The sequence below is a fragment of the Trachypithecus francoisi genome, unplaced genomic scaffold, assembly GCF_009764315.1.
Source record: "Trachypithecus francoisi isolate TF-2019V2 unplaced genomic scaffold, Tfra_2.0 Contig01579, whole genome shotgun sequence".
In the NCBI taxonomy this organism is placed as follows: domain Eukaryota; kingdom Metazoa; phylum Chordata; class Mammalia; order Primates; family Cercopithecidae; genus Trachypithecus; species Trachypithecus francoisi.
In genome coordinates this window covers 20323975-20579230 of record NW_022681442.1, presented here as the reverse complement: position 1 = coordinate 20579230, position 255256 = coordinate 20323975, and the positions used below count along the sequence as shown (strand labels likewise).

At 39.0% G+C, this 255256-nt stretch overlaps 5 protein-coding genes across 15 annotated transcripts; 4 read left to right on the top strand and 1 right to left on the bottom strand.

Moving 5' to 3' along the window:
* The first annotated feature begins 11926 nt into the window (after window positions 1–11926).
* On the top strand, window positions 11927–39077 carry PDCD4 (programmed cell death 4). 3 transcript variants are annotated; one of them, XM_033183039.1, is made up of 13 exons: window positions 11963–12062; window positions 16080–16119; window positions 16278–16382; window positions 21564–21866; window positions 23351–23445; window positions 25595–25708; window positions 28003–28224; window positions 29853–29950; window positions 30877–30991; window positions 34412–34519; window positions 34728–34838; window positions 36262–36401; window positions 38355–39075. In XM_033183039.1, exons 3-13 carry the CDS (start codon window positions 16340–16342, stop codon window positions 38413–38415), a joined length of 1410 nt encoding a protein of 469 aa, XP_033038930.1. In that variant the 5' UTR covers window positions 11963–12062; window positions 16080–16119; window positions 16278–16339; the 3' UTR covers window positions 38416–39075. The 3 variants fall into 3 exon arrangements, with proteins under 3 accessions (XP_033038922.1, XP_033038930.1, XP_033038938.1); XM_033183031.1 differs by lacking the exon at window positions 16080–16119 and having other exon boundaries at window positions 11927–12062; XM_033183047.1 differs by lacking the exons at window positions 11963–12062; window positions 16080–16119 and adding an exon at window positions 12183–12780 and having other exon boundaries at window positions 38355–39077.
* On the bottom strand, window positions 38596–58232 carry BBIP1 (BBSome interacting protein 1). 6 transcript variants are annotated; one of them, XM_033183066.1, is made up of 5 exons: window positions 58127–58223; window positions 57992–58042; window positions 56981–57073; window positions 41829–41903; window positions 38596–40841 (listed from the first exon to the last, which is right to left on the bottom strand). In XM_033183066.1, the coding sequence occupies exons 4-5, from the start codon at window positions 41872–41874 to the stop codon at window positions 40675–40677; spliced, it is 213 nt and encodes a 70-aa protein (XP_033038957.1). In that variant the 5' UTR covers window positions 41875–41903; window positions 56981–57073; window positions 57992–58042; window positions 58127–58223; the 3' UTR covers window positions 38596–40674. The 6 variants fall into 6 exon arrangements, with proteins under 6 accessions (XP_033038957.1, XP_033038965.1, XP_033038980.1 ...); XM_033183074.1 differs by lacking the exon at window positions 57992–58042 and having other exon boundaries at window positions 58127–58232; XM_033183089.1 differs by lacking the exon at window positions 56981–57073.
* Window positions 58233–58331: 99 nt separating this feature from the next.
* Window positions 58332–162877, top strand: SHOC2 (SHOC2 leucine rich repeat scaffold protein). 4 transcript variants are annotated; one of them, XR_004430567.1, is made up of 13 exons: window positions 58450–58531; window positions 80679–80802; window positions 101515–102449; window positions 123211–123348; window positions 137873–138003; window positions 142053–142241; window positions 144649–144771; window positions 146668–146805; window positions 147135–147252; window positions 149078–149263; window positions 154669–154829; window positions 157344–157456; window positions 162564–162877. XR_004430567.1 is itself a non-coding variant. In XM_033183005.1 (10 exons), exons 2-10 carry the CDS (start codon window positions 101747–101749, stop codon window positions 154746–154748), a joined length of 1806 nt encoding a protein of 601 aa, XP_033038896.1. In that variant the 5' UTR covers window positions 58332–58531; window positions 101515–101746; the 3' UTR covers window positions 154749–156107. The 4 variants fall into 4 exon arrangements, 2 of the variants coding, with proteins under 2 accessions (XP_033038896.1, XP_033038909.1); XR_004430566.1 differs by lacking the exon at window positions 80679–80802 and having other exon boundaries at window positions 58332–58531; XM_033183005.1 differs by lacking the exons at window positions 80679–80802; window positions 157344–157456; window positions 162564–162877 and having other exon boundaries at window positions 58332–58531; window positions 154669–156107.
* A 47112-nt stretch (window positions 162878–209989) lies between these two features.
* ADRA2A (adrenoceptor alpha 2A) lies at window positions 209990–216951 on the top strand. Its single transcript, XM_033182967.1, has one exon. The coding sequence runs from the start codon at window positions 214032–214034 to the stop codon at window positions 215427–215429; it is 1398 nt and encodes a 465-aa protein (XP_033038858.1). The 5' UTR covers window positions 209990–214031; the 3' UTR covers window positions 215430–216951.
* A 5995-nt stretch (window positions 216952–222946) lies between these two features.
* On the top strand, window positions 222947–241780 carry LOC117066955 (leydig cell tumor 10 kDa protein homolog). Its single transcript, XM_033182955.1, has 3 exons — window positions 222947–223025; window positions 224706–224831; window positions 240689–241780. The coding sequence occupies exons 2-3, from the start codon at window positions 224825–224827 to the stop codon at window positions 241135–241137; spliced, it is 456 nt and encodes a 151-aa protein (XP_033038846.1). The 5' UTR covers window positions 222947–223025; window positions 224706–224824; the 3' UTR covers window positions 241138–241780.
* Window positions 241781–255256: the final 13476 nt, after the last annotated feature.

Here is a 255256-nt window from a genome sequence, read left to right as displayed (position 1 = left end):
GGATGTGATGAGGATCAGAGACCAAGGACTATGCAGGCACACAGCAGTCACTCACTAAATGGTGGAGTGCACATACATTTTTGTAAGCATTCCTTCTGTTTCTGGATTTATGAACCGAAAAAAGGCCAGGGCTGCAGGGGACACCCAGGCAATGGTGTCGCATGACTGTTAACTGAGAAAAGGAAACGAAATTACCAGGAGTAGACCCCCATTTAGAGGAACTTTGGCCCAGAAACAGCTGAGGGTAAGGCAATCTGTTTCCAGTTAGGAAGCAGCCAATGGAAGAACTGTGAAATTCTTCAGTTGTTGCTAGAGTTGTTGCTTCATAGATGTTCTAAACTTAGCATGTGTATGGATGTGTGTGTGTATCTATGTGGTGTGTATGGGGGTGTATGTGTGTGGTGTATGGCATGTGTGTATCTGTGTGTGTGTGGTGTATGTGTATTATGTGTATGTATGTGTGGGGTACATGCTTCTCTATGGTAAGATTGTGGAAGCCTTGTCTCTCTCACCTTCAACAGAGCTCAGTAGTACAGGAAGGACAGACACATATTTATTTTATAAATGCTTGATTCTTTAGTATATATTTTTTTCTATAATTCTCCCTTGGCTCTCGGACAAGGAAAGTGAGGCTCAGAGAGGCTTCTTGTTTAAACTCAACCTGCTGGTTAGTGGCAGAGGTCCACCCTGGGCTTAGATCTGCTTGGCAACAGTAGGCATTGTTGGCTTGACTTCTAAAAGAAGAAAGCCACAAATGCAAATACAGTCGGGGTTTTGTTCTATGGTCTGCTCTTCAGGCAACTTTTATTGTGGTATGTCACCTAGGTACCTGTGTTCTGTGCTGGCTCTCAGACTTGCAACTTCCTGCACAGCATGTTGTCACTCTGGTTTTATTTTTGTCAGCTCTTCCTCTGAACCAGGCCTCACCCCAGAGGAGCAGACTCAGGGAAGGCAGGAACAGCTCTGGGGCTATTGGGCCTAACCCCTGGGCTGATGTAGAAGCATCAGTTCTGCCCCAGGCTGGGACAGCTGGAGTGTCAGCCTGCACGTTCTGCCTGGGATCCAGCATGGCTGCGGTCCCTGGAGAGCTTCAGCTTCCTGCCATTCCTGGGAGGCCTCTACAGATGGCCACAGTTCACCTCCTGGCAAATTCACAGCAAACTCAAGTGTGAGCTGCAAGTGCTGAGGGCTGCTTATTGCAGTTCATTCTCTTGAGCAGCTCCATGCACACTTAGAAAATGACAGGCAGGCATCTGCCAGGCTAAACCAGGAAGTAAAACTCCATGGACAGCCTCAGACAGGCTTTTGTACAGAAAACAGAAATCTTACTAGTTCCTTTAGTCTTTCACCAAACATTTATTGACAACCACCTACCTACAATAAGCCTGATGCAGCGGCAAGGTTTTTGCCTTTCAGAGGGCCACAGTCCAGTGGGGAATTGATGTCAAAACAAAGAGCTGAGCTTGGGGAGCAGCATGGTAACAGATAGGCATATCATGGCAGGAACGGAGGAAGAGGCTGTTCACTCTGCCCTGGCCTGGGGAAAATTTCTCATGGGAAGCATTACTTTACCTAAGGCTGAAGGCTCAGTTAGATTTCAATAAGTAAAAATAATAGCAATAGCAATTAAAGTATTATTATTTATTAGATACTTGCAACATGTCAAGCATCCTACTAAGTACTTTACAAACATAATTTCATTTAATTTGAATAACATCCCTAATTCAACAGATACTGTATGTATCCCCATTTTACAGGTGAGGAAACTGAGGATCAGAAAATGTGAAATAACTCACTCAAAACTAGGAAATAGAAGAGCAAGTAGTCAAACCAAGTTCTGCTGATTCCACAGCCCAGGCTTTTATGCTTTTTAATATGTTCAAAAAATACAATAATATAAATAGATATATGTCTTGTTCCCCTCCTGGCATCTCCTACTGGTCTCTGTACATCCCATATATACCAACTGCCTACTGCCCTTATAGATGTAAACAGTTACATTAGTTTTTTAAATGTTATTCAGTGTTTATGTCAGTATAAATGAGTCTGAATAAATATTCTTATTTATCCCTCTTTCTTATCCAAAAGTGGTATATATTAACACTGATTTGTACTTAATGTAGTCTTGGAAAGCTTTTTATTGGAGTATATAGCAATCTTCCTCATTCTTTTATACAGTTGTATAGTACTCCATTTGCTGAGCCCAGGCTTTCAAACACAAGGTAAAGTTCAGCTGGAAAGATACAGGCATGCTTTGCTAAACTGTCTACATTTCATGAGGCACCAAGGAGGAAAGGGGTAATGATATGGATTTATTTTTAGAAGATTCCTTATATTAGGTAGGAAGCTGCACACAGCACAGCCTGCCTAAACATGTAGCCCCACCTCAATACAAAGACATGATGTACTGCCGCAGTGGTGGCTGGAGAAAAGCCCTTCCATGGAACAAGTTCCGACTTATCTCTGGCCCTGTTGCCTGCAGCCCCACGGCCTCTGCTTTTTAAGATGTCTTCCCCATGATCTGCTTGTGGAAATTTTACAGAGCTTCCTGTGCCTAGGATGCAGAAAGCACGTGTAGTCTTAATGTGTCACCCCAGGCTACTTCTCTGGGTGACGCATTAAGACGACATATAATAATTGTGCAAGAGCTCAAGACGCTTCACAGGTGGTACTTAAAGTATTCCCAGGCCTCTAGTATTCCCTGGGAAAGCTTGCTGTTAGGGCTGTTACTGACTCAAATGCCTTTGAAGGTAAGCTGGAGTCAGCACTCCTTTTCTCTGAGATAGGGGGTTCTCCCACAGAGCAACAATACCTGCGGTAATAACTTTGGTTCTTTGAAAAGAGGAGTTTTCTCTTTAAGGTTATGTGATCACAGTTGCTAAAACCTTGCTGGCTTCAAAGAGGTTGTGTAGTTTCCAAAGAACCAGCCCCATCAAATGCACATGGCCACCAGTCAGCTGCCTTTGTGTTTGCTGAGGTCTATGGCTATGGACCCACCACACATATTCATCACAGTGAATAAAGCTGACCCAGCTTTACAGCATTGGTTACATTCTGTTCTGGTGCCTCGACATTTGCCTTATCTCTCCAAGGAGTTCTTAAGAGAAGGTAGCTTATAAGCGAAATCATTGCACCACGCAGTCTCCTGGAAGAAAATATGCATAATCGCGGAAAATGGCTATAAGCAGAACCTTAGACCAGATTTCAGCCAACTCACAGATCATATTGGATAGATTACAGCCCCAGAAATAATCTGGGAAATGTTTTAAGTTCTACACCCTTGGAGCAGTCAAATTACCCAAGGTCATACATCTAATTAGTAGCACAACTAGGATCGGAATCCAAACCTCTTGCCCTCTAGTCCAGATCTCAGTCCATTAAATGTGTTTTCCAATATGTATTCCATAAGATGTTAATAGACATGATGTACAAAAGAGTGTTATGGTCAGATAAGAACAGCAAACATGGGGTTAAAGAAAATTGAATGGGTTACTAATGACAGAACTTCTCAGAGCCTTTAAAACACCATTACTTATTGTGATTTTCTAAGAGGGGAGATGATTAGCAGTTTTCCTAAATTTACTTCATCCTAAAACCCTTTTGTGGTAGAACATCTGTGGAGCATATTTTGAGAGACATCATGTAATGCTTCCTCTCTTAAATAAGTTCAAGAGTTTTTTAAAGATACACTCACGGGTAACAGGGCTGACTTTTGTTTAAGAAATGTTGGGAGGTTCGGCTTATATTTTTGGCCCACTGAAGTCATCATAATGGGAGGTAGGTGCCAGGCCTGACTAGAATTACTTTTGGGTGTTTCAAGATGACAATCCATCTCTTTTCGGGACCACTGCTGTCTTAAAAACCAATTTTGTTTTGTTTTCCTATTGTTACTTTGAAGTACTTTGACACTGCACCTGGTTTGACATACAGAGGAAAGCTAAGTCTGGTGGCCTCTCTTGATGAAACACTGTTGTATCAAACCCCTATCTACTCCAGTGGGGATGGCACCAGGGTCAAGAGGAGGAAGAAGAGACCTAGAGCCAGCAAATGAGATATGGGGTTTGGCTGGGGGTTTACATACAGGAGACAGAGTCTAGTGGTGGTGGGCTGGACAGGATAACTGCATGGTGCAGTGGTGGCTGACTGGACAGAAGAACCACAACTGCTTGCAAAAGGCATGCAGTTTATATATCATTTTCACTTAGCATCCTTTCCCTAATAACCTCCGCCTGGCAACCTTCACTCAACCCAGAACTCAGGACCTCAAGCCGCTGTACAGCCCATGTTTCACAGGATGGTCTGGGGGCTCAGATGTTCCTAATAGACAAGGAATGAATCTCCTGGTTGGCCACTTCCAGATTCACTAGCTTGGAACACACATTAGGTGCATTTGTCATGCAGGTTCATTCTCAGGGTATGCTTTAGTTATTACTATCAGATGCATTTACCATACAAACACCCAATCTGAAAATGGGCCCAAACGTAGTAAGATGTAATAACATAAATGTAGTAACATACTCCAGATGTTCTTGATCTTTTCTGGGACATGATTCTTTTGGGGGTCTTATGGGAAAAAGTTATCGACCCATTGTGGCATCAAATGTATATTCATAATAAAACTCGTATAAAATTTTAGGGTGTTCTTGCACCCTCTGAAGCCAACCAATAAATCACTGGGCTAGATTTACTGTCCTCAAAGAGGGCTCTCTGAAAACAAAACATATCATAGACCTGTGTAACACAAGAAACGGTAGTAAGACTCTCAGTTGTCCGCTGAGCAGTTATTTTTTTTCTTTCTTTTGAACTCTTGGTTCTTGGAGGGTGGCCTGTTGTTTGCTAGTTCCTGTTTCGATGTTGGCTTTGTCAGTTGTGCTGCTGAATGACTGTCAATCATGTTACTTCAACTGCAGAACTTGGGGACTTCCTGGAGCTGTTGCTTACAAATGCCAGCCCTAGTTTTTCCTTCTGGACTCTGTCCTCCTAGCTTTTTGGAAAGAAAAAAAAAAAAAAAAAACAGGGCAGAAGGACAAGATACATGCAGAGAACCATATGGAAAAGGAAGGCAGCTGTTGGCAGTGGAATGAGGGCCTATGGCTCCGTCTGTGACTTGCTGGGAGCCTCACCACTTCTGTCTGGGCCTTGGTTTGCTCATTTGTTAACCGAGCAAATTGTCCTCACCGGGTCATCTCCTGGGACTTTCTTCTTTTCTCTGACCTTCCCCAGGGCTAAGCTTCATTTTTATGCAACATCTTTCTTGGGTTTCCCTTGTTTTCCTCTTGCCAGTACTTTTATTTATTTAGTTTTGCTCAAAATAAATAGAGGTTTGATTAGTTCCATTGATTAACTTCTACTCAGCATTTGTCTCTTGAGCCACCCCCCATCCTCAACCCTGCATTATCCCTGCCCTTCTCTAGCCTTCTCTGTTTGTACTTTCTTGTAGATCTGGCTGTCTTAATCACAACCCAAGATTATTCATTTTATTTATTTTCCAGAATGAGAAGTTCCTCATTTTTATACCAGGCTCTCTGGGCTCTATCTCCTTGTCTGGGAAGCAAGCCGACACTGCAGACATAGAGGGGAGGAGGGCACGATGGCAGCTATGTGCACTCAGGGCAGCTGGAGAAAAGAGGATTAATTCTGAGACATGTGAAGCCTAGCCCAGGACCCAGTGTTCCAGAAGAATGCAAATAAAGCCCTCAGAGATACAACTGGAGGAGCACTTCTCTACCCTGACTCAACACTATTAAATGCAGGGCGTGGCAGTTATAAAAACGCTGAAAAGCATCGGGTGGAATGGTCCGTGATTGCAAAAGTCTAATGAGCTGGAGTTTTCAAAGGTTTAGAACTGAGGCCAAGTATAGGAGATGTGGTAAAATGTGTGTTTTGGCGGGGGTTGTTATGGTGGGGGAAAGATTTCTTGCTAGAGTTCCTCAACGTTAATTGAGCTTTTTTCTAAATCTCAGGTGGTAGGAGTGATCTGAGCGGGGGAAAACCCTACACAAGACAAATGTACTAAGAAAACCTTTCGAAACCTGAATTGAGGAAATAAAATCTTAGTAGTCTTTCAAAATTTTTCTTGGTACATACTACAGTAAAATATTGCATCTGTGTTTTGAACTATGCTTCACATTACTCTATGCTTGCTTTTTACCCCAGGAAAGACATGCTAGAAATGCCCCCTGAAGGGTTTCTAAACATTGTACAACCCTTACTACCCTTTCCCTCTCCCCACTTTCAGGCCCCTCAGATGGATTCATCTGATACCAGGAGCCACTAGGGCTTAGAAATTTAGCTTTCAATCAAGAGGCATGTGAGCGAAAGTCCGTCGCAGCCTGGGTGCCAGAAGGTCTGGATTTCCGGTCTGCACATTCCCTACAACGCTGGGCACTGAGATCTCATATGCACTTCTGGCTCAGCTACGAACTTAGCTGTGTGGCTGTAGGTGACTCACTTAACTTCTCTGGGTCTGTTTCTCCATTTGTAAAATAAAAGATTTGGACTACGGAATCCCTAAATTGCCTTTCAGGTTAAAAGTCCCATGATTACCAGTGACCCGTTTAAGGTTCATTATTTCCCTCCTGTTTAAAGCACAGAATCTTGTCCACTTCATAGGGAGGTGGTGAAAGTCTATGCAAATGTGCTCAGTAAACCTTAAGGCAACACAAGTGTCAGCTATCATCATTATGATAAGAATTCTTTATGCAGCTCTCTCTTCAAAACATGTTTTATGTCTTTTACCATTTGTGCTAAAGTGCAATTTCCGCCTTACAGGAATTCTCAAAATTCAGGCTTTGGTTTGACAAAAGGAGACGAGACGTCAGTTCAGGTAGATGAAGTTGCTGCAAATGGCAGCAGCATCTACAATTTCTTAGGAAGGAAGTGGGCTAAGACCTACCCTTAGTCCCCAAAAAGACAAATTCTTCTCAATTTCACTTAGGGGCGTGAACATTGCTTATTAAGAAACAGAACTCTCAAATGAGGCTTTACCCAAAGAATGAAAAAGACTTGGAGAGTTCCAAAGGCAATAATAGTAAATCTAGGTGCTTATCTTTTGCCTTCAACTGTGCATTTTCAAGTACTTTACCCAAATTAATTCATTAGTGCTCCTAAACCCACACCAGCCATCACTTTGCCTTTGGGATGGAGGGAGGTGATATTATCTGAGCTGTGCATTAGGAGAAAGCCCCTGGGTTGACAGTCCCTCTGTCCACACTCAGTGGAATCCTCTCCTGCCAACAGTGGCAAACTCCTTTGTTTGTTTTGAGGCAGAGTCTCTCTCTGTCGCCCAGGCTGGAGTGCAGTGGCGCTCTCAGCTCACTGCAACCTTCGCCTCCTGGGTTCAAGAGATTCTCCTGCCTCAGCCTCCCGAATAGCTGGGACTACAGGCATGCACCACCATGCCTAGCTATTTTTTTTTTTGTATTTTTAGTAGAGATGGGGTTTCATCGTGTTGGTCAGGCTGGTCTTGAACTCCTGGCCTCAAACGATCCTCCCACCTTAGCTTCCCAAAGTGCTGGGATTATAGGCATGAGCCACTGCACCCAGTCAGCAAACTCTCTTATCTCTTGTTCTCCATTCCCAGGACTCCCATGGTACCAACTCAGTACCTTGCTCAGCATCCCAGGGTATTAGAACTGAATGACTGCTTATGAACTCCGTGCAGTGGGCACCTCCTTCTTTTACAGCACAGAAAATCGAAGCATTCAATTCACCCAGGGAGAGGAAGTGAAACACCCAAAGCAACACAGCTAGTTAGGGACAGGGTCACTACCTCGTCTTAAGAGGCAAAAAATAGAAACTATCTCCCACCTTCTCCCCTAACAAAACCAAACACTTGCACCCCTCCAAGTATCTCAATACTGCTTAAGCCTGAGTAGTACGGGGAAGATGAGGTATATAACGTTTATCTGCTCACACAGCACAGAGTTTCTCTTGCCATCTCTGAACAGCTGTCTTGTTCTGGGCAACTGTGATCTCCCTTCCTCTCCTAAACCCTTGGAATGAATCATTCTCAAGGGAAATGGAAGTTGCAATTCCATTATTCTGTATAGAGTGAGTTCAGGGGAAGGACCCTCTCCTTTTCTGTCATCTAATAGCTAAATTAACATAAGCCCATAGGCACAGGGATTCAGGTAACAGAAACCTAGTTTGTGACAATTACAACGTGAAATGAAAATGTACGTTGTGGCCCAGAAGCCTGGGCAGCTCTAGGCTTCAGATATTACCTACCCTACAGTAGTACAATGCCTTTTACCAAGAACATAGCTGAATCAACTGTGCTTTTCACAGAATAGGCACACACTAAAATATTTCTGGATTGATTTGGTAGGCAAAAATTCTTGGCACTTGGATACTTTTCCATTTTCAGCTTATTCTTAAAAACTTTTTTTAAAAAAAAAGTTTAGCTGCAAAGGCACAGGTGACTAGTGTTCAACACAGGTGGAAGGAATGTCGGTGACAGTGGCTATCATCCATATTTCCCAAGTTGGTTTCTAAGTAACACTGCTTCTGGGGTATCTTGAGAAAAAAATGTTCTGTGTTCAAACAAGGTAGGAAGCATTACTAATCTTCCTACCTTGGTCTCCCAAGATGCTAAAGGCACATAGTTTATTAAAAACACTGAGAAGGCCAGGCACGGTGGCTCATGCCTGTAATCCCAGCACTTTGGGAGGCCGAGGCGGGCAGATCACTTGAGATCAGGAGTTCGAGACCAGCCTGGCCAACATGGTGAAACCCTATCTCTACTAAAAATGTAAAAATTAGCCGGGCGTGGTGGCAGGCACCTAGAATCCCAGCTACTGGGGAGGCCGAGGCAGGAGAATCACTTGAACCCGGGAGGCAGAGGTTGTAGTGAGCCGAGATAGTGCCATTGCACTCCAGCCTGGGTAACGAGAGCAAAACTCCATCTCAAAAAACAAACAAACAAACAAAACACTGAGAAGAGTTGTGGGTAAAAAAAGTTTTATCTTTGTTTAAACGAGTTATTTCCAAGAGCATTTGACCATGGAACAATCCCTCCCACATTTTTTTTTTTTGCATGATATCAAAGTTCCACAAAATTCGTGTTCTTTGGAAAATACTTTGGGAATTAGTGATTGAGCCCAATTTCTGAATTTTATTGGTAAAGAAAAAGGTCCTGAGAGGGACTGAAGTTCTTACAGGAAGTTAGTGGGGGAGGTAGGGCTACAACCCCATTTCCTGAGTGTCTGGCCCAACCTTGTCAACCACACGCAAATATGGCAGCATTCTCAAAGGTGGGTTCTGGGATCCCAGCCATTATGGGTACTGCTTGAGATAATATGCAAAAAGGACATGAACATTTTCCTCCCTAATGGGTCCTTTGGGGGCAATTTGCTAAAACATAACAGGTTGTTTTAGATGCTTTTTAAAATTGGTAATCATATTCCATTCTTTCCTTATCTCATAGATCTTGGGATGCCTATCCAACACAGCCTGATTATGCTATAGGTGCTGAGTAAGTACATTCAATGAATGACTAAATGGAAGACAGGGAGGAAGAAGGAAAGGGTTGGGAACTGAAAGGAATGAGAAGAGAAAAAATGTGGAGAAAGAGAAGGATGGTAACAAAGGAGCCAGCAGTCAGTGATCAGTAGAGTATAGGTGAGAGAGGGGAAAGGAGACAGCTGCAGATAATGGAAAAAAAACAAAACAAAACTGAGGGCTGGGAAGCTCTGATTTTAAAAAGTGAACATGAATTATGAGACTAATTCAGATACTGACCATGCCAGGAGGCCACTGCCCAGGAGATGAGGATGACCACCAACTGCTGAGAATCTTTGTAAACTCAAATCAAGGTGTATTTTGCACAGGCACAATAAATGAACAAGGTATCTTAAGTACTACAATAACAGGTGAGTGGGTCATGCACAGTGGCTCACACCTGTAATCCCAGCACTTTGGGAGGCTGAGGCAGGCAGATCCCTTGAGTTCAGGAATTCAAGAGAAGCCTGGGCAACATGGAAATACCCCATCTCCACTAAAAATACAAAAAACTAGCTGGGTGTGGTGGCACACACCTGTAGTCTCAGCTACTTGGAAGGTTGAGGTGGGAGGATGGCTTAAGCCCGATAGGTCCAGGCTGCAGTGAGCAGAGATTGCACCAGTGCTCTCCAGCCTGGGCAACAGGGCAAGACCCTGTCTCAACAACAACAACAACAACAACAAAACCCAGATGAGTAAGACACAGGTCTTTTCCTAAACAAGGTTACAGTCTAATAGGCAGAAGGGCTAGACAGGGACTCAGATAAAATAATGCCAGGTAGAATGTGATCAGTGCCTCTGGAGGTGTGACAAGCCAATACTGTGAAGAATCAGGGGCAGGAAGATTATATCAAATCACGAGGCTCCAGAAAAACTACCAGCGTCCAGGAATGGTGGCTCATGCTTGTAATCTCGACGCTTTGGGAGGCACAGGTGGGCTGATTGCTTGAGCCCAGGAGTTCAAGACCAGCCTGGACAACATGACGAAACCCCGTGTATACAGAAAATACAAAAATTAGCTGGACATAGTGAGGGGCACCTGTAGTCCCAGTTACTCAGGAGGCTGAGGTGAGAGGATTGCTTGAACCAGGGAGGTTGAGGGAGGTCGACGCAGCAGTGAGCTGTAATCATGCCACTGCATTCTCCTGCGCTACAGGGCAAGCCCGTGCCTCAAATAAAACAACAACAACAACAAAATAAAAAAAAAAACCAGGGAGGGCCATGACGCACAGAAGGATTGCACCAGGCAGAGACAGGAGATGAGAAGAGAGACATTTCAAGGTGATATATAAATAATTACCAGGGGGTGAGGAGGCATATAGGGATATGTGTGAAGACACAGCTTGAAAGTCTTGAAGTCACATCGTGGAGCCTTGAACGAACGACCGTGGCGCTGACACTCAAGAGAGGCAGTGGGAAGCCAGTGAAGGTTTGTGTGTGTGTGTGCAGAGAAATAGCAACATTAGAGATGATTCCCAGGCAGGGTGACTGGGCAGCCAAGGGAAGGCGCTGGCCTGTGCGGGATGAGGCAGTTGGGTTCTGGAGAGACCAAGCAATCATTCAGGTGCTGCCCATCAGACAACTGAAAAATCTTATCAGAGGTAGTGGCTAAGTCCCCTCCTGGGAGCACAGAGGAAGCATAGGGTTCTGGTTATCACCCTCAGGGGACCGTGACGTTGAAAGAATAAGGATAGGACCAGACAAAACGAATGCAGCCAAGAGGAAAAGTCAGAGAGAACAGCGAGGGGAGGTGGAAGTTTCAATACAGAAATTGTAGCCATGGCTGAGATTCCCAGCACTGGAGTCCGGAATTAGTGCGTTTGAACGCCAGAGGCTTGGCGAGTCATGATTAGCAAAGGGACTTCAAAGAGTTTTGGAGCCTGTTTTATATCTGTGAAATGGGAATTATTTCTATCTCAAAGGTTTGAGGGGATTCGCTGAGAGAAACTTCTTAGCATGGGATCTGCAGAAACTAGAAGCCATGGAGAAAGCAGGGGCCAGAGGGAGGAGGAATCGGACAGACAGGCTGATCACTTGGAGTGTTCGCCTAAGGAGTGTCTAGAAATGGAGGCCGCGATGTCAGGAAGCTCAAAACCTTTGCTTCAGCCCAGTTTGCAGAACGCCCTGTGAGGCGAATGGGTGAGCTGGGACTAGGCAGCTTCATCCTCGTTCCCATTCCCCAGCACTGCCCTTTTCCCGACGCTTCCATCTCGCCACGCTTCCCAACATACCCCCACCCCGGCTTCCCGCTCCGCTCCCGGTCCAGCCAGTTCCAGGAACCACACGCGCATGCGCCCTCCGCGCCCCTCCCCAACTTTCCACGTTTCACTCCTCTCCCTTTTCCGCCCCAGCTCCGGCTCCACCGCCACGATTGGCCAGCCGACCACCCGGCCTCCGCCAATAAGCGCCGCCCTCTCGCCCCCGTGTTACTGGGTAGAAGAAAACAAAAACAAACAGAGCGAGAGGGGCCAGAGACTCTCCGAGACGGCGGCAGAGCCAGAAGAGCGGGGTCGGGGCCAGCTGACCAGGGACCTGGGCGAGCAGCGGCGGGGGCCCGAGGGGTCAGTACCAGTAGGCGCGGCTCACACGCTCGGGAAGACTGCGCCCTCTCCCCCATCCCCCCCTCGGAGGCAGCCGCACGATGGGAGGGGGCGGGGCGTGGGGGCCGCGGCCCTGTCAGGTCCGGGCCAGCGGTGCGGGGTCCCGGCTGCCTCCTGGTAGCCCCATAGGTCCAGCCGCGCCCGCCCCAACGCCCCGGACTGCGGGCAGCCGGCCCGGTTCCCTCTTTCTGGGCCCAGCCTGGAGCGTGGCGGCGCGGGCCCGCCCCCTCCCGGAGCCCTCTTCCCACTGAGAGGGGCGCGCGGGGCGCTTGCCCTCGAAGGTCTCCCTCAATCCACCTCCCCCTCTGGCGGAGGTTGAATTCAGGGGCCGGGATTGGAAGGCGTGTTTCCGGCTGGACTGAAATCCTGTGAGGAAGATTGGCGCCCTCCCCGCCCCCTGCCCTCCCTGGGAATTCTCTGAAGATGCGGCCCCCTGCTCGGCGTGACCCAGGAGCCCCGTTCCCGGCCCCGCCCCTTCCGGGGGCCGACCCGGGCTGGGGACTTCGGGGGTCCTGGCCTGAGCCCGCTGCGGGAGAACGGGCCCGGCCGCTGTGGGGAGGGGCCGCGCGCGAGCCTCACCGGGGGGGCCCTAGAAGGCGAACAAGTGCCCACCGCCCGAGCCCTGCGCGAACTTCGCCGAGCCAGTCCTCCGGCAAAGGGTCTCTTTTTTTTAGTTCAGGTAAAATATAATCTCCCAGAGAAAACAAAGCTGGGAAGGGAGCCCCCTTTCTGTGAAACGCATGCCGTCTGCTGCATTTGTCAGTTTGATGCTGTAACGTACATGGAGTTTTGCAAGAGCTTCAAAACTGTCTGCAGACGTCAATTTCGCCCACCTATCCCTTGTGAGAACTCGCTACATAGCCAGCGACTGTGTAGTGTCTACAAATGATGAAAACGATCAGAAATGCGACTCGATGTCTGAGAAAAAAGGGTTTCCCTTGTTTTTTAACTTGTATTTTTACTTTAATTTTTATGATTTTGATATTCTTAACGTGACTTTTTTGGGAAACCACCAAGTGCTTTTTAAGCAAGGAGTTACTGGTATTTATGCCCTTACTATTCCTTCATTATAGGCTTATTGAATACCTTAATATTTCAGTAAGTGTCTTTGAATTATAATTGATTGGCTTTTTCTGTAGTACTAATGTGAAAGGAAAAATAATTGTTAGGACTGCAAAAATAAATGCCACTTGAATATTATCTGTAGTGCTCACTTTTGCATTACTGTAGTAGAATGCTTTTAGCTGGTTTTAAGCTGCTAATTAGCTGTTTGTAGCCGGAGAATGAATACAAGTAATCCTAGTTAATAAATGGCCAAAGCTTGACTCCCCAAAATGCCAGAGCAATTTATGAGGTATATTTCAGGAAATATATATATATATATTTCAAGAAATATATATATATGTATTTCGTGGGAGAGTGGAGGGTCTATCTCTTAGGGAATGTCTTGGCAATTGAATACTTCTGATTGCTTTTTTCATGTAACACTGAAGAAAAGGACAGTGTTTAATGTCAGCCTTCATTTTCTTCTAACTTGTATGTATAGTTTTCTCATCGAAAATTCATTTTTGTAGGTTAGTATGAAGGAAACAGGGTTTGGATTTTTTGCTTTATATTTTCTTGTTTGGGCCAAGTAAGGGTGGTTAAATAAATTGGAAAAAATCCTACTACTTTAAAGAGAGTAAAAACGTGGAACATGTCTTATGCTTATCTAAACTCTTAAAACATGTTTGTTGCTATCAGATATGACTTGAATTCTTGATCAGGTTATCATTGCCTAACGACACAGGACTATTAAGATAACTTTGTTTTTATCTTAATAAAAGAGATGGTAGTCATTTCCTGACAGTTTTCTTTGTTTGCCGGAATGTCTTCTGTATAATAGTTTAAAATAATTATTTTTAGTGTTTGGAAAACAGCATTTAAAAGTTTGATTTAACTGCAGAAGTCTGTTTTAATAAGCTTCTGGTAACCCTTGAAAATAATCTTCCTGTGGGTTATTAAAATCTTGGATTGAACTTGTGCAAACAGTACTGGATTTGGAAGGTCTGAATTCTCGTCCTGGCTGTTCCACTAAGCAGCTGGCTGTCGTTGGACATATCACCTATCCTCTCTGAATCTGTTTAGTTGTGTGTAAGGTGGAATACTTACCTGAAGATTGTTCTGTAAGGTACATTAAATAATACATGTACAATTCTTTTTGAATTGTAAAGGGCTTTATAAACATTAGTTATAATCATTTCACTTATTGGGCTCTGCAGAAAATATTCTCTCGAAGGCTATGCTTTCATCAAGAATGAAGAAGACTTTGTAATGGAACTCTAAAAAACTGAAACACATATGACATTATTCCTTTTCTATATGTAATTCATGCATGGAATTAAAACAGAATGTAGCCTTTCAGCCATGAAGGATGCTGAATGTTTAGATTTGCAAACCATTTTTGTTCATGTATTTATGAATCTCTACATATTTTTAAGATTTTTTTCATGTCTAAAGTTGGCGGGAGTTGTATTAAAAAGTGATTTTAAAGATTCACATTATTTTATTCTAAATAGAATTAGAGAATGATTTCACCGTTTTGTTAAGTTCCCAAGCAATATGATAGCATGTTAGTCTGAGGATTATGCCATAGTAAGAAGTTTATAGGCCGGGTGGTGGCTCACGCCTGTAATCCCAGCACTTTGGGAGGCTGAGGCGGATGGATCACGAGGTCAGGAGATCGAGACCATCCTGGCTAACACGGTGAAACACCGTCTCTACTAAAAATACAAAAAATTAGTCGGGCGTGGTGGTGGGCGCCTGTAGTCCCAGCCACTCAGGAGGCTGAGGCAGGAGAATGGTGTGAACCCGGGAGGCGGAGCTTACAGTGAACCAGAGATCACACCACTGTACTCCAGCCTGGGCAACAGAGCAAGACTCCATCTCAAAAAACAAAAAACGAAAACAACTTATAATTTTAACACAAGGTCCATTTGTTTTTGCTTCACAAAGTAGTACCCTTTTCTGAAGAAAAGGGCTATAAACTTGTGTTAGCAAATAATAGTATATAATGTGGAATTTAAAAGTCAGTTTCACCTTTGAGTCCCAGGAGGCTCTGTATATATCATTGTTATCCTTAAATGACATCTAACAGTAGGTTATATTATATGGAAAAAAATGTGCTTTCCTGTAATTATTAGGCATTTTCATTAATTTGTGCATTTTATATCTCTGAAGAGCACACTGCTAGCAGCCTGATTGTAAATGACTGGAAGGACTTATATCCAACCTATGTGACTTAAACATACACTTAAGTACTCTAAACCACTATTTAAAAAATACTAGAGAGATTCTGAAATCTTAATTTGGTTGCACTTTCTGGTAATATATTTTTTGAAAACTATTTTGATGTTTCTTTCATATAACATTGGATCTGTATCACTAAGTTAATTGTCTAAAAGGTAACTGATCTCATCAAACCTTCCAGTATTAATAATTTTTAAGCCATTTTGAAACTGAGGCCTAAAATACTGAGATGCTTATCTCGTCGTATTTACTCCTTTCTGAAATCAGATTTTTAAAAAATGGATTTCTCATATAAGTAATATTATCAAAAAAGCTGATTTTAAAAGTTTCTCCCAATCTTAAAGTCTTATTCTAGTAATTATAGACCTAGGTAATGAGTGGCAGATATATCTGCCTTTCAGATATGCCGTAATGTGAAAAATAACACAGTCATGTGATATTCTTTATTAACTAAAACTGTATTGTTTTTATTTTGGAGTAGTTTTCATAGTTCATTGGTAGGGAACTATCCAGTATTTATATTCCTATATATGTATATCAGATTAATTTTGAGGCTTAGTATTCCTAAAAGATTTAAATGTGTGTATTTTTTTAAACTTGACGTAACCACATATCGCAAACGTATCTTTTAATTCCAATTAAAGGGGTGCTTTGGCACATGCTGAAATCTGGGATTTTTTTTTGACTTAGATAAATTTATCAAGAAGATTGGAACCAAAAGTTAATTAGGGTAAGTTGTCTTTGAAAGTAAAGTGAGCTCTTTTATTTAATGGAATTATGTTTTTTGTTGTTTTTTGTTTTTACAGTGTGCTTAAGTAAGTTTAATTCAGCTTAATTACATCAGTTTAAAAGATGTTGAAGCTTTCTTTTTTTGTTTTAAAAAAACAGATTCTGAAGGAAGACTTCCATTTGGTAATTTGTTTAATCAGTGCAAGTGAAATTAAGGAAAAATGGATGTAGAAAGTGAGCAGATACTGAATGTAAACCCTGCAGGTAAGTAAGAATTTCCTTTTTTTTTTTTTTTGTTTTCTTTTCTTCTTCGTCTTGGGACGGGATCTTGCTCTGTCACCCAGGCTGGAGTGCAGTGGTGTGATCATGGCTCGCTGCAGTTTCGACTTGCCTGGGCTTAAGAGATCCTCCCCTATTTCAGCCTCCTCAGCAGTTGGGACAACAGGCGTGTGCCACCACACCAGGCTAATTTTTTATTTTTTGTAGAGAGAGAATTTCACTATGTTGCCCAGGCTGAATATCTTGAATCTTGACTATGTTGTGAGGAAGCTTCAGACCATTCCATATTTTATAAAAACATGATAGAAAAACTATCTTTAAATACTGTTTTATTCATGCTATAAGAAAACAGGCTATATTATTTTTAAAGTCAGGTTTGTGATTTTTATTTTCATGGGAATTCATTACATGTCCTATTTTTCTGCCTATCCTTTCACATTCCACACATTCCTATCCTGCATTATGTAGTACAGAATAGAGAAGAATAGTGAGCCTGCTTATTTTCACATGGGCTAGTTAGGATTTCTGTAATATTAACTTACTGGTATCTTTGATATCTTTCCTAACGAATAATTTTTATATTCTGAATTACCTAGGGTATTTTCCCTAATTCTCCATGGTGCTTCAATAGCATGTTATTATCATAAAAATGAACAAAGTTTTGTGGAATAGATGACCAAATGTGAGTAACTCAAGACGATTTAAAATGTATTTATAGTTTTCAAAATCATCTCCCCAAAAAGTTAATTAGAATTGTGTAATATCTGAATAGTGAGAACAGTTCATATTGATATACTTTAGATAATTCTTTGCCTTACAATTTTATTAATATTGAAAGCTCTGTATTTTCTGTCATTTTAAGTGTATTTCATTACTGCATCTTTATTTCTTCAATGACAACTCACTATTGTTTACAACATACATAGTTTTCTTTGATCTGAACAAACACGTTGAATTTGAAGCTTCTTTACCATTGTTTATTTACAGATCTTTTTAAAGTGTGGTAAAAAATTGAAAAAATTTTTGTGTAATTAATGGTCATTTCTGTGCTGCTATATACAGTAGCTGTATGAGTATGCTTTAGGGTTATAAATGGGTAATATGTACCTACTTAATTGAGATGGGGATGGTAATACAGTTTAAGAATATATTTTACAGATAGGTAATTGCTGCTTTTCTGCACTGTCCAGTATGGTAACCACTAGCTACATGTGGTTATTATTACTCTTGGGCTCAAGTGATCCTCCCTCTTCAGCCTCCTCAGTAGCTGGATTACAGACGTGTGCACCACTGCGCTTAGCCACATGTGTTTGTTGAGTACTTGAAATGTGGCTACTCTGAGTTGAGATGAAGGTCAACTATCTCAATAATTTTTTACATTGCTTGCATGTTGATGTGATATTATGGTTATATTAGATTAAATAAAATTTATTTAAATTAATTTCACCTGGTTTTACTTTTTAATGTGGTTACTGGAAAATTTTAAATTTCTTATGTGACTTGCATTCTATTTCTATGAGAAATAGAAACACAGCTTTAAAATGTATACTTTTTGTTCCTAACTACAATAAGACCTAATTTTAACCCTGCTCTTGGTGCTTCTGTCTAGCACTGCCTTAAAATAAAAAGCTTGTTCTTCAATATTTGGATAGGCCTAAGACAGACCCTCTTTGTAGTAAATTCTTTCTATAGCAAATAGTCCAAGTCACACTTTTACTCTTTTACTTGGAGGAAGTAGGTTATTTATTCTGACCTTCAGTTTCTTAGTGTATAAAATTGGGATATAAATACCCTCTGTATAGATTTATAATTAGGATTTAGTGAGATACTGTATATGTGTGTTAAGTCTATGAAGCACATACTAGGTATGTAATACATGAAAATGTGGTAATATTCTAATTATGCCACTCATTGGACACCAGTAATTGAAAATGTGATTTTCGGGTGCTGTGGTCATATACAATTAGAGTAGTTACTATTGAGATGTCAGAATCCAGAAAGAGGGAATTAGTACACAATAGAAAACAATTTTGAAGTCATCACAATCTGTACTCAGGTATCATTTTAATTTTGGTTTTCTTAAAGTCAGCTCAATAGGGGCTATGGAACTCCAACACTTAGGTTAGTATGAATAACAAAATATAAAACAATTAATATAAACATGGGTTAAAAATTATAAGGTCAAATACATAAATTATACTGAGAGAGAATGTTTACTGCTACAGAGACATAAACGTACTTGAAAGGATGTTAAAATGGTTGAAGAAAAGAAAACTCGATTACGGGAAATAGATAAATTTAAATTGAATACTCCAAGGGACAGTTTAAGACATTTTATCATAGTTCTGAGTCCTGTGTCTTCTGGACTAGTTTTGCGGTTCACCTTAATAGTGCAATGATGAAAGCACTATGTTACAGGTAGATATTTAATGTTTTTCTGAACCATCCACTCTTACACGAAAATGTCATCTAATTTATCTGATCCTGGCCTTTCTGTCCCCTTCCACTTAATCATTTTTGTTTATCTCTCTTTACATTCACTCCCTTGTCCATCTCTGTCACTTTAGCTGTCAATACTCTGCTGTATTCCAGTTTTGTATTTTCTGTAGTTATAGTCATATGGGATTAAAAATGTGGGTTTGAAACCTAGCCATAATCCTTTCTAGATATGTAACTTCTCGTGAAACACATTCCTTCTGTAAAATGAGGATAAACAGTTTCTTTCTACAGCTTTTGAGGCTTATAGGCCACATATGTAAAGTGCCTAGCATAGAACCTGGTATCTAATAGGTACCATGTAGTGTGGAACCTGGTATCTAATAGTTGACAATAGTAATGGTAACGATGAAAGAAACAGTACTACGGCTGCTTCCACTAAGACTGTAATTACTGCTGATGGTTATGATGATGTCCCAAACACACCATTCTAACACCGGCTTCTCACCAGTTGGAAAACTTTTAAGGCATTGTTCCACTTCTCTTTAATCCTAGATACATTCTGCTTAAAAGCCCTTTATTATTTTCTTTTAAAGTGTAACATTATTATTTTCCCACAGTTACTACCCTTGCTCTTTACCAGTTAGCTTGTGACTGAAGTACTGAAACATTTTCTTAGTGGTTTCCCACTTTATACCTCTTTTTGTAATATATTCAGTATTCTTCTGCCAAATGAATCCCTCCCATCTCCTTCTTATGATATCTAACTTAAGCTCTGACAATTTGAGTGTGGGAGTAGTTAGCAGTGATTCTGGTGAGGTAAGCAAGGACAAGATCATAAAGGACCTTAAGTTTCAAGGTAAAGAGTTTACATTTTGGCCAGGTGCGGTGGCTCACGCCTGTAATCCCAGCACTTTGGGAGACCGAGGCGGGTGGATCACGAGGTCAGGAGATCAAGACCATCCTGGCTAACAGGGTGAAACCCCGTCTCTACTAACAACACAAAAAAATTAGCCGGGTGTGGTGGCGGGCGCCTGTAGTCCCAGCTACTTGGGAGGGTGAGGCAGGAGAATGGCATGAACCTGGGAGGTGGAGCTTGCAGTGAGCTGAGATTGCACCACTGCACTCCAGCCTGGGTGACAGAGCGAGACTCTGTCTCAAAAAAAAAAAAAAAAAAAAGAGTTTACATTTTTTGTGACATAATGGGATTACTTTTAAAGGATCTTCGGTGAGGGCATGCATGAGAAAATCAGTCTTCAGTATAGTTTGAAGACTGGAGGAAGGGAGACTACTTATGAGACTAGTGAGATAATTTGGTTCTAATGGATGATTTTGTTTAAAACAAAACATTCCCACCTTCCTAAGTATGTCAAGAATTGTAAAGATTTAAACACATGTATGCTTTTTATAGGTTGATGAAAATTTTTGGTTTCAATATATCTTAAAACATTAAAGTCCGTGCACATAGACCTGACATGTTATAATTATCTTTAGGCAAAAAGAAAATGATTTGAGTGATTCAGCTCTGATTTGAGTTAACAATAATGAACAAAACTCTGGCCCAGTGGTAGCTTATTCAGTAGCCTTTCTGACTTAAAAGAGCTTTCAGGCAAAGCCAAGTGCCTCCACTTCATCTCCATGGAATTTGAGTATGAAGGACACTCTGCTAGGTGATGGGGATACAGAGAAGGACATACAGTCTACTTGTGGTTTCTCCTTTGAAGCGTATGACCTAGTTGGAAGAAAAAGACTTATATAAAAAGAAAGTGATTTCCATGACGTGTTGAATGAATAGTATGTGAGCAATTAGTGTCACTGTAGCTCGAGTTGTAAGGGAAGTTTTCATGGAGGGAGTAAGACTTGGGCTATATCCTAAAGGATTTTGATAACTGAAAATAACAACAAGGGTGACATTCTAAGTAGGGGAACCACTGGAAACTCCAGTATGTTGATCTCTTTCAGAAGAATCAATTTTATATAGGCTGGAAGATTTTCAGGATGGTAAGTAATATGAGAAAAGTTTAGGGAGATGAATTAGGACTTTGAGATGATGGCTTTTCTTGAAAGCACACTTTATCTTGAGGCAGTAAAGCATCAGCAGTTCAGCTCAACAATCATATGGATTATTTGCTAAATTCCTTTCATTCTTTTTTGGATTACTAATAGTTCTTAAGTATTTATATCTAGTTACGGGATGTTTGGAAAGTCATTTAAACATTCTCAGCCTTAGTTTCCTTATCTGTCCTCAATGTTATACTAACTAACTGCCAAACTTGTGCATAAATGATAGAGTGTCTAGTGCAGTGCCTGATAAATAATAGTAGGCATTCTATAAATATCAGTTTGTGTCTCTTCTCAAGATGCTTTGTCTTTTCTTAATATCTCCAATTGCTTAACTCTTAGCTCATAAAAGTCTAAGGGTTTTATATTTGGTGTTGCTGTTAGCATAGATTTTATGATCTAAACATGTGAAATAACATGCTTCTTTTGGTGAACTTTGTTTGTTAAAATTCAGTGCCTTGGCTTACTTTCCTTGATAATGTGAAAAATAATCTTATTTAGTTGTTGTTTATTAGATTGAAGTAGATGAAATTCCCAACATGTGACTGTAATTTACCTGCAAAAATGGTCATGTCATGTGATTCAACCTAATCTAACTTACCACTATGTCTGTAAAACAGTAGATACTTAAAATACTTAGAATTTTCTTTCTTCATTTTTCTCTTTAAGATCCTGATAATTTAAGTGACTGTCTCTTTTCCGGTGATGAAGAAAATGCTGGGACTGAGGAAATAAAGAATGAAATAAATGGAAATTGGATTTCAGCATCCTCCATTAATGAAGCTAGAATTAATGCCAAGGCAAAAAGGCGACTAAGGAAAAACTCATCCCGGGACTCTGGCAGAGGAGATTCGGTCAGCGACAATGGGAGTGACGCCCTTAGAAGTGGAGTAACTGTGCCAACCAGTCCAAAGGGAAGGTTGCTGGATAGGCGATCCAGATCTGGGAAAGGAAGGGGACTACCAAAGAAAGGTTGGTATATATCATGTCCAACAAATGGAAGATAAACAAGTAGAAAAAAATTGTCGGGTTCTTGTACTACAATTTCCTTGTTCTAGGAATGAGAGAAATTCAAACAGTGATAATATAAGGCTTTACAGTTCGTATATATTTTTACTTAGTAGTAATGTGAGGACCATCTCACTTTTTCTTTAGGTTGATCTTTTTTCTTGTTTGAATAGATTTGATTTTCTTTAGCAAAATGTTAACAGTTTATTTCCAGCAAAATACACACTGCTGTTTTTCACTGTTATGAGTTTTGCGTATGTTCTCTAAGTTTGAAAGGAGTCAGAAATCCATCATACTTATTTAATTAATATAATTATGTCCATTACTACTACTAGTAAATATAAATTTGATTGATAACGTCTAGATCTGAATTTTAATGTTTTCTGAGATCTTTTTGTGAGTTCTCGTTAGCTCTTTATTTTGGATTCTGTAGTGCATTGGTCTGTTTCACTGCTGTATCTGTAGTACCTGAAATAGTGACTAGCACGTTGTAGACAAATATTTGTTGATTAAGAGTTTTCTGATGATTTCATCACCTTGTGAATGGTGGGAACTTCAATTTATAGCGTAGGTTCCCTGTAAAATGTTTTTGTGATCTGTGAAAAATTATTTTTGTTGAATGGCTCTGCAATCATGGTTTATATCAAAATGAAACCTGGTTATCAGATTCTGTTTGGTCTGATGGCAAGGATATGCTTGGTACAAAATAAAACCCTCCAAAAACAGAAATGTTGGTGACATTATAAAGGTTCTTTAAAAAATAATGTAGTGCGTTGGTCCTTAAAACATTTCAGTAAGTCGATGTAGAAAAGCAACTTCGAAAATTGGAATTGTTAAGCTTCTATTGGTTGTTTTGTATTTAGAAAATAGAATTTTCAGGGCTGTTAATGCTTAAAAGCAATTAGTATTGTTTTCTGTATTTGTAACATATTGCTTAATAGTGTGGTTTAATGTGTACTTTTATATTTAAAGAGTACTGTATTTGACTTCAAAATATTTGATGGTGGTTACTGTCCTATTTTGTTAAATAATTTTTCCCTTGTTGAGTTTTCTATGCTACGCTTTACTGGCCCAGCGTGTTTCTTTTTGTCTTGGTCCCAAAGAAATGTCGAATAAAATTTAGAGCTTAGCTGCAATATCATCCCCTTTGAGGTCCTCAGTATAGCTATTTTTTATCTTTATTTGTTTTTGCTTTTATTTTAAAGTATCTGCTTTTTTAGTTTTTAACTTCATAAGCTATTTCAACTTAATGTTTTCAGAAATATTGAAAGAGTGGTCTGAACAAAAAGGAAACCAATAGGGAAAGAAAACTGGAAAAAAAACTAACATAGACATGAAATACAATTTTTTTTAGCTGTTATTTAATGTCGGAACATTTAGGATTATTTTAGATTTCAACAAATTGATGAATTTTGTGTTCTTTCTTTCTCAATTCTAAACTTTTTCAGGTGGTGCAGGAGGCAAAGGTGTCTGGGGTACACCTGGACAGGTGTATGATGTGGAGGAGGTAGATGTGAAAGATCCTAACTATGATGATGACCAGGTATCAGTGCTTTGCTTTTTCGTGGTATTTAAAATGTTTATGGACTTTTTTGACTTCATGTTTGTAGTTTACTCATACATGTGTCAAATCATATGTATGTATGTTTTGGATTAGGAAACCAAGTAAACTGACAGTAATATATGCATAACTTTCACTTGGTTTCTGTAGTGAGTCAAAAATAGCTCTTTACAGATTCACTTCGGATTACTAAGTTGACCATTTTTCAGTAAATTCTGTTAATATAGTTTGTTTCCAAGGTAATGATAATTGAGAATATCTTCTTTTGAATATTATGAGTTACAGATACTAGGCTGCTTTTAAATATTACTGTTTAGAATGGTAACTATATAATAAATTTTGGTTTGGGGACATGCGTCTTTTAGGGATAATGCTGAAAATGTAAATTTTTAATAAGATTGTGTAGTGAATTTTTAATATTTTTTTAATGGAAATTTTAAACTAGAATAGTATAATCTGCTTGTACTCCTCTCTTAGCTTTACAAACTTAAATAATTACAAACTCATAGGCAGTCTTGTTTCATTCCATTTACTCTCTGTCTTCTGTTGGCCCCTTTGCCCCACCCTGTTTTGGATTATTTTGAAGCAAATCCCAAACATTTTGATTATGTTTTTTGAAAATCGTGTCTTTGCATAAGGTAAGACATGATGATGGAAATTTTAGACAGGAAAATGTTAAGAGAATATGTTAGATTGTTTTTATTGTGTGTTGTATGTATGTATTTAACTGTTTTAAGTAATAGTTGGACATGGAAATATTTCTAAGAGAATATGAAAAATATGAAACTAGTAGGATTCAAGTACTGTAGAATCTTTGCTAAAAATGTCTTAATCTTTCAAGTATATGTTTTTAGGCTGAAGCCAGTCACAGGTTGCAAATATAGCAGTCCCCTCTTATCCGTGGTTTCACTTTCCGCAGTTTCAGTTACCCATGGTCCAATGTGGTTTGAAAATACTGAGTGGAAACTTTCAGAAGTAGTTCATAAGTTTTAAATTGCGTGCCATTCTGAGTAGTGTGATGAGATCTCCTGCTGTCCAGCTTCATCCACCTCATCCTGCCCAGGATGTGAGCCATTCCGTTGTCCAGTGTGTATCTGCAATGTATACACTACTCGTGCATTCGTCACATGGTAGCTGTCTAGGTTATCAGATTGAAAAAACAGTATTTATTGGGTCTGGTACTATCTGTGGTTTCAGGCATCCTCTGACAGGGCTTGGAACATACCCCCTGTAGAGAAGGGGGCACTTCATTTCAGAGCATTTTTTGCATGGGGAGAGAGGAATGGTTTGATGATGGATGTTAATCTTTTTGAAATTTCAACTGAACAGTGCTTTTTTCCTTAGAGATTTTTCTCTGTCACTACAACCTTGATCTTTGTGTTATACTTTTTTTTTATAATAATGCTAATCATGAAGGCTTTAGTTTCTGCTTCATTTTTTCTAAAAGTGAAGTTTTAATTAAAATACCATATATGACAGGAAGCCATCATGAAGCTTTTTGGTTACTGAAAGATTGGTTTTGAGAGAGTCATAAAAGTTTTGAGAGAAAAAATTAAAGAGAAGACAATGGGGGTTGGGAGCAAATTATGTATTTGCTGTGGTTAATGGCTCTAATCTGTATATTGGCTTATTGTATTCTGATTTTGTAAAAGAGCAGTGACATGCAAATTCTACTATTTTTATTATTATTTTATTATTATTTTCTAGCTTTGTTGTCCAGGCTGGAGTGCAGTGATGAATTATAGCTCACTGCAGCCTTGAACTCTTGGGCTTAAGAGATCCTTCTGCCTCAGCTTCCCGAGTAGCTAGGACTACAGGTGCAGGCTCCCATGCCTGGCTAATTTTTAAAATTTTTTTGTAGAGACAGGGTTTTGCTATGTTGCCCAGGCTAGTATTGAACTCCTGGCCTCAAGTGAACCTCCTGCTTTTGCCTCCCAAAGTGTTGGGATTGTAGGTATGAGTCTCCTTGCCTGGCCTAGATTCTGTTTTTATGTGATGAATGTATGTAGCATGTCTTTGTCTTGTGCTAAGTGGGGATTATTAACTACTTAGAATATTAAATTATACAACAATTTCTTTTGTTTATTTGCATTTTGTTTTTTATAACTCTTACTCCCTTTTCCCCTCACAGGAGAACTGTGTTTATGAAACTGTAGTTTTGCCTTTGGATGAAAGGGCATTTGAGAAGACTTTAACACCAATCATACAGGAATATTTTGAGCATGGAGATACTAATGAAGTTGCGGTAGGTTTAAAGTTGCAAGTGTAATGTATTTAATATAGGAGAGAAGACGTCTTTTATAAGCAAAATACATCTAGAATGATCTTGGGTCACTGAATAAATTTAATCATTTTCTTTTGCATAAGTGAATTTCTCAGAAATGGAATAAAATCTGATTACATTAAAATAGTTATATATTTGGGATGTGATGAGAGCTATGTGCCATTTTCTTCTCTGAAAAATGACAATATTTTTATAATTTTTATAATGATAATTTGTAATGTATATGAATTTATAAAATCTGTTTTTTATAATTTATAAAATATAATTTTAGCAGTTTGAGGGCACTTATAGACCCCCCTGAAACCTCTTCAGGGACCTCAGTTAAGAATGCCTGACATAGTTTCATTTTTTTGACATTTATTTCAAGTATGTTCAGAAGTAGGATAAAATTTCTTTGTACTTTGTCCAAAAAAAAAACCCCACAAATAATAAAGATTTGAAAAAGAATTAGAAACCATGAGAATAATTATTAATTGTTCATAAAGTAAATCTAGGATAAAATAAAACTAGTGGTCAATTAGGATTGTTGAATTAAAGTAATATAATTGTAACTCTTTAGAAGACTTTGATCATTTAGGTTCTTAAAATTTAGACTAGACTTTCATGATTTGTCTGGTACTGTGAGGTTTGTTATCTTTGGATTTGTAGGATTTGAATATAAGACAAATATTTGTTCTGTACATACCATCTGGAGGAATTTGTAATAGGTGATTCTTGCCCTTTTGAAGCCCAGTCAAGTGAAAGAAATGATATGTGAACAGATTATTAAAGTATGTGAAATATTCTGTTATAGAGGAAAAGTTTCCATGAGTCCTATGAGGGCAGGGACTGTTGAAATCTTGTTATCTACCTAGCGTAAGACTGTTTGTATACTACATATCTATTAACTGAGTAGGTTTGGAAAGCATAAAATAGAGACTAATAGTAGAGATGATTCTCTGCTGTTCTGAAGGATGGTGAGGAGTTTGCCAGTTAAGATAGTTTTCCAGGAAAGAGGAGTATCGTGTTTGAGGGTAATGGATTAGTTGTTAAAGTACAGTCAATGAAGATGAACTGCAGTGAGTGAGAAGAGATTATTAACAAGGACACCAGTTAGGTGGCTGTGAAAATAGTTCTGGCACTCTCTTAGTAGTATATCATGATTTAAAGATTCTAAGAAAACTTTCGTTAAAGAGGAGGAGGGCACTCTAACTGAATTAGAACTTGTCTTCTAGAGTCAGACTGCCTTTATTCCGCTTTCAATTTGGCTACTTCAGCTGTGTGCCCTCTCTGCTTTGAGTATGATAGGCATGATAATTTAATACTCAAAGGGCTATTTGAGTATTAAATAAGATAATATAAATAAAGAGGCTATTATAATGCCTGATACATTAGTCAATAAGTATTAGCTGCAGCTATTATATTTCTAATAGGAAATTTTAAATTTACCCCAGAATTTTAAACCAATAATCTCATTTAAAAACAGTTGTTTAAGATCTAATTTTAAACTTGATACAGAAGTGTAAAGTGAATTTTTATTTTAAGAGAAGGCTTTGAAGAAAAGTAGAATAGCTTATGATAATGTAAAATGAATTTCTCCACAAATTCTCATAAAACAGTATTTATAGAAATAATAGATTGTAAGGCAGGTTGGTTACTCCTAATACCAATCTTAGCAATATTATGTAGTTTAATAAACTACCCATGAGCTGCATAATGATGTTTCCATGACAGACTGCATATATACCTGTGGTCTCAAGTAATACTCTTTACTATATCTTTTCTGTGTTTAGATAGGTAACCATTGTGTTACAGTTGTCTACAGTATTCAGTATAGTAACATACTGTACAGGTTTGTAGCCCAGGAGCAATAGGTTATACCATATAGCCTACATGTAGGCTATGCCATTTAGGTTTATGTAAGTACACTCTATAATGATTGCACACTGATGAAATCACCTAAATGGTGAATTTCTCAGAATGTATCCATGTTGTTAAGTGACCCATGACAGTATTTTAAATGTATTTCACATTTTTGAATTTAGCGATGTTAAGGCAGTTAAAGCTTGACAAAGTGGATCAATGTCTAATTTATGCACAGGGAAAAAAGGTGTATTTATCCTATCTCCTAAAACATGACTGTGTCTTTTGATTATTTCTAAAGAGTGAGATGTAAAGATATATAGATAAAAGCTCGATTTTTCAAAAATAAAATGTTATTGAACTGTAGGTAGTGATACACATTAAAAATGTTTTTAAATTATTTTTTTGAACAGGAAATGTTAAGAGATTTAAATCTTGGTGAAATGAAAAGTGGAGTACCGGTGTTAGCAGTGTCCTTAGCATTGGAGGGGAAGGCTAGTCATAGAGAGATGACATCTAAGCTTCTTTCTGACCTTTGTGGGACAGTAATGAACACAAGTGATGTGGAAAAATCATTTGATAAATTGTTGAAAGATCTACCTGAATTAGCATTGGATACTCCTAGAGCACCACAGGTTTGTATGATTCTTCTTTTTGTTCATTCCCTCCCACGACTATACTCCTAATTGTGGAAATAATGTATACTCCTAGGAAATTTTAGTAGATGGAAGGGGATGGCCCACATTTCCCACCACACCGAACTACCCCTCTAACATTTTGGTGTATTTTTCCTAGTTCTTTTGTTTTTTAAACATGGTCTTCAACATGCTATAAATTTAATGTTATGTTGTACTTTTCCCCCATGATCTGTGTAGTTTTTAGTTCTTTTTTTTTTTTTGCCATATTTGTCTTTATTATATGTAGTTTTATTAGCTAAGATTTTTTAAAAATGTAGGTTACGATTGCTTCACTAATGTTTATTATAAAAAGTCAGGAATAAGACTCTTCCTTTTTGTAGCTTTGAAAACGTGAAATTGTTATTGTCAAAAGTTTTTAATCAAGGTAAAATCACTTTACCTAAAACATTAATTTAGAAATAGAATATAGGCATGTCAGTTCCTAAATGCTGTTTCTGTTATACTTATGACAGACAGTAGTCTGTATGAGATATTGAGTGGTGATTCTAATGCAGACATTTTTTCCTTTTATACCAATACATGTACTGTAACAAAATGATTATATAAGTTTATATTTATTGTAGAATTTTTGAAAAATAAAAGCCAGAAAGAAGAAAGGCCAGCAAAAACTGCTACTGGTGTTAAGTTTTCCATTCTCCTTTCTGTGGGTATATATCAGTGTATGACTTCTATAAATCCTTAATTTTTTTAAATTAAAAAAATGGAATCATACCATGTATGCTATTTTGTAAACTTGATTTTTCTCATACCATGAAATATGGTAAATATCTTTCCCTGTGGCCACATAATATACCATTTTACATATATACCATTTAACCATACCTTTATTTTTGAACACTAATTTCCAGTTTTTATAATAAGTAATGCTGTGAACATACTTCCAGCTATTTCTATACAACTTTTCTTTCTCCACAAGATAAATTCCTTTGATTAGTTTTTGAGAGAACCTAGTCTTTTTTTTTTTTTTTTAAGAAGACTTCACTTGACCTTAAATCATTCATTTAACCCCAGCACTTTGGGAGGCTGAGGCAGGCGAATCACAAGGTCAGGAGTTCGAGACCAGCCTGGCCAAGATGGTGACACCCCCTCTCTACTAGAAATATTAAAATTAGCCAGGCATGGTGGCGTGCGCCTGTAGTCCCAGCCACTTGGGAGGCTGAGGCCGAAGAATCACTTGAACCTGGGAGGTGGAGGTTGCAGTGAGCTGAGATCGCGCCACTGCACTCCAGCCTGGGCGACAGAGCGAGAGTCTGTCTCAAAAAAAAAAAAAAAAAAAATCATGTACTATGTATTCAGGCAGTGTGCAAGGTGTTAGGAATTCATTAGTGAGCACAACAGATGTGGCCCCCGCTCTGGCACTTAACTTGAAGGTTAAGATGTGGGAGTGTATGCCAGGCATAACAGGTACTACATAGGTTTTTTTTTTTAAAAACTTCAGCATCTTTCAGGTACTGACTGTGTACTTCAGCCAATCTTCATCATTTATGTATTTAGAAATTGTGTCCTATAAAAGTTATTTAAGATTTTTTTATATAGCTCTTTTTTTTTTTTTCTCCTTATTACAGTTGGTGGGCCAGTTTATTGCTAGAGCTGTTGGAGATGGAATTTTATGTAATACCTATATTGATAGTTACAAAGGAACTGTAGATTGTGTGCAGGCTAGGTAAGTAAATCACTTTTCCTACTTAGAATTTCAAAATAGGGGAAAATTCTACAGGATCATATTGAAATGACACTTGGCATTAATCAAACACCCTGTACATCTGTTTGTCACTTCTCTATATTCTCCACTGTTAAAATGGAGAGAATGTTGACATGACATACCAGGAAGAGGACAGTACTATAATGCAAAAGTTCTGGAGTTCAGCTAAATCATTAATTACCTTCATGTCAAGCCACTCTTCTTTGGGCCTCAGTTTCTTTATTTATGAAACAAAGCCATTGGACAGATCTTTAAGTTCTCTTTTCAGGTTCTAGTATTCTGTAGTAGTTTAATATTCTAATAAGATGGATAACATTAACAAGAGAGGCCTCATGTATGGTTTTATTTTGTATTTATCTACTGTAGAAACTTTAGTCAGAAAATGTCTTTTTCACTCTTGTGATTTAGTATAATTAATATGATATTTGGAATAACTAAATGTGATATTTGGGAGTTATGCTATATGATTTTTCTTGACTTCTTGGAGACTTGGACTCAGCCATGTCTTAGTTTTCCTTAGGTCTGTATATTAACTTAATTTTCTAGGGCTACTTCACATCATAGTGGAATGGTCTTCCTGGGTAGGAAGGCATGGATCTAGGTGAAAGTTAATTATATATGAAGTGTTTCTTCTCAGTGTAGATCAGTTATTTTGTAATGTGTTTTGATTTTTCTTGAAGGAGAAATGAAATAAAGCATGAGAATATTAACATGAGGATCAACTTTTTTTGCTCCTTTTTGTTTTGAAAAAGTGTTTTGAATTTTATTTTGCTTTTATGTTTTGTGAAAGATTTAGGGCATATAGGATTTTGTAAGCTTTATCCATAATTTGGTAAACTTTAGGTATGTCCAGCTATCAAACTTAAATTTTTTTTCTTTCTCTGTAGAGCTGCTCTGGATAAGGCTACCGTGCTTCTGAGCATGTCTAAAGGTGGGAAGCGTAAAGATAGTGTGTGGGGCTCTGGAGGTGGGCAGCAATCTGTCAATCACCTTGTTAAAGAGGTAATGATTGGGTATTATTTTCAACTTAATTTATATGTATTCCTCTGAGTGAAATAAATTATGGCTACTAGCTGTTATTTTCATGGACAAAAATTAAGTTCGGTCTTACAGCGATAATTGTAAAATGAAATAATTCTTTTATATTTGACTTTATGAGCTATTATAAATTATATGATAAAAAATGAGTCTGTTAAAAGGGCTTTCATGAATAATTATAAGCAAGCCATCTATGAACTTCAAAGGAATGCCTGAAATCTTTTTCTTATATTATTATTTAATAATTTTCAAATGCTGTTGAAATGAGGTTTTCTTTTAGCTATTCAATAAATACGCTTATATATGAGCAATTTAAAACTAGATAGTCTTAAGTAATAAGTTAGGAATTATGAGCACTAGAGTAGATGAGAGTGTTAGATTTTTGTGAGGACGTTCACTACCCATATGCATGTTTTAAAAGAAAATTGATAGTAATCCCAGCACTTTTGAGAGGCTGAGGTGGGTGGATTGCTTAGGCCAGGAGTTCGAGACCAGCCTGGTCAACATGGTGAAACCCCATTTCTACTAAAAATACATAATAATTAGGCATGGTGGTGCGCACCTGTAATCCCAGCTACTCAGGAGGCCGAGGCACCAGTATTGCTTGAACCCAGGAGGCGGAGGTTGCAGTGAACCAAGATCACGCCACTGTACTCCAGCATGGGTGACATGCTGTGTCTCAGGAAAAAAAAAAAAAAAAAAGCGATTTATTGCATTAAAATGCCAGATTTATTCCCTGTGGATTTTTTTTTTTTCTGGCTGTATTGTGGTATTCTGTAACAAGAAACCAAAAAACAAAAAAAACTCCTTATCTGCAGATTTCTTTAAGAAAAGGCATGCAACTAGAAGATTTGTAGTTCATATGCTTCTGATTTTTGAGTATAATCTTTTCATGTAACTGTAATTTTGATTTTTAGTAAATCTTTTAATGAGGGGTGTGTGTGTTTGTGTATGTGTATCTAGCTTAAGTGTTAAGGAGTTCAAAATGTAGTTAGAGCCCTTGATGATTTTTGCTTTTATAATATGTTAAAATAGATGAGTCAGTGTTTGTAATGTTGTGATTGCAGTATCTGTTTTTAAAAATTAAACAATTATTAGAAAAATTGAGGTATAAAAATAGTCAAGATGCCAGGGCAATTAGGCAGGAAAGATAAAAGGCATCCAGATTGGAAAGGAGGAGATAAAACTAGTTGTATACCCAGGTAACATGATCTGTATTCAGAAAATTTGAATGAATCCACATTTTTTTAACTCCCCAAGACTGAAACCAAACTATTAACTAAAAAATGATTTCAGAAAGGTTGCAAGATACAAGATTAGTACACAAAATTCAATTCTATATACAGTAGGAATGAATGATCTGAAATGAAATTACTGCATTTATGATAGCATCAAAAATAAAATACTTAGGAATAAATTTAACCAGACAAATGCAAGTCTTGTACACTGAAAACTGTAAAACATGTTGAAAGAAATTAAAGAAGACCTAAATAAATAGAATGATATCCCATGGTTATGGATTAGGATACTTAATATTGTTAAGATGGTAATACTCTCCAAAATTAATATTTTTGGAAACTGGACAAGATGTTTTATGGTGTATGAATTCTCTCTCAATAAAGAAAATTGACAAGATAAAAAAGGAAATAATACCAGTATATGAGTTTAAGGTTGACATTATTTGGATATTCGCTTACATGGAAGGGTTGGATCAAAGAAGACTTTTAGAAGTGTATAAATGTATTTGTAATTTATCATTCTCAGAAGTGCATGGAATTTGATGGGGTATATTTTTAATACTTTTAAAGTTATGTAACAAATGTTAAAAGTAAGTAATATAATTTGAATAACAAGTACAGTCATGTGCCACATAATGATGTTTTGGTCAGTGATGAACTGCATGGGATGATGGTGGTCCCACAAGGTTCTAATGGAGCTGAAAAATTCCTATCGTTGAGTGATATGGAGACAGTTGTAATGTTGTAGCACAGTTACTTTGTTTTTTCGTAAATTTAGTGTAGCCTAAGTATACAGTGTTTATAAAGTGCATAGCAGTGTATGGGTAAAGTCTTAGGCCTTTACATTCACTAACCACTCACTCATTGAATCACCCAGAGTAACTTCCATCCTGAAAGCTCTATTCATATTGAGTGCTTTATACAGGTGTATCATTTTAAAAATCATTTATACTGTATTTTTACTGTACCTTTTCTATGTTTAGATACGCAAATACCATTGTGTTCCAATTGCCTATATCATTCAATATACTGACCTGCTGTACAGATTTGTAGCCTAGGAGCAATAGGCTATATCATATAGCACTGGTGTGTAGTAGGCTATACCATCTAGGTTTTTGTGAGTATACTGTATGATGTTTGCACCATGACAGTCATGTAACACACTTTTCAGAATGTATCCCTATTAAACGATGCATGATTATGTATTAGTTTGTAATTATAAAGTAAATATATTCAAATGCTATGCTTTAAATATTTACTTACATGTAAATATTTAAATACATATTTACTTACATGTAAATATTTAAATACATATTTACTTACATGTAAATATTACATCCTAAAGCATGACAGCAATTAAATTTTACTTTACCTTTTATGAAAATACATTATAAAAGTTGGAAGGATACTTAAATACGATTTTTTTAAATTCAGTCAGCCAGCATTCAGTATTCAGACAACTAGATATGTGCCCACCACATACAAAGAGGATTTTAACAAAGAACATATAGGCAAAAATATTCCTAGCTGAAGCTCTTGTGCTGAAAAAGTTCTCCCACTTTTTTGAGATGTTCAAGTTTGAGCAGGAAAATCAAGACTTTGTTTCTTTACAGCTGGAAGCTGAATTATTGAACATTTTAGATAATGAGTTTCAAATTCTCAGTTGTAGAGAAAAGAGAAACTATGTGGAAATCTTTGCCCTGTCTAGTAATGCCCCATTATCATCTCTCATTTTTTGGCTCTCAGTGCAGGATTAAGAGCATCTTGATAGAAGTGAAATATTTATGCCACTTTATGTTGAAACTTTGTTAGTGCCCTCTAGTGGTATTTAAAATCCCTTATTTTTAGTGGCACACTAAAGCATTATGGTCACAACCCAGGACGCGTCCATTATAAACCTACTCCTAGATCTCGGTGATTCAGACACACTGAAGCATTGCATTTGAGTCATAATTATGAACCATTTAAAAATTGGGAATTTATTTTTTAATTATGAAAAACTCTGTGAGTACCATGTCCAGTCTATATGTTACTAGCTGTTACTCATTATTTCATTATATTGGAATGAGGGCAAATAATCCTGTAGGCAAGCACGATATTTTAAAAGTTAGGAATTCTAACACATCTCAACTTTTAAATCTAATAGATTGATATGCTGCTGAAAGAATATTTACTCTCTGGAGACATATCTGAAGCTGAACATTGCCTTAAGGAACTGGAAGTACCTCATTTTCACCATGAGCTTGTATATGAAGTAAGATTACCTTGCCATGTCAAAGAGAATTATTAAGTGTTCCTTTTTGTACCATAGTGACTTATGCTTTTTAAATAATGTACATCCTTTAATATCAAAGGAGGAAGTGGTTTTTAAATTTTTACTATTACAAAAGGCATCTGATACGTTTAGGAGTGGTTTCATATATGAATTAACCAAAAATTCACTCATTGATTTCAATTTTTAGGCTGTTATAATGGTTTTAGAGTCAACTGGAGAAAGTACCTTTAAGATGATTTTGGGTTTATTAAAGTCCCTTTGGAAGTCTTCTACCATTACTGTAGACCAAATGAAAAGAGTAAGTATAACATTATTTTTGAATAACTTTTAGGATTATGCCTTAAATATATGATTGAATACAGATTATGAATTGTCAGTGACTTTTGTTTAGGTATATTTAGTGTTATTATGCCTATCTGTTTTATTTTTTCTTAATGGTAATGTTTGAGGTTTGAACCTTTTGCAACCATTTCTTGGAAAGTAACACTGCAGTGGGTTTTTTTTTTTTTTTTTTTTTTTACCTACTTTAACAAATGTGATTATGTATTCTACCTCAAGGGTTCGGTTTCTAAGATGTGACAATTTCTATTTTATATCTAGCAAGAAACATGAACCTTTAACTTTTAACAAATTATAAAGTACTTTTTTCCTATTTAAAATTTTATGATTCTTGTTTTAAATGTTTGTGAGGTTTGTGTTTGGCTTGTGTTTTTTAAAAAACGTACTAAGTGTATATAGAGAAGTAGATGGGAAAGGAGTTTGCCCAATGTCTGGTGTCTGCCTACAGCTCTTTTAAGAGAACAGTATTTAAAATTTTTTTTTTAGCTATGTAACCAATTTTACTTATTTTTTTATTTATATTTTAAATTTTAGATATCAGAGGGGTACATGTACAGGTTTGTTAGATGGGTATATTGAATGATGCTGAGGTTTGGGCTTCTAATTAATGATCTTGTCCCTCAGGTAGTAAATATAGTACCTGATAGATAGTTTTTCAACTCTTGTCCTCTTTCCCACCTCCCCACTTTTGAAATCCCAGTGTTGATTGTTCCCATCTTCATGTCTGTGTGTACCCAATGTTTAGCTCCCACTTACAAGTGAGAACATGCATTATTTGGTTTTGTTTGTGATAATTTTCTTAGGATAATGGCCTCCAGCTGCATCCACGTTGCTGCACAGGACATGATTTTGTTCTTTTTTATGGCTATGTAGCATTCCATGGACGTATATGTACCACATTTTCTTTGTCTAATCCACCATTGATGGGCACTTGGGTTGATTCCATGTCTTTGCTATTGTGAATAGTACCCGATAAGTATACAAATGCAGGTGTCATTTTGGTAGAATGATTTATTTTCCTTTGGATATACACCCAGTAATGGGATTGTTGGGTTGAATGGTAATTCTATTTTGAGTTCTTTGAGAAATCTCCGAACCACTTTCTACAGGGGCTGAACTAATTTGCATTCCCACCAACAGCGTATAAACCTTCCCTTTTCTCCTCAACCTTGCCAGTGTCTGTTATTTCCTGACTCTTAATAAAAGAGAACAGTTGTCTGTAACAGATCTACTTTCTGTGCTTCTCACTATTCAAATCAGACTTTAGTTAACCACTTGAACATTTGGCCTTAAATATAGATTGATGACATAGTGATGGATGGTGTTTTATGACATATATTTTATATTGGCTAACAATTCTGTGTGTAATTTCATTGTTGTAGGGTTATGAGAGAATTTACAACGAAATTCCAGACATTAATCTGGATGTCCCACACTCGTACTCTGTGCTGGAGCGGTTTGTAGAAGAATGTTTTCAGGCTGGAATAATTTCCAAACAACTCAGAGATCTTTGTCCTTCAAGGTACTTTATTTAAATACTACTTTCTCACTATAAAATAGTGGATAAGGTCTTTGGGAAGGTTAAGTGCTAAGTTAGTTTATCATTCCCTGAAGTCACTGAAGAACATGACTCTTTTGAGTTCATGGGGAAAGAAGGGCGAAGCTTGTTTTAGCCCCCTTGTAAATCTGTACAGGACTGCTTCATGAAGTCCCAGTTCATTTGAAAGAAACTAATCTTGTGGAGCAGTTCCTTTGTTGTAAGTAGTTTCAGTGTTATTTTAGAAGTAGGTATTATCAGTGATAAGATGAGAAAATTGAGGCTTAGGGAGGTAATACTTTTTCTAAGGTCACATGGCTAGTACATGGTAGAAGCCAAGGATGAATCCAGGACTTTTCTGGCTTCAAAGATCTAGGCTCTTACCTGTACTGGACATGGCTTCCTTGACTTTACAGGTTGGAGAATTGGGTCTAATTGGATGTTCTCATTGGAAAGTGTGTGTGTTGGGGGGTGTGTGGAGGATGTTCTCACTGGAAAGTGTATGTGGGTGATTTTCCTTGGAGCTATTTTTTTTGCTACTAGGATGTAACTCTTAAGGAGTTGCTAAGTTTTTTGTTGTTGTTAAAGCTAATAATGAAGCTTATAATGTAATAATATAAATGTTTAGTAATAGCCAAACTTACTGCTTGTGTGGGTCAGTTTTATATAATCTTAAGTTCTTATAATTTTTTATCTGGAAAATTTCTTAAGCTTTGATATTTTTATTTAAGTGCATTGTAAGAATTAAAACTCAGAAAAATATTTCCTAGTAGGGGCCTTTGCTTTAGAATTTTAGAAGCCATTAAAAGAGAGGGAAAAGAAAGTGATGAAAGATAGTTTAATAGGTTTACTAGAAATATTTGGAAATACAGACATTAGTTTGGTGATGGCAGGATTTATGTATGGATGTGCCAAGTGGTATACATTAGTAAAAACTCTGAACTTTGGCAGGCCTTATTATTATTGACTCCTTCTTCATTCCCTACCTTGGTCTCATAATATGTAGTCTGAAGCCTTTATGTTCAAGATGATGTAGCTGTTTTCCACTTAGACTTGATATGAAAAGGGGCCAGTACCCTGGCATTGACTTTTTGAAAGTTTTTCAGCCTCTGTTTGAAAGTCTGATTGTTTCTGTGTGGCTTTATTCTCAAAGGTCATGTGAGGCAATAAACTTTCTGCGTATACATACCATATAGCTTTGACTTGGGTCCTTTATCTTTTAGCCTATTTGGGTGAGGTGCACATTCGTGTGTGGTTTTGCATGCTTGTGCCTGTTGGCCTGGGGTCAGAGAGTAAGGGCTAATGTTGCCCAAGTTCTATTTCCCACTTACTGCTTTAGGCCACTGGCCAGCTGTTCCTTCTGGGCTATTGCCACTACACGTAGCTAGAGTGTGGTTACATTATAGAGCAGGGCTTCTTGAGTTTGACAAAGCACGAATCCCAACATGGGACACAGGCTATGATTCTGATTTCTTTTTTCCACATTCAAGTTACGGCTTTTCTACAGTTGATAAAACTTTTTTTTTAATTGTCAAATGGATATTTTGATAGGTTCCACAGCTCCAGTTTGCATATTTCTGAATTATGTTAGTGTTTCCTATTTGGCTCACTGTTAAGCTTACAAATAATAATTAGAAATAAATTCAAATTTCTAAATAAAATGCTTTAGTTTGAGTCAACTTTTTTTTTAATGTGACTGTTTGGATAGTGAACTTACTAAAATAAAAACTCAGATTTGATATTCATGTTTTATGGTAAGATATATAGTAGGGAGTCTTTTCCAAAGGAATTAGAGGCATGCTTTTTTTTTTTTTTTTAATGGAAAACCCTTTAAAAGCTAACACGTAACAAAAAAATACCAAGTGCTAAATTTTTTTTGTTGACTATAGTCAGAATCTGTATCTGTTTTCATGTCTTTGTTTTTTTTCTTCATTACAGGGGCAGAAAGCGTTTTGTAAGCGAAGGAGATGGAGGTCGTCTTAAACCAGAGAGCTACTGAATATAAGAACTCTTGCAGTCTTAGATGTTTTAAAAATATATATCTGAATTGTAAGAGTTGTTAGCACAAGTTTTTTTTTTTTTTTTTTAAAGCACTTGTTTTGGGTACAAGGCATTTCTGACATTTTATAAACCTACATTTAAGGGGAATTTTTAAAGGAAATGTTTTTTCTTTTTTTTCTGTTTTTCGAGGGGGCAAAGGAGGGACAGAAAAGCAACCTCTTCTTAAGTGGAATATTCTAATAAGCTACCTTTTGTAAGTGCCATGTTTATGACCTAATCATTCCAAGTTTTGCATTGATGTCTGACTGCCACTCCTTTCTTTCAAGGACAGTGTTTTTTGTAGTAAAATCACTGGTTTATACAAAGCTTTATTTAGGGGGTAAAGTTAAGCTGCTAAAACCCCATGTTGGCTGCTGCTGTTGAGATACTGTGCTTTGGGAGTAAAAAAAGAAAGTTGTTTCTTTGTCTTAAAGAATTTTTTAAAAATTAGTCATGAGACTTATTCATCTTTCCAGGGAACATACTGATTGGTCTTAAAAGACTAGACAGTTAAGTAAATGGTGGCTGGAACATCTATTTTTTTACAAAACTGGAAAAATGAACCTGGTTCTGGAAGAATGTACACCAAAATAAAACATGTGAAGCAGTGTTGATTCTTTATTGGGAGTACATTATTTTAGGTCTCTTAAACTTTAATTTCATACAGTAAAGTTTAAATCTCATAAGGAAGCATATTTGAACCTAGTGAATTTAATCTTAGTGTTCCTTGAAAACTGTTTTTCCCTACAAAATTTTAAGTGAAAAGTACAATTGTAAATTAAGATTACACTGGGGAAGAAAATGCAGGTATCACTTTACTCCATTGTCATCTGACCTAGAGCTTAAGTTTTAGAAATATGTTATACCTTCCATCATTCCATCATCCTTAAATTCTGTTACCAAGTAATGGCTAGTGTTACAAAAAGTTATACTCCAAAGACCCAAAGCTTGACATTTACCCAATGTATGAGAAAATATTACCAATTAATAACACAGAATGATCATATTTTTAACCTCTTTTACATAGCCTAATAGCAAGGCCTCAAGGTCTATGCTAATTTAAACTGCCAAATATTGACTGTAGCAAACAAGAATTATATTCAGAATTTATGAGGGTACTGTTAGGAGTATACTAATTACAGGTTTAGATACAGTCCATTAGAATTAAAACCAAGTTTAATGTTCATATTTGCCTCATGGGTTTTATCAAGCCCATATTACCTCAGCTTATATAAATATAGTTACCATTTTTAGGTTTTTTATTGTTTGACACTTGGATGATAAATGCAGTCAGTTTATTCTCAAGTCCTTAAAATTAATGTAATTAAAAGTTAGCTGACCACAGAATAGGTGAGGGTTTCTTAAAAATGAGATTTAAGGGCTGGGCGCAGTGGCTCACACCTGTAATTTCAGCACTTTGGGAGGCTGAGGTGAGCGGATCACCTGAGGTTGCGAGTTTGTGACCAGCCTGACCAACATGGAGAAACCCCATCTCTACTAAAAATACAAAATTAGCCAGGCATGGTGGCGCATGCCTGTAGTCCCAGCTACTTGGGAGGCTGTGGCAGGAGAATAGCTTGAACCTGGGAGGCGGAGGTTGCAGTGAGCTGAGATGGTGCCATTGCACTTGTTTGGGCAACAAGAGCGAAACTCTGTCTTAAAAAAAGGTTTAAGACAGTTTTGTTGTTACTGGTAGGATCTGGTCGCACAAGATAGCATTAAACGTGACACGGCACATAAAATTGGTTTAAAAATTTTGTTTCTTATGTAAAAGCTCAATGAACACTTTATGCAAGATTGGAATGTATCTTCAGATTTAATAAACATATAAAGATCCTCTGTATATAAAAGTTGTATTTAGTCCCTTGTGCCCAAGAATGTTATCTATAAGAGATCCCAAGAAAGTTACCTATAAAAGATAGCAATAGCAATGGTGAACAAATAATTTAATTTGCAATTCTAAAAACATGACTTAAACCCCATAAAACTTGGTTCATAGTTCAACTGTTTATGTTCAATACAAACCAGCGTGTTTATATTCACAATACAAATTTCATCAATCTTGGATATTTTTGTATTTATATGAATACTCTCAATTTTATTGATAATATTAACACATACTACTTTCAGCACACAGAAGCGTATTTTCTAGTTATTGTTAAATAGATAATGTAGGTTGTTCCCTAAACAACTGTTCCCTAAAACTGTTCTCAGTTATTCAGTGGGTTATTTGCCGTTGATCCTTTTCTGCCATTTCTTGTTGGCGAATTGTATTCTGTGCTGCTTGATGCATTTTCTCTAGTTTTTCCAGAGTCAGAGATTTTAAGGGTAAAAGTTTGGGTTTACACAGCACCATTGTGGTTATATCTTCCACAAACAATGGCCCTAAGTTTAAGAAGAAATAAGAATTAATTCAAGAACGATAACCCAGTTGTTTGGTAGTTAGATTTGCAGCTAGAATGAAGGTCTAAAAAATTAATCTGTTGTCACTGAAAAACTCGTACCTAAACTGAGTTTTGCTGTGGGACCAGAAAGATCATTGTCACTCTAAGCATTTCTTACTACTGGGGTGTTTCTGAGGAAGACAAGTTTTGAGCTTTCTACCCAAGAATCTATGCTACCATAAGACACAACTTTTTGTGTCAGAAGTTTAATTTTAAAATAAGATTTGGCAGAATATATATACATAGTGCAAAAAATATAGCAAAGTATGATATTTAACAAATATTCAAATAACTGAATGTTTAAACCTTTGGCTTTTCTTACTGTTGCTTTAGGTTTCTCTTTTTCCACTTTCAGACCTATTTAACATTACAGTAAATTCCATTATTTCTTTCATTGAAGTTTCATATTGAGCCGGGCATGGTAGCTCATACCTGTAATCCCACCACTTTGGGATGCCAAAGGGGTTGGATTGTTTGAGACCAGCCTAGGCAACACATTGAGATCCCGTCTCTACAAAAATAAAAACAAATTAGCCAGGCATGGTAGCACATGCCTGGCTAGTACTAGCATATCAGTAGGCTAGGCAGGAGCCCAGTAGTTCAAGGCTGCAGTGAGCTATGATTGTGCCAGCTGTACCCAAGCCTGGATGACAGAGTGAGAACCTGTTTCTTTAAAAAAAAAAATTCATATTGTAATTAGCAATGTTAGGAATTAAATAGCTACTTGGCAATTTTAGGTATAAGAAACAATGTTTCATTTGTTATCCTTTTACTGGATATCATGAAAAAGCATATAGTAAAAGACAGTAAATGGGATAATACGGAACACAATAGCTACAGATGTTTAGCTATTAAGCCTCCTATGTGACACTGCTTATCACTTGTTTAGTCCCTATAATAATGACTTCAATATTTGTGATGTACATACCTTGTTTTGGAAGAACTTCCCGGAACATTGACTTCACTTCTGCCATATCTGAGTTGTTGGATACAGTATTTTTTCCTTCAATGAGAAATCAGTATTATTCAAGAATAAATTCCCAAAGCAAATTGCCTGAGACATTTCCATTGTAGTTTAAGAAGTAAAATCCAAATTCCTGTAGAAAGTGAACTACCCTCACCTTGTATAATATTGCCATTAATTTCCTGTGACCTTGGGATAGTTTGCATAAACATTTAGATCTTGTCAACTTCCATTATTCAGTTGTGGTGTTAACTACAAGGCTAGGTGTTATAATTTTTTTTTCTCTCATAGTGAAAACTTGGAAGAGCTTCAGTTTTTAAGGCAAAGATGATTAATATCATCTGAGGAAAAGGCATTTGTGTGTAGCCAGCATGGTTCCTTGATAGCATCTCCCCTGAATGGTGAGTGACAAAAAACATGACCACCATTTGAGACGGGGGGTGAGGCAGGTAGGTAGGAAAAGGAGGAACTGGCAGGCTAACATAAGATCCCTACTTGTCTCAACAGCTGGTTTCTACTTTGTGCCTAACAAAAAGAAGCCTATGGCTCACTGGCTACACAGCTGCAACTGGTAACGAAGTAATACAATAGGTGAAACTGGCTCGTAAAGAACAGAAATAAGGTAGAGTTTCAGTTTACTATTTTCCTCTAATACTGAGATTCTATATGCAAAAGGACCAGCAATACTTAACTATGAGTATTTCTTATGAACATCCCAGCACATATGCCATTTTTGCCAGTGACATTTGCTCCAAGTATTACAGCCAAGATTCTGCTATGCTGTGTTCAAGGTGTTCTGGACTAAGCTGTAGAATGATCCCTTTCCAAACACAGATGCTTTTCTAGACGGTCCCACCCACTCAAGTGATTCACCTTGCTGATGCAACCTTACCATGCATCTTTCACAACATCACCCCCGCAGATTTATTATTTATAAAGTGGTGAATCTGGCTTGGTGCCTGCCTTTACCAACCACTGCAAATTAATTATAATCAAGTGAAGCTTCTTCTGGTCTTTGTTATTCCCGCTCCACTACTTTGACATTCCTAATAAAAGCTTCCTACTCTGTATTCAAGTCTCTTCCTCTCTCTGGCTCAGATTCTTATTCTGGAACGTCTAAGTTCCTGAAAACCTCTATCTGCTTTCCAGAACTTTGTCATCAAACTTTACCCCTATACTGCTCTAGCTGGGAGAGATGATGAAATAAGTAATGGACCAGGAATAAAGCAACTCATCACTAAATGGAATGTGAAGTAAATACAATATACAATTTTCTTAGACTGCACAGCTTCTCCTACCATACTCTTTTCTTTTTAGGCCTGCCAGTGGTACCGAGTGATCACTACCTTTTTTTTTTTTTTTTTTTCCAGGTTAGGATGAAGGTTACTAGACCCCCTGATTAGCCTTGAATTAAAGTATCAAAAATACCACCTAGCCTCTCCATTAAATATATCACAGTGAAAATATTCATTATGATCACGTTTCCTTATTTGAAGTAAACCTGACATGATATGCCACCAAAAGGGAGGACATTATAGATGCTGATAAATGTGAAGGAAATACATAGGAGCTAAGGATTTTTACATGTATCACCAAAATGCTAAAGTGGTAGATGAACAACTTTTAGCTGTTATATAGCATAAGCAACTCCAGCTACTCTGAATTGTCACTATCCTTTGTTTTCTCTTAGTCTGATACCTTTTTCACATCTAAAATCTGCCTGACAAAAACAATGAAACTTGGTGCTCTACCAAACCTCAGTTCTCTGTTTGACTAAGGTGCCATTGTTACTGTAAATGGTGTGGAGCCAAAGGGATGGTAGGGAGTGGGTTGTGCCTAGTGTGGGGGAGATCAGTGCCAGTCACTTGCCTGGATAGAATGTCTGTTTTAATAGGGTTGGTTCTTGTTTCTAGGCCCCCTTAGGCATTGGCAGGAAAGAAACAGGAAGGGAAGGGCTAAAGTAAGCAAGGTGGTGGTTGGATGGCCAGCACTGGCTGGGCTCTACTTTGATAATCAACTGCCCTGGGAGTCCAGAGTAGGAAGGAGTACAGTCATGTGTTTCTTAATGATGGGATATGTTCTGAGAAATGCATCATTAGGTGGTTCTGTCATGGTACAAACATCCTAAGAGTGTACTTATACAAACCTAGATGGTATAGCCTAACATAAATCTAGGCTATATGGTACAGTCTACTGGGCCTAGGCTATAAACGTGTACATGTTACTGCACTGAATACAGTAGGCAATTGTAACACAATGATAAGTATTTGTGTATCAACATAGAAAAAGTAAAGTGTTCTGCCATAATATCATGAGCATTACAACGGGTATGACATCATTAGGCAACAGGAATTTTTCAGCTTCATTATAATCTTACAGAACCACTGTTGTATATGCAGCCTACTGTTGACCATATGTTGCTATACAGACAGTATTTCCTTCTCCCACACGGCCTGCTAATAGCCAGACATGGGTGATTTGCTTAGAGTAATGCATTCTAAGCAGTTGTGGCTACTTTTAAGAGAACTTTCTTGTCAGGTGAGATGTATTTAAACCAGGGACAGACGGGCTAAAGGAGAAACATAACAGCTATGGCTGAAATTCATGTGTATTCTACAACTGCCATGGCCATTTAATTCAATAAATATGCGAATTTTTTTTTATCATATGCAAAGCATTGTTCATAATGAACAGGACAAAAACTCAAAACTTTGCCTTTTTGGAGCCTACAGTCTAGAGTAAGAAGAGAGAAACAACAGCATGCCAGAAGGTCTACAGAAAATAGTGTAAAGGGGATTAAGGAATGCTGAGGGGGGTGGTGTTTCAATTTTAAGAGGAAAATTATGATGACCTCATTAAGGTGACATTTAAACAAAGACTGCTTTTGTGTGTATGAGTGCATGTGTAGTGTCTTTTTAAACAGCAAAAAGTTAAAAGTCTGATAGTATCCACAGGGACGGTATAGGGAAATTAGCACTGTTGTTAAGCTTTTTTAGAGGGATATTTTGCAGTACTGTATCTATTAAAACTAAATATGCGCATTTTCTTTGACATGGTAATTGGCTGTAAAGAAACAACACAAATGTATAAAAGAATGTTCATTAAAGCATCGTGTTGAATAGCAAAATGTTCAGCAATAGATAAAGCTAACTAAATGTTCACCAGCAGATCAAAGGTTAAATAAATCATGGAACATCCATAGAACGGAATACTATGCCAAATTAAAAAATGATGCAGATTGTCAAGGCATATTTTAAGAGAAAACTTTAAATTACAGAAAATGAAATTTTTCTTACATTAATAGAACCAAACTTACAATGCTCACAGAATACAGTGTCAATTCATTTTTTGAAGGCCTTGGTCTAGGTAAATGGAAAATAATCTGCTGCTTCCTTTACTTACGTAGATTCTAAAGTTTGTAATTTCTCCCAGAGATAATAGTTTTGATGAACAGTGCATTCCAAAATCATGATAAGGTATGCAAACCTGTTGTAGCTATTTGAGCTGGATGTCTAAAATTAATGCTGAAAAACTTGAAGAAAAACCAAATCTTTGTTATGAAAATTTTACTCTGCTATAGGAGTGAGAGTTAAAAGGCATGTCTAGGATGGATTATTGCCTTCAAATCAATCATACACATTTGGCAAGTTAAAAATCCCTGGTGCGGGGGCTGGGTGTGGTGGCTCACGCCTGTAACCCCAGCACTTTGGGAGGCCGAGGCAGGTGGATCATGAGGTCAGGAGATCGAGACCATCCTGGCTAACACGGTGAAATTCTGTCTCTACTAAAAATACAAAAAATTAGCCAGGTGTGGTGGTGGGTACCTGTAGTCTCAGCTACTCGGGAGGCTGAGGCAGGAGAATGGCGTGAATCCGGGAGGGTTGTGTAGTGATGATGTAGTGACCTATCATCAAGAAATAATTTTAAATGACCAGCAGACTACTCAATTAGGTATTCCTTCAGTATTGCTGAAAGCTGAGAACAGTCTCTTGACTTTCAAAAGCACTACTTACTTAATAATTAGCAAAGCCCTTAGTCTTTCTTACTAGAGTTACCAATGTTTCCTTGTCTCTGTGTTTAGCTCCTAAGAGATGTTTATTCCCTTGAGCATTTTGTCATAGTAAGAGTCTACCAGGCTAGAGAGATGCCTCTCCTTCATACATTCTTAGAAAAATAATTGTGGGACTGGTATGGTGGCTCGCATCTGGAATCCCAGCACTTTGGAAGGCCAAAGTGGGAGGACTGCTTAAGCCCAGGAGTTCAAGACCAGCCTGGACAACAAAGCAAGACCTCATCTCTACAAAAAATTAAAAAAAAAGTTAGCCGGGCATGATGGAGTATGCCTGTTAGTCTCAGCTACTTGGGAGGCTGAGGTGAGGGTACTGCTTGAGCCCGAGTTTTAGGTTGCACTGAGATATGATCACGCCACTGCATTCTAGCTTAGGTGACAGAGTAAGAGCTTGTCTCAAGAAAAAAAAAAAAAAATGGTGAAAGGGGAGATAGGAAATGAGATGAAGCATAGTTTATTCACAGGTCCATTTTCTCAGGGAATGCATTATCAGCAGACATCACATATAAAAGTTTAGGATCTGAAAATTGATTGTTCTTAACCTCGCTTGCTTGTATACCCCTCCGATTGTCTTCAGGCATCTTGAGGGATCTGCAAATCCTGGTATATAGACTGATGATCAATACAATAACCACATAGTTCTTTGAGATGTTTACGGACTTTCTGAGAAGATTCCATAGTTATTAAATTTGAGAAGCCCTGGGAAGGAAAAAAGTTAAACTTTCTTTTTAACAACAGGATTCTTTAGAAACTTTAATATGCTAAAGTATGTGATAAATTTCAAACAGGAGAACCGAGTATATATTGTTTCCTAAAGTTATGTGATTCTGGAATTCTTTAAAAGTGCAATTATGGGACCAGTATTACCTAGAACACACTTTGTATTCCTAGGGCAATGTCGCTTTCAATATGGCATATGTAGTAAGATGCTATATCTTAAGCACATTTAAGGAAAATACCAGTATTTACCAATAACTAATTTTGAAATTAGTAAAAACTGTATTTCTTTTGAATGTAACATTTATTAAAATCAAGTGAAGAATGACTTTTTTCTCTATTAAGTGAAAAGTTTAGACCATCCTGGACAAAGCTGTCTTTTTAAAAAGGAATTATTTAAATATGAAAAGATAAAATCTTGCAAAAGACTTGTAGACTTGGCAAAAATGACATCTTTTTCTCCTATCACAAGGATATTCTGATATGGGGGTTTCTAGTGACACAAGTGCAATATTTTGTGCCAAAATGCTAACTAATGGTTATTTATGGGCCTTATTTCTACTTTCTATTACATGAACATCCATTACTAAGAAAAGGTTAAGAACAAAATTGAAGTATTCAAATGGCAAGTCATCTTATATTGAAATTTTAATTCAGCATCAGACTTACTAAGGCATAGTCTCTAGGCTTGAGGATCCTGAAGGATGGGGGTGGAGGGAGAAGAAATAGGCATATAAGCGAAGAAGCATAATGCAATATAAGTTCTATACTTAGAAGTATTTGTAAAAATGCCATGGGAACACAGAATAGGGAGAAACTGTGTCAGCTACAAATGGTGGGGGAGGAACTTTAGGTGCAGGTAACAACAGTTTGTGGAGAGGCATGAAGATGGGCAACACAAAGCACATGGTGCGTTATGGGAGAGGCAAGGAATGCTATTAAAAAAAAAAAGTTACGAGCAACCTGTCTGGAAACAAACCCAAACCAAACTGCAATCAAATTGATTTTGAAGGAAATAAGGAGAACCACTGAAATATTTTAAGAATGAGAATGACCTGAACAGATTTAAATGTATTCAGGAGGACAATTACAGGGGTATTTCAAATAGTTTAGGTGCAGGTGAAAAATGGGTGCTTCAATTGAGCAACTAGCTACACTGTGAAATCATAAAGCTAGGGAAATACAAGAGTTCAACTTTGGAATCTAATGACTAAGATATGCTTATGAGACTTTTCAGAACAAGTGTCCAACAGGCAAAGGGAAGTGTATGAAGCAGTGATTTAAGTAAAAGCCATGATGGGGTGGTGGTGAACTCAAGCCAGCAAAACAATGATACCCTCAATAGATTTTCCATTAATCAGGCAAGTATCTTCATAGAAACAAAAGCAATCAACAGCAGGACCCTTCAAACTGTAAAGACTAAGATTTATATAATTTTGTTATGAAAAGGTTGGCCTTTTTTTTTTTTTTTCTTTGAGACGGAGTCTTGCTCTGGCACCAGGTTGGAGTGCAGTGGTGCAATCTCAGCTCACTGCAACCCCCACCTCCTGGGTTCAAGCAATTCTCCAGCCTCAGCCTCCCGAGTAGCTGGGATTACAGGCATGCGCCACCACACCCAGCTAATTTTTGTATTTTTAGTAGAGACGGGGCTTCACCATGTTGGCCAGGCTGGTCTCGATCTGACCTCGTGATCCACCCACCTCAGCCTCCCAAAGTGCTGGGATTAAAGACATGAGCCACCGTGCCCGGCTAGAAAAGGTTGGCTCTTATGTCATCTCTTGAACTTAAATGTTGTGGACTTGCAGGAGACCTACAAATGAAAATCTTAGAGAAAGACAGAATCCTTCACTAAGATCTTCCCTGCATACCTATTACATATTTGGGAAAAGAGCCTAGCTCCTAGTTCTTTGTTCAAGAAAGTATAAATCTCTACAGTGGACAGAAATTATAAGTTGATAGGTCAAACTAATGCTGTACCTTGTATTCTATTTGGAAATAAACACTGGACAGTAAAGACTAGAGTGATAAACATGAGAATGTCATTGTTTTAGGTGACAACAAAAGCATTACTCTTTCAGAGTAGAAAACTAACAAAAGTAACATAAAAAGAATTTGGAATGATAAAGTGCCTATACGAACAGATTTTTTCTTTCAACAAACATACTAAATGTCTATAATGTACCAGCCGTAGCTAAGTGAGGGAGACAGAGTAGGTAAGAACCAGTTCCTTTCTTTGGTGGAGGTGAGGTAGGGAATGAGACACACGTAAATAAGTAATTATAATTGAATACAATGTACTTTAATAAAAGCATGCTTATTGTGCCTTAAGAAATGAAAACCACTAAAAACTTGGACAAGGATAGGGGACAATGGGTGGTCTCTGAAAAAGAATCATTCAACATGACATTGGAGCTAGTCCCAGAAAGTTGAATGGGGGTTTACTAGGCAGAGAAGGAGATGTATAGCAAAGGGCAGATGTTGTAGACAAAGCGAACAATACGTTCAAATGAAGAAGCATTAAAAAAAAAAGTGTTCTGTTGGGGGACATGGCTAGAGTGCAGTGCATGTACAGTGTGCACCGGGTATTGTGGTGGGAGTGACCAGGTAGAGGCCAGTTCACACTCAGTCTGCAATGCTGAATTTGGACTTCGTATCCTATAGTCAGAAGGGAGCTAATTGGATGGTTCTAAGCAGTTATGTGACATGATTCATGTTTTGGAAACATATTCTAGACAAAATGAAGGAAAAATGAGAAGAGACACTAGAGGAAAGATTAGTAAGGAAGCTGTAATTGTTTAGGTAAGATGATGAAAGTATGAATTAAAGCAGTGATAACAGACACTAAGAGGAGAAGATATGAGGTAATTAAGGATACAAGAAGTTGAGATTCAAACATCCTCCACCTTCCCACCCCCCACCGCCAGTGGGTGATAATGAAATGACCACGGACGACTGAAGTGAGCTAACATGATTGTGGATATACCCATATTAATTCATATTGGAAACACAGATGAGAAGGTTGAGAAGGAAGAGTAAAGACCATGAGTTCAGTTTAGATTCACAGTGTGTGGAAGTCCAAGAGGAAGGTAAAAAGGACTGGAGGCCCAGAGTCAACTGTACAGTAGTGCAAGCTACAGAGGTGGATGTAATCACTCAAGAAAGATATGGCAAGATGGTGAGTGGTGAGGTGAAGATAAAAAGAGACAAGAATATAATATGGTGGTTGAAAGAAGCAGCTGAAGTCAGATTAGTCGCTTTTTACAAATTACTTGATTTTCTAAGCCTTTGTTTCAACTGCAAGATAAAGCTTACAATGGCATCAACTTGAGATGGCTGGTGCATTAAAGATATAATTCATATAAAGCCATCAGACCAAACCCTGCATGAGAGCTCAATGAATGTCAGCAATTCTTACCATACTGTACCATTATAATGTTGGCATAAAATTACATTTTCAGAAAAAATAAGCTTATTAACATGTATTAGTTACAGAGGCTTGTTACTAAAAAAGCATGATGAAAACCCTATGGGCAAGCAAAAATATTTTAGAATTCTCCACCTCTTCTCTCAATACCTATACTCTTAAGAGTTACATTAAAGGCAGAATCATTTAAATGTCAAGACATTTACCTTAGCTTCTTTAGTTAGCTTAGTGGCTCTTAAATTTTCGTTTGCTTAAGAATAACAATAGCAACACAGTGTTTAGTATGAAGTCACACATGTATTTCAACTAAGTAGATATTTTAAGGAATTTTCTGCAGTAATTTTGAAAATAACTTTTATCACCATAACGGGTGATTTTATAATCGAATTACCCATGTGCCCATCCACTTCCCACTGCATCTCCCAACTGCAGCGGGAGGTGAACGGGCACATGGGTAAAATTATATATTGGGTACACATATATATGATGAAATTTAACAGACTAAAACAAGGTTTATGAAAAGTTATCTTGTCCAACATCATATAGTCGACAAGTGAAGAAATGGGATTTGAACTCGGGTCTGCCTTACTCAAAGGTAAGGTCTCTTTTCAGTTTCCTCTATGCTGCATCTGTAGGACTGACAGGGAGGTCCCCTGCAGGTTTAGTATGGTGCTTCACTGAAGGAATATCAACATTTAAGAAGACAGTGGAGAGATAATCATAGACTATGGTGTGCAGAAGCCAACAAAGGCTGAAGTAACATACAATCTTAAATTTCTACTGAAATGGGAAATTTTGAAGACACTAATAACCCTTACAAAGGACAGTGAAAATAAAATATGAGGCAAACAGTAAATCTCAGGAATGAGGTAGATGAAAAAGTAAGTGCAGCATATTGACTAAAGCACATTTCTTCCTCCTTAGTTTAGGGGAGCTGTGTCACAGTCAGACCAATATATGGCTCTAACCAACATGTAGCTTTTCTTTTTTTTTTTTTTTTGTCTTCTTAATTTGAAGATTTAGCATTCCAGTTGTCATGTTTGATGCTGTTCTGAAATCTCTTAGGAAAAACACTGGTTTTTGACTCTAGATTTTGTTTATAGCATTAAATATTATTTAAACACTATGTCACTGAAACTTTCAAATCCCAAGCTTAATTAGAAATATACAACACTTTAAAAGTTTTCAAATTTTGCATTTTTAAATTATCTTCATCATATCACAAATTATATGACAACTTATATCACAGCTCATATGAGAAGATACTGATCCTGGGTTGAACAGCTGAAGAGGGCAATTAGCTTTACACTGCACCTATCTTCATCTAGCCATCTGGAAAATGTAAGCTGTGGCCACACAGGGGACAGACAGAGAAGGAGACTAAATTACTAAAATTCAAACTCTGATTCCTGATTACTCACAACGTATACATATGGATCAGAAACATCAAAATGAAAACATATTGTGGATGCCAAAGTCAAGTCTTGGTTTCTAAAAATGTTCAGGATGGGATTCAGATGTTTTTAAAACTGTCCTCCCCACACTAAGTCTCCTTAATCTAGTATTTGATCTTTGCTGGGAGCCCCAAGGAGCCATTCCATGGGTCTATGTGTTTATCCTCCATAATATGTGCCTACTACTTCTCACTTGTCACTACATCTTCATTGTAGTTCCTTTTTCCCTGTATTAATGTATCTAAACTTATCAGCTTATGCTTATTGTACAAGACCCCAGTTTTAAAGTTAGAAATAGAATGCTTGAGCATATCCTAGGATTCCATGTGTTTTAAATACTATGACAGTAATATCCAATGTGTGACTTAAATAAAACAGAAGCTTATACTAGAGTCTGTCATTTTTTTCTAATCAATCTATTTCACCTTTATATTTTAAATGAAGTACAGGGTTGCTCTCTGGTGCTAACTAGTTGTACTCTATTTCACATTTATACTTTAAATGGGGTACATGGTTGTACTCTGGTCATGCTGCTAACTAGCTGTGACCTTGAATACATTTCTTAGCTAACCAGAGGTTTGATTTTCTCATACAAAACATGTTTATTATCTGTCCTGGGTTGTAAGGTTCAAGTGATAAGTGGATGTAAAAGTCCTTAGAAATACAGTATGACATTTATTATTCCAGGACTAATTTTCATATTGCTATAATAAAGGGCTTGTTCTAGATTACCATACGGTATCTTCTGTCTCTAAAAATCTTTGAATCTTCATAAATATCATGGTATAAGACAGCATGATCTATTTAGAGGTGCTTTTCTTTAAAAACCTGTTTCACTTACTTTTGAAGCAGTATGTGCTGCCAAATTGTGTTCTTAAATGTTTTAAAAAGTATGATAATAAAGCAAACCTATTTCATAATAGAACTCAAAGTTGAGAAAATGTGAACAAACTTTCAAAAGGGCAGCAAAGGTTAAAACCTTTAAAATTGTAATCAAGGGAACAGAGGCTTGTTGTATAAAATAATCTTTCTTGAATTTTTGATGGAGATGACAGTGACTTGTTGCCTAACCTACAGAAGTAAATGCAGTTGACATATGGCAAAAAGAAAAAATTTCTGAAGCATTTTGAGATTCTCAACAAAAACACCACTTATGTTTTCATGTTAAGAAACATACATGTCATAAACTGGTAACCCTGGATGCTATCCACTTAAGTATTTTGTTGGTTTACAGGTATTTAAAAAGTATTTGAGCCGATGTTTAAAAATCAGGAAATTTCACAAAAAATCCAAATTTTAGTTCCACTTGACAAATCTGGCAACATCAAGCCCACATTTCAATATGGCAAAATTTGGCTAGGGCTGGGAAGTGATGCTTCACTTAGGTAAGCACATGCTCTGGAATTCTCCAGTCCTTCCTACTTACTGCCTATTGTTTCCTCTTACTACTTGCCCATCTATTGTACACATTTGACTTTGCAACTACAGTAAAACACAGAGCCACTGTGAACATATGCCAAGCTAATTTTATCATTAATGGGCACTGAGATACAAAAATACAATCTCTGGGAACTGAAGGAGTAGTCAGGAGCAATCATGGCCATGGACTGTAAAGGATACTTTATGTAAAGAATATTTTTCTTCTGTGAATATTTATTAAGTTGGGTTCCTTAAAGTAAATTCAACCTGCCTACTGTGGGGGTTCTGAGTGGGGGTGGTGACAATGGTAGAATAACAACATTTTTATCTTTTGTCTTATCCAAGACTTGTGGTTAACTGATAGGTGAATTTTCAAAAACATACTAGATTTCTGAATGTAAATATAAGAAAAAGGTGAAAAGGGGAGCCTAGAAAGAATGCATTTTTCAGCAAACATAAAGTAGTAACATTCACTCAAGCAACTGCCCACATGCTAGCAGGATGCTTAATTTGGATTGATAATGTTTATCTGGAGATGCCAAGTAACATCATATGTCATATATTGGAGACTACAGTAGATTCTACTGTTTTGCTATCTGGCATCTGCTGGTAGAAATAGGTTCCAACATGTTCGATTTAGCTAATTAATTCAAGCTCATGTGAATAAAATGTGTGGTGTCTAGCTTCTGAAATGTGCCTAGGCCTAAGCACGGGAATTCTTCTTGGGTGAACTTGGATGATGCCACTGGCTCTGGGAAAATCCAGTAGCAGACACTACTATTAAGTTAGTAATGATACATCCTACTCACATAAAATGTCTTTTTCTAATAACCCTTCCTATTTCAAATTTCAATACTAGACAGTGGTCCTAAAAATGTTAGCTATTAACCTTTTAAAAAAGTATTTGCTCAGCACCTGAGATATTTAGTTAGCTATTTCAACAGTGTGCAAGGAAAGAGAAAAGTTGTTTGATACTCTACAGAGTGCTTCTCAAAGCCCAGTCCCCAAATCATCTGCATCAAAACTCCCTGTACAATTATTAAAAATACAGATTTTTCTGGAGCTCTCCAGAAATCAGAATTGCTGAATCAGAATACTTTTTCTTTCTTTTTTTTTTTAGACAGGATCTCACTCTGTTGCTCAGGTTAGAGTGCAGTCATGTGATCATGGCTCACCACAGCTTTGACCTTCTGGGCTCAAGTGATCCTCCTGCCTCAGCCTCCCAAGTAGCTGTGACTATAGGCACATGACACCCTGCCTGGTTAATATTTTGTATTTTTTGAGACAGGGTGGTCTCAAACTCCTGGGCTCAAGTGATCTGCCCACCTGAGCTTCCCAAATTGTTAGGATTACAGGCATGATCCACGGTAGCTGGACCCTAACTTTTAGTTAAGTCCCCCACATTAAACTTAAGAGAACTACTGCCATAGATTCATTCCTTCACTCACTAAATAGTCAATGTCAATATGTGCCCGAATTCAATACGTCCCCTAACTGGACTGCTTTAGAAGTTATTAACTACCATACACTGACTGCATTCCATGTGCTATATAAACTGAGGTAAAGCACTTTATATATATTTGAATTAATTCTGTATAACAATCCCTAACGGTTTTAAGGCTCTTTTTTAAAAATTTTATTTATTTTTTTCTTTTTCGAGACAGAGTCTTGCTCTGTTCCCAGGCTGGAGTGCAGTGCCGTGATCTTGGCTCACTGCAACCTCTGCCTCCCAAGCTCAAGTGTTTCTGATGCCTCAGCCTCTTGAGTAGCTGGGACTACAGGTATGTGAGACCAAACCCGGCCAATTTCTGCATTTTTGGTAGAGACAGGGTTTTGCCATGTTGGCCAGGCTGGTCTCAAACTCCAGACTTCAAGTGATACACCTGCCTCGGCCTCCCAAAGTGCTGGGATTAGAGGTGTGAGCCACACCTGGCAAGGCGCCGTTTAATAGATAATAGAGTGAACAGACTGTCCAAGGTCATCCAGTTATTGAATAGTCTTATTCCTGAAACCCAGGTCTGATGCTAAAACCTGTGATCTTAATTGGCGTATTATTTTGCCTCACTTAAATCTGGAGTATTCCCACACAAGCAAATTCCCTTCTACACAAAGGAAGCAACTAACGGAATGCATTACATAATTTTCAATATGATGGCTAAAAACATTCTATACCAATCTAAGAGATTCTGTCCTCCCAGAGCATTTTCTTCCACTCCCTTATGTGCAGTTTTTTCCTTTCACTTATCTTTCATGATCAAATATAAGTCTAGGCTAGAAGGAGTATATGAGGTTGGCAGTCTTGAGAATTTTCCTTTTGTGATTATGAAGTAAATTCCACAAACACTTATCTATCCATTAGACAGAGGATGTATCTAATGTACTAAGTGTTAAGCATAATCTTGATTTTGTAATTTTTAATAGGCTCTGATTAATGCTACCAAAAAGCTATCACAAAAACACCAGGACCAATTAAGACTTGCATGAGAATTTCAGTGAGAAAAATAACATTGCCTAAATTGGAATGTGACCAGATGGCCAACAGTTGCCTTGGTATTTGCTTTGATAACATCAAGATTCATCTGTATTTGAATAGCAGGGCCCACACATCTTTCAACAATGTCTGCAGGGTGCCAGGAGTTGAAACTCATAAACTATGCTGACATCAGTACACTTTACTGCAGAAATACATTGCATCAGCTCCAAGAATAGGCAAAGTAGCAGCAACACTTTATTAAAGGTAGTCAGTCTATGTTGCCAACCCAAGGCACTAACACATACTCTATACACACAGGATTAAATGCTACCCTCCTCTTTGTAGGACACCGGAGAGGGGTAAGCATGCTGAGAAGTGAGATGGATTTAACCAGCAAATCATGGAAAAGGTGCGTATACTTGGCGTTTGAGAAGGCTTAGTCATGACTGGAAAAGTATGAACACTGTGACATATCCTTGCAAAAAAAACTGTTCAACTTAAGCCTCTAGACTAACTTCTGGTTTACAAGAAGAAAAAAGGGAGGCTCATTTCCAAAAAGACTCCTGGCTTGAACTCTTCAAAATGCCAGTGTCACAGGGGGAAAAAGATGGGGGAACTCTACTACATTAAAGCTGAAGAAACATTTTGACTGGATCCTGATTTTTTTTTTTTTGCAGGATTGGGAAGGAGAAGGTATAAAAGATATTCCTGGGTAAATTAGGAAAATTAGCACTTGGGCTAGATTTTAAACATTACAAAACAGCTGTAATAATGATACTGTGTTTTGCTGGAGAACTTCAAAATTCTCAGGAAATTCATGCTCAAAGTCTTAAGGGTGTCTGCCTAACAATAAGTGTCTGCAACTTTTTACAATGAAAAAATGAGGAATGAAAAAAATATGGCAAAATGTTAACTGTTGCATCTAGATGACGGGTATATGAATATTCATTAAATTATTTAATTCTTTCAGCTTTTAAATATATGAACACTTTCATAATAAAACATTGGGGAAAAAAAATCATGTCAGAAAGACTTCACAGGGGAAACGTAAAAAAAGGTTGACTAGCAGGCGCTCAGCTGAATTTCTGATAAATTGAAGGTCTCTAAAACTTGGCTGGAAGTGTCTTGGGCATCCAAGAGACACCCGAGATATTCAAACTTTCAGTAAGTATTTACCAAAATAATATCATGTGCAGGGTGAAAATGACAGGAAGACGAATCGGATACAAACCATTCTATTTAGGTGCAGACATGGTAGTGAAGCTAAAAACACAAGCAGCTATTATATATATATAACATACTGATTGTCATAAAAGACGTGCAAAAATGCTAAACTCAGAGGAATTACTTTCTGCTGGGGAGAATCTGGAAACACATCTCCACGAATAACAGAATCAGACAGAATCACAAAAGGTGAGTGCTACAACAGACTTCAGTAATTAACCGCCAAGAAACAAGAGTAGTTCATTTTGGCTGGCGTGTAAGTACCAGGGAAGTAGAAATTAAGTCGAGAAGGTAGGTTTTGTTGACTGGCTGGATATTAACAATTATCAATTTTACCTTAAAGTTCTCGTCTTTTTGCTGCGGCTTTAAGCATCCAACCCGGTATTACCAAGATGACTGAGAGTTCTTGACTCAAGCATACAGAAGAAACTACAAGATAATGTATGATAACTTTGTAAAGGGCCATATTAAAGCAATACAGTATTTTCAAAAATATTCAACACATTAAGAAACTGTAGACCTGCAGGATTAGGATAGTACATCCCACCACAAGAACCGCAGTCAAAGCTTACAAAGAGTCAAAGGACAGACGCAGAAAGGGGGGAAAACTCAGAATGAGAAGGCAGGTGGCAGGGGAAAAAGATAGAGGTCTTGCCCTGATTGTAGGGGCTCATCTTTTTCTTTTATAGCTAAAGGTGTAAAATGATTTTCTCAAATTCCCGAATTCTCTTCCCTCTAAAGGCCAGAGAGTGAAAGTACTTAATAGGAACTTGTGGAGGCGTGGTCAGGAGCTCCATTTTGCCGGAGTTAGGAGCTCCGCCCCGAGGTCCGCGCCCATTCCCCGCTGGGGCCCTCCCAGCCAGGCTGGCTCTGTCTGGGCTAGGGCGGCCTGTAGCGCTGCCTCACCCCACGGGGAGCCTCAGGGGGGCGGAGGGGTGGCGGGGCGCCGCCAGACCAGCCCGGTAAGCAAAGCAGCTTCCAACGGAAGGGGCCCTGAGCCCCGCTCTCCATTTCAGCGCTCCGTCCCACAGGGACCGTCCGGCCCGTACTGGTTGGGGCCCAGGGACTCACCTCACTTTGCAACCGAGGTCAAGAATGGGCATTCCCTAGGGCACAGGCGGTGAGGCTATTCACATCCTTCCGCCATGACCCTATTCCGAAGCGCCAAATGCAACTTCCGGGCAGGAGAAGGATTTTCGGAGCCCTAAAGTATGGGCCATCTACCTAAGTGACCAGATGTCTCAGTAAAATAAGGGCCAGGAAACTGGACGTGTAGTCCAGAGTATGAATTAACTTGTCTAACATGGGATGTCTGGTCACCCACGGTACCTCTTTGGGCTTACTTACAGATGCATCCCTTCCCAGACCGCTCAGCTGTTGCCCCGGGTAACGGTGAGACTGGCGAAGGAAAAAAATCTACGTCACCCTGGAAACAGGAAGCCAGGAAACTCCTGTTGCCATTATCAGTTATGGCCGCCTTACCTTCAACAGTAACTTCCGATCGGCGAGTTGTCACTCTACCCTGCGGGAGGCTTACTCTGTAGCCCGGCTAGCCAGCGGCGCCCAGTGGGCGGGAGACGGCGTAGAGGAACTGAGGAAAGGAAAAGGGCGGAGAGAGAGAAGCAGGCGCCACTGCCCTTCTCTGATTGGACAGCTTCGCTTGCCCCGGCTCCGCCCATTTTTCTTGCCTAGCGAGTGACGGGCCCACGCCGGAGGGGTGGGGCGGGGAGGCTGGAGCGAGAGTAGTGGAGGGGCGGGTGGGGCGGGGCGAGTGGGGGAGGGGCGGGCGGGGGGCGGTGGTTGGGCAGCGTCGCTTCTTAGGAGGAGGAGGAGGAAGAGGAGGAAGCAAGGCGAGCGAGGAGGATGGCGGAGTCGGGGCTCCTGACGGTAACCCGGGGCCGATGAGGCGGAGGGTGTCTTTTGGTCGGTTCTTCCTGCCTGCCTTCCTGTCCGTCGGGCAGTCGGGCTGGCTGTCGGTAGGGGGAGGCCCCGCGCGCCCTGACAGGCGCAAGCCGGCAGCGCCGGGGCGAGGCCCGAGGGGCCAGGGCCCTGGGAGGCGCCGCCGCCGTCACTTTCCTGGGTGCTGTCTCCGGGAGTGCGGGGCCCTCGGAGCCTGCTCGCGTGGGAGCCCGCAGCTCGGCGCGGGGAGGAAGGCGGTCGGGTCTGACAGCGGCCGGGGCCGGGCCTGCGGCGGCGGCGGGCGGCCAGAACAGCGCCTGGGCGAGGGCGAGCCGGCGCGAGGGCGCGGGCCGGGGGCGCCCGGCCGACAGTCTCGCTCTTCTCGGTTCCCGGGGGCCCCGGGCCCAGTCCGCAGGGCGCCCAAGTCGTGTAAATCGTTGGCGAGGGCCCGGGCGCAGTGGCGGTCATACAGGGTGGGGTCTCTTCGCGCCCCCTCCCTAGAGCCCACCTTACTCTCCCATTCTCCTCTCCCTGAAAACCCTTTGAGTGAAAAGTGCTGGATCGGCTCTGGGTGTGTTGCCTGGCGAAGCGAGTTGTAGCCCTTCGAGACCGCCTCGTAGAACATGCCGGATGGCAACCTCGCCCCGTGATAGCACAGCTTTTAGGGAGAGAGGAAAAGTAGTCTCACTCTCCCCCGACTCCCCCAGGCTCATAACACAAGAGGCTTTGGGGCAAGAAGATTTTTTTCCCTAGCCCCTCAACATCCATTGTTTTTGTACCATCCCCCTCCCCCCATGCCTAGGTGGAAGAGTAATGACTCCAAAGCATTAATTTGCCTTTCTTTCTCTTTATTTCTTTTCTTTCTTTTTGCTCTTTCTTTTTCTCTTCTTCCCTCCTTTCTTTCAGCAGGCAGTTTGTGTTATTGTGGAATTATGGATTTACAAACAGGTGGAATAAATAGCGATTCGGGAGCTAGAAAGAAGATGCTTTGTGTGTGTGTTTAAGCCCTTATAGTTGGCTGTTTGATTTTCTTGTCTGTTGCTTTGTATCGTAATGGGGGTGATGAGAATAAAAGAGGAAGCACTGTTTTGCAACCTACCCAAAGAAATATTTTCGAAGTCTCTGGGGATGCTGAAGCAAAATTAGGTTGCAGATGTGGACTGTATAGTATTTGCCTCCAGCGTGATAACTACCAGCAGTGTCTAGGCTTACACCTGTGTCATTTCGTATACTTTTCGTCGATACCGAGTGCGTCTAGTTTCTACTCAAGAGAGACTACTATATCAAAAGCTTTTTGTTATGTTTTTCCGAATCCTAAGGTACACTTGTGTAGCCAAGTGTTTTTGTAACTAAATGCAGCAAAAACTGAAAAATAGTTTCAATTTTAAAGACCTCAGTTTATTAGTGTACTTACTAATCTTACTCTCATCCTCCGTGCCATGGGCTGTAGAACTGTTACTGTGTACTTGAAGAGACTTAGCTATGTCATCCAATTTGTAACATTCAGTAAGGTTATATTTATAATTTGAATTTATCAAGTGTTGATGTTTTGCTCTGTGACAGTGAAAAGAATTTTAGGAGTAAAGCATGCAAATGACCATTCTCCTCATATGGAAGTTAAATTGAGTATAATAAACCTTTTATCTATTTGGACATAAAGTATATTGTAAACTTTTTACGTAATTATAAATACCCATTTGAAAAATAGACAAAAAGACAAAACTAAATAAAAGCTTTGTCTAAGGTTTATAACTTTCAAATGGCTGAAATTTAATATAAAGCCAACATATAAAACAATATTGAAATCCCAGTTTCAAATTATGGACGTATCTTTAAGGGTATGGCATTTTCCCAAGGTGCTTGTTCAGTTTTATTTTTAGTTTTTAATTTTTATGGGTACATAGTAGGTGTTTATGGGTTATATGAGATATTTTGATACAGGCATACAATGCATAATCACATTAGAGTAAATGAGGTATCCCATCATCTCAAGCATCTACCCTTTGTGATGCAAATATCCGATTATACTCTTATTTTAAAATGTACAATTAAATGTATTGAGCATGATCACCCTGTTGTGCTGTCAAATACTAGATCCTATTCTTTGTGTTTTTTATATCCGTTAACTATCCCCACATTCCCCCTTCAGTTTTGGAAGAAACAGCTACATTAAAAGTTGACATTTCTGATCACTCATTATTAATATAATTTTTAAGTTTAAAAGTTTTCTCATAAATTATTTTGGATTAGAGAGTGATATTAAAATATACATTAGTAATTTGCAGCTAGATCTTTTTTTAGTTTTTAAACTACCGTATTCAGAAGGTTCATCAGAGCTGTTTTTCTGGTAATTGTAGCAAGTAAAGGTCATGCATCAACTTGTGAACTACAAGCCAGTTGGAAATTTGAAACATTTCATGTTTAAATAGAAACATGAAAATTACAAATTCCTTTGTCACACTCGCTGGAATTAGGCTTTTAAAATGTTACTGTTTTTTTCTGTGACTTGGGTCAGGGAAGAATGACTTTTCTCTCTCCACATCAGAGAGACATAAACTGGAATTGTATGTGGAATATTTCCAAAGATGGCTTCCGAATAGTGGTTGGTATAGTTATTGCTTTGACTTACCTGTATGAATTATGGAGGATGGGTGAATAAAGTTGAAATTCTTTATTATACAGGTGGATAAATTATAGTCATATTTGCCTTAAAAATACTCATTTTCAATATTTGTTGTATAATTTAATATTTCTGGAAGACTGTTCTTTAAACCGTTCAGATATTTTGATTTTTTTGTAAAAATATTTAAATGCAAAAATCTGTGTTTTGACTAAAAGATATAAACTCTATATGTAGATATAAGGATGCATATTTTTGGAGGCTGAAGATTAAGTGAAATATATCTTTAGAATTTGGTTTACTATATCATTCATGTATCTTTCATGTTTGGAAAAGCATAAGATTTATGCTTATAACAAAATAAGATTTAAAAAAAAACCCCAAACAATAACAACAAAACAAGTTAACTCACAAATCCTTCAGTGAGTTCTGAGATTTGTAGCTTGGACTTGGGAGAATTCTGCTACTTGTTTATAAAATATCGATTGATAGAGGAAATTTAAATATAAATTGGATATTTTGACATTTCTTAATAAGATTAGTAGGGATTGGTATTTTGCTATAGATGAATAGATGGAAACTGTAATTTAGAAGTAAAATTATACATTAAGTACTTTTACGTGATACTTAAATGAGTACTTCAAATAGTAAGTGAGTTGGTATTTTTGCTTGTTGGTAGACCTTTATTTCATGCTTTATAGGTTATGCATTAGACATATAAGTTGGCTGAATCTTAGACTAATTTATGGACATATATCATCATCTGCTATCCTTGTAACCCCTATTTTAACTGCTTGGCCTTCTGAATTTTGTTTCATTTACTTGTTACACTGCATCAAAATCATGCCCTGTCGATCTTTTTTGAAATATTTTCTTTTAATATAGTGAAGTTTTATGTTTTCTGACTGTGTAAACTGACTTTTAAAATCTAAATAATTTCTAAATTGCAGATGACCTGCGGTATGCTTGAACTTCATATATTATAGAGTGTTTTTAAAAGTGTTTATTATTGCAGGTTGAAACATACATACATAAGTCTGAGAAACTTTTATGTTCTAAAATATATAATTGAATTATTTTAATATAAATCAGTGTTCATTCTGGTTTTGTTTGGTATTTTCCCCCGGGTCTCAACTTTTTAACACAGCATCTTTAATTCAGCAAAAGCAAAGTTTGTACACACAAAAGGATATTCTAATTACCAAAGTTTATACACACAAAGAAAAGTTTATACACACAAAAGGATCCTTAAGCTTTTGAGATGATGGTAGCATATGTGCTTCTTGAAAAAGCATGCAATTCCCATGATCAAGACTTAAAAGAACACTAATTCATTTTCACACTGTATATCTCATTCCAACTTCTCTAAAGGTCAGAACTGCAAAAAGTAGTACATGCTCTAAAAGCTAAGGATTCATTTATAAGAGTGAACATACTGCTTGTAGCTAAAACATTACAGGAGACCTTTAAAAAGGGTATGATTTGTCCCTGTGTGAAATGAACCTGTAGTATTTTTATAAATTATTTCTGCATGACTATCTTTTGTTTATAGCACTAGGAAGACTTCTAATGTTTAAATACTTTATTTGCCTTCAATTATTATTTAAAAGTCCTATAATTTTAAGTAATTTTACAGCTGACAAAGATAAATCTTCTTTTCTTTTAGTTTTTCTAATGTCTTGGAGGTAAAGTGGAAATTGCCTGTTCTGACACATAATTTCTACAACTTGGAGTTAATTTGATCAGTTAAATTTGTTTTTTTCAGTTTCCAGTTTTGTGTTGTATAACACTCCTTCCTGCTTTCAGTACTTTCTCAGTCTTGCAAATAGTCTAACTTTTCAATTTTGTTCTATAAATATTTCTCAGTAACTACAGTTTCACATTCACCAATGTCATGGAACTTCTGCTGAATGCCATGTGTGTCCCAGGCTCTCTGGATACAGAGATAAATATGTTTCCTTCTTTCAGTAAGTTCAGAATTTGTTGCATGAACTGGACAAGTCAATAGTTAATTGTTAAACAATGTGACACATGCTTTTAACAGCAGTATACACTGGCAAACTCAGATGAGTTAAGACTCAGACTGCACATATAACTGGCATTGCCTACTGGAGGACAGGACTGGAACAAACACTTGAGGAATAAGTAGGATAGAGGAGGGTAGTAAAAGCACAAAGGTTAGATATGTTTAGGTCCATTTGGACAATTAGAGAAGAATAACAGTTGGATTCTAATAATAATATTAGGTTGTACGGTAATATTAGGTTATACGGTAATATAAGCTTCGATTAAAGCTTATATTATTGTTAATAGTAATATTTCTTATGTTCTAATTTTATTTGGGCTTTGAACTGCAGATCTGTATTAATGTTGACCATACTATTACTTAAAGCTTTACCTTCAACACCTGTGAAAAGAAGGGAAACATTTTCACTTATTTTTCATTAATATTTTAATTAAATACAAGGAGAATATATCAGTGTAACGTGGGTAATAATTCCCAGGTTTAGAACTTGGATAATGATAATGTTTCAAAATCATACTTAAGGCTGGGCGTGGTGGCTCACACCTGTAATCCCTGCACTTTGAGAGGCTGAGGCGGGTGGATCGCTTGAGGTCAGGAGTTTGAGACCAGCCTGGCCAACATAGCGAAACCCCGTCTCTACTAAAAATACAAAAAATTAGCTGGGCGTGGTGGCAGGCACCTGTAATCCCAGCTACTCCGGAGGCTGAGGCAGGAGAATCTCTTGAACCCTGGAGGTGGAGGTTGCAGTGAGCCAAGAACGTGCTATTGCACTCCAGCCTAGGTGACAGAGTGAGACTCTGTCTCAAAAAAATTTAAAAAAAACATACTTAAATATCTTTTCTCAGCATTTATGTTTCATGTTAAGAGTAAGATTTATTAACTTTCTTGGAATTCTTGGCAAAGTTTTTTTTTTGTATAATCATTTAAAATGTACTCTTTTTTGAGTATACGTTAAAAAATATTTTCCATACTTACTTGACAGTGCCTCTCTTTAGGTAAGTCAGACTGTATGGTCAACAGTTATATCCTAGAAGCAGACTTTGTAATTGGCTTGTGTGATTTAAAAGTTTTCTGAACTTGAGAATTGAGTAATTTTTCATGCAGTATTTTTTGGGGTTTTTTGTTTTTGAGACAGGGTCTCTTTTTCACGCAGTATTTTTTTGTTGTTTTTGTGGGGTTTTTTTGTTTTGTTTTCAAGACAGGGTCTCGCTCTGTCACCCAGACTAGAGTGCAGTGGCACAATCATGGGGCTCATTGCAGCCCTGACCTCCCTGGGCTCAGGTGATCCTCCCACTTTAACCTCTTGTGTAATGAGGACTACAGGTGTGTGCCACCATGCCTGGCTAATTTTTCTATTTTTTGTAGAGACTAGGTTTTGCCATGTTGCCCAGGCTGGTCTCAAACTCCTGAGTTCAAACAGTCCACTTGCCTTGCTCTCCCAAAGTGCTGGAATTACAAGTGTGAGCCACCATGCCTGACTTTTCATGCAGTATAATTTAATACTTCTTCCAGGGCATAGTGAGGCCTAATTTTGATGTCCCAAACTCCATTCCCTGCAAAGTGCCATAGTTTTCTATGTTGAAACACTCTCATTTGCATTTCTTGATCCCTGTAATTGTTTTTATTATAGAAATTTGAGAAATTTCTTTTTAAAATACTCATATTTTAGCAATTGCCTTAAACATGTTGTTACACCTCATTTATCTTGAGATTTACTTACTAGGAAACTAAAACTATCTGGTGTCATCTGCTTGGTTACTCCCTCATGCACTCTTCATGTGGCTAAACTCTAATCACCCTTCAGGCCTCAATTTTGTATCCCGTCCTTTGGGAGACCTTCCTTTGATCCCTAGTTAGGTTCTTCAGTTTTAAGGTGTCCTAGTGCTTGTACTTCCTGTTTTATAACACTATTTTTGTAATTGTATGTTTGATGTCTGTCTTTACTGCTAGACTGTAAGCCTCAAGATGAGCATTGAGTATGTCTGTCTTATTTACTGTTCCACCAGTATACAATGTCTAGACTTTGTCAGCTCCAAGTGGAAAAATTAGTTTTAGATGAATAGTCTACAGCTCCAAAACAAACTGAACAGGCCCAAAGGACGGACAAAGAGATATCATAATGTTCTTGTTTTTAAACACACATTTTCTGTTCTTAGAGTCCGTCAAGCCTTAATTCAGGCATTTTTATTCTCACATAGTGTACAATTTTTAAAAGTTTGGTAACCAAATGTAAAAAGGACTGGAATTACTCCTAGAGGCATAACAGAGTTGAAAATAAGAGCAGAAGAAAAACACTCAAAAAGCAGATGCAAGACGTTTTGTAAAAACAGCAGTTTATAGCAACTTAATGTTATGACAAATATACATAGAATATTTCAAGACACTATTTGTTTATATATAAAATAGTATAAAAATAATGATCTAGGATCATGAAGAAGAGATTATTGGATATTAGTACATTTTGTTAATGATAACATAAGATCATGTATTTTGGAAAAATTCCATTCAAAATGATACAATTTAAAACTTACTGTGTTAAGCTTTTCTTACTGGAAAGGTTTGCTTAATGAGGTAAAACATACTAGGTAACAGTATTTATTGAACAAAATTAAGTTGAAACAAATTATCTGAAAGTACTGAGTCAGTGCAGTATAATATACTACTTTATAATTTGTAGAGGTAGATGTTATACTTATCATGTGTTTCTTTGTTTACTTTGCTATGAAATATGTAAAATTGAGTAGCAACATGTTTTTCTTGATCCACTTCTAATGAAAACATAACCTGTTGCATTGATAAGACAAAATAGCTAAGTATTTTTTCCACTTTTATTCTGTTAAAGAAAATAAGCTTAATTCCTTGGCATTTCCTGGTTACCTGTACTGGGAAAATTAGGTTGAAAGTCATAGTTCTTTGCTAAAAGTATGTGGTGTCTGACAGATTGGGTGACCTGAAATAGATCATATTTAATTCAGTTTGGGTTTGTATATATCTGGGACATATATATATATATATATATATATATAGTGAATTCAAAATTTCACCAGAGCTTTATTTCTGGTTCAAATAAATTATGTTTTATTTAAATATTGCGACTCTTGAATTCTGTGACTATTAAGGATAGGTGGGAGAGCTAGTTATTTTGCTCCTAAAAGAAATACTGGTTTATCTTCCTTGTGCTAATTGCAACTCTAAACTCATAGAAATGGGATGCTTATATACTAGGTGGCTTAAAATAGTAAGGTTTTATGATTTAATCTTGAAGACATTTATTTCTGTACTTTGGAAGTAGTGATTTGAAATTCTTAATACTAGAAAATGGCCTAGTTTCAGAACACCCACTAAGCAACTGTGGGAACTCAGTATGCTAAATGGCTGGTAGTGCTGCAGTATTTTTAAAAATTTCCCCACCTCCTGTTATATAATAGCTTATAGTAGTACAACAGAATATGAGTATTTGGGACAAGAACAAAGCATACTGAAACCTCTAAATGATGTGAGATTGTGTCAGGCTTTGTGTTGGGTACCAAGCACCTTAAGATAGTCAGATATAATGATGGTTAGTGAATGTTTGAATAAATCAGGTGGTAATGTTTTAGGTTGCAAATAAGGCTTGTGAAAATAATTATTTGGAGGCTTGAGAAAAATGACTTTTAAAATGGATTCACTATTTTTAAAACACAACACTCTTTTATTAGGAAAAGTATGATAACTCTGGTATAAATATTCCGATGATGCTTGTGTACAATACTTAAAACTTTTAGTGAAAATAATTTCTATTTAAATATTTCCCCTGGCCGAGTGTGGTGGCTCACACCTGTAGTCCCAGCACTTTGGGAGGCTGAGGCGGGTGGGTCACCTGAGGTCAGGAGTTAGAGAACAGCTTGGGCAACATGGTAAAACCTCGTCTTTACTAAAAATACAAAAATTAGCTGGGCGCAGTGATACATGCCTGTAATCCCAGCTACTTGGGAGGCTGAGGCAGGAGAATCGCTTGAACTTGAGAGGCAGAGGTTGCATTGAGCTGAGATCACACTACTGCACTCCAGCCTGGGCAACAAACAAAAAAATATTTTCCCCAGACTGTTGTGCAACGAAGTCATTGTAGCATTGTTTCAGCCTATGAGAACCAGATACTGAAATTGATTAGAAACTATTAAAAAAAAGTTCACTAGTTTTTATTTACTTTTTTATTCAGGAAAATATAGTTATAAAGGAATTTGATAAAACATACTTTTACCAGCTTATTTTGTTAATTTATAAAGGGACCAAGTTGAGCCTGCACTTGTTGTAAAAGATAGATTAATATTAAATGTTTCAGATAAAAGATTTTGTGATATGAAAAAGGATGGACTTAAATTTGTTTTAAATGTCAGCTGTATGGCAGGTGCAGTAGCTCACATCTGTAATCCCAGGAGTTTGGGAGGCTGAGGCAGACAGATTGCTTGAGCTCACGAGTTTGAGATCAGCATGGGCAACATGGTGAAACCCCGTCTCTACCAAAAATACAAAAATTAACAGGGTGTGGTGGGATGCATCTGTAGTCCCAGCTACTTGGGAGACTGAGGTGGGAGGATGGCTTGAGCCTAGGAGGTGGAGGTCGCACTGTGCTAGATCTTGCCACTGTACTCCAGCCTGGGCAACAGATCCAGACCCTGTCTCAAAAAAAGTCAGCTGTGTGACTCTTGTAGAGTTAGCTCTGTGAATAATACCTTAATGCATAGGAAAAAACTTGCCAGGCTTTTTCTCAATTGGAACTCAGTTGTACCTGATATTTGCAAATATGTATGCGTATATATAAAAATTCCATAATATAACAACAATGATCCTGTGCCAAGATCTTGAAGATTTTTATTTTATCAAAGCTGAAATTGTTTAATATAATTGAAGTTTTCTTATATTTTGTCATATTCAAATTCTTTGAAAATTGATAATCTGTAAATAGTAGATTCATGTGGTAAAAATAAAAATTGTTCATTAGCACATCTTATGGCCATTATCCAGTTTTTATAACTAATTATGCAAACTGATAATATTTGAGTTGCTTCCAAGAGCAACGAAGAATCACTAATGTCAACATTCTTTTCTTCCTGGCATGATTTAAATAGTATATCACTTGCTACTTGCAAATTACTGTATGATTTACATGTTTGTGGTATGGAAATTTTTTCATATCAAAGCTTCTTTAACCTATGTGGGAATCTTATTTTGAGATTTTCTTAATCTGCTTGAACTGACCCATAGACTGTGTGGCTTAAACGACAGTAAATATTTCTCACAGTTCTGAAGGCTAGAAAGTCCAAGATTGAGGTGCCAGCCATTTCTGTTCAGAGCAAATGAGGAGTCTCTTACAGATGGTGGTCTTCCTGCTGTATCCTCAGTTGGCAGAAAGTGAGAGAGCAAGTTCTCTGGTCTCCTCTTACAAGGGCATTAATCCCATTATGAAAACCCCACGCTTGTGACCTCATCTAAACCTAATTACCTCCCAAAGGTCCCATCTTCAAATACTATCACGTTGGAGGTTATAGCTTCAGCATAAGAATTTGGGAAGGACACAATTCAGGACATAGCAGGATTATAGTCACAAGATAGTAGATAATACATACCAGTTGGGAATTGTAGGGTTGTGTTTAATGTGTTAAATTACAAAACTAAAGTATCCCTTTATGTATATTAAAAAATACAAGCAAGAGCTGCCTTTCAGTATCCTGAGTAACTTCTGATGGGAGAAATTCCTTATTACCCTTAAATTGAGTATGGCTGCTTATTATGTTTCTTTTGATCTTATATGAGGAAGATTTTTGCTTTGTGATATTTTTAAAAATGTAATACAGAGATAAATGAGATTATATTTTTAAAACCCAAAATATATAAGTTCTATTTAATAAACCAAATTGTTAGGATAGTATATAAATAGTTGAACGTACAGGTCTTTCTCTAAGTCTCAAAAATGGACTATGTAAGTGTAAGAAAGGCTAGCTGTTTTATAATCATGGCAGCTTACTAAATACTGACTGATACTCGAATATAAGATACCTTGAGATCACACATTCTTAGTCTTGTTATTGATAGTGCATTTATTTTTTTTCATTTTTTTCCTGACAGTTTCTGATAGTTAATAGAGTGAGTAATGGAAAGGATTTATAATGAGGTAGACCTAATGAAGAAATGTATGGTTTATATGTACAAAAAGGTGGTAGTTAAATTTAATTAACATTTTTTAGCTTAAAAGATCTGAAAATCTTTTTTTCTTTGAAAATACTATGTTGAATATTGTAGTCATCTTAGTGTATGTAGCAGTTAAATTTTCTTTTTTGCTTTACACTGGTAATTAAATAACTAGACTTTTTTTTTAATTGCCAGTTTGCATGGGAAATGAGAAGTAAAGTATATCTTGGGAATACTTAAGTTATGTATGACATGTTTGGAGTTCTTTGGCAAGAAAGGCAATTTAAGCAAATATTCACAAGTAAATCTTTGTTTTTTTGGTTTTTTTTTTTTTTTTTTGGTAGTGTTTGGCATTTAAAACTTTTCAGATAATGTTTGGTCTTTTACCCTTTGACGTTTACCATTATATCTTAGTACTTTTGAGACTTTTAAATCCCCTCTTCCCTACCCTGCCTTTTAACTGTGAGACTTTGGTGGATGATTTTGCAATTTATGCATATGATGAGTTGAAGTGTTGTACAAGAGAGCTGTAATCCCAATTATGGTTTATATCGTGGGTTGGGTAAACAGGAAGTTTCAGTTCTTTGCTCTAACTCTTGTTTTCCTAGAATATAAATTACACATAAAGTCTTTTGCTTTCCCATAAGAAGTAATGCAGATTTCCTAAACAACTCCCATTTGCTACTATGTAAAATAAATGGGTCCCATGTCTCTCCATGTCTTTCCAAAGTATTTTATTTTGCTTCCTTACCAAGGAGGGAAAAAGTTGAATGAATGAATTTGAAGATATTATGAGTTGTGGATTCTTGACATAATTCTAGTTAAATGGACAAGTGTAGAACATTTTCTTTTTGTGGACAGCCTTTAGCCACTGTCCTACCTCAGGTTCACTTGTGCTGCTTAAAGATGTGCTTTTCTAGGCCGGGCGCGGTGGCTCAAGCCTGTAATCCCAGCACTTTGGGAGGCCGAGACGGGTGGATCACGAGGTCAGGAGATCGAGACCATCCTGGCTAACATGGTGAAACCCCGTCTCTACTAAAAATACAAAAAACTAGCCGGGCGAGGTGGCGGGCGCCTGTAGTCCCAGCTACTCCGGAGGCTGAGGCGGGAGAATGGCGTGAACCCGGGAGGCGGAGCTTGCAGTGAGCTGAGATCCAGCCACTGCACTCCAGCCTGGGTGACAGAGCAAGACTCCGTCTCAAAAAAAAAAAAGATGTGCTTTTCCATTTCTCTGTAAACAGTAACATTCTTTTGAGCATGTTAATTTTGGGTGTTTTCTCATTCTTTGGACTAATCTTTTGGTCTTCTAATTTTGAAAGTTCCCTTTTAAACTCTTAAACTGCAAAAAGATACAGCTTTACATGATTTAAGTGGGAGAGCTCTTTCTTTATATTTAAAAGAATAAGAAGCCTTTACATCATAATAAATAATGGGAAATACAGTTGAAATCTTGTCATTTTTAGGTATTCATGTTAAAATTTGAGTGACCTGGAGTTAATTTTAAGTCGGATATAGGGGAACTCCATGCATGAGGTGAAACCTTGTTTATTGTTCATTTATCATGTTATTCAACCAGTACTTATTGGGCATTTATTTTGTGCTCAATGAGTTCATAATATTATGTTGTAGAGTACTTTATAGAGTAAAAATTGCTGTCTAGAATGGCAGATAAAGCCAAATTAGCAAGTATTTATTGTTCTTTCAATAAATATAAGTGTGTTGTGTGCTAAATATTCTAAGTATTGTCCTAAGTACTAGAGTACAACTGTGAAAAAGGCAGAAGGGTTCCTGTTTTCCCATTACCTTTAAATGAGAGAGTCAGACAACTAACCTGCCAAGTCTAATAATAGCATGATAAGTGTTCTGTTAGGGGAAGTTTTAAGTGGGAACACAGAGGAGGTGATATGCAGAAAGGCTTTTAAATAATTAGGAAAAGCCTTCCCAGACCTCTAAGCTGAGGTCTGAAGAGTAAGTAGGAGTTAGCTCAGCGAAGAATTGTAAATCTGTGTTTCTGGCAGAAGAATATAGCTTGTGCAAAGTCCTGGAGACAGGAGATAGAAGGCTCTGCCAAGGGATGTGAAAGAAGTTCATGTGACCATAGTGCAAGATGGGAAATATTAAGAGTGTGGCAAAAGTACGCAGGGACCAGATCTTCAAGACATGTGAATTATTACTAAGAAATTTGGGTTTAATCCTGAGGGCTCCCCTCAGTTCTTTTAATTGAACATTAACCTGATTAGATCTCACTGTTTGAAAGATCACTAATTACAACATAGTGATTAGGTTAAGAACAGGATGGGAAAGTGAATATGGTGAGACCAGTTAGAAGGCTATTAGAAGACAGAATTTGGTATACCTTGTAGCATGGTAATGGCAGTGAGAATGAAGAGAAGCCAATGGCATTGAGAAATCTGGGGAGAAAAATTGTTAGGATTTGGTGATTGTCAGAATGTAAACATCGAAGGGGAGAGAGAAGTCAGGATGACACCACCTGTATTCCTGGCCCCCTTTCACCTTTTTTGGTTGATTCCTGCTTAGATGTTACGTAACTTCTAAGGCTAACCTCCAAGGCTAACTTCCAATTCCCCTAACCTCTAAGGCTAATTCAAGTGCCTTCCCTTTGTGTTTCAGCAGCACTTACTCGACTTTTTTCTTGCTTTACTCACTTGTGTATAAGCTTTCAGGCAAGGATTGTGCTTTATTGTTATTGCATGGTTTGCACCTTGCAAAGTGCAAGGTATACTAAGTGCGTTACACTTAGTATAAATGTTGACCAAATGAAAATATACTTTTTATATTTTATCTTTATAAAAATTTAAATATAATTGGAGAAAATTGGTTTTCTGAACTGCTAATATTCAAAAACTTGTTTTACAACTTTAATGTGAGTCATATCATTCCATGTACTTCTGCATGCCACTTGTAAAAACAATTTATATTGTAATTCTGGCTGGAAGTAGTAAATCTATTAAGTTCTTTATGGGTAATCATAGACTAAACGATCTCTGATTATTTAGGTCTCTTATGCAGTCAGGTTTTCCTTGTAGGTAAAGTTTTAATTGGCTTTATCCTTTATCAGTTTAAAAATTAATGTAATGGTTAGTGTTATATATATTTTATTTCAAAATGAGAGTAGTTTTTTTTTCTAATTATGAAAGGAGTGATTGCTTATTATACAATTTAAAAGGTATACATACAGAGATAAAAAGTGAAAATCACCTGTAGTTGAAGGATAGCATTGCTAACACTTTATGGATGTTCTTCTAGACTTTCAAAATTTTATATATATTTATGATTATATATGATTAAATTAAAAGAAAATTAACAGTAAATACTTATGTTTGTACAAGATAAGGTATTAATATCATTTATACAAAGAATCTTAATAGCCAGAATGTAGCCAAATAAACCAATAGAACTGGGATATTAAACTTTAACAGGAGACCAGGAGGGTAACATAAATGAGTGAACCCAGTAGGGGAAGTATATGAGGTAGTTGAATTGGAGAACACTTGGAGGGGGCAGCTCCTTTTCAATGCCAGTTGATTTTCGCCATTAAGAAATACAGAGCTGGGCGCAGTGGCAAGCACCTATAGTCCCACTACTGTGGAGGCTGTGGTGGGAGGATCTCTTGAGCACAGGAGTTCAGGGCTGCAGTGCACACTGATCACACCTGTGAACAGCCACTGCATTCTAGCCTAGACAATGTGGTAAGACCCTGTCTCTGAAAAAACAAACAAATAAAAGAAATGTGGATCCAGTCCAGTGATGCCCATATCTTTTGTTTTTTTTTTTAATGAAAAGTTTGGATTTTTATGTGAGGCTCCCAAATATTAAATTCTGGCAAATTAAAAAAGCCACAATACGTGTTAGACACGATGTAGTTTTTAGCTGTATTTTGTATGAACACCACAAACAGTGGAGGAATGGAAATATTTGTACATTTTGACTAATAATTACATAGATTTAAATAATATATCATTTTTTATACATCAGATTGATGAAAATGATTACTAATTTACAAGACTGGAAGAGTATAAGTTGATGCAGGCTCTTTGGAAGAAGGCAGTTTGGAAGTACATATAAAAATTTAAAATGCCTGTTAGTTTGGACCTGACAGTTCTACTTTCAGGAATTTGCCTTACAGAAATATTAGTCCCTGTGGGTGAAGATTTATGTTCAGTGAAGCATTATATATCTTGGTGAAAACAAGATTAAAAAATGGAAAATAGAAACAACCTAAATATCAGTTGATAATAGGAATGATTACATTATGATATAACCGTATCACAAATCATTGTCAATGGAAAGATGAAATATATCTGTATTCCCATGTGGAAAGAGTCTAGAATTTACTATTTCTTATTTATATACAAAAATTATAATTTATACACATAAAGTTACACTATGCTGTCATTTTTAATATCCATACAATATTGCATAGTACCGTAATTTAGTCTATTGATGTACATTAGGTTATTTCCAATATTTTGCTGTTTATATGCACATTGCAGTGAACACTCCCTTTACATATGTCCTTGCAGTGTTGTCTCCTAAGATATGTTCCTTTTATATTTCATATGGTGACAACATGAAATACCTGAACTCTGTGATATCTTGGGGACATACATTAAATCTCTGAGAATTTGCTATTTGTGTGACCCTTGAAGTGAGTGAATGTACCTTAGGCATGGTAGACAGAGAACTAACCAGAAAAGTGGCACTGTGTTTAGTCATCCTAGATTCTTTTAAGAGTTTTAAAGGTAACTTAAGTAGTAGTTTTTGTCTAGTCCATACATGCATGTGGTGTAAAATTCAAAAAGTATAGAAAGGTTAAGTAAATCTTTCTCCCACTCTGAAACCTCTTCTACCTAGTTTCTGTTCCTGGGAAACTACTATGAGTTTATTCATCCTTCTGCACATATTTTATACATATATGTGTATTTTATGCACATATATGTATATATTTTAAGTTTTTTGTAAATGATAGCATACTATGCTGTTCTACAGTTCACTTTTTCTCACTTAACTGTAATAATATCTAACACTTACCTAGTGCTTTGTCTAGGCTCTAACAAGTGTTTTTGTATTGATTACTAATCTTCATCACAAACGTGAGAAGTAAGTAAATATTATTCCCTTATCACAGAGGAACAAACTGAGGCACAGAAACTTTAAATGACATGCTAGTAAGTTGTCAGCTGGAAGGTGAACTCCAGCATCCGGCAGTTTGGCTCCGGAGTCTTTTAGCCCATTTGCTATACAAACTCAATTGTTGCCCCATTCTTTTTATTAACTACATAGTATTCCCTTGATAAACTTTAATTTATCTAACTAGGTCCTAGTAGGTGGACATTCAGGTGTTTTCATATATTGCTGTTACAGATTATGCTAGTGTGAATATGCTTGTGCTTATAAATGCCTGTGTCATTTTGAATATGTAAATCTCTATTTCATTTTCATCCATTCAGATTTGGGGGTTAGGGGAGTCTTGTGTTCATATAGTTACATTCTATTTTGAGATCTAATCTGAGACTTAAAAAATGAATTTATTTAGCTCATTTATATTTATTATAGCATTATGGTTATAGCCTTATCTTTTATAGCTAATGGACTAAGAGATAAGGTATGTTAACAATGGAAATATACTTAAAGATGTAAAGCAGTACAGTATAAAGCTATTAGCATTCCTTAATCTGTTTACTCTCACGTTTTGTTGGTTATATAAAAACATTGTCAGGAATTGTAACAATTACGTTATATTCTGTAGCCATTGCCATAGTTTTAGACAAATGGTTGAGTGCATTCAAATGTTCAAAGTTTGTTCTTTCGGATAGTTTTTAAAAATCTTTTAGATGGCTGAACTTTATCGTCGAGTATTTTCTTAAAGTTTATGAAAACAATATTCCTTAGGGTTTTGTATATTTAGTGATGTTTAACTGTTGGTTTCATGCTGGGGATAAATTCTTGAATACTCTAGATATTGCTTCATTGATTTTTTTTTTTTTTTGAGATGGGGTCTCACTATTGTCACCCAGGCTGGAGTGTAATGGTGCGATCTTGGCTCACTGCAACCTCCACCTCCTGGGTTCAAGTGATTTTCCAGCCTCAGCCTCCTGAGGAGCTGGGATTACAGACACCTCTCACCCTGCCCAGCTAATTTTTGTGTGTGTTTTTTTTTTTAGTTGAGATGGGGTTTCACCATGTTGACCAGGCTGGTCTCAAACTCCTGACCTCAGGTGATCCGCCTGCCTCGGCCTCCCAAAGTGCTGGGATTACAGGCGTGAGCCACCACACCCAACCTGCTTCACTGATTTTTAAACATTGATTCCCTTCTCCTTCACATGTTAAGATAGTAATGTTTTTTGCTTAGATTCTCAAAGGATTCTCTCTTTAAATCTTTGAGAAACAGTCATTTTACTATGGCAGTATTTATCTTGATTAGTCTGCATCATCTTTTCTTAGGAAAGGGCATGTCCTTTTTTTTTTTTGGTCCAATCCTGACTCTATGTTTTAGTGATGCCAAATGAGGTCTGTGAAAGCTTCAGATGTTTCAAGCAAGGGACTGTTGGGTTTGCTTTTCTGACTGTCATGTAATTTACAGAACTGAACTAATAGTTTTAAGATTTGAAGATGCAAGCCATTTCCCTGGCTTGAGCTCTTCTAGCATTCCTCTTTACCTTCACTGTATTTAGTAGACTTTCTCATATAGTGTGGTTAGGGATATGTCCAAGTTTGTTGAAGATGTAGTTTGTGTTTCTGTTTCTCACTCTCTTCTCCTAGTTATTTTCAGATATTTTTAAGAGGAAAAGAGGGGACCATACCATCTTTCTCCTGCCATTTCAAATCAGAAATCCTAACAGCTATAGGCCAGTCCAGTTTTGTCAGAATTAAGATCACTTTAAGGAATAAAATGTTTTGATGTAGTTTTCTGAAAGCCAAAAATAGTTCATTTACAGAGGTTCTTTTGGATAAATTTTTAAAAAGTAGTTTTAAAATAAGCATGTACCCTTACCAATATTATACTAAGGAATAATCAGTGCTAGTTTTTAACAATTGGTGCACAGGCCAAGAATGGATGAGTCGGATTCTTTTCTCAGTTGAGCTACATCATCCCTTCCTATTGGTCAGTTGTGGAAATATTTTCCTACTATTAATGGAAAAGTGGACTTAAATGACTATGAAGTTAATCTCTAAGGTACTGAATTTAAATTTATAGAATATATATTTTTTAACATACTTTTCAGAAAGATGATTGGCTTCTTGGTTATATATAATTGGCTTCTTGGTTGAAAATAATTGGCTTCTTGGTTATGTGAATTATGCATTTAGACATAATGTATTATTGGAAGAAATTTCTCTTTTAACTACCAGAATGATAAAAATTATTAGTGCTATCTATAGAATCAGGACTGAAATGATAGGAGAAAATATTTTTTTGAGATAGACATGTGGATTTTGTGTATTTTGTGGGCCACTCATTTTACTCAGTTTGCCAAGACTGGAAAGCAATGCTGCCTTTCCTAATCTTGTTTCATCAAAGTTTCTTGGGGTTTGTGTCTAATCTTTATATTAATTGTGGTGCATGTTCTTCTGTTTCTTCTTCTGTGCCTCTTTCAGAGATGCATAACTCTCACATACTTTATATTTTTCTTAGAAAAGAAATGGATCATATTAGGAAGAAGGCACATCTTTAGGGTTAGGTTCAAAAGTCAGCATATATGTGAAAATAGTGTATATTAAAAATATCCATTCAAAGTCCTGTAAATGCTGAAAGTGTAATACATGTGATTTTGCATGTATCATATGTAAATTCAATTATTCATAGCTATACAATTTTATATGGAGGTTATATTAACAAATTATTCAGGTGCTGCTTAGGTATTACAGCACATTTATGAACATTTTAATTTACTGATTCTGTTTCTTGTCATCTTTATTTACTGTGATGATTTTATCAGTTCCTCTCTTATTTAATGGTTTTCTGTTGTCTTTAATTTAGATTTTTTCTTTTAACAAATTGAGGAACTGTCACCATCCACTCAACCTGGCCACTTGGATAACTGGTATACATTTTATAGGATGTCTGGATATGTTGAAAAATGATTCACACACTCTTTCTATGGATTGACCACACACATTTGTCTTTCCTGAGGAAAGACAAAATAGTGGTGTTTGTGTTGGTTGTTTTTTTTTTTTTTTTTTTTTTTCGTGACAGGGTCTAGCTCTGTTGCCCAGACTGGAGTGCATTTAGCACAATCTCTATTCACTGCAACCTCCACCGCCTAGGCTCAAGCAGTCCTTCCACCTCAGCCTCCCAAGTATCTGAGACTACAGGTACATGCCACCATACCCAACTAATTTTTAAAATAGTTAGTATTTAAATTATTTCTCCCCATCTCTCACTTTTTTTTCCTAAGTTCTGATAGGTTTGTAGTGATCTGTCATTGTGATTTTAATTTGCATTTCCCTATTGATTAATGATACTGAACATCTTACTTGAACATACTTGTTTTCTGTATCTCCTCTTCTGTGAAATATCTGCTTGAGTGTTTTGCCCATTTTCTACTTGTATTATTTCTTTTATTAATGTTGAGGTTTTTTTTTGTTTGTTTGTTTGTTTTGTTTTTTGTTTTTTGAGACAGCATTTTCCTCTGTCGCCCCGGCTGGAGTGTAGTGGTGCGATCTTGTCTCACTGCAACCTCCGTCTCCCAGACTCAAGTGATTCTGGTGCCTCAGTCTCCCAGGTAGCTGGGATTACAGGTATGTACCACCATGCCCGGCTAATTTTTGTATTTTTAGTGGAGACGGGGTTTTACCGTTGGCCAGGCCGGTCTCGAACTCCTGGCCTCAAGTGATCCACCTGCCTCAGCCTCCCAAAGTGAGGCATGAACCACTGTGCCTGGCCTAATGTTGAGTTTTGAGAGTTCTTTTTATGTTTAACTGTAAGGCATTTGTCGAATACATGGTTTTCAAATATTTTCTCCCAGTCTGTGTAGCTTGTTTTTTTCATTCTCTTAACAAGATCATTTGTGGTGCAAAACTTTTTATTTTTGATGAAGTGCAGTGTATTGATTTTTTTCTTTTATGATTTTTTTCTTCGTGTATATTTGAATTACTTTCTAGTGCCCTTCCATTTCAACCCAAAGTACTCACTTTAGTATTTCTAATAGGGCAGGTCTGTTAGCAATGAGTTCTTTTGAGTTTTTGCTTATCTGGTAATGTCTTCCTTTTACCTTCATTTTTGAAGGATAGTTTTTATGGATATAGAATTCCTTTTAGACAGTTTAAAAAAATACTTTTAGAACTTTGAATATGTCATCCCACTGCCTTTTGGCCTTTATATTTTCTGATGAGAAATTAAATGTTAATATTTAGTATCTCTTGTACATGATGAGTCACATCTCTTGTTGCCTTTGTTTTCAGTTTTTTCATCCTCAGTTTTCTAAGATAAAGAATTCTGGGCCGGGCGCGGTGGCTCAAGCCTGTAATCCCAGCACTTTGGGAGGCCGAGACGGGCGGATCACTAGGTCAGGAGATCGAAACCATCCTGGCTAACACGGTGAAACCCCGTCTCTACTAAAAAAATACAAAAAACTAGCCGGGCGAGGTGGCGGGCGCCTGTAGTCCCAGCTACTCGGGAGGCTGAGGCAAGAGAATGGCGGGAACCCGGGAGGCGGAGCTTGCGGTGAGCTGAGACCTGGCCACTGCACTCCAGCCTGGGCGACAGAGCCAGACTCCGTCTCAAAAAAAAAAAAAAAAGAATTCTGTCTATCAGCAGTTTGATAATCATCTGCCTTCATGTGGATTCTCTTTGAATTTATCTTGCTTGGAGTTTGTTAAGCTTCTAAAATGTGTAGATTGATGCTTTTCTTCAGAATTGAGATGTTTTCAACCATTATTTCTTTTTCTTCTTTCCTTCTGGGACTCCCATTGTAAGTATGTTAGTTCACTTGATGATATTCCACAGATCTCTGAGGCTCCATTTCTTTTTCTTTATTCTTTTTTTTTTCTTCTGTTCCTCAGACTGGATAATATCAATTGACTTATCTTCAGCTTTGCTGTTTCTTTCTTCTTCCTGCTCATCTCTGCTGTTGACCACTTCTAGTGAGTTTTCCAATTCAGTGATTGCACTTTCAACTCCAGGTTATTTGGTTCTTTTAAAAACAACTTATGTCTCTGTATTGATATTCCCTATATGGTGAGACATTGTCCTTATACCTTCCTTTAGTTCTATAGGCGTGTTTTCCTTTAGTTCATTGAACATTTTTAAAATAGATAACTTACAGGAAATTTGATTTTAAATTTTCATTTACAACTTTTACCTAAGTGAACATGAGCTATCACAACCTTCTGTGAGCCTGTGTCTTCAACTCTATGGCTTGATCAGTAATAAATGGCTGAGTTGTCCTGCTGGAACACTGAAACCTTGTTGACTCACTAGAGAACAAAAAGTAGTCTCACGGCCAGGCATGGTGGCTTACGCCTGTAATCCTAGCACTTTGGGAGGTCAAGGCGGGTGTATCACCTGAGGTCAGGAGTTTGAGACCAACCTGGCCAACATGGCGAAACCCCATCTCTACTAAAAATACAAAAAAAGTAGCCGGGCGTGGTGGTGTACTCCTGTAATCGCAGCTATTCGGGAGGCTGAGGCAGGAGAATTGCTTAAATTTGGCAGGAGGAGTTTGCAGCAAGCTGAGATCGAGCCACTGCACTCCAGCCTGGATGAAAAGAATGAAACTCCATCTCATAAAAAAAAAAAAAAAAAAAAAAAAACACAACAAAAAGTAGTCTCACTGTTAAATATTAAGAGTGAGTAACTTGTTTTTGTCAAATTGAGAACTTATTTTCCTATATCTAAACAAGGAAGTTAATCTTGAGGCAGTAGGAATGGAATTAAGAATTCTGGTCAGGGAAAGTCACATTGGCCTTTTATGGATCAGTTTTAACAGTCTGCGTTCTCCTTTTCTTCTTGGCAACCCAGAATCTTTCTACCAACTCTTTTAGCACACTTCTTCCACCTATTATCATTTCAGATCCTCTTTTGCCCCAACTTTGCCCCATGTGGCTACGGATTGGATTTGATCTCACCAGTCTCCTCCTCCTTGCGCGTCTCAAAGGAAAACCTGCCTATTATCTCCCCGCCCTTTTGTTCTTATAGAAAAACTGAGAATGACAAAAACATACCATGGAAAATTTATTATGAAATCTGAAATGTGACATGTTAACAAAGTTCATAAGCTCCTTGTTCCATGATATATTGTTATATCCATTCTTAGGATATTCCGTTGTGATACTATTTTCTGCTTTTTATTTTGAAGTTGGTACTTATCCAGGCCCTGTTACATTTTACCATTATCCAGTGAAAATCTATGGATCCTACCTTTATGTGTGCTCCTTCTGCCTACAGTGGAAGATGAAGATTATTCAGATCACAAATAAAAAGTATGTATCTTTGAGCCAAAAAAAAAGCCAACTTAGAAGTGTTTAATAAGTCCAATATCTGAATTTCCTCAGGGACAGTTTCTGTTATTTGCTTTTCTTCCTGTGTATGGTTCATATTTTCTTGTTTCCTTGCCTATCTTAAAATTTTTTGTTGAAAATTACATTTGGACATTTTAAATAATAAATGATCTTTGAAATAATGTGGACATTCTATTAGCATAGAAATGTCAAAATAGTGGAAACTTAAAATAATTTGGCAACTATGAAAAGCACATTTTGCCCTCTCTCCAGGGTTTGTTGGAATACTTGTAGTTGGTTCTTCATTTAATTGCTTTTGTGAATTAATTCTGCAAACTCTATTTGATGTGTGTGACTACCTCAGTAGATCATTCAGTCACTAGTTGGTTAGCTTAGTTGTTGCTAATGACTGGACAAAGATTTCTTTACATGCCTGGAACCAGTAAATCTCCTAGTCTTTGCCAGAGAATTCTCTCTGTGTGTGTTGGGGCATGCCTTCAACGCTCAGCTGGGTAGTTGGCAACTCTGCCTTGTCCTTATGTCCTGCTTGTGCAGAGCGTCAAAGCTTAGGGCCTTTTCAGGTCTTTATTGAGCATGCATACAGCCTTAAGCATGTATATGATCTTCTAGATTCCCAGTAATATGTCAGAGCTTTTCAAAGTCCCTATGGGTATTTCATTCTCAGCTTTTCGTTTTAAGATTTTAGTCTGTTGCTCCAACTGTTATTCACTGCTTCAAGTAGATGTGGTATAAAACACTTTCTTGTAATTTTTTTCAATGAATATCTCCCTGGGGACAAGTCGTTTTGCATTGTGCAAGCTCTGAGTCAGGTCACATTGCAAATAGGGTCTTCCTGGAAACAAGATCAGTCAAGTAGTAATTTGGGGGGAAATGAAGCTTTGAATGAGCTACAACTCTTGCTGCTTTTTAAGGTAGCTTCTAGGGTGCACTGGGAATGTGAGCTGTCATTTCTTCGAGACTACTGTGGATCTGGAGAGCAAGGGATGGGACTAGGGCAAGTTAAAATGTTAGAAAACTCATCATTCTTACTGAGATTAAGCTTTTTAAAAATAAATGTGACTTGGATGCAAGCTTTTTATTAATTTTTAGAGTTCTGATAAAGGTGATTCTGACTATATTTTCCAGTTTTCTTAGTGCTTTTTTTGAAGAGAGAATTTTTAGAGATCCTTACTCTGCTGTTTTCTGTGATGTCGCCTCCACTTGGGCTTTGGCATTCCATACTGACAGACCTCCATGTTTGACTCTCCCTATCTCCAGCCCAACCCCACTCAGACTCTGACTCTCCATGCTAGGCTTACCCTCTGTGTGAATGCCTTCTTCACCTTGCTTGAAGTCTTAATTGTTCATGATGTTCAGCCTCCCCTTTAATCATCAAGCCTATCATGTAGAAATCTTCCTTACTCTCCTAGACTCCAGTATCACACTCTGGTTCATCACTACCTGTGGGTGTTCTTCTCACCCCCAATCAGGTTCTGATTCTCTAGGTTGAGCTATCTTCCTATGAGCACACCCACCGTATCCCAGTTGGCCTCTTAAACCTCTTGTGGGTTACCATAATATGTCAGTGTTTATCTCTTCCTGTTCTGACTGATACCCTACACAGAACTGCATCTTTGTGGGATTGTCCTTTTCATCCTACTCAGGCCCTGAGTAGGATATGTTAATCAAATAAAAATCTCTTAAGTTTGAATAGTATAATCATGATATCACTCAGTGAAATCCTTGATATCTTATTATTGTAGTGGTAGCTTCTGATGGGTATGGGAATGGGAATAACATAATTCTATACTATGCCTTCTATATTTTTCATTTTAGTTTTTGTTTTACTGAGATATCATATTTTGAAGCTGATCGTTTATATTTCTTAAAGAAGAAATTTATTCTAAAAAATTATATCTAGATATATTAATTTGTTGTTTTGTTCATGTAGTAACCATTTCTTAGACATCTAGTATTGGCCAGGTTCTAGGCTCTGAATATACAGCTGCAAACCAAATAGTCAGAAGCCCCTGCTTTCACAGATTTCACGTTCATAGAGGAGAGGGAGATGATAGACAAGATAAATAAGTAAATATATTTTATCAGGTAGTAAATGTTGTGAAGAAAAATGAAGCAGGGTAAAAATAATAGGAAAGAGACATTTCTATTTTATATGTAGATCAAGAATGAGATATTTGAGCAGGGAACAAACAATGATATTTGAGAGAAAGGGCTATATATGTGCAGATGGAATCGCTAGAACAGAGACCTAATGTGTGAGCATGTAGGTCTGCAATCAGAGAAAAGCAAGATTAATGTGAATGGAATGCAAGTACCTAGCAGGAAGAGTTGGAGAAAAGCTAGAGGAGTAGGGGCTAGATCATGTGGAGTCTTAGAGTTGGAGTAAGGACTTGCCTTTTATTTTGAAAGATGGGATGGCATCAGACTTTTTAAGCAAGGGAGTGACTTCATCATACTTACAAGTTAAATAGAAAGAGCGATGTTAGCAAAATGTCAGAATAGTAGTTTTCAGCATTTGTTTCTTCACAGAAACATTTGGGATAACCATTCATAGACAAAAATACCTTCACAAGAGCTAAGGATTCCAAATGATAGATTGTAGCACCCGGGTGTAGCATAGATAGAAAAATGATGCATTGAAGATGTTAGGAAGGACAGTTTCACATTAATTGTTTCATCCCTTCCGAAGCCTGTGCAGCACAGTATGGAGAAAGATACCCTCCAAGTGCAGGAAGGAGAGTCAAGTGAGCACCCAACTTTACTGTGAACCCCAGCACTAGAATCACCTCAATGAAACCCAGTGCCAGGCTGGCACCATGGACCCAGGGCACCAGGCCAGATCCCACAGAACCAGTCTCCAGACCCACCCTTGCGAACCTGGTAACTGAGGCTAGCCTACTGGAGAAGGCAAGCAGCAAGCCTGCTCATGGACAATGCTAGCCATACTGTCCAGAATCTCTGGACAGGCTGACTGGTAAAGGGCTTCCTATGTTTAAGCTCCTCTTTAAAGTCTGGAGAGGTGCCTACTTCTTCAAATATGTAGAAACCCGTGCAAGTCCATAAGGATCTCAAATGATCAGGGAAGCGTGACACCATCAAAGGAACAAAATAAAGCTTTAGCTGTGATAATTTGTTGATAGATATATAATATAAAAAGATATAAATTGTGTCCTCAATAATGTAAACTTGGAGAGGGTATGGAGAAGTTAGAGTTTTTGTATGTGATTGAAATTAAATTTTTATCAGCCTAACAACAGACTATTATAACTATAAGATGTCTTATATACATCGTGTGGAGAGAACCCCTGTAGTAAATACACAAAAGATAAAGAGAAAGCATATAACTACCAAAAAAAAAAAAAAAAAAAAAACAAATCACAAAGGAAGACATTAAGAGGATGAAAAAATAGAGGAACTACAAAATAGTCAGAAAACAACAAAATGACATTGTTAAGTCTTTATCCACAATTACTTTAAATGTAAATGGATTAAGTTCTCTGATCAAAAGACAGTTTTTTTAAAGTTTTTTTTTTCTTTAAAGATCCTATAGTATTATAGAAATAGAAAAAGCAATCCTAAAATTTGTATGTAACCACGAAAGACTCCAAGCAGCCATAGCAAGAACAATTTTGGAGGCATCGTACTACCCGATGCCTCCAGAATTGTTCAAAGTATACTACAAACCTAGCAATCCAAATGGTGTGGTACTGGCATAAAACTAGAGGTAAAGACTGGTAGAACAGAACAGAAAGCTTGTACCATGTGTATCGTCAGTCGATCTTTAACAAAGATGTCAAGAACACACAATGGGGAAGGGATAGTTTCTTCAATAAATATCGTCAGTCGATCTTTAACAAAGATGTCAAGAACACACAATGGGGAAGGGATAGTTTCTTCAATAAATGGTGTTGGAAAAACAATATCCATATGCAGAAGCATGAGCATAAAAATTTCATTCCTGTACTATATATAAAAACTCACATGAAAATCATTACACCATATGCAAAAATCAACTGAAAATAGATTAAAGACTTAAAAGAGCTAAAACTGTAAAATTACTAGAAGAAAACAAAGGGAAAAGTTTCTTGACATTGGTCAGGGCAGTGATTTTTTCAATGTGACCCCAAAAGCATAAGGAATAAAAGCGAAAATAGAGAAATGGTATTGCATCAACTGAATAAGCTTTGGCACAGCAAAGGAAATGATCAATAGAGTGAACGATAATTGACAGAATAGGAGAAAATATTTGCAAACCATACATTTGATAAAGATTTAATATCCAAAATATATTTAAGAACTCAATGATACAAGAACAACCCAATTTTTTAAGATGGACAAAGGACTTGCGTGGATAATCTTCAAAAGACAACATACAGTGTACATCAGGTATGTGAAAAAAATGCTCAACATCATTAATCATAGGGAAATGCAAATAAAAACCACAATGAGATGTCACCTCACACCTGTTAGATGTTACATCATACCTATTATCCAAAAGACGATAGTAAGACTGTAAGTGTTGGTAAGGATAAGAGAGAATAGAACTCTTTTACACCATCATAACTTGGAACATCCACATACTGAAAAATAGTATGGAGTTTCATCAAAAAACTAAAAAGATGACTTTCATATGATCTGTCAATCTCATTTCTTTGACTTCTTGGTATATATCTAGAGGAAGTGAAATTATTATGTTGTGAGATATCTACATTCCCATGTTCATTGAAGCATTGTTTATAATAACCAAGATATGAAATCAACCTATGTCTTCATTGATGGAGGAATACACAGAGAAAATGTGACATTCAGCCTTCAAATCTAGGAAATCCTGATATTGATGACAATGTGGATGAACCTGAAGGCTGATATGCTAAGTGAAATAAGCCAGACACAGAAAGACAAATACTGTTTGATGTCACTTACATGTGGAATTTTAAAATGTGGAACTCATGGAAGCAGAGAGCAGAATAGTGGTTTCTGGGGATTGGAGATAATGGGGGAAATGTTGGTCAAAGGGTACAAAGTTTCCATTTTTTAGGATGGATAAGTTCTGGAGATCTGGTGTACAGCATGATTATAGTTAATGCTGTGTCTTAGTGGAAATTTGCTAAGAAAGTGTATCAGTGTTCTCACACAAGTAATTCTGTGTGTTAGTGGATATGTTAATTCAGTTGTGGTATTCATTTCACATTATGTATGTGTATCAGAACATCACATTGTACACCTTAATATATTCACTTTTTATTTGTCAATTATAATTCATTAAAGTTAACATGGCACCTAACTTTGGGAAAATACAAATACTTGTTCTTGAGTCGTGCAAATGATTTTAGTAACTTTTTTTGTGTATTTATGAATGAGAGAATTTATAGTCACTCAGGTAATTTGATGTGTTATAAGTGGAAATAACATCATTTGGAGGAGGTAGGATGAGATAGCAGAGCACTGTGAAGTTAGAACAATTTGGTTCATTCCTGCCTCTGCCACTAATTGACCCCATAACTGAGCACAGATCAGTTCATCTGTAGAATAGTTGGTTGTACTAGATACCAAAGGTCTTTTTATTTTTTAAATTCTATGCATGACGTTGCTTCTGATTTTATTGTGGGAAATTTTTCTCTTCTGATAATCAGTAGTGAAAAAAATAGCTCACCTAGGAAAACTGAATTTATAGAAATATCTAAGATCTTACGCAGATAGAATTGGGATTTGAGACATAAAATACCAAAACCAGTAGAATGGAAAGGAACAGGTCATCTTCTATTTTGTAGCAAGTCATTCAGAAAGGTTTCAGTCCTCTAATTGCTGATGTCAGACTGTTTTAATTCTAATTTCACTTTATTTATTTTTTTTTTTTGAGGCGGAGTCTCGCTCTGTCGCCAGGACTGGAGTGCAGTGGCCGGATCTCAGCTCACTGCAGGCTCCGCCTCCCGGGTTTACGCCATTCTCCTGCCTCAGCCTCCCGAGTAGCTGGGACTACAGGCGCCCGCCACCTCGCCCGGCTAATTTTTTTGTATTTTTTTTTAGTAGAGACGGGGTTTCACCGTGTTAGCCAGGATGGTCTCGATCTCCTGACCTCGTGATCCGCCCGTCTCGGCCTCCCAAAGTGCTGGGATTACAGGCTTCTAATTTCACTTTATAGTGATGAGATTTTAGGTAAAAGTGTTAACCCAAGTCTGTTACCTAATTAGAGATTTAGAACTTTTTAAAAAGTTGTCTTCCTCCCTCCCCCTGATATTTTACATTTTTCTGTTCAGACTTTTATAGGAATTATTTTGCAAAAAGAGAGGATTTCTGATACATAGGTATTCATAATATCTTTTTTCTTTTTCTTTCTTCTTCTGTTTTTTTAGATGGAGCCTTGCTCTGTCACTCAGGCTGGAGTGCGGTGGCATGATCTGATCTTGGCCCACTGCAACCTCTACCTCCTGGGTTCAAGTGATCCTCCTACCTCAGCCTCCCGAGTAACTAGGATTATAGCCATGCCTGGCTAATTTTTCTGTATTTTTAGTAGAGATGGGATTTCACCATGTTGGCCAGGCTGGTCTTGAACTCCTGACCTCGAGTGATCCGCCTGCTTCAGGCTCTTAAATTACTGGGATTACAGGTGTGAGCCACCACACCTGGCCTAATAATGTTTTTTCAATTGATTAAAACTTATAGGCATAGGGCTGTTTTTATTCTTGAGTTAGGAGAGGCTTAAGAGGTCCTCTGTAGATTGTTACAGACAATGAAACTACTAGTTTCTCTTAAATATTGCCCTCTTTCATACTAGTTTGTAAACCTTAATTTTTTGCCTTTACGTTTTGGTTTTTCAACTTTTAATAAAGCAGTTTTAAGTGATTTTTTCCAGTTACATTTTTAAAATACAGACTTCACTTTTAGATAAATTTTAGGTTCATAGCAAAATTGAGTTGAAAGTAGAGTTCCCATATATTCCCTTTTCCACCCTGCAAGCGAAGTCTTCCCTGTCACCACCATCTTGCATCAGAGTAAGCACATTGATTATTATTGATGAACTTGCATTAACGTATTATCGCCGAAAGCGCATAGTTTACATCACGGTTTTTATTGTTGTAGGTTCAATGGATTTTGACAAATGTGTAATGACATGCAGCTATCCCTATAGTATCATAGGGGATTGCTTTACTGCCTTGAGAATTCCTGTGTTCCACCTATTCATCCTTACTTCCCCAACCCCTAGCAATCACTGATTTTTTTTTTTTTAAAGTTTAAGTTCCAGGATACATGTGCAGAATGTGCAGATTTGTTACATGGGTATACATGTGCCATCATGGTTTACTGCACCGATGAACCCATCATCTAGGTTTCGAGCCCTGGATGCATTAGGTGTTTGTCTTAATGCCCTCCCTCCCCTTGCCCCCGACCCCGCAGCAGGCCCTGGTGTGTGTTGTTGCCCTCCCTGTGTTGTGTCCATGTGTTCTCATTGTTCAATTCCCACTTATGAGTGACAACATGCAATGTTTGGTTTTCTGTGCCTGTGTTAGTTTGTTGAAGATGATGGCTTCCAGCTTCATCCATGTTCCTGCAAAGGACGTGAGCTCATTCTATTTTGTGGCTGCATAGTATTCCATGGTATATATGTACCACATTTGTTTATCCAGTCTGTCATTGATAGGCATTTGGGTTGGTTTCAAGTCTTTGCTATTGTAAATAGTGCTGCAATAAACATATGTGTGCGTGTGTCTTTATAATAGAATGATTTATTATACTCTTTTGGCTATATACCCAGTAATGGGATTGCTGGGTCAGATGGTATTTCCTGAGATCCTTGAGGAATTGCCACACTGTCTTCCACAATGGGTGAACTAAATTACATTCCCACCAACAGTTTAAATGTGTTCCTATTTCTTCACCGCCTTGCCAGCATCTATTTTTTCCTGACTTTTTAATAATCGCCATTCTGATTGGTGTGAGATGGTGTCTCATTGTAGTTTTGATTTGCTTTTCTCTAATGATCAGAATCACTGATCTTTTTATTTTCTCCGTTTTACCTTTGCCAGAAAGTCTCATAGTTGGTATCATACAGTATGTAGCCTCTGCAGATTGGCTTCTTTCATTTAGAAATGTGCATTTAAAATTCTTTTAAAATGCATTTAAAATGTGTCTTTTTGTGGCTTGATAGCTCATTTCATTTTAGCGCTCATTAATATTGTATTTTTTATGATGTACCACAGTTTATTCATTCACCTATTGAAAGACATCTTGGTTGCCTCTAAGTTTGGGCAATTATAAAGCTGCCGTAAACATCTGTGTACAAGTTTTTCTGTGAACATAGTTTTCATCTCATTGGGTAACACCAAAGAGCACAGTTGATGGATTGTATAACTTGTATATAGTTACAGTAAATCTTTGATATATGTATATATATACACACATACACATATGTGTATATATATATTTTGATAGGTTTGATGTGTATATATATATTTAAACCTACCATCTTATGCCACATATTTGATGGATTGGGGGGAAAAGAAAAGGAAATATACTTTAAAAATGGATATCCGGTGATACCTCTTCTATAATATAAAAAGGAGAAACTCATTTTTAATTATATATAATTATTACTTTTTAATGTATTTAACCTAAGTGAAGTCATCTGTCTTCGATCATTTTATTTTCTAATTTGGCTTGTCTGTAAGCACTAATTTAGTTTTCGTTGACCAACAATTTGTTGAAAAATTATACTTTTATTCTAAATAATTTGTCTTCAGAAAAAGCTGCTGTTTGCTTCTTTTAAAGGAAAAAAGTCCATTGTTTTTATGTATAATTTGTTAATGTTTATATTTCAATTTAGTGTCACAGTATATACTATTAAGTTAAAATATTTACTTACATTAATATTAAATATTACAAATTCAATTTCTTTTTTACTAAATGATATTGTCCTAGAATAGATATTGAAATATTTGAATTAATTGCATGTTTTATTTTCTGATACTACATTTTTTAACATGAGAGAGGCAGCATGGTTAGGGTGGCAGGGGTATATTGACTATGGAATCAGAAGACTTGGTTATCTAGAATCATCTTATTCACTACCTAATTATATGATAAATGTTTATATTAGCATCAAAATAAAGGGGTAGCATCAGCTAGTTTCTTTGCAGCAGATTCTCAAATCACTTTGAAATTAAAAGTGCCTTTGAATTTAAAGTTTAAATATCTTGTTATTTTAATATAGGTACTAATCAACTACCATAAAACAGGCACTGATACAGATGTTAACAATATATCTGTGAACAAGACAGACAAGGTCTCTTATCTTAGGGAAGGAAGTCTTACAGAGCTTACATTCTTGCAGGGAAATGGGATGTATCATAAGCAAATAAACATAAAAGAGTAAAGTAATTTCATATACTAATAAATGTTTTGAAGAAAATAAAACAGGGTAGATGGTCAGAGAAGGCTTTATTTAAGGGCTGAAGCTTGAGGTGAGTCCTAAATATTAATAAGAGTCAGCCGTGTGAAAATAGGGGAAGAACATTCCAGGCAGAGGCAACAGGGACAAGTACTTGAGGTGGGAAAGAAATTGGTGTTTTCAAGGAACGGAAAGAGCAGTGTGACTGGGGAATAGTAAGCCAATGAGAGATTGATAAGAAATAAGTTTGAAGAGACAGGCAGGGAAACCTTTTCCTAAAATATGTTCATTTTGAGATTTAATGGAACAACTCTAAGATGTCTTTTCTTCTAATTAATGTTTGAAAAATTAGCCATTTCTGGTCCTCTGTAACATTTTGTGCTGCTTACAGTGGAAAACCATTAGAGAATTTGAGCAGGAGAGTAATGTGAACTATTTGGATAAAAAGTGCTTTGTTCACTTTTTGGAGGATGGATTTAAAGTATGTGGGAATCAGCAGACCAAGGCAGGAGACAAGGTAGTTCAAGAGAGAGATGATGGGAGCCTGGAGTACAGTGAAGGCAATGAATGTGGAGAGTAGACGATTTGTGATTCATTTTTACTAAACTCCACCATGCTTGCCAAAGTTTTGGATATGGGAAATGAAGGAGGAATAGGAATAACTCTTAAGTTTCTTAAGTTTCTTGCTTAATCGAATGTTGTCTTTTACTGAAATGGAGCAGTTTGGGATAAAGATCTGATTGGGAAGGAAATCAAGTCTGATGCAAATGAGGTAGGAGGTTTTTAGAGAGATTGGGGGAAAATCTATTGATTATCTCAGTTCAGTTTAAAAGACATTTATTGAGGTCTCTGTATGCAGAGTTTTGTGTAGACTCATTAACTGCTGACTTAATAAATTCTTACTTGCGATATCATGTGTGGGACATCTGTTAATCTGTAGTGTGAAAGGGAATTCAGGGGGAAAACAGAATCTTTTAACCAAGAAATACACAATGTGACTTTATGTCATTGCTCTGTTTTCTGTAATTTTTGTTTCAACCAAAATATTATAATTTCTTTTTTACTAAAGCACATTGTCCTAGAGTAGAAATGGAAATATGAGACTTAATTACATGTTTTGTTTTCTGATATTACAATGTTCATTCAATACTGAACAAAGTTCCTGTTCTCATTGAAGAGTTAGGGGGAAGGAAGGGTATAAAGGCATAAGGAACAGTTAAGCAAATAAAATAATTTCAGATAATTTAAAGGTCATTGTCATCAAAATTGGAAGATATGACAGAGTTGTAAATGATGGAAACCTTATTAAATATATGCTTTTTAAGTACATGGGTCACGCAACCCAAATATATGGCTATGTATGGGTAGCACATCCACTGACACATGTAGAGAATTAAAGTGTAGGCTTTGCAGAGTCACCTGTAATAGCTTCCTCTGCTATCTGCATGTGCCTAACTGCCTGAAATGACTCCTGTGCATCCAACAGGTTTTTTACATTTCATGTTTTTGTTTTTGTTTTTTTGAAATGGAGTTTCACTCTTGTCACCCAGGCTGGAGTACAGTGGCGCTCACTGCACACCACCTGGAGTGCCTGGAGTCTTGGCTCACTGCAGCCTCCGCATCCAGGGTTCAGGTGATTCTCCAGCTCCGTCTCCCGAGTAGCTGGGATCACAGGTGCGCGCCAGCACACCCGGCTAATTTTTTTTTGTATTATTGGTAGAGACTGGGTGTCACCATGTTGGCTAGGCAGGTCTCAAACTCCTGACAACATGAACCTTAAGACCACTCTGCTTCTTTGGATATAACTGCTTGCAATTCTGCTTCTTTGCCTAATGTCCTGTGATACTTTGCTGCTTTTTAAAAAACCTTTGTTTTTCACAGCAGCACTCCTTGTCCTAAAATATGTTGAAATTGTGGAATAAAAAGTTTAAGACTTTTCCAGTTTGAAAACTCTTCTTACATGTTAAAAAATGATAGTCTTGTATAACATGAATGTTTTAAATCTTACATTTATATTAATCTGCTTGGGTTTAGATTGTCTGCTTCTGTTACCTTATATAATCATTATGTATTTCATGTTTATGAGAAATAAAAGAAAAAATAAATGATTAGGCCGTGGGCAAAATCCTTTTTTTAAATAACAAAGTATGGCTCAAGCCTGTAATCCCAGCCCTTTGGGAGGCCGAGATGGGCGGATCACAAGGTCAGGAGATCGAGACCATCCTGGCTAACACGGTGAAACCCCTTCTCTACTAAAAAATACAAAAAACTAGCCGGGCGAGGTGGCAGGCACCTGTAGTCCCAGCTACTCGGGAGGCTGAGGCAGGAGAATGGCATAAACCTGGGAGGCGGAGCTTGCAGTGAGCTGAGATCTGGCCACTGCACTCCAGCCTGGGCGACAGAGCGAGACTGTCTCAAAAAAAAAACACCAAAAAACCACAAAGTATTCCTTTTAATGTGTATATATTGCCAGTGAAATATCTTATAAGTAGCTGCTTCTTGTAAGAAAGTTAGATATATTTGTAGCCTCTTTAATTGAAAGAAAAATTTTAGTTGACCTGCAGAATTAGACATCAGGGTACCTTTTCTGGTGAACGTGGAACTTTGTTCAGAGATTAAGAAAACAAGCTCTTTATTGGGCATTTGTCCTAAGGCAACATTAACTTAATAGATATTTTCTTTCTATAATTTGCTGATCTTTGTATTTAAGTTTGGAAATAGCAATATTCATAAATGGGTACCTTTGGTTGTAGTATTGTTTCATGCTTTCATGCCATTCAAATGTTTCATCAGATAAGATATGTTATTGTAGTCAGCAAGATTGGTTAGAATAGTGCCCTGAATATCAATAGCTCTGTATTCTAGTTTCAGCAACTCAGTGCCTCCAATATGCGCTTGAGTAAATCAGCGCATTTCTTTACTTCTCAAATTCTTAGGACTGTTGTGATTGAAAGCTTATTGCTTTGTTTTGTCATAATTTTACTGTCTTTTTAGCTTTTTAATGCTCGTCTGCTGTACCGACTCTTTGACTTAATTGAACATAGTTTTTTACCTGGTGTGTATAATGCCGTGTTTATATGTTTGTGGATAAATGTAAATTCTTCTGCAGGAAGAACATCAGATTCTTAATCGGTAAGACACTCCCTCACCCCACCCCCACAATTTCCAAGTCACTCTTCCAGTTCCTTGATCTCTCCCTTTTCTTCTAATTATCTAAGAAACGAATAGCTTATTAGCTTCACTTTTTTCTCCTTGCCAGCCCAAACTGTACTGTCTGGTTCCTTATTGCTCTGCCACACTTGCTCTGTGAATCCCCTCAACTTTAAATTAATTTAGGAATACAATTTAGATTGCCAAATACAGTTTTGAAGATTGATGCCACTACAAATTAATGATATCAAAATTTATCAGACTCAGCAATTTTATTTATCTCAGGTCTATGTCCTCATCCATTCCTTTTTACTTCTTTCATCAACCCCTTAGCAAACTCTGCCTTTCTTGGTCTCAGCAGATTAATTTGCTTCTGTTTCACCAAACGAATATGATTCTGTATGTAACTGGAGATGATAATCCCACTTAACTCTCTTATTCCTCTTCCCTTCAAACAAAACTTGTTTGTAGCTGAATCCATTCTAATTTTTTTTTTTTTCCTTGAATAACCTCGGAGACTTTATTTATATTGGTGGCTTTCTGAACTCCTATCTTTATTTTTTTGTTTTTTGTTTTATTATACTTTAAGTTCTAGGGTACATGTGCATAACGTGCAGGTTTGTTACATATGTATACTTGTGCCATGTTGGTGTGCTGCACCCATCAACTCGTCAGCACCCATCAACTCATCAGCACCCATCAACTCGTGATTTACATCAGGTATAACTCCCAATGCAATCCCTCCCCCCTCCCCCCTCCCCGTGATAGGCCCTGGTGTGTGATGTTTCCCTTCCCGAGTTCAAGTGATCTCATTGTTCAGTTCCCACCTATGAGTGAGAACATGTGGTGTTTGGTTTTCTGTTCTTGCGATAGTTTGCTGAGAATGATGGTTTCCAGCTGCATCCATATCCCTGCAAAGGACTCAAACTCATCCTTTTTTATGGCTGCATAGTATTCCATGGTGTATATGTGCCACATTTTCTTAATCCAGTCTGTCACTGATGGACATTTGGGTTGATTCCAAGTCTTTGCTATTGTGAATAGTGCCGCAATAAACATACGTGTGCATGTGTCTTTATAGCAGCATGAATTGTAATCCTTTGGGTATATACCCAGTAATGGGATGGCTGGGTCATATGGTACTTCTAGTTCTAGGTCCTTGAGGAATCGCCATACTGTTTTCCATAATGGTTGAACTAGTTTACAATCCCACCAACAGTGTAAAAGTGTTCCTATTTCTCCACATCCTCTCCAGCACCTGTTGTTTCCTGACTTTTTAATGATTGCCATTCTAACTAGTGTGAGATGGTATCTCATTGTGGTTTTGATTTGCATTTCTCTGATGGCCAGTGATGATGAGCATTTTTTCATGTGTCTGTTGGCTGTATGAATGTCTTCTTTTGAGAAATGTCTGTTCATATCCTTTGCCCACTTTTTGATGGGGTTGTTTGTTTTTTTCTTGTAAATTGTTTGAGTTCTTTGTAGATTCTGGATATTAGCCCTTTGTCAGAAGAGTAGATTGCAAAAATTTTCTCCCATTCTGTAGGTTGCCTGTTCACTCTGATGGTAGTTTCTTTTGCTGTGCAGAAGCTCTTTAGTTTAATTAGATCCCATTTGTCAATTTTGGCTTTTGTTGCCGTTGCTTTTGGTGTTTTAGACGTGAAGTCCTTGCCCATGCCTATGTCCTGAATGGTCATTCTCATTTTTTAATTGAAAGGAAAAAAGATCCTTCTTCTCTGAGGCTAAGTTTTCTCCCAGTATGCTACGTATTTTTGACTACTCCTTCCTTCTAAAATTTAAATAGATGAACTGGCTGCTGCTTTGACAATACCCTTTCCTAGTTTATGTGTACCTCTGTTTCTCTTTGAGGGCTTTGTCATCCATCCATTTCTTTTTTTTTATTTTTTATTTTTGAGATGGAGTCTCGCTCTGTTGCCAGGCTGGAGTGCAGTGCCGTGATCTCGGCTCGCTGCAACCTCTGCCTCCTGGTTCAAGCAATTCTTCTGCCTCAGCCTCCTGAGTAGCTGGGACTACAGGTGTGCACCACCATGTCCAGCTAATTTTTGTATTTTTAGTAGAGACAGGTTTCACCATATTGGCCAGGATGGTCTCGATCTCCTGACCTCGTGATCCGTCTGCCTCAGCCTCCCAAGGTGCTGGGATTGCAGGCATGAGCCACTGCACTTGGTCCATCCATCCATTTCTAAATATTTATCTTCCCCAGGGTACCAGTATCATCTTCTACATGCATTTTGTGGATATTCTCATTTCAAACCTTTGCTGTTGACACCAAAGCTGTATCTTTATTTCTAGCCCAGACCTTCCTCCTTTATTCTAAAATCACATTTTCAAGTGTGAACTAGACTAGAATCTCAGTATAAATTTGTTCAAAATTTTACTAATTTTCTTTTTTTCTATGTTCCGTCTTGAATAATCATGCTGCATCCACCTGATTTAAGCTGTCAACTCAGACATTACCCTGAATCCCTTCTTCCTCTCTACTCCTGTTCATTCCCAGCTGCTTTCTGTCTCTAGAATTTTTCCTGTTTTCCTAGTACCTTTGTAGTTTAAACCAATTGTTCTCAAGTACATCAGACCTAATATCCCATTTATGCAACATTCTGTAACAGTTCCTTACTATTCTAAAATGATAGTAACCTACATTATTTTTAAAAATCTATGTAATTTCTTAAAGGAGATATATAAGAAAAATATTGTACATTTTGTATGTTACGTAAATGCTTAGGCACAATGATATTAGAAAACAATGAAGAATTTATTATACATTTTATGTTTCAGTACTTAAGTGTTCAGGCACGATACCAGAAAGCAATGAAGAGCAAAAGGTTGTACATATGTCCTCATGAATGTAATTGTTAGAAGTGCAAACTGATACGGATGTGTTGTATTTGTGACTCGGATACCAAGATCAGTATGAGTATCAGTGATCATCAGAAATAACAACTCTTAAAAGAATAGTGCAAAAGTACTGCAGTTTTTGTGTAAAATGGAATTAGATTCAAAGTGCTCAAAATTATAAACAGGTATTTCACCTAGTTACATAGATTGAATATTTGTAGGTATTTGAAGGTTGTACAGTATGCAGGGATACTTCTTATCTCCAGACCTGGCCCATTAAATGCCAGTAGCATTTCTCTAAACATTGAGACAACCTAAAGTGAACCTACAAAATTCCAAAATTTACTGTAGCTAAAAATAGTTAGATTGTACCTTTATCATGTTTGGCGTGGACTGTTGCAGTGACTTCCAAATTTGCCTCTACATACAATCACCTGGAAAACTCTTTAAACATACAGCTCACTGTTCCCTACCACAGATATTTATTTTGTTAGCATTCTTGGATTAGAGGCTAGGATTTCTAAGCTCCCCAGATGATTCTTGCTGAAAATGTCTGGCACTGATTGAACATTAGAGAATTCTTGCTGAAAATGTCTGGCACTGATTAAACACGAAATTATTAGCTTTTTAAATTTTCTGCCTTCCTTCTGAAGTCCTGACTGTTTAATTGTTCTTAACAGTGTCAGGTAAATTTTGTTAAAATATGATTGTAATCATAGCCTCTTCTCCTTCAGGTAGTCCTTTACTGGCTTTTTATATTTACTCTTGGCAGCCCCTGAGAGTATACTGCTGGAACATTAGAGTTGAAAGAATCATGATGTCTACATGATAAAGTCCAAATTACTAAATTTGAATAACCAGCCTTTCCAAATTTGGCAGCCTACATTTTTTACTACTTGTGTCCAATTTGCATAAAAATATAGTTCCTGAAAGGAGTGATTTAAAACCTGACACTCGGCCGGGCGCGGTGGCTCAAGCCTGTAATCCCAGCACTTTGGGAGGCCAAGACGGGCGGATCACGAGGTCAGGAGATCGAGACCATCCTGGCTAATACGGTGAAACCCTGTCTCTACTTAAAAATACAAAAAACTAGCCGGGCGACGAGGCGGGCGCCTGTAGTCCCAGCTACTCGGGAGGCTGAGGCAGGAGAATGGCGTAAACCCGGGAGGCGGAGCTTGCAGTGAGCTGAGATCCGGCCACTGCACTCCAGCCTGGGTGGCAGAGCAAGACTCCGTCTCAAAAAAAAAAAAAAAAAAAAAAAAAAACCTGACACTGACTTATGACAGGGCTTGGCAAACTATGGCCTGATGGCCAAAGCCAGTTTGAGGTCTGTTTTTGGTAAAGTTTTATTGAAACACAGCCACTCTTACTCATTTGCATATTGTCTACTTTTATGCTAAAATGACAGAATTGAGTACCTGCAGCAGAAAGCAATCTGTCTTGCAAAGCCTTGAGTGTTTAATATCTGACACTTTACAGAAAAAGTTTGCTCACCCTTGACTTAGAAGCTATTAGAAGCCTAAATGAATTGTAATCAACACCCTCATGTAATCATGATTTGGATGTTTATCTCTGAAATCCATCATGGGATGGGGGAAGAATATATCTGGGCTTTCGAGTCCTGACCAGGCTGACCTGGTTTTGAATTTTTCGTTAGTCACTTAGTAGGTATCTGACTTTGGTGCCTCAGTTTTCTCATTTGTAAACTGGGACTAGAGGAACTCTTAGGAATTTGAAATTCAGAGTTTTCATAATTTGGAATATAGTTATGTATCAGAGAAAAATGGTATCAACTCAGAGCTCCACCAAGTTTGTAGTTTTTGTTTTGTTTTTGGGGAATCTCTCTCTGTCGCCCAGGCTAGAGTGCAGTGGCGCAATCTCAGCTCACTGCAACCACTGCCTCTTGGGTTCAAGCGATTCTCTCTGCCTCAGTCTCCCAATTAGCTGGGATTACAGGCGCCCGCCACCACGCCTGGCTAATTTTTGTATTTTTTAGTAGAGATGATGTTTCACCATGTCAGTCAGGCTGGTCTCGAACTCCTGACCTTAAGTGATCCACCTGCCTCAGCCTCCCAAAGTGCTAGGATTACAGACATGTAATCCTAGCAAATTTGCCACACCTGCCAAACTTGTAGTTTTTTTGTTCGAGGTCACTAATGGTTAAATGTATTCAAGGGAGCTAACATATCAAGTGCTTCATATGCGGTAGTTATTAGGTGGAGGTGAATAAAAGAGTACTCTGGGGTAGTAAAGATCCCAGTATAAAAACCTCCTTGCCAGCCTCAGCTTAATTATTGGTGCAATTTTACGCTTTTATCACTAGATTTCAAGCATTTCGAGACTGGGTACTGTGTATTCTATTACCTAAGTGGGTACAAGATTCAAATTGTGTGCAAATATAGCCTTCCCCCAAAACATAGTGGAGTTGAAGTGATTAAAAAAAATTATTAAATAAATAACTTATTTCCAAGAAACATGAAAGATTACTCTCAATATGTTTTCTTATCTAAAATGTTTGACAGTGTCACCTGATTCAGGTCTGAACTAGATCCAGAACTTAATTTTTGACTGTCAGATAATTTGTTAGTTCTCTTGGCCAAAAATATTTTTTACTGGATGTGAGAAATTTTTAGTTAATAGCTAAGTCTGGCTGGTGAGTTAATTCCCTTAAGTAAAGCATAGTGATTTTGTCAAGGTCAAAAGCTTTATTCTCTGACTAGTTACATTGCTTATGAGCTATTATTGAACTATATAGATCTGCAAATCTCATTAGGTACAAGAGCTACAGGATGAGTTTGTGGGTCACTAGTTCAAATTCATCACCACTGCAGTAAACCCATCAGACAGTTCAAGTATCAGTCTGAATTTCAGATACAGTGGATAGTATTATAGATTATGGGAAGTCCTTTTAGATTTCAATGGGAACTTTATTAATAACTTGTATTTTCATTAATACAGTTTCTTGACCCACCCATTACCTTCAACCTTCATTATTTTTTAATTATATTTGAAAACTATAATATTAAATATATTGGTGTTCAGATTTTACCTTTGGTCATATCGTGTATTTCCCAAACTTGATACGCTTTTGCTGAGGCATTTATTTTTATAAAATACCTAGACCCCTTCTCCCTAAAATTTTGATTCAGTGGTTTGTGATGGAGCCTGGAAATTGTATTTTTAAACAAATATCTCAGGTCATGTATTTTCTTTCTTTGTTTTTATCATTAGAAAAGTTTACTTTTTATTTCTTTCCAAATTTTCTTACCTTTTAATAGGGATAGTCTTGTTCTATCATCTGTACTTAATATATGTGATTTTACGCCTTATATATCTCATTTGATCTTGATATAGGAGGTGTTCTTCTAAATTTAGGATATACATATCTTGCTAAATAGAAATTTGATTCCAGAAACTTGATATAGTGACATTTCTTAAATACAAATTGATAAGCAATGCCTGTAACCCTTTAGCTATGCATGCTTCCCATTATTTACAGTTGTATGGTTTTAGTAAATGTACTTTCATATTGGCTTATCAGCATTCTTTTCTGAATCAGTATCTCTAGAGTTTTTCTTAGTCTCTCTCCATTGTAGTGCAAAATAATTCTTTTCTTTTTTTCGAAAGGGGTGAGTAGCAGTAGATAGAGCTCTCCTGGTGTGCTAGCAAATAATGATGTGTTTGTTTAATTGTAGAATCTTATATACCAGTAAAGTTCACACTGTGCAGTTTCAAATTTACAGATTATTCATCCTCTACCCCAGTTCCTGTTATTTCTGCACTTTTGACCATTTGCTTCAGCAAAGTGACACATTTTCAGTGTCCTGTGCAAACTAAGCTCCATTCCTTATTCTAGGCAAAACTTTGTTTTTCATGACACCCATCTGTAATGCTTTGCCGCCTCTCCTTTACTTGCTTGAACGCAACCCGTTAATCCAGGACTAGTTAGCCTAAGTCCTTCCTGTATGCTTTTCTCAACCGTTCTCACTGATACCCATTTTCTCAAAAGTGCTATAGTATATGCCACTCATCTGAGGATTTAATAATGTACTGTCTTATCAATTACTTGTTATATGTGAGTGTTTTGGCTGTCTAAACTGCAAGCTTGTATATAGAGTGGGGTTCACATCCTGTAAAAATAAATTATTAGCAGAATCCTTAGCACTTAACATTATCACATCCTTTTGGTAGTCTGACAAAATTCTAATAACTGTTTTTACCGCTTAAGCTAGTCAGTTAAGAAGTTATTTTATCTTTAATCCCAAGTACCAAATAATTATCAGTTAGATAAATAGAGTTAACAATAGAGTCACAAAATAAGAATTACTAATTTTAAATTCCAAAATGTTTAGGGAGGACTGATTCCTTCCATAAATATTTTACTAATCTTTTTATCCTTTGCCAATCTTTTCGGCCTGTCATTTTACGAGCAAACTTTTTCTGCTTTTAAGAACCCTGTGCCATTGATCTTTCTCACTTTTTCAGTCCCTAGAATATACACATCATTGGACATTGCCCTTTATCACTGGTTTTCAAAGGTGAGCCCCAGATCTACCTCCATCAGAATCATATAGAGTGCTTATTAAAGTACGGATTCTTAATGCCCCTTTCCCTGAACTGTGCTGTTTTTCATACATATTTCACTTTGTTCATTTTTTTTCTTTTGCCAGACTGCTCTCCCTTCTATCGTCACCACCGTTGAAATCCTTTCTATTATCTAAAGCTATCTGCCAATTAATTGTAGATAGAACTGTTTTAATGTAGTGGGTTAGGAACATAGGCTGTGAGCACATACTACCTAATTTGGAATATTGGCTCCGTCATGTTTCCAAGATCTCAAAGTTAGTTACTTAAAAATATTTCTGTGCTTTAGTGTTTCTTTATATAAAATGGGGATAACAATATATCTCATCGGGCTGTTGTATGTGTTATGTTAATATATGTGAATTCCTCAGAATAATGCTAGTACATAGAAAGGACTTAATAAATATTAAGCTTATTGTTGTGGTTTCTTCCACTTTTTAGCTCTTACAAAATTTTATTCTAAAGTAACTTACATTCTTACCTCTTCCTATTAGACTGCAAGTTTCTTGAACGTAGAGCCAGCCTTATTAAGCTGTGTAGTTTTAAATGGATTTTTACATAATAAAGGATGTTCATAAATATTTAAGAATGAAATCATAGGAAAATGACAAACGCTAATAAGATTGTTTTTCAGAGTCTATTTACTTAATATAAATTATCTAAAGTAATTTAATACTCTCTATATTATATTTCAGGAATTCTAATGAATCATTGATTGACCAGCACTATTTTACCAGTTGGAATGAATTATCAGAAATGGGCATAGTACTTTTAGATCCAACATGTAACAGATGGATGTTACTGCATGCTGATTACTTCTTCGAGCCAGTACTTTTTTGATTGTGTAGGATCTTTGTCTCTTCATCTTTGAATTCAATTACTGGAAAATAAAGAGTTCATGTAGTTTTTGTCCAGGCTTGAGTCACCATGAGTAGTAGTTTAGGAAAAGAAAAAGACTCTAAAGAAAAAGATCCCAAAGTACCATCAGCCAAGGAAAGAGAAAAGGAGGCAAAAGCTTCTGGAGGTTTTGGGAAAGAGAGCAAAGAAAAAGAACCTAAGACCAAAGGGAAAGATGCCAAAGACGGAAAGAAGGACTCCAGTGCTGCCCAACCAGGGGTGGCATTTTCAGTTGACAATACGATCAAACGGCCAAACCCAGCACCTGGGACTAGAAAAAAATCCAGCAATGCAGAGGTGATTAAAGAACTCAACAAATGCCGGGAAGAGAATTCAATGCGTTTGGACTTATCCAAGAGATCTATACACATATTGCCATCATCAATCAAAGAGTTGACTCAATTAACAGAACTTTATTTATACAGTAACAAATTGCAGTCCCTCCCAGCAGAGGTGGGATGTTTAGTAAATCTCATGACATTGGCTCTAAGTGAAAATTCACTTACCAGTTTGCCTGACTCTCTTGATAACTTGAAGAAGCTGCGTATGCTTGATTTACGGCATAATAAACTGAGAGAAATTCCTTCAGTGGTGTATAGGCTGGATTCTCTCACCACTCTTTACCTTCGCTTTAATCGTATAACTACTGTGGAAAAGGACATCAAAAACTTGTCAAAACTCAGCATGCTTAGCATTCGAGAGAACAAAATTAAACAACTACCTGCTGAAATTGGTAAGAGGCCTTGGATTATTATTATTTGTAGTATTTGTTATGCTAAATAATTTTGAGTGCTTTTTCATATCAAAAAATGCCTGATACTTGCCTAAAAACAGCTTATTTCTAAATTACAACTTTTTAAATGGTTTACTTTATTCCATTTTCAGCACTGTTAATAGTACACGGCTTGAAATTGTTTCGTAGACTTAAAAAGTGAGTTAGAAAATAGATGTAATTCAAGCCTGTAATCCCAGCACTTTGGGAGGCCAAGACGGGCGGATCACGAGGTCAGGAGATCGAGACCATCCTGGCTAACACGGTGAAACCCCGTCTCTACTAAAAAAATACAAAAAACGAGCCGGGCGAGGTGGCGGGCGCCTGTAGTCCCAGCTACTCGGGAGGCTGAGGCAGGAGAATGGCGTGAACCCGGGAGGCGGAGCTTGCAGTGAGCTGAGATCCGGCCACTGCACTCCAGCCTGGGCGGCAGAGCGAGACTCCGTCTCAAAAAAAAAAAAAAAAAAGATGTAATTAGATCTTTCCCACACAAACCTAATCTTCTTTTACTTTCATTGGAGAATAAGTAAATTTAAGGAAGAAAAGATGTTTGCCAAATTTTCAAGTTGTTGCTACCTGTTTTTAAAGTATCTGTTGATACAATTTTATTAGATATATGAAAACTACATTTTCTCATTCTCTGACTTTTCCATATTTATCTGAAACATGTTTAAATTCACATCACTTTCTACCTAATTTACCACAAAAGGTTGACAAATCAGAGCTTTACGAAAGAGCAGTGTCATAAGAAAATAGGAAAAAAATTATTTTTGCGTCTTGAAAGTACTTACATGTTTATTAAAAATAACACAAGAATTTAGAACGGTAGAAGAAACATCACCTGTAGCAAATGCAACGCTGTTAGCATTTTGGTAATTTTCATTCCAGTCTTGTATATAAAGCTAACTTGTACTAAAACAAAGAAAATGTTTTTTAAAGCCCAGTAGTAGGAGAAAAACATAGGGAATATACACATGTGAACATGTCAGTAAAAAATTAAAAATTAGTTCTGGCATTTTTAATTATGGAAAAACATTCTGAAATATTTGGAATATAGTAATCCATTGACATCAGTTTTGAAAAATTGATAAAGGTATTACCTTTGTGGGCCCTTTTTATAAGATTTATAAAAATCGTCATAAAATGTTGATTATGAAGCTTTTTAAAGGATGTTTTCTTTTTGTATTAAAGGCAGTTTATTTTATTCTGAAAAAAATAAAGATTATATTGTTGCTTTCAGTATTGGTCTTATAATGAGTGATAAACTTTCTGATTTTTAGGCTTTGCAGCTTTTCAAAGATACGATATTCTGTGGATGTTTTCATATTTTGTTTAGCTTTGAAAAAAGATGTGGTTTAAACTTTAGGTATGACTTGTTACATTTAACTCTTGACAATCCAAATGTTAATTAAATTTTGGTTTAATTTAATGTGTTTAGAAAATTTATGATAGGTTTTCTCAAGTAATGTACTGTAGAGTATGACTTACTCATGAGATATTAAAATATTCCCAGGAATTTCTGAGTGAAAATGCTCCATTCCATGTCTTCAGATAGAAATGTGGTTGTTGAAGGACTTGTTTTAGTGTCATATATAGTCAAAATTTGACCTGCGTGTTATGGCTCGTTATGGAATAGAATTACAGGCAATTGGAGAAATAAATGCTGAATTTCTACATAGAAATATAAGTTATTTCCTGTCTTTGTTCTTATTGTTTTGTGTAAGTGTTACACTCAGTACTAAAAGTCTGACTTTAATTCACAAATCTCTGAGGACTTTTTCCATAGCAATACTATCAAATTACCTCGGAATTAACATACATATATGTTCTTGAGCATATAGATAGCATTTTTATTAAAAAGTGAATGTATCTTTTAAAATTGGCGTATTTTAAGTAATTATATGGCTTGTATTTGTGGCTATCTAGTCTTTTGACCTTTATTCCTAAATTGTAATTTTAAAAACAGCCATTGAATTTGTTAATGGGCTCCTTCCCGTCATTAGTGACATTACTAAAGTTTGTGTTTTTGTAATTGCTGGACTTCTGTAAAAATGGTAATATCGTAAGTGTTGCTTATTTCATTCTAAGCAGGGCATCAGAAAGTAAACTGCTTTTAAAAGTATAATTTAATGTTTCTCATAAGGAATTAGGTTTATAAAGTTTAACTTAGATGCATGGATCTGGGGCAAACATGCAGAAGTCTGCGTCATCTGTTTCTTTATAGGGAATAAGAAAATAAAGGTTAGTGAAAATAACATCATAATAATAAGAATGGCTGTTGTTTGAGCACATGAATCATAATACTATACATTGTTCTGTCCGTGTATACTTTAAATATACTATCTTATATCCTTACGGTAACCCAGTGAAATAGGTATTTTCCCTATTGTACTGAAGAAGGAACTGACAATGTAGGAAAATTAGGTAATTTACTGAAGATCATGCTTCTAGGTTGGCAGAGTCAGAATTTGAAGTGTAAGTCTTGGTCATTTCCACTGTACTCTCCCCAGAATCTAGAAAAGTGGGTACCACCCCCATAGATTTTGATTCTCTGGTAGGTCCAGGGTCTGTACTTTTAAAGTGCAGCCTGTGTTATTTTATGTGCAACGGCAGTTGAAAGCCATTGCACAAGATTTTGGGGGAGGATTGCGTTTAACAGTTTAATTAGAATATAATTCACATACCATACAATTTACACATTAAAAATAAACAATTCAGTGATATTTAGAATATTCAGATTTATGTAACCATCAGAGATAATGTTGGAACATTTTCAGTACCTCCAAAAGAAACTCTGAACCCTTGGCTGGGCGCGGTGGCTCAAGCCTGTAATCCCAGCACTTTGGGAGGCCGAGACGGGCGGATCACGAGGTCAGGAGATCGAGACCATCCTGGCTAACACGGTGAAACCCCGTCTCTACTAAAAATACAAAAAACTAGCTGGGCGAGGTGGCGGGCGCCTGTAGTCCCAGCTGCTCGGGAGGCTGAGGCAGGAGAATGGCGTGAACCCGGGAGGCGGAGCTTGCAGTGAGCTGAGATCCGGCCACTGCACTCCAGTCCGGGCGACAGAGCGAGACACCGCCTCAAAAAAAAAAAGAAACTCTGAACCCTTAAGCAATCACTCCTGATTTCTGCTAACTCATTAACCCTAGGCAAACACTAATCTACTTTCTGTCTCTATAGATTAGTGTTTTCTCTGAATGTTTTCTATAAATAGAATCATATAATATGTGGTCTCTTATGACAGGTTTCTTTTAATTTGCATAATATTTTCAAGTCTCATCAAGGTTATATATTGCTGAATAATAGTTCATTATATGAGCGTACCACATTTTATTTATCCATTTATCAGTTGTCAGACATTTGGGTTGTTTGTGCTTTCTGACTGTTATGAGTATAGTTACTGTATTTGTGTACAAGTTTTTGTGTGGACATTTGTTTTCACTTCTCTTGAGTATATACCTAGTAGAATTGTTGAGTCATATGGTAACTGTTTAACCTTTTGAGGGACTACTAGACTGTTTTCAAAGGGACTGCAACATTTTACATTCCTACCAGTAGTGTTTGAGGAGTGTAGCAGTTTCTCTACATTCTCAGTATCCTTGTTGTTATCTGTCTTTTCTTATTATAACCATTCTTTTTTTTTTTTTTGAGACGGAGTCTTGCTCTGCCGCCCAGGCTGGAGTGAAGTGGCCAGGTCTCAGCTCACTGCAAGCTCCGCCTCCTGGGTTTACGCCATTCTCCTGCCTCAGCCTCCCAAGCAGCTGGGACTACAGGCGCCCGCCACGTCGCCCGGCTAGTTTTTTGTATTTTTTAGTAGAGACGGGGTTTCATCATGTTAGCCAGGATGGTCTCGATCTCCTGACCTCGTGATCCGCCCGTCTTGGCCTCCCAAAGTGCTGGGATTACAGGCTTGAGCCACCACGCCCGGCCTATTATAACCATTCTATGGTGTGAATTCCTATCTCATTGTAGTTCTGATTTGCAGTTTCCTGATCTCTATATATTTGTTTTTAATTCTTGAGAGCTATCTTTTATTATAATGGAAAGACAGAAATAGTTATTTTCTGTGATGTAGATCTTGCTTTAATGGGTTTTGAATTTAAAAGAAGTTCTGAGCTCCTTGGAGAATGTTTATAAAATAAGACCTGTGCTCAGTGATCAAATAAAATGGAAATTTGACATTTTGTAAAGTGTTAAACACCTTTAATATAATTTCACTTACTGCAGAAACCCATAACAGGGAATTTTTAATTCAAAATTTATGCTAATTATAGTTAGTTAAACTTTCATTTATGCATATTAGAGCTACATTATTTATAAATATATATTAGATTTATATTAGATGCTTCTTCTTCTTCATTGTTTGAATAAATATATCACTTTAAATCATGCCATCCAGTTTGTGTTCAGCAGTATATTTGAGGAATATGAGTTTTCAACTGGGCACTGTGACTCACGCCTCAACTCCCAACTACTGGGAAGGCTGAGGCAGGAGGATCCTTGAGCCCAGGAATTGGAGGGGCAGTCAGTGATGATCGTGCCACCGCACGTCAGCCTGTGCAACAGAGCTAGACCCTATCTCTAAAAAATAAAAATAAATTTTTTTAAATTAGGAGTTTTCGAAATAGAGCCTACTATTTAGTTTAAATAATATAATTGGAATTTAACCACTACACAAGATTGGGCTATGCTGTTGCCTTGATAGGAAAAACATATTAAAATCAGAACATTTATCCTTTTAAGCATTAATGTAATGCGATTTGATACCAGTGGTACATATTCACATGGGTAAAAATTGGTAGAAAACAGTAAAAAGATACTGGAACAGACTGTTTAGAGCCAGAGATAATATATCAGAAAGTAGTTAAGAAAACTTTTCATTTGTTAATGTTTACTTACTTTTCTCCTTTTGTATGTTAAGGCATGGACAAATAAAGTAAACGTCCCCTCTTTTGGGGTTAAGTAGATAAATTGAAACCTTAGTCATTGCTTTCTTTTATAGATCATTGTTCCATTCCTTCTTTCTCCATTTCTAATCTTAAAAAGACTCTTCACTCTACACAAAGACAGTCAAGAACCCATGTTTTCAGAGGGAAAACAGGAAATAACCACTTTTTTAAACCTTTCCCAACTGATTGGTTCCTTTGAGTTTTCTCTTAAAGATGTGCTTTTGTATATTCTCTGTTTATGAGTGGGTTAGAGCAGGGGCCACCAGATAGTCAGTTTGAATAATGAATCTGTTTTTTCAGGCAACTGTAGACAGTGAAGTTTTAAAGGATTTTATTTTTTTGGGAAGGAAATTGTTGCTCATTGAAACCAGATACAAACTTCATTTTGTATTTTGCTAATATTCCTGTGATTTCTTTTCTCTCTGAATTGTGTGTTTAGGATTTCTTCTCTTTCTTTAAAGTTTCCCTTATTTATTATTCTTTATAAAAACAGAAGTTGGAGTATTTTAAAAAATGTGTTCTACCTACATTGTAGGTTCAATAAAATGCTACATATTTATGTAGTATACAATTTCATGTGGGTCTAGTTGTCAACCTTTTTGCTTAGGAAAATTATCTGATATATTAAAGTATATGCTTTTTGAGAACCCAGCTCATCTTCATTTACAAAGCAATTCTCACAGCATTCATATGTATGAGAAATAATAATTGTACCTATTTATGGTTTACAGTGTGATGTTTCCATACATGTATACAATGTGTGATGATCAAATCATGGTAATTAGCACATCCATTACCTCAAACATTTATCATTTCTTTTCACTGGACACATTCAAAATCCTCCCTACTAGCTATTTGAAAATATACAATAAATTGTTTGCTGAAGTCACCCGACAGTGTTATAGAATAGCAGAATTTAGAACAGATAGAATTCCTCCTATCTAGCTGTAGTTTTGTGTCCATTAATCCACCTCTCCCCATCCCGCAGCTCCCCAACCCCCGCCACCCTTCTCAGCCTCTAGTAACCACTATTCTACTCACTACTTTGAGATCAACTTTTTTAGCATGAGAGAACATGCAGTATTTATATTTCTGTGCCTGGCTCATTTAACTTAACATAATGTCCTTCAGGCTCATTCATGTTGCTGTGAATGACAGAATTTTATTCTTTTTTTGGCTGAATAGCATTTCATTGTGTATATATACCACATTTTCTTTCTTCATCTGTTGTTAGAGGTTGGTTCCATATCTTGACTATTGTGAATAGTGTTGTAATAAGAGAGTGAAGATATCTCTTTGATATACTGATTTCCTTTCCTTTGGATATATACCCAGTAGTCGGATTATTTGGTCATATGGTAGGTTTTTGTTTGGGTTTTTGAGTAACCTTCATACTGTTTTCCATAGTGGCTGCACCAATTTATGGTACACCCGCCAACAGTGTATAAGAGTTCTTTTTCTGCATTCTCACCAGTATCTGTTTTTGTTGTTGTTGTTGTTTTTGTCTTTTTGATGATAGCCATTCCAATAGGGTTGAGATACCTTCTCATTGTACTTACGATTTTCATTTCCCTGATTAGTGATGTTGAGCATTTTTTCATATACCTTTTGGCCATTTGTATGTCTTGAGAAATGTCTATTTAGATTGTTTGCCCATTTTTAAATCACATAATGATGATTATTGTTTTGCTGTTGAGTTTCTTGTATATTAATCTATTATCAGATGAGTAGTTTGCATATATTTTCTTTCATTTTGCAGGTTGTCTCTTCAGGCTTGTTTCCTTTGCTCTGCAGAAGTTTTTAGTTTGAAATAATTGAATTTGTCTATTTTTGCTTGGGTTTGCCCTACTTTTTGAGGTTTTACCCATAAAATCTTTGCCCAGACCGTTGTCCTGAAGTGTTTCCCCTATTTCTAGTAGTTTTATATTTTTGGTTCTTGACATGTAAGTCTTCAATTTATTGAGTTGATTTTTTGTATATAGTGAGAGATAGGGATCTAGTTTCATTCTTCTGCATATATATATATCCAGCTTTCTCAGCACCATTTCTTGAAGGGTTTGTCCTTTCTTCAGTGTATATTCTTGGCTCCTTTTGTCAAATATCAATTGGCTGTAAATATGTGGATTTATTTCTGGGTTCTCTATTCCATTGGGCTATTGTCTGTTTTTATTCAGTACTGTGCATTTTGGTTACTCTAACTTTGTGTATACTTTGAGGTCATGTAGTGTGTTGCCTCCAGCTTTGTCCTTTTTGCTCAGTATTACTTTGGCTATTTAGAGTCTTCTGTGGTTCCACATGAACTTTAGGATATATATATATGTATATGTATATATATACACATTTTTTTTTTAAGAATGTCATTGGCATTTTGATAGAGATTGCATTGAATCTGTAGATCACTTTGGGTGGTATGGTTATTGTAACACTGTTAATCCTTTCAATTCATGAGCGTGGAATGTCTTTCCATTTTTTGGTCCCTTTGAATTTCTTTCATTGTTTTCATCATAGAGCTTTTTCACCTCCTTAAATATACATTTAAGAATCAGCATTTTTAAAATTACCTATTTGACTCAGTAACATTTATTGAAAACAAAATCAGTTTCTTACTATTCTGCGATATGGGGGTGTTATACTTTATCATAAGTCAAATGATGTACATATAACCAACATATACATGTGTATATATTTAATATCTCTATATAAAAGCATATTGAACAGAGTCAGCAACTTTTTCAAAAAGTTGACCTTAGAGATTTAGTTTAACTCCTATTATGTAATTTTTCTGTGAATTTTTTTAGACGTGAAGTGGTAGGCTTTCAATAAATGTGGCTTGAAGGAAATTTAATAAAGCTCAGTACTATTAACCTATTTTTATTTTATATTTTAGTATTATAGTATTATAATGGTATTACTATAACTTTATAATATATAAAACTAGTATTTTCAAGATTTTAGTGTTACGTATTTTTATTTTAGTATAGCATTATAATATTTCAGTAATATTTTCAGTATTAACTAAAATTGTAACTTATGATCACTAAAATTATTGAAATTCTCTCAGGACTGCCAGGAGTGATACAATTGCTTATATGGTCCAGGTAACATTATTTAATAATCTCATTTGAACGTTTGTACAAATGCTAATAAGTAACTTACTTTAGCAGGAAAGAGAAATCAGTAAAGGGAATTCATAGTTGTTAATAAATAACTCCTTCTGACTGGGAACCAGCATGAAACATTAGAAACCTACAAATGAACTGTTTACTTATTACTGTTATGAAATTGTCATGCTTTTCACTAAACAACAAAAACCCAGAGAAGTTATTATTGCTAAAGGAGGCAAAAAAAGAACACAGAATAGCACTTTGGGAGGCCAAGGCAGGTGGATTACTTGAGCCCAGGAGTTTGAAACCAGCCTGGGCAACATGGCAAAACCCCATCTCTACAAAAAAGTAGCTGGGCATGCTGATACACACCCACAGCCCCAGCTACTCATGAGGTTGAGGTGGGAGAGTCAGAGTCACGTGAGCCGGCAGGTTGAAGCTGCAGTGAGCTGTGACCTCGCCACTGTAGTCCAGCCTGGGTGGCAGAGACCCTGTCTCAGGAGGAAAAAAAAAAGAACACAGAAAAATAGCACTTGAACTGTTTCAGAAGGATTTGATAGGTTCAAAGGAGACAGTTTACTTTCCATTTGGCTGAGATACGGGAAAGAGAGGGGGACAGACATTATACCCTAAAGACAGCATGTCACAAAATCAGAGGAACATTGTCACTTGTCCATGTCCATGTCCCTTAGTTGCAGAAGAGCCCTTGAAGTCATCTTTGTAATGAAGAGGGATAATTAAGCTTTTAAGACAAGTATAAATAATGTTCTGTTATAAATTCTGACCTCTCTAAATCTGTTCAAACTTGTGGGACAAGTATTTCTAACTCTTTTTAATTATATAGTTTTACAAATGTATTTTATTAAGATTTGCTATGATTTTTATAGAGCTAAACTCTGAATATTTGAAAAATATCCCTATAAAGAACAAGGGTTATTTTAGAATGTAAGAATCCTAAATGTGAGTCAAGTAAGAGTAAAGGAAAGTTTATAACCGTGAAACACACCTAAATTACTCATTTACCAATCTTTGATTGCCTACTAGGTAAATTTTCAGAGGGCCTTTTTATATATTTCTGGATTTAATTTACTAAAATTTTGTTAAGGATTTTAAAATCTGTATTCATCATAGATATTGATCTATAATTTTACTTTCTTTTTTTAAAAATTTTGATCATGGTTTGGTATCAGGGTAATAATGTCCTTGTATCATAGAATGAGTTGAGACATGTTTCTTCTTCTTTTGTTTTATATTCTAGAAGGGTTTGTGCAGAATTAGTATTATTTCCTCCTTAAATGTTCAGTAGAATTTATCAGCCATACAATCTGGGAGTAAGGTTTTTTTGTGTGTGTATGGACAAGTTTTGAATTTCAAATTCAGTTTATTTAATAGACACATAGTTATTCAGGTTTTCTATTTGTTCTCTATTGAAAATTTGTGGTTTGATCTGTCAGGGCATTTGTCTATTTTGTGCAGTTTGTTGATTTTATTGGCTTAAAGTTCATATTTTTGTTAAGCTTTTAATGTTCCATATATATATATATATATATACACACACACACACACATATGTATATATATAGTGATGTTCCCTTTTCGATCTTGAAATTGGTAATTTGGGACTTCTCTCTTTGCTTATCAGTTTGGCTTGATGTGTATCAGTTTTATTGATCTTTAAAAAAATCTTTTGTTTTTATGCTTTCTTGTTTTTATTTTTAATTCCTTGGGTTTAATATGTTTTTCTTTGTTTTCTTAAATTGGTGGTTTAGATTGATTTCAGGCCTTTATTCTTTCATTATATAACTATTTCATAACTAAAAATTTCCCTCAAAGTACTTTTTTAGCAGCACACAAATTTTGGTGGGTTGTCTTTTCATTATTCAAAATATTTTCTAAATATCCCTTGTTATTTTCTGATCCATGGATTATTAAGAAGTTAATTGTTCAGTTTCCAAATATATGAGAGAGGTTTTCAGATTTTTTTTTTTTTTTTTGCTTTTTTTTTTTTTTTTGAGGCGGAGTCTCGCTCTGTCTCCCGGACTGGAGTGCAGTGGCCGGATCTCAGCTCACTGCAAGCTTCCGCCTTCCGGGTTTACGCCATTCTCCTGCCTCAGCCTCCCCAGTGGCTGGGACTACAGGCGCCCGCCACCTCGCCCGGCTAGTTTTTGTATTTTTAGTAGAGACGGGGTTTCACCGTGTTAGCCAGGATGGTCTTGATCTCCTGACCTCGTGATCCACCCGTCTCGGCCTCCCAAAGTGCTGGGATTACAGGCTTGAGCCACCGCGCCCGGCCTTTTTTTTTGCTTTGATTTATAAAATAGGACTTGTCTTGATAGGTGTTCTAAATGCAGTTGGAGAAAAGACTGTATATTCTGCTGTTTTTTGGAGAATTATAAAATATCAGCAAGGTCAAGTTGGTTGTTAATGTTTTACATTCAGCAGTGTCATACAGTGCTTGCATTGTATACCTTTTTCTAGCTTTTTAAAATGGGTTTTGTAAACAGCATATAGTTAGGTCTTGTGTTTCTACCCTGCCTGACAGCCACTTGTTCCTTTTTTCCCTTCGTCTCGTGCTTTCTTATGGATTAAGTATTTTTTAAATGTAAGTTTCATCTATCTCAACTTTTGACATATTAGTTACACATCTTTGTGGGTTTTTTTTAGCGTTTCCTCTAGTGTTTACAATACGTATCATAACTTGACACATTTTACATTGAAATAATATTGTATTATTTTACATATATCCTAAGAACTTCACAACAGAACACCTTTATTTCCCTCCTTCCATTCTTCGTACAATTATTGTCATACATTTTACTTCTTCACTATCATAAGTCCCATAATAATACATTGATCCTATTTTGCAGTAAGGTTTAAATTATGTTTTTAAACAATTTTTCAACAATTTTTATTTTGAACAAATTTTAGACTTACAGAAAAGTTTCAAAACAATTTTGGAAGATTTCCATATACCCTTCGCTCAGTTTCTAGATATTAATTAACATCCTATATAACCATTGTATAGTGATCAGAACCAAGAAATTAACAGTTATACAGTACAATAAACTAAATTGCAAATTTTAGTTAATTTCACGGGTTTTTCCACTAATGTCAATTTTCTGTTCGCCCAGGCTGGAGTGCAGTGGCGCGATCTTTGCTCACTGCAGGCTCCGCCTCCCGGGTTCACGCCATTCTCCTGCCTCAGTCTACCAAGTATCTGGGACTATAGGTGCCCGCGACCACACCTGGCTAATTTTTTGTATGTTTAGTAGAGACGGGGTTTCACCGTGTTAGCCAGGATGGTCTCGATCTCCTGACCTCGAGATCCCCCCACCTCAGCCTCCCAAAGTGCTGGGATTACAGGCGTGAGCCACCGCGCCCGGCCCATGTTACATTTTTAATAGTCATGTATGTGTCCATGGTATCCTCTGATCTTTGACAATCTGAAAGCAAAGACTGAAAGGCTTTCCTTTAATGGCATTGATACTTTTGCACAGTACCACTCAGATGTTTTATAGCATATCACTCATTTTTCGTTTAATTTTTTTTTCATGACTAGTTTGAGTTTGGTTTTTTTTGTCAGGGATACCACAGTGGTGATTGTGATGCCTTTTCCAGTGAATTATATCAATTCATATTGATAAGTCTCATTACTGGTGATTTTGACCTTGACCAGTTGGTTAATGTGATTTCTGCTGTGCTTCTCTACTTTAAAGTTAATATTTTTTTCTTTTTAATTTATCTTGGGAGATGTTTTTAGACTATGCAGATACCTTGTTTTTCCCTAATCTTTTGCTCACTAATTTTAGTATTCATTGCTGTATCTTCTCTTCTTTTTCTTCTTCTTTTTTTTTTTGTGTGTGTGAGATGGGGTTTTGCTCTTGTTGCCAAGGCTGGAGGGCGATGGCGCCATCTTGGCTCCTTGCAACCTCTGCCTGCCGGGTTCAAGCGATTCCCCTGCTTCAGCCTCCTAGGTAGCTGGAATTACAGGTGTACGCTACCACACCTGGCTAATTTTTGTATTTTTAGTAGAGACGGGGTTTCACCATGTTAGCCAGGCTGGTCTCGAATTCTGCCCTCAGGTGATCCGCCCACCTCGGCCTCTCAAAGTGTTGGGACTATAGGCGTGAGCTACTGTACGCGGCCTCAAATCATTTTCTTTTTGCCCAAAGAACGTGCATTAACATATTGTAGTGTAGGTCTGCTCAAAATGATTTTGCTAAGCTTTATTTTAAAATCTTTATTTTGCTTTTTTTTTTGAGACAGGGTCTCGCTCTGTTACCCAGGCTTGAGTGCAGTGGTGTGATTATGGCTCACTGCAGCCTCGACCTCCTGGGCTCTAGTGATCCTCCCTCCTCAGCCTCCCGAGTAGCTGGGACTACAGGTGTGTGCACTACACCCAGCTAGTTTTTGTATCTTTTGTAGAGGCAGGGTCTTACCGTATTACCCAGAGTGGTCTTCAAACTCCTGGGCACAAGCAATCCACCCACCTCAGCCTCCCAGAATGTTGGGATTAAGGGTGTGAGCCATCACACCTTGCTGCCTTCATTTTTGAAAGCTGTTTTTCCTAATATAGAATGCTAGTTTGAAAGTTTCCTTTTTTTCCCCCTCAGTATTTTAGAGACATCTCTCCGTTTTCTTATAGCTTGCCTAGTTTTTGACAAGAAGTCTGCTGTTATTCTTATCTCGGAGTTTATGAGCCTCTTGGATCTGTGGGTTTATGGTTTTCATCAGAATTGGAAAAATTTTGGTCATTATTTCTTGTAACTTTTCCCTTTCTTGGTCCTTTTTTTTTTTCTATTATCTGAGTCTCTAATTACATATATATTAGACTTTGCGTTTTAGGTCATTGATGCTCTATTTGTCTGTGTGTGTCCGTGTATATTTTAGATAGTTTTATAGCTATTTGTTTGTTGTTGCTGTATATCATTTCTTCTTCAGTGTCTAAATCTACTGTTCTATACAATGAAGTTTTCATATCAGGTATTTTATTTCTCACCTCCATACATTCCATTGGGTGTCATTTTTATTCAAGTTTTCTTTTACCTTGAACATATGGAGCTCATTGTTTAATAGCTTTTTCACTGTCCTTGTCTTATAGTTTCATCTTTTATTTTTGTTTCTGTTGCTACAGAATGACTTTTCTCCTGGTGTGGGTCTTATTTTCCTGCATCTTGCATGTCTAGTAATTTTTTTTTTTTTTTTTTTTTGAGACAGAATTTTGCTCTTGTTGCCCACACTGGAGTGTAGTGGTGTGATTTCAGCCCACTGCAACCTCCGCCTTCCGGGTTCAAGCGATTCTCCTGCCTCCTAAGTAGATGATATTACAGGCATGCACCACCACGCCTGGCTAATTTTGTGTTTTTAGTAGAGATGGGATTTCTCCATGTTGGTCAGGCTGGTCTTGAACTCCCAACCTCAGGTGATCCTCCCACCTAAGCCTCCCAAAGTGCTGGGTTTGTAGGCGTGAGCCACTGTACCCATCCTGCATGTTTAGTAATTTTTAATTGGATGTGAGCTTCATAACATTTTCTCATTGTTAAGTCTTGGATTTTGTTGTATTCTTTTAATAGTGCTGGACTGTGTCCTGGCATACAGTTAAATTTTTCTGTAGTCAGTTTAATCCTTTCTGGCTTACTTTTAAGCTTTGTTATGGTAGTTTTAGTAGCCTTTTGTCTACATCTAATTTAGCCCCACTGCTAAGGTAATAAATTTTGATGACTCCCTGATAAACTATATATTATGAGGTCTATTTTGTGGCTGGTAGGAATTCAAACTATTCACAACCTTGTGTGACTGCTGGGAATTGTTTGGGTTGCTGCTGCTAGGTCTTTGCCTAGCCTTTGGTGGTTTGTTTGCACCTAATGCAGATAAGAATTTAGGCAAAGACTGAATAAGTCTTTCTTGCAGATTGCACAAATCTATTTGCTACTCTCTTCTGTCTCCAATTCTGCCTCACAAATTCTAATCATCTTGGCTTTCCTAGACTAAAATATTTTGCTCTAACTTAGTAATAACTATTGGCCCTTGTTCTATATTCCTTCTCTGCTTTTTCTGTGACCTGGAACCTGGCTCCAGGCAGTAACCTGGGGCAATCATAGGACCTCCTATTGTTTTCCTTTGATACAAGGGAGCACAGTCATATATGGCTATTGTCTACAGTCAGCAAACCATTTTCTCAAACATTTTTTTCATTTTCTAGTTGCATCCATGGTGGTAAATAGAACGACAGTCTAGTAATTCTGATTGGCTAGTATAAATAGCTAATACTGTAACTACTATGGATTCCGTTATCCTCTGAAAAGTATTAGATTTTGTTCTGCTAGGCAGTTAAATTGCTGTTGAGTCATCTTGACCATAGAGACTTAGATTTAGCTCTTCTAAGGGTGATGCTATTTGGTTATATCCTTAAACCTAGGGTAAATTCCTTAGTTTTAAGATGTGGTCTTTACTCTCCTATGTTATAGCCCTCTTGGAATTTTGTTTTCTTACTCTCCAACAACTTGACAAGACTGAAAATCCAAACTCTTAAAGAACTTTGGCGACTGTTGAAATCTCTGCTCAGCTCCTTTAGCCTTTTAGCTGTGGTTCTTCCCTTGGACTCCTTGCAGTCTCCTCTCCCACATGCATTTTCAGAGTCAGGCAAAAATTTGAGGAGTGTGTATTTGCAGATTTTAGGACTCTGCTCTTTGTGATTTCCTCCTTTACAGAGTATCCAACCTTGAATTCCAGTCACTCTTATAACCCTGAACCCTGTCCTTTGGCTTCTTGGCAGTAGGACTTTGGCTTTTGACTTGAGATTTACTTTTCACCTACAGATTTTTTAGTAACTTCATGGTAAAAGCTTTATAAAAAGACATTTATCAAGGTGAACTCATGTGATTGCTGTATTAGTTGTCTATTGTTGTGTAACAAATTACCCTAAAAGATAACTCTTAAAACAACAATCATTTGTTATCTTATAGTTTATTTGGTTTGGGTATCAGGCACAACTTAACTGGACCTTCTGATTTAGGGTCTCTCACAAGATTTTTCAGTCATAGTGTTAGCCAGGGCTTGGGAAGGCTTACCTGGGAAAAGATTCACATCCCAGCTCATGTAGTTTTTGTTAGGATTTAGTTCCTAGCAGGTTACTGGAGAGAGGGTTTCAATTTCTTGCTGACTGTTGGCTGGAGACTGCTCTTAGTTCCTTTTCACATGGGTCTTTTCAACATGGTAGCTTACCTTATCAAAGGGTGTAAGCTAAGAAATCATTAAAGTGCTAGCAAGATGGAAGTCACAATCTTTTGTAACTGAATCACAAATGTGACATCCCATCACCTTTGCCATATTCTATTGGTAAGAAGCAAGTCACTAAGGTTAGCCCACACTCAAAGGGAGGGGTAATTAGACAATGTATACAATTATTCATGAGGCAGGGCCATTGGGGGTTATCTTAGAAGTCTGCCTACTACAGTTCCCTTCTTTTTAAGGGTTAAAATTCCCTCTAGTTTTAACTTTGGTATCCCTGTATGCCTTTAAGTATTTTATCCACAGTTTTAAATTATCAACACGACTCCACCATTACCCTTAGCCAGAACTCAATGTTTGCAGATGTTAAATCCAACTTTCTCTTAGGACAAACATGTTCTACCATGATAACATTTTCTTCATGTTTTTTCCCCCACAATTAGCCACTAAATATTTTACGTAGATGTCACACTGGTATCTCAAATTCATCATGACCAAACTATAACTTCAGCTCAACTTTTCTTCTTTGTGGATTCCATTCCTCTCTCATAATTGCATCTTATCTTCTGTATCAACCCAGACTCAATATCTTAGAGTCAGAGAATTTTTTTGTTGTTGTTCTAGTTCTAGTCAAGGTAGCCTACTCACTAGACAAGTACCGGGCCACCAACTATTTGTTACTAGTTTGCCCAAATTAAGAACAGAAACTGAAAGTACGCATTTAGAATCTTATATAACAATTTGACATTGCTGAGACATCCAAGTGTGTGAGTTTGTGTTTTAAATATTCATCTACAACCACTTGGGAAAAGCAAAAGACAAAGAACCAGGCCTTCACCATATGTAGTCTGAAAAGCGGTATTCTACCACATTCCTGTCACTTTTTTTTTTTTTTTCGAGACGGAGTCTCGCTCTGTCACCCAGGCTGGAGCACAGTGGCGCAATCTTGACTCACTGCAAGCTCTGCCTTCCAGGTTCATGCCATTCTCCTGCCTCAGCCTCCCGAGTAGCTGGGACTACACGCACCCACCACCATGCCCGGCTAATTTTTTGTATTTTTGGTAGAGACGGGTTTCACCGTTTTAGCCAGGATGGTCTCGATCTTCTGCCCTCATGATCCGCCCGCCTCGGGCTCCCAAAGTGTCTTGTCACTTTTTCTGTCCCTCTTGATAGTAGGCCTGTTGTTCATTCACTTACTTCCACTGCCATTGATGTAGTATAGACTTTCACACTATTTCTTGTGGGCTAATTGCAGTTGCGTCAACCTAGGCTCTGTATTTTTTATTTCTCTTTCTCCAGTCCATCCGTTCAAATCTAGAGAAAACAGACTTTTTAGAACATTACTCTGATTATCATGGTTTGCTTAAAAACTTTAAATTGTGCTTTATTATCTGGTCAAAATGGTCTAGATTCCTTAGGGTGATGTTTAAGACCCTAGATTTCTCAGTTTCTTTCCCTCCTCTCTTCCCCTCCCAATCCCGTGTCTCAGTTCAAACATGCTTTTTTTCCCCCACCCCATCTTCCCCCAACAGTCACAGTTCCAGCTTCCTTTCCTTGTGTGTTTTCTTCTTGTTGTTTACAGCAGTTATCACATCCTGACACTTTATTTCTTTATTTTATGATTCCCCACTCCATGCACACTACAGTGTAAGTTTCATGTGGATGGAACCTTGCTTTGTTTCCTGCACTGCTGAATCTTTCATGTAGATGGAAACTTGTTTCATTTCCTGCACTGTTGAATCTCCAGTAGTTGCACAGTAAGTTTTTCTTTCATGAATGAGTCAGTGAAAGGGTCACCACCTTAAAGATAAAGAACTTTGAGGTGAATGGCCATGAAGATCCAAAAGAATGGCTCTTTAATGGTGAAATTTTATAAGCAAGCAGGGAAGGAGACCTATTTGGAGCAGAGACTCTCTGTAGCCTCCCTCAAATCACATTGTCTTTTTCCAAGTTGTAAGTTTCATGAATACAAGCATTTGGTATATTGTAGTCTGTTTCTTCAGTGCCCAGTATTGGGCCTGAAAAAAAGAGAATGTACATAGCAATAATTTTTTGTCTGAATGAATTAATTAGTTCAGTAAGTGTTCCTACCAAGCTCCCAGCTGTGGCTTCTACTCCTGGTAACTCTGTATCACATTTCTCTCCAGTTCTGGGGGCAGAGGTTTGTCCTTAGATGTCAAAAGGATATGAGAAGAGTTGATAATCTTCATTTTATTCAGCCTTTTTCTTGTTGTGAGGACAGGAGCAACGACTTCAAATTTTTTATGTGTTAGATTGGAAACTGGAAGTCAGCTGTAAGTTTTTATAGAAGCTTTTTACTAAATTGAGGTAATTCCCCACTGTTTCTAAATTGGTGATGGTTTTTAACATGAATGCATTTTGCATTTGTTAAAAGTTTTCCTTGTATGAATCATCAAATGATCTTACTTCCTTAGACTGTTGATATGGTAAATAACGTTGATTGATTTTCAAATAGTAAACCCGCCTTGCATATCTGGAATTAATCCTAATCGTACTTGGTCATGATGTATAATCCCTTTTATATTGTTGAATTCAGTTTTCTAATATTTTGTTGAGAATTTTTGTGCCTGAGTTCCTGACATAGAAATCTCATGAGAGACATTGATTTATAGTTTTCTTTTTTGTACTGTCTTTGATTTTAATATCAAAGTAATACCTCATAAAATGAGTTTGAAATTGTTTCCTCCTCTATTTTTTGGCAGACATTGCATAATTTGGTAAAAGTCTGCAGTGAAGCCATCTGGGCCTAGAATTTCTTTTTTGAAAAACTTTTTAGTTACAAATACTTATTTAATGGTTACAGTACTATTCAGGTTTTCTGTTTCATATTGATTGAGTTTTGGTAGTTTGTGGCTTTGGAATAATTAGGTTATATCTTCTAAGTTTTTGAATTTATGATTTATAATTACAAAGATTTTTGTAGTATGTCCGTTTTATCTTTTTAAACACCGTAGGATCTGTATTCCTTTTTTTATTGCTAATTGAAATATGTATCTTCTCCCTTTTTTATCTTTGTAAATCATGGCAGAGGGCTATAAACATTGATTTTTTCCCCCAAAAAACCATCTTATATTTACATTAACTATTCTCTTTCTTCCTTGTTTTCATTTTTATTGATTTATACTCATTTTTATTACCTTCCTTTTGCTTGCTTGGACTTATTTTTACCTTTTTCTATTTTCTTGAGATGGACTTAGATTGCTGATTTGAGATCCTACCTCTTTTGTAATGTAAAAACTTAGTGCTATAAACTTCCCTCTTAGCACTGGTTTAGCTATGTCCCATAAGTTTTTTTATTACAAAATATGCATAACATGTAATGTATCATTTTAGCCATTTTTACTTGTAGAGTTCAGTGGCATTAAGCACATTGACATTGCCGTGCAACGATTACCATTATTCATCTCCAGAACATTTTCATCGTCTGAGACTGAAACTCTGTACCTGTTGAACAATAAGTCCTCATTCCCCTCTCTCCTCAGCACCTACTAACCACCGTTCTGCTTTCTGTCTCTGTGAATTTGACTATTCCATGTACCTCATATAAGAGGGCTCATAAAATTGTTCTTTTGTGTGTGGCTTATTTCACGTGGTATATAATGTTTTCCAGGTTTATCCATGTTTAGCACCTATCAGAAATGTATTCAAGTCTGTATAGTACTCCTTTATATATACATACCACATTTTGGTTATTCATTCGTTAATAGACAGTTGGGTTGTTTCCACATTTTGACTGTTGTGAATGATGCTGCTATGACCATTGGTGTACAAATACGTGTTTGTGTCCTTGTTTTCAGTTCTTTTGGATATATACCTTGAAGTTGAATTGCTGACTTGTATGGTAATTTTATGTTTAATTTTTTGAAGAACCACTGTGCAGTTTTTCACAGCAACTGTACCATTTCCCAACAGCAGTGCACAAAGATTCCAATTTCTCCACATCCTTACTAGTACTTGTTATTTTCTATTTTTTGATAATAGCCATCCCAATGGGTATGAAGTGGTATCTCGTGATTTGCATTTCCCTAGTGATTACTGATGTTGAGCATCTTTTCATGTGTTTATTGCCCACTTGTATATCGTTAGAGAAATATCTATTGAAGTCCATTGCCCTTTTTAAAATCGGCTTCTTTGAGGTTTTTTGTGGTGGTCTTGTTTTATTGTAGTTCTTTATATATTCTAGATATCAATCCATTATGAGACATGTGATTTGCATATATTTTCTCCCACTGTATAGGTTGCCTTTTCACTCTTCGTAGTATCCTCTGATGCACTAAAATTTTTAATTTTGATAAAATCTAAGATCGATTTTTCTTTTGTTGCCTGTGTTTATTATATGTGGCTTAAAAATGTGTTACACACCCATTCTTCAGAGTTCTATAGTTTGTACTTTTCTGTATCTCCAACCTCTGCCTTAAAAAATAATAATAGAAAAGCCTTGACAAGACCAATAAAAATGAAAAGGTTTTTTAAAACTCAGTAACACTACAGGTAATTTAAATTGCCAATACAGACCTTTCAACCAGAATGGAAAGGGAGAAATATACCTTATTTTCTGTCCTTTTAGAGTCCTAGTAAATTGAGAAGCAATTTTTATTTATAAATGTCAATTTATGCATTTATATAACATCAGAACACATGCATATTCGAAAGCATATGTGAGATTTCATATTTGAAAGCTGGATGTAGTTCACAATCAACTTGAACACCTTCCAAGGGAGATTGGAAACAGTACACAGATAACCAACTTTGTTTGGCAACATAGTGAACTGCTAGACCTCCTAGATACTATAGGTGTGAGAGGAGAAAGAAGATACTGATAGCTATTAGTAGCTAACTGGATATTAAGAAGACTATCTTGATCCATTTTGGTAATGAAAATTCAAGATTAAAATTCACAATTATCAAAGTTGTAAAACTTTTAAGATAATATTTTAAAATTACTTTTCCATTTCCATTTATTTCCGTATCTTGAGATAGATTATGACCCTCAAACTGAACTCAAGGTGTATCTGATATTATTTATGCTGAATTTGGTTAACAAAATCAGTACTTCAAATTTGGGAATATATGTAAACATTTGTGACTGAATTGGTTACTTAAAGAGATTGGAAAAGTAATCATTCACAAACGAGATTTTATCAGATGTCATCTTGAAGTAATGGTTTCAGATTTGTGGTTGACTTAGTTTTTGAGAAAGAAAATGCAATTGTGATACAGAAAAAAGAAATTTTCATTTTCTTACAATGCAAGTATGTTCACTAAATGATTTAAAATTTTAAAATAAAAGTTGCCTATCTAATATGGTTTTGTTTCCAGTTGTTTTCAGAAATTATAAGATTTATTTTCTTGCTTACAAGTATTATCTAGTATGTTCTTTAATGCTTATTGAATTTTTATGTTGGTCAATTTACAGGTGAATTATGTAACCTCATTACGCTGGATGTAGCTCACAATCAACTTGAACACCTTCCAAAGGAGATTGGAAACTGTACACAGATAACCAACCTTGACTTGCAGCACAATGAACTGCTAGATCTCCCAGATACTATAGGTATGAGAGGAGAAAGAAGATATTGATAGCTGTTAATAGCTAACTGGATATTAACAGGACTATTTTTGGTCCATTTGGTAATGAAAATTCAGGATTAAAATTCACAATTACCAAAGTTGTAAAACTTTTAAGATAATATTTTAAAATAACTTTTCATTTCCTTTTCTTGACAAAGAAAATAGGTTTTAGGAAATGAGCCCAATGGGATTATAAAAGAGAGAGAATGTTGAGTTACATGTGTATATATTCTGTCATAGTTTAAATTGCAAAATGGGTGGCTTTTTCTATTTCTGCTTATTTCTGAGTTGCATGTTATTATACTGGGTGTGGTCCTTTCTTTGCTAAAGTATTCCATACTGAAAAATAAAACCATTGTTGTTTAGTTTTTTAAACACGGCCAGTATACTTTAAAGTTTGTTTATCTGTAATACTAAGGGGATAAGCGAGGAGATGACTTGAAGTTCAAAATATGTTTTAGAGACTTAGCCAAATTGCAAAAAAATTGAATTGAGCTGTGATATGTTCTGTGTTTATGTAGTCTTGTTTATTTTTTCCGATTGCGCATAAATTTATACCAGTAAAGGGAATTTTAAAAATTCTGATGCCTTTTTAGTTATTAATGTGGTATAAGGATACTATAATGTTTATTTAGAAAAATTACATCTCTACTTAATTTACATAATTTCAGTCATGAATATTTAGTATTTTACTTTTTTCATTTTTATTTTTTTTGAGACAAGTTTCACTCTGCTGCTCAGGCTGGAGTGCAGTGGTGCGATCTTGGCTCACTGCAGCCTCCGCCTCCTGGGTTTAAGCGATTCTCCTGCCTCGGCCTCCTGAGTAGCTGGGACTATAGGCGCCCACCACCACGCCTGGCTAATTTTTTTCTATTTTTAATTGAGATGAGATTTCACTATGTTGGCCAGGCTGGTGTTGAATTCCTGACCTCAGGTGATCTGCCCACTTCTGCCTCCCAAAGTGCTGGGATTACAGGCCTTAGCCACCACACTTGGTCCAGTCATGAGTATTTCAGAGGCATGATTACTAAATAATTTGAGGCCTGTGATGATGTTATCTTTCTCCAGAAGAGTTTTTGTCTGCCTCTGTTGGGTACCTAGTAGAGAGGGGATCACTTTAATCCATTTGTGTTCAAGGCTTGAGATTTTTTTGGTCCCCCAAGTGATTAAAAGGTTTTCTGCAGGCTAACTGGATGGCTGTTTTATTTCCAGTTCACCCTTACTGGTAGGGTGCAGCTCTAGAGGGTCCCAGGTGAGGTTGATGACTAGAGTCCTCACCCTTGGCAGACCCTAGATTTTGACTCTTGCTGAAAAAATGGCTTAGCCTTTTAGCTGCGTCTTCCAGTTAGGGATGTGCTCTTAGGACGGAATTATCTCCATTGTTTTGCTTGTATCTGGGTTCCCAGCTTGTTTCTGGTCTGGTGCTTAGTCATTATGTTGTTAACTCTCTGATTTTGGTTTTGGAAGATGTTTTTATTTATTTATTTTTTTATTGGGAGCATTTATTTGAATTACCTACCATTACTTAAAACAAAGCAGTTTCAGGGAATTTCTTAGCAGGGTTGCGTAGACTGTCTTAGGTTATACAGGACAATTATTTACAGAAAAGCAAGCTGAAATATGGATGTAATAAGTAGCCATTAGAATCTATGTTTCCCTGATTTTTGGCCCATGACACTATCATATTACTATTTGTAGTGGAAAGAGATTACATATTCTAGTTAACCGGTTTATGGTTTAGATGTCCCTCTGAAAGGCAAGATTGTCTGCAACACATACTGAATTATTTTATTAATATCCAAAATTAATATTCTACTGAATGTCCTGTATAAATAAGAGAATCAGATTTCTGGTTCAAGATGATAAGGACCAAACACAATTATTTCATGCCTTTTTTTCTCTTTAAAATCTATTGAAATGGCCAAGATGAACAAGGAGAAGTGATCCTAGGAGAAAAAGAACATAGGAAGGATATTTAAACTGCGTGTTTAAAATATGATCAGGCTGATACAAAAAGGAAACAAAGAATAAAATACAACTCTTAGAGATATGTTTGCCAAATCAAATTTAATGGAAAATTCCATATAACCAAATGAACACAGCCAGAAACTGGTCTCTAGGATAAACTAAAAGTCCCCTAGAATCTAGATCAAAAAGAAATGTGTAGAAAAGAAGTGAAAAAATTACAAAGTCATGGCAGATAGGACTAGATGTTCCAGAAGGCCAAATAGTGGTGATACAGTTATAAAATCTAATTTTATAATGTTTCCCTGAACTTGATAAAAACCCAGATAATAAGACCAAAATTGCTTACCAAGAAGAAATAAATTAAAAAGTTACATTCTGGTAGAAGTTCTAAATATTAGATGTATTTGTTTTGAATAAACAATAAATTCACATGTAATATTATACAACCTATCTTTATCTAGTTTTTGGTTTCAGGGTAATGCTGGCTACATATGTTCAATTTTTGGAATAGTTGGTATGAAATTGCATTATTTCTTCCTTTAATATTTGATAAAATTCACCAGTGAAGCCATCCAGGACAGGACTTTTCTTTATAGGAATTTTTTTAAAGCAATTTCAATTACTTTAATAGGTATAGGGCTATTCAGGTTATTACTTTCTTTTTCAGCAAACTTGGTCATATGGGTCTTTCAAGGAATATATTTATTTTATTTCATTTATCATATTTTAAAGCTTTACGTTGTTCATAACATTCTTAATGTTATTTTAATATCTGTAGAATCTGTAGTAATGCCACCTCTCTAATTCCTGATATCAGGAACTTGTATGTTCTCTCTTTTTCTTAATCATTCTGACTAGAAGTATATCAATGTTATTGATCCTCTCTTAGTTTTATTGATTTTCCCTATTGTTTCTCTGGTTTTTATTTCATTGATTTCCATTTTGAACTTTATTATTTCTTTTCACCAGCTTACTTTGAGTTTTATTTGTTCTTTTTCTAGTTTCTTATGGTGGCAGCTTGAGGTCATTAATTTGAGACCTTTCTATTATTCTCATAAAGACAGTTAGCACTATAAATTTCCCCTTCAGTACTGCTTCAGCAGCTTCCCACAAATTCTGATATATTGTATTTTCCTTTTAAAAGTATTTTCTAATTTACCTTTTTGTTTCTTCTGTGATCTATGGCTTGTTTATTAGGTTGGTAAAAAAGTAATTGCGGTTTTTGCTATTACTTTTAAAGGCAAAAACCTTAGACTTTGACTTCTAGTTTACCTCCATTGTGGTCAAAAACATTCTTGATAGGACTTGAATTCTTTCATCATAGTAAAAGTATTCCATGTGCAGTTTAATATGTATTCTACTTTTGTTGGGTAGAGTGATCCATAAATATCAATTATGGTACAGATGAGGCAATCGGTGAGTTTATTCTACTTTCTGCCCTTTCTGGAGGAGTCTCTTTTTCTTCTTATTTTTGTTAATTGCATTGTCAGCATAGGTAACACATACCTTGTTATACTAATTCCCATTTTTGTTTTTAGTCTTAATGTTCATCAGCAGTCCTGTTGCCATAGTTGCCTCAGTCATTTCTTGGTTGGCTGAAGTCAGTCTGGTTGGTAGTCATTTTCTCAAAAATGGTTCATGGGAACAGTATTCTCCTATAGTTCTTGTATGTGTATAGCTTTTATAATTCATATAATTCAGAAACAGTTTAGATGGATATAAATAATTGGGTCAAACTTCCTTTCCTTGAGGATCTCAGTAGAACTAACAGATAGTTCTACCTTCTTCTGGAATTGAATGTACAAAAATGAGGCCAGTCCATTTTTTTTTCCCCCCGTGATAAGTGACTTAGTCATTTTGCTTGGCCAGCCAAAGTATTATTTCTAGATTTCTGAAATTTAAGAACTATATTTTATTTCTCACTGTTTATTTTTCAGGATCACATTTTCCTAGTATACTCTGGGCCAATTCAACATACAGGTTTAAGTTTTATTTCAGTACAGTGTTCTTCAGTATATTCAGTATATATTCAGTGTACATATGCTTTCTCTATTGGCCATATATATTCAGCATATATTCAGTATAGTGTTCAGTATAGTAAATATGTCACACAGTGACATATTTAGTTTGTGTTGTATGTTTTTACATTGAAATATGTATCTGCAAGTTTGGTTAGTATGAACAACCAACTAATTGGAATGGTAAAGAAGAAAAGAAAGAATAATGCATAATCTCATCATAATCACTTTAAGTGAAACGTCACCTAAAAGCACTTTCAAAAAATGACTTTTTATAAAATCCAAATTCTTAGTCTTAGAAAAACAAATGTTGCTTTACTCTACTGCAAATCAGACAGGAGAACTAAAATTTAAGATACTTGAAATGTTATAAAGTGATTTTCTTATCCTTCTCATTGATGTTTAGTCACTGTGTATATCTTAGGATATTACACATGCTAGACATTTTATTGTTTCTTGAACATATCAGGTAAATTCTAGCCTTGAGATATTTGTACTTCCTGTCTCTCTGTTTAGAACTGTTTTCTCCTAAATATCTGTATCTTTGCCTACTCCTTCAACTGATCAGATAGATATATAAAGCATGATTTTCATTCAGCCTTCTCTGTCTCAAATAGTCTAACAATATTTTATTATTTAATATTTTTATATGTGTCTGTATCTCAGTCTTGTTAAATAATAGTCAAAGGTGCATGCGATTAAAGTACTGAAATGAATAATCCTGGCAAACAGAGAAAGCATAGGTGGTGATATATAGTACAGTCTTCTGGTAAGTAGGATTAGTGTCCTATTAGAGGTGATTCTTCTGTGTTTTAAGTGTGTTTACTAATATGAAAACATTTGATTTTAGTATTAATCTCTTGTAGTTTAGATGTTATCTCAGAATAACACATATGCCTCACCTCTAGCTTATTCTATAGGGTCAGATTACAGTATTACAAATTGGAAATCAATGAGAACTGAAACATTAACAACAAGAAAATTTTAAATAACATTGCATTTACTTTTATATAGCTTCGGTAGTTGTCGCCAAGTATAGTACAGCTGTTACTCTGAGTAAATGGCAAAGTAAATTGGTAATATTTATTGAAACTTTTTATGACATTGTAGTCATTTATCAATTACCATGTTTATTAAAATAATTACTCTGTCTTTCTCCATCCTTTCCAGTGCTAGTATTTTGATTGCGTAGCAGAAGATTGAGGTTTGGTGGGCAACTTTGACCTTTGGGTCTTGGTCTCTTACAAATTTCAACAGTTTTAATTGACCTTTGAGATTTTTACTCTCATTTATTGAGGAAGAACAATTTACCCTAAATAGTGGAAACTTAATTGAATTATGGTTCTCCTGATACTTTTCCTTTTTTAAATCCTACTCTAGTTCTGGGAAAGTATAACTTAAAATGAAAAACAGAAAGGCCAACACCTATTCTGCAGAGTTGATGCCAGTCTGGAAGCAGCTGCTCACTCTCTTTTCCCTGGACTAAAGAATCTTGCCCTAAATTCATAACTGAAAATAAAATCTTGTATCATCTTACAGTTACTTTCCAGAAATCACTGTATTTACTTGCCTTTTCCTTCTTTTCTTTTTTCTTATAAGTAGACCAGAATGTTTTTACTTTTTTCTTTATTTAACATGAACATTCCTGGAGTAACTGTCACTCCCCTGTGATAATTGCTGCCATTTACTTCCAGGCTGAGCAGCTAGTATTGCTGACAGCTCATAGGATGTGAGGAAGAGACAGAAGGAAATGGGTTGGGGTTTACCAAGTTGCAGTTAAGTAAGAGAGTGCTTAAATACATATTTATAGTTTCTCTGATTTAATTGTTAGTCTGCCTTCTTGAATTAAAAAATGTATTATTTTATATGAATATTTTCTCATTCAGAAATTAGCTATGAACAGAAGAAAATATTAAGCTTCATACCAACAGTTACTTTGTTTTAAAGTATGAACCTGATGTTTTTTAAAGCCTTCTGGTACCTCTGGTAGTTTTATGTAATCCAGGGAAGAAACGGTCTGAAGTAGGAAAAAATATTTTACTTTCTATTTCTTCTCAAAATGATATTAGGAGAGAACTATGCCACAAAACCTTGCCTTCAAGGCTGGAGCACAGAACAATTCACAGAGGCCTTTTTGTTGCACTGGGCTCTGAAGAAATGTTACAGCAATTATGGTTATACCAACAAGTAGCATTTTAGTCATTTTAGTAATTGGGTTTTAGGTAATTACAGTGCAGCATATGTATAACAGCTTTACTAGTTTTCTTTTTAATGGTGGTGTTCTTTGGGTTTTTAACATTCAGGAATTTCTGTGTTGCTTACTTTTCAGTTTGCTTTTAGTTTAATGTTTCTAAAAAAAATAATTGTACCTTTGACATTTCATCCTTCGAACCCTGAGTCTTTCCTACTACTTTTTTGCCACTTTGTTAAAATAAGATTATGATCATTTAAATTAGTCTTACTCAAAAGTTATACTAAATTAACCTAAAGCTGCTGGTTATATTTGCTGAAATTGAAAGAATCTAATTTTAATTCATAGCCATTTGATTTCACCATATTTTTAAAATCTGACAGCATAAGAGAAAGCAAGCTGTCAAAGTGGAGCACAGAACAATTTATAGACAAAGTTAAGCACTTGAAAGCTAAATGCCAGTGATTGGCACTGATCAGCCTACGTTTATATACAGAAGCTCAACAACAATGATTTTATTTCTTAGTCAAGATGGCTCAACATTACAGCAAGCATGTGTTGATTTCTAGGTTGCAGTTTAGTTTGTGGTTAAAACCACTCATTGAGAGAGGTTAGAGTTGAAACCACTGCAGAGGGTGAATCACAATAAAAGCTAGACTTCTGATGTTTTCTTCTGGCATAAAAGAGTTTTGATATTTCATCCTTAATTTTCTTAACCTCTTTTATTTAGCTGAGAGTAATGGACTCTGGCAAAATGTGGATGACTCTTTGAATTTGCCAGCAGTCTCAAGTGATAAGGCCTTTGCAAATGTGAAATTTCTTCATCAGAATAGCCTATTCTCGTGGATTACAGTGTTAGAAATTCAACCCCTTCTGCCTCACCAAAAAGCAAAAAATTTAGATCCAACAAAGGTGGAGGTAGCTCTTAATTTAAATTACCGCTGGTTTTGGTACTAGATAATGCCATGTAGCAATTTAGCTACATTATTTTTATTTTGTAATTTTTAAATTCTAGGAACCTACTCTGGTTTTAAAAGTGAGAAACTTAAGAGTTATTTGGTTTTGGACGAGAAGTTTCAAGAATCTGGTTCTATTTACTAGGATTTGAGTTGATAAACATTTAGAATTTGGTTCCCCTACTAATCATTGTTACCAGAGAAAGTTTTTTAGTTTTCAGTGAGAATAAAAAACATGTTTATTGTATTCATCTCCTGTGATACTGTAAAGGGTTATTGAATGAGGCATGTCAGTTGATGGAGTAAGATCATGGAGACTTTCCTCTGTTAATAAATTCTCCCCTCTTATGGCAGACTTCAAAGACCCCTTGGTGAATGAGTCGGCCATTTTGTTACAGTGAAACAACTGTCCTCCATAGGGAAAGCGGTGATGTAAAGGAGCAAAAGGGATGGTCTTCTTTTTTTTTTTTTTTTTTTTTTTTTTTTTGAGACAGAGTCTGGCTCTGTCGCCCAGGCTGGAGTGCAGTGGCCGGATCTCAGCTCACTGCAAGCTCCGCCTCCCGGGTTTACGCCATTCTCCTGCCTCAGCCTCCCGAGTAGCTGGGACTACAGGCGCCTGCCACCTCGCCCGGCTAGTTTTTTGTATTTTTTAGTAGAGACGGGGTTTCACCGTGTTAGCCAGGATGGTCTCGATCTCCTGACCTAGTGATCCGCCCGTCTCGGCCTCCCAAAGTGCTGGGATTACAGGCTTGAGCCACCGCGCCCGGCCAGGGATGGTCTTCTTTACTTCCATTTTACTTTTAAAGGTTAGCTGCCTCTTTATCTGCAGCTGCATGCAGGAAATTAAAATTTTATCAGAAGATTTCGAAGTTCTTTATAATCAAACATGATCACTACTCGCAGGAAAATTTTCACTTCTGCTGACCTTGCTATAGTGGTGGCCATAGGAATGGAATAGGCAAGGGATAAAATGTTGATACCATCCCTCCCCATTTTACAAGGATATGAGTAAATGGGGCTATTCTTCACTCTTGGTGGAAGTAAAAATGATGTAGCCTTTTGTTATTTATTAAAATTTTAAATATCTATATCCTCTGACACATAAGAAATATTTTCACATATACACAGAGATATATGTCTAAGGGTATTTATTACATAATTCTTTTTTAAAAAATTAAACAAATGCCATCAGTTGAGCAATGATTGGAGAGACAGTGGCACACATACCATGAAACACTTTACAATGGTTAAATAGAATGAGGTATATCTGTGTTTACTCAGCATAAAAATATTTCTTTTTTTTTTTTTTTTTTATTTTTTTTTTTGAGACGGAGTCTTGCTCTTTCGCCCGGGCTGGAGTGCAGTGGCCGGATCTCAGCTCACTGCAAGCTCCGCCTCCCGGGTTTTACGCCATTCTCCTGCCTCAGCCTCCGGAGTAGCTGGGACTACAGGCGCCCGCCACCTCGCCCGGCTAGTTTTTTGTATTTTTAGTAGAGACGGGGTTTCACCCTGTTAGCCAGGATGGTCTCGATCTCCTGACCTCGTGATCCGCCCGTCTCGGCCTCCCAAAGTGCTGGGATTACAGGCTTGAGCCACCGCGCCCGGCCGCATAAAAATATTTCTATCACCTGTTATATGGGGGAGGGGAGAAGCAAATAGAATGATCTCATTATGAAAGCAAACACATAAACATAAGAAATCCCTGTATTATATGTATAAATAAGTGCTTAGAGACAGGTCTCAATAGGTATGTAACAGACTATAAACCATGGTTATCTAAGGAAAATAGGAAGATACATTTACATATTTTATAACTAAAAGTGATGTGGTGGGGTGGGAGGAATGCAGAAAGTTGGAATTGTTAGTAGTTCCTTCCTGGCTGATATCTAAGTATGGACTGCTCAGATGTTGGATATCTCAGAAAAATTCCTGCAGATATTTGTAGAATAATTAATTTATATTCAGATAGACCAGATGAGCATATATGTTTTTCAGTTATGTCCAATAAAGTCTCTATTGCATAGACATGCTATTTTATAAAATAAGAATGAGTTGAAGAAAATAGATTTTTATGGGCCTTTCATATAATTTTTTGTGTCTTGTTCCTAATGGAAAGAAGGACAAATAATGAAATGTTTTAGTTTTTGTAATTATTAAGAAAGTATGAATTAATGCCTATTGTATGCTTAGCACTGAAACAAATTCTGTGGAGAGAAATATTGCAAAGCTCCTCACTTACTGGGTTTTCAGTCTGGTGAGGGAGATAACTGATCCATGAAATAGTTAACATAAGACCAAATATAATTAATTGCCAACTTACGGTGAAAACAGTATGCTGGTGTATTCATTTTACAAGGAGGTCAGTAAGATCTTGATAAAAATGGCTAAGAATGACTTAATGAACAAATGCATTGGAATCAGTATGGAAGAAAAATGCAGTCCGTGAACACAACAAGTGAGGACAGTCAAACAGCATGGAGGTGAGAATGAGCACAGCATGGTTCTGTGTCAAGGAAACAAACTAAGTGGAGCAAAGTCAGTGAAGATCTTGAAGGAAGATTTGTTGATAGGGAGCCAAGTTGGATTCGCCAACTAGCTGGTGACTGTGACAAGTTATTTCACAAACGTTATGGTAAAGTCCCTGCTGATTACCCTCAGATGGCTCTTACTGCTGCTTCCTAGGTATCTTTTTCATTTCTTTTTATCAAATGTCACAGGATGGCTATCTAAAACTTAAAACCACCATACTCTTTTTTTTTTTTTCACAATTTAGCTTATGTGTTCACTTTATGGAGAAGATGACCCTTACCACGTAAAGTGCCCAAACTTCTTTCTTCTACATTTATTTTTCCTGTTTGCTCATCTTTTGTTCATTCTCTCCTGTTCCTAGAGACAGAGATGTTCCTTCTTTCTAAGATTAACTTTTTCACTTTCTTTATAAAGCCAGCTTTGATCCTTTATGTTGGAAATTGTCTCCCCCATCTGTGAACATTCAAAGATTTTGTTCATACTTCTTTTAGGGTATTATCGTAATCTACTAAGTATTATAGTTATTTGTGAAAATAAACCACTGTACTCTTGAGAGAAGAGACTATGTCTTGTGTGGCACTGTGCAATTTTACAGCAGTTAAATAAGTAGCTTGATTGATGGGTGGAGGTATATCATGAGGACCCCTAGAAGCTAGCAAAGAGTGTTTACATTTGATACAATAGGAAATAGGTTGTTTTTAGTATAAATGTTTTTGGCCAGGTGCAGTGGCTCACGCCTGTAATCCCAGCATTTTGGGAGACTGAGGTGAGTGGATCACTTTAGCACACAGATTGAGACCAGCCTGGGCAACATGGCGAAACTCTATCTCTACAAATATACAAAAATTAGCTGGGTGTGGTGGCATATGCCTGTAGTCCCTGCTGCTCCAGAGGCTAAGGTAGGAGGATCACCTTAGGCCGGGGAGTTTGAGGCTACAGCTAGCCATGATTGTGCTACTGCACTCCACCGTGGTCGACAGAGTCAGACTCTGTCTCTTAAAAAAAAAGAAATTGATGAGGGTGGAATTGGAGAAGGGACAAACATGAAAAATACATTTTGAGAATACAAATAGAATTTTGTGACTGACTTAGAAGGGATAAAACTGATATTAGAAAACATTTTTAACTAGATAAATATATACTTATTCCCTTTCTATAAACACAGTTTTATAGAATACAACCTACCCTTTTAATGTTTCTCAATTTTTGCTTTATTATAATAAACTCTCAGTAAACAGCAAATACATATTACCAGTGTCTGGCTCTGCACTAGGGTTCTGACAGTGGATAGCTCACTAAGTCTAAAAATGGACACAGACATGAAATAAACATTTATAATATGGTGTAATGATGACGATAGAGGTATTGGCACAGTGCTGTGGGTGCGCCTGTGCACTTGTCAAGAGGTGGGTAGAGCTTTATCACAGAGCATAGAGTTAAGTGAGTTAAATATCAGGAAACTAGGAATTCTAAAATGAATTTTGGGCATTTTTATTTTGTTCTTTATTTGGCAAATGATGTATACTGTTTATTGGCATTTTCCCCCTTGGTCTTTGCATTGTTAAGATAGCACATTTTGAACTTTAAAACAAATTGACTTAGAAACCAGAATTAAGTGAAATAACCTGCAATATATTGTCTAATATACTATTAAAAACATGTACAGGCATATAATGCAAATTGGTCACATTATATAAAATATCTCTGTAATGTAAAATATTCATCCAAAAGAAAAAGGGTGGTGGAAGGATGTCACAATTTTTTTAAAAATTAGGATGACTTTAGAATTATAGATCTATTCTTATCAAAATGTTTTTAAATTTTAAAATATAGAAAATTAGGAAAAATGCAGACAAAATGAAACAGATTTTTAATTGTTCTTCCATAATTCTGCCATGCAGAGATAACAGTTAGTTTTGATACATTTTCTTTCCCTTTTTTTGCATGCCTGTTTCTTACGTTGTTGAAATCATACAAAATACACAATTTTATCATGCTTTTTCCCCCCAACTTAACATCATGCCTAAAGTCTTTCACATCTTAAAACTTTTTATAACAACTTTAATATGTACAAAATATTGCAGAATATAGACATACTACAGAATGAAAATTATATATTGAACATCTGTTATGTATCTGTTAGTCATGGTGCTGAGTATCTTATGCGTGTTATATCTGACCCCTAGAGCCACCCTGTTAGGTGTGTGGCATTATTTCCACTTTATGGATAAGGAACTGACACAGGTTAAATAACTTGCCCATGGACATATAAATAATATAAAATACTTCAGTTTTTCTATTACATTGTGATGCTTCCAATTTAAATAATTATTCTTCTATTGTTGAATATTTAGATTGTCCCTATTTTTGCCATTATATATGACTTAATTAACATATTTTATCATAAAGCAAATTATTTTCTGCCAACCCAGCTTTTAAGTAACATTTTTATTGTCTTTTTTTTTGTAAATGAGATGGAGTCTTGCTGTGTCGCCCAGGCTGGAGTGCAATGATGCAATCTCAGCTAATGGCAACCTCCTCCTCCCGGGTTCAAGCTCTTCTCCTTCCTGAGCCTCCCAAGTAGCTGGGACTACAGGTGTGCACCACCATGCCTGGATAATTTTGTATTTTTAGTAGAGACTGGGTTTCACCATGTTGACCAGGCTGGTCTTGAACTCCTGACCTCAAGTGATCCGCTTGCCTCGACCTCTGAAAGTGCTGAGATTACAGGTGTGAGCCACCATGCCTGCCTGGCCTAACGCAGTGATAGCATTGTGAATATTTTCATTCATATTTCTAACCACTGAATTTTCTGAGGCTTTGGAAAGTCAATTTTTTTTTCTCCTGCAGAATTGACACGTCTCACCAGAGTGTCATCAGAAAGACACTTCTGATGAAGTCACTAAGTGAAGCATCCTTAATTAATTTACAAAGCATTTTAAAGACTAAATTAACTTGTCTTTGCTAAGTGGTGGTTTTTTATTGTTGCTTTTGTATTCAACTTTATGCCGGTTGGAATCTCACTTAATTAGATAGACCCAGTAAACTCTTGGCCTACTTTCCAAACACTATTGTACAAAAGTGATGCATTAATAAATGAACATAGCATACCTGTGGAATAGTTCTAATTGGAAGAATTGAAGTGGTTGTTACATTTTTCTGCATTATAGTTGACAACTTATGGCATAGAATTAGGAGTATTTTTTATTATCAGTGACTGATTCTTATCTTGAAAATGTAAAGGCTAAAAATTAGCTCCAATTATTCATTATGTGTAACTTCACTCACTTGATACTTTCCACAAGAAGGAAAGATGCAGATGATTGATGACCAGATAAGGATCATGAGGCATAATGAGTGCCCTCTTAAGGTGTCAAGGCTTAACTTATGCTATAGACTAATGTATGTTTTCTGTAAGTATTGTTGTAATATTGCATCTAAGAAAGTAAGTTGATCATACAACAGCTTTTTGAACAGTGATTAAAGCAAAAGGAAAGAAATGGACATCAAGAGGTTGCGAAGGCTGAAAGGCCTCAAAATACTATCTCCAAAAAGTTAAGTGTTGACACAGCCATCCACTTCTGTAATTTCTAATACTGGAAATAACTGTTTAATTTAAAAGTAAAGGCTACATTTGGCATTTTAACCTGGCCCATCCAAGTATCTCATAGCAACAGTTGTGATTTGAAGTGAAAAAAGAAATTAATCAGCCACAGCAAAATAGTATGTTGGACTAAATTCTTGTCTTGTTAGCTTTTTTGTATCAAAATTAACTTATTTTTAATGTATATTGTTTGCAGAATTGAATTTGAGTTGAACCATTTATGATGGCAGAAGTTATTATGTTCATCATTCATTATATATAGCTGGCCATGTAGTCTTGGCAAGAAAAGTAGAAAATACCTAGAAAATAAAATGCTCGGCTGGGCGCAGTGGCTCACGCCTGTAATCCCAGCACTTTGGGAGTCCTAGGCAGCAGATCACTTAAGGTCAGGAGTTCAAGACCAGCCTGGCCAACATGGTGAAACCCCGTCTATACTAAAAATACAAAAATTAGCTGGGTGTGGTGGTGGGCGCCTGTAATCCCAGCTACTTGCGAGGCTGAGGCAGGAGAATCGCTTGAACCCGGGTGGTGGAGGTTGCAGTGAGCTGAGATTACACCACTGTACTCCAACCTGGGCGATAGAGTGAGACTCAGTCTCAAAAAAGAAAAGAAAAGAAAATGTTCTGCTTTTTAAAAATTCAATAATGGCTATTTTGTGCTCAAGCTGGATATGCTTAGATAAAAGAGACTCTAACTTTTACTTCAGTTTGTAAGTTTTGGGGAGGGGGTTGAGAAATTTTTTACCATCAGGCCAACTTTTCAGTATTGAACCTTTCTGATCTCAGTAAATAATTTATGTTTTAAACAATACTATTTTAGAAATTTGGAAGTTTCTTCTCCAAAATTACGTGTACGTACTTATATATAACCACTTGTTCTAAATTGGATCATCATAACATAGAACAAATGGAATAATTATTGTAAGTTTAAAATATACACAGCTTTGATGCAGTTAAATTAGGTCTTATCTAAAGGTTAACTTGTTAAAGTATGCGAATACTTTGTTCATTTAAAAACTAACTGATAGCTGTATATTTCCTTATTTCTCTGAGACAAGTGAGCATAAAAGTAATTTCAGTTTCATCCTAATCGATAGTGTAGTGTGGGTTCCTTGTGCTAGAAGTTAAGGATCTTGCTGAAACAGTACTTTAATTTTTAAATAGTTAGTAGATAGCCTGTGACAGTGAGAGGCTCATCAGATTTTGTAAAAAATAAATTTCTTTTATTGTGTGTGTTTACAGGAAACCTGTCCAGTTTAAGTCGTCTTGGTCTGAGATATAACAGACTGTCAGCAATACCCAGATCATTATCAAAATGCAGTGCACTTGAAGAATTAAATTTAGAGAACAATAACATTTCTACTTTACCAGAGGTAAGAAGTGGATTAGAGAAAACAAGATTTGAAGTGAGTCTGCAAGATAATTCAAGGAAAGCTAGTAAATCTTTATAGCAGGGTAAATAATTTGGTGATTGAGATTGTTTAAATAATGAGTATGCTGTGGATGTACCACCACTGCTAAAGTAACTCCAAACAAGAAAGAATGGGTATATGAACCTATTTTTATTTTTCTTAATGCAAAGAAAAAGGGAAAAACTAGGAGAAAAGTAAGTGTGCTGTATTCTACTTTAGCACCATGTAAATCTCATTTCATTTTGGGAACTGACAGTAAAAGTATTAAGGAAAAGCTATATGGCTGGTTTTAAAATTCAACTACCCTATCCAGTTCAGTTATAAAAAGAAAGATGATAAGTGACACAGAATGCACTGTCTATCATCAAAATTAATAAAAGCAACAATTCTCCTGTGATTCAAATTATTACCTTGTTTATGCAATAATATTAAGGCCTATTTAGTATAAAACAATCGCCAGAATCTTTTTTTAAAATACATTTTTAGGTTTTGTTGATTCTATTAGAAAAGTATTTTCACTTATTTTGCTTAAGGATTAATTGGGTAAGATATAATACTTTTTTTTTTTTTTGAGGCGGAGTTTAGCTTCTGTTGCCCAGGCTGGAGTGCAATGGCACGATCTCAGCTCAGCTGCAACCTCTGCCTCCCAGGTTCAAGTGATTCTCCTGCCTCAGCCTCCCAAGTAATTGGGATAAAAGGCACTACCACACCAGGCTAATTTTGTATTTTTAGTAGAGATGGAGGTTTCACTCTGTTGGCCAGGCTGATCTTGAGCTCTTGACCTCAAGTGGTCTACCTGCCTCGGCCTCCCAAAGTGCTGAGATTACAGGCGTAAGCCACCGCGGCCAGCCAATATAATACTCTTCTTTTACTATTGACTTTCCTTATTTTCCTACCTATTTTAGCATGTCAACAATGGATGTTTGCTTATAGTTGTTCAAGCATATCTTACTGTAGTAATGTAACAAAAGAATTGTGGACTTACTGATTGATTGAGCTTTGCAAAGTCTTTTTTTTTTTTTTAACAAAAAATGTCTTACGTAAGTGCTGCTCCTATGTTTTGACTTGGTAGTTTTTCTGAGTATGTGTGTGTGTAATCGAATTAAGAACAAAGATTCTTTAAGGCCAGACGCTGTAGCTAATACTTGTAATCCCAGCACTTTGGGAGGCCGAGGCAGGTGGATCACTTGAGGTTAGGAGCTCAAGACCAGCCTGGCCAACTTGGCAAAACCCCATCTCCATTAAAAATACAAAAAATTAACTGGGTGAGGTGGCGGGCACCTGTAATCCCAACTACTCAGAAGGTTGAGGTAGGAGAATGACTTGAACCCAGGAGGCAGAGATTGCAGCAGTGAGCTGAGGTCACGCCACTGCACCCCGGCCTGGGCAACAGAGGGAGACTTTGTCTCAAAAAAAAGAATAAGTGAAAAAATTTAAATTAATACATATCCAGTCTTATTGTCAGTGAAGTGAAACTAATAATTACTGGGTACCTGTTAGGAAATATGGATTTTCCTGGGAGCTTGTTAGAAATGTGGACTCTCGGGCCCCACTCCTAGTCCCACTGAATATGGGAAAGTATGAAATCTTAATTTAAAAGTAATCAGTGTGTTTGGAAGCAGCATAGTCTCAATGCAAATGTGAAAGTATCTGCATTTATAGTAAGGAAAACAGTGAAATCCATTAGACAGCACTTATAAGATACTCAAGCTGGGTTAGGCAAGAAATTATGAAAGTGGTTTTCAATAAGGGCATATGAAATAGCTGAAATCAGAGCTGCTAAAATGACTATTTTGTCATTTGAAGACTGTCTGAAAATGGACTTATTTTAATGTAGATGTATACATATAAGTAAAAGGAACTTAATAATTTGAATCACATAGTCCCAAGGCATGAGTCTAGGTACTCTACATGTACTATCTCGTTTAATCTTTGTCATAAACCTACTAGTTATTGGAGTATCCTCATCAAGCAGCAAAATAAGGCTTAAGAGAGGTTGTATTTTTGGCCAAATTTGTTACCTTAAATATTTTTCTGGAAGTATGGTAAGAGGTATATTGATTATCTAATTAATTCACCAAAGTTGACAAAACTTAGTAGAAGGTATAAAATAGGAGCCTAGATGTGTCTGATTCTAACCAAAAAAAAAGCAACCCCTGTTTCACAATGTGACTAAGAAATGAGAGCTCGAAGAGGTGCCTTCTTGTTGTCCCTTCTCAAATATACTCAGTATTAACATTTTATCATGAGTCAGTTCAGTAAAGTAAGTCAGTTGTAAGAATAAAAAGAAACACATTTTTTGCCATGAGGCTCAGTAAAACTCCTTTATTTTCAATTGAGTAGCTGTAGAGATTTTTCATAAATCGACTGCCACGCAGTTTTCTTGCCACAGTTTTACCTCTGTTGTTCCTTTTGTTTGTGTACAATAATAAACAAATTTTAAGGGTAGCTTCTTAAGATATAGTATAAAGAAACAAGTTTCAGTTCTCTGTATAGGTATATCCTCAATTATATAGTTACTTCATTCCTTCAGATGGCTTTGGCAACTAGACTGTCACCTCAAGTACTAAGTTTTCAATTTGCTGATGGTGGACAGCTGAAGTTTGAACATTATTTAAAAAACATACATACCTCACACAGTGCTTGCTTCTCCCCTGCTTGTGCTTTTACTTTGAATCTAGAGTGTTTCTTCTATTTCTCTGAGTATTTTTAAATGTTTTCATCCTTCAAGATGTAGCTGTCAACTTTCATCCTATTTTTCCAGTTATTCCAGTATTCCTTGCTTTGAATTTAAATAGAGAAAGGATTTAAAATTTAAGCACTCACTAGGTAATTGTGAAGTTATTTATGTATTTTATCGCTTTTATTGTGAAGTTATTTATGTATTTTATCGCTTTTGTGAAGTTATTTATGTATTTTATCGCTTTTAGTCTTCCCTATGACCCATAAAATATCATTATTTAAATAATTAGGTTCAGAAAAATAACTTGCCAAAGTCACAAGCTATTTAAAGATAGAGTCAAGATTCAAAACAGTTTATAGCCTGTACTAGTATTTCTCAGATGTTAATGAGCATGCAGATCACCTGGGAATCTTGTTAAAATGCATATTATGATTCAGTGGGGGTGGGGCCCAAGTGTCTGCATTTCTCACAAGCTCCCAGGGGATGCTGATATTGCTTTTCCTTGGCCCAGACTGAATAGCAAGAGCCTGTTCTATATAATTGATTATTGATTATATACAGTCATATATTATTTTCTAATTTCTTATCTATGTACTTCTATAAATAGAACTTAATCTTCTTAACTGCAGAGATTCTTTGGTAATACCTGAATATTTAATACTTTGGTTAAATGGTGGAAGGCTAAAGTAGGAGAAGATGGGGTTATGTGCTAAGTAAATACTTGTTTAATGGGTACATATATGCCCTCAGAAATTTTGCCATATAGAAAAGTGGTGTATTATACAGTATCAGGAAGCATAATCATCTCCTGAATTTAATGTTCCCTAAAAGGAATCATTATGTTAATCTTAATAATTTAGAGATAGGTATATAACTTAAGACTAGGTAGGATTTGTGGCACAGCCCGTGGCAGAGGCAGGACTCAGACCTGGAACTGTCTGACACTAAAGTTTCTGCAATGTAGAAATTTCAAATTAGTCACCCATGAGGCGCCTCTCACACACAGACATGTTTTCCTTATTCCATACAGTGTTTTAAATAAATTGAAGCCAAAGAATAAAAATTGGAAAAATGTTCTCTTTCCTCCTATAAAATCTGGAAGTCTACATTGGTTCCACATTTCTGCAAGGCACCAATCTGCTAGAGCTATGTAGTGACTGTCCCTGTAAAGAGGTGTCACAGACTGCCCCAACCAGTCTTTGTCATTTGTCAGCCCCAAAGCCCTTTGAGGCATTTGTGTTGAGACTGCTGTTCTATACAAAATGAGTCTCATCACAGTTCTAATTCTTACGTTTATTTTTATTTTATTTTATTTTATTTTTTACAGAGTCTCTTATCAAGTCTTGTGAAACTGAATAGTTTGACCTTAGCTAGGAATTGCTTCCAGTTATATCCAGTGGGTGGTCCATCTCAGTTTTCTACCATCTATTCCCTCAACATGGAACACAATCGAATCAATAAAATTCCATTTGGAATTTTCTCCAGAGCAAAAGTATTAAGTAAGCTGAATATGAAGGTAAGCATATATTTGTTTGTTAGGGGAAGGAATTGCTTTAACTGGTACTTCCACTAATATTTATGTTTTCTCTAATTGTGTGGGGAGTGGGTACTTGTACCTTGCTAATGGGTCTAAACTGATAATAAGACATTTCAGGGTACTTTGTATCAGATAACAAATATCTTAGAACTGTGCATACCCTTAGGAATTTGTCCTAAAGAAATAATCATTGTCCAGCTCAGTGGCTGATGCACCTGTAATCCCAGTGCTTTGGAAGGCTAAGGTGGGAGGATCCCTGGAGGCTAGGAGTTCAAGACCAGCTTGGGCAATATAGTGAGACCTTGTCTCGCAAAAAAATTTTTAAAAATTAGCTGGCCTGTGGTACCAGCTACATGGAAGGCTGGGGCAGAAGGATTGCTTGAGCCTGGGAGTTCAAGGCTGCAGTGAGTTATGGTGGCACCACTGCACTCCAGCCTGGTCAAGAGAGCAAGAACCTGTTCCCTATCCCCCACAAAATAGGAAATATGAATGTCTATAAAAGTATAGTTGTAGGGATATGTATTGCAGAGCTATCTATTTCATAGGTACCAACTTATTAATAGAGATTTAATTTTGTTAAGTGTCTTTAGTGGAATACTGTGGAGCCATTAAAAATGATATTTTGGTCTAAAAGAACACTACATACTAGTTGAAATATTCTCATTTTATCAAGTGGAAGAAAGTTAAAGCATGTAAAAAATCTTTTCCCACCGAGAGCTTTTGAAAGCTGTTTTTAATATGCTTAATTATATATTAAAGATCATTATATTTATACATATAGCTGGTTTTTGCTAAAATGTTAGAGATCAGAATTATTTATGGGTGAACGTTAGTTTCCTTTTGCTTACAGTGATCAAGTTTCACCTTTGTAATGCAATTTATTGCAAAAGGAGAAAACAAATAGAAAATTACTAAGTTCAGTGATTTAATTTGTACTGGACAAACTTTAGGCCCAAAGAAGATAACTGAATTGACCACATAGCTAATAGTATTCTTCCTGTCATGATGAACCGTTTGAACATAGTTGTGGTTCTTTAAACTATAATCTTAAATGTACAATTTTAAAATTTCATCCACACTTGCTCATAAATATGGTATGTATCTTTTATGATGATTTTTTGGAAGTATATAATAAGTAAACTAATGGAAATTCAAGATACTCTTACAGTTTTAACAATTGTAAAATTTCTTGTTAATCAGTCTGGTTATATGAGATTTAGCAGTGGTAATGGTGTTGATTCTGAATATTCATTTTGTAGTAATAGGCTTAAAACACAGAGGTTCAGATGTTCATTAGTTTATGCATTTGCATGTAAGTACCAGTAGTAAATTTTTAAAAATGAAAATACCTTATAAATCATACTATAAGTGTCAGTAGTTTAGGCATACATAGGCAATAAGCTTAAATATTAAATAGATAGCAAGTTTAAATATTACAATAAAAGAAAAAGTTGGTTTTCAAAAGAATGTTTGCTACTTGGGATTTCTTTTATGGGTCATTTTGTGTGAAATGAGACAATCCATGTGCAATGCAGCTAATTTTAAAGATACAGATTGACATAAAGGATATAAAATCATACTGCCACTGAGGTAGCATCACTGTTAACATACTGGCATATATCGTTGGTATTGAGCTGGTTGGGGTGTTGATTATCCTCTCCCAATACCAGTACCCCAACACATAACAATGTGGTACAAGTCGTTATTGATGAAAGTGTACTTTATAAATGAATAAAAGTAGCATACTTTTTTTCTGTGAACAGCCGTGTCTAATTTTTAAACCAAGTTAAGATCATATTTACTGTTTCCTCTGTTTCAGCGATGAATATATTTTACCATTTTTTTCTTATGGATTTTTAAAGTGAAATGGTAAATACCTGATTCGTGTTTTAATGATTTAATTTGTTGTCTTTTTAAGACTATTTTTCCTCCCCTACTTTACTGCTTAGCACCTCAAGAATTCCTGAGTTCATTCTGGTTTCCTCATGAGATGTGATTAGATGTGTCTTATTCTATTGTTTTCATATCTTTATTTGAGCATTTATATTTTATTCAGTGATTTCTACATATTGTGAAATGGTAAAAACATATTTATAGGATCTTTGAAATCTCCAGTGTTTCTCTGTATAGTGTATTTTTCTATTTCCATTACAATCACATAAGGAACAAACTTCCAGTTTAACTCCCAAATAAAAGCCTCATTACTGTATAAAAAACTTTGGAGGCTTAGAGTTTTCTGTTGCTGACTTTTTTTCTTTCTATATTTAAATATCAAAAAGGAGAGTAAGATTTTGTTTAATTAAGAATTCTCTTTCTGAAGCAACAGGTGTATATGGAACTTTGTTTTTGTGGTTCTACCTTGGATGCTTCTTTTTGTCTTTGCCAGGACAATCAATTAACATCACTTCCCTTGGATTTTGGAACTTGGACCAGTATGGTAGAATTGAATTTAGCCACTAATCAGCTCACAAAGATCCCTGAGGATGTGTCTGGTCTTGTTTCTCTTGAGGTTAGTATAAATGAGCAATTAGAGCACCTCAGAACCTTCCATACTTATCTCATTTAAAAATTTCAAATTGAAATAAACAATTTCTGTTTGGGTGAAGATTATAATTAGAAATGTTAGTAACTCACTTAAACATACAACTCTAATAGGATAATGAAGTGTTGACTTAAGTAGTCTAGATTCAGTCCTTTTGAATTTCTCTTGCCTACTAAAAGTTGGTATGTTTGAGTGCCATAAAATATTAATATCTCTAAAAGAAAAGTTCTGTAAAAGCATCTTTTAGAACAATTTTTTTCTTTAGTCTATTTAAAAACTACACCATTGTCTACCAAAATAATTATCGATTCTCAGACTGTCATTTAGAATGCTTTATCATACTTTTTCATCCTAATTACCCACCTGCTATTTTATTTACTCATTGATTATTGTCTTTGTTGTAAATCTGGTATGCCTATTTCTAGCCCTCTAAGCTTAGTCCTATTGTTTTCTGTATCTAGAATGCCCTCTTGTCATCCCCTTTTTTCTTTTAGTATGTTTTTCCATAACTAAAGATCCATCTGGCCGGGCGCAGTGGCTCAAGCCTGTAATCCCAGCACTTTGGGAGGCCGAGACGGGCGGATCACGAGGTCAGGAGATCGAGACCATCCTGGCTAACACGGTGAAACCCCGTCTCTACTAAAAAATACAAAAAACTAGCCGGGCGAGGTGGCGGGCGCCTGTAGTCCCAGCTACTCGGGAGGCTGAGGCAGGAGAATGGCGTAAACCCGGGAGGCGGAGCCTGCAGTGAGCTGAGATCCGGTCACTGCACTCCAGCCCAGGCGACAGAGCAAGACTCTGTCTCAAAAAAAAAAAAAAAAGATCCATTTTATTTTCACCTCTTCATTTAAGGATGATTTCTCCTGCTTCTGAGTTCCTAGAGTTTTCATCTCTTGGTGAAAACGCTTACTAATAGTAAATATATTGTTTTTTAAAATTTCCTTCATATCCATGTTTTTTAAAGATCTAATTTTTAAATTATCTAATACGGTGAAATAGTGTGGTTTAATGGCTAAAAACATGGGCTTTGAAGTCAAAGCTGAGTGTAATTTTCTTTGTATATTTATGTACTTAACTTACCTAAGCTTCAGTTTCTTAAGCTGTGAAATGGCGATAATAAGAAGAGTATTTATCTTGTAGAGTTGTAATTAGGATTAATGCAATAATGCACATAATACATTTAGTGCAGTGCCTTGCAAATAGTGAAGTCACATGGTGACTGCTGTTATTATTTTCTCGGACTTATTGTATGTATTTATTATGGGTGGTATAACATTAGGGAAAATAAATGAACATAAAAACTTACCCAGAACCTTACATATCTGTTTTACCTGTTGCTCTTTCTCCCAACCCAGTATTGTCTCCTTCCTTTCTGCTAGTTTGTAACTTTATCGGAACAAAGGCTATCTTCCTCTGCCATTTTTCGCCTCTTCAGTATCTTCTAGGATGCTTTCAATGTAATAAGTACACGACAGATAATAAATACAGTGGATTGATATAGCAAGTTTAGAAGTTAGTTTTTACCTTCCTTTAGTAATGGTTTGTAAGGGTTTTGAATAAATAGTTTCCTATTAGATAAACATTTGTTTAACTATTCAGTAATTTTTTTGAAATGTAGTTAAAATTAAATTGCTTCTTTTGTTTTCATTAGTTTTGATATAATCAAGTAAAATCTCTTTTCTAATAACTATGGTGATTTTTTAGAAAAGTAAGTTAAATATTTTATATGTTATATAATTGAACATTACCCTTAATATTCACTGTTTGGAAAATAAGCATTGCTTAATAGATTTTAAGCCACACAATGATAGCATGTAATTTCATTTCATGATTTGCTAAAAATTATCAATAATTTCTCATTAGGTTCTTATCTTATCAAACAATCTTCTAAAGAAGCTTCCCCATGGTCTTGGAAACCTTAGGAAGTTAAGAGAGTTAGATCTGGAAGAGAACAAATTGGAATCCTTGCCAAATGAAATTGCATATCTTAAGGATTTACAGGTAAACATTATCCTGGTGGTTTTGTAGTTATATAAAGTTTTTGGAATCCATTCTAAATTGCACATTTTTCTTAAGATTTTGATGTAATTCTTGGATCAGATAGACTTTCCTATTCTAGTATTAGGGCTGAGTTTTATGTTCATATAACCTGGCTTCGTTTTCCTAACAAATGATATTTTGTGAAAGAAAAATATGTAACGTAAGTGATTCTCATTCTATCCAATCTAGTTTCCCTGTTTATTTATTTTATTGTTTAGACATATTATTTTAATTTACATTAAATGTAGGAAATATATTTGTAACTGTCTTTTATTTTGTTAATCTTTCAGAAATTAGTCTTGACAAACAACCAGTTGACCACTCTTCCCAGAGGCATTGGTCACCTTACTAATCTCACACATCTGGGTCTTGGAGAGAACCTGCTTACTCACCTTCCTGAAGAAATTGGTATGAACCCTATGAATGCTTGACTCTGTACTAATAAGTTGCTCTTGTGCATTCAAGCAGTATATCAGATAAATATGACAAATCTATTGTTTTTTAAACTGAGGTTATATCAGGCTTAAGATTTTTTTTTTTTAATAGAGCACTGATGGTTGATTGTTGATTGGTTTTGCTTAGGATTCCTAAAGGCTGTTAGGATTGGTTTTAAGATTAATGCTGTATTTGAGAATGTTTTGGAATACTTACATTTCCGATAGGTTTTATGTATAACCTCAATTTAGAAGTTATTTTATATTCCTTCTAAATTTAAAAATTACACAAGGTTGAATTAAATTAGTAATGTTTTATGCCAAAAGAACATTTCTTTATGGGATTTTAGAATTGATACTAATATTTAACCAATATTAACATTTGGGAATACTTAACATTTTCCAAGTGTTTTCATTTCCATTATTTTATGTAATATACATGACCACCTGGAATTTTAGACAGTGCAAGTTGTAATCTTGCTTTATAAAGAGAATTACTTGATTAAGGTCACATGGTAATTAAATGTTAGCTTTTAAATTAGTAATTCTGTGCATTATGTTCTTCCATCTGTAGTGCAGCGTCCCACAGGAGCTATAGGTTAGTAAACACCACATGTTCTCATTCATAGGTGGGAATTGAACAATGAGAACACTTGGAAACAGGGTGGGGAGCATCACACACCGAGGCCTGTCGTGAAGTTGGGAGAGGGGAGAGAGATAGCATTAGGAGATATACCTAATGTAAATGATGAGTTAATGGGTGCAGCACACCAACATGGCACATGTATACATATGTAACAAACCTGCATGTTGTGTACATGTACCCCAGAACTTAAAGTATAATTAAAAAAAAAAAAAGGTTTTGGAGATGGTTGACCATTCAAAATCTAGCCCTGCTGCTTATTGGCTTTGTGACTTTAGATAAGGTATGTAAACTCCCTAAGCCTCAAGTTTCTTACCTGTAAAATAATGATGATAATAGTAATTTCTCATAGGGTTGTTCTGAAGCTTAAATATCTTACATGTAAACACATTGATTACATACTAGTTATTATTTCTGTTAGTTTTCTAATAAATACCACTGTCAAATATTCTGAATTTTGAAATTTAAAAATTGGAAACACACGAGGCAAATTTACACATATATTTCTAGTATATATATTCACCTGATCTCATTTAATTGCTTGAGACATTTTCCTAGAGAATACAAGTATCCTAAGATAGTCTAAGAAAAAAATTTTAAAGGTCTACATAAATTGAGTTTTGGCTTACTCCCATACATGTGATAACTCTCAGTGAAAGGTTCATATTAAGTAATAAAACTTTTGCACATAAGAAATGTATTAATTTGAGAAAATGTTACATCTACAACAGAAAAGTGGTTATAGACATTAAATATATAATAAGCTCACCTTTGGAGTTTAAAATATATATATAAGTAAGTATTATATATGTGCCAAACTATCCCAAACAGAATCTCTGGAGATGGGGCATATGTACTTTCAAAATACAAAGCTCTCCAAGCTTGAAGACCTACCATAAAGGAAGGGGTTCTAATTTATTTAGTTTGTATGGAGTGTGAGCTGGACATCAGGAGTTTAAAAAGTCTTCCAAGTTGATTTGAATATGCAGCAAAATTTGAGATCCATGGTTGTAAAGTTTTAAAGTTAAGAAAGGAGAATTAAAGGAAATGTGTGCTCAGTATATGTAATGACCAGAATAGCATCATGCCCTGTTGAACTTTTAAAATAGCAACTAATTTTTTAAAAAATAATTGATTTGATTTTTTTTTTTAACAGGTACACTGGAGAACCTAGAAGAACTGTATTTGAATGACAACCCCAACCTGCATAGCCTTCCCTTTGAGCTGGCACTCTGCAGCAAGCTTTCAATCATGAGTATTGAGAACTGTCCACTCAGTCACCTTCCACCTCAGATTGTTGCTGGGGGGCCTTCTTTCATCATTCAGTTCTTAAAGATGCAGGGTCCGTATCGTGCCATGGTCTGATACAAATCTGCTGGTCCCACACACTGTTCAAAAATAGACTGCCATTAATGTTTCTTATCTATATCTGTATCTATTTATGTAGATATTGGTATATGGCAGATTTATAAAAATTGCATTATGTGTTTATGCTAATAGAGGAATCATAGCCATTTAGAATTTTTTTTAAATTCTGTACAAAAGGCTTATATAAGTTTTCTTTGCTGAATATGATGGATGTTTTTCTGTTGTGTATTCTGATATGCCAGTTTGCTTAAAACATTTGCCAACAAATTATGAAGTTATTAAATTTAAGGGACAGAGGTAGTATAGTTAGATATACTTTCTCTTAGGAAAAATAATGGGCAAACAATTTTGTTGCAACTTTTCATATATATTTTCCCCTTACCAATTGTTGTATCTTTATAGTATTGTAGGCCCTGAAAGTAGAATTTTTCTTTAACTTATTTTGAGATTTGAGATTTAAATTTTATGTATTGTTTACAGTCAGAGTAAATCACTGGATTTTTGTTTGTTTGTTTTGATTTGCTCTGTTTTATTCAGTCAAATCTAGAGTTTGAATCCTCTGCTAAAGAATTTGCATCAGCTGGTTTAAATAGTGAAAGGTATTTGCTTATTAAAAAAAAAAACCAAAAACTGGCAAAGTGAAAAGTTACAGTTGAAAATCTAGAATTTCTTTAATTGTGCTTCTCTGATGAGTTGTGAAGCGAAATACCTGAAGTGAATCTTTGGGGTAGGAGAAGGGTATTGAGACCTTTTCTAGTATGAATATTTTTTAAGTTTGGGGGAAGAGAAACTTGTAGTGAAAAGGAGTTTTTTTCATTCCTGAAAGTTGCAGATCCACAGAAACTAACAGGATAATTTGGCAAATAAATTACATATAAACACACACAATCTATATATGTATATACAATGCTATATAGATATGTATTTATTATATCATAAACTACAGTAGGTAACTTTAAGGATTTCTTCCTATCCTTGTACAATGACATGAATGTCTTTCTTTGAAAACTGCAATATATGTATGTTTCAAGGTTATTTAACAGTGTACTATGGTTTTATATCTTGACTTGCCTTGTACATCTTTCAATTCTGGAATATCTGTGTCTAAGCACAATATCTTCACACTGTGCTGTATTGCTGCTGAACTAAATGCACTTTTCCCCACATGTGGGGCACTGGCTTCAAACAATTCAGTTCAGTATCATTACTTTTAATCTCATCTTTCCTTTCTTGGTATTTGTTAATACAGTTAGGGAAAAGAGGCACATTGCATAGAAGCCATTGGGGAGTTCAGTGGAAGTTCTGTAAGATGTGCATGTACTATTTGATATATTTTCTTTTGCTTCACTGCTTTTAATACTTAGCAGTATTGTTGGTCTAAGTCAATTTGATTATTGAGGAGTCTCAGAGCAAGTTGCGTTCTGGATGTCATCCTAAAAAACACTTCATATATAATTAATAACTATTTTGTATAATTACATATTGCTGCTTGTGTTTTTTTTTTCCATTTAGTTGGGCGTTGTGTTTTACACAAAACCATTTTTGAATTAAGGCTGTGATATTAAGATAGAAATTTGGATTGTTGTTCTGCTTTTCCTGGCACTCAAATTCATGACTAGGTTTGAGATCAAACCTATGTTTGTAATTAGAGATTTTATAAGGATCAACTAAGAAATGGAAGGCTGGTGAAGATATAAAACCCTAGAATGCTTAAATGTGCTGTAAAACTATTGTAGATGTCACTGGATTTTACCAAGTAATATCCTTTCTTCTTTTTTTCCCCCCCATCTACTGTGGCTTTTCAGTTAAAATTTTGTTTATAAAAGGAATTTGTTTATTACAGCTCTACCTAGAGCTTGTGTGTATGTGTGGTTTTTTAAATTCCGTATCCAGATATGTTTATGTATTAAGATGATGGAACTTGAACTTTAAAGGTAGTAACTAAATGTCTTTTCTTAAAAAAAAAAAAGGTTATTATTTCTTAAAATGAAAATAGAGTTTTAAAAGCATTTTTGTTCCACCTTTATTTATGTTAATCTGTAACAGAAATGTAAAATGATCGGTCTTACATGTAGAAGTCATGCTATGTGTAAGCAATATAATGACAAATTATAAAAAATTTTGAAGAAGTATGAAACATATATCCTCTGTAGTCTGTCACCTTGTAAGGGCCCACAAATTTCATTATTTCTACCAAGAAACTAAAATGAACTCTGATTAAGATATCCCTGTGAAATCAAGATATTTAATATTTAAATAGTTTGAATATAATAAGGGATATTGTCGAAGAGTACATCTGAGCTAATACTTTTTCCTGAAACTGCAATGGGACTAATTGGCATGTCCAAAAATTTTCCTTTTTTTAAAGAAATTACATTTAGTCTCTCCATGAGACTCAGCAAATAAGAATGTTCAAGGATGTTACATTATAAAAACATTGCTCTAAACTTTGCTTTTTGTTAATATGTAGCAGAAAAATGGCAATGGTAATGTCAGCCTGTCCTTTTGTGAGAGTTTAATACTTTCTAAATCCCACATGATTATTTTATACAGAAAGGAGGAGGTGCTAAATAATTTATGAACTTGATAGATATAAATGAAAACAGTAGATGATACAGGAAGGAAAAATACACTTAAAACATTTATTTTTACTTAAAATGTAGGTATTGCGATGGGAATGATCTCTAAAAAATGTAATGCAAATTTCTAATTTATCTGTGCAGCTTGAATCATTTAAAATAGGTAACTTATTATACATTAAAATTTGTCTAGGTTTTCTGTAAATTTTTGTTAAAACCTTTTGCTTTTCATCTGTTATTTCCTTTTTTTTTTTTTGAAACAGAGTCTCGCTCTGTCAGCCAGGCTGGAGTGCAGTGGCGTGATCTCGGCTCACTGCAACCTCCGCCTCCCAGGTTCAAGCGATTCTCCTGCGTCGGCCTCCCGAGTAGCTAGGACTACAGGCGCCTGCCACCATGGTCGGCTAATTTTTCGTATTTTTAGTAGAGATGAGGTTTTACCGTGTTAGCCAGGATGGTCTCGATCTGCTGACCTCGTGATCCACCCGCCTCGGCCTCTCAAACTGCGGGGATTACAGGCGTGAACCACCACACCCAGCCTCATCTGTTATTTCTAAGCCATGTGCATTGAATCCAAATTTCACCTTGCAGAATTTATAATTGTTTATTAATAAGAATGTATAGTAACTAAGTATATAAAAGTAGACACTTCTGAAATGAAAAGGGGGCACTACCGATAGTTATATAGGGACAACAGCGCAACAGTGGTCTCAGGAAATCAGAATATATGATCACTCTTGCATGATTAAAATTAGATGAAAGCAGATAGCATAATTCAAAATAAACTGGAGAAGTATACATTCCTGAAATCTATAAACTTGAACTAAAATGAATTATTTGTGAGGAAAGAGGTCTCCTTCTGCCTTGATCAGAAGATAAGATAGTGTATCAAATGTCTTAGCTAAAACTTTTCTCTTGCTTTATTCTTTTGAGTAGTTTAGTCTTGAGGAGTCATTGGGAAACGCATGGCAAATCTTTAGTTGATTATGTAATCTTGGAGAATTTGAATGTGCAAGAGTTGTGACATTGACTTGGTATCTAAGGGAGTATCTTGAATATTGTTATATTAGGAAAATATGAGAATGTTTTATAAAATAGTTATCAGTACTTTGTTATTGAATAGAATGCCTTTCTGAGAAAAATTTCTGGGTTTATTTTTTCACTTTAAAAAAGGACTTTAAAAATAAGGGATTTTTTAAATTTTAAAAAACTGGAGTTGGTTCTCATTACCCTTAAAAAATACTTACTTTTGTATACACTTGTTAAATATCCCACTGACATACTATAAGTTCTTTATGTAAACGGTTTTGAATTTAAATACCTGTCTGTGATCAAGACTTTATCTGGATAGTAGTTTATAGTATTTCAGACTGGAAATGTTTCCAAGTTGTTAGGAGGAGTAGCTTCTACTGTTGAGAGTAGTTGGGGCAGGGCATGCAGTATACAGCTTTTGCAGTTTGTGCAGTATACAGCAGCATACCATACTGGGGGTGACGTTTATTCACGTCATAGATTTGTATATTATCACAGTTTTTTTTAGCAGGTGTTGGTAAAGTTTCTTGTTCTAACAAAATCAGTATATTATGTCACATTTCTGACTTAAGAACCTTAAGGAAGGAGCCTTTTTTTGTTTGTTTCTTGCATAATGGCACAAGTTTGGCTAGAGGGGAGATTCTGTCTTTGTGCAAATTGTTAGAGTTCCATCCTAGGAATCCTAATAATAATGTAATAATATTTAAATGGCATTAGAAGCATTTTATATATTATAGGTACTCCAAAAAATCATCTTACTTGGAAAATCTAATGAGAGTTTTTGGGTGCTTTATCAGTGACCATCATCATTTAGATGTTCTGTGTTATCTAATTTGCTTTTTATAATTACTGATATTGTTTCTTTTTTTTTTTTTTTTGAGACAGAATCTCGCTCTGTTGCCCAGGCTGGAGTGCAGTGGCGCAGTCTTGGCTCACTGCAAGCTCCACGTCCCGGGGTCACACCATTTTCCTGCCTCAGTCTCCCGAGCAGCTGGGACTACAGGTGCCTGCCACCACGCCTGACTAATTTTTTTGCATTTTTAATAGAGATGGGGTTTCACCGTGTTAGCCAGGATGGTCTCAATCTCCTGACCTTGTGATCTGCCTGCCTCGGCCTCCCAAAGTGCTGGGATTACAGGCGTGAGCCACTGCGCCCGGCCTGTGTTGTTTCTTAAAATGAAAATAGATAAAGTTTTTAAAGCATTATGGAGAATTTAACCTTCCACTGGTCTGATTAAACAGTATATAAGTAGCATCTGCATCAGCCATCTATGCCATTTTCTTTTTATGATTTCAAAGAAATTATTTAAGAAATCTGCCAATTTAGCTAGTACGTAAAACCTGATGTCCACTACTAAAAATGTTTTATGGGTGGATCAAATAATTTAATACTAGTCTTGAATAGAAAAATATACTAATATACGCTTTTTTCACATTTGCTGTTTGTCTCTTCTTCCACCTCAAAACTCATTTTTAACATAGTTCAGAAAGTTACCAATAAGAATATGATGATATATTTAACAGTTTGGATTTTTCTCCAGGTAAAGATCAGCTTTCCACTGATGTTTAACAGGGCTTGTACTGTGCTTAGAATACTTAGCTATTGTGAATTATGATTCAAGGCTAAAAGGTATAAACAGCCTTCACATAATGTACTTTGAACCTGAATTATATTGTTGATTATTTTGACTTTATAAAAATTGCCATTTTAGTAAGTCATTCTGTATTGTTATTCAATGGAAATAATGTATTTGTAAACCTTCTGCCATAGAGTCTTTGAAAAGATTTCCAATGCTGTGTGTAACTGAAGCTGGACCTGAAATCAGTCTTTGCAGTGTCATGAAACCATAAAAATGTGGAACTGAGAGAAATGACTTTTTACTACTATGAAATTCTTCTGGAAAACTTGAAACAGCAAATGGCATGCAGAAGGTATACAGAAATAAGTGCACAAAAACATGCAGCATAGTATTTGATATGGTCAGTGGTGTCCTTCAATATAGTTGTTTATGTTGTTTATATATTATTATTTTGAAAACCTTAAATTTCGGATTTTGTTGTTGTTGTTATATCCTATAATGAAGACTATGCTCTATAATGGAGAAATGAATTCTTAGAAGTAATTCTCCCATGCTCTGAGCCTTCTAGTCCTAATAGTATTTTTATCATGATCTCCATGTTATGTAAAGAAAATGTTTTTGTGTTCTTTTGTAAACTTTCATAAGAAAGTTTGCTCTGACTCAGCTGTTTAGGATGTCATGGTAACTAAAGGTGGAAATTGAGTGCAGGTTTCTTAGGAAAAAAAGGTGTAATATTGGCTAATAAAGAAAACTATGTAAGTTTGTGTTTTAAAATGTTTCAAAAGAACAAAAGCTATGAGGATGAAAGAGATAATACCCAATGATAACTACTATTAATTGACTGAAGAAAACTTAAGGAAAACAACAAATTTTAGTCCTTTACACAATGTGATTAAATGTCATCTTTCCTGGTGTCATTCTTTAATATGTATTTTTAAAAACCACTGTGGCTACCTTGAGAAGAATAGATTGAAGGATGTCACAACTAGAGACCAAGAGGCCAGATGAGAGACTGTTAGAGTCATCCAGATGATGGATGACAGTGGCTTTGATTGGAATTTTAGTAATGGGGTGGAAAGAATGACCCTTAAGGGAGCCTTAGCAAGACATATTAGTACGAAGTAATGATTGATTGGGTAAAATGAGTAAGGATCAAAGAATACTCCCAGGTTTGTGGCTTAAGCATCTGAGTGTTTTTACTAAACTAAGGAACCTTGGCAGAGGACCAGATTCTTTTGGTTTGTTTAGAGGTAGGAAGAGAATGTGTTTTAGAGCCTGTGGAACATGAAGTGGAGATACCAGGTAAGCAATTGGATACATACATGTTGTTAGGAAGTTAGGCCTGGAAACAGATGATCCAACATATAGATGGTAATTGAAACAAGGATTCCCTAGGGAGATTGTTTAGGATGGGAAAAAGACGGAATCCCTGATGAACTCCAAAAATCAAGAAGTAGCTGTAGTAGAGGTGAGAAATTTTATTTCCTTAAAGAATTGGGGTGGAGAATGTTAAGGGCAGTATAGGACTGCTTATACTCTTTATTTAGATTTAATTCCCTTAAATCTTCTCTTTAGAAATAACGTAAAGATTGAGCTTATTTTTCTGCATTAAAAAAAATTTTTATCGCTCTTTTCCAGACTTTTAATTGTTTAATTAACCTGTTTATGCTGGTTTTTCCCTCTTCATTTTGCTCTTTAACTCTTCCTTTACTTTGTGGTTAACCTTGTGGAATAGATTAGGTTTGAGATAACTACTAGGTCTAGTTTTTAACTCATCTGTGATCCAGAGTGGCTTACCTGATCCAGTTAAAGAATTAGATTTTTTTTCATAGTCTTAGCTTTGTTAGCAAAATTTAGGCCTAGGAAGAGAATGCCTGTATTTTGGAAGGGTCCAGTTCTAAAATAGACAGACAAAATATTCTGACTTGAAAAGAATACTGTTATAAAATATAAAAATAAATTACATTTAAATGATTGGATTATTGGCTCTGTAATGCTTTAGTAGTGATTAGACTGTTAAACTTTTTTTAACTGGAATTTCTTAAAGACTGGGTAATCATTTATTCAAATTACAAGTGCATATATCTGAGAATATATATACAGCCAGATGCTCTACCCCTGAGTTATACCCCCTGAGAACATATATTATAAATATTATCTTCCAAATCAGGCATTGTAAATGTCCAGATCTTTTTAAAAAATATTTTATTTGATTGAAAATTTCCTTGTTGAGATTAGAGATAAGAATCTAAACGTTTGGATTTTTTTAGTTTAGATTGTATCACTAACTTTGAAAATTAGTTGGAAACTCCAGTTTTAATGAAATTTATTTTCTAGAGCAAGAAGGTAGTGGATTTTAATGCTCAGTGTTTTAGACTCTAAATGGCCGTATTTCTTATGGCAGAAGTGCACACAGTGTTTGGGATTCATTTTTCAGTTTCTGAAATGTAAAGATGTACCATGTGTATACACGTGTGTACATACATACGAATATATGAAAGAGGAGAAAAGGGATAAAATCACCAAGGTGAAAATACAAACAAAAGTGAACTTTATGTGTCTCAACTCAGGCAGGTGACCAATTTGTCAAGAAGTTCTTCTCTGGTTTTCCCTGATTTGGGATCATTATATTTTGCTGAATTTTATTTATTATATATTCAATGTCTTTTAACTAGCACTGTTCAGTAGTGCAAAATTAAATGTTTATCCTATATCTTCTGTTGTCAAACACACACAATGGACAGATAGAAAATTTTTGCCCTTAGATCACGAACTAATAGAATTCACACCTATTTTGAGTAATCTACTTTTTTAAAAGTAAGAATATCTGATTTAACTCAGAATTCGATTTTTCTAACCTCCAAAGCACCTCCCGTGACTGTGGAATAAAGTCCATCTTGGGGCAAGTGAGAACATTGATTGCCTTTATAGAGACTAAAATGTTAACAGTGAAGATTCATGGATGAACCTAGATTTGAGGTAATCACTGTTTTCTAATAAAATGTTTGGAGATGACTTTTCTTTTTTCTTTCTGTGATCATCAACTTAGAGGCAAGTCATAAATTTACAGATTTTGGCCTTTGATGTGCACTTCAAAAGAATACTGTACATCCAATAATTCTGGGTAACCCTTAATTTATTTGGATTGCAGGTGAGAACCGTAAAAGCAAAATTTTTCAAATTTTATGTTTTTGTACAATAATCTATCCAGTTAATTTTCTCAGGGCATGATGATCGTTACCATATTCATTAGGTGTTAGCATAGATGATATATCTAAGAATTAAGCATTACTGTTCTTCAGTTTATATGTGTATACCCATACATATGTATATTTGTTTCATTTACCACTCTTCATGGAAATTACATTTGTAGGACATTTGAACATTATTTACTAAATACCTACTTAAAAAAAATACTGTACTGTAAACCGTTCTTCCAAGGGAAGTTTTAAAACAATTTGAATTCAACAAGAGTTTGCTTATGCCTGTGTACCTTGGCAGTTATTTTATAGCTTTTCTCTATTATATACTATTGTTTGTCCAAGTGCAAATTTTTAAAAACAGTTTGTATTACTAGCATTCCATTTGGGCCACAAGTTAAATTGAGTGTTGTTAAGGACCTAGGTTTCTTTTAAACCTTTAAAAACTTGTCATGACAATGTTGGTAATCATTTTTTACACTTCTTTAGTTTTAGTTATGCTTAGTTTATTTAAGGATCAGTTGTGTATTATTTTAGACAAATAAGCTAATTTCATGTTTCCTTTCCTGATTCTTTGGTTTCTATGTAAATCTAACTTTATTTTCAGGGAATATCCAGGGAAAGTGAATGACTTATACATTGATGCACTGTCATATCAGCATTGAAATTACAACCATAGTCTTTCACTACTTAATCAGTATTCTTTCTACTCCACTGTATTGCCTCACCATCTAAACCATGACATCTGCACTGGCCTGATTGAAATAGACTAGCCAGGTGAAAGCTGATAAAGTGGGGCCTTGACTAAAATAGGCTAACCAGGTGAAAGCCATATCAGGCACAACTTTTCTCCCATTAATATTCCAACTTGAAAAAGCATATATTGTAATAGCCATAAATTTGATTAGTTTCACATTTCTTTCCTCCTCATCCTTTTAAACCAAATGCAAGATTAAAGCCACAAACAAAGTGCAAGACTTAAGTGTATAATCTATATAATTTGCATACGTAATTGCTGTTATTTTTGTTTGGGATCTTTCATGTTGTTTATAGGGAGAATATCAAATACAATTTTTGTCTTGGACAGTGACTTTACAGTTGTAGGTTCAAAAAAATCACATAGACTGCCCCCTTTCTCTCAGAAAGATAAGACATTATCCCATTTTAAAGTAACCAAATCAAAAGGTTTTTAAGCCAACTGTCTGATAAATAGTATAAGGATACTGGGGACCACCTGTCCTAGTATAGTATTCTTTTGGTTCTATCACATTGACTGTGATTTTGTGAATTGGTAATGATGCTTTAGCCACGATCACATTCTCTTTTCTAAAAATTCAGCTTTGGGAGAGATTGGAGCTGTGCCTGCAGCAGTAATTAAGAAAGAGTGCCTCTTGGCTAGCAATCTCATTGGCTTAGATGAATCCAGGGGGAAGAAAGGAATGACAGGTATTGCAGCCAGATTGCATTTCTTCCAAGACCAAGGAAGCCAGGTGTCCTGCAATATATAAATGCAAATTAAAGTTATCACAGTTGTCTTTTGTAGTATGGTTGATATATGACTCTACATTCAAGTTCATTTTTTTTCTATCTCATGACTTTCCTAGGAAAGTCTAAGATATATTTTTTCTTTATCTTTTTTTTTTTTTTTTAAAGGTGTCTTGCTCTGTGACCCAGGCTGGAGTGCAGTGGCATGATCATAGCTCACTGCAGCCTCCAACTCCTGGGCTCAAGTGATCCTCCCACCTCTGCCTCCTGAGTAACAGGGGGACTACAAGCACACACTACCACACCCAGCTAATTTTATTATTATTATTATTATTATTGTTATTATTTTGTTGAGTCAGGGTCTTGCTGTGTTGCTCAGGCTGGTCTCAAATTCCTGGGCTCAAGCGATCCTACCACCTCAGTCTTCCAAATTTCAGGCATGAGCCACAGTGCCCAACTGATATTTTTTATATCTCGTTTCTTAGGAAGAATCAGCGTGTATATCATTCAGCAAATATCTGAGCACTCACCAACATGCCGAGCACTGATTTAGGTGATATGTTAGCAAACAGACCATAGTTACATTCTAGTAAGGCAAGCAAAAGATAAATATACTAAGTAAATTTTATGATTTATTAAAGGTTGATAGATACTATTTATAAAAAAGCAATGGACTTCTGGTTTCTGATGTGACATGTAAGGAGCTTGGAAGTTGTCACTGTGTCCTAACAAATAGAAAGCTAAACAAACAAAATCAACAACTCTTCTTAGATCCATCAGAGAATGGAGGTCACAGAGCAAACTGAAGCCCCCCAAATTGGAGAAAGACACATTGATGCAGAGAATCACAACTTACTGGATCAAAAACCCACAAGCAGAAACCTTTGTGGGAACCAAGGGCAGAGTAGGAAAAAACCTAAGCTATAATTGACAAACTGCTGGAAGCTCAATGTGGACAAGTCTGAGAGTTAACTTGTGGGAGAAGGTGATGGATATGTTAATGTGATTGTAGTAATTATCCCACAATATATGTATATTAAATCATGTACACTTTGAATATATTAGGTCTTGACAAATACTTTTAAAAACAAAACCTTGGAGGGGTATCAAAAATGGATCTCCTCCCTTTTCTGAGTTTTACCTCTAGGAGCCCTACCCGGTTCTCATAGTGAAGATTGAGAAGAAAAAAACCAAAATCTCATGTTTCCAGCATGGGGAGAGAAAAAGGAACCATTTTGAAATACACCAGAGCATTCTGTATTTCTTAACAAAGCCTGGCCTCAAGAGAAATTATTTTATCAGAGCCTAACCTCCTGCCTACCCAATTCAGGGAAAGGGAAATACCCAACTTTAGTCACCTCTAGCTTTCCATGTGGGAGAAGGGAGATCTCCAATTCTATACTTCTTATCTGACTTAATTGGGAGTAGGGGAGGGGAAGCTAAGAGCATTTGTTTAGGTTACAGCACAGAAGCACAAGCTCACTAAAAGACTGAGACCTCATCCTAGGACTGTAGAATGCTTCCCCTCCCCACCTTTAGCACTACACCACTAAAGGCCTATTTACCTCAGTTCCTTTTAACCAGCACATTGTGGGTAGCTTTCAACAAAAAAATTGCAAGGCATACTAAAAAGATAAAAACACCATTTGAAGAGACAGCAACCATCAGAAGCAGACTCAGATATGGCAGATGCTGGAATTACCAGACCAGGAATTTTAAATAAGTAGGATTAATATGCTAAGGGCTGTAATGGAAAAAGTAGACAGCATGTAGGAATGGGTGGGTAATATAGCAGAGAAATTCTACAAAAGAATTACAAATGCTAAAAATAAAAAGCACTAACAATAAAGAATGATTGGCTAGTACACTGGACACAGCTGGGGAAGGAAGCTTGAAGATAATGTGTCAGTAGAAACTTCCCAAATAAAAAGCAAAGAGGAGAAAAAGCAAAACTAACTGGAACCAAATATCCAAAAACTGTGGGACAACTACAAAAGATGTAATACACATTTAACGTAAAGCCCAGAAAAATAAAGAGAAAGAAACAGAAGTACTTCAGGAGTAATGACTAAGAATTCACAAGATTAATGTCAACCTGCAAGGCTGTTTAAACAACAAACAGTTAATGTAATCCATCACCTTAACAGGCAAAGAAGAAAAATCATATCAATAGATGCAGAAAAAACATTTGACAAAATCTAGCACTCCTTCGTTACAACTCTCAGCAAACTAGGAACAGAGTAGAACTTACTCAACTTGATAAAGAACATCTACCTGAAACCTACAGCCAACATTATGTTTACTGGTAAAAAAATAAAATAAAATAAAAAATCTTGAAGCTTTCCCACGAAGACCAAGAACAAGGGAAGGATGTTCTCCCTCACAGTTTCTTTTCATTATCTTACTGGAAGTGATAGCTAATGCAACAAGATAAGGAAAGGAAGTGAGAGTCATACAGACTGGGAAGGAAGAAATAAAATCTATGTTTGCAGATGATATGATTGTCTATGGAAAACCCAAAGGAATTGACAAAAACAACTGATGATAGCAGGTGATTATAGCAAGGTTGCATAATACAAGGTTTATATACAAAAGCAAATTGCTTTCCCATACAGAGCAACGAATAATTGGAATTTGAAATTAAAAACATAATGCCATTTATATTAATACCTCTCTCCCAAAATGAAATACTTTGGTATCAATTAAACAAAATATAAAATACACATGAGGAAAAATACAGATCTCTAATGATAAGACTAAATGAAGAGAGAGTCCATGTTCATGAACTGGAAGACTTGATATTGTCAAGAAGCCTATTCTTCACAACTTGATTTATAAATTCAACATAACATAATCTCAATTAAAATCCCAGGAAGTTGTTTTGTGGATATTGACAAACTGATTCTGAAACCTATATGGAGAGGCAAAAGATTCAGAATAGCCAGTGAAATATTTAAAGAGAAGAAAGAGTCGAGAGGACTGACACCACCCAACTTCAAGACTTACTATAAAGCTATTGTAATTAATACTGTGATATTACAAATAGATCAGAGTAACACTAGAGAGTCCCCAAAAAGAGACCCACACACATATTGTCAACATTTTTGACAAGGAAGCAAAGGCAATTCAGTGGAGTAAGGATAGTTCTTTTCAACATAACAGTGCTGGAACAACTGGGCAACCATATGCAAATATAAGCAAATCTAGGCCTTAAACTTTTCACAGAAATTAACTCAAAATTGGCTATACTTAAATGTAACATGGAAAATTATAAAACTAGAAGGAAACCTAGGAGAAAGTCTAGATGCCTTTAGGTCTAGCAGTGACTTTTTAGATACAATACCAAACCCACAATTCATGAAAGACATCATTGGATTTTATTAAAACTTTTTGTTCTTCAGAAGACACTATCAAGAGAATAAGAACAACAGACTGGGAGGAAGTATTTGCTGAAGACATACCTGATAAAGGACTCACCCCAAATAGACAAAGCGCTCTTAAAACTCAGCATAAGAAATGGAACAACCCAATTAAAAACTGAGCAAAAGATCTAAACAGACACCTCACCAAGAAGATATACAGATGGTAAGTAAGCTCATGAAAAGATGGTCAGCATCATCTATCATTAGGGAATTGCACATTACAACAATGAGATATGACTGCACAACCATTCGAATAGCTAAAATCCAAAACACCAACAGCACCAATACTGGTGAGAATGTGGAATAACTGGAAATATCATTTATTTCCAGTGGAAATGCAAAAAGGTACTGTCACTTTGGAAGACAATTTGGCAATATCTTACAAAACAAAACATACTCTTGCCATATGATCATGCTTTTTAGTATTTACTCAAATATATTAAAACATCTGCTCAGAACCCTGCAATTAAATGCATACAGCAGCTTTACTCATAATTGGCTAACTTGCAGGCAATCAAGATGTCTTTCAGTAAGTGAATGGATAAACTGTGGTACATTCATACAATGGGATATTACTCTATTCTATAGGAGGAGGAGTGGCAAATACTGTAGGTATCACAACCAGACCCCTTGTATGCCTTTACCATTTTGATGCACTCTGACTGCCTCTCAGGGTCACATAGAGAGTCTGAGGTGTCTGGGAAATCCCTAAATAAAGAAGTTACCAAGCCATAAAAAGACATGGAGAGCTGAAATCCTTATTACTAAGTGAAGAAGCCAATCTGAAAGGACTTTATACTGTATGATTCTAACTAAATTATATTCTGGAAAAAGCATATGTTTAGTGACAATAAAAAGATTAGTGGTTGACAAGAGTTTGGAGGAAGGGAGGAACGAATATGTAGAGCACAGAGGATTTTTCGGGTGAAAGAACTCGGTATGATATTATGGGAGATACATGTCATTACACGTTTGGCAAAACCTGTAGAATGTACACCACCAAAAGTGAACACTATGTAAACTATGTTCTTTGGGTCTTGATATGTATCAGTCTTCAGCAACTGTAACAAATGTACCACACAGGACATTGGCTGGGAAGGCTGTGGGTGTGTATGGAATAGGTATATATGGGAGCTCTCTATATTGCTTAATTTTGCTCTGAATGTAAAATTGCTCTTAAAACTTGTATTTGAAAAAATATGATGTTGCTATTTCAGATAGGGTGGTATGGGTAAGTCTGGCTAAGAAAGTGCCATTTGAGTCTTATAAGAGATGAAGTTTAGCTATATCTGAGGGAAGGGCATTTTGGGTAAAACAGCTGATGTTTAAGGAAAAATGAGGCCTGTGTGACTGGAGTGAGGAAAAGCAAGTTGGTCAAGAGTAGATCATAAAGTCAGGGAGATGGGGAAGAGAAAAGCAGATCACGAGGCTTCGTGTGTCATGCTAAGGATTTTAGTTTTTATCCTGAATGAAGTGAATAAATGTAGCTCTGCCACTACTAGTTCTGTGACCTTAGGCAAGTTATTTTTACCTCTCTGCTCCAAATTTACTCATATCTAAAATGGGGATAATAAGAATACCTAACGATTAGTGTTAGTAATATGAGCATTAAAAGGAGTTATATATATATATATGGCTATTAGTATTTGCATCATTATTTTGAACAGGGGAATGACATTATTTGATTAGGTATTTAAAATGCTCCTGTTTGCTGTGTTGAACATATACAGAGGTAGTGATGAGGAGTAGAGGTTATTAGTGGCACAAGGGTGAAAGCAGGTAGACCACTTAGAAGGCAAGGTCAAGAATCAAACAATAGCTTGGATAAGAGTGATTGCAGTAGAAATGATGAGAAGTAGATTCTAGATATACCCTTAAATTCGTATTTTCTGAAAGATTGTATGGCAAGTGTGAGAAAAGGGGAGCGAAGGATGATTTTAAGGTTTTTAGCTTGAATTCCTAGAATTACAAGAATCCCACGAACTGTAAAAAAAGTAGTTGCACATATCTATGGGATGCATGCAGTTATATAAGGATACAGTGTGTAATGATCACATCTGGGCAGTTGAGGTAATGTCCATCACCTCAAACATTTATAGTTTCTTTGTGTTGGGAACATTCCAAATCTAGCTATTTTGAAATATACAATAAATTGTTAACTATGATTGCCCTATTGTGCTACCAAACACTGTATCTTATTTCTTCTATCTAACCATATTTTTGTACCTATTAACCAACCCCTCTTTAACCCCCACTCTCACTGCCCTACCAAGCCTCTGGTAACCACCATTCTACTCACTGCCTTCATGAGATCAATTTTTTTAGATGCCACTTATAAGTGAGAAGATATGTTTGTTTTTCGTGCCTGGCTTATTTCATAGTGTCCTCCAGTTCTATCCACGTTGCTTCAAATGACAGGATAACCTTCTGTTTTCATGGCTGAATAATACTTGGTTATGTATATATACCACATTTTCTTTATCCATTCATCAGTTGATGGACACTTAGGTTGATTCCGTATCTTGGCTATTGTGATTACTGCTATAATAAACATGGAAGTGTGGATATTTCTTTAATATACTGATTTCCTTTCTTTTGGATATGTACCTAGCAAAGAAATTATTGAACCATATAGTAGTTCACTGTTTAGTGTTTTGAGAAACCTCCATATTGTTTTCCATAGTGGCTCTACTAATTTACATTCCCACCAACAGTGTATGAGGATTCTTATTTCTCCACATCCTCGGCAGCATTTATTATTTTCTGTCTTTTTGATAATAGCTGTTTTAATTGTGGTGAAATGATATCTCATTGTGGTTTTGATTTTTATTTCTCTGGTGACTAGTGATGCTGAGCATTTTTTCATATATCTGTTGGCCATTTGTATGTCTTCTTTTGAGAAATGTCTATTAAGATCTTTTGCCCATTTTTAAATTGGAGTATTAGTATTTGCTATTGAGTTGAGTTCCTTATATATCCTGGTTATTAATACTTTGTTGGATTAATAGTTTGCAAATATTTTCTCTCATTCTTTAGGTTATCTCTTCACTTTGTTGATTGTTTCCATGGCTGTGCAGAAGCTTTTTAGCTTGAGGTAATCCCATTTGTCAGTTTTTGCTGTCGTTGCCTGTGCTTTTGAGGCCTTATGAAATCTTTGCCCAGATCAGTGGCCTGAAGTGTTTTCCCAGTGTTTTCTTCTAGTAGCTGCAGGTCATATATTTATGTCTTTAATCCATGTTGAGTTGATTTTTGTATACAGTGAGAGAGATGCCCATTTTCATTCTGCACATGGATATTGTTTTCCCATCATGATTTATTGAAGAGATTATCCTTTCCTCAATATATGTTGGTGCCTTTGTCAAAAATCAGTTGACTGTAAATGTATGGATTTATTTCTGAGTTCTCTATGCTGTTCCATTGGTCTGTGTTTCTTTTTATGCCACTACCATGCTGTTTTGGTACTATATTTTGAGGTCAGATATTGTGTCTCTAGGTTTGTCCTTTTTGCTCAGGGTTGCTTTGGCTATTCTGTTTGTTTTTTGTGATTCCATACAAATTTTAGGAATTTTTTCCTATTTCTGTGAAAAATGTCATTGGTATTTTAATAGTGATTGCATTGAATGTGTAGATCACTTTGAGTAGTATGGACATTTTAGCAATATTAATTCTTCCAAACAATGAACACAGAATGTATTTCCTTTTGGTATGTGTGTGTCCTTTTCAATTTCTTTCAGTAGTGTTTTATAGTTTTCATTGTAGAGATCTTTCATTTCTTTGGTTAAGTTTGTTTCTAGGTGTGGCTTTTTTATAATTATTAGAAATGGCATTGCTCTCTTGATTTCCTTTTCAGTTTGTTTGCTCTTGGCATATATAAATGCTACTGATTTTTTTTTTTCAAGTGCACGACTAACATCATAGCTCCTGATTTTTGTATGTTGATCCTGTATCTTGTAAGTACTAGTTTATCAGTTCTAGTAATGTTTTGGAAGAGTCTTTTTTTCTAAATGTAAGATCAAGTCATCTGCAAACACAGACAGTTTGACATCTTCCTTTCCAATTTGGATGCCTTTTATTTCAACAAACTTCCAGTAGGAATGGACTCTGGATGGGACTTCCAGTACTATGTTAAATAGAAGTGTTGAACATGGGCATCCTCGTTGTGTTCCAGATTTTAGAGGGAAGGTTTTCAATTTTTCACCATTCAATATGATGCTAGCTGTGGGTGTGTCGTATGTGGCCTTTATTATGTTCCTTCTATACCCAGTTTGTTGAGAGTTTTTACGATGAAGGGGATGTTGGGTTTTATCAAATGCCTTTCCAGCATCTATTGAAATGATCATTTTTTTTGTCCTTGTTTCTATTAATGTGATGTCACACTTATTGATTTGCATATGTTAAACCATCCTTTTATCCCTGAGATGAATTCCACTTGATCATCATGATCTCTTTTATGTGTTGTTAGATTCAATTTACTAGGTTTTTGTTGAGGATTTTTGCATTTATGTTCATCAGAGATATTGGCCTGTACTCTTTTTTTAAAAATTATTATTGTATGATTTTGGTATCAGGGTAATGCTAGCTTTGTAGAATGAGTTTGTGAAGTATTCCCTCCTCAGTTTTTGGAAACACTTTGAGGAGAATTAGTTCTTTTAATATTTGTTAGAATTCAGCATGAAGTCATTGGGTCCTGGGGGTTTTTCTTTGATGTTAGACTTTATTACTTCTTTTTTCTTGTTATTGATCTGTTCAGGTTTTCTATTTCTCATATTGCAATCCTAGTAGATTGTATGTGTTTAGAACTTTATTCACTTATTCTAGGTTTTCAAATTTATTGGCCTACATTGCTCTCATAATAGTCCCTAACAATTCTTTGAATTTCTGTGGTATCATTGTGATGTCTCCTATTTTGTCTCTAACTTTATTTATTTATTTATTTATTTATTTATTCTTAGGTAGTGTAGCTAAAGATTTGCTTATATTGTCTTTTCAAAAAACCAACTTTTTGTTTTGTTGGTATTTGTATATTTGTAGCCTCAATTTTATTCTGCCCTCATCTTTATTTTTTCCTTCTTTTAATCTTGAGTTTGGCTGGTTCTTGCTTTTCTAATTTTTTAAGGTGAATCACTAGTTTGTTTATTTGACATCTTGCTACTTTTTGGTGTTATTGCTAGAAACTTCGCTCATAGTACTACTTTTGCTAGGTCCTGTAAATTTTGGTACGTTGTGTTTTCATTTGTCTCAATACATTTTAAAATTTCCTTCTTTGTTTTTTCATTGACCCATTGGTCATTCAGGAGCATGTTTAACATATGTATTTGTTTGGTTTCCATAGTTCCTCTTGTTATTGATTTCTAGTTTTATTCCATTGTGGTCAGAAAAGATACCTGATGTAATTCTGATTTTATTAAATTTGTTAAAGACTTATTTTGTGAACTAACGTATGTCCTATCCTAGAGAATGTTCCATGTGCTGATGAGAAGAATGTGTATTTTGCAGTAGTTGGATGAAATGTTCTGTAAATATCAGGTCTGTTTGGTCTAGAGATGAATTTTGATATGTTTTTGTTGATTTTCTGTCTGAATGATCCATCCATTGCTGAAACTGGGATGTGGAAATCTATTAATATTATTTTATTTCAGTCTCTCTCTTTGGATTTATTATATTTGCTTTATATATTTGGGTGCTCTGATGTTGGTTGCATACCTGTTTATTATTGCTATATCCTCTTATTGAATTGACCCCTTTGTCATCTGGAAAAGTTGCCTTATTCTCCTCGCAGAGCCTGCAGTGGGGATGTGGCTTGCTTCTTCAGTGCCCCACTGCTCATACCCCTAGGGGGAGCATACAGACGGGCTGGTCGTGGGGAGTGCTGACCCCGGGCAGTGTCTAGGGCTGAGTGTTTACAGCTCCCAAAGCCCCAGTGGGCATGTGTTACAGTGTGCTTTTTCAGTTTGCTGTCCACAAGCAGCTTGTGTTAATCAGCTCAGTTAGACCCTCTGCCTTGTCTCAGGGACAGAGGGCTTTCTGTATCCCAGATTCTTGCCTTAGTGTGCCAGAAAAATTGGATCACCTGTGGGCTTGGAGAATGAGTGCAAAGTTTTAATGAGTGGAGTAGCTCTCAGCGAGTTGAATGGGGAGGCCCTAAGGGGGATGGAGTAGGAAGGTGGTCTTCTCCTGGAGTTGGGCTGCCCAGCCGTGGACTGTCCTGTGATCGCCCTGGCTGAATTCCATGTTGTCCCGCATTGATGACCCGTCAGCATTTGCTGGTACCTGTCGGTGTGCTCTTCCACTCTGCCCCTCAAGAGGTTCACATCCAGGAATTTGTGTGTTCTTCCGCCAGTGTGTTCCTCTCTACGTCCAGCCGCTTGTCTCTGTGCCCGCTAGGGTCTTGGATCTCAGGGTTTTCTTAGACATAGGATGGGGGCATGGCGGGCCAGGGTGGTCTTGAAAAATGCAACATTTGGTTGCAAAAACTGGAGTGCCTGCCCACGTAGGTCTGCAGGCACAGGCCCGAGGGTAGAGCCCTTGCCGGGTACCCTTCATGTCCCTACCCAGCACTTCCCTGCCCCCTCCCATATCATTTACATAATGACTTTGTGTTTTTATAATTTTTTACTAGAATTCTATTTTGTCTGATATAAGTATAGCTGCTACTGCTCTGTTTTTGGTTTCCATTTGTGTGGAATATCTTTTTCCCATCCTTTCACTTTCAGTCTACATGTGTCATTGCAGATAGTGAGTTTCTGATAGTCCGCATATAGTTGGGTCTTGCTTTTGTTTTTGTTTTTAAATCTATTCAGGCACTCTATGTCTTTTGATTAGGGAATTTAGTCCTTTTACATTTACCGTTATTATTGATAGGTAAGGACTTATTATGGAGGCCAGGGTGGTGTAGTGAAAACAGCAGGAACCCACTCTCAGGGGACTATTAGCACCCCAATCACCAGGCGGATGGGGAATATTGAGGTCCTTTTAGTTCAGTTATGAGCCCCAGAGACATTCATGGCTATTTACTGCTAGCATCTGTTCTGACTGGTTGATGCCTGTGCCATTCAGTTGTCAAATATGTTTATGATCAGCCCTGCTAAGATGCATTAAAACACGTGTATTAGTCCATTCTCACACTGCTAAAAAGAACTACCTGAGACTGGGTGATTTATAAAGAAAAGAGGTTTAGGCCAGGTGTAGTGGCTCACGCCTGTAATTCCAGCACTTTAGGGGGCCGAGGCAGGCGGATCACCTGAGATCGGGAGTTCCAGACCAGCCTGACCAACATGGAGAAACCCCATCTCTACTAAAAATTTACTGCCATTGTGTTGTTTTCTGGTTGTTTTGTAAGTCCTGTCTTCCTTCTTCCTTCTTTGTCTTCCTTTGTGGATAAGTAGTATTCTCTGTATTCTCTGGTAGTATGTTTTAATTCCTTGCTTTTTATGTTTAGAGTATTTATTATAGGTTTTTTCCTTTATGATTGCCATGAGAATACCACAACTTTGAACTTTCCCCCCAAACACTAAAAAGTATACTGTCGGGCCGAGCACGGTGGCTCAAGCCTGTAATCCCAGCACTTTGGGAGGCCGAGACGGGCGGATCACGAGGTCAGGAGATCGAGACCATCCTGGCTAACAGGGTGAAACCCCGTCTCTACTAAAAAATACAAAAAGCTAGCCGGGCGAGGTGGCGGGCGCCTGTAGTCCCAGCTACTCGGGAGGCTGAGGCAGGAGAATGGCGGGAACCCGGGAGGCGGAGCTTGCAGTGAGCTGAGATCCGGCCACTGCACTCCAGCCCGGGGGACAGAGCGAGACTCCGTCTCAAAAAAAAAAAAAAAGTATACTGTCTTACTTTTTTTAGAGTTTGACATGATGAAATATGAAAGATCATGGAATTAGTCTGAGCTTTATTATTATTATATTAAACTATTAATCTGAGAATTTTATAATTTATAACTAATTATCACTGACATTTATCACTGTCACACCTGGGTACCATGGAGTTAGCATCTGATTCGTTCTTGGATGTGAATGTTACCTTTCTTTAAAATTCCTAAGAGGAAAAGACAAAATGCTTCCCAAAATATGAAACCAATGGGAAAGGCGACAAGTAACATAAAGGCATTTGTCTTCATTAGCCAAAATGGAGAATACAAGTGTGTGAACTAAACTTCCAAGACTTTTAATCTAGCTAATGCTAGAATTGTAATGTGCAATATCACCAAATGCTTCTTTTTGGGTAGCAGTCTTTAAATCTGGAAGAAAAAACTTACCTTTTTATATTTTTTCACAATTTCTGAAAAATTTAACTCTTTATTTTGTGAGTTACTAGTTTTTGTTTTTCCTTCTGATCTTAAATGCTCTGTGTGTATGAAAGGTATTACATTGTCAAGTAAGTCACATATATTTTTCAGTTGTAGGTGGCTTTTTTATATAAACTATAAAAGTAAAAATATATATAAAAGTACACAAATTACAAATGAAATTTATGATGCATATATAATTGTAGTTTGTTCATTTGCATTGCTATATAGTATTCCATCATGTGAATATACCACAATTTATATCACCATTCTACTGCTGATGAATATTATGATTCCTTTTCAGTTTCAGGCTTCTATGAGTAATGCTGCTATGAACATTTTTGAATGTGTCTTTTGATAAACATAAGTATGTGTCTATGGTATATACCTAAAAGTGGAATTACTTATAGAATATACAGATATTCAGATTTACTAGATACTATTTGTATTAGTCTGTTTTCATGCTGCTGATAAAGACATACTCGAGATTGGGGAAAAAAAAAAGAGGTTCAGTTGGACATACAGTTCCACATGGCTAGGGAGGCCTTAAAATCATGGCAGGAGGCGACAGGCACTTCTTGCATGGTGACGGCAAGAGAAAATGAGGAAGAAGCAAAAGCAGAAACCTCTGGTAAACCCATCAGATCTCATGAGACTTACTCACTATTATGAGAATAGCACGGAAAAGACTGGCCCCCATGATTCAGTTACCTCCCCCTGGGTCCCTCCCACAACATGGGGGAATACTGGGAGACACAATTCAAGCTGAGATTCGGGTGGGGACAGAGCCAAACCATATAATTGTGCCCTGGCCTCTTCAAATCTCATGTCCTCACATTTCAAAAACAATCATGCCTTACCAACAGTCCCTCAAAGTTTTAACTCATTTCAGCATTAATCCAGAAGTCCCCAGTCCAAAGTCTAATCTGAGTCAAGGCCAGTCCCCTCTGCCTATGAGCCTGTAAGATCAAAGCTAGTTACTTCCTAGATACAATGGAGGCACAGGTATTGGGTAAATACAGCCATTCCAAGTGGGAGAAATTGACCAAAACAAAGGGGTTACAGGGTCCATGTAAGTCTGAAATCCAGCAGGGCAGTCAAATTGTAAAGCTCAGGAACGATCTCCTTTGACTCCAGGTCATGCTGATGCAAGAGGTGGGTTCCCATGGTCTTGGGCAGCTCTGCCCCTGTGGGGCTTTGCAGGGTATAGCCTCCCTCCTGGCTGCTTTCAGGGGCTGGTGTTGAGTGTCTGTGGCTTTTCCAGGTACGCTGTGCAAGCTGTCAGTGGATCTACCATTCTGGGGTCTGGAGGATGATGGCCCTCTTCTCACAGCTCCACTAGGCAGTGCCCCAATAGGGACTCTGTGTGGGGGCTTTAACCCCACATTTCCCTTCCACATTGCCCTAGCAGAGGTTCTCCGTGAGTGCCCTGCCCCTGCAGCAAACTTGCCTGGGCATCCAGGCATTTCTATACATCTGAAATCTAGGTGGAGGTTCTCAAACCTCAATTCTTGACTTCTGTGCACCTGCAGGCTCAATACCACATGGAAGCTGCCAAGACTTGGGGCTTCCACTCTCTGAAGCCACAGCCTGAGCTGTACATTGGCCGCTTTCAGGCAAGGCTGGGGCAGCTGGAACATAGGGCACCAAGTCCTTAGGCTGCACAATACAGGGACCTTGAGCTTGGCCCACAAAACCACTTTTTCCTCCTGGGCCTCTGGGCCTGTGATGGGAAGGGCTGCCATGAAGGTCTCTGACATGGCCTGGAGACATTTTCCCCATGGTCTTGGGGATTAACATTAGGTTCTTTGTTACTTATGCAAATTCCTTAAACCAGCTGGAATTTCTCCCCAGAAAATGAGTTTTTCTTTTCTATCACATAGGTGGCAGATTTTCCAAACTTTTATGCTCTGCTTCCCTTATAAAACTGGATGCCTTTAACAGCACCCAAGTTACATCTTGAATGCTTTGTTGCTTAGAAGTTTCTTCTGCCAGATACCCTGAATTATCTCTTAAGTTCAAAGTTCCATAAATTTCTAGGGCAGGGCAAAATGCCCCCAGTCTCTTTGCTAAAACACAACAAGAGTCACCTTTGTTCCAGTTCCCAACAAATTCCTCATCTACACCTGAGACTACCTCAGCCTGGATTCTATTGTCCGTATCACTGTCAGCAATTTGGGCAAAGCCATTCAACAAGTTTCTAGGGAGTTCCAAACTTTGCCACATTTTCCTGTCTTCTTCTGAGTCCTCCAAACTGTTCCAACCTCTCTGCCTGTTACCCAGTTCCAAAGTTGCTTCCACATTTTCTGTTATCTTTTCAGCAATGCCCCACTCTACTGGTACTAATTTACTGTATTATCCCTTTTCATGCTGCTGATAAAGACATCCTCGAGACTTGGACAAAAAAGAGGTTTAATTGGACTTACGGTTCCACATAACTGGGGAGGCCTCAGAATCATGGCAGGAGGTGAAAGGCACTTCTTACATGGTGGCAGCAAGAGAAAATCAGGAAGAAGCACAAGTGGAAACCCCTGATAAATGCATCAGATCTCGTGAGATTTACCATCACGAGAATAGCACAGGAAAGACTGGCCCCTGTGATTCAATTACCTCCCCCAGGTCCCTCCCACAACACAAGGGAATCCTGGGAACTACAGTTTAAGTTGAGATTTGGGTGAGGACACAGCCAAATGATCTCACTATTGAACAATTTTCCAAAGTGGTTGCATTAATTTACACTTCTACCAATTGATATATAGGGTTCCATAGCTCCAAATCTTGCCTGACATTTACTATTGTTTGACGTTTTCATTTTAGTTATTCTACTGGATTTATAACGAGCCTCTCAAAATTTTGAGAAACTGTCATTCTCAGAAATTCTCTGGTGGCTATCTCTTTTTGAGAGAAATCAACTCCTGTGCCCTCTCTATGAAATTATTATGGCAGTACCCTGATGCCCCAAGTATCAATAAATAGCCTCAAAATATCCTTTTAAGATCTTTTTTTTTTTTGCGATTTTATCCTTATCTCTAAGTATGACTTATACAAGTCCTAGCATGCAGTTATTGTGCAACTCTCAGAATTACTCTTGATAACACACTGACCTCCCCTAGATACTGTATATTGGATCCATGTAGTGAGCATGTTAACTCCTCTTTAGCACATTTTTTCTAAAATCATTTTATTTTGCAATTAATATTGTCAAAAATCATGTCACTTTTAAATTCTTTTTCTTTGGTTAATGTTTGTTAAAAGCTTGTTCATTGCTTTCACAAAAAATGTAATCTTAAAATAGTGTTTCTGCATCTCTGATTTTTCTATTTTAAAACTTTCACTTCTCCCTAGAAGTGACATTCTTCTCTGACTTGTTACATTCTGATGTTGGGAAGAACAGGAAATAAATATTTTGGTCATTTGAGATAAAATTGTAGAAAATAATGTAGTGAAGTCTTGTCACCAACCTAGGAGGATATTGAGGTGTTGGTGGAAAAGCCATCAGCATTTGCCCAAGTTGGTGTGGTAAACTTTGTGTTGCTTCCACCGTTTTTGCTTAGATAAACAAATTCACCCCAAAAAGAGAAAATTCAACATTAAATGCCAAAATACTGAATATAGGTTAGGACTCAGTATTTCACCATATTTGGCTACAGTGAAAATAACTTTCCAGAAATAAAAGAAGACCTGAATGTACACACTCAGAAGGAGTCTATTGATTCCCCAAGAAAATTGACTAGAATAGTTGACTCAGAGACACACTATGTAAAACTATTAAAGAGTCTTTTAAAAAATCCTTAAGTCCTTCAGGAAAAAAAAATTTTTTAAGGCAAGAGATTGAGAGACATTATACTTTCAAAAATATGAAAGCACAAGCACAACTGTGGAACATTATTTTGAAGTTTAGTGTGAAGATTATATCCATCAAAGTTAACCTTCAAGTATTAAGGCTATAAGCAGTTTTGAATGTGCAAGATCTAAGGCAATGCTGTAAGCATGTACCCTTCCTGAAGAATCTACTAGATACTGAGTATTACTGAGCAAAAGGATGACTGCAAAAACAAACACCAACTGTGAGCATTTTGTATATTTGTGGAAATAACATTAAAACCAGGGTGGAATGAAGGGCAGATGAACACTAAATACTCTGACAAAGTAGAGAGAATGCAGTCTGAAAAGGAGAGGTATATAAATCAACACCACAAGAAGATGTCATTTCACACCCACTCAGATGCCTATAATTAGTAAGACAGATAAGAATACATATTGATGAGGATGTGGAGAAATTGGAACCTTCATAAATTGGTGGTGGGTATGTTAAAGGGTACAGCCACTTTAGAAAACAGTCTGGCAGTTACTCAAAATGTTAAACAGAGTTACCACATGACCCAGCAATTTCACCCCTAGATATATACCCAATATGAGTGAGCACATTCATCTACACAAAATCTTGTACAAGAATATTCATACAACATTATTCATAATAGCAAAAAAGGCAAAAACCCAAGAATCCATCAGGTGATTAATGGATAGATAAATGTAGTATATCCACAGATTGGAATGTTATTTGGTAATGAAAACTGAGGAAATACTGATAATGCTACAACATGGATAAACCTTGAAAACATTATCTGAAAAAGCTAAGTAAAAGAAGCCAGTCACAAAAGGCCAAATATTGTATAATTTCATTTATATGAAATGTCCAGTATAGGCAAACATAGACATAACATAGATTAGTGGTTGCCTAAGGCTGGAAATCTTGGAGGAAAATGAAGAGTGACTGCTAATGGCTACAGGGGTAATAAAGTATTTTAAAATTGATTGTGGTGATGACTGCATAACTCCAAATATAATAAAATAGTATCTAATAAAACAGCATCTACTTTAGGTAGATGAATTGTATGTTATATCAATTATATCTCAATAAAGCTGTTAAAAGGGAGAAGGCAGAGAGAAAGCTTAAATAAGATCATCAATCACTGTATAGGTGAAACTTGGAAGATACATAAGAGCAACATACCATATAGTAAAAGGTTAATGAGAAGGGGACTAGGGCATTATTTTAAAACTATTAATGCAAAGATAACCTTCCAAATAAAAAGGCAAACCATTCTAATACCTAAATAAATTTTTAAAAAGCAAGACAGGACACAGCAAGTAGAGAAACACAATGAATACAACATAAAATAACGAAATTGAGACCAAACCTGAACAGAGGTATAGTGTATTCTGCTTATGTACTGTGATCTTTTAGAGACCCACAAACTAGATTTTTATTCCACCAAACCAATTTTTGTCTTTGAGGAACAATAATGCCACTATTGAGAATGTGTGGTATACACAAGTAATAACCAGTTAGTTGATGCAGTGGATGAGAAAATTCCAATTATGTTAGCAAGAAAAACAAATTATCTAACAAGAAATGTTCAGAAACTACATACACATATATAGATATATATGTACACATACTATATATATATCATATGTACATGCACACAGTATAAAATGCACCTGAAAGACAAGTAGACTTGAACAATTTGAAAGATAATTCTTTTTCTTGCTTACACATCTCAGCATCATCCAGATATTCTCCCTAAGTTACAAATTTAGTGCAAAACAAAAAATGCCAATGAGTTTTCATGGGGCTAAACAAGTTGATGTTAAAGTTTTTGTAAGAAAACTAATATGCAAGAATACCTAGGAAAACACTGAAAACAAAGCTATGAGCATTTCCCTATCAGATAATAAAATATACTAAAATTAAAAATGGGATACTGGTACATGTATAGGGAGACCAATGGATTAGAGTAGAAAATTCAGAAATAGGCTCAATTACAGGTGGAAATCTATGATAAATCACTTGGGAAAAATATTCTAAATTAATGGTATAAGGACAACTGGATAGCTCTTTGAAAAAATTAGATCCATTCTTCCACACAAGAATGAACCCCAAATGAATCAGAGACCTAAATGTAAAATTTAAAAAGCGCAAGTAACTAGAAGATAACATAGGTGATTTACTTTTTAATATGGGTATAGGGAAAACCTTCTAAACTATGACCAAAGTAGCTAATTGAATAATAGAAAAATAAGCTAAATACATAAATAGATGTAAAATATGTAAAAAAGATATTCAGCTCTACTCATAAGATAAATGTAAATTAATGCATTTTTCACCCACCAGCTTGACAACATGTAAAAGTTTGACCATATGCTCCATTTGCAAGGCTTTGTAGAGAACAGGCCCTGAGGTGAACCTTTGTTGCAGTGCCAGCCCTACTGGTGGGAAAGCAATATTGTACAACCACTGAAAAGGAAATTTATCAATATCTAATATGACTAGGTATACATTTTCTTTTCACTCCAGCAGCCCCATTTGTAGTAATTTACCCTGAAGATGCATCTCTAACAATATGAAAGCACATATGCATAAAGCTAGTCATTGAAGCATTATTTATAATGGCAAAATATTGAAAAATAATAGTTCAAGCAGATTTGGATATTAGTTGAATATGATGTATCCACAAAATGGAATACTATGCACCTATACAAAATATATGAAGGGAAGTCTTTATAACTGTTATGGAGTGATGTTTAGGAGACAGATTGTTCAGGAAAAAAAAAAGCAAAATATAAACATATATACAATATTACCTGCTGTGTAGTAAAAGGAAATAAACACACATTTGCTTATCTTTATAGAAGGAAGACAAGTAAATTGGCTATGTACAAGTGGTGGTGATGCAATATGATGCAAGGGTGGTCCTTCCCACAGGACAAACAAACAACTCTGTCCTCCTGTGGACTTGTTTACAGCCCCATTTGGCCTTGGTCTTACCAATAGGACTGGCCACTGAGGAATCTGGGAGGAGCTATCCCTACCAATGTGTTGGTTTACAGGCCTTGTGATCATGGTCCAATTGCTGATTCTGAAGTGGCCCTATAACTCAATTCCAACCCCTCTCAATGATGCTCTGGGAGCAGTTCTACCCACTCATGGACCCACACCTGTCTGTACACTGGGAGGCAGACCTGCAGATCTCAGTTTTGGCTGTGGCACCTGAAGAGTGACTCAGCCAAACTCAGTTCCAGCCCCTTTCAGCCACAGTCTGGGGCCAGGCCTGCCCACCCAGGAACCCACCCAGACACCTGATGGTAGCCCACCCAGGGACCAATGTGAAATTTAAAACTGTCCAAGTAACTTGAAAGTGTAGAAATCACTGGCAAAGATAAACATGTAGTCAAATTCAGTATATAGTCACACTCACCTATGCACCTGGCAAGAGTAGACACAACTACACACCCTGAAGTGAGCTCTTGTTGCAGAGCCAGCCTTACTGACCAAAGTACTGGTGGCAGTCCCATTCACTCAGGGACCAAGAAGGATCCACACCTCTGGAAATAGGTTTGCCAACTGCAGACCTAATTGTGAACCCAGCAGCAGCCACATGACCCAGCTTCAAACTTTCTCAACTGTGATCCCAGAAGCAATCCTATCAGCCCAGGGACCCAACAGGAGATCTTTACCTACTGAGACCAGTCTGTAAATGCCAGAAGAGGTGCTTGCTCCTTCAAATGCACAGGCACCAGTGGAAGGCTACATGGATTATGAACAATCAGGCCAACATGACACTTCCAAAGGGAACCAATAACGTTCTAGTAACTGATCTCAAGGAAATGGAGATCTACAAATTGCCTGACAAAGAATTCAAAGTAATTATCTTAAGCTAAATGAGATGCAAGAGAACAGAGGTAGACAAACCATAAAATCAGGAAGACAGTGATTGAACAAAGATGTTTAATAAAGAAATAGAACATATTGAAAAGAACCAAATAGAAAACCTAGAGCTGAAAAATACTTTGACAGAACTTAAAAAAAAATCCAATAGAGAGCTTTAACAACAGACGTGATCGTGCAGAAGAAAGAATTAGTGAACTCTAAGACAGATCATTTGAAATTAGCCAGTTAGAGGAACAAAAATGAAAGAGAAAGCATGTGAAGAAACCATATGGGATCTATGGGATACAATCACATGAACAAATGTATGCATTATGGGAGAGTTTAAGAAGGATAAGAGAGAGAGAGAAAGAGGGTAGAAAACTTACTTAATTTCCTGAATTATTTCCCACATCTGGTGAAAGAAATGTACATTCCAGATCCAAGAAATCAAAGGACACCAAATAAGATAAACTAAAAAAAAAAAAAAAAAATCCACAGCAAAACACATTATTATCAATTATTAAAAGTCAAAGATGAAGAACATTTTGAAACAGCAAGAGAAAAATGACTCATGTGCAAACCAATTTCCATAATGCTATCAGCAGATTTCTCAGTAAACATTTGCAGACCAGGAGGAAGTGGAATAAAACATTTAAAATACTGAGAGGAGCTGGGCGCGGTGGCTCACGCCTGTAATCCCAGCACTTTGGGAGGCTGAGGTAGGCGGATCACGAGGTCAGGAGATTGAGACCATCCTGGTTAACATGGTGAAACCCTGTCTCTACTAAAAATGCAAAAAATTAGCCGGGCATGGTGGTGGGCGCCTGTAGTCCCAGCTACACGGGAGGCTGAGGCAGAAGAATGGTGTGAACCCAGGAGGCGGAGCTTGAAGTGAGCCGAGATTGTACCACTGCACTCCAGCCTGGGTGACAGAGTGAGACTCTGTCTCAAAAAAAAAAAAAAAAAAAAAAAATGCTAAGGGGAAAGAAAACTGTGAACCTAAAATATTATACCCAGAAGATGTGTCCTTTACAAATGAAGGAAAGATAAAGACATTCCCAGACAAACAAAAGCTGAGAGAATTAATCACCATTAGACTTTACAAGAAATGCTAAAGGGAGTTCTTCAAGTTGAAATAAAAGGATGCCAAGTAACGACATAAACATTCTTGAAAGTATAGAAATCACTAGTAAAGATAAATATATAGCCAAATTCAGTATATAGTTGACTCGAGCAATAAAAGGGTTGGGGTGCTGACCCCCCACACAGTTGAAAATTCATGTATAATCTTGACTCTCTCTCTAGAAACTTAACTACTATAGCCTACTGTTAACTAAAAGCATTAACTGATATCATAGTCAATTAACACATTTTGTATGTTGTATGTATTATATACTCTATTCTTAAGCTAGAGAAAAAATATTATGAAAATCTTAAGGAAGAAAAATATATTTGCTATTCATTGGGTAGAAGTGAATCATCGTAAATATCTTCAGTCTCATTGTCTTTATGTTGAGTAGGTTGAGGAGAACAGAAAAAGGAGTAGTTGGTCTCACTGTTTCAAGGGTGGCAGAGGTAAAAGAAAATCTGCGTATAAGTGGACCCTCACAATTCAAACTCATGTGGTTCAAGGGTCAGCGGTACTCAAATACTGTAATGGTGTAGAAATCACTTTTAACTTTGGTATAAATATTTAAAGACAAAAGTAATTAAACATAACTATAGCTATAATAATGAGTTAATGAATACATTCACAGTATAAAAAGGTGTAAAGTATAAAATAAATAGTATAACATATTGGGTAAGGGGAGAAGTAAAAGTGTAGAGTTTTTGTGGGCAATTGAAGTTAAGTTGTTATTTACTTGAAATAGACTGTTATAAATATATTTTACATAAGCATGATAACCACCAAAAACCCCTCATAGTACATACACAAAAAAGAGAAAGGAATCAAAGCATATAATTCCAAAAATTAACAAATCACAAAGCAAGAGAGACAGAAAAGAGCTATGAAAAAGAAAACAAGAAAATGCTAATAGTAAGTCTTTACCTATCAATAATTACCTTAAATATAAATGAAGTAAATTCTCAAAATTAAAACAAACACAGTGACTGAATTAAAAGAAAAACAAGACTCACCAATATGCTGCCTACAAAAGACTCACTTTATCACTTTAGCTTTAAGGACACATACAGGCTGAAAGTGAAAAATGGAAACATTCCATGCAAATGGTAACTAAAAGAGAACAGGGGTGGCTATACTTATATCAGACAAAATAGACTTTAATTCAAAATCCATCACAAGAGACAATGAAGGTCACTAATGATACAGGGTCAGTTTATCAAGAGGATATAACAATAGTAACTATATGCACTCAACATCAGAGCACTTAAATATATAAAGAAATATGAAGAACCTGGAAGGGAAAAAAAGACAGCAATGCAATAATAGTAGCAAACTTCAATACTTCACTTTCAACAAAGGATAGATTTTCTAGACAGAAAATCAGGAAGAAATAGCTGACTTGAACACTACTATAGATCACATGGAACTAACAGATATATATAGAACATTCCATCCAATAGCAGCAGAATATATATTCTTCTGAAGCACACAGGGAACATTCTCCAGGATATATCATTTTAGGCCACAAAACAAGTCTTAAGAAATTCAAGAAGATTAAAATCATATCAAGTATCTTTACCAATCACAATGATAAGAAACTAGAAGTAAATAATGAGAAAAATTGGAAAATTTTTAATATCAAGTATGTGGATATTAAAAATTAAGTATTAAGTATTTAATATCCACAAGTATGTAGATATTAAAAATTAAGTATTAAATATTTAATATCCACAAGTATGTGGATATTAAACAGCACACTCCTGAAAAAAATAGGTCAACAAGGAAATCAAAGGGAAGTTAAAAAGTATCCTGTGTAAAACAAAAATGAAAATACAATATGTCAAAACTTATGCAAGGCAGCAAAAGTAATTATAGAATCAAAGTTTAAGGGCAGGTGCAGTGGCTCACACCTATAAACCCAGCACTTTGGGAGGCCGATTGCTTAAAGCCAGGAGTTCAAGACCAGCCTGACCAACATGGCGAAACCCTATCTTACTAAAAACACAAAAATTAGCTAGGCATGGTGGCATGTGCCTATAATCTCAGCTTCTTGGGAGGCTAAGGCACAAGAATTGTTTTAACGTAGGAGGCAGAGGTGGCAGTGAGCCAATATCATGCCACTGCACTCCAGCCTGGGCGACAGAGCAAGATTCTGTCTCAAAAATAAATAAATAAAATTTAAAATTTAAAGTTTATTGTGATAAATGCCTAAGGAATATATCTTAAATTAAAAAAAACTCATTTTATACATCAAGGAGTTAGAAAAAGAAAAACTAAGTCCAAGGTTAGCAGAAGGAAGTAAATAATAAAGATTGGAGAAGAAATAAATGACATTTTAGATAGTAAAACAACTGAAAAGATCAATGAAACTAAAAGTTTCTTTGAAAGGCTAAACAAAATAGATAAACCAAGAGCTTGGTTTTTTTGTTTTTTGTTTTTTTTTGAAAGGATAAATAAACCTTTAGCTAGATTAACCAAACGAAAAAAAAAAGAAACTCAAGTCAATAAAATTATAAATGAAAGAGGAGACATTACAACTGATATTACAGAAATACAAAGGATCATAAGAGACTACAATGAACAGTCACACACCAAAAAATTGGATCATCAAAGAAATGGATAAATTCCTAGAAACATACAACCTACCAAGACCGAATCATGAAGAAATAGAAAATCTGAACAGATCAATAACAAGTAAGGAGAGAGAAGTAGTAATCAAAAATCTCCCAACAAAGAAAAGCCCAGGAACAGAAAACTTCACAGGTGAATTATACCAAAAATTTAACCCTTTTCCCGTTTGCCCTGAGAATATTCACCAGCGGCACTTGCAGCCGCAGCATTTACCCCGAGATAACTTTGCTACAAAGTATATTGCTTTTATTATTTTTGCATTGCTCTAGTATATCAACTTTGGAAACAAAATACATCATTCTATTTATAGCATTCTGTTTTTAGTAGGGGTATCTCCATTTACAAAATATAGTAATTCTCGATTGCTAAAAATTTCAAATCCTTGAAAGCATAGCATTCCTACACACGATGTTAACATCGTTCTTGAACAGTTGTTGACTGAAGATTCATTTGATGAATCAGATTTTTCCAAAATAGATGATTCTGATGATTGAGACGATTCTGATGTTAGTTCTGTTTAGAAATAACTCCAAAAACAGTTTTCATATTTTATTTTCACAATGGAAAATCAGTCTGATTTGCTTCAGCCTGGAAGAGTGTGCTTATGTAAAATTAAATGAGTGCTGGCAGCAAGCTGCACTTTTATTTCTAAACAGGAAAAGGGTTAAAGAAGAGTTAATGGGCTGGGCGCGGTGGCTTACACCTGTAATCCCAGCACTTTGGGATCACGAGGTCAGGAGTTCAAGACCATCCTGGTCAACATGGTGAAACCCCATCTCTACTAGAAATACAAAAATTAGCCAGGCATGGTGGTGCACACCTGTAATCCCAGCTATTCAGGAGGCTGAGGCAGGAGAATTGCTTGAACTCGCGAGGCAGAGGTTGCAGTTAGCCATGATTGGGCCATTATACTCCAGCCTGGGCAACAGAGTGAGACTCCATCTCAAAAAATAAAAATAAAAAATAAAAGGAAGAGTTAATGACAATCCTTCTCAAACTTTTCAAAAAATTGAAGTGGAGAGAACACTTCCCAGCTCATTTTATGAGTCTATTGTTACCATCATACCAAAGCCAGATAAAGACATAACAAGAAAGAAAATTATAGGCAATATCCCTGATGATGAACATAGATTCAAAAATCCTCAATAAAATACTAGCAAGCCAAATTCAACAGCACATTAACTGGTTCATAAATCATGATCAAGTGAAATTTATCCTTGGAATGCAAGAATCGTTCAACATAGGCAAATTTATAAACATAGTACATCATATTAACAGAATTAAGGATAAAAACCATGTGATCATCTCAATAGATGCAGAAAAACCATTTGACTAAAGTCAGCATTTTTTTGTGATAAGAAACTCCCAACATATTAGGTCTATAAAAAATATATCTCAACATAATAAGGGCCATATGTGACAAGCTCACAGCTAACATAATCAATAGTGAAAAGTTGAACGCTTTTCTTCTAAGATGAGTAAAAAGATGAGAGTGCCCACTGCTGGAAACCGTAGGTAGAGCAATTAGGCAAGAAAAAGAAAAGGCATACAAATCAGGAAGATGTTAAATTGTTAAATTGCAGATGACATGATCTTATATATAGAAAGCCCTAAAGACTCTACCAAAAAAACTGTTAGAATAAACAAATTCAGTAAAGTTGCAGGATACAAAAAAACATTAAAAATTTATTTGCACTTCTATACATTAACAAAAAACTCCCTGAAAAAGAAAAAAAATCCCATTTACAATAACATCAAAAAGGATAAAATACTTAGGCATAAATTTATTCAAGGTGGTGAAAGATCTGTAAATTAAAAACTACAAGATATAAATGAAATAAATTGAGTAAGACACAAATAAATAGAAAGATAACCAATGTTTATGGATTGGAAGAATTTATATTATTAAAATGTCCATACTGCCAAAGTTATCTATGGATTCAATGCAATCCCTATCAAAATTCCAGTGGCATTTTTCACAGAAATAGAAAAAAATACTAAAATTTGTATTGGCCACAGAGGACCCCAAAGACCCAAAGCAATCTTGAGTGGGAAAACCAAAGCTGGAGGCATACACTTTCTTATTTTAAGCTATGTTATGAAGCTACAGTAATCAAAACAGTATGGCATTGCCATATAAAATCAGACACATAGACCAATGGAACATACTAGAGAACCCAGAAATGAACCCAAACATATATGGTCATGTAATCTTTGAAAAAGCTGCCAAAAATACACAATGGGGGAAAGGATAGCCTCTTCAATAAATGATGTTGGGAAACCTTGATATCCACATGAAAATTATAAAATTGGACTCTTATCTAACACCATACACAAATATTAACTGAAAACGTGTTATAGACTTAAATGTAAGACCTAAAACCATTTTACTCCCTGAAGAAAACCTAGGGGAAAAGCTCCTTGACATTTATCTAGGCAATGATTATTTTGGATATGACACCAGTAGCACCCACAATCAAAGCAAAAATAAACTAGTGAAACTACACCAAACAAAAAGCTTCTGCAGGGAAAAGGAAATGATTAACAGAGTGAAGAGACAACCTACAGAATGGGAGAAAATATTTTCAAACCATAAACCTGATAAGGGGTTAATATCCAAAATGTATAAGCAACTCACACAGCTCAATAATAACAACAAAAACCCAAATTATCATGATTTTAAAATGGGCAAAGGACCTGAATAGACATTTTTTCCAAAGAAGACATACAAATGACAAACAGATCTATGAAAAGATATTCAACATTACTGAATATCAGAGAAATGCAAATCAAAACCACAATAATATACCACCTCATGCCTGTTAGGATGGCAATTATCAAAAAGATAAGAGATAAAAAAAAGTGTTGACAGGGGTCTAGAGAAAAGGCAACCCTTGTGCATTGTTGGTGGGAATGTAAATTAGTATAGCTATTATGGAAAACAGTATGCAGGTCCTCAAAATTAAAAATAGAACTACCATATGATCCAGTAATTCCACTTCTGGGTATTTTTCCAAAAGAAATGGAATCAGTGTCTTGAAAGAGACCATTTGCACTGTCATGTTCATTGCAGTATTATTCACAATAGCCAGGAAACAACCTCAGTGTTTACTGGAGAATGAATGGATAAAGAAAATGTGATCTATCTGTCCTTGTCTCTATCTAACATATTGAGCCTTTAGAAAAGGAAATTCTGCCATGTGTGACAACATAAATAAGTCTGGAGGACACTGTGCTAAGTGAAATAAGCTAGACACAGAAAGACAAATACTGTTTGATCTCTCGTATCTGGAGAATCTAAAAAAGTTGAACTCACAGAAGCAGAAACTAGAGTGGTGGTTGCCAAGGGCTGGGGGCTGGGAGCTGGAACTGGGGGGATGGGGAAATGTTCAAAGGATACAAACTTTCAATTATAAGATGATTATCTAGTGTACAGCATGGTGACTACAGTTAATAATACTCTATTGTATAACTGAATTTTCTTAGCAAATCTTAGGTGTTCTCACCATTTAAAAAAAAAGTGATGTGTCCTGGCTAACATGGTGAAACCCTGTCTCTACTAAAAAAAATACAAAAAACTAGCCAGGCGAGGTGGCAGGCGCCTGTAGTCCCAGCTACTCGAGAGGCTGAGGCAGGAGAATGGCGTAAACCCAGGAGGCGGAGATTGCAGTGAGCTGAGATCCGGCCACTGTACTCCAGCCTGGACGACAGAGCGAGACTCCGTCTCAAAAAAAAAAAAAAAAAAAAAAAAAGTGAAGTGGTGGACGTGTTAATTGGCTTGATTGTGATAGTATTTCACGATGTATAAAACATCACATTATACATCTTAAATATGTACAATTTCTGTTTGTCAGTTATACAGTAATAACTCTGGAAAACAAAAACCAAACAAAAAACTAAATAAAGATAGGAAGGGGAGAGGGAAACAAACAAAACCTGGAAGCAAACATACAAACTCAATCCTACTTGATTGTATTTCCTCAGTGTTGGGGGTTGCAGGATAGAAGAGAAGGGCATACAAATTTTTAAAACATATTTTAAATGAAATTCACATAACATAAAATTAGCTGTTAAAGTGTAAAATTCAGTAGCATTTAGTACATTTATCGGGTTGTGCAACCACCACCTATATCCAGTTCCAAAGCATTTTCATCACTCCAAAAGAAAACCCTATACCCATAAAGTAATCACTCCTTATCTCCCTCTTACCCCCGTGCCTGGCAAGCATGAATCCGCTGTCTTTATGGATTTAGCAATTCTAGCTATTTCCTATAAATAGAATCATACAGTATGTGACTCTTGTGTCTTGCTTCTTTCATTTAGTATACTTAAGATCTCTGAACTCTTTATAGAAGATTTTTTGGGTAGTAAGATGAGTGAAGCAACTCTTAAATTATTAACATTTTATATGTATTATAAGATTGAGCAAATGAGGATCTATATTAAGGTTGTTAGGAGTCAGGGTCCTTATTGTGAAAGAAGGGTCATATAAATTTGGAATGGGGAAAGGCAAGAAAGAGCCCTGTGGGAATGGACAGGCATTGGGGTAACAATGTGAACTCATGATTTCTAAAATATGTGTGTACATGTATATGTATAGGTGTGTGTTGGTATATATGCATCTATGTCTATGTGTATATACATTCATATATTTCCTAGCTCTATCTGCTGAAAGGACCCAGAAACAGACACCTAAGCAGCAATGAGCACTCCTAGTGTCTGGATGTTGGTTTCTATTACCTCATTAACAGGGAGCAGGGCTCTTTAGAGAAACAGCTGAATCTAGGGACGAGGAATCCCTGAAACTTCTTCTTAAGCCAAAGCAAGAAAGTACTCAGAAAATTGACAAGGGCGTATCACAAGCACACAGGAACCAGCTTGAAGGGGCTCTCAGAGGCCAAATCACAGATTATTTGAACACCAAAATAATTAAGAACAATAATTAGTTATAAATCATTGAAAAAATAGAAAGCCATGAATACATATCAGTGATAGATTAATAAATACTTAAGGAAGAAATTAGGGTCCTTGTGGAATGCCAAAAATTGACTCTAGAGTGCTGAGATTAGAAAATAATTTTTCAACCATCATTGTAAAAACAAAAATCGTCAATAGATGATAGACCCAGGAAGATATTTTTATCAACAGCAAGATATTTGTATAACTGTAAAGTAAGTCCCCACAGATTGCTTACTAGTTGTAAGGAAAAAATGGTCACTACAAAAAAGAGAAATCCGAGAAACACCTTGACTATGTGATCAAAATTAACCTACCAAGGGAGGCAGATGAACATTGTTTGCTCTGGATGTGATATGCTAAGAAGGATACAATATCACATTCATATTCCTGATGGGAATGTATAACTGGAATTTAATCAGGAGAAATATCAGATAGACCCAGAATGAGGAATCATATTTAAAACAACCCACTGTTCTTCAAAAATGTTAATATTTATTATAAAAGACAAAGTCTGAAAATGATCCATTAAAGCCAACTACAAAGACATGACAATAAAATGTGATACGTAATCCTAAAATGGCTTTTGTAGTGGAGAAGAAATTATTACTGGGTCAGTTGGCAAAATTGAAATACAAATGGTAGATTGGTGAAAACAATGTACAGGTGTCTGTTCTGTAGTTATGTAAAATAACAGGTAATTATTAGGAAATACACACCAAAGTATTTAGTGGTAAAGTGCTATGATATTTGTAACTTACTCTCAAATAGTTCTGAAAAGCAATACTCATGTGTGTATGTGTATGTGTGTGTGTGCACATGCATGTGGAGATTTAAAAGGAGTACAGAGAGAGTAAATTATAAAGGAAATGGAGTAAAATTTTAACAATAGGTAAATCTGGATAAAGGATATATGAGACTTTTATTATTCTGGAAGCTTTTTTGGTAAGTTTGAAATTATTTTAAATAAAAAGTTAAAAAAATTATTCCATGATTGCCTGACATCTCCATAAAGAACTAGTGTAGCTACATAAAAAATAAGTATTTTTCATTGAAATAAAATATTTTGGGCTAGAAACCAAAATATTTTAAATTTGGGAAAATAAAAGTCTTTTAATTCTTGATAGACATCTCTCTAAGGCACAGCCAGGCAACCCTTACCTCTACCTCTTTTTTAATGTTAGGGTGATGTTTCTTTTCCCTAAAGATTTTAAGAATTTCCATTAGCTTAGAAATATTATACTATGATTACTGTATTCTCATGCTTTATTTGGCCTGAGGTAAAATTTTGGCTTTCAACAGGAACAGGTTGAGAAGTTAAAGAGCAACCCTGAGAAGTTAAAAAGCAAACCATTCAGGGTAAATGAACTGACCTGAGTTCTTTGCAGCCTATAGGTAGCAGTTCTGTGTAAGTATCATTGATCAATTTGGCTACACATTGATCAATTTGTTGATATCATCCAATAACTGGCTTTTGGTTTCATTGATCTTTGTCAATAGATTTTGTTTTTATTAATATCTACTTTTTATTATTTCCTTCTGCTTGCTTTGGGCATAATTTACTTATTTTAAAAAATGTATATCATTGGTCTGAGAACTTGCTTCTTTTTAAATATAGTCATATAATGCTACTGATTTTCCTCCAAACACAGCTTCAGTTGCATTCAAAAATTTGGTACGTTGTATTTGATTTTTCATTCCATTCAAAATATTTTCTAATTACTTTTGAGACTCTCTTTTTGACATGTGTGTTCTGCAGAAATGTGATATTTTGTTTCCAAATATTTGGGGGATTTTCCATGTAAGTTTCTGTTACTGATTTTTAGTTTGGCTATGTTATGGTCAGATAATATACTATGTATAATTTCAATTATTTTAAGCTTAGTAAGCTTTGCTTATAAGCCAGAATATGGTCTATATTTTTTATTTTTATTGAGAGATAATTCACGTACCATTAAATTAACTGTTTAAAAGCATACAGGTCAGTGGTTTTTACTTTATTCACAAGGTTGCACAGCCATTACCTCTATTTAATTCCAGATCATTTTTCACCATCTTTAAAAGAAACTCTGTACCCATAGCAGTAACTCTATTCTCTCCTCCCAGCCCCAAGCAAGTAAGTTTCTACTCTATCTTTATGGATTTGCATATTTTAGACATTTGATACAAATGAAATCATATAATATGTGGCGTTTTGTGTCTGGCTTTATTCACCCAGGCTGTTTTCAAGTTTTATCCAAAACTTGAAAATGAAGTATCAGTAGTTCATTCCTTCTTATGGTTGAGTAATATTTTATTATATGGATATACGGATATACCACATTTTGTTTATCTATTCATCAAAGAACATTAAGTATATGATTTTTGTATATGTATATTAAGTATAATATTTTTGTATACGATTAATAATGGCTATGAGCATTCATGTACAAGTTTTTGTGTGGACATATGTTTTCTTTTCTCTTGGGTATATATTTGAGGCTGGAATTACTAAGTTATAGGATAACTCTATGTTTAGCATATTTAGGAATTGCAAAACTGTTTTCCAAAGCAGATGACATTTTTATCAATACTTGTCATTATCTAACTTTTAATTTGAGTCATTCTAATGGGTGTGAAGTGGTATCTCATTGTATGTGTATGTGTTTACATATGTTTTAAGAGATGGGGTCTCACTGTGTTGCTCAGGCTGGCCTTGAACTCCTGGGCTCAAGTGATTCTCCTATGTCAGCCTCCCAAGTAACCTCCCAAGAACTATAGGAGCACCTCATCACATTTGGGTTTATTGTGGTTTTAATATGCATTTCCATCTATGGAAAATTGAAGTTAGCATACGGAAAGTTGTTAAAGGTCTTTTCATGTGCTTATTAGTCACTTGCATGTCTTCTTTGGAGAAATGTCTATGCAAATCCTTTGCCTACGTAGAATTTAGTAATTGGATCTTTTTTATTATTGAGTTATAAAGGTTCTTTAGATAGTCTAGATACTAGATTCTTATCAGATATATGATTTGCAAATGTTTTCTCGTGCTTTGTGTGTTTTTCCACTTTCTTGGTGATGTCCTTTGAAACACAAAAGTTTCTAATTTTTATGCAGTCTAATATATTTATTTTTTCATCAGCTTCTTGTGTTTTAGGTGTCATATCTAAGAAACTATTGCCTAATCCAAGATACGGAGACTTGTATCTCTGTTTTCTTCTAAGTGTGTTATAGTTTTAGCTCTTGCTTTTAGGTCCTTGTTCTATTTTGCATTATTTTTGCATATGGTGTGAGGTAGGGGTCCAAGTTCATTATTTTGCATGTGAAAATCCAGTTGTCTGAGCACTACATTTTGAAAAGACCATTCTTTTTCTCCATTAAATTGTCTTGGCACCCTTGTTGAAAATCATTTGTCCATAGATGTGAAAGTTTATTTACGGATTCTCAATTCTATTCCATTAATCTATATGTCTATTCTTATGCCAGAAACACAGTGTCTTAATTACTGTAGCTTTGTAGCAAATTTGGAAATCAGGAAGTGTGAGTTCTCCAACTTTTTCTTCTTTTTCAATATTATTTTAGCTATTCCTTGTTCATTGCATTTCTATGTACATTTTAGAATCACTTATAAATTTCTAATAAAAAGATAGTTGAAATTTTGTTAAGAATTATATTGAATCTGTAGATCAATTTGGTAGGTACTATCATCTTGCAATATTAAGTCTTTCAGTATATGAACACAGGTCATCTTTCCAATTTGGTATTTTGATGAATATTATTTTGTACTTGAAAAGAGTATGTATTTTGCTATGTTGATGGAGTGTTCTATAAATGTCAATTTGGTTGATAGTTTTTTCAGGACCTTTCTATATGATTACCCTGAAAGGAGTGTTGAACTCATCATTGTGAATTGGTGTATTTCTTTTTTTAAATCTATCAATTTTTGCTTAATGTATTTTGAAGATTTTTTTTTTTTTTTTTTGAGATGGAGTCTCGCTCTGTCGCCCAGGCTGGAGTGCAGTGGCCGGATCTTGGCTCACTGCAAGCTCCACCTCCCAGGTTTACGCCATTCTCCTGCCTCAGCCTCCCCAGTAGCTGGGACTACAGCCACCTGTCACCTCGCCTGGCTAGTTTTTTTGTATTTTTTAATAGAGACGGGGTTTCACCGGGTTAGCCAGGATGGTCTCGATCTCCTGACCTCGTGATCCGCCCATCTCGGCCTCCCAAAGTGCTGGGATTACAGGCTTGAGCCACTGCGCCTGTCCGTATTTTGAAGATCTTTAATGTGCATATACATTTAGGATTTTTGTCTTCCTTCCTTCCTTCCTTCCTTCCTTCCTTCCTTCCTTCCTTCTTTCTTTCCTTCCTTCCTTCCTCCTTCCTTCCTTCCTTCCTCCTTCCTTCCTTCCCTCCTCCTCCTCCTCCTCCTCCTCTCCTCCTCCTCCTCCTCCTCCTTCTTCTTCTTCTTCTTCTTCTTCTCTCTCTCTCTCTCTTCTCTCTCTCTCTCTCTCTCTCTCTCTCTCTCTCTCTCTCTCTCCTCTCTCTCTTTCTCTCTTTCTTTCTTTCTTTGAGACAGGAACTCTTTCTGTTGCCCAGCTACAGTGTGACATATTATTATGTGGCATAATAATAGCTCACAGCAGCCTCTACCTTCCAGGTTCAAACAATCTTCCCATCTCGGTCCCCTGAGTAGCTGAGACCACAGGCATGCACCATCATGCCTGGCTAATTTTTAAATTGTTTGTAGAGATGGGAGTCTTCCTATGTTGCCCTTGCTGGTCTCAAACTCCTGAGTTCAAGTGATCCTCCCACTTCTACCTCCCAAGGTGATGGGATTATAGGTGTGAACCACCATGTCTGGCCTGTATTTTCTTAATGTATGTAATCTTTTATTATTATGTAATATCTCTCTTTATCTTGATATTTTTGTTCTGAAGTTGGCTTTGATATTAATATAGCCCCACTGGATTTATTTTGATTAATATTTGCATCGTATATCTTTTTTTCATCTTTTTACTTTTCTTTTTTTTTGAGATGGAGTCTTGCTCTGTTGCCAGGGTGGAGTAGAGTGGCATGATCTCAGCTTACTGCAACCTCCTCTTCCTGGGTTCAGGTGATTCTCTTGTGTCAGCCTCCCAAGTAGCTGGGATTACAGGCATGCACCACCATCCCAGCTAATTTTGGTATATATATATTTTTAAGTAGAGATGGGATTTTGCCATATTGGGCAGGACGGTCTAGATCTCCTGACCTCGTGATCCACCCACCTCAGCCTCCCAAAGTGCTGGGATTACAGGCATGAGCCACCATGCCTGGCCTCATACTTTTTACTTTTAATCTATCTATATCATTATATTTAAATTGGGCTGCTTGTAGAGAGCATGTAGTTGAGTCTTGTTTTATTTATCTAATCTGATGATCTCTGTCTTTTTATTAGTGGGTTTAGACCATTTCATTTTAATGTAATTATTTGTATGGTTGAGTTTAGGTTTACATTTTATTATTTGTTTTCTGTGTGTCACTTCTGTTCTTTGTTCTTCTGTTCTCTCTTTCCTGTCTTTTTTGGATTATTCAATTACTGTTGTTTATATTTACTTTTCATTTTCATATTTTTTTGTTATAATCTTTGTATTATTTTTCTATTGGCTGATCTAGGGATTGCAATATATACCTTAGCCTTTCATAGTCTTCTTAGAGTTAATGTTTTACCACTTCAAATAAAATGTAGATTGGTAAACAGTATGGATGTTCCTCAAAAAGTTAAAAATAAAAATATTGTATGCCCAGCAGTCCCACTCTTGTGTAAATATCCAAAAGAAACAAAATCAATATCTTAAAGAGATGTATGCATCCCCAAGTTTATTGCAGCATTTTTCAGGATGGCCAAGATATAGAAATAATCTAAGTATTTGTCAGTATCTGACTGGATAAAGAAAATATGATACACACACACACACACACACACACACACACACACACGAGGGGGTCTTCAAAAAGTTCATGAAAAATGCATGTTATGAAAAAAAACTATGTATGGTTTTCAAATTTTTTTGCACCAAAATAAACCTGTACTCATTTGTTATAACGTGTCTGAACAAGATCTAGTTTGAGGTACTAATTTGTTATAACATGTCTGAACAAGATCTAGTTTGAGGTACTAAGTTTCAAAAGGACATCTATTTGAAAAAAGCTTCTATTAGAGCAACATGAATTTTGCTAAAATTGGAGCAAGAACAAACATCAAATTTATGGGGAAGCTTGGGTGGAAGAATGGTTAAATCACTGATGCTTTACAAAAAGTTTAAGGGAACAATGGCCCAAAGAAATCAGCAATTTGCAAATGGATAAGTCACTTTAAGAAGGCATGAGATGGTGTTAAAGATGAAGCCCACAGTGAAAAGACCATACTCATCAATTTGCGAGGAAAAAATTCATTTTGTTTGTGCCCTAATTGAAGAGGACCTATGAGTAACAGCAGAAACAATATTTACTACCATAGACATCTCAATTGGTTCAGCTTACATAATTCTGGCTGAAAAATTAAAGTTGAGCTAACTTTCTATTTGATAGGTGTCAAAGATCAGCTGTGCCTAGATCAGCTGTAGAAAGAGCAGAGCTTTCAATAGAAATTGTAAAAAAGTGGGATCAAGATCCTGAAAGATTTTTTCCCCCAAAGAATTGTAACGGGAGATGAAACATGGCCTTACCAGTATGATTCTGAAGACAAAGAACAATCGAAGCAATGGCTACCAAGAAGTGGAAGTGGTCCAATCAAAGTAAAAGTAGGCTGGTTAAGAGCAAAGGTCGTGGCAACAGTTTTTTGGGAGATACTCAAGGCATTTTGCTTGTTAACTTTCTGGAGGGCCAAAGAATGATAACATCTGCTTATTATGAGAGTGTTTTGAGAAAGTTAACCAAAGCTTTATCAGAAAAGTGTCTGAGAAAACTTCACCTGAGGGGTCCTTCTCCACCGCAATAATGGGCCTGCTTTTTTCTCTACTCAAGGTCAATTTTGTTAGAGTTTCTATGGGAAATCACTAGGCATCCACCTGACCTTCCTAATTTGGTTCCTTTTGATGTGTTTTTGTTTCCTTTTAAGTCTTTTGTTTTTCTTTTAAATCTTTAAAGGCACCCAGCTTTTTTTGAAGTTAATAATGTAAAACAAAACAAACAAACAAAAAAAACCCTACATCGATGTGGTTAAATTTCCAGGACCCTTAGTTTTTTAGGGATGGACTAATCAGCTAGTATTATTGCTTACAAAAATGTTTACTTTGATGGAGCTTATGTTGAGAAATAAACCTTATTTTTTTTATTTTTATGTTTTAATTCAATTTTCCATGACATTTTTGAGGTCCCCTCACGTGTATGTGTGTGTGTGTGTGTGTGTGTGTGTGTGCATATAAAATGGGATATTATTCTGCCTCAAAAAAGAAGGAAATCCTGCCATAGAATACACCTTGAGGGCATTATGCTAAGTTAAGTGAGACCCAGAAAGTCAAATACTATATGATCTCACTTATATGTGCAATCTTTTAATCCTTTTTTTTTTCTTCTTTTTTTTAGACAGGGTCTTGCTCTGTCATGTAGGCTAAAGTGCAGTGGCATAATCTTGTCTCACTGCAACCTCAGCCTCCCAGGTTCAAGCAATTCCTGCCTCAGCCTCCCGAGGAGCTGGGACTAAAGGCATGTGCCACCATGCCCAGCCAATTTTTTGTATTTTTTTTTGTAGAAATGGTGTTTTGCCATGTTGGCAAGGCTGGTCTTGAACTCTTAGCCACAAGAAACCTACCTGCCTCAGCCTCCCAAAGTTCTGGGATTACAGGCATGAGCCATGGTGCCTGGCCTTATTTGTACAATTTTAAAAAGTTAAACTTGCCAGGCGCGGTGGCTTGTGCTTATAATTCTAGCACTTCAGGAGGCAGAGGCAGGTGGCTTACTTAAGCTCAGGAGTTCCAGATAAGCCTGGGCAACATGGCAAAACCCTGTCTCTACAAAAATTCCAAAAATCTAGGCAGGCATGGTGGTGTGTGCCTGTAGTCCTGGCTACCCAAGAGGCTGAGGTGGGAGGACTGCTTGAGCCCAGGAGGTCAAGGCTGCAGTGAGCTGTGATTATGCCACTGCACTCCTGCCTGTGTGACAGAGTGACCCTGTCTAAAACAAAAAATAAAAATAAAAAAGTTAAACTCATACAAGCAGAGATCAGAATTGTGTTTGCCAGGTTACATCAGCAATATGGCTAACTAGAGATGGCTGGTGCTCATTCTTCTCACAAGAAAGGACCAAGACAATGAATCAACAGTTAAGATTTGACTGGAGTGCTGAAAGGAGAGTGCCAGAGTGCAGTGGGAAAGTGGAGACGCATCTCCAGGAGGGCAGCGTGGAGGCATGTGGATTCTGCAGCCCATCTCTCTCTAACAGATCATATCTGCCCAGAGTCAGGAGGGACTTCACATTTTGGGGAAAAGGTAAGCAGAAGATCCGATTCCCACCAGTCCCCATTGCCAAATACCTATAGTCCTTACTGCAGAAGGATCCCACAGTCCTTCGAAGTCCTGAATCCTGTTTGGAGAGCTACCAGGAATTTACACAGCTGTATTACCCAAATAGGGTGCCCTCCACATCCCTCATCCACCACCTGTGAGCCAAACTCCTGTAGCATAGCACAATCTTGAGACCAGAGCCACTTCTGGAGTGCACCCTGCTCTGAGGGCCAGTAGTGACTACACCTCTCCATCTTCATTCCACCAAACCCACACATGGATGAATACCAATGTGCCTGGAGCCTAGGACCTGGATTGGCTGTAACTCTGGTCATGAACAACCCCTATTAGTGCACTTCCAGCTGGAGCAATAGTCTGACAGCCCTGCCCAAGACAAACCCACTCTTGAGCCAGTCAAACCACTATGTGCCCATCCGCAAGTGGGAGAGACCCCTGAGCCTCTGAACAGAGGCTATGTTCATGGGGCTGTGGAACAGCTACATGTTCATGCTCAAGACCTGAGAAACAGCCATGAAGTACTCCCTTTGGCAGACACTCCGCAGGCATGGCTGAGTAGCATTGTACCCATATGCCAGACTTGAGAAGCAGCCCTGGAGGGCTGCTCCTGGTGGGCATACCCCTGAACTGGCTGAACAGCCTCGCACTCATGCTCCAGACTGAGAAATAATCCTGTAGGCCACCCCTGGTGGGCATGCCCTAGGGCCATTTAAGCAACCCTGTACCTGCATACTAGGCCTGAGACGTAGCCCCAAGGGTCACCCCCTGCAGAAAACCTGCAGGGCATTTCCCTCACCTGTTTCCTTCTCTATACTTCTGGAACACCCATAATATGAATATTTGCTTGCTTAATGATGTCCCATAAATCATGCAGACTTTCTTCATTCTTTTTAATTCTTTTTCTCTTTTTGTCTGTCTGTGTTATTTCAAGAGACTTGTCTTCAAGTTCAGAGATTCTTTCTTGTGTTTGGTCTAGTGTTGCTGAAGCTCTCGATTTTTAAAAAAAATTTCATTCATTGAATTCTTCAGCTCTAGGATTTCTGTTTGGTTCTTTTTACACACACAGACACACACATGTGTATGTATATATATTATATATACACATACATACATGTATATGTATAATTTCTCATTTGAATCATGAATTTTCTGATTTCAGTTAACTATCTGTTTTCTCTTATATCTCACTGAGTTTCCTTAAGTATTAATAATTGAAATTCTTTCTTTGGCATTTCACATATTTCCTTATGATTGGGGTCTGTTACTGGAGAATTATTGTTTTCCTTTAGAGGTGTCATGTTTCCTTGCTTTTACATGTGTGATGTGTCTGTTCCTACATTGATTTCTATGCATCTGATAGAAGAGTCACTTCTTCCGATTTTATGGAGTAGGTTTTGAAGGGAAATACTTATTCTTATGAATGGGTCATAGAGTGTTGGTTTGGTTGGGATGTGTTGGCCTTACTTCTAGGTGGATGCAATAGTGTAGTGTCCATGTAGTTTCTTCATCTGTAATACACACTACTGATATTTATGAATGTCTCAGTGGCCTAGGCTGAGAATTTGTGGGGGTAGTGCCAGAGTGGGTTGCTGGGTTGTTTCTCACATTGGGAGAATGTGTATGTGTGTGTGTGCACACGGGCACTGGCCAACTTGGGATTTGGCTTGCTGAGATTGGGGCTGACACTCTGGCCAGGAGCACAGGCACATGGTTGTTCAGTCAGCCTGGGGCATGCCTGCCAGGAGTGGCCCATGGAGCTGTTTCTCAGGCCCAGGATGCAGGCACACTGCTGCTCAGCTTGTGGGGTGTGTCTGCTGGGGCAGCCCATGAGGGCTGTTTCTCAGGCTCAGGATATGGGGACATGGCTTCTCAGCTGGCTTGTGGGTGTGTCTGCTGAGTGGGTGGCCCATGGGACTATTTCTGAGGTTTGGGATTTTAGTCCAAGGCTATCAGGCATCCCATGGAAGGGTCATGCCTATCAGTGGCATCCTATGGAAGAGGGGCTGAAAACTTGGGTGAGAGATGAACATCCAGGTCCAGGAAGCTCAAAGAACCCCAAATACATTCAACCTGAATAGGTCCTCTCTGAGGCACATTATAGTCAAACTATCAAGAATTCTAAAGACAGCAAGATAAAAGCATCAAGTCATTAATAAGAGAATCCACATTGGACTAACAGCAGATTTCTCAGCAGAACCTTACAGGCCAAGAGAGAATGGAATGATATATTCTAAACGAAACTAACAACCAAGATTATTATGCCCAGCAAAGCTACCTTTAGGGCATGAAGGAGAAATAAAATTTTCCACAGATAAGCAAAAACTAAGAAAATTCATCACCAGTAGATCAGCCTTACAAGACATACTCAAAGTATACCTGCACCTGAAAGTGAAAAGACTATAACCACCATCATGAAAACATGGGAAAGTATAAAACTCACTGGTAGAGCCAGCACAAAAAGGAGAAAGAGAAAGGAAGTAAACCTTATTACTATGGATATCACCCGACCACAAAAATAAACAATAAAAGAGGAAGTAGGGAAAAAAGAATTTACAAAACAACCAGAAAACAATCAATAAATCACAGGGCCAGGCATTGTGGCTTATGCCTGTAATCCCAGCACTTTGGGAGGTCAAGGCAGGTGGATCATTTGAGGCCAGGAGTTTGAGAGCAGCCTGGCCAACATAGTGAAACCATGTCTCTCTTAAAAAATACAAAAATTAGCTAGGTGTGGTGGCACATGCCTGTAATCCTAGCTACTCAGGAGACTGAGGCAGGAGAATCTCTTGAACCTGGGAGGTGGAGGTTGCAATGAGCCAAGATTGCACCACTGCACTCTAACCTGGGTGACAAAGAGAGAATCAGTCTCTAAAATAAAATAAAATAAAATAAAATAAAATAAAACGACAGCAGTAAGTTCTCACCTATCAGTAGTAACATTGAATGTAAATGGATTAAATCTCCCATTTAAAAGATACAGACAGGATGAATGCTTACAATTTTTAAAAAGACCTAACTATATGTTACTTATAAGGAACTCACCTTAATGTAAAGACAAACTATATGTTGCTTATAAAGAACTCACCTTAATGTAAAGACTGAAAGTGAAGAGATGTGAAAAGATATTCTTCACAAACAAAAACCAAAATTGAGCAGGATTAGCTATACTTATATCAGATAAAACAGATTTCAAGTTAAAAGTTATAAAAAGAGACAAGGACATTATATAATAATAATGGGGTCAATTACGCAATAAAATATAATTGTAAATATGTATGCACCCAATAAGAGAGCACCCAGATACGTAAAGCAAATATTTGATTTAAAGGGAGAGATAGACCCCAAAACAATGATAGTTGAGGAATTCAACACCCCACTCTCAGCATTGTACAGATCATCTAGACAGAAAGCCAGTAAAGAAACATCAAATTTAAATTATACCATAGACCAAATAGAGCTAACAGACATTTACAGAACATTTCACCCAACAGCTGCAGAATACACATTCTTTTCTTCAGCATATGGAACATTCTCCAGGATTGATCATATGTTAGGATACAAAAGAAGTCTAGAAAACACTGAAATCATATCAACTATCTTATCTGACCACAATGTTATAAGAGAAACATTAGAAATTATATGAACATATGGAAATTAAATAACATGCTCCTGAACAACCAGTGGGTAAAAGAAGAAATTAAGAAGGAAATTGAAAAATTCCTTTAAACAAATGAAAATATAAACACAACATACCAAAACCAAAAGGACACAGCAAAGGCAGTATTAAGAGGCAAGTATATAGCAATAAATGTCTACACCAAAAAATAAGATAATTTCAAATAAACAACCCAATGATGAATCTCAAAAACTAGAAAAGCTACAAGCCTACCCCAAAATTAGAAGAAAAAAAGAATAAAAAAGATTTGAGCAGAAGTAAATAAAATTGGGTCTAGAAAAACAATACAAAAGATCAGTGAAATAAATAAACAAATCATTAGCTAGACTAAGAAAAACAGTGAGAAGATCCAAATAAATAAAACTAGAGATGAAAAAGGAGATGTCACAACAGACAACACAAATACAAAGGATCAGTAGAGGCTACTACAAACAACTATATAACAATAAATTCAAAAGCCTAGAGGAAATGGATAAATTCCTGGACACACACAGCTTACCAAGATTGAACCAAGAAGAAGTAGGAAACTTGAACATACCAATAATAAGTAATGATATGGACTCACTAATACAAAGTGTTCCCCCTAAAATGTCCAGGACTGCATTGGATTTACTGCTGACTTCTACCAAACCTTTAGAGAACAATTAATACAATTTTTCTCAAATTCTTCCAAAAAATTGAAACAGAGAGAGTTCTTGCTAAGCCTGCATAACCCTGATACCAAAACTAGACAAGAACATAACAAATAAAGAAAACTAGGCTGGATGTGGTGGCTAACACCTGTAATCCCAAAACTTTGGTAGGCTGAGGCAGGTGGATCATTTGAGATCAGGAGTTCAAGACCAGCCTGGCCAACATGGTGAAACCCCATCTCCATTAAAAATACAAAAATTAGCTGGGTGTGGTGCGCACACTTGTAATCCCAGCTACTTGGGAGGCTGAGGCAGGAGGATCACTTGAACCCAGAGGTAGAAGGTGCAGTGAGCAGAGATCACACTCCTGCAATCCAGCCTGGGTGACAGAGTGAGACTCCATCCCCCCAAAATAATAAATGAATAAATAAAACTACAGGTCAATGATGAACATGGATGCAAAGATCCTCAACAAAATACTAGCAAACCAATCCAACAATGCATAAAAAAGATATGCATTATGATGAAGTGATCATGATATATCATGATTAATCATCTGTGCATTCCTGGGAAGTATCCAGGAGTACACAGATTTTCCAACATGTACAGATCAATAAACGTCACATATTGCATCAGTAGAATGAAGGACAAAAACTATATATGATCATCTCAATAGATGTAGAAAAAGCATTTGATAAAATTCAACATCTTTTCATGATTAAAAACTCTCAATACATTTGATATAGGAAAAAAGTACCTCAACATAATAAAGGGCCAATATGACAAACTCTATACTGAACAGGAAAGGCTGAAAGCTTCTCCTCTAACAACTGGAACAAGACAAGAACACCCATTCTCACTACTCTTATTCAACATAGTACTGAAAATCCTAGTCAGAGCAAATTAGGCAAGAGATGGAAATAAAGGGCATCCAAATTGGAAAGGAGAAAGCAAAATAGTTCCTGTTTGCAGACAACATAATCTTATATGTAGAAAAAACCTAAAGAATCTACAAAAAACAGCTCTTAGAACCAATAAACAAATTGAGTTAAGTTGCAGATACAAAATCAATATACAAAAATCAGTAGTGTTCCTGTACATAAACAATGAACTAGCTGAAAAAGAAATCAAGAACGCAATCACATTTACAATAACTACCAAATAAATTTAATCGAGGGGAAAAATCTTCAAAAGGAAAGCTACAAAGCACAGGTGAAAGAAATAGAAGATACAAACAAATGAAAGGACACCCCATGCCCATAGGTCAGAAGAATTAATATTGTTAAAATGAACAGACTACATTCAATACAATGTATTGTATTGAATAGTCAATACAGTTTCTATAAAAATACCAATGACATTCTTCACAGAAGTGGGAAAAAATTCCTAAAATCTGTATGGAACCACAAAAGACCTGGAATAGCCAAAGCAATCCTGAAGAAAAAAGAAAAGTTGGAGACATCACACTTCAAAATATACTACAAACCTGTAGTAACCAAAATAGCATTGAACTGGCCTAAGAACAGAAAAAGACCATGCATGAAATAGAGAGCCCAGAAATTAATTCATATACCTGCAGTCAACTGATTTTTGACATTGGAGAAAGGACAGTCTCTTCAATAAATGGTGTTGGGAAAACTAAACATCCATATCCCCCAGCTATTACACTATGTAAAAATCAACTCAAAATGGATCAAAGATTGAAATGTAAGAGCTGGAACTATAAAAGTACTGGGAGAAAACAGGGAAATACTTCAGGACATTGGTGTTGGAAAATATGTTATGAACAAGACTTCAAAAGCACAGGCAACAAAACAAAAAATAAACAAATGGGGATTATATCGAACTAAAAAGCTTCTGCATAGCAAAGGAAAACAATCAACAGAGTGAAAAAGCAGCCTGTGGAATGAGAGAAAATATTAGTAAACTATTCTTCTGACTTGGAATGAATACCCAGAATATACAAGGAACTCAAACATCTCAATAGCCAATAAATAAATAAATAAATAAAATAAACAATCTTACCATTTATTTGATGAAAAAATGGGCAAGTAATGTCAACAGTCATTTCTAAAAAGAAGGCATATATATGGCCAACAGAGAAATATTAAAAAATGCTCAACATCACTAATCATCAGGGAAATGCAAATGAAAATCACAATGAATTATCATCTTACCCGTTAGGATGGCTGTTATCAAAAAGACAAAAAATAACACATGCTGGTGAGAATGCAGAGAAAGGGACACTCTTGATGGAAATGTAAACTCGTCTAGCCATTATGGAAAACAGTATGAAAGTTCCTCAAACCATCATTCTTAGCAAACTATCACAAGAAGAGAAAACCAAACACCGCATGTTCTCACTCATAGGTGGGAACTGAACAATGAGATCACTTGGACTCGGGAAGGGGAACATCACACACTGGGGCCTATCATGGGGAGGGGGGAGGAGGGAGGGATTGCATTGGGGAGTTATACATGATATAAACGTTATGCACATGTACCCTAGAACTTAAAGTATAATAAAAAATAAAAAAAATAAAAAATAAAAAAAAAAGAAAGTTCCTCAAAAAACTGCAAATAGAACTACCATATGATTCAGCAATCCCACTACTGGGCATTTATCCAAAGGAAAGGAAATCAGTATATTGAAGAGTTGTCTGCACCCCCATGTTTATTCACAATAGCCAAGATATAGAATCAACCTAGATGTCTAACAACAGATGAATGGAGAAAGAAAATGTGGTATATATACACAATGAAATACTATTCAGCTACAAAAAAGAATGAAATCCTGTCATTTGCAGCAACAGGCATGGAGCTGAAGGACATTATGTTAAGTGAAATAAGCCAGGAAAAGAAAGTGAACACAGCGTGTTTTCATTCATAGGTGGTAGCTAAAAAAAAGTTGATCTTAGCTGGGTGCGGTGGCTCATGCCTGTAATCCCAGCACTTTGGGAGGCCCAGGTGGGCAGATCACCAGGTCAGGAATTTGAGACCAGCCTGGCCAACATGGTGAAACCCTGTCTCTAATAAAGATACAAAAATTAGCCAAGTGTGGTGTCACACGCCTGTAGTCCCAGCTACTTGGGAGGCTGATGCGGGAGAATTGCTTGAACCTGGGAGGCAGAGGTTGCAGTAAGCCAAGACCACACCATTGCACTCCAGCTTGGGTGACAGAGACTCCATGTCACACACACACACAAAAGGTGATCTCATAGAAGTAAAATGTAGAGCAGAAGATACTAGAGGTTGGGAAAGATAGGGGAAATAAAGAGGTAGAGAGAGATTTGTTAAAGGATACAAAATTACAACTAGATAGGAGGAGTAACTTCTAGTGTTCTATATTCTATACCACTGTAGGATGACTGTAGTTAACAACAGTACATAGTTTCAAATAGCTGGAAGGAGGATATTGAATGTCCCCAACACAAAGAAATGATAAACGTTTGAGATGATGGATATGCTGATTACCCTGATCTGATCTGTATACATCATATGTATGGAAACATCATTATGTACCCCATATATGGGTACAATTATTATGTGTCAATTTAAAAAAAGTATAAATAAAGAACTGTAGGCCGGGCAGGGTGGCTTAAGCCTGTAATCCCAGCACTTTGGGAGGCCGAGATGGGTGGATCACGAGGTCAGGAGATCGAGACCATCCTGGCTAACACGGTGAAACCCCGTCTCTAAAAAAATACAAAAAAAAAAAAAAAAAAAAAAAAAAAAACTAGCCGGGCGACGTGGCGGGCTCCTGTAGTCCCAGCTACTCGGGAGGCCGAGGCAGGAGAATGGCGTAAACCCAGGAGGCGGAGCTTGCAGTGAGCTGAGATCCCGCCACTGCACTCCAGCCTGGGCGGCAGAGCGAGACTCCGTCTCAAAAAAAAAAAAAAAAAAAAGAACTGTAGTTGCCAGGAACTGGGGAGTAGGGAACTGGGGAGATGTTAGTCAAAGGGTACAAAGATTCAGTTATTCAGAATGAATAATTTCTGGGTATCTAATGTACAGTATGATGACTATAGCTAATACTATATACTTGAAATTTGCTAAGATAGTTGATCTTAACTGTTCTCACTACACAAAAAAATTGCAACTACGTGAGTTGATAGATATGTTGATTGGCTTGATTGTCATTCTTATTTCACAATGTGTATGTATATCAAAATCATATTGTACACTTTAAGTATTTACCATTTTTATTTGTCACGTACACCTCAATGAAGCTGGAAAAATTAAAATGTAGAAGACTTACAACTATATAAATTGCTTTACACTGTTCATGTTATAATTGTCATATATGTTACATCTGTGTGCATTGAAAGCCCTACCAGATGTAGTAATTTTGATCTTAAAACCAATCATATTTTAAATAACCCATAAGGAAAAAATATATTTACCCTCATTATAGATACCCAAGTGTTGGTTGAGTTTTGCCCTTCAAAAAATAGATATGTTGAGTGCTAACCCCCAGTACCTCAGAATGTGCTTATTTGGGGATAAGGTCTTTATAGAAGTAATCAAGTTAAAACGAGGTATTTAGGGAGGCCTCTGCCCAATATGAAATAGGAAAAATTGGGGCACAAAGATACAAGCACAGGGAGAATGCCATGTGAAGATGAAGGCAGAGATCGGGGGCATGCATCTCTGCTGATACCTTGATCTTAGACTTCTAGCCTCCAGAATGATGAAACAAAAATTTTCTATTGCTTAAGTCACCCGGTGTGTGGTACTTTGTTACAGCAACCTTAGCCATCCTTAGCCAAATATTTCCCATTTCTGTTGTTACTCCCTCATTCCTGAGGTCTCAAGCTTCCCTCGTATTTTGCCCTTCAGACTGAGCAACTTCCTTTAGTGTTTCTATTGATTTATCTTCAGGTTCATGGAATTTTTCCTCTGTCTTCTCTGTTTTTGCTACTGAGCCTGTAATGGGTTGCATAGTGTTCCCCGCAAACTCACATTGAACCAGAGCCTTAGAATATGACCTTATTTGGAAATAGGATCTTTGCAGATGTAATTAGTTAAGGATCTCAAGATGACATCGTCCTGGATTTAGGGTGGGTTCTATATCCACTGACTTTTTGTCTTTATAAGGAAAGAAGAGGGAGATTTGGATAGGAAAAGCATAGAAGGAAGAAGGCCATGTGAAGATGGAGACAGAGATTGGACTGATGCTGCCACAAGCCAAGGAATGCAAGAAGCCACAAGGAGCTGGAAGAGGGAAGGAAGAATGCTGCCTTAGAACTTTCGAAGGGCATGTGACCCCACTGATACCTTGATTTCAGACTTCTAACCTACAAGACTGTGGGAGAATATGTGTCTATTATTTTAAGCCACTCAGTTTGTGGTAATTTGTTACAGCATCCCTAGGAAACCCATACAGAGCCTTTCCAGTGAGATTTAATTTTTTGAACAAATTTTTTAATTTTAAGATTTGGCATTCAGTTCTTCTTTAGCATGTCTATTTCTCTGCTGAGAACTTCTATCTTTTAATTTACTTAATGAATACTTACCTTTACCGCTTGCAACCTGGTTATAATAGTTGCTTTAAACTCTGTCAGATAATTAATTCTAACATCTCAGGTTAAACATCTGTTCATCGTTTCCCCCTTCCCAGTATTTAACTGGATCTTTGTATGTTGAGCAATTTTGGATTCTGTCTTGGACATTATGAGTATTACTCTTGGTCCTATGAAAATCTGTTTGGTTTATGTTCACAGGAAATCAACCTAGTAGTTCGTTTCAAGTCACAGGTCTCATCTCCTCTTCCGTAACCAGTATTTGGATGTTGGGGGTATGAATGTTGGCTATCCTGCCTGCCATTGGTCTCACGCATGCACAGGTCACAGGTGGGCCTGGAACTTACACCTGATCAGACACAAGACTTAGAGGATTCCCTTCTCCAGCTCTTTTCTTTTGGATTCTCCTATGTACTCTTGGTCTCCCAGGGACCCATTGTCCCATTCCTCTGGACAGAAGGATAGGTTTTCTTTTAGAGTTTTAGTTACTCATGATCCTGCCACCCAGTTCTGCATGACCAATTCAGTCCCTGGGCAGAGTGGTAAGGTAAACGAGCAAAAAAAAAAAAAAGACATTAAGTGTCCTGACATCCCTCTCCAGCTCTGCCCTTCAGAGCACAGGGTCTTCCTTTCCCTGTTCCTATTGCCAGAAAAGACCTTTTTTTTTCCTCCTCAAAGTTGTAGCTGCCTATATGGCTACTGCACATTTCCCTATTTGGGGCCACTCCAGTGGCAGGGTGAGGAGAGTAAAAACAAGACAAATAAGAAAAAATGTTGTTCAGAGAGTTTCTCCACATTTCCTAGCTCGCAGTGGACCTCTCCACCATTCTCTGTCAAAAGAGGGAGCTTCACCCTCTGAGTTGCTCATACCGGCTGGGCTGCTGCTCAGTTCCACAACTGAGGCCTTCCGTGGATCAAATGTGAGAGACAAAAGAGGAAAAAGATCAACAGGAAACTCTCTCATGAGGCTTTCTTCCTCAATTTTTGTTTTCCCTTCCCACTCTGCCTGCTACTGTCTGCTTTTCAGATAGCTGCTTTTTGAATTTTCCAGATGTTTTAGTTGCGCTGTTTAGTGGGACAGAGAGGCTGTAATAGACTTGCTCTATTGCTTGGCATTGGGAGTGGGTCTATCTTTTAAAATTTCTTTTGTTTATCTTTCATTTCTACATGATTGCACAAAGGAGTGCTTCAAAGTCTTGCATTTAAGCCACGCACAGTGGTGTAGGCCTATAGACCCAGCTACCTGGGTGGACTGCTTGAGCCCAGGAGTTTGAGGCCAGCCTGGGCCACATAGCAAGACTCCATCTATAAGCAAAGAGAAGCATGAACTTACAGTGCCACCATCAACTGAAAATATTTGGTGCTTAAAAAAAAGCTGTTATTTAATTTTTTTTGAACATCTGTAACGCTAACAGAAAAGATTCCTCTCAAATACTTCGCAGTGTATAGAAGTTATTAGAAGTTATGTTTTGGTGATTATATGATCATTGTCTAGCATGGAATCTGGTTTATTAAAGATGAAATTATTTTTATGAAGTTAAAGCTCTACCATTCATTCTGGTCAAGTATTCTGGTTGCACAACATAGAAAACAGCTCCAAGAGGCTGAAGTAAAATGGGAAGTAGTTGTATGGTCTCTGAAATCTCATGGAATCCAAGAACAAGAAGCAAGAGGTTCATCTCAGCTTCCTAGCAACAACATTTGGAATTTGGAGTGCTAGGAGAAACCAAGGCAGCTTCTTTCCCATATATTTATTTATTTTTTTTGGTGGGGAGGACTGCATGATTCCTTACATTTATTACTCTCTATTTGCTTAATCCTCTTTCCTTTCTCCACAAAGTTATCAGCTTCTTAGAGACAGTACTGAGTCACTGCATCCATCTTGCCCAAAGCCAGCTCTGCCTCAGGTTAAAATAAATTTCATTTATGTTGAATCAGTCCATTTTCTGTTCTATTTTAGGCAGTTTGAGTTGGCTCAAATTGCAAAAGAAATCACCCTAAAAAACTATTTGCCTCTTTATCCTATTTAAGGTTCCATCAGTTTTGAGATTCCAACTCCCTTCTCTTTCTCTAGATTTTTTTAAATTTTTTTATTTTATTTATTTTTTTGAGACAGAGTCTCGCTCTGTTGCCCAGGCTGGAGTGCAATGGTGCAATCTCAGCTCACTGCAACCTTTGTCTCCCAGGTTCAAGTGATCCTCCTGCCTCAGCCTCTTGAGTAGCTGGGATTACAGGAGTACGCCACCTCGCCCAGCTAATTTTTGTATTTTTGGTAGAGACAGGGTTTCACCATGTTGGCCAGGCTGGTCTGAGCACCTGTTAAACCCAACACTGTCTTATGTACTTTCCATGTATTCACACATTTAATTTGTGAGGGTATGCATGAGGTGTGTGAAACTATTTTCCCCTTTTTCCGTATAAGGAAACTGAAGTCTAGAGAAATTATGTAAATATAGTTATGAAATGGCAGAAGCAGTGCCAGAAGCCAGGTTTCTCTTACTCTAAAGCCTAAATTCTTAACGCCTTCACTCGAATGTCTCCCAGAAACTATCAGGCAGTGGTCTTTTTACCAAGGAAGAGTTTGTGCTTGGTGTTATCAACTAGGAAGAATGGGGAAAAAAAGATTATTTCCAGGGAGCAGTGAGAGCCAGACCATCTCTTAAATATATGTGTGTGCATGTGTGTGTGTGTGTGTGCATGCGTGTATAGGTTTCAGGCGTGGCGTCTCCATGGTTTCTTTGAGTAAATATGAAAGGTGATTTACCTTACCTAATTAGATTAATGGAATATTAGCTTAAGAGTTATTAATGTTGGTGACAAATATCTCCTTTATACCCAGTGGCTCTAGCTCACCTGTTATACCTGAGAACAAGTAAGCATTGCTCACCATAACTGTTTCAAGGTTTGCTTTTTCTCATGCTTCTGGACAAAGCAGACAAGATAATTCACCTGGATGTGGTGGGAAAGGTCACTGCTTTGTGAGGGCTGACTTGGAAGACTGTGGTAGGTGATGTTAAACTTTATGTGTACACACAAGCTCTCAAAAGTCACATTGTAGTGGCAACACAAACATACCCTGCAGGGTGGCACACCAGCGAAGAGCCAGCTGGGAGCCCAATCTTTCTTGGCATCCTCAAGGTGGAGTTGATCCTAGTACCAACTACTGTCTTTTTGGTATTGGCCAGAGGCCCTTGCAGAGATGGAAAACACCTGGCTTAATTTTCCAAGCTGGGGCAGGATGGGTTAGCACATTAGAAAGAGAGAAAGGCGATGGCAGGACTCATCGCTTGTTTTTGTGAGTACAGCAAGACTGATCCAGCAGTCAATGATGAACGTGGCAGGTGGTGAATAAGGCAGCTCCTTACAGCACTCCCGGAGTTGATGCTTTTCTTTTGGCTTCCATTAACCTTCAATAACTATGGGATTTCCAAGGGCTTTAGCACAGGTACAAAGCGGTGGAGGAATTAAGCAATAGCTTAGAGGAAGCAACAGAGTTTTCCCTATTGACTCCCCCTTTCCCCCTTGTCAGCAATACAGTGAGTTGACAGATGTTTGTAGCTTACTGCAGCATTTGGTTCCAGCTGTGCACACGGCATGGGTAGTAGTGGGAACATTGCGTTCCCCACCTGTTCATCATGTTCAGACTAGCGAGTGTGTGTTTAAGTACAGGCTGTGTCCAGGGCGGGCAGGGGAGGGGGTGGGGGAAGGGGGCTGTCCTGTTTATGTGTGTGTGTGTGTGTGTGTGTGTGTGTGTGTCCAAATTGCTTCTATTTGTGAGGATTTTGTCATAGCCTAGGAGTCCAGGCTAATAGAGTCATGTTTTCTTTTTCTTAGTCAACTCTTCTTTTCAAAAAGTAAGCAACTAATATTCTCTCTCAGCCAGCTCCCTTGCTTCTGTTAGATGAAGTCGCCATCAAAGATATGGAAGTCAAGACAAATTTTGGTATTGCCTGACACTTTAATTTCACATATAACTCGAGGACAGATGATTTATCTTAAGAAGCTTTCTTTTATTGGTAAATTACCTAGCTGATAGTTACAATTTATCTTCTTCTACTTACATATTCCTTTTAGGAAAAAAGAGAATGAGAGAATCCTATACTCATATCCTTGAATTAGTTAAGCTACCTCAACTATTAAGAAATCCTGATTTTGGAATAAAATGCTAGCCATCATAGTCACCAACTTCACCAACTTTGGGCCCCTCTTGCCTCTTTGATAGCGTCAGTGTAAGTAGAATTCATTCATTCATTCATTCACTCATTCATTCATTCATCACACAAACATATATCAAGCATCCATGCTCGTGTGTCTTATATTTTAGCATTTATTGAATTACCCATGCACTTGCTAAAAATGCAAATACCCAGGCCCTGACTTCATCCTACTGAATCAGAATCTCCAAGGAGTAGGTACTAGAAATATGATTTTTAAAAAGTCTGTTTTAGAGGTACTCTAGGAATACAGGGATGAAAAGGACAGTCCTTTCTCCCTGCTAGATCATCATACAAATGAATAGATAAGCTAGAGCAAGGAAAGTCCATCTAAGCCATGATAAAATATGTATGGCACCCATGACAGAGAGAAGTTGCTTCTACTAGGAGGAGGAGGGGTTGCCTAACCAGTTGGTGTAGTACTTGCTCTCCATCAGCTTGGGGAATGGCCAGTCTCCTAGAGTGTATGTGATGTTGCCTCCAAGAGTGGGCATTAGATACAGAAAGAAGGAATACATCTTGCCCTGTACTGTCCTAATCTAGCAGCCATCAATGGACTGAAAGGAAAGGGCTAGAAGGAGGATTTGCCAACTTGTCAATGCTCTCATTTCTGATGAACATTTTGCAGGTTTCTCTTTGGCAGTGCGATCAAGGCTGGAGATTCACAGTAAGGAACTTAAAAAGCTCATTGGGCTTACCACCAGGAAAAATGGAGTTTGGCTCTGTCCTTGCCATTTATTAGCTGGGCAGTTTACTTAGTCTGTTGCCTAGTTTCCCCCATCTACAAAAGCAGATAATAATATCTACATTACAGGATTGTTTTGGGAATTATATGATATATAATACATAAACTGCTTGACATTGTGCCTGGCATGTGGTCAGTGCTAATAAGTAGTATTTATTTTTAGTAATAATATAAATAATAATGGACCCCCATTTGGGTCCCCAGAAATGACTCCTTCTCAGGCCATCAAACCCAAACTCCATATTTACAGTGACTCTCAACTATTTGCTCTGTCCCAGCTCCCTGGAGGGCTATGACACTGTCATAGCAGTCTCACTGGCTCAGGGCAGTGATTCTCACTCTGGGGTCTATTCTTTCTAGCTTTGTTTTTATTTCCCCTGTTGATTCTGAAATTAGATAGGAAGGAGAGCAGTGTGTTGGAAGCAGAGGTGGAGATGGTAAGTGATGGTTTCCCAAGACTCAGTCCCCAAGATCTGCAAACAGCAACACAGCAAACCCCAGATTGCCATGGGCTCTGATTTTTGTCTCTTAGCATGAGTGGAGCCATGTTTCCATCCGAGCCTAATGGCGATGTCCACAGCCCCTGCCAAGAGCCTCAGAGCAGAGACTTTAGTAGAAGATGGAAAATGAGTGACTCAACATAGTGAAGAAATTCTCCAACTCCTCAGCTTCCTTTAGATTGTCCAGAAAGGGAGATTAGAAGGGGTTCTCAGAACTAAGACTGGAAAGGGAGTTTATACCATTAGGGCAAAGATTGGGAGACGAAGGTACTGAAGTCAAATGAGACTTCTGTGAAATACTTTGGAAAGCACAGATTTTGAGACTGACTACATGAACAGCAGCAGCATCAATAACTGTATCACTGGTGCAGGCTGCAGACATCGGCTGGGAATGAAGGTGATTCTCAGGGCCCTTAATTTAGCCCTCAGCCCCCAGCCAGACCTAAGCCTGCAGCTGGCTGCACAGAGAGGCAGCCTGTTCCATCCTTGGAATTCCAGCTTAGGTGACTACATAAGGCATTTTGGTTTAGTGGTTCCTTAAATAAGACGACGTTCCTTTAAGTTTAATCTCTCTCCTGTTGAAATTTCCTACCCTCCTGGGCTTTACCCGTTAAACTGCTGCTCATTTGAAAAGCGCAGCCAGCAGGGTGCAAACTAGTGCTCTAGTGACCGTTAAAATCTATCCTGGGACAGCTAGCACGCACGGAAAAACTTGCCATTCGCCGCACCCCCCACCCCCCGCTACTCTTATCAGAGAGAACATGGAAAATATTCTCCCTTCATTGGCTACTCCCTCCTCCCCTTACTGAAGGATGGTGTGTGTACATCTGAATGGGGGTGGGATGCGGGGGATGGAGTTTAGCTTTGGGTCCTCAACAAAAACATAATGGTTCCCAGTAGGCCAGAGCGGGGCAACCAAGGAGGCAGAATCCTGGCCTCTCTCGGATCTGCAGGAAGGGTGGGCTGTGCGGGTCCAGGGTGGGATGCCCGTTCTGGCCGGCGGTGCCTGCTGAGCCCTTCCTGATGTGACTTTATTAGACAAACCCCCACTCCCGCCAGGGGTAGACACAAGAGTATCTGCTTTAGGAAGATTTCTACAACACGACAGGGTGTAATTCAAAACCTGGGTTCTCCTTTCCTGAGCTCAGAAACCAATTTGTTCTGAGATAGGAGAAGGCTCTGTAGGCAGATAGACCTAAGAGACGGGAGGAGGCGCCTGGCGTCAGCGGGTCGCTTCTCAGCCGTGACCACGAGCGGCCAGCAGGTGTCAGTGCGTCCTCGCTTTGCCCTGGCGTTCGGCTCCTGGACCCCTCCCCACCTCTGTCTAAGGGGGCGCGGTCCAGACCCCCGGTCGCGCGTGTCCCGCAGACAGCTTCGTGGCTGGGAGGACACGTAGCCCCTTCTTCTCCAAGCCGAGGTCCGAACTCTGGCCTGTGCCACTTCCCCATAGGTGCTGTCCATTCCGGCCGGGGGTTCCATCCGAACCCGCGCCTTCCTCCCTCTCCAGCACCCCTTTCTCCCCAGCCGCCAGGAGCACCTGCGGACCGGGTCGGCTCTGGCCCGGAGCTGGGCTTCTCCAGATGTAACCCACACCGGAGGGTACTTCCCTCGATTTGGGCAGGGATTCCTCTCCACTTTTTCTTCCCTTTTCTCCCAAGATCCAGCTCCTTGGGGGCACTCACGGGTGCCCGTCGCGTTCTGCTCCGTCGGCCCGGAGCTGCATGGCCAACTCCCAGCAGGGGCCGCTCCCCCGCTCCCCCAACTACCGGGCTCCCTCTTTAAGCCTCTCGCTCAAGGTACGCGCCTCTCCAAAGGGCTGGTCCCGCCTGAGGGCAACTCTCCCCGAGGTCCAGCGCTGGGCGCTGGCGCTAGACTGGCCGAGGGGTGGTGCGAGGGGCGGGGGAGGGTCGGCTTCCCACGTGGGGGCTGACGCTGGCTGCTCAGCAACGCCGGCTTGATCCTGGGGCTATAAAACGAGTCCACCGTGAGCGCAGCGGAGCAGCAGCAGCTCCGGCTCCGTGCAGACGCCCAGCAGCCGGCGTGCCGCCGCCCGGCCGCTCCAGCGCCTTCTTCCCCCAGCCTTGCGCTCCAAGCCCAACTAGTGCTGTCGTCGGACCCCGGCCCATCCAGTCGCGCTCGGCGCCCACCTGGCGGACGCCCAGGAGACACTGCCTCCGTCGCGGCTCCTGGAGAGCTGATCGTTCACCTGCCCCGACCCGCCTGAGGACGGGGGTGCCTTCATGCGGTGCCCACACTCCTCACCCCGCCGCCGCCGCCGCCCCCGAGCTCCGCACAGTGCGCCCCAGCCCCAGCAGGGCGCACAACTTTGGAAGTCTCGCGGCGCTCCGAGAGGCGGCAGGGTCCGCGCCCCAGCCCCGGGCCGGGCCCGGCCAGAACCGCAGCGTCTGGGGGAAGCCAGAGAGTCGGTAATCGCTTCGGGGATATAAGGAGACAGACATAGGACCCCAAGCTCGCATCAGCACCTCTCGGCTGCCTCCCGGGGTGGGGGCGGGCCCCGCACACGGTAAGACCTCTTGCTTTCGCTCAGGCTCAAGAGTCAAGATATAGATATCGATATGTATATATATATTTAATTTCCTGTCATCCTTCCAAGTTATCAGGCCACCGATGATTTTTGTTCTCCCTTCTTGAAGAATAAATCTCTTTACCCATCGGCTCTCCCTACTCTCTCCCGCCGCTTAGAAATAAAACTTGGCTGTGTTAGGAGCTCGGAGCGAGAAGGCGCCCACCGAGAGCGTCCAAAGCGCGAGCCAGGCGCAGTTCGCGGGACCCGGGCCATGGGCCGCTAGCGGTCCCCCAGCTCGGGCCCAGCCTCCCTGCGGCCCCCTCCCTATGTGAGCCGCAGCCAGGCGAGCGGGGCGCCGGAGGAAGAGGAGGACCCACGGGCGCCGGGCCGGAAGGCAGCTGGCAGCAGGCCCAGGCGAGCGGGCGCCCGCGTTCATGTTCCGCCAGGAGCAGCCGCTGGCCGAGGGCAGCTTTGCGCCCATGGGCTCCCTGCAGCCGGACGCGGGCAATGCGAGCTGGAACGGGACCGAGGCGCCGGGGGGCGGCGCCCGGGCCACCCCTTACTCCCTGCAGGTGACGCTGACGCTGGTGTGCCTGGCCGGCCTGCTCATGCTGCTCACCGTGTTCGGCAACGTGCTCGTCATCATCGCGGTGTTCACAAGCCGCGCGCTCAAGGCGCCTCAAAACCTCTTCCTGGTGTCTCTGGCCTCGGCCGACATCCTGGTGGCCACACTCGTCATCCCTTTCTCGCTGGCCAACGAGGTCATGGGCTACTGGTACTTCGGCAAGGCTTGGTGCGAGATCTACCTGGCGCTCGACGTGCTCTTCTGCACGTCGTCCATCGTGCACCTGTGCGCCATCAGCCTGGACCGCTACTGGTCCATCACACAGGCCATCGAGTACAATCTGAAGCGCACGCCGCGCCGCATCAAGGCCATCATCATCACCGTGTGGGTCATCTCGGCCGTCATCTCCTTCCCGCCCCTCATCTCCTTCGAGAATAAGCGCGGCCGCGGCGGCCCGCAGCCGGCCGAGCAGCGCTGCGAGATCAACGACCAGAAGTGGTATGTCATCTCGTCGTGCATCGGCTCCTTCTTCGCTCCCTGCCTCATCATGATCCTGGTCTACGTGCGCATCTACCAGATCGCCAAGCGTCGCACCCGCGTGCCACCCAGCCGCCGGGGTCCAGACGCCGCCGCCGTGCCGCAGGGGGCCGCCGAGCGCAGGCCCAACGGCCTGGGCCCAGAGCGCGGCGCGGGCCCGGGGGGCGCGGAGGCCGAGCCGCTGCCCACTCAGCTCAACGGCGCCCCTGGCGAGCCCGCGCCGGCCGGGCCGCGCGACGCCGACGCGCTGGACCTGGAGGAGAGCTCGTCGTCTGACCACGCCGAGCGGCCTCCGGGGCCCGGCAGACCCGAGCGCGGCCCCCGGGGCAAGGGCAAGGCCCGGGCGAGCCAGGTGAAGCCGGGGGACAGCCTGCCACGGCGCGGGCTGGGAGAGACGGCGATCGGGACGGCGGCGGCAGGGCCGGGGGTGGAGCGCGCTGGGGCCGCCAAGGCGTCGCGCTGGCGCGGGCGGCAGAACCGCGAGAAGCGCTTCACGTTCGTGCTGGCCGTGGTCATCGGAGTGTTCGTGGTGTGCTGGTTCCCCTTCTTCTTCACCTACACGCTCACGGCCGTCGGGTGCTCAGTGCCGCGCACGCTCTTCAAGTTCTTCTTCTGGTTCGGCTACTGCAACAGCTCGCTGAACCCGGTCATCTACACCATCTTCAACCACGACTTCCGCCGCGCCTTCAAGAAGATCCTCTGCCGCGGGGACAGGAAGCGGATCGTGTGAGGTTTCCGCCGGCGCCCGCGTAGACTCACGCCGACTGCAGGCAGCGAGGCACCGAGGGGTGCTCAGCCCCAGGGCACTCAGAAACCCGGGCCCTGTCTGCTCTGCGTTTCCTCTGGGGTGGCTCTGCAGCCTCCTGCGGGCGGGCGTCTGCTGCTCCTACAAGGGAAGCGTTCTTGCTGCCAGACCCACACATCCCCAGTTGTTGGTTTGGCAACTCTTGACCTGGAGCCATCTTCCTGGTGGGCCACCCCTAATCAGTATTGCTTCCTGAAGGTATTTTCACCTTCTTCCCCTGGTACAGCCCTCACAGCTCTTCAGAGCAAGCACTGGACTACAAGGGCATGGCTCAGAAAAGGTTAATGGATGGTTACCTACGGGGTTACCTAGCCCTGGCTAATTCCCCTTCCATCCCGAACTCTCTCTCTCTCTTTTTTAAAAACCACTCAGGGCAGCCCTGCCTGCCCTCCCCACCACCCCCTCCACACTGTAAATAGACACTATTTTTGATAGTACACATGGGGACCCCATATCTCTTGACCTTGGTTTTGACGGTGAAATCCTGGCCTTGGGAGAGATGCCTTCCAGGCAGACACAGCTCTCTGGTTCAGGCCAAGCCCCATTTGCAATGCAAGCCCTTTCTGGTGTTATGATGTCCCTCTATGTCGTCCTTTTCACCAGCAACTGGTGACTGTCCCTTTGACACGGACCTGCTTTGAGATTTCCTGACAGGGAAAAGATTTCTGTCCATTTTTTTTTTCCTGTGCCTAACAGCATAATTGCCTTTTCCTATGTAAATATTATGATGATGGATCAAGACATAAGTAAATGAACCTTTCTGCCTCACATCAGCCCTGTGTATAAAGCCATTATTCTCTGATGCACTGTTCGCCCCAGTAACTCACTTTAAAACCTCTCTTTTCAGTGTTCCCTCTCTCCCTGCAGGGCCACTGCTTGAAGAAGAGTATGTATGTTTCTGTCTTGTATGTATGTGCGCCCCTCCTGCCCCAAAAGTGCTGACTATGGGGAAATCTTTTAGCTGCTTAGACACCAAGGAGTGGAGATTATGTGGAAGAAGCAAACCTGATACAATTTGCCCAAGGTAAACAGTTTGAAAAGACAAATGGACCTGCCAAACTGTACAGTTCCCGCCCCAAGAGCTGTTAGGTATCAAAGTGTGGTCCTTTCCCCCCTCCCTACTTTTCTGGTTGAGATCATGTCATTGATGAACTGCCAAAGTCAGGGGAGGAGGGCGGAGACCTTGTGTTTACATCTGCGTTTCTACATGTTTTAGACAGAGACAATTTAAGGCCTGCACTCTTATTTCACTAAAGAAAAACTAATGTCAGCACATGTTGCTAATGACAGTGGATTTTTTTTAAATAAAAAAGTTTACAGATCAAATGTGAAATAAATATGAATGAAGTGGTCCTCTTGTCTGTTATCTGAGTTTTCAAAAGCTTTAAGACTTTGGGAACATCTGATTTTATGAATTTTTTAAAAATAAAAAATGTACATGATAAAATTTTTTTAAACGTTCGATCAATAACAAAGCTACCATTTCCTAAGTGTTTCTGACATGCTAGACACTGTGGTGAACTGGTTGTAGGCATTGCCTCGTTTACTTTTCTCAAGAACCCTATGAGGTAAGTTCTATTACAATCCCCATTTTTCAGGTGAAGAAACTGAGTCTCAGAGCAAGTGACTTGCCCAAGGTTAACAAGCGATGGAAATGCATTGTACCTAGTTTTATCTCGTTCTAGGGCCTGTACTCTTAACCCCAGAACCTTTCCAGAGTTTTGGCATTAGCCCTTCTCAGAACACTCCCAGTGGAGAGGTGTCTATGCAGTGTGCTATCTACACCAGGTGTGAGATAGATCCCAAGTATGTAATATACACAAGGTGTATACATACCCCAGTGTCTATATGACCTAATGTGTCTATATGCCTCAAAGTGTGTATCTACTCCAAAGTGTGGTATATGCACCAAGTGTGGAATATATCCAAAATGTATATCTCACCTTAAAGCACGGTAATATATGACATGTAACATATACTCCGTAGTGTGGTTATGCACAAAGTATGGTCTAAACACCTGAATAGAACCATGTATTAGTTGGTGGTTTCTGGTTTGAATTGTCTTTGGCCAGAAGGCATGCATCCTTCTTGTTGCATTGCTGTAATAGCAAAGTCTGCTCTGCGGTCTAGGAGGGCTTATGGTCCTCACACTATGGTTATGGCACTTTGAAGCTGGAAGGGGCCTTAGCAATCCAGGAGTCCAACCCCTCATCTGACAGATGAGAGGACAAATGCAGATTCAAGAGGAAGCGACTTGCTCAGGATCCCATGGCGCTAGGTGACAGGGCTCTGGCTCCAGGCTGCCTGGGTTAGGGAGCAGCTGAGAGATGTGTATATAGTCAGATGCAGTACTGATGAATAGCCACTCATGGAGGAGGGGGTTTGAGGGGCAAACCCAAGCATCAGGCTGTGGTTTTGGGGGAGGCCAGCTTTTGTGAGCCCAGCCACCTGTAATATGTATGGATCAGCTTTGGACTCCCCCCAGAAGCAGGTCCTCTGCACCCTCTGGGCTGTACATGCAGCATCTCCTCATCTTCCTTTGCTTCTCTGGTGCAGGAGAGGGTGTCTGTGTATGCAGCGGTGGGAGGGTGGAGAGCCCTGAGAAACGATCTGGGCACTGAGGGGTCTGGGAGAGGGAAGACCATGGCTCTGAGGGGGTGAGGAATTTCTGCTGTCACCTGGATCCTCTGAGCCGGCAGACACGAGGATGGCCAGGTGCTGGGCTCCAGTGACCCTGGCTCAGAGGCTTCAAAAACCAGCCTCCTGGCCTGTGGCGCCAAGGCTGGCTCCCTGGTCTGGTTCTGTGGCCTGCTCCCCATCCCACCCTCACCCCAACCTCTCTTGTCCCTCCTCACTCCAGTGCACCCATCGCCCCAAAGGCAAACAGTGCCAGACAATAGCCTGCCTGGCAGGCCCCCAGGCCCCAGGCTGTGTGTCCCAGCCACAGGAGCAGATACAAACACTGCTTGCTGTTGACTCTCAGCTCTGCCCTGTCTGCCAGGGAAGTGTTTGCCTTGCCTCCACTCCCAGAGGGGGCAGAAGCATGGGCTGTGGTGCTACACGGAGGGGCCTCTGGTGTCATGCTCCTTCCTCCTCGATACAGAAGCAGAGAAGCCTCAGAGGTGGATGGAGGCATCAGAAAGTGGGGGAGAGAGGGCTGGATCCCAGGCATGGATGGGTTTCTGAGTTCACAGTAGGAATCACTGTTTATTCATTTGCAAAGGGCTTAAGCAACAGTCTGGCAAGGTGTGGGGTGGGGAGGGAAATTGAGGCAAAATGGCTCCCACAGGGATCTTGGCTTAAAGAGCAGGAGATAAGACTCTAACCCCCACATTTTCCTGTGCATAGTATCTGTTCCCGAGTATCTGGGCCAAGAGGGTCTGTCTTCGTGGCTGAATCTCCTGTTTTATGTGACTTTGGTTGGGATATCGAAAGTCATTGGCTTTTGGGTCTGAAGTGTGTCTTGCTAGATTTACTCCTGCAAGTGCACTGGGTTGGGGGAAGGGTAGTGCCTTCATTTGAGTCTGGGCACAAGCACGATCTCCCCAAGGCTTTGTTCAATTTCTTCTGTGCCAAAAGGCTGGAGGAGAGAATGATGAAAACATGGCTTAGGCTTTCCTCTGTCTAGGACCCTATAATCAAATCAGAGATTTAGAGCCAGAAGCATCGTCATCAGTCCTTAACTCTTACCTTGTACTGGCAGATCAAGGGACCTGGGACCTAGAACAGCTGTTGGTTATGTAGCATTCCAGGAGCCCTTGAACCCACTCCTCCCTGTGACTCTCCGTCTGATGCCACGTACACCCAACATGAATTCTATTTTGTTTTGGGATGTGGTGAGTGGCTAATCCACCCCACAGGACCCCCTGTGCCTGCTTTGTGTCATGGACCATCCTAGGCATTGCAGGGCAGTTTTCTTCCTTCCCTGCATGCACTGTGCAAAACTCACCACTTGTCCCTGTGGAGTGAGATGAGGGCCCGCCTCTGCCCTCTGGAAGCTTTGGAGATACATGGGAAGCCAGGATGTGCCTGTGAAAATCACTAATTAGCCACACACAGTGACAGTGTGGCAGTAGGGGAGAGGATGCCATGTGCCTACCAAGGATAATGGGCGTCTGTACTGTGAGTGAGCGGTGGGGGAGAGGTGGCTGTGGCTGGGAGCTCAGAGCATAGAATGTGGGAGTTGGGATGCCCACACTTTGAGAAGGAAGCCCGTGAAGGAAGCTCTGGTTCTAGCAGCTGAGTCCTGTGGGACCAGTGCCAGGCCTGGGCAGTGGCACCTGGGCCCAGGTCAGACCTCAGCTTTCATCCAACTTTATCCTTGGGGATGGCATGACAAGGTCCTGTCCCCATTCAGGGACACCTGTAAGGAAGTCTACCTCCTTGACTCAGTAGCATAATAGGATCCAGGTACCCAGGTCCAGAGCCCGGTGCCAGGCTAGCCCTTGGGCCTCTGCCCTGGGCCCTGCCACCCCTCACAGTGGGCCTGAGAGTCTGGGGTGCAGGATGGGGCACCTTCCTCAGCTGAGGGCATGCCGGAGAGGGAGACCACGTCAAGTCGGAGCAAAATCACTGACACTCGCATTTGTTTTGGAAATAGCATTGATCTATTTGATTACCAGAAATCCTGGGGCTGAGAGTTAGTTAAATATAAAAAAAGAGAACAGGGCCTATTGGAAAGAGCCTAGACTGAGGATTAGGAGGCCTGGGTTCTAGGCCCGGTTTTGTCTTTTACCAGTGATGTGATCTTGAGCAAATCCCTCTCTGAGTCCCTGCTTCTTCATTTATAAAATGCAAGTGGTTGGTCTAATATTATTTAAAAGTGTGTTCTGTGCTGTTAATTTAACTACAAAATCTATCTATAATATCTATGTTATCTATTGACATTATCATTCTATCTGTCTCTACTGTCTATCACCTCTGTATCATCTCTTCCCTGTCTGCCACCTATCTGGTGAAATGCTGGGGTAAGCAGTCTTTAACAGGTACCTCTCCTTCAGGATCTCTCGGAGACTTTGATGTGCCTATGTGGTTTGCGATTGTCTGAGCGAGGATGACATGGTGTGCTGTTTCCAAACTCCCTGGACTGTGGAATTTTTTTTTTTTTTTTTTTTTTTTTTTTTACAGAGCATCTCAGTGAATCATGTTTGCTGGAACACTTGTTGAGTAACACTGGGTTAAGGGATCTCATGGGGCTTTTCTACTGATCCATTTTATAATTCTATGAAATGCGGGTCTGCTCTCTCCTTCTGTCCAGGCCATAGGTGAGGCATGCCGGGAAGGGCCAAGCCATGTGCTCTCTGTAGGGACAGCTGGCGCTAAGGGCCATTGGCCTCATGGAGGCTGGGGTAGAAGTAAGGGTTTGGTGTGTTTTCCAAACATAAGCTAAGCCTATGTATATGTGTGTGTAACATGTGAGTGTCTATGGATGTGTGTGTATATGTATCTGTGTGTGTGTAAACAGGCACAAATGGTCACTGAGGACCACTTTGCTCACCTGGGCCTGACATGTGAGGGTATACATGTATGCACCAGGGGAAGAGGTCACAAAGGAAATTAAAGGGGAGCGTGGTGTGTCTCACTGCTTGTCATGTCAGTTGGCCCCTCCCTGCCTGCGAGCCTGCTCCCCCGAGGTGGAATGACACTCCCCTTCTGGGGCAATGAAGCCCATCTAGGAGGAGGATGGGATGATGCAATGTGCACATTCTGGGGCAGGCAACCCTGCTTCTCTGGCAGGCGTATTCTGTATCCTCCAGGCTATCCTGTTCTCCGTGGAAGGGGCAGTTTATCTGACTACAGAGAATTCTGGAAGGGATGGGAGGCAAGAGTGAGAGGCTGTTAATGTTGTCCCCAGGTTTTTCAAGGGCAGGGACTTGAGACCTCTTTAAAATCTGTACCTGAGAAAAATAAGATGGCACCCTGTGAAGGGATGAGAGAAGGGGAATTGAAAACGGACTATTTGCAAGGTACAGGCAGGGTTAAGAGAAACTTACAAGGGCCCTGGGACATGCACAGTGGGAAGCTGTCAGCACCTTCAGAAGGGGCGAGGTGCTACCCGCACTATTGGAACTGGGACTTTGGGGAAGGATGCCTGGCAGGCGCTGCTGGCAGAAGACCCCTGCAGCCATTGCTAAGCTGTGTCCAGACAGGGAGAGAGCAGGAAGTATCAGCACATTCTCCACTCTCACTCCCACACCCTGATCTGCCGGTGGCTGCCCTTAGGCAGAACTCAGCACAGAAGAAAGAGTAAGGGGACAGCTCACAGGGCTCAGCCCTTCAGGGCTCAGCATGGACAAGGGCAGAGACTATAGCCAGAGGTGCAAGTAGAGAATATCTAGTGTAGAACCCAAAGGCTGAGAAAGGCAGAGTAACAGCACTTTGGGGAACAGGCTGGAGAGAGGCCAGCTGCCTTTCTGCAGTTTGTCCAAGGGCCAGCTGCTTGGGTCACTGGGCATCTGTAGAAGAAAAGCACAGGCCCTCCTTCCTCCCTGACTATGCAGATGCAAGGCTGTGTGTGGGGTTATTATGTGTGGCCAGACTGTGTGAGGATGTGCGCATGCGTGCGTGGACAAACACACACACACACACACACACACACACACACACACACACACACTATCCTCTTCCCTGTCTTCCCTGTCACCTGGTCAGGTGAGAGAGAGAGAGCCCCAGGGACGCATGTGGCTGGCTCTTGGCCACAGTTCTCTGGGTAATCCCCATCCCATGTCTGTGGCTCAGACAGAGCTCAGAGCTGCCCAGCAGTGATGGCCACTGAGGCTGGGGCACTGGGGAGTCCGCTGCTCTGTTCTCAGCATGCTCACTGGACACACTTAAGGGATTGTTTTTTATGCCCTAGCCCTAGAGGAGACACGGAGACGTTTAATGAAGGAATGATAGAGTCTTTCCTTCGTTTATTCATTCAACTATGTTTTGGAGCCGCCCCAAGCTAATGTTACTAACATCACTCTACTTGTACTAGGTGTTGGGGTAGAGTGGGGAGCAAACTAATTAGGATCTTTACCTCACAGAGCTTCTTCTGTTATTGGGGACAGCTTCCTCTTGTATTGGGGGACAGCTTCCTTTGTGGGGAGAGGGCTTCTTCTTTTGTTTGGGGAGAGCTTCTCTTGTAGGGGAAGAGCTTCTTCTTTTGTTGGGGGAGAGCTTTTTCTTTTGTGGGGGGAGAACTTCTTCTTTTGTGCAGGGGAGAGCTTCTTTTGTGGGGGAAGCTTCTTCTTTTGTGGGCTCCAGCAAGTGGTAAGCCTAGTGATGCAGGCGCCAGGGTGGATGGGCTCACCATGGGGAAAGCTGGCCCAGGTGAAGGCATTGGGGAGGGAGCCTGGAGAAGTGTGCAGTCAGATGAGAGATGAGAGATGGGCAGGAATAGGTCCAGCAAAGGGACTGGGAGTGCCAGGGGTGGGGGGCATTGCATGTTCAAGCAACTTATGAAGCCCACTTTAATAGGACCATGAGATGTGAGAATGGCGAGGCTGGAGGAGGACAGTCCAGATCATGCAGCCACAGGTAAAGGTTTTATCTTGAGGGCATGGGGAGCCATGAGAGGTGTTTTAGGCAGGGAAGAGACATGATCAGATTTTTTTTTTTTTTTTTTTTTTGGTTCAGAACAATCATAATCATTCTGGCTGCTGGTTGGAGACTGTTAGGGGAGGGGTATTGGGAGCAGTAACTCAGAGCGTTAATAGCCTGACTAGGGTGCTGACACCACAGGGAAGGCCAGGAACCCTCACTCCCTCAGGGTCACCCAGTGGCAGCGCCAGTCTCTGTGCAGACCCAGATATTGGGATTTTAGAGCTTCCCTTTCCTGCAAAATACTGTATACCACTGCCCCTACCCTCTGTGAATTTCCATCTTCTCCTTGGCTCAGAGCTTCCTATTCATGGTCAAATGCAAACATCTCCTGGAGCGTGAATTCAGTTGGTCATGGTGGTATATTGACCTAACAGGCCACGGGACCTGACCTGGTCTGACTCGCTTCTTGTTTCCGAACATCACCGTCTTATCGACACAACAAGCCAGGGAAGATTTGAGGAGAGACCGTGGAGCACAAGCACTCCATGTCCCCAAAGACTAGTTGATTATCAAGGGTGAATGAGAGCTTGCAAGGACTCACCCCTGCCAACTCCATGGATTCTGCTTGGGAATCAGAAGATCTGATAAGCCCAAAATCTGGAACTCGCACTGCTGACTCCTGTGCCAGGCTGTTCAGGCCCTCAAAGATAAAAGTCATCCATTTCCAAGAAGTTAGGGAACTTGTGACTTGACAGGGATGTCTACTTTGCCTGCCATGAGGAGCTCTCAGCAGCAAACTCACGGCTCTTGGCTGGGCCTTTTCCTATGACCCTCCACATTTGCCTGAAACCTAATCCTTCCATTTTGAACACTTGCTTGGAATGGAGCTATCCCCACCAGGAGCTCCCAGAGAGGGTGGCCCAGGTGAAGGCATTGGGGAGGGAGCATTGGGTTCTACACTAGATATTCTCTACTTGCACCTCCGACTATAGTCTCTGCCCTTGTCCGTGCTGGGCCCTGGAGGGCTGAGCCCTGTGAGCTGTCCCCTTACTCTTTCTTCTGTGCTCTCTGAGTTCTGCCTAAGAGCAGCCACCAGCAGATCAGGGTGGAGGAGTGAGAGTGGAGAATGTGCTGATTCTCCCTGCTCTCTCCCTGTCTGGACACAACTTAGCAATGGCTGCAGGGGTCTTCTGCCAGCAGTGCCTGCCAGGCATCCTTCCCCGAAGTCCCAGTTCCAATAGTGTGGGTAGCACCTCGCCCCTTCTGAAGGTGCTGACAGCTTCCCACTGTGCATGCCCCAGGTCTTGGAGGGAATGGCTGGTATTCCTGAGAAGGGCACTTTAAAGCTGAAACTTTGGAATCAGGAAGCTCTGAATTAAAATCCTGGTTCCATCACATAGCTTTGGTTTAACCTTGAACAGATGGCTAAGCACCAGTTTCTCCACATGTAACTTGTAGAGGAAGTTGCCAGTGTTTTGGTAGGTTGCTTAGGCCTACGCTTGGCATCTGGTAGGGGCTCAGTAGTGCTAACCTTTTCTTCTCCAGTTTGGAAGCTGGGCAGCTCCTTTTGCTCCCATAACTGCTCTGGGCTGAGCGGGGCTGGGCTGGGCAGTGTTTTAGGGTGATTTGTGATAGAGATTTGACCTCTTAGGTCTTAGCTTTCTCTCTTTACAGCCTGATGGAAGACTTTGTGTCTTCAATAGCACAAGAGGGTGGGCCTAGAAGAACTCCAAGACCCATACGAGACCTGAACGACCACGATGCATGTCTAGACTTGAAACTGAGGTCTCCTGATGCGAGGTTAGTGCTCCTTGCTGCTTTGCTGCACCACAGGTTGGTTTAACTATCTTCTGAACATAATGCTCGTTTCTGCCGCCATAACTCTGCTTCGATTCTCCTGCATGTGGAATGCCATATACATGCTCCCTCTGCTGCTTCTCAAAATCACACCCAAACTTTAAAGCCAAGCTATACCACCACACTTTAAAATTTTAATAGTGGAAAGAACCTGGGGTTTGGCATCAGTTATACTGAGGCTTAATCCTTGGGTCTGTCTTGCTGTCAGTTCCACTCCCCATCTCCAAAGGTGGCAAATGCCCAATAGGGTACATGGCAGAGGGCGCCATGCTGCCACTGAGAGGAGCTGTTCATGGGCCTGCCCCCTGCCCTCCCATTCTTGAAAACTCTGAGGGAGGGTCTTTTCATCACTCTTTCTTCTCGTTCAAATGAACTGGGGCTACAGACTGGTATCTTCCCCAGTTCTTCTGTGCCCATTGCTGGAGAGCTTTTGGTCAGAAGAGTTTCAGATCTAAACCAAAAGGGCTGGGTGTGGTGGCTCATGCCTGTAATCTCAGCACTTTGAGAGGCTGAGGCGGGTGCATAATTTGAGGCCGAGAGTTCAAGAACAGCCTGGCCAACATGACGAAACCCTGTTTCTACTAAAAATACAAAAATAGCTGGGCATGATGGTGCATGCCTCTAATCCCATCTACTTGGGAGGCTGAGGCGTGCGAATCGCTTGAACCCAGAAGGTGGAGGTTGCCTTGAGTGGAGATCGCGTCACTGCACTACAGTCTAGGTGATATGGGGAGACTCTCTCAAAAAAGAAAAACAAAACAAAACGTAAACCTAAGGGAAATCATGAGAAATGCAGATATTCCCCTTAGAGGGAAAGGTTTCTACCCTATAAGCCGCCCCTAACTCATGAGTTCTCCAAAGCTCTCCAGCGTGGGGCTAAGAAGAGCTTAGATTGTGGTGTCTGATGGACTGGGGTTTGCATCCTGGCCTCAACTCTGGCAGTCCACGTGACCCTGGATGTGTTGTTTTCTTTCCCACGGCATCAAGTAAAAGTGGGTAAAATATTATCTATCTCATGGGGCTGCTGTAGAATTAAACGAGGTAATGACTTTGCAGTAATAACTCAGCATTTGACGTAGAAGATGGCTTTGGTCCTGTGAGCTATAAGTCTGGGGGCAGGGCTGCCTCTGTGTAATCTCTGGACACTCTTTGATCCCATCTCCAACACTTGCCTCCTGCTCCCCCAGCTTTGTGGAATGTGGCCTGTGGATCCATATTTCACTTCAGGGTTGCACCAGGGTTCCCTGTTTTTGTCCCAGTGTAAGTTCTGAAAGGGCAGAGCAAATAGGAGGAAGTGAAGGGAACTAATTGGAGTAATTTATTTACTGCTTTATGCTTTGGTTTACTCATATGTAAAAATTTTTGTTTTTTGTTTGGTAAGAAACAAACAAGTTAATGTAAGTTAAGTGTTTAGAACAATGTCTGGTGCAAAGTAATTGCTCAATAATGGTTAGCTATTATTTACTTATTTATTTGGCACTTACTGTGAATTTGTCACTATGCTAAGTCCTGAGGATACAAAATGGGAAAGATCTAATTCCTGTCCTGAGTTTCATGTTGGAGATAAAGTAAATAACGAGAGTAACTCATTGTGTTATAGACAATGCAAGAAATTAGAATCAGTAGTTCTCACCAATAATAGGGCATTAACACTGCAACATTTATTTCTTTTATATACTGGAATATTTTGTGTATTTAAGAAGAAAACAAATCTATGTGAAAACTATTCATAATATAGATTTAAGAGAAAAAGACAGATGATAACCAATAGAGTATGATCTCAGAGAAACTGAAAAATAAAAAGACAAAAAAACTGGAAAAACAAACTGTTAGTAGTTACCTTTGCAGTCAATTTTTTCCTAAAATTTTCTTCTTACATTTTTCTGTGATGATCATGTATAACTTTTGTAGCAAAATGACAAATTCTTTGAAAGCAAGAAGGAAACACTATAGTGTCTCCAGTTTAGAGGGAAGATATGTTACTGTCTATTGAAGAAATGAGGGCTGTGATGAGAGAAGATGGACATAATCAATTCATAAAAATTCAAAAATAGATGTTTACAGCAGAAAAAAAACAGTCTCACCAAAAAGGAAATCAACACAATGGGAAAAGATATTAGGTAGAAAATATTCAGAAAAAATTCCAATCCTGCACATTTAAGACTGATTCCTTATAATAAGAGGAGTCTGATATCGATGTTGATGGTTGGCACATAGGGAAATAAATGCATCTGCATTTGGTTAATGGAAGAACTTTCTAGCAATGAAAGAAATGAGCCTGAGAACAACTGTAGGATATCTCACAGTAAAACAAAATATGGAAATAATAAAGTCACATAATAAAATCACAGTAAAAAGGAGAAATCACAGAATGCAAGGCCGGGAAAGCCATGGCTGTGCTGGAGGTCGACAGCAGGTGTCTGTTCTGACTGCTGCATGCTCATGCTCTATTGGGTGCTAATATTTTAAATGGCCCCTCTAGAAACACATGTGTTCATACATACTGGTATGATATGCAAATTGGGCCTTATCTTCTGGAGAGAAATCTGGCAATATTGTAAGAAGAGCCATAACATTACTTACAATATTTTTCTCCATTGTCGCACTCTTGAAAAACACTCACTAAAGAACTAATATTAAGAGAAAAAAGATGCCCACAATAAGGCTGTTTATGTTAACAAGCATTGAAAACTATCTGATGTCCACTCATAGGGACATGGCATATTTTCATAACGCCACATATCCATCAGGGTTGTTTGCAATGCCCTCTTCATATCTGAGTTCTCATGCAGTCCCACCAGTGGGTGCATATTGTCATTCTGACTTTGTGGTAGATCTATGTGACACGCCAAGGTTACTCAGAGTTCAGTTTCTGCTCTACCACTTCTTCAGGAGCACAGTCCACAGATCTTCCCATAGCTTGTGGCTGCATGTTTATGATGCCACATCCAAGGACTTTGTTTCCTGCTGAGTTTCAGTCACCTACAACCCATAGTAGGCATCCAGTAAACATTTGGTGGATGAATGAGTTAATATGATGAAATACACCTAAGTCAGTAGATGTGACCATTGAGAACCACGTTAATGCAGGAATGGTGAATGCAAAAATGAGAACATGGTGTTGAGTGTGACAAAGCACACATATTATATGACTGCTCCACACTGGGTGTGCACAAAGACAGAGGAAATCGCTCACCTCACGGGGGCTAAGTTCCGCAGGAAAGAGAATGTAAGTGCTTATGTTTTAAGGACAGAGGAAGTGCTGTCCACCACGGAAGAGCCTGTCTCCTGGCTGGCAAAGTCCTTGCTCTTAAATTATCAGTGATTGATTTGGTACAAGGGCTAAGACCAAACCTGATGAAATCTGCAGGTGTTTGACTTCCCAAGAGCTGTCGCTCTGATGCATTTTTGTGCTTGAAACAACTACAGAGTGAAGATGGGATGTACAAAGACTTGTGTGGATACACTTTGTATTAGCCAGGATTCTCCAGAGGGACAGAACTAATAGGATATATGTCTGTACGAAAGGGAGTGTATAAGGGAGAAATGGCTCACATGATCAGAAAGCAAAGTCTCACAAAAGGCTGCAAGCTGGGGAAGAAAGAAGCAAGTAGTGGCTCAGTCCAAAAGCCTCAAAAGCAGGGAAGCTGACAGTGCAGCCTTCAGTCTGTGGCCCAAGGCCTGAGCGCCCCTGGTAAACCACTGATGTAAATCAAGAGTCCAAAGGCCAAAAAACCTGCAGCCTTTCAAGGGCATCAGAGGAAGAGAAGGAAGCATTCAGCATGGGAGAAAGATGAAACCAAAAGACCCAGCAAGCCAGCTATTCCCTCTTCTGCCTACTTTGTTCTAGCCATGCAGACAGATCATTAAAGGTGCCCATCCACATTGAGGGTGGGTCTTCCTCTTCCAGGCCACTGACTCAAATGTCGATCTCCTCTGTCAACACCCTCACAGACAACACCCACAAACAATACTTTACCAGCTGTCTAGGCATCCGTCAGTCCAATCAAGTTGACACTTAATAGTAACCATCACACACCTATAGGCTGTCAAGGGCTGTGATAAGCACTGCCTAGAGGGTTGTGGAAGGATCCTCAGAGAGAATAGCTTTGTGCAGGATCTTGAGGATATGGAGGAGTGGATGTGTGTGCATGCACAAGCGTGTGTGTATGGGATACACACACATGTCATATACTATACATATATATGCCTTTCCTCCCTCTTTCTCTCTCTATATCTATATATATGGCAATGAGTGCTTTGAGTTGGGAGAAAGTCTTAGCTTTTAAACACAGGGAGAGGGATTAAAAACAGAACCCTGATCTAGGAGTCTGCCAGTGCTCAGGACAGTGGAGTTGGAGGAAGGTGTTCTTCTCCCAGCTTTTGGGCCGGAGACAAAAGGTGGTCTCAGCTCATTAAGTAAGGATGGCCCTGGATCTGTAGGGAAGAACCAGAAAGGGGAAGGGGGTCAGAACTAATCAGCTCATATGGCTCCGGGCTTCACAGTACCATTCCTGGTCATCCTTTGTGTGTGCAGCAACAAAGGTCAGCCTTTGTTTTGCTCTCTGGGTGACTCCTGTCCTCCATGCCACCCTCCATGGAACCTGCTGAAGCAGAGCCTCAAAGTCAGGGTCACCTGGGCGTGTATTCACAGCCACTTCTTCTGAGTTCTCTGTTGTGTGGCCTGGGTCGGGCAGGGTCTTGGCACCCCGTCACCACCCTTGCTCATCTGCAGCAGCTCTGGTGTGTGCTCAGTGTTCGCAGTGTTAGTCCTGAATCACTCACTGCAACTCACTTGCCTCGTGCTGCCCAATCTTACTTCAGTTGTCCTGATGACTAATGTGGTCACTTGCTCTCAGTTTTTAATTGTTTTGGTTTGTATTCGGTACATGCTGTTGTTGTCTTATGGGTTTTGTCTCCTCTTAGTGATGATGATGATGATGATGATGATACTTATTTGGTGATAATGATTCCTCACTCTCTATCCCAGCAATATAATGAAGAATGTCTTATGCACATTTTCTCTGACCCAGCCCTGGGCTCCTACTATCATGGGGCAGGGATGACTCAGACTCTGCTGATCTCAGCTTTGCAGATGCGATCTGGACAATTTCCCTGCCTGGGAGCAGGATGGGAGCAAAACTGATGGAAGCAGTAGACATATGACACTCTTTGTGAGGTGTCAGCTCCAGGCTCTTTGTGGGTTTGGAGACTTTCTTGTACCTTCTGCATATTCCCTGCTTTTCTGCAGCACTCCCAGCAACCTCTTTTCCCTGGGGCGGAGAGAACCATGGTGATGGTATTGAAGGGATTGGATTCTGTCTGTAGCTCATCAGGGTCATGTGTGGGATAGAGGCCACGCGTGAAAATCAACCCACTTGTTATGTGGTGAATGTCTGTGGTTCCCCAGCCATCATTCCCTCTTCTGGCAATAGCCTCACTCCCATCTATGTATTACTCTCAGTTGGTGTGTTTGGGGTGGGCTCCAAGGTGACTCTATGAGCTAAATCCAGATTTGTAGCCTGCCATTGTATCCCCCACTGTGACCACAATGAGTGGGCCAGAGGCCCATCCCTGAATTGGTCAGAGCCAATAAGATGCCAGAAGACTTTCAATGGAATTGTTGAGAAAGAGGCAGTGTTTTTTCCCACTGGATGTGCCATGTCCATCCACAACCTGGGCCACCATGGAATATGGAAGAACTCTGAAAGAGGAAAAGAAATGGAGCCCTAATGACACCAATTGAGTCCTTAATCTAGTTGTGTGTGAAGCGAGACCTATCTCTAGATTTTTAAAAAATTTCATGAGCCAATACCTTCCTGTTCTTTTAATTAAGCCAATCTGAGTTGAATTTTCTGTCACTTACAACAAGGAAATCCTGACAGATATAGTCCTGTGACCTTTGGGTCAAAGTCACCTCATCAATATGCTCAAAGATTGCATGAATTTGAAGTGAGTTTCTTTGTTTTGCTTCTTTAGTTGGGTGTCATTTTGTCCTTGTGTTATGATCAACTTTCTAATTCAAACTAAGTTGACACTGCCTTAAACAGTTCTTTGAACTTCTCTAGAGTCCATCAAACCAAGGTCAGAAACCCATAACCCACATACTGTCCTATGGGGGCCAACAGGTCAAGTATATAAGGTTACTTGGAACAACTCCTTGGGAGGGTGGAGGAACTTTCAGTTATCCATCAATTTCTGGGATTCTCTTATGTTATTGGATAGGAGGTGGAGGACTTCTGACCATCTGGGCTTCCAGTCTCAGGGTCCAACTTACCATTTGCATGTTTCTAAAGAGGACAGAGCAGTTGTTCTCACAACTATTTCCTGGCTCTGCAAATAGCACAACACCATCATCGTCCCAGAGGCATGACCCAAATCCTGGCTGTCCTGTAACAGGAGCTGTTGCCACCAAGTGACTTATTTCATGGTGAAACCTTCCAGAAATGGGTTTAGACATTGTTGGAATGTGTATGTATTTTTGTGCATTGCATTTTGGGGACATTATTTGATCTAGTTGGCAAAGTGAAGCCAGATGAGCTGAGAGCATAGGTCATTTGGGCTGCCAACTTTCTGCACTTAAATATTCTGCTGTATTCCCCTCACATTTCTATAGAAGTTCAGCTTTCAAAACTATGCAACAGTATTTGGGCACAAAATGCTGTAAATGCCAATAATCTCTGTAAATCATCTATGTGTGTACATGAATCCAGTGAAAAATAAAGGAGCATTGTGGTCAAACGTGTGGACTCTGAAGTCTGCACACCTGTGTTCCTCATTCACCTGAGGAATGAGGAATGTCTGTCTTGAGGAAGAGAGGAATGTTGGGGATCACATTTCTTTTGTCTTTCCAAAACCCAGCTGGGGTGTCACTGGCTCACCAAATTCCTCCATGTTTCCCATTTACAGTCTTTTTGGGCTGCTTCATCACACCATGAAAGGGGATATATTCTGGATCCTTGTCTTACCATATTATTTGATTATTTATTATTTATTGCTCTATGTAAGCCTTTCCTCTCTCTCTAGCCTGAAAGTGCTGGGTGGGTCAAGGCTGTGCCTATCCTGCTCCCCACCCGAGGTCTAGCACAGTGCCTACATGTCGAGGGTGTTGGGTACCGTCTTGTTTACCCTTGGGCCTTTGCTGCCATGGTGATGGGGTTGGCCAGTAAGTGTGAGGGAAGAGCCTGAGGGCAGAAGTTAGGGATGGGAGGAGAGGTGTGGGTGGGGTGGCCCAGGGAGTGGGGGTTCAGTGAAATAAGGAGGCTAGAACCTTGCTTCTTTGTACGAGGAAGGTTCATGTGGCCCATTAGCTTCATTGAGAATGGACCTGGATTCATGGCTTGAGGGTGAGCTAGAGACTTGGAAGCAACCATGGCCATTTAACCAAGGTCCATTGCCCTGGTGATGTGGGGTCCTTCCTCTGGGCCAGCCCTTCTGTTGGGCCAGTTTTGTTAGGTGGTCTGTGTCCTGCCCCATGGGGTCTGAAGGACATAGAGGGGCTAATGGCCAAAGAACTATGGGCAAAGGACTTGCCCTTGTTCTTCTTGGATGGGAAGCATGGAGGACACCTGGAGTTGGTCCCTGATCCTCTGTTGTCTGCAGCCATATCCTCAGGATCCCATGGAGGCAGGAAGACCTAGCCTTGCTCTCAAAGCAGCAGGCCGTTATTCCTACCACCTCTGCCTCAGCTCGCCCACTGCGCCTCCTTGGGAGCCCCTCCTCAACCATAGCCCCCAACACATTGGCAGCATGCTCAATTGTTGACCAGGGAAGAAACTTACAGCTCACCAGAGGAGTGACCCTGCCCCTCCATCCCTCACCTGAGATGGTCTGGGGTCTCTTTCTGGATCCCAGATGTGCCTCTGTGTGTGTGTGTGTGTGTGTGTGTGTGTGTGTGTGAGAGAGAGAGAGAGAGAGAGAGAGAGAGAGATGAAGGGAGAGAGAGAGAGAGTTAGTATAAAATTGGGGGCAGAGAACGAGTGGAAAGTCACAGAAAGCACTTCTTCCCTCTTGGGTGCCCCAGTCTCCAGCCCTATGGAAGCTGCCTGTCCTGGGCATGAGGAGGCTGGGAAGGGAGTGCAGTACAGAGGGCACAGTGCTTCCAGGACTTCTGACCTCCAGGAGTGTACTTTTGGGAAAGGAACTCAAATGTACAGCAGCTCCTCTTGGGTTACCAAGTGTGTAGACTTGTATAGGCAGCTGGGCCTGGTCCCTGAGCAGAGCCCCAGGGGCCATGCAAAGGGGCTCTGACGCTCCTATTTACTGTCTTCCTGACTTGAGCACACCATCTCCCTTTCCACTGTCTCTACTTTTTCATCTGCAGAATGGGTATCCTACCACCTCACTCCAAAGGTAAGTCTAAGGAGACCACGGGTGAGGCAGCACTTTGCAAATTCTAATGTTCCTTGACACAGTGCTGATGGACATGGTGGATGACAGAGCACAGGAGCCCCACACTGAAGTGCTGGGGGTCCACAGGGGGACAAGGAGGGACAGAAGACGCTGCTCCAAGGAAGGGCATTTGGTTCCTACAAGAGTCTTGAATCTTTGTCTTCTTGCCCTGGGCCATAAGGAACCAGAGGCTCAGTCGGGCTTTGGGGTGGTGGATACAGGCAGCTGCAGGGGATGGAAAAAACAGGCACCGTCCCTCATTGCCTCAGATTTATCCAGTTCTTTGTACCTGGTCTCAGAGGGTTCCTTTCCAGACTGTGTTGGGAACTACAGGGGCCCTTGGACCTTCAAGTGTGATTTTTTTTTTTTTTTAACGGAGGTGGTTCTAGAGAACTCAGGAAGAAAACTGGCATCATAAAAATATGATGTGATGTGGCTAACAAGAAAGCATAACAGGCCTGGCTCTGCATGGCCTAATATAGCCTGGCATTCAAGCCCCAGCCAGGATGTAAATGGGGATCGGTTATTGAAAACACGAGAGGTCTCTCGGATGGGATGACGGAGAGCCTGCTGTGATCTCTGAGGCGGACATGCCAAGGGGATCTGAAAAGCGGCCCCAGGGGACCGTCCTGGGTTTCCAAGCGTGGGTGGGGTTGGGACCTGGATGAAGGCACCCCCCTGCAGCCTCCTGCCCACACTCTGCCTAGCGGGTCAGCATCGGACTGACCAGTCCAATTAGCCCTCATGGGGAGGAGTGGTGGGCTCAGCGCCACCAGAGGTCATAAATTCCATCACCCTGACCTCTTGAGAGCAGAGTGGACCAACCTCTCCATTCCCCTGCCCTGCCAGCATCCTGGCTAGCTGGTTTTGGCCCTACATGGACTCTCTGAGAGAACATGGCCCAGTCCTCCCCCTCAAACAGCGGATTGACGCAACCTCGAGTGTGGAAGCATCATGGGGGCAATGCCAGACACTTTTTCTTCCTCATCCTTTCTCCTTCTCCTGCAAAGACACAGATCCATGAGTCAGCCAAGAAGCTAAAGGACTCTGATGCTATTTGGTGCTGACTTGCGACTCAGGTCTGGGGAGGTAGAGGGGGCAGAATGTGGGAGAGGAGAAACAAGTTTGGGGGTGAGAATGATTTCCCTGGGGCCACCTTGCTGGGTGACCAGTTCATCTCTGTTTGCCTTGGGCCTTCCTGGTTTTGGCACTGAAAGTCCCAAATCCCAGAAAACCTCTCAGTCCAGGGAGACCCAGGATAGTTGGTCATCCTTTCCCATCAAAACCTCTGAAGCCTGCTCCTATGGGAGCACCATCTCTGGATTGGTGTCCCACGTGACTCAGCCAAGGACCCAGAGCCTCCTGCTGGCAGAGCTAGGACTTGAATACAAATCCAGGGCTGTTTGCCCCCAGCCTGCATTACTCAGGTCCTTCCATGAAGTGGGTAACCTGGATCTCTCCAATGATCTTGGCCAAGGTCTTTCCCCAGGATGGAAGTGGTGGTGAAATAGCCAAAAGAGGGAGGAGAGGGGTGAATGAGTCACCCTTGGAGATCAAAAAATAAGACCCTGCAGTTCACCCTAGCTCAGAGATGTGGGATCCCAAGAGGGGAAAGATGCGATCTCTGCCCTTAAGGAGTTCACATCCTGCTTAGAAAAGTGCAGTGGGCTTGCCTTTGGGTGCCTGGCTCGGGTACCACTCAGTGCCACCTACACACACTCACCAGGAAAAAATAGACAAAGGGTGTGGTTTATCAAGATTGCATTACTTTTAATTTCCCTTATAGAATGTATTCATTCAAGAAATATGTATTGAATATTTGTTTTTAAGTGTGTTGTTCCTTGTGTATGAAACATACTCTTCTCTTTTCCCCTCTTTCTGTCCTTCACCCCGACGTCCCAATTCCACCCATTCCTCAGGTCCCAGCTCAGTAGGTAATATTTATTGAATACTTAGTACGGATCAGGTGCCATAGTAAGCACTTTGCACTGCTTTAATTAAATACATTTAATCCTCATGAAAACCATATGATTCTATTATATCCATTTTACAGATGAAGAAACTGAGTGGTTAACTGGCTTGCCCCATGACACATGGCTCTTCACTGTTAGGCTGGGTTGCACCCTGGCTTGCACCTTCCCTGCAAGGAAGGCTTTCCTGAGCCCTAGTGCCCAGTTTCTAAAGCCCCTTTGATTAGTCTCCGCTGGAGCACTTGTCACCAAGCTGTGACACACAATCTCCTTGTCTGTCTCCTCCATGAGATGGGGTTCCTGGAGGGCTGGACTCCTTCCTGCTGTGTCCCTGAGAGTAGGCATTTAGGAGGAGTTTGGTAAATACATATTGGATGAGTAAATGAATGAATTGATGGATGAGTGAATGAGTTGCCTCAGTGGCCATAGGAGCTCTGAGGTCCTCAGCAAAAGCCTTTGTTTTGTCACTGAGGGGCACTCCACACTGGCAGCACTGGGCCGAGGAGCTCTTGACCACACAAGGCAAACAGCCCTTCTGAGTAACCACATAACTATGACATCGGGAAACAAACTGATTTTTAAATACTAAAACAAGTTTAAACTTTTTACAGTAAATGACATCTTTTCATGAATTCTTGGGATGAAACTGAGATTTGGAGGAAATTTCATGCTTGTGTTGGTGTCGATAGGCGCGTCTCAAATTTCACCCTTCACCCAGCCCCCTGCAATTTCTCCTCTGCTGTTGGAGTGATTTGGGGAAGAGTTTGAGAAATGTGGCCTGGAGGAGCTGGCTGGAGCTCAGGACATGGGATGTCTGGACTCAGTGTGGGCTGAAGGAAGGGCATTTCAGGGAGGCGCACTGCAGGAGCAAAGCTACAATAATGGGGACAGGTGGCCCTCTCCTTGTTCCTTGTTCCTGGAGCTGGGTGAGCAGCCAGTCCCTGTGAACGGCTCTGAACATGCCAATAGCTATTGCAATATATGATTAGCAGCCACATCCTGAAGCACCACCACCACCACCAAGTACCATCCCTTGGAAAACCTCACACTATTTTTAGTCCCTTTAGCTCCAGAAAATATTATATCATCTCTTTTCCTCCCTACAAGCCAATTCATTGTTGATCTTGTCCCGTCATAAAACCCTGTTCTCCTTTTTAGCTGTGCGAGACCAATCAGCGGTGGGGTGGAGTCCCTCTGCTATTTTCATATTTTGTGTCACTTGTTCACATGGGAAAAATCATGACATTTTCCCACGTTGGGGCCCTGTGCAACCTGGCTTTGAATTTTAAGCATGTAATTGCTCTGGATCATGCAAGGGGGGCGATGAGCTGACCCACCAGCAGGGCTCAGGGTTCCAGGCGCCTGACGTTGGCATGACTGGGGCTCGATGCCGACGATCTTATTGATTTTAGAAGCATTTCCAAGAAGAAGAGGAGGAACCAGTGCCTGTAGAGTGGTGGGAGAAAAGAGGGGCAACGTCCTCCTCTGTGATTCAGCAGGAAGGCCGGGAGATGCTTGGCAGTTCCAGTTCATTGCAGGTTTACAAGTGCTTTTTCACCTTGATCTCTTTTGGTCAAAGTTCTGGGAGTTGGGGTGGGCAGAAGGCATGATCTGCCTCCTACAATTGAGGAAACAGGAAGGGCCAGAAAAACAGCCCAGTGCCCCATGGAGCTAGAAATGGCAGAACCAGACTGCAACTGGAGCAGCGTAGTGGCTGATGTGATGGGTCAGGGGTTCAGACAAACATGGATGTATATCAGGCTTTTCCATTTGTTGGGTGAGTATCTGCACAGTCACTTCTCTTCTCTGAGCCTCAGTTTTCTCAGCTGTAAAATAGGGATGATATCATCTCACAAGTTGTGTAGAATGTGACAATAGATGTGACGTATGTAGTAAGTGCTCAATATATGGTCCCTATTCATACTATCAATACTATTTTTTGCTGCAGATGTCCCATCTCTCTGTGTATCTTGCCCAGTCTTCCCCTCTCTCCTTACCAGAGGGTCCCATCTGTTATCTCTTTCAACTTGCAGCCAAATAAGCTTAAGGAATATGTAAGTAGTTTAAAAATTCAAGGCACAGACGTGTCTGTTGTGTTCTGGATCTGCCAAGAGACATCGTTGCCATTTCTCTGCCACTTCTAGCTCCATGAGCCCCTGGGCTACTTTTCTGCCCATTTGTTTCCTCAGTTATAGGAGGAAGATGATGCCTTCTGCCCACCCCAAATCCCAGAACTTTGACCAAAAGAGATCAAGGTGGGAAAGCATTTTGGAAGCTGCAATGACTTGGAGATGTGCGTGTCCTTTCAGCAGTGAAAGGGGATTAAGAGAAGCTGCCGCCATGGGCTGGAGTCTGACCTGGCATCACCTGGACAATGGCTGGCATTTGTGGGGCTGTGAGTTTCTAAGGAGGAAATTATCTTGGCACCTCAGCAAAGCAATGGGCAGTTGTCTAGAGTCCCATCTGTAGGGGACACACACATAAAAAAAAACACTGGAAATTTAATGTCACAGGCAATGTTTACCCAAGTGCTTTCAGGGAAAGTTTGATGAAATGGGAAGATCGTTTTTGGATAAGCTGTGTGGGATACAGCATAGTCTCCCAGAGTGAGTGCCAAGAGCACAAGATGGTCCCTAAATAGGGTGGAGACAACCATCTGATGAGCTTTCGGTTTGCTGGGTATATTTGGGGACAAAGCTGAATGGCTTGGGGAACCCCCTTGCCAGGGGATGCATGGGTCTCTCTATCATGAGTCTGGGCTGAGGCTGGAAAGCTGGAAAGGGAGGAAGGTGCAGTGAATATCAGCATGTGACTGTCCTGCTATTAAGCCATTTACCCAGACTGTCCCACCCCAGCCTGAGGTTGACGTGATAGGGGTACATACATTAGGCAGATGCTGTGGGAACTCCCTGAATGGTTGCCCAGCTCTGGGGTGGACCTGGCCATGCTTAGAGGAAAACAAACCCTGCCAGGAATTCAGGTGGCCCGGGAGGTGGGGGTGCTGGCAGTGAATGTGTCTCACAAAGGCCACTGTCCTAGAGGCAAAGGCTGGATGGAGGCTGGCCCAGTTCCTTCTGTTCCTAATCCTACAGAATCTCCTTGAAATTTCATGGGCCTCAGGGGTCACCATGGGCTGAGGGGTTGGATGTTCCATGGCCGAAGCTTCGCTCTCTGCTTGGTAGTGAAAACAGCCACCTCCCCACCACCCAGTACGGATGAGCCACGGCTCCTGGCCTCCTGCCATTCACATGGTCTAGGCGGATGGTCCAGCTAGACAGCCAGCTGTGCATGTGCTGAGCCCCTGCTGTGTGCCAGCTACCCTGTTAGGTGGCTCCTCCTGTACCCAGTTTTTAATCCTTCCAATACACTTGCAAAGTCAGTATTAGAATTCCCATTTTATAGGGGAGGAAGCTGAGGCTGGGGTTAAGGATTCTGCCTCTAGTGGCTTGGGGACTCAGTCCTGGTCTAGAAGGACCCTCCCTCCCATGCATGTCTCCCAGTTCTGATGTCCACGCTAGCTGAGATTTCCAGTGTCCTGCCCTGCTTGCTGGGTCCTTGTGGATTTTTGCTGTGGGTCAGGGAACTTCAGGATTCACAGATGCCGGCTGACTTAGGGTCTGGGGTGCTGGGCTCCCACCCTATTAGGGATCAGCCATAGCTGCTGGGGCCTCCTACTTAGGCGAGGAGGAAGCAAAAAGGCAGTTTTTGTGGGACCCTGCACAGAAGGTAGAAGCATGCTCAGGGGAATGGGGTGGGACTCCTTCTCCCTGCACCTTTCCAGCTTTTCTGGGCACTTGGTGGTGGGAACCCCAGGGGACAGTATTGCTTTCCTTCTGCTTTTTGGGGTGGGGCTGGGAGGTATGAAAAGGAAATGCAGGCCCTGGGCAAAGGTCAAGTACAGAGGATCAAAAGACCCATGTGGTATTTACTTGTCCCATTTCCTTGCCAAAGGCCACCCCTGGAGCACAAAGCCCGATCTTCAGAACTTGAGCCCTGCTGTTGTTCTGGAATTCTGGACTGAGATAGGGCAGGGAGCCATGGCCAGATGGATTCTTGCCTCGTTCTAGCCAGGGGAACAGCCAACTTGTTGGGCTGGACCAGGAATATGGCTACCCCCTCACCCACTTTAGGAATCCTAATTGATTTCTTTTTGACATTGTACTTTGCAACTCCCTTCTCCTATAGGTGAAAGGGCAAATTGGAAGGTAAAACCTGTGGCGGCAAGGCTTTGAATGTTGCTTATCATCTCCAAGTGCAGGGTGGAGAGAGTGACAGCTTTATGATGATTAACCTGTGAGTTTGCTGTGTTGGAAAAAAATTAATCTCGAGGCCCAAGACCTCCCCGCCCCCAGCCACTTTTAAATGCTACTTTCTCAAGGCTGTGAACTTGATTCTTCCCCTCCAACTCGTTGTGTTTATTTTGAATAGTACTTCTCAGGAACTTTTACATTAAGCTTTCCTAGCTGATGTTGCTTGGTTTGGACTAACGTCAATAATAGTCTTTTTTTTCCCTGGTGTAATAATGGAAAATATGCTTCATTTCATGTGCCGCCTCGGCTAAATTGTGGTGGCAACATGGAGCTCTGTATTGGGAAGAATCTGGGGCTGAGACCAGACTCAGTAGAAAGTAGTGCTGTGATTGATTAGCAATGCCTGTCATGGCCATGGGAGGCAGGAGTGGGGAATCTGTGCCATCCCCTATTTAGGAGATTAAATTTGCTTTCCCCACTCCTGTCTGTCTAGTCTGTAGCAAGAAGACCTTTAACATAAAAAGTCAATCCTCTTTTACAAGGGTCCAATATGCTGTGCCCAGTAGGGAACCTTATGCACTCCAGAATGGTCTTGCTTTTCACCCAGCTTTCAGAGTGAATTTTTTTTCTTCTTCTTCTTCTTTTTTTTTTTTTTGAGACAGAGTCTCACTCTGTTGCCAGGCTGGAGTGCAGTGGCACAATCTCGGCTCACTGCAACCTCCTCCTCCCAGGTTCAAACGATTCTCCTGCCTCAGCCTCCTGAGTGGCTGGGACTACAGGCACACACTACCGTGTCCAGCTAATTTTTGTATTTTTAGTAGAGACGAGGTTTCACCATGTTGACCAAGATGGTCTTGAGCTCTTGACCTCGTGATCCGCCCTCCTTGGACTCCCAAAGTGCTGGGATTACAGGCATGAGCCACTGCACCCTGCCCAGAGTGAATTCTCTACAAAATAGATACCATCAGCTCCTTGCCACCTACAGCAACACACGTAGCCCTTCAACACGTGGACCCAGCTTTCCTCCCCGGCCTCATCAGCAATACTCCTGCACGTGCACCTTAGAGTCCAAGTGTGCGGAATTTTTCTCATTGTGTTCGGAATTCACAGTGCCCTTTCCTATGTTCTTGCATTGTCATGTGTGTTCCCTTTGCCCAGAACATCTCTTCCTTTCTTCTTATCCTTTAAGATCCAGCTGACCTCTTCTGCCGCGTGCCGGATCCTAGCGCACAGGCAGCGCGAGTTCCAGGCGCACAAGCCAGCGAAGAGGCAGCGGCGGCCTCTGAAAGGAACCCGGGCCGGAGGAAAGAGTGTCGTGTTACAGCTCCCAAGAAGGCGCGCGTCGGTCAGCAACAAAAGCTTAAGAAGAACCTAGAAGTCGGGATCTGGAAGAAGATCGAACATGACGTGGTGATGAAAGCCAGCAACAGTCTGCCCAAGAAGCTGACACTGCTGAAGGCCCCGACCAAGAAGAAAGGGGAGACTGCTGCCACCTCCTCCAACAACCTCCCTGAGGACGCTGGCCCCAGCGCAGGCCAGCATCGCAGCCGCCGCCTCCATGATAGGACCTTGCAGGTGATCCCACAGGCTGCACTGTCAGGAAGAGGACCCTGCTCCCCAGCACTGGGTCTCACCTAGAACTTCACTGGGAGCCTGGCCCTTGGGCAGCAGATCCTAGGGTGCTGAGAACCCAGCAATGGCCGGGAAGATACAGTCACCAACTTCATCTGCCCCGTCCCCCTTCCCAGGTCCTACCTTCACAGGTTCAACCCAGAGCAATAAACCTGGGTTTGTCATTAAAAAAAAAAAAAAAAAAATCCAGCTAACATGTCACTTCCTTCGTGAAGTCCTCTCTGATCCCTCCAGACAGATTAGTCTAGTCCTTCCCTCCATCATCTGTATTCCCACAGCATTCTGTTCATTTCTCTGTCATAGCACAGGGACATATAGACAGACAGCTAAAGATGCAGCAAGCTGTTTCCCATTAGACTGGCAGCCTCTGGAGGGCAGAGACGACCATGGGATGCCGCGGTGTTAGCACTGCCTCTGGCTCCCAGAAGATGTTTGGTGAGGGGTGACTGAAGCAATCAACATGAGGATGAATGAACTCCAGGATGTGTTGTAAAGTGACTTGAATTTTGATTCCCATTTGTTCGAGCCTGCCAAGGCTTAAATCGCGTTTGTTGGAATGTGAGAAAAGGAGGAAGAGTGGTAATTAAATGTGCTTGATAAAACTTCTTTATTTTGTGTTTGGAATAAAAATGGGAAGCTTGAGATAAAACGGTGCTTGCTTCAGTGCTGAACAGGCTTCTCCAAGCAGGGCCTCGTGTCTAAGTGTCTAATCCTCCCCTCCAAGTGGGGAGGGTGGCACCAGGCTGGGCACTGTCATGGGGGGCATTATAAGGGGTGGCAGTGGGATGGAGGTGGGAGACACCATTTCCCAGGTGGCAGAGCATGGACGGTTCCACAGAGGGGCAGCCAGAGCCCAACATGCAAGGGTTGGAGTTAGTCGGGTGGGGCAGCTGTTCCAGGCAGGGAACAGCACGTGCAGGGCATGAGTTGTGTGCATTAACTTCCACCACACCCAGGGCGCCATGCTGAGTAGGGGGAGTGTTCCCTGCTTCTTTCTCGTCCAGATCCCCAGCTCCACCAGGCTGCATCCCCAAATGTAGTGTTCACTGGTCTGTTGATTTTACTTTTCTTGGGTGGCTAGTAGACACAATTTGTGTGTCTGTGTGGAATATGGCATCTCGTGGAGGTGACTGATGTTGTAGGCTTCCCTACAGAGTTGGCTGTGACCCTGTCATCATTCTCACACTTGGTGATACGGTTTGGCTCTGCGTCCTCACCCAAATCTCATCTTGAATTGTAATCCGCATGAGTCTAGGGAGGGACCCGGTGGGAGGTGACTGGATCATGGGGGCAGTTCTTCCATGCTGTTCACGTGATAGTTAGGAAGTTCTCAGGAGATCTGATGGTTTCATAGGGGGCAGTTTCCCCTGCGCTCTGTCTCTCTCCTGCCGCCTTGTGAAGAAAGGGCTTGCTTCCCCTTCACCTTCTGCCATGATTGTAAGTTTCCTGAGCCATGTAGAACCGTGAGTCAATTAAACCTCCTTTGTTTATTAATTACCCAGTCTCAGGTATGTCTTTATAGCAGTGTGAAAATGGACTAATATACTCGGCTTCTCTGGCTAACGGGAAAGGCAGGGAGGGAGGGTGACACTTGCAGAGCCAGCATTGCAGCCCACCATCCCTCCCATTTCATGACCAGGAAGGGCAGAACATGAGAAGCAGAGCCGGGATTTGAAGGGAGTCTGTGGGCCCCCTGGGGCTGAGCATGTGTAATGAGCAGAAAGAGTTCGGGCCACTCCGAGTGTCCCCAGACCCTTCCCCCATCTCTTCCCACAGGACTGAGCTGGTGAGGCTGCCTCACAGGGCCGAGGAAGGTCAGCACATTCAATCTGGTCCCACAGAGTCTCCCCCAGGGGGCAGCAAGGATTTCACTTGGGGCTCTGCCATGGTTATTCTCTGCTGACCCTGACCAAGGCCATGTGGGGTGGCTGGCACCACGCCCTGGAGTTTACCTGTTCTCTGTGTGCTCATAGCTCAGTAGAGAAACAAGATTAATACTGACAGGCAAATAATACAGTTTGGATACAATTTGAAGCTATTTGGGACACAAGCACATCCTCAGAAAGTTGTATGAAATGCGTTTGCCATCAGTAGTATATGGCCTGACTAAAAGGTCTCCCATGCCCCCTTCTCCCTAACTTACACCTCAAAGCAGTGCTGCCCGATAGAAATGCAATGGGAGCCACCTGTGTCATTGTAAAATTTCTAGTAGCCACATTAAAAAAAACTAAGAAGAGAAGTTGAAGCTAATTTTAGTAAAACATTTTATTTAATCCAATCTATTTGGAATGTTATTTCAACATGCAAGCAATATAAAAATTGTTAATGGGCTATTTTACATTTTTAAAAAATACTAAGTCTGAACTGTGGTGTATTGTGTGCTTACAGCACATCCCAGTTCAAACTAGCTGCATTCAAGGGCTCAATAGTGGCATGTCCTTAGCAGCTATTGCATTGGGTGGCAAAGCCTCAAAGACTTAAGCAAGTTATTTAGCCTTTCTGTGCCTCAATTTTCTCATCTGATGGATGGGGATAAGAGTACTTAGAGATAATACATACATAGGGTTTAGCACAGCCCCAGGCTCAGGAGAACCTTTGGTAAATGCTCATTCATTATATTGCTAGTGTTGAAGGCAGGATTAGGGGGTGTGCAGTTCTCCTACTTTGGGTTTGGCTTTGGGAAGCAACTTTCCTTCAACTTGGATCCTGTGTCCACCTCGGTATTAGCTCTTACAGCCCTTAAGTCTACTGGTCCATTCCTTCTGGCTTGCTAGGACTCCCAACACCTCCCTGGGCAACGAGCTGCCGGGCTATGATGTTGGTGGGTGGAGGGGGAGGTGTTTTCCAAAGGAGAGGACCACACTTCTGATCTCCTAGGGGACCACTTTGTTAGCTTGGTTTGTATCATGGGTATCTAGTGTATTAAATCCATGGGGCAGCTCATGACTCCTTTTAGCATGCTCGGGAGAAAGACCAAAAGACGGTAAGGTAACCTGTATGGCATTTTGCCATTTGGGCAGTTTCTGTCATGTGCAAATATGACAGTCCTCAATGGGAGCTCTGGAAGTGGTGTTGTCCAGAGCAGAGGGGCCCAGCCTTGCTTCTTGCCTCTGGGCTGTGCTTAGTGTCTGCCATTCAGAAAGCCTTCAGTGATTAGGGTTGAAGACCAGTGTTTCCTCAGCGCTTGGTGGGATCCATCAGCTCCCTGGAGGAAACAGGTTGCTTATCACAGCCAAGTAAGGGGTCAGGGCTTGATGTGGATGTCAGCCCTGGTCCTGGGCCCCCCACTGTGGGCTGCTGGGCCTAATGGGGTCTCCCTGAGGGGCCTGCTCCTTGCCTCGCCTCTTTGCCTTGTCATCTTCCTTTCATCGTTTCATGGATTCCACAATTCCTCCCATTCTTCATTCATTTAACTAATACTTATCGAATACCAACTGTTCTCTTGGCACATGGTATACAATGGTAAACCTTGCATCCATACGCTCACTGTCTAAGAGAGTAAGGCACTAATCAAACACTACGACCGCAGCCAGTGCCTGGGTGCGAGGGAGGGCCAGCTGGCTTGCTTGGTTTGATGTGTGGTTGGGGTGTCGGCATTGTTTTTCAAGCTTTCCAGGTGATTCTAAGGTGCAAGCAGGCTACAGTCCGCCAGTAGGGGCAGGGGCAGGAGTTGGGGGGTGTGGAGGGAGAGCATGTGGTGGGGTGGGGGTTGGGTGGGAGGAAGTGCTTTGAACACTATTCCTGGGTACTCTCTGCAGCCCAGGTACAGAATCCGAGGCACTCCCTCCCACCCCTCTCTTCCTATCTGTGTGACTGTATATGGGACATTCTGATACAGCCCCATCAAAATGCAAAATTGCTATTTAAAAATTTTTTTTTTTTTAGTTTTTAGAGATAAGGTCTAGCTCTGTCACCCAGGCTGGAGTGCAGTGGCGTGGTCATAGCTCATTCCTGGGTCCAAGTGATCATCCCACCTCAGCTTCCCAAGTAGCTAGGACTACAGGCAGGCCACCATGCCTCGCAATTTTTTTTTTATGTTTTATTTTCATAGAGATGGGGTCTCACTGTATTGCCCAGGCTGGTCTTGAGTTCCCAGCCTCAAGCGATCCTTCCACCTGAGCCTCCCAAAATGTTGAGACTATAGGCCTGAGCCACTGCACCTGCCCCTCCTTGTAATTTCCAAGTAACACACCCATCATTTTAACCTTCCGTTTTGTTGTTGTTGTTGTTGTCGTTGTTTTCCTAACTTAAATGGTACCTGAGCCTCACTCCAGGATTTGGGATAGGAGGAGGCTGAGGAAGTGGGGAAGGATATTTGTTTTCACACAGTACTTGGTAAATCATGAAGAAAGTTGAAAGCATAATGTTATAATTTTTAAATTTATTTTCTTGAATAGGCAATATATTCATGTGGTTAGAGAAAAAGGTTTAGAGTGAAAAAATCTCCCTTCCAGTTTTACTTCTGTGCAATTACCACCCCCTACCCTTAACAGGCAAGCACTTTCATTTTTTGTTTTATAAATTTTAGTTTAAAACTCCTTTCACCTCCCAGTTTTTTATACCAGAAGCAGTGTAATGTAAACACTGGTCTGCCCCTAAACAATATATCTCTTGGAGCTCTTTCTATGTCAGCACATAAAGAGCTTCCTGATTCTTAGTTTTTTTTAAACAGCTGCACAGTACTCTGTTGGATGGATGTACTGTAACATCCTAAGTTATTCGACCAGTCCCTATTGATGAACGTTTGTTTGTTTCCCATCTTCTTCCGCTATAATAAATTACGCTGCAGCGAATAACCTTATAAATATGTCACTTCACATGTTTGCAAGTCTGTCCATGGGATAAGTTCTCAGAAGTGGGATTACTGGGGGTAAAGGGTATAAGCATTGCAATTTTGATAGATTTTACCAAATTGCCCCCTGTGGAGGCTCTCCCATCAGTAACGTATGAGGAAACTTGTTTCTCCACAGCCTCTCCAACAGAGGGAGTTCTTAAACTTTTGGCTCTTGGCCAACTTTGCTAGATAAATGATACTATCTCAGTGTAGTTTTCCTTTGCCTTTTATTACGAATAAGGTTGAACATCTTTTCGTAGAGTTAAGGGTCAGTTATAAATTTGTTTTCTTTTAACATTTAAGTTCAGGGATACATGTGCAGGTTTGTTACATGGGTAAACCTGTGTCATGGGGGTTGTGGTACTGTAAATTTGTTTTCTATGAACTGTTTACTCACATCCATTTGTGTGATTATCCTTTTCTTACCAATTTGTAAGAGCTTGTACATTTTAGAAAGATTAGCCCTCAATTTGTGATATGGCTTATAAATATGTCCGCTTAGATTTTTCTTGCTTGTTATTATTATTTTTTTGAGAGACAGGGTCTTACTCTGTCACCCAGGCTGGAGTGAGGTGGCACAATCACAGCTTGCTGAAGCCTCGACCTCCCGGGCTCGAGCTGTCTTCCTACCTCATCTGAGTAGCTGGGACCGTAGGTGTGTGCCACCATGCTTGGCTAAGTCTTAACTTTTTTGTAGAGGCAGAGTCTTGCTATGTTGCCCAGGTTGGTCTCAACTGCCGGCCTCAAGCAAACCTCCTGCCTATGTCTCCCAAAGTGCTGGGATTACAGGCATGAGACACTGCACCTGGCCTGCTTGTTATTTTGTTTTCCATGCAGAAGTTTTAATTTTTATTAATCAAGTGGATCAGTCTTTTATGAGTTCTGGAATTTGAGTGTTGGCTAGAGATGTTACCCATGGCTATATAGGAATTCTGCTGCCTTCGTCCAGGCGTTTCATAGTCTCATAGTTTTTAGTTTTAAGTCTTTGATCCCTTTGACATTTATCCTGAAATAGAGTGTGGGGTATGGATCCGACCTTATTTTTCTCCGGATGGCCACCCAGTTGGTCCCATACAGTTTATTGATTAAACTATATTTTCCTCACTGATCTGAGATGTCACCTTTATAACATTCTCAGTTCCACACATAGCAGGGTCTATTTCTTACATTTTTATTCTGCTCTGTTGGGATATTTGTCTGAGGATATGCCAGTGACACTCTGATTACTGGGAATAGATAGCATGCTCTTTTTCATAGCTCCTCTTTTTCCGTCTCTATGGATATGTTGGTTTACTTTTCTACACGAACTTTAAAATCAGCTTGTTTACTTCTGTAATGTCACCCTCCATTCTTAATTGTGTTAGTATTTTATAGACCAGTGGTTAGGAATGTAGATGCTGGAATGAATGAGACTGCCTGCATTCAAATCCCAATTGCCATTTTCTCTGTGAGTGGGCAAATTTCTTAGTTTTTTAAAACTTCAATTTCCCCGTTGAATATTCCACACAGTATCCTGTTATAAAAATATTCACAGAAAGAACCCAGCTAACCCTGATTTCATTTACTAGGTACCAGGTACAATACACTTATTGCTGATGTTATGATTCTGATAATCATTATTGGAGTATCTCCATGACAAAGTGTCCCCGCACCAAAACAGCCCTATCTCAATGTCATGTGTCACTGGAGGGTGGCAGAAGGAAGGGCTCTGGTAGCTTAGTTTGTCTATGACCATGAGATTGAGTGTGGAGGGCCTTTATGGCCTCTTGTCTCCAGTGGAAGAGCCTCATGTGTCCTGAGATTTAACACATGTTGCAACCTCTGGGGGCTGGGAGTGTTGGCTGGACACTGTGCCCTTCTAAATCTCAAAACACAACCCCCATCTTTCCTCCTCCCTCCGCTTCTCAGCACCTCTCCTCATCATAGATACATTCTTTGATTAAAGAAGAGAGAGGCCTGAATAATAGCAAGAATGATGAAAATAACAACATTTGCTGGCATTTCATGCGTCTTATCCTCCCAACAACTTGGAAGGAGTATCTGGGGAGGAATCTAAATCATGGTGACCATTCAACAGTTGTCAGGATTTTTGGTTTTGATGCATAGCTTTCAATAAACCCTGTTGGGCTGGAGCTTGACATCTTCCTCTTGCTACAGAGATGTGCAGCAGTGAGAGTCAGTCTCAGGCCAGATTCCACCATGTGAAGAATGAGAGGTACGTGTCCACCAAAGCCTCACCTTCATGCCTGTGAGTGCAGAAAGTCCTTGGCATTTGGACAAGCACCATGTGTAAGAACACTCCAGGAGAAGGAAACAGTGTTTTGGTGGCAGAACCTGCCATCCTTCTAGGAACACCAGGTGGCAGACCCCTCCATCACGTACGGGTTGGGGCACACAGAACCAAAGGGAATTCCAGTCCCAGAGCTGTGCTGGGCCTCTGGGTTTCTGCATGCTTGAACCCTGTTTATGCAAAGACCAGAGTGCTGGACAGTCTTTCTAACCAGCCCCAATTCTTGACCCCTGTTATTTACCCAGGACAAGTGTGTCTGACCTACATGAGGTTAGGCTATAAACCCTATGGTTTGAATTTAGATAAAGGTAGTTGAAGTCCTTGATAGCACCTTCTAGAGCATGTGTTCCTGACAGGGAACCTCAACTGTTTATTCATTTTCTTAGGGTAAAGATGAAAGTAAATTTATACACACGTCTACATTTCCTTCACATTGTTTATACTTAAGTATTTTAAAGTAATTAATAGATGAGATAATAGGGACTTAATTCAACCTGACTTGACACATGGGGAAACTAAGGCTGAAGAAGGCAAGTGACTTGCCCAAGGTTACATGGCCACTAAGTGGGGTTCTGGAATTGAAACCTAGGTCTCTGCTGCCCAAAGCCTAGGCCTCTGCCCTGCCCAACTTTCTCTGAACAAGGCTTAGAGCTCTCACAATCCTCAGTTCAAAGTCCTTCAGTAGCGTCTGATGTAAGGTCTCTGACTTAGGGTGGCTTCAGACCCTCAGTTATGGGTCACTGAAAGCTGGTCCCTGAGGGACTGAAGGAACTCGGGGGGTAGGAGCCCAGGCCCAGATCCAGGCCTGGAGTCAGGCCTTCTATGTCCAGCTATGTGACCTGAGGCAGGTTACTGCATGTTTCCTTAGGTTTCCCTTCTGAAGAGTTTCCCTTCTGAAGACTGAGAAGGATGATTCCTGCATGAAACAGTGTGCATCAAGATTTAATTCAGTGCCCAGTACATACTAGACATCTGCAAACTGTTGCTGTCATTGTAAGGAATAGAACACTCAACGCAAACAGGTTTAATCACATGAAAAGTGGTGTTTGGTTCATGCAACTGGAAAGTCCAGAGGTGGGTGGGTTGCAGGATTGGTTGGTCCAGGGCCTCAATGATGTCACCAGAGACCTAATTGTTTCCACCCCTCTATTCTTGTCTACAATGACTGCCAGTAGCCCCATGCTTCATGGTTGAATTCATAGACTGAGCCAGGGCCTGGTGATCCTTCTGAGTAGACGGGCTTCAGTCACAGGCTGTCTTTGGGACTGACGACTCTGGCCAGGAGATGGAATATGCCAGTTGGTGTGAGCCAGTGGGGCCTACCCCTCGAACTGGAGGCTTCATTTCCTCCAGAGAACACGAGTGTGTGTATGTGTGTACATAGAAAGCAGGTGGCTGGTCCAGGGCCAACCAGGGTTCAGTTAGGAAGAGGAAAAGAGGGCTGGGAGATGAGTGGGCAGCTAACAAATACTGTGGTTTTTCTTATCCTTTCCCTTTTCTTTAGAAAGTACAAGGAAGATTCCTCCTATGACCCCATCTCTACCCTGTGGCGAACCAGTTTCTTCTCTGCTGCACAGACAGCCAGGGGTCACTGCTGTCTTTTGTTGCTCACATCCGTTTGACACCTCCAACCTGTCCAAATGGGGTTCCCCGGAATGTTTCTCCAAGAAGCCTTCTGGAGACCTCCAGCCCTCAGCGAGCTGTCCACCTCTGAAGGACCTCGGCCTCACAAGTTGTCTCTCAGCAACACTTTGTCCCACCATGCTTTCCTACCCTGTGGTGACTGACTCCCTCAGAATGAGTGGACGCTTAGGAGCCATCGTCCTGACCATGCCCCTGATCCCACCCTTGGCCCTTTGCCCAGCAGGTGTCACCCCAGCCTTGGGCTGAGCTGCTCCTCACACCAGCGCAGGGCTGGGCACCGGCCTTGCTGCCTAAATCCTCCTGCCCTTTTCCCCCTTAGGGCTTTCACACTTGCTGCATCTTCTGCCTGAAAAGTTCTTCCCAGCGCTGGAGCTTTCATTTCCATTAGAGCCGAGTGCACATGTCACTTCTTGGTGAGGTCCCTGACCACCCAAGAAAGCCACACTCCCTATGATTCTTTATCTCAGCACTTATGTTTCCTTCAGGCACTTTCCACAATGTGCAGTTGCTTCATGTGTAAGAATGCTGTCCCACAGAGGCTGGGGCCATGGCTGCTGCAACTCTTTTATCCCCATAGCCCGCAGCAGATGAGACAACCAACTTTCATTGAATGGACTACCGAGGGTAAGTGTTAGTAGGCCTGAAATCCAGCATGAACTCAGGGTATCCATGTGACAACCGCTGCCCTTTATCCTCCTTCCTTGTCTCTGCCCATTAGTCTATTGTGGTTTTTGTTTGGGTCCCAGTGAACATCCCTGTTCCGGCTGGGCCTGGAGCCACCCTCTGAGTCACAGCCTGCCTGGTGGGGGTTCCAAGCTCCCAGCTAGCTGTGCCAGTCTCCGCACTTCCCCAGGAAGTGGCCTCAGCTCGTGTATCTCGAACTGGTCAGCACCCTGAGAGCATCTGGTTCTATGGGTGTGTTAGGGACAGGATGCTTCCCCCATTCATTGCTTCCACACCAACCTCACCTGGGAGGCCAGCCTGGTGTCTTCATCTGTTGATCTCTCTTCATCCTTGAAACTGCATGACCCCCAGTAGCCCTCCAAGCAGAGGTCTTACACTAGCCCAGCTAAACTCTCCCTTTCTTCCTCTCTTCTCTCCCCTTCAGGGGCCTCGTGCTTGCTTCGTCACCCCCACTTCCCCTCCATGCCAGAGCCAGGGATGGTAACGGCCATAGCCCTCGTGAGCCCTCTCTGTGTGCCAGGCAGGTGTGCTGCAGGCATATCCATGAATGAGCCCAGGTGAGTGCTCTTCTCCCCATCTCACAGATGAGGAAACTGAGGTGTGCACAGGTTGGGAAGTGAGTTGTGTTTGTTGGCCAGGACTTATTTTGACCGTTGACTACATGGTTCAGGCTGGCTCATCACAGGGTGCTTTTGTGAGTGGCCTGCCACCAGTGGGGACCGACAGGGCTCCCTTGGTGCTGCCAATGAGAGCGGTGGATGCCTCCACGTGGAGTCATTAGCCCAATATTCCTGACCTCTCTTCTGCCAAGGCAATAGGAAGGATAAATGATTTAGCTGATAGGTGAATTTGGGAGAACAAACAGGTCTCAGGAACCCTCACCTTTTTCTCCTGCCTGCAGGGTGCCTGGGTTGCTACTGTGCTTGGTCACGGAGTGAGCCAGGAGAATGGCAGCCTCCCTCCCCTGCTGGAGCTGCCCTGGAGCAGGACTGGGAGGGAGGGTTCAGGGCTGCGGGAATGGGGTAGGTGATTTGTCTAGTTCTGGGGTTCGATATCAGAAGACCCAGGTGGTTGCAGCTCTCAGCCCTATTCCCCCAAATCAACTTTCTCAGCTGCTAAGGTGATATTTCAGTCTCTCCTCTTCACTTCTCTCTCTTCACCATTGTTAGGACCTAGCAGGCAAGAGAAGGCCATTTATTGGTCCCCCTCCAGCCCTAACCCACAGCAATGAGGAGGTGCTGGGGGGTCAGTGAGGCTCTCTGACCCCTCCCAGGCCACCTCAGGAGATGCCTGAGTGCCATCTCAGAAGCCTCTCTGGGTGACAAACCATTTTGGAGCGTAGTCTGCTGCCAGGCGAGAGAAAGGAGGGGTTTGGGGTAGAGTGCCACATAAAATACAGGGTGCCTGCTTAAAATAGAATTTCAGATAAACAATGGGTAATGTTTTTAGTATAAGTATGCCTCAAGTATAGCACGAAACATAATATATTAGAAAAATCACTCATTGTTTACCCGAAATTTGCATCTAACAGGGCACCCTGCATTTTCATTTGCTAAACCTAGTTTTGTTTGGCAACCCTAGTTTGGATAGGCTCTGGATGTTTCTCAAGCATGACATAGGGAGAGAAGAGGAGATGGGGTTCCCATATCTCTCAGAAGGCCTGCAGCTATCAGTAAGAAAACCCTGAGTCAAGGGGCATAGTCAGTGAGGAAATTTATCGTTGCTCATAGCAAGGAGTCCAGGTTCCCCCTTCAGGCTCAGGAGCTCCAGCTCCACCCAACCCGAGGCTGTCTCAGCTCTGTCCCTGGGATGCCCACCCCCAGGGTGCAGCGTTCAGATGTGCGTGTGATGGCCCAGCCCCTACAAGGAGCCCTGTCCCTGTGGCCCTCTGGCAGGCTTGTGCAGAGGAGGGTGGGTGTCAGTGATTTGGAGTCTCCAGCTCTGAAAGAGGGAGGATGTTGAGATGATGCCTGCCCTTCCCCTCGGGGTGGGCTTTGGTGGAGGTGGTGAGCTCTAAGATCGCCCTCTACTCCATGGAAGCTTCCGGGACACACCAGCACCTGCAGGCGCATGTCTTCCTTTCCCAGTCAGTGTTTCTCTGAGCATCCTGGGCTGCCAGTTTCAGATTCCGGGCACTGAAGGACCTTCCGCAAATGTTTCCCAGCTTCAGGTGCTCACGCCTGCCGCCCCACCAGTATTGACCCATGTTTCCCTGTCTCTGTCCTCTGCCAGGAGCACATCTCCTCCACCAGTATGTAAGCTCCTGTCTGAGGAACGTGCCCTGTATCCCCATGGAAGCATTTCCAGGAGCCCTATGAATCCACGTTGTTTCAGGGTCTGTGAGAGGCCCCTGTGGCCCTGCCTAGCCACCCCGGGCAACAGCTGTTGGCGCTGCCATCTCCCTGCCTCGGTCTGCGCCCTAAGTACCGGTTCCCCCCTGTTCCCAGCACACCACCTGGCACATGACGGATGTCCAACTGTTAACTGAGTGTCCCAAATAAGCCTAGTGGCAGGAGCCCAGGCTGGCTGGGGATTAGGGGGTCCAAGGCCATAGCCACCCTCAGGTCTGTCCCAATCCATAGGTCCGACAGTGGGTGGGGGTGGCCCTTTAATTGAGGGCAGGGAAGGGTCAGGCAGAGGCTAGAATGTTCAGACTAAAGCTACTTGAGCCTGACAGAGCTGGGAACAAGGCTTGCTGGGGCGGTGCCTGGAAGGAGATGTGATTGCAAGCAGCTTCCTTGGTATAAGCTGTGGGCTTCTGCAACCCTGCAGACTCCTGTCTCCCTTGGTAGGGCTTAGCGGGTGAGGCCCCAGCTTCCTGGCCTTGGCTCCTGCTGACAAGGGTGAGGAGGTGAGGGAGGTGACTGCCTCTCCGATGCCGGTATCTGTAAAATGTACAGGAGGCACATTTTGTTGGAATGATAGTATGCTGGTTAATTTTATGAGTCAACTTGGCTAGGCCATGGTACCCAGACACCTGATTAAACACTATTATAGATATTTCTATGATGGTATTTTTTAGATGAGATGAACATTTAAATCAGTGGACTGAGTGAAACAGATTACCATCCATAACATGGGTGGGCCTCCTCCAATCAGTTGAAGGCCTTAATAGAAAAAAAAAACAAAAACAAAAAAACTGACCTCCCCCTTAATATAAAAAGACTGAAGAAGAAGGATTTCTGCCAGAAAACTGCATTTGGACTTGACCCGGGAGCTGTGAGTATTCTCCAGCATGATTCAGTTTGATTAACACTTGCTTAGAGCCTGCTCCATGGCAGGGTAGGATATCTCTCATGGGGAGTAACGCCCACATTTCTGCACTACCAAATGCCAAGAATCAGGTTAAATATTTTATGTATCTTTATCTCTTTTAACCTCATGGCATTCCTGTGAGGTAGGTATTATTCTTATTCTTGTTCTCATTTTTCAGATGAAGAAACTGAGGTTTCAAGAGGTTCAATGACCTCACAAGTACGTGGGCAATGCGCAGCAATGTGGAGGCTCCAGAGAGGGGAGCAGAATGGGGCTGCTCCTGGGGGCCACTGCTACTGCTGAAGCATGGGGAGGAGGCCTAAGGGCAACCCTGAGGCCATGGAGCAGATGGTCTGTGTAGCAGTGGTTGTCAGATGGGATAGTGTGACTGTCTGACTGTCCTGGCAACATGGTAGCCCTGGCCTGGGGGTCTGGGGAAAGGACAGGCCAGTGTTTTCATGGGGGGCAGGCTGTTTGGACACTGCCACTTCCCTGGCCAACATATGCATTGATTCTTTTTCCCATTTGGCTCCCACAGGGCCTGGTAATGGAATTGAAGATATCTGAATGAATTGTCTGATGCATCATGACTAAGCTTGGAATGTGCCAACTGTCCCCCAGGAGTGGCCCTTGGACAGCAGAGCTGGAGTGCTGGGACTCTGCGTGCAGGAAGGAGGCCATGCTCTGGGAGAGCCATCGACAGAGCTGCTCTGGAGTTCTGGAAGTGCTTGGAGGGTGTGGGCAGTTGTCACACGAATCTGTTGCACCAGCCTGTTGGCTTTCTGGTGAAGGGCTGGTGGCACAGTCTGCTGCTGTGCCGCTGGTGGTAGGTGGAAAATCAGTCCACACAACCTTCTTCATTTCTGGTCAGATTTGGATACTCCCAGGCTTTGTCACTGATCTCATTTTGACTTACCAGGAAGCTCCACATCTTGATCTTTGTTAATTTCATGGAGAGGATAATTCTCATTTTATTTCCATGAACACTCCATTTCAAGTATGTTCAGGAAGCCTTTCATCACCTCTTTTGGGCCTCCACTTCCCTCCCACCTCCTTCCTACATCTGTTCTTCTCCAGGGTGAATGGTTTCAATTTTATCAACGTTTCTTCCTGTGGCTGTATGTTTAGGTCCTTTCCTCATGCGGATCACCAAATATAAGATTTATTTATATCCTACCTAACATGTACTCTTTAAAAATCAGGTGCCCATAATAATGATAGCAGCTAAGAGCTTTTATTGAGCTCAAACTCTATCCACATACTTCATGTTCATTTTCTCTTTTAATCTCACAATCACCTTTTGAAGTCAATATTGTTACCTCCCACTTAATCAAAGAGGACACTGAGATTCTGGAAGGTTAAGTACCTCCCTTGCTCAAAGTTACATAGCAAATGAGGAGTAGAGCTGGGATGAGACC

What these genes read in the sequence shown, in the direction of transcription:
- BBIP1 (XM_033183074.1), bottom strand. Translation starts at nt 41,874, where the DNA reads ATGGCAGAAGTGAAGTCAATGTTCCGGGAAGTTCTTCCAAAACAAG. An exon ending in GGAAGTTCTTCCAAAACAAG is followed by an intron (nt 40,842 to 41,828) that starts GTATGTACATCA and finishes TCTTAAACTTAG; the next exon opens with GGCCATTGTTTGTGGAAGAT.
- PDCD4 (XM_033183047.1), top strand. Translation starts at nt 16,340, where the DNA reads ATGGATGTAGAAAGTGAGCAGATACTGAATGTAAACCCTGCAG. An exon ending in ACTGAATGTAAACCCTGCAG is followed by an intron (nt 16,383 to 21,563) that starts GTAAGTAAGAAT and finishes TTTCTCTTTAAG; the next exon opens with ATCCTGATAATTTAAGTGAC. An exon ending in AAGGGGACTACCAAAGAAAG is followed by an intron (nt 21,867 to 23,350) that starts GTTGGTATATAT and finishes AAACTTTTTCAG; the next exon opens with GTGGTGCAGGAGGCAAAGGT.
- SHOC2 (XM_033183005.1), top strand. Translation starts at nt 101,747, where the DNA reads ATGAGTAGTAGTTTAGGAAAAGAAAAAGACTCTAAAGAAAAAGATCCC. An exon ending in ACATTTCTACTTTACCAGAG is followed by an intron (nt 138,004 to 142,052) that starts GTAAGAAGTGGA and finishes TATTTTTTACAG; the next exon opens with AGTCTCTTATCAAGTCTTGT. An exon ending in TCAGTTCTTAAAGATGCAGG is followed by an intron (nt 149,264 to 154,668) that starts GTCCGTATCGTG and finishes CTTCTGCCATAG; the next exon opens with AGTCTTTGAAAAGATTTCCA.
- ADRA2A (XM_033182967.1), top strand. Translation starts at nt 214,032, where the DNA reads ATGTTCCGCCAGGAGCAGCCGCTGGCCGAGGGCAGCTTTGCGCCCATG.